At 39.4% G+C, this 288358-nt stretch overlaps 4 protein-coding genes and 2 long non-coding RNA genes across 31 annotated transcripts in view; 1 reads left to right on the top strand and 5 right to left on the bottom strand.

Moving 5' to 3' along the window:
* Positions 1 to 90634, bottom strand: part of vav2 (vav guanine nucleotide exchange factor 2) — a 213041-nt gene extending 122407 nt beyond the window's left edge. For 8 of the 15 annotated variants that reach the window (XM_085165892.1, XM_085165895.1, XM_085165893.1 and 5 more), the window contains exons 1-2: positions 89299 to 90634; positions 25044 to 25160 (exon numbers count right to left, since the gene is read on the bottom strand). In XM_085165892.1, coding sequence (XP_085022018.1) covers positions 25044 to 25160; positions 89299 to 89502 — 321 coding nt within the window. In that variant the 5' untranslated portion in view covers positions 89503 to 90634. The remainder of the gene's footprint in view (positions 1 to 25043; positions 25161 to 89298) is intronic. The other 7 variants (XM_085165906.1, XM_085165902.1, XM_085165904.1 and 4 more) reach the window with 1 other exon arrangement.
* Positions 28095 to 51481, bottom strand: LOC146514583 (uncharacterized). The gene is made up of 3 exons (XR_014875027.1): positions 45349 to 51481; positions 40389 to 41429; positions 28095 to 38780 (listed from the first exon to the last, which is right to left on the bottom strand). It is a non-coding gene; the product is annotated as an uncharacterized LOC146514583 (long non-coding RNA).
* A 10721-nt stretch (positions 90635 to 101355) lies between the features above and the next one.
* Positions 101356 to 108290, bottom strand: LOC146514581 (bromodomain-containing protein 3-like). Of its 8 annotated transcripts, none has more exons than XM_085165915.1 (10): positions 107843 to 108290; positions 105686 to 106014; positions 104366 to 104503; positions 103912 to 104047; positions 103219 to 103469; positions 103005 to 103133; positions 102763 to 102909; positions 102078 to 102223; positions 101713 to 101987; positions 101356 to 101582 (listed from the first exon to the last, which is right to left on the bottom strand). In XM_085165915.1, exons 2-10 carry the CDS (start codon positions 105878 to 105880, stop codon positions 101476 to 101478), a joined length of 1524 nt encoding a protein of 507 aa, XP_085022041.1. In that variant the 5' UTR covers positions 105881 to 106014; positions 107843 to 108290; the 3' UTR covers positions 101356 to 101475. The 8 variants fall into 8 exon arrangements, with proteins under 8 accessions (XP_085022041.1, XP_085022043.1, XP_085022042.1 ...); XM_085165917.1 differs by having other exon boundaries at positions 105686 to 106011; XM_085165916.1 differs by having other exon boundaries at positions 108128 to 108290.
* A 1107-nt stretch (positions 108291 to 109397) lies between these two features.
* On the top strand, positions 109398 to 117563 carry wdr5 (WD repeat domain 5). Its single transcript, XM_085165936.1, has 14 exons — positions 109398 to 109592; positions 110859 to 110968; positions 111155 to 111263; positions 111414 to 111487; positions 111715 to 111804; positions 114212 to 114301; positions 114450 to 114533; positions 114624 to 114679; positions 114946 to 114992; positions 115212 to 115287; positions 115556 to 115589; positions 115915 to 115989; positions 116144 to 116231; positions 116472 to 117563. The coding sequence occupies exons 2-14, from the start codon at positions 110891 to 110893 to the stop codon at positions 116570 to 116572; spliced, it is 1002 nt and encodes a 333-aa protein (XP_085022062.1). The 5' UTR covers positions 109398 to 109592; positions 110859 to 110890; the 3' UTR covers positions 116573 to 117563.
* A 1422-nt stretch (positions 117564 to 118985) lies between these two features.
* rxraa (retinoid X receptor, alpha a) lies at positions 118986 to 225733 on the bottom strand. Of its 5 annotated transcripts, none has more exons than XM_085165929.1 (11): positions 224703 to 225733; positions 198144 to 198257; positions 162940 to 163187; positions 146452 to 146602; positions 143283 to 143462; positions 137574 to 137758; positions 129123 to 129252; positions 127725 to 127857; positions 125042 to 125133; positions 123296 to 123401; positions 118986 to 122388 (listed from the first exon to the last, which is right to left on the bottom strand). In XM_085165929.1, the coding sequence occupies exons 2-11, from the start codon at positions 198220 to 198222 to the stop codon at positions 122241 to 122243; spliced, it is 1452 nt and encodes a 483-aa protein (XP_085022055.1). In that variant the 5' UTR covers positions 198223 to 198257; positions 224703 to 225733; the 3' UTR covers positions 118986 to 122240. The 5 variants fall into 5 exon arrangements, with proteins under 5 accessions (XP_085022055.1, XP_085022051.1, XP_085022050.1 ...); XM_085165925.1 differs by having other exon boundaries at positions 162949 to 163187; positions 225228 to 225732; XM_085165924.1 differs by having other exon boundaries at positions 225228 to 225731.
* Positions 158665 to 162933, bottom strand: LOC146514579 (uncharacterized). The gene is made up of 2 exons (XR_014875029.1): positions 160327 to 162933; positions 158665 to 160287 (listed from the first exon to the last, which is right to left on the bottom strand). It is a non-coding gene; the product is annotated as an uncharacterized LOC146514579 (long non-coding RNA).
* Positions 225734 to 288358: the final 62625 nt, after the last annotated feature.

Below are 288358 nucleotides of genomic sequence, written 5' to 3'. Positions count from 1 at the left end.
TTATACAGTACAATTATTATTCCCTCGCAAACACAACCTCAGTGATCCATTGTCATTATTGCATGCACGCACAACACCCTTCCCTCTTAAATAAGCATGCAACAAAACAAATAACCTCAGCAAATCAATTAAAGAGTGCTTTGTTCATGACTGTCAGGGTATGCTTGCTTGTTTGTTTTAGTGCTGTATTACTCTAATAGGTCACTGAGATTATCTCGCTATCGCGGGTCATTTATGTGTTAATCCTGAATCAACACGAGCCCAAAGAGGCAGTCAACATGCAGAAGGGCTCAGACTTACTTGACTAGTTACACAAAAGCTGCAGGCATAAATGTAGCAGGTCTTTCTAAATCCACTAACACACTGCATACCAACTTTTGAGCTTGCAGTTCAAAACAAATGCTTTTTTATATGCTTCCATAACGTTTCCACAAGTTTGTGATAAAGTTTTAGCCTTCGAGCTCCAGTTTCAAAGGAATAGTCTGCAGAGTCTACATTGGAGAGTGATTCTGACAGGTTTGCATACAGGGTATCCAACTCTATTCCTGCCTTTATATAGACAGAGCACATTCAAAATATATTTGCACTCAAAAATATATATTTGTGAGTTTATTTGTTGTTTCTTCTTAATATTGTCTATCAACTTCTTTCTCACTGCTCAGCTACTATTAATAGCAGACATCCTCTCAAGAAGACAAGGACTGCTTTCCTGTTAAATCCAGTGCTTGTGTTTGTTTGATACCAAAAATAACTGTTTTACATTCAAAACTTGGTGTAGCTACTGTGACATTACCAGTTGGCTTGTAACATCCCATTTCAAAAGCCTGGAGTGTAAGAATTTGTGGATGATGCCATGTTCATGTTTTGGAGGGAAAAATGCCCATAGAAAGACTAAAAAGTGGAGGGCTAGGTTATCAGCTAAGCCTTCTTGCAGTCTATGGATGGGTACCCGTGCATCTAGCAATAGGCTAGCTAGTCAAAAACTGGAGGACAGATTTTCTTGAAGGGATATATTTACAAAGTTGTGCAAAATTAGCCAAGGCAAAGCATCCACCTGTAGGTCAATTCAGCTGTGCCCAAAATTGTTGTTGACTTATAGTCTTATAGTCTGCAAACACAATTTAAAGACTGTAAATTGAAAAAAAAATCACCCCTTCAGGATAAAAATTGATGAGACCCATTGTGAGCCAACCAGTCGACAGCCATGGCATGGCTGGTGTCATTAAAAAGCAGACATGTCTGAGAAAAACGCATGATTTTCACTCCCATGTGAAACCAGCTGTCAACAAACAGCCGTCATCGCAGGCAGCGTGATGATGGCGCATTAGGCCCTCTGGGAAAATGCAATAAGAGAGATGACCATCACAGTTATGCGGGCGACAAGGGCACAACGGATTATACAGCTGAAACTATACTGGCTTGTTTCCCTGAAGACAGAAGTGGGGCTGAACTTGGTACTTGCTCTCTGACAAGGACATGCCCCAAGTGGGAAGACGTCCTTCCTGTACTCCTGGGGTACCATTACAGCTTTCTAAGAAAGAACCAGGACACTGAGTGAATGTGCATTCATATAAACACAGAAACCTAGAAACGCAGCAGGAAAAGCTTCACAAAGGAAATAAACTTAATGATATACCGTAAGTGGCTGGACTTTTGCACCAGAGATGTCAAAAATAATAAAGGTAACTTAATTACCTCTTAAATGTTATCATGTAACTGCTTTGCCACACCTCTTTGTGTGAACTACTTCCAACCTGTTTTCAGATATGTGTTTAAAGGTCCTGCTGATAAAAGTAAAAAAACAAAGGAAAAAAAACCCACACACATTAGTTAAGGCTTCCAATAATGTTTTGATGACAAGAAGATTGATCTAAAAGGATCTTTTCTTGGGGCTGCAAATTATAGCCCGCCATGTATTCCCATTTTATGGTCCTGCACAGACAATGGCTTTTTTTTGCTCAGGCACAAAGAAAATATATAACTGAAAGTAAATGAAAACAAATGCTGCCACTGTGTTGTGTGTTTAAGCCTGAGGTTATCGCTTCTCGGGGAGATATTTCTATTCATCTTTACGCAGGAGGAGCCTCACAAATCACAATCTCACACAGGGCAGCAAATAAACAGCCAACACAAATTCATTCACACACTGATAAGACCTGCTCTTTGTTCTCATAATCTCCAAGATCCCACAGTGTCCAATCTAATCAGTATTTAAGTTATGGACTTCATAAGGGTGGCGCTGAAGCCAACAAGAGCTGAGTTTTATGCAGGACAAAAGAGATCAGACTGGGAAATCGAAGCCTCACATCAAAATGCTAGGATGTGCTGTTTATAAGACAGAAGAATCAAAGTTTAAACGATAGCATTCTACTTCACAGTAGGGCTGTTTAAAACCTGTTAATAAGTGCGGCTTCTTCGTTTTGCACAAAAATTATCATCTATATTTAAGCAAGAATATTAGAATAAAATGAGGATCTTGGCTTTTCATTAACCTCTTTGTGCAATTGTGACATCTTCCTCCCTGATTACTTCCGTGCCATCGCAATATAAATGCACAGCTGCTCATGTGATGAGTGAAAGACACACGCACACGGAGGTGAAAGCTGGAGCATGAAATTAAGCATGATTGTTTACATGTATTCAGTATGGCTGAATCAAGTTCAGCATGTGCACACAAGCGTGTCTCCCTCTGTTTAATATATACACATCTGTATACTGCTGTATGCACATGTGGACGTGCCTCTGTGCATGGGCAGTCGCATTATATGGAGCATATGCTGTCCGAAAGGCAGAGTGTCACTGACATGCCTCTCGCCATAATCTGTCCTCTTGCTTCTGCTTTGAGACTGACCCTGACAGAGACAACTTTCCACTATCGTTTCCACCCCTCTCAGCTTTAGGCTACAGAGTCAGACCTCTTGCAAACCCTGCCACCTCTACTCTAACCTTCCTCAGAGTCAAAAGCGTAAGAGGGATTCCAGCTGATGAATTCTAGGAAAGGTTAAAGACAGCTAAATTAGGATCTGTAACTGGCAATTTACAGGGGCTAGTGTTAGCTGACAAATCTGTCAGTACAGTGTCAACCCGAGAGGGCTTTACTTTAATCAGCATCCCTCTGTTAGATAGTAGGTGGCTCTGAGAATCCCTAAAGGTTTATCCTCTTCAGTCTGCTCAAGAAAGTTGACTTCTGTGAAGGACACAGAATCCATCCATTTATTCCTTTCTCTCTTCTTCTCTTATGCAATTCAGGGTCCTTCAGTGTCACAGAGGGCTAGAGCCTATCCCAGCTGGCAGGATACACCCTGGACAGGTCAAAAATACAGCCAACCATGCACACCTATTAAGCTAACCCCATTAATTGCATGAACTGTCGGATGAAGCTGGAGTACACCCACACAGATAAGTGGAGAACATGCAAACTTTACACCAGCCAGATGGGGGATTCGAACCTGTGAGGCAACAGTGCTAACCACTGTACAGACGATCCATTTCACCAGTGACCATGTCTCTCTCCTTTGGACAAAGAACCAATGGTTGAAGACCATAGATTTTTGTGGCAGCACCACCTGGAATGATTTTTCCTCCTTCAGGCTACAATGCTACTCAGTGCTTTTGCATGTTGCTTCTATGTTTTGTTTGTTTTTGCTTCAGCTTTTGAGTTATTATCCCTAGGTTGTGCATTTAAATTACTTCAGACCTCTCTTGAGGTTGTGCCTAATGCTATGCTGAGATTGAAGTATATGTTTACATTCAATAGAATATCAATATCAGGTCAAAGTTTTTATAGGACAAAGTTCCATTATTGTGACTAAACATTAAAATGTTTGTGTGCAAAATTGTACTTTATATATGACTAATCTAAAGTTAATATAATTAATATAAAGAATTACATGAACATTTTTTATAATTACTGAAAATGTATGTTTTGTGCAGCATGGAGAGCGACCTTTGTAAAACATGTGTAATCAATTGATAACCATTTTTACATCCCTGCTAACACTGTAAAAGAAAGAGGTGAGAACAAATCCTTTTTTTACCCTCATTAAAAGCTCCACCTGCCAGCCCACAATTAGCATTACGGTGCTAATTGTCTGGTACTGTAGGTAAAGCAACATCGCCTCTGCCATCCACTTCTAGTCTCATTATACCACAAAATTAGAAGGCCAATTACAGGGCATTACCTTGACAGCAGGAGAGCAGAAACCTTTCCAGTGTTAGATTACACATAATAGTACCACCCTGTTAGCTTCAAAGGATACAAAGAGCAATCTACATACCATAGATGCTATTAGTTCGATGGCTCAAGCCAATTAGCTTTCTAAGCACAAAATCACACTGTTGAAAGTCTGTTGAAATTACAAATTTTTCCTAAATAATGTAGCTCTTATGAAACACTGGCACAATAAAACTGTGTTTAGCACTGTCACATCACATCAAGAATGCTCCTCAGTTGAAACTCCCATAATCTATAGACATGCATTTAGGTATCGTAGGTAGGTAAACATCCACATGAGAGGTACACTTAAATAAATATATGCTTGATTGCAGTACCAGAAAATGCAATAATACAAAACTGTTTAAGTTCTGTAGCTTGCTGAAGATAATCTAACCAAAAGAAGAAGACATAAATAAGAAAAAATGACTGGACTGCAATGATGAGAGAGGTCACTCATGGTGACCGAATTCTTCATTAAATCACCAGTTCCAGGAATAGATGGACTGGGAGGAGGTGGACAAAGCAAATAGGCAATTCAGAGGGAGACAGAGAGCATAGTCAAGTCCCCCGGGAGCACTATTAACAGACAGATAAGATGAACAAAGGATGATGTGGCAGCTCTGGTCAGGCGAGGTCATACCGAGGACAACAAAGACATCCTTAGGCATAGTAAGTATGCATCTCAAACTGACTGAAATACGATCTTTGCCCTCTGTGTCATTTAAGCTGTTGTATAATTTGATTTCCACCTCAGGCTCTTAATGTGTTTATTTTGCTGTTTCATCATTTTAAAACCCATTATACTATCTAGGTTACATTTTTGTGTTTTTTAATATCTGGTGTATCTCACGTGGTTTTATATTACTGCTTTATAAGATAAATTGTTTTACTTTCAAGAAGGTTAGTGAGTAAATTTTAGTTACATGCTGTAAGCCACACTGGGATTTATTCCCCTAAATAATGAATTATGCATTTATTTGTTCAGCTTTTTTGTTGTTTTCTCTCGACTGGCTTCTTTAACCAAAGCTTCAGATAATGCAGGTAAAACCAATTCAAATTTCTTTCTGGGCCTCAGAGTTTCAGTCAAACTCTACTTTTTCCTTTAACTTGGAAGTTCATCTTACCTCAGTCACTGCGACTGGCCAAGTCCTTTGGCTCTGACACATTACTTTTACGTGGGGGATCAATTTATAACTGAAAGTTTAAAAAACTTTGCACCAATCATGTTATTGGTGACACTGGAGCTACCGCATGATACCTTCTGTTTTCTTTTTATATTCAGTCTCTGTTCATTTAATAGTAGTTCTGCCTGTGGTTCTATAATGCAGTCGAACGATTATTTACTCCAAATCACAGCAAAAAATAAAATAATTGAGCTGTCAACCTAATATTTAGCTTATAGTTAATATATGGTAATGGCAATTTTATTTATATAGCACATTTCATTAAATTTAAACCCAATGTGTTTGACACAGAAGATAAAAATGTAAAATTTATGCAGGTTTAACAAAGTCTCGAGGCAGTGAAAACACTAAAACAAAGCATGGATATGAGGGAGGGTTTTGCAGGTGCAGATAATAATAAAAATGGGCTGAACATGTGCAATTCAGACTCTTAGTGTACACAGCTGAGTGAACAAGCTTTTGTGGGGCTGTTACAATATGCAGCCAGTGCTTCTGTTACACAACATTTCAATTCAAAAAGTCACGGTAACCCTAAAATCCTTGAACGGACCATAAGCTTTGCAAATAAAATTACACACAGAAAGACCATTAATGCCACCAACATGAGCACACATGTGCACCACCTGCACAGCAATGCCTCTCTCTCTCTCTCTCTCTCTCTCTCTCTCTCTCTCTCTCTCTCTCTCTGCGTTCAGCTGCGCTCATACTGTAGTTATTGAACTGACAGATTTTATCAGTGATCTATGGCTTGCTTCAGCTGCATCACCTCTAGCATTTTAAAAATCTCACTGCATGTTTTCCTTTCCGTCTGGCCAAAGTCACACCTCCGCACAGCTAAAATCATCCATTCCCTGATATACATATGCACTGGTTTATTTTCTCTTTTTCATTTTTTGTTTAATTTCACAACAAAGACAGCCGAGTTAATCTGCTGTAGACAGATAAAGTTGTGTCACCACAGATCAAGCACTAACAGAGAGAACCTGGACCATTGTATGCATGTGTGTGTGTCTTTTTTTGGGGGGTGGGAGTCTTAGTGCCTATCTGTCAGAACCTGATAAATGATTCCATGCTAAATATCTCCTCTAAATCTGCCTTTATCAGGCATAGAGGCCCGTTCAGCCCCACCATTAACATTGCAATTTATGGGACAGCTCCCAGGCTCAACAAATCAATTCCCAAGTGTACCTGGCCAATTCAGGCCAGATTAGTTGAAATTAGGCAGGGCAGGTTTTAATAATACATTTGATGATTACTGCAGCAATGAGATATCTTTGGTCACGCCTTGTTTCACACTCTCTGCTGATGGTTGGTAGCTTTAATAATGATGTCTGATGCAGCATTTTCTTTTGTAGTTTGTAGTGCTTCAGAGCACAATGGATTTAGACTTTACGGCTAGTATTCGTACTTATCAGTATTACCTTTATAAACCCATGAATACCAATAATAAAATGAACTAATCAGTTACAAAACGCCCCGCCATATTGTCTGTGTTTGCTTTATATAACAATATCAGGGGAGGCTGCTTTGTGTGGCATGTTTCTTGAATCTGCCAGCTCCTATTTACAAAAGAAAAGATGTTGTCAGTAAGAGGAAGACAAAAACCTATTTGCCACCTTCTCAACCAGGATCCTTAGAAAACAACCCAATGCTTTTGTTGATTTTGAATTCATTTGTGTCAAAAACAACCCACTGGAGGCCTTATCTGTGGGTGCGAGTTTTTGTGCATCTAAGGAAAAACACATGTATCTCAGTCAGAAAGAATGAGGGGAGGTGGCTTCTTTTTTTAGTTTCTTTGGCTCTCTTTTGGCCTTGTATCATCTCATTTATTTTCCTGTTGCATCTCACCATTACTCTCTGCCTGCCTCTAGATGTACATAATTTATACAGATGGGACAACCTGGAGGTGGATGGCATTTGTGGAAATCAGACTCTAATGCAGTTCTGTTAGACCATTCAGATTCATTACAATGAATCTTGCACACATGCTAAGATGGTTTCCTATAAACCCCTTCTTTAATGCTTTAAAAAAGCGGTTTATAAAGTTTTCAAAAAAAATGACAGATGTTTCAAATACTAGATTTTCAGATACATTTTTAATCCAACTATTTTATTTCATGTAGTCTTTATTTATATAGGCAGTCACATTACAAGACGCCCATTTCAGGCAAACATATTAAAATTACAACGATCAAAGAAACAATAAAATACCTACAACTGTCTAATGTGAATTAGGCTAATAAGCACAGCAGGTAGAGTGCAGTCAGTAACCTGTCCCCAATGTAGTTAGTCTGAACACAACACACAGGCAAAATAATGAACTGGCTGAAGAGTGGATAAGATTTCAGTGACCATTGTTTTCTCTAGTTGACTAGAACTCTACATCCAGAAACTTAACAATAATAAATGATAAATTGGACTGCATACATGCAAAACTACAACAGAAAAGAGGAGATTTATTATGCAACTGAATCTGGCAGACGGGGAACTTTATCCAAGCCCATAGGATACAAGAAGAGCCAGACAAGCTGTGAGAAATGATTGGCCTTTAAATGGGAAGATGGTACAGGGCTCTTTAAGGTTAAGAATTTTCTTGACCAAGCAGGGGCAAATTCAGAACATCAGAGGCCAGGGGTTATACAAACAGAAAGCATTCCTTTGTTGGCAGGAAGAACGAGCAGATGAGGAAAAGGCAACATCCTCTTCCGTCCCTCGCTCAAGTGAAAAGTCCAGAGAACTGTAAATAAGTTTCACCACAACATCTCCTCTCCCCACAGAGCTTTCCTCTTGCGCAGCACTTTCACACGAGATGACATGTACACACAGTGCTAAAAAAGCGCTCAGACGTCAGCTTGATGAGCCAATGTGCATACTTCTGTTTGCACAAGTATCTGTTTGTATGAGTTTTTGTAAGGTTTTGCACACTTGTGCGCCTGTCACAGTCCCACCCACGGGCAGGGTGCTGTGCTTATTGGATTCTATATCTCCCAGTCACAAAAGAAAGAAGCTTCTATTAAGGTCAAGGGCCCGGGGAAAATGAGGGATAAAGAAGTAAAAAGGCAAAGATGAAGAAGAAAAACAGAAAAAAGTGTTAATGTGAATCTGCAGCGTTTTGAGATGTGCGCTGTCTCTTTGTTTCTCGTCACTGTTAGCGAAGTCTGTGTCACTGCTGTCTTTAGCATCCAACATTCTCAGTGAGACAGGAATGTTCCTAGCACTCACTCTGACACACTTGATAGCCACTAACATTATTAACATCATGCCTGTGCAGCATATCAGCATGCAAATGTTACTAATCCATTTCCCACTGCCGAAATACTTATCATAATTAGAAAACACTTGGTCTGACTGATAGGACATTTAAGCTTACCACTATTCTCAATATATATACACCTTCTACATGGGCCTCATTTTCGGGTTTGGGTGATTTTTGTGGCAGAAGATGTACAAATGTGAAGCATTATTACTAATCTGAACTTACTGTACCATAGGAGAATTTGCAACATCAACTACATTATTGATATAACGTTACTCATTTGAATAACTGTTTTGTCTGGAAAAAACATTTTAAAATGTAGAACTTCCTGTTAATTTACATACAGGATGCAGCAGAACTTAACAAATTAAAACAAACCTGAACACTGTATTACAGAAGATTCCTCACATTAATGCGGAAAAAATAAATATGAAAAGTATACAATGTGACAACAGTAAATAGTCTAAAGGTTGTTTTAAAAGGTACTCCTCTGAAAAGATACTATGGACTCCAAGTCCACTGTCTTTAGAGACCAGTTGTTCTTAGAGAGCAGATTTGAAGCGCCTTGAGGCGACATTTGTTGTGATTTGGCGCTATATAAATAAAATTGAATTGAATTGAATTGAGATGGTAGCTATTATTCTGCTCTATAGCCACCTGCTGCAGGTTCTGGTTAGATTAACTTTCCAGCTCAGAGTGCATCTCCAGAGCACAACAAGGATGACCACACCAGCTGCAAACAAGAAAGGTGGAGTTCGAGTCAGCCCGACCACAAGAAAGTCTCCAGAGAGCCACAACAGCAACTCCTCAGTCTGACAACAAAACAGAAAGGCTAGGGATACCTGACTAGAACTTTCACAATAGTAAGGTTTGTGCACTACAAAGGTTTGCAGATTACATTTTAATCCACTGGGTTTGGAGAGTGTGTATATTACCGTTCCAACTTTTGTAACAACCTCCTCAAAAGTATTAAGCCTTCGCCCTAAACGGTGTAATGATTGTGTCATCCTTAGGAGATGGTAACTTCATCTTCACGCTACAGACATTTAACTAAGAAACAAAAAGCAGCTGAAAGACATTCAGGCTAATTCAGCAAACCTGGTATACAGGACGATCAGAAAGTGTGCCGAGGTCATTCAGTGGGATGCTGAGACACCAGTGTGAGCTTCTTCTGACATACAACTTTCCACATGGACATAGCTGCAGTGGGTCCTGACCTCTGGACAAGGGCTAGTTCCTACCCTACCTCAATATGCAGATTTTCTTAGCTCAACTGACCCAAGTCGGCCCCCTGCAAACACATGCAAAATGTCTTTGCAGCAATTTCTAGCTATACAAGGGCTACTAATACTGCAATGCATGCCCATTTCATTCTTACCATGAGAAAAAGACAACATTTCGGTATAAAAATGGGTGATCTAGTGCTGTTCTGTTCAACAACACTTTCAAACATTCTCATAACTAAGACCACGATAAACCTGTTGCATAATTAGCTATCACAGTTGTTAGAATGAATTACAAAAAAACCTTAGCCCCATCTTAAGGGACTAAAGGGAAAAGACCTTTAGTCAGCCTCAAAACCCTAAACTTTATGAATAAATCCTCACTCAACTACTTTCAGCAGAGCACATTATGGGGTGGGGGGGGGGGGGGGAGTGAACGAAGTTATGTAAAAGAAACAAGAAATAAAAGGAGAGATAGCGCCACGGCACAATACTCAAAAACAAGAAGTTGGGACTTTGAAACACCTAACAGCGCTTCATTTCTCAGAGTTACAATCTCATTATTTTCCCCAACAGTGCCTCAGCATATAAGGTGAAATATTACTGCATTTTAAATCAAAGCGCTGAGCATCACAAAGGAATCTGTGCTGTTGTTCAAGACAAATGAAAATAGGTCACATAGCAACTCTGATATGAGTCTCTGAATAGATTAACTTTTTCTCTTGGTTAATTTATTGAACATTTGGGAAGGGTTCAGGTTTGAGTTAGACGGATATCCCAAACTTTCAAACAGTAGGGAATTTCTTCTACTTCCAATTTAGTGGCAGATGAGTATTAGCTTTCATACAAGTCCTCAGTAATTAAATCATCCTCCAAAAGTGGTCCATTTCTAAATTGTGCCATTTTTGCCCAAAGGAAATATGTGGTATTCATTTCAAGAAAGAATGAGCTGAGGTCAGCAGTAGGACTTTCTGTTCTACTGAGGTTTAACTATGCTAGCAGCTTTGGACAGCTTTGCTAGTGTTTCCTGGTGTCAATATTAACATGCTAAAGCACAGAAAATCTTCAATGGCAAATCTATCTAATAGCTAAGGCTGAAGTGAACATCATTCATATTATAGGTGCCAAAGAAGCAAAGGAGTGCACAATGGTGATGGTAATGATGTTGACTTATTAAACTGTATTAACTAATGAAAATGACTGTGAGAAAAAGAGATAATTCACTGCAAAAAAACAAACTCCAAACTCAGGGCTGAGAAGAGGAAAAGTCATAGTAAAATGTTAATGGTAAATGGCCTGTATAGCGCTTTACTAGTCCCTAAGGACCCCAAAGCGCTTTACACATCCAGTTATCCACGCACACATTCACACACTGGTGATGGCAAGCTACATGGTAGCCACAGCCACCCTGGGGCGCACTGACAGAGGCGAGGCTGCCGGACACTGGCGCCACCAGACCCTCTGACCACCACCAGTAGGCAACGGGTAAAGTGTCTTGCCCAAGGACACAACGACCGAGACTGTCCAAGCCGGGGCTCGAACCGGCAACCTTCCAATTACAAGGTGAACTCCCAGCTCTTGAGCCACGATCAACCCATGGTACTCCTGAAACCAGCAGGATGTCATTCCACACTCATTCCATTTGAGATATTCCAGTTTGGTCCAAAGCAATGGAAAGAGTAATACCTGCCATGTAACTGTACTGAATATATAGGCACAATGACTTGCATTTTGTGAAAAAGAATAATAATAAAGGTGTGTTTTAAAGAACTTCCTGCCAATATTCAAATGTCCTCTCAAGTAATTTTAGTCTGCATATAGTGTAAGGGTTAATTCCTCCTCCTTTTGTTTCAGCTTCCTCTTGCAAACTGCCACATGGTGTCAAATGGTAAATTCTTCAACTCCTAGTTAGTGTGCCTACAAGCTCACTATTCTCCACCGCTAACAATATACAAAGAGACCTTTCCTTGTTGTTCACACACTAACACACACTTGAGGCTACAGACATCATGTTCGCGACAGCTGAGTCACTTGAGTCAAATTAAATCTTGTCAAAAGTCATAAGTCAGAGAGTGAATGGATGAATTCCTTCCTTCCATATGAGAACATATCACTGCAACCAAATTAAATCCAGCTACTTAATGTGCGTACAGCATGTCTGTTTCTGTTGCGCTGTGCTTTCCAAGTCTGTGTGTGCCCCTGTGCTTATGAGCCATAGCATCACCCCTCTGCCTCTGCTCTGGCTACAACTTGTGCAGTGCGGACGCCTGGGGAGCGAGATCAATGCCACAACTTTCACACTGAGGGGGAAAAAGGAAACAACTCTCTATGGTCCATCAGACTTTTCTGCACTAGAATGACTTTCCATTTCTGGGAGCACGGCTGAACCTACAATAAAAAAAAAAAGAAAAGAAAGAATGATCCGGCCTTTTCAGATGCTGTTAGGTATCCCTCAGTGCAGCACCGAATGAGCTCAGAAACCCTTTTGAAAACAACAGAACCAATACTGGAAAAGCCAGAAGGAGGAGGTGATATATTAAACTGCCAACAGAACAGTGCAGCATTGCTACTTGTTCCCTTTCTAGAAAAAAGAACATGTGAGTGGCAGAGACTTGGCTTTAGGGAGCCTCTGTAATTTCTTTAGTTTCTTTATAATGTGCCCACTAACAGTGGAAGATTTAGTAGGGTTGTCTCCTTTTCTTTTTGCAAAAGACTCTGAATGCTTGGATCATGTTTGTGGTTTCTCAGTACAACCTGCATTTAAAAGAGTCCCAACGCATTTATTTTATTTTATTCCAGCTACAGTCCAAAGCTCCAAAACAGGGAGTCACTCCAGTTTCAAAACATGAACTTGTTTTTCTTTTTTTTCCCAGACTGTGAGGATTGTCTATAACCATCTCTCTGCGATGAATACAATCCAGTGTGACTATTAACTGCATGCATGTGTCCACACAATGCTGCAACCACACACACAACGACCACACTGTGTTAGTCAGGGTGGAAACATGCTGTACCGGGAAGTCTGACTGTGCCAGCGAGCTAACAAAGTCTCCAGTGTGTGTGTGTACGTGAGAGAGTGTGTTGGCCTTCTAAAAACACTCTGGTGTCCATATTGAGCAGTGCTGCAGGTGTGGGCAGTCGGCAATTTCACTTTGACCTTTAATATTGCGCACAGCTTGGCACCTTTAGCTGCATAGTGCAAATCCCACTGTGCTGAACTTACCAACCAAATGCGTCTCCATCTAAGGAAATTGGACTACATGAATAACTCTGGCTGGAATTTTTTATACCCCACAGAAGGTGCGACTGCAAACTAATAACTGCAGGGGCTACTTGGAGTTATTTTTGGAGGGTCTTGCCTTAAAGTCCATTCTAAACTGCAACCACCTATTTTCATAGTCTCGTGGTTTTCAGGTTTTGGGGTGTTTTGTTTTTTTTAGCAATTAGGACACTGGTGGCTTGAGGAAGCAAAGAGTAAAATTGTGATGGGCCAGCAAACCTGTTTTGTGGAGTAAAATCATTGGGCTTACTATTTAATAAAAGTATGGGGAAAATAATGTTAGGCTTTTAAGCGTTTGGAAATAAATCTGGCCTGGCCCCAGTTATATAACGAGTCAAACGTATACAGGAAAAACTGTTTTATGCAGTGTGTGAAGACAATGAGAACATACAGAAAGCCACAACCACACCAGCTCAGGCTCCAGGCTCTCAAGGTAAAAACTAAGGGGATTATTGATTGTTACCATTAAGGCTGACACAGGTCCAGTCTGGCCATTAGCTTTCTATCTTCCCACCACTGAAACCACTCTCCTTTATCACAAAGGGCACTAAGCTGAGTGAATAAACTCCAACCACAACAGGAATGATAGCAATGTCACTCTTCATTTCAAATCTTTTTTCTTTTACATTCTAGAATCCATCTTCATCATCTCTTTAAATGCATACCTCCAACACTGGAGTTTTTCAGACATTATTTTCTCAAACACTTGACCTCTGTCTGCCAGAATTTTCGTCTCTATGCCTGCCTGCGCCAAGTCTGCGACCCTCTGTTCTCTGCGGGTGTCCTCTCACGTCATCACTCTATCGGTCTGATTGCGTAGTCAGATGACTTGTCTCATCGAGCTCACAGAAGCCCGGAGAAACCCCCGCTCAAAAGGTGTCTGTGAAGGTTCTCAGTCATCCAGGTCATCGTAGTCAAAGGAGCTTGCAAAGAAAAGCGTCTGGACTTATTTAAGTCCCCGCTCAAAAGGAAATTCTGAAAAATGTTTATAACATTTAAAATACAACCTTTTTTTCTGAGCTTCCAATAAAAGCGCCAAGAATTTAGAATAAAATCCCAAATTACTGTTTAAGATGAAATCATAAAAAAAAAAGACGCAACTCTGAAGTCAGTGACTGACATGTTTGACAGGATTAGTCTGTTTCTGTCCCTCACTCCATTTCGGCCTTTTTAAACCCCCCATTCCTAATCCTGCTTTTCTCCCTACTTCTCCTTGAGCTTGAGCCTTACGGGAGCATCCAGAAGCAAACTAATATCCATTCTCTGAACTTACTGCTCACATCGAGCCCGTCTCCTTCCCCTTTGTCAAGCTTTCACCCTAATCTCCATAATGCAGTCTCTGGCAGGAGCTGCTGTATGTGCTTTGTCCAGGGCTGGGCCCTGGCTCTGGGATGATGAGCAGGTAGCTATATGGGCACTTTCTCTGCTGGTAATTGCAGCCAAGGCAGACAGAGCACAGCATGGGGGAAAGGCGTGTAGGTGTGCATACACACTCACATCCAAAAGAAGCTAAGAATTATGTTCAGGAGTGTGTCTCACCACATCAGATATGGAAGTAAATGTCAGAAATGGGCTTAGACTCCTGAATGAATTCATCTTTTCTTCAAGTGTGACACATAAGGTAGCATTTAATAAATTTAAAAAAAAATCCTCATTACTAATATTTCTAAAGAAAATGTTTGCAATGGGAATATTTGACTTGACTAATTTTAGTCTTTTGTTTCATTGCTTTAGAGAACTCTGGCCTTTCATGAGCCTACTTTGACATTTCTAAATGCAAACTGCAGTGAACTCTAAAAGATTTGTGGAATATTAATTTGAAACTTTCACACACTGTTTTTTAACCGGACACTTTTTTTGGCCTACACTTATCTAGTGGGAATTTGGGAATCAACCACTATTTTATTCCTGTCAAATTGTCTTATTATTGGCATTTCTCATAGATTCAGCTAAAGAAATGCAAATAAATTATCTGTTTTTGTGACAGGCTGCTAGTAACAAAGTGCCTAAAAATACTATGTTCTTTGCTAAGTTTTCTGTTATGTTTACACACAATATTGGTCCCTTGAGTTAGATAGATTTATTATGCTTAAGGCTTCAGAGGTCAGTGTTAAGTGGTTTAACAAACAAAAAACACATTCTTCTGAAAATGGTCAGGTACAAGGAATGGACTAAAAATAAGTGGAAAAAGCAACCTCATCCAATGTTTGACATCCAAAGAAAAGCTTTAAAAGACCTTCAGAAAGCCTGGAGAACTATTGCTCAAAAGCATGTTAAAAAATTACAACAAAATCTTTCTGGAAGTAAAATATAAAAAAAAATATGTAGTGGTGGCTTGAGACTTCTGCAGAAAAAAAAAGACAAGCTGCACATTTTGCCATAAAAAATATTTTCATGTAATGAACATTTAGATTTTGTAAGTACAGTCTTTAGTCATCCAATCAAGCCAATTTTTTTTTTTTTTTTTTGGGGTTCTTGAGCCACTCCATTTTCCCTTAAGAAAGGGAACTTTTAGCTTTACCAGCACATCATGCAGTCCACCCAACAAGCCACATAAGGTCTGTGCATCTTTGCTACCTACAACGATGCCCCCGCAGAGAAATGAATGAACAGAAGCACAGAGGAGGGAATCAGTTTAGTGGTCGCTGCAGGGGGCATTTATAACACCTGGCAAGCTACCCAGCAGCACACAATAAGGATCCTGGCTGCTAGCTTTTTATCAACCATATCAAATTACCATGTGCCATGCTGAACACAAGGTACACCCACAGGTAAAAACACAATTATTTTGACCTACATGGATTAGAGGTGAGACACGGTTCGGGGAGAGGGAAGCGGGAACACTAGAATCTGGGAAAGAAAAAAAAAAGAAAGACCATCTTGACCATATGCTGCAGAATCTGGCAGAGAAATGTGGTAGAACAGGAGGAAGGTGGTGTATTAATGGGATCAGTAAAAGGTAAGTGGGCTTGAGCATCTTGCCAATATCAGGCTGCCGCTATCACACTTACACGTGTTGCTGTGACTTTCTATAATACATGCCGCAGGTAATGAGAAACTATGTCATCCACTCAGTCCAATTTCCATTTTACAGCCCTTTGATAAGGGGAAATCAGAGAGCACAGGCTCCAGCAGAGACTTTATGGCCCTGAGCTTCAATCTGTGTGCACATGTTTGTGCACAAATGTGCGGGTTTCAGTGTCCACCTACACACACTAGTGTGTATATGTGTGTGTGTGTGTGTGTGTTCTTCAGCACTTTGTGTTCCTGTTGATGAACTGGACCGTATAAAAGGCAATGACAAATTTAATGGCTTCCATAGACAGCACTGTTAACGTTCCAATTGAGTGAAGTGTTTTTTTCCACTTGTACAGTCATGCATGTCTGACACAGTGACTTTTTTTTGGCAAAGCAAGTGATAAGCCCAAATTTAAAGTGCTCTAAATCTGTGCTTTAAATAGTGCAAAGGACTTGAGTTCTGAGTATAATTTTCTTTCTGGTCTGAGATTCTACTGACTTATACATTTGTCCCCAGAGGTCAGAGGTTGGAGTGACTGCAGAACCCCTGAGGGTTACTCTTCAATGATACTAAAGGAAAGCTGATATCTAATCAATAGAGTGCAACCTAAGCATTGTCTCTACTCTAAATAGCCAATAACATTTGCATAAAACTTGTAAAACAAAACTAGATCATATTGTCATAAAAATATTCTCTGAATTAAATCTTCATTTTTAGTAATAAATCTGATAATAAAGCTTTGATTTCTATGTAACATGTGGGACAATGATGTCTTAACAGCGACCTGACATGCACAGTTAAGCAAAACTGCTTTTCGTAAGAAGAGTCAGAGTAGCTACATCTTTTCAGCTTGTGTATAGTATGTACTTGAAATGATAATTCTCATTTAAAATCATTTCATTTGAAATATTAGATGTTTATATAGCCGAGATCTTCACTATTAGACCCCAAGCCAAACCCCAATGACCGACCTTTACTGTGCGTCAGTAAACACGGGGTCCATTAACGCTGGTATACCACTTAATACTGGTGTTGGAAGTGCAGAGAAAGAGTTTTTGCAGTTTTCCTAGTGAGCCCACCTTGTTAACAAACAAATGAATCATTTTCTCTGACACACACTGCCATTTGTTAACCCTAATGGCTTTTTAAAAAAGTAGCTTATTTCTCCTGCTTCTCTAAATCTACTTTGACATTCTGAGTGCCAAATGTCTCCTGAAATAATAAGGTGCTGAGTCATTGTTTATGCCATAACACTGAAGGTTTGGGAAATTATCATCAATTTGAGAGCAAGTATGTCACAATTACATAATGGAAAGTGTATATGGAAATCCAGTTTCAAATAAATATGATTTATATGAGCTCAGTGGGCTTGTATTTTAGTGCCATTTGTAAGTAATCGCTGTAATGAAGGGGGGGAAAAAATAGGACAGACACCAGTTTTGGTGACGTCTTTTTTTTTTTTTCATTCCAGTGACTATACCTCAGAGGATATACCTGTCCATCACAGCTGTGCTTCTGAAGCCTCAGGGGTGGAAAAATTGGGGGAGGGGAAATAATGAGAGCTCACACCAGCTGCGATGAATTCAAGCAGCCTTGCTCTGTGGGGGCCCTTCCTATTTATCCCCTTAGTTTAGTCGTGCTGTGCTCCAAGACACCACTCTCGCAACAAGGACACACCCTCCAGTGACCAATGACTCACAGTTCGAACGCGAGAGAGACTTGTGATCACACCTCAGCAGCCTTTTGGGTACTGAGCAATGCATAACAGTGAGCTGAGAATCTTCAAAAGGGCCAGGCTGAACACAAAGCTCGAGCCAAATCAAATCTTTTCTTTTTCCCTGTCAGTTTCTTTCTAGCAGCGTATAGTGACATTCACTGCCACCCAAAACAAAAGAGGCCAATTATTTCCACAGTGGGATTCACAATAAACCGGGCTTTAAAAGTTCAATAAACGGTTTTAAAACAGCCCATCACTTTGCTTTTTTCCCTTCTCCCTTAGCGTGTGGTTTAAATGACACTCCTACTCAATGCTGTCAGAGGAAGAATAGTAGCAAAATAAATTGCAGAGGAAGAAAGGAACAAAGACAAAACACTTAAGCTATGTAAGATATTGCCACTGATGCAGAAAGGTATTGTTGCTTTAGTTTCAACATTTGAATAGCATTAAGATTTTCTTTCTTTCTTTGTGATTGCAACAACAGAATTTCATAAAATAAAACAAAAAAATAAATATAGTTTCAAGTAAGCATCGTTGTCACTGTTGAAGAGAATGTGAATTCAACATGAATTCGTGACAGAGTTTCTTTATAACTACCTGGCACTAACTTAGTTATTGACTAATAAATTAAGTAGACATCAACAGTTCCACATCATTACTCAGTATGGTACTTTCCTGTGGATGTTTTTGGTCCTAGCCTCAGAATCATTACACCCCTCCGCTGAACCACCTGTTCTGGCGGGTGTGGCAATAACGAGCTGTAGAAGTAATGAGGCTGTGGGAGTGTAGCACGGGAAGGAGAGACAGAAGGGGGTCTAAACACATGAAGAGGGAGGAAGTTTTCATTTATAATTAATGTTAGGAGAAATATCATCAGCACCGTGGCATTTACAATGAATTATTCATTTTATCTAGGAAGCTTTATGTAAAAACTTGCAGTTGGGGGGTCTTGATGGACAGTCGGGGAAGAGGGAGAGCACAGGGATGGAAAGAGCAGCCACAAACCTGTCTGCTGAGGCAGGAGGGAGTGTTTTCACTGAAGGTTATAGGGATAGATTCTTTCTTCTGGGAGCAGTAGGGGTAATCCTGGATCAAGGGATATTTTGTTGGTGGATAGGCTGTGGTAGATGAGGAATTTAGATCAAGTAAAAGCAGAAGTAACACAACGCATCCTACTAGCTGAAATATCTCTATTATGATACTGATGCATTACATGTAAGTAGTAATAATCTTATGTCAGCATAAGTGATCTTTCTTTTAGGTTCTTTTAGGTGATAAAATGTTGCATAAAACTTCAAGGTGAAGATTTCCCTGTAGTTCCCACGAACAGTTAAGGCAGCAAAACGCCCCTGTTTGATACTCAATTTTAGCCAATATACAATATTGAGGTACTTTTTGTGTGACTGTAACTGGAAGCTAAATGCTAAAAAATGCCAAGAAACTACAGAATAATTAAAAAAAAAAAAAAAAAACTCATACGTATTGATAACAGGGAGCTTTTTCCCCCCTCAGAGTGTCTTAGAGATCAACTTTATCATTAAACTATAACCACAAGTGATTGCACTGCCTCGAAACTAGCCCAGTTGCACCAACAAACATTCACAAACATATATTTTGCAAGAAATACAGAAAGCCTTATATCCTTCACAACGATGAGGTAACTGAGAATGTTAGCTTTGAAAATCCACTTAGTCCCTGACAGGTAAAGGACAGTTGCTGAGGATGGGGCCACTAATGGAAGTTGACGCATTCACCCGAGTTGCCAACATTGGCTACTTGACCCTTAAACCTCCCTCTATCACTTACTACACTCGCTCCAGCCTGAACCTGACAGGCACAGATCACAACCCATTTCGCAGTTTTGTGAATCAATACCAATAATGTACCAAGCATGGAAGCCTGCACACTAAGTGGAGAATTCAGCCTTATATAATTTCCATTGCTAAACAAAAACACAAGCTTTCAGTAGATAATTAACCTCAGGAATCTCTTTGTAACTCCAGCTTTGGTGAAAATTTAAATAAATAAATAAAAACACCTGTCGGAGCAAACACATTTTATGAATTCTCCAAATGCACAATAACTTTCCTCCATGCACATGAGTTGTAATGTTAGTGACATTAAGCAACAAATCAAGTCTTACCTATCATTTCTTTTACTCAAATCTACCAGAAATGAAGCAAAATAATTCCATAAGCTAGGCAATTTCTGAGTAGTTTAATTTATCATAACAAAATAATGCACAGAGTACATGAAATGCAGCAAGCCTGCTAATACAATGAAAACAATTGCAAAGAGCTCCTAGGGTTAGAATGTATATTTTATACTGTATGTATGACATGTTCACAAACTGGCTACAAATGAGCACAAGGGTGTGTAACTGAGGTTAAAACATACTTCAGTAAATAGCATTCAGGCAAGTGGCCAGCAGTAGTTGAGGCACGTTCCAGATGTTAGTAGCACTGGGCGTGGATGCTAAGCAACTAGCTATTTTCAGCCACAGAGCACAGAAAGGAAATGAAAGGAGCAGAGTTCAGTGTGCAGAGATTTCAGGGCAGCAGACAGGGTAATCAAACACCGCCGACCATTGGCAATCATGGCGTCCCGACACAATTGTGGCTCGCCTGCAGCTAGCTAAGTCTTATCACAACACACTCACAGTGAAAGTGGTGTGAGATGAATGAGTGGGAAAAGAGGACAGTGAGGAAGGGAAAGAGATGGATGGGAGAAGTGAGAGGGAAAAGAAAGGCTGCTGGAAAAAGGAGCAGTTGGTACAAATGAAATGGGGAGATTGGTGCGTGTTTGTGCTGGGATTCCTTCACATTACTGCTCTCCATCTGTTTCAAGGTTTGTATTGTGTATTTGACATTAGATTAGGCTATAGGCTCCGATGCTGTCCAAATATCTGTGCTATCCTACTATGAAATGTAGGATTTATTCTAAAGCACATTAAATTCAAGCAAATTTCAAGCACAAATATTTTTCCAAAGTTCTAAAGTGGATAATGTAACTGAGGTGGAAAATGAGCACAAAGTTACTGTTAGCACACTGAAAAATGTGCTCGCTGTCATCTGAATAACCCCGAAAAGTGGTGCCTGATTCATATAAACACAAACTCACACTGTGTCATGTGTCACTGTGTGGCAGGCAGGCTTGTGGACCCAAAATGCAGAACACAGATACAGGGCTGGAATCACTGGAGCTTTATTGCTAAACTTCCAAGAATACACAGAACTGGCAGGTACCAGAGCACATTAGCGAGAACCACTGAACAGAACGCCCACACAGCATTGCAGTAGATCGCGACGAGGAACAGAGGGAAAAGCAGCTAATAAATAGACACAGGGAGTGAGGGCAGAGGGGAAACACCTGGGGAACACGGCTGGGTATAATCTAATTGACAAGACAGGGAAAGGAAAACAAAACATGATGCAGCACACAATGATGGACAAGTGACTATCAGAATAAAACATGAAGTACGAGAAACATAACAAAGCTGAAAGACTGAGAGACCCAGCGAGCTAGAGAGTTAGGGACAGGAGTGGGCGAGAGAGGGACACTGAGAAACCAGAAAGACACAGAGAGACAGACAAAGACAACTGGGGAAACAAAGATAAATAAACACAGAAACAAGACCGACTTCCACAGGAGATGCTGAGGACAAGACACAGAGATGAAACAAAGACATGAAAGGACCCTAATATCAAACAAGACACCATGAACTAGAAATATAGACAAACTCAGAGACACTAAAAAGAACTAAAGTCAGGACTAAATTCAAAGCTTGAACTTAAATTGTCTTCTTAATGCAATAGTATGAAATCACAACAAAACTCAAAATACATGGTTACAAACGGGGGACCATGACATACTGAACATCCACTTTCCATTCAAATGCAGCCTACAAGTGAAATTCACCTTGACACTTCACTATCAAGTCACTGAGCATTACTTTTATAGCTTTACACTTCACAAGTCCCTCAGTCATGGCTCCAAGGCGATTTCAAGCTAGAAATGGATCCAAGCAACTCTGGCTGCATCTCAAATAAATGACGCCATTTCCTTTAATGAAGACAGCAAATCTGTCAGAAAGCTTCCTTCCTCCACTGCTCTCCAGTCACACATGGAAAATTACCAAACTGTTGATAGATGGTTAACAGGTGCAGGCTAATTATGCTAATCATGGCAACAGCCAAATAAACTGATTACCATGTTCATTTAAATGACAGCAATGTTCCTTTGGTGGCTAATTAAAATAGGTTGGGAGAAAGGAAACGAGGCGGCTGGGTTCGGATGGAGGGAGGTGTTTAAATAAAAGCGTTCTCTGGGGTCTACTGTAATAAGCTGTATTTCATTGGTTTAATGATGTCATAATGAATTTCTAATGATGGGGGATGGGTTAGAGTGCAAAGAATCAAAGTGTGGCGATATGTGCATGAAACCATACAAGGGCTTCACAAAACAAGCGAGCATAAGCCGAAGTTGGATGTGGCCAAAGGTGTCTTGGGATGAAATTAGTTTGATTATAAAAAAAAAGAAAAGTCGGTAGAAAACATCAAGTTGGTTATTTGCTTCATCTGTTTCAATACCAGCCCCGCTGGAAAGCGTAGCAGGGAGGTTTTGGAGGCACAATTACTTTGTAATAGCATTGGGCTCTTTTGGCCTTGAATCTCTCTGCCTGTGACCTGCGGAAAGCCATCATTAGAGGAAGAGATGGTGACCAGAGGCCAAGGGAGATGAACTCTGGGTCCCCTGGCAGCAAATGTGGAGGTATGAAAGGTGGATGGGGGCTGATTAATGTTTATAGAAGCTCTGCCACCAAAAAAAAAAAACAACCCTCTCCCCAAACCCATCTGGTTTAATTCCACTCTTAAATTATAGCTTTCACTGTAGTTCCAACCAACCATTAGGGCTGTACTTAGCAGAATGCCCTGTTTGTTACTCTGATCCCAAGCATTTTCAACAAAAACTAGTACAGAAAGAAGGGAAGAATGAGATAGTTTCACTGTATCCTATTCACATATTTAGGACCTAATTCATAATGTCCCATTGTTCCGTATCAGACGTGGACATGACATTTTTTGCGTCAAGGTAACAAAAGAGGATGGCTCATATAAACTGCATGAATAAAACGTCCCTCTTTATCTTCCGTTTATGAGGCATGCTCACTATTTAAATGTATGTCACATTAGTGGGGATCTGCTCAATTCAATATATTATAATGTGATGTTTGGCCCTTAATGGAAAATCAATAGTGAGACAAGCCTGCCACCACTGAGACCATACAAAAGCAATTTCAAAATTGACATATGGAGGGCCTATGTGATTGATTCTGACTGCCGTTGGATTTTAATACCATTCACTGAAAGCTCATTGACTCTCAGATATCGTCTTGTGGTTTATCTACAAACTGCCAAATGAGTCCTTGTCTCCTTTAACTTTCCTTTCATTCCTTTTTTCCTCTTCTTTCATTGGGCCTATATTCTTCAGCCCACAGCAGGATGAGCGAGCGTGTTTAAGATCTAGAATTTAATGAGTAGATAGCATTCCTCATTGTCATCATTCAAAAATGATGTAATATAGTTTACATCACCTCTACAGAATATTCTCCAGGCTTTAGTATAAATACAGCTTTTTCAATCAGCTGAAAGGCTACAGTATTAACATCACATAAACATGTACCACATAAGTCTTGGCACAATGGCATGAGCTGCCACCATCTAATCTATGAACATCATGCATTACATGCAGCCTGTTTTAACAGCTGAAAAGAAGCCAAGGCTCACTCTGTAGCCACACACGGTGCAGTCAAAGCTATTCATCTTCAGCAGCTGAAACCAACACGATATGTTGACCATGGCATGATTGTCTTGTTATACAACAGACACACTAGAGAAAACCATGGTTGGAGACTAGTATCTGATCAAAATTATTATCACAGGGCAACCACATTTTTTTTCTAACCAAAGAGGTTGCCATCCCGTTTTTACTCTTTGACTAAGCTAACCAGTGAGAGATGCATGGAAAAAAGTCATATTTAAAAGCAGTGCTGTATGTTGATATTTTTAATGATATATAAACCTGGAGTTAAACCAGCCGATTTGATGATAAACTTTTTCAGGACCAGATGAAAGAAAGTAACCAGAAGTGTTTTCCCCCAGGTATGTACAACAGCTGGGTGCATCCTAAGGCATTCCCAGTTCTGGTGGAAAAATATAATCCCCTCCTGAGTTTTCTGGATCAACAAATTGGTAGAAGTGCTAAGATCATCTTCAAAGAAATCCTGATTTGATGTTAAACCACCTCGAGTGTTTTTCTTTCCTGAATGTCTGGCTGTCAAGCCAGGTACAAGGAGCCAACATGTAGCTTTGCAGTCTGCCCAAGATAACATTTAGGAAAGTCCTCTGAGGGTCTCTGGTTAACCACTAAATACATTTTTAAAAGTCCACTTTAATATTGCATAAAACAAATGTTCATTAAACTCTTCATCAGCTAATACTATGCACAAGACATCAGACATCTTCACTGTTGGGCCAACACACATATCCCACCTTACTGTAGGCACAGATTGCAGAATGTTAGGAAAGAGTATTGCACTTAACTCTCGTCACTTAGTGACACGAGATGAGATTGCTGACCCTGAGGTGCTACACCCCAAATGCTCAGCTGAGCTCTCAGCTCCACAATGACAGCTAATGTAACCAGCTGACCAGTTTGACTTTGAACTACCTTTAAACTCATGCAAGCCTTACAGGCACGCTGCACTATAATGCACATGTCTTCTACACATGCTTTTCACATTGTATTGAGGGCAAAATGAGTATTCATAAGTTCCAAACAAGCAGTAGTAACAGCAGAAAAAAAAACGAGTATCATGTGATAAACGCAGCAAATTCCACATTTCAAAGCTGAAAAACGTCCAGACTCATAAAACTCCAGCCTGTAGAACAAGATCTAATCAGAAAAATGCCACATCTTGAATGTGTTGTAGCCTGATTGATATTATCAGAAACACAAGCAACATCATGTCTCTAAGTAGCCAGCGCAGTTAAAGTGGGCAGTACTGTTTCTGTCCTATGCAATGTCAAAGGACATTTTGGAGACTAAACAGCTGAACATGCATCCATGTTTTGTAATGTTTAACTCACCTTGCCAAAGTCTCTGACATCAAAGAGGTCAAACGGGTCAAAAAGTTCACTGTTACGGAGCCCAAACTTGTCGTGACACACCTTCAGAAATGTCCGGATGTTCTTCAAACACAGGAACTAAAACCAGAAAAAAAAAAGGAAATAAATAATATTATTTAATTATAAATTCACAAAACAATATGAAAGCAAACACACACACACACACACACATACAAAAAACACACCTTGGACTCATTTAGGTGTTTATCAACATGACTAAACAAGAAGTATGTTTTCCTTGGAAACATGTTGTCAGTTTAATATTATAATTCAGTGCCACAGCATTCTTGGAAATAGATAATTTCCTGGTTAATGATGGCCAGGCTGCCCCAGTTTATCCCTTCCCAATGTGTTTGTGTCGGTTTTCAGCACCAAATGTGAAACTGATGATTGCTTCTCCTGAGTTTGATGGGCTGTTCCTCAGACTGAAATAAGGAGTGCAAAGAGAGGAGACAAGGTGTCCTTGGACAAGCCCAGCAGCAAAGACCTGCTCCAAGGTATACTCGACCTGATGGCTTCAGACATTTACCTCATAGTGAAAGGTCACAAGAGTGTCCAACAACAATTACGCAAATTCCTTTTAAAATGTCATGTACAACTTACAAATTTTACAGAAATGTGAATATTCCAATGTTCAGCGTATATACAGGTAGAGACACAGTCTTACGAGTCCATGCAGTTAATGATGTTGTCTCTGAATTGCTAGGAAACAGCATTCAGCTTCTTAATCTGTTCATTTTTTATATATAAAAAGGAGGACCACACACACACACACCACCCCCTCCACAAAAAAAGGTAGGATTTAAAAGTTGATCTCAACACAATGGCCTTTACAGCACAAGCAAACAAGATTCCCTAACACATTATCAGCCTATAAAAACTGTGCTTGGGAAGGTGATTTTCCTTTCCTTTAAATTTTTTCCCATTTCCCCTTTTAAAAAAAAAAAAAAAAAAAGATCCAATTAAACACTTTTTTTAAAATTGCAAAACTGCACACTTTGTGGTTTTTGGTGGGGGGGGGGGGGGGGGGGGGTTAACCACAATAATATTCTAATGGCATTAATGCTACTAACAGTACAGTCAAGAAGACCTATGGGCAATGGACCACACAGTTGATTCATACACCTTTGCTAACCAAATTCATCCACCTGTTATATAAAGATTATATGCATAAAACATCTCTAAACTACACACTTTAAGCAAGATCCACTGATGCTGTAACGTGAAACTACCCGGGCCAGTATGCCAGTCTAAATAAATGCATGACAGTCAGGCACCCTCTGTTTTTACACTGGCAGTAAAAAAAATAAATAAATTGCTGAACACTGTTTCAAGATCACAAGTTAGTGATCTTGAGACTGAAGAGCCATTTGGGGGCAATGGTTAGGAACCTACAGCAGGCAAAGGATGCTCATAATAAACTGCATAACACCCTCCTGCCACGAATATTGATGGTCTCAGTCCCCAAAATACGCCATCACACAGATAAACCTTGAGGGCTGAGGCACAGACCAATAACCGCAGTATTGAAATATTAAGCATAACTGCCTCCCATCTACCATCTTTCTGTGTGAAGAACAAATTACCTAGCATGCAAATCCAGATGCTGCTTAGATACGCGCTTTCAATTTTCTGCATGCAAGCGATATAAACTGATGGCCATGGAAGCAGTAAGAACACACAAAAGGAGACGTAAATGAGCGAGTATGTAAGAAACAAAAAACTTGATTGCTTTGATTCTAGTAAAAGCGTTGACAACATACTCCATCTTTGTAATAGCTGTTGGATAAAACCAGTAAATTAACCAGAAGCCTTGCAAGTCACACTTGATGTCAAGTTAATGTTAAAATCCTTTCAAAGGCAGCAACAATAAGTGCAGTATTATCCATTTTCCAGGCACTGAGAGGTGTGCATTGTGCCTTACTGCAGCTTGATGAGCTATAGTGTGTCCTGGTGCTACGCCTGGTCATGGGATACATCACCTTCTTCAGCCTTGGTTTTCACCCTGAAGGGATGGGGGGGGGGGGGGGGGGTTGTTTTTGCAGAGCACATCATGTTTTTTGCTATTATCTCTTTGATAATCTTTCAACTGTCAAGTATTTCTGGCATTTGATGATATTTCAGCCAGCCTCTCCTGGTCAACAGTGAGAGCCCTGCTGACTCATTCTCATTCATGTGTGCACATCTGCTTAGTCCTGGTGTCACGGATGTGCCCCCGTAAGGGAGCCACACTGGCCTGTGAAAAGAAATGCAACTGGCGAGCGAGCCACAGTGACATTTACAGTTCAGCAACCAAGGTTATCCTGTCTACAGATCCGCACGTGCTGTGAACGGGGTGAAGAAAAAAAGCTTATTTTCCCAGTTCATATAAGAAAAGGTAACATTTGCTGGAGTGGTTTACAAACGAGAGAAAGAGAATCTACAGATATGGATCAGCAGGCGGGAGATGTGTCTGACATTCAAATGTATATTTGGCGATAAGAAAACCACTGTAGGAATAAGCACAGTTGTTATGATCTAAGTTAAAAATAATGATAAAAAAGTAAATAAATAGAATACATATACTTTTTCTCCTAGAGTGGGAAGAGTGGGTGCACTTGATAGGAAACAGAGTATGGTCATCCCCTTAAGCTGATGTAGCCCTCAGCACAATCTATCAAGTGTTACCTCAGTGTCTGGAACAAATTCAAGGCAAAGCACAGAAAATCCTGAATTTTATTTAGAGGGTTGCAAGTGCATCTCGCATTGAGACACTGATAAAAAAGAAAAATAAGAATTTTAATTAAAAATTCACCAACTATGTATATTTTATTAATTTAAGGAGAATTGAAAGTTACATGAACTCAGAGCAATCGTAAATCCATCATTTTTAACGTTGCCTGCACAATCTGGTGGTACTGGTCGTTGAATAATAATAACATCAGCAATCACACTGGTTGAATATAAGTGTCACGTTAGCCATGCAGTTCTGTTTGTGTGTGTGTCTGCCACCAGATAAAAGACTGGAGGACAGTGCTTTTGTTAGCCACTGATAGCCTTCCCCATGTAGTCGAAGTATTGAATGGCGCAACAATCGGAGAAACTGTGAAAACTCTTCTGAGCAAACAAAAGACTCGGTGTTAAACGAGGCAAAAAAATGTGAGTTAGACAGGAAACAAAAGTGAAATAAGAGTGAAACCCTGGGCAGGCATTCATACCATGGAGAAAACTTCGGGACTTGAGTTTGTTGAAAAAGCAGCTTTACGTTGGCATTATTCCCACCAGACTAGTATGTAACAAAATATAATAATAATAGAACTAATACAAGCAGATGCTTTAGAAACTGAAAGTGTCTTGTGTGTGGGAAGCCTGAAGGTAAGCAGTCACTTTAACTGTCTCGGACCAGGAATCTTTGGTGTCTCAGGCAACTGTATTAACCACTATAACATGGAGCCACTACCAAACAACATTACCTTTATGCTCTATGATAAGCATCTGTCACTATTTTCCAGCATAGACTCATTAAAGACATATTCACTGATTATGAAGTCTACCTCCAAAACTTCACAAACAAAAAGAAGATCACTCCCACGTGTGGCTGTATGACTAAAACAATGGCTGTTATGGTGCTTGTTCTGCTGCGTGCACCTGACATCTAAGAATCCTTCAAACCTACAAAACAATCTTTTTACATGGAGAAAAAAAAAGATGGAAATAGAGACGTGGTATTTTGCATAAATACCTCCCCCACATACCAGGAAAACAAATGCAACTGTGAACAAACAAATGAGCTTGTGTGCATTTCTGTTGAGCACACAAGTGTGTTTATTGTTTGCTTTGAGTCTTTGCCACCTGAAGGCAATGTGGTGTCAACCCAGTACTCCTCTTACTTCACTTTAGTTTGAAAATCGTGCTTCTAAAGGTGTTCAATCTAGAAGCAAGTTCAGTAATAATCAGATTCAGGCATCAGTGCACAAGTATTTAAACTAAATCACATGTTTAGAAGATGGAAAGTGAAAGTCTAGGAGCAATGGAAAGTGAAAAGCAAAACAGATATGGCAAAGTTAAATACGATTTTTGAAAAAGAGAGGGAGAGAGATGGGATGAGGCTTTTTACAAGGTGGTGTGTGTGCACCACTGGAGCAATGTTCTGATTTAGACTTCTCAGTCAAACAGCAAACGGCTCTTTAAAGAGGCACACTTGTCAGGAAGGCAGGGAGGAGTGCCGAGATAGAAGGCAAGAGGAAGGAAAGGAGCAGGAAAAAAAGGAAAAAGTCAGGTAACAAAGACCCATCACATCCTTGACAAGCCCTTCCACCATATCACCACGCTACATCACACAGAGAATAATGCATTATTCCTGTGGGAGGGTGGTCCTTATCTGCACACACCCACTACATGCTCATATCTAAGAAGATACAAATTAGAACTTCCTCCTGGAACTGCACAACATCAAATTAGAGAAATGGGATGCAGAAAAGTGTGCAAATGAATATGGAAGGAGAGAGGAGGAGTAACAGGGAAGTGTGACTTGTTTGTTGCTCCCCCCCCCAAAAAAAAAAAAAAAAAAAACTGTAGCTCTTTGGTGTCTGGGAAAAGGGGGAATGAGGTGGGGCAGATCACAGCCCATGGGGAAGAAATAACAAAAAAGAGAGGAGGTTGTATGTAAGGCTGAGAATTTAGAAGAACTGCTTCCAAATTGATCTGATCAGAACCAGTTTCCTGAATCAATTATCCCCTATTGCTTCACAAATTAGATGCAAATTTACAAACAAAACATTAAAAAAAAGAAAGAAAGAAGATACTGTGTTTCTGGCACCAGATGTGTCTGACAACAGTTCCCATTAAGCAAAGGCAGTGACATCAGTGAAACCAAAACAACAGTAATAGTATGTTGTATAAATCTAAATGTATCTTAACAGAACCATTATGATATAACAAAGCAGAGAATACAGTTTAAACAAATAAAAAAAAGTGTATGAAGAAGTTAAAGAAAAAACTGTTTCTAATAAACTTGGCAGTGTATGCAGCAAGGCACATCTAACAAGTCCAGGGTGTGTTCAAAAACAACGCACTGCAGTAGGTTGTTCAGATAAACAATTTTGTGTGAGTCCAGACACGATAACAAGCACTAGGTATAGCTTGCAGATAAGGTTGCAAACACAGTATTGTGCATTTGGCTCACCTTATTTCTCAAGGTAGTGATTATATTTTCATTTCACTAGAGTATACTTTTCACTGTTGGACATTTTAGAACCGTTACCCTTGGGGAAACATAACTTTACCAATACATGTACTTTCAGAAGAAGAGTAATAATTAGCACGTAAAGCAATTCAAGTCAAAGAAGAGGGGAACTAAATGGTGAGAGGAGAGGAGAGGGCTTTATAACCAGCAGACTGAGGTGAGTCAGATCAGATCATCAGATACTCAGACAGTCAGTCACAGAACTGCAGTCAATGAAAGAGACTGATGCCTGTCTGGGAGCTGGGAGCCCCATGTTGTGACTAGATGCTGTGAATCATTCTGTACCTTTACAACAGCAGGAAGAGAGCCATCAGCAGGTGAGGGAGAGCAGCAAAAAGGAGCTCAGATGACTAAAGCATAAGGCTGACTAAGCTGTCTAAACACACGCATTTGCACACCTACCAAGAGGCACGTGCATGCATCCAAACGCAAAGGTGATCATGGGTCTCAAATATTTTGTTAATGATGCAAGCAAGGGAGGCAAATGCTTTCTGGTAATGAGTGGTCCATGCTTTGTAGTGATCAGCACTCAGTCTTTCCAAATATGCCTCATCCAAGTGCTAAACTCGAGACATAAAATCTCCATTACACCAGCTGTGTAATAACCCCATTCAGCCTAAATCACCAGCCAACAAAGGAACAAGGTGAGGGGAAAGCCTTTGAAAAGGAGCTTCAAAAATTCACAAAACATTTCTACCAGATTGCTAGTGCTGTGAAATTATAAATTAATATATGTGAAATATTTGACATATATTACTAGATTTAGTAGATATTAATAATATATGATGGATGGTTATGACTATAACCTAAAAACAACCAGAAGGGTCAGACAAAGTTAATACTTTCAGCCTAGTATAAGCAGCATAAGCACATGCATGTTACATAATGCTCATAATTCACAATTCTCAGCGCTGTATTCATTTGCACATGTTGTTTATACCAAACATTTTGAGCCACTCATTAGCACTACAAAACAATGCTCTTTTTTCTTTTTGCACATTAAAACACCGCTGCATCACATTCACAGGCAGACTCTGGTCAATGATCTACCAAAAGCCTATTTGGCAAACACAAATGCACGACAGAGTAAAAGTTTAACAGTTTTACTACTGCTTATGTTAACAGCTGCCATCTAAGATTGGCAGTTGGGGTGTTCTGACTTTCAGAGTTTGAAATTCAACCTGAGAGGCTGTTACAATTGAAAATGATGATTTCCAACTACAAGTAGAAAGAAACTGAAAACCAGGAAACACCCGGTGCCAGTGGTATCTTTATTATTACTGGTTATTTACCTAAAATAAAAGGTAACAAAGAAAACTGATATATTCTACTTTAGTTAGAAAACTTGCATGCTATTATTTTTAATTGACTGCTAATATTGGGTATATAATTGGCAGCCTTTAACAGCTTTTACATCTAATTTTGTAAAGTCACTTTGAGGTGATCTCCAGCTTGTTGTGTTGAGCCATTTTTAATCCCATAATTTTCAGCATAATTACCAGTTTAGCAAATTGCAAAGATATTACATTGCTAGCTGGCTTTATCAAAAACTACTTAGCTGTTATGTGGAAAATGAATACCAAATAGTCTTTAGCATTTGCCCCACAAATTATCATGAGGTCTTACCAGTGTCAACGCCAGTGAGTTAAGCTCCCATTCTTGTCAGGCTATCATGTTGTATCTATTCTCTTTTAAACGTGCAAAAAAGGAACAAACAAAATCAATATGAACACGAGTGCAAAGTTCCTCTCTGTGTTCGTGGGACTTCCTTATTTGTGATCAATGTCTGCTTTGATGAACATTAAAAGAGCCAATGATTCATCTGAGTTTCCAGGGCTGCAGACATGCAACGGTTGCAAAGTGAAAGTTAAATTTAAAAATAAAATTGAATGAATGTATTCTGAATACTTGGACAATATGTTTAAGTAAACCATAGTTTTATCTCAAATTGCAACAGTTTTTCCAATCCACACCCTAGTGCACATGGCTGGCTGAGCTATAGTAAGTACCAAGCTAATACAAGGGTGGCACGTGCCAGGTGACACTAAGAGTGGATTGATAGGCACTGGGGCTTCTTTTGCTTCACTTCCAGGTCACCCAGATGTTAAAGTCAATGAGGAGACAGGCCCTTCTCCTGCAAATTAGAGAAGAGGACACTGCATGAATAATTCATTGCAATAGTATGCAAATGTGTTAATCTTATCCTATTACCCCTAAAAGCCTGTAAGCAGGGAAGGATTGACCACAGTTTTAAATCTTGTACAACCCTTAGCAGTCGAGGCAGAACTGCTTCGTTAGTGAGGCTCACGTGGCCCATGTTAAAATATGGAAGTTAAATAGGCTACGTACGTTTTTTTTAGTGAGGTTAATCTCCATTACAAAGGAAGATAATTCAGCTTAGAGCATCATAGACTCCAGTGGAAGAAAGTCACCACAGCTGTAGAGCATAATTTAATCAAGTCTACCTTCACCCTTACACTGGCTACTCATAAAAACACAAGCACTAACACTGGTTATGAGATCAGAAGAATGCATTAGTTGCACAAGCGTAACAAGCCATCAGTAACATGCTTGCCACATGAAAGTAGTGAACCTGAAAATAACAACAACAACAAAAGAGTCATCTTCATGGGAATGAAAAGCCTTTTTCAATGGGAGAGAGTTAAAGGTAATGTTGAAAAAAGGAAGCATGGTGTGTGTTAAGGTACTGCACTTTCCTCCTTTTTACCTTTTGATGTGGAAATGACCAAAGCTAGGAACAAAGAACATGCTCTCATGGATAATGGTGTGGGAAATGAAATGGGACCTTAACTACAACTTATGAATGAGTTAAAATTAAAGTAGCAGTGCAAGATGGGCTACTATTCTTTATGGATTATCACGTCATTATGTTCATTTTATATATAAAAAAGATAAAATTCCCCTCTCGGTCATTTGGGCGGTCTATCCTTCAAGCTCAGGTCCTGTACCAGAGGCCTGGGAGCTTGAGGGTCCTGCACCCTTCTGGAGAGTGATCTAGGATGTTGTTCCTGGGATCTGCTGGAGCCACTTGCCTAGCTTGGGAGTTACTGCACCTAGTGCTCCGATTACCACTCGGACCACTGCTACCTTCACCCTCCACATCTTCTTCAGCTCTTCTCTGAGTCCTTGGTACTTCTCAAGTTTGTCGTGTTCCTTCTTCCTGATGTTGCTGTCATTTGGTATCACTATGTTCATAACAGTGGTCTGTTCAGTAGTCACATGGTTAACCACTCTCATCTAGACTGTTGCATGTATATAACTATTTCAAGAATTGTGATTTTATAGAGAATGAAATTAATGTTTTTACTGATCCTTCACTTTCCCCCCAGAACTACAGGTCAGGTCTTCCTCTGCAACATCTCCTGAATGGACTGCCACAATTTTTGTACATACATTCTCAAATCCCAGATGGACCACTGCAAATAGAGTCGGCAGCAAGAAGAGAACTCCTTAAAGCAGCAACGTGCAACAATGAACACTGTTGACAACTGAAATGCAGGGCAATAAAACTGAAGTTTATTGTTGGAACGAGAGGCTCGTTCTTTGCTTTCACCTGTATTTGCAACCAGCTCAACTTGTATGTGCCTTCAGAGTTAAAAACATTGCATGAATATAATGATTGGCATCAACACAACTCTGCCACTCATTGCAGTTGTCACAAAAATTGCTCAAAGAATATTGCAGAGGAAATGAAAACACGAAAATGGAAACGAGTTAAGGAACAAATGCCACTTAATTCTACATTACCTGAATTTCCTATTTCTGATTTTCTTCTTAACCTCCCAAATGTGATTCAAACAGCATTCAAGATATGTTTTCTTATATTTTCTTATGTTTTAAGTTTCAAAGAATCAGGCAGACAGGAGGCTTTCTTCCTCCTTTCTGCAGGTGTTGTTCAAACTTTTTTACACGTATGAAAAGTGTCTTCTCAATACTAAACCAAAAATCTAACACAGGCCAAGATGTTCAAACATCTTAGTGCATAATGCAGCCCTCCAGGTACAATCTTCTCTTCATATAAATACAAATCTGTGTTGTATCTAAGCAACAGGCCATGTTGCTGACCCTCCGGAGAGGAGTGTGTGTTTGAGGCATTAGCTGCAGACTTAAAGCTTGATGAATGTGTGGAGGAGGTCCACCAAGAATCTTAGACACCCATGGATCAATGGCCAGGTAATTTATGACACGAGGCCATGGAGAGGAGAACTGCATCTATTCTTTTTCCCCTGTGAGTTTTCCTCACAACGTGAGACTCATTGTGGTGATTTAGATTCACAGTAAGATAAATTACCCATTAGCTCTCTCCACAGAAAACAAAGGCTCAAAACAAATACTCATTTTACATGCATAGTTTAGACAAAATGATCCTAACTTAACTGAACATGACTACATTCGTTAGGCTCATTAAGTCACTGCCTTGCATTTCCTCAAGGCTGACTCAAACAAGGCTGAAAAAATAACTATGAATTGAAATCTGTGTAGACTTTTTTTTTCCTTTCTTTTTTTTTTTTTACATAGCACACATACAACAACTTTAACATTCTCTTAACATTTCAGATTCATCATAAGTCACTTAATTAAAAACACTTCTGTGGCCCCAAAACAAATTATGCTTGTACTGAAAAACAGAATCAGATACAGATGAATCATATTTTACTGGAAGCCAAAATCACCATATGAGCTTCTGGCAACCAATCCGAACAGATGAGAGTGTGAAACATACTGATAAGCTTTGATATGTCTCTATATTTTTCCAAATTACAGAATGTTAGTCACACATGCAACGAATCCCAGAATAAAAAAAAGAAAAAAAGGAAAAATAAATTGCAGAACTCTATGCAGTCATGTGTTCTCTATGATCATCATCAAGCGTGGCCACCTATACAAAAGCTAAAAATTTGGCAGTTTTCTGGTCTGGAGCATTCAGGTATGAGTTAACACTATGCCACAATCCTACCAAAGAAAGCTAGGTCAGAGTGTGCAGAGAAATGTCAACAACAAAAAAAACATCGCAGACTCTATAGGCCTAAGTTAGCATGTTTTTTTTTAAAGAAACACTGAAAAAGTATGGCTTGGCAGAAGAAAGCCTATTCTCTCTAAAAAGAACATGGTTAAATGGCTTAGTTTGCCAAGTTACATCTAAACAAACTACAGGACCTCTGGAACAATGTCCTTTGCACAGACAAACACAAAGACAACTTGTTTGCCTGCAATGTACAGAGGCACGTTTAGAGAAAACCAAACTCGATATATCAGCACAAACACCCTATACCAACCATTAAGCACACTGGTGGTTTGGGCTTTTGCAGCTACAGGGTCTGGGCACCTTAAAGGCACTGATCTCTCTGAACTCCTCTTCATTCCAAAGTATTAGAGTATAATATGAGGTTGTGTGTTGACAGCTAAGACTGTCTTATGCAACAGAACAATGACCCAAGTACACCAGCAATCTACAACAGTGGCTGAAAAAAAAAAACCTGTTGCACTAATCCAATCAAATTCCAGACCTCAACACTATTGAAATCATGTGGCAGGAGATGGAGAACAAACAATGTGAGAGACTGACAAAATCAAACAGAAAACTATTACCTCAAGTTATTGCTACTAAAGGTGGTTCTACTGTACAAGCTACTTAATCATGAATTGTTCTTAGTGTTTCACAGGATTTAAGTTTGTTTGTTTTTTTTTCACATGGCTGTGGATGAATTTGAGAACACAAATGGCAAACAAGGTTTTCTCAAAGATTAAATAGTCCTGTACTATTCCTTTTGCAGACTGGGGCAGCCAGGGATCCACCAACCTTCCAATTAGTAAAAAGGTCCTTTACCAGCTGCCACCTTGGCTTTAAGAAAAATTGAAAGCAAGAAATGCTACTTGTAGAAATACATTATGCCAAAAGTCAACAAGCTAGTGCTGTCTATACGTCAGCTCTTTGTTTAAGGAGGCTATCAGGTACACTGAGGGGCTGCGGCTCTGTGCTCTAGATGCCTGTGATTATCTCCAAGGTGACTAATGCTATTAACATGGAGAACAGCCTGTTAATTATCCAACTGGCTGTGGGACCGAGCTCAGCCCACTTCAATCATCATACAGCTTGGATTAACAATCGTTCAGTCATCACACATCTTAGATGTGACACACAATGCACCAATCAGCCAATTTACAGATTAGGTGATTGGACGGGTGGATGCTGTAAGATACAGTTTACATACTGTCAGTGATATACTGGACAATGGTGACCTAAAACTACAATGAGGTGTCCATTACCTAGGAGGTAGAGCACGTCATCTACTAATTGGAAGCTTGGTGGATCCCTGGCTGCTCTAGGCTTTATGCTAAAGTAACTTGCACTACATAAGAAGAACTCCCATTACAACAACAGGCTTAAAAAAGCTACCTGAACAGCAAACAACTCGTTCACATAATCCATGCATCTAATCAGTCAGTCAGTATCCAATGTAAATTTATATTTTTCATGAAAAAGCCATAGAAAAATATGGTACTCACATAGTGCTTTTCGACTTTATTTAAGCACTCAAATTGCTTTCTTACCACAAGCCTCATTTATCCATGCACACATCCATTTTTTTCCCTCTGTCTAAGTGCCATTAACCTAATGCTCACACACTCACACAGATGCATTAGGGGTAACTCAGGGTTTAGTATCTTACCCAAGACTAGAGGGTCCGAGGATGGAACCATCAACTCTGATTGGTATACGAGCTGTTGCTCTATATAAAATACCAGACCTTCAGCATCCATTATACTTTTTTCTCATGAAATTCCCAGTTTCTTTATTAGGATAATAGGAAATAATTACTCTCAGCTTGAAGTCACACCTATTTATGATTGCCCAACTTTGATAAATAGATTATTATTTAGACTCAGCAGAAGGAAAGGCACATTGCTTCTTACTGCAAGGTATTTTTGGCCTCTGCTTTGCCCATTACCGTCTGAATAAGGACTGGATATTAACAGCCTTTTCATTCAGACAGACAGGATGCTCCTGATAAACACTGAGTGTTGTTTTCTATCAAAAATGTATGTAATATATACATTTTTGATCTATATGATGTCCGGTTTGCTACTTTAAACAAGTTTATGTCACAGAAAAAAAACTAACATTTATAAATATTTATAAATATTACTGTAACTGTAACTTGTATTTTTCACTTCTACAGTTCCTTTGATATAGTCCACCGGATCTTATATAATATTCTGTAATAACAGCATTTATTTATTTTGACAAATATTAAAAGCAACGTGACCTGCGTCAATACAAATTAATCACAGTTAGCTTGGATTTCGAGAGCTGCTTGCAATCCCTATAATTACTGCCTACACTGAAGGGGTGTTATTTCTTTTTTGGGGGTGGCTTTCCTCAACTTATGCATGCAACCGTCAGGCCTTAATGAAGCAACTCTGTTTACACTTTAGCTTGACAGCTTAAGGTCAGTGAATCCTGTCCTCTGTCACAATGTATCACAATGACATCAAACTTTTTTGGCCCTGATCACCCTGTGTAGTTGAGTCAACAACATTATGTATTGGGAGCACACTTCCTGTTTACATCTCTGCTGCAAATTACAAAGGAAAGCTTGTTGGCACTGTCCCTCACAATTAATCATGAACAACACTGTCACAGCGGTAAGAAAAACAGACAAAAAAGCCCTTAAAAAAGCATGCAAGTCATCGTCTGCTATGTTTTTGTATATTTCTGAGCTTTGCTGCTTGAAAAAAATCTGTCACTTCATGACAGTTAATTATCCATTTACACTGCTTGTTCTACATTATCAAAGGAAACAGTCATAAGTTATCAACAACTGTCTCTATGATCTTCGATGCTCCATTCCAGTTAAAATTGAATTAACTTTTTGCATATCTGTGATCCACCTGTCCTGGGTCCTTCGAGGTAGACCGGAGCTAAATCTGAGACATCAAAAAGCAGACAGCAAAAGGGCTTAACTTTTATCTTTTTTTAAACACAGTCAGAGCAAGAAAGAGAGAAGTCTGGAAGAGTACAAGAAACAAAGAGCCTTGTCAGACGGATACAGCAATGGTGGATAGCAAGGCAGGATCAAACGTCCAGTTTCTGCCGGTAATCCTCCTCAAAAGGAGAAGCAGGGGAGGTGGGAGATAGGGCAGGAGAGGTGGAACGGAGAAGAGAGGAAGCTGGTTGCTGTGCCATGGAAAGCAAATGTTACTGGCTTTTTCATCCAGCAGGCGAGGCGACGCCAGCCCCTCCACAGCTCTCCAGACTGTCTGGCACACGGGCCACAGGAGGAAACCTTTGGAAAGATCACAGCCCAAAGCCTCAAGCATGGAAAGACTATGTGTATATTATGTGTGTGTGGGTGTGTGTGAGAGTGAGAGAGAAAGAGAAAGAGAAAGAGAGAGTGTGCATGGCCATATGTAGCTGCTTATGCCTTTCAGATGTAACACTGTGGCTGTCTCTTACAGTGGGGCAAAAAAGTATTTAGTCAGCCACCGATTGTGCAAGTTCCCCCACTTAAAATGATGACAGAGGTCAGTAATTTGCACCAGAGGTACACTTCAACTGTGAGAGACAGAATGTGAAAAAAAAAAATCCATGAATTCACATGGTAGGATTTGTAAAGAATTTATTCGTAAATCAGGGTGGAAAATAAGTATTTGGTTAATAACAAAAACACAACTCAATACTTTGTAACATAACCTTTGTTGGCAATAACAGAGGTCAAACGTTTACTATAGGTCTTTACCAGGTTTGCACACACAGTAGCTGGTATTTTGGCCCATTCCTCCATGCAGATCTTCTCAAGAGCAGTGATGTTTTGGGGCTGTCGCCGAGCAACACGGACTTTCAACTCCCGCCACAGATTTTCTATGGGGTTGAGGTCTGGAGACTGGCTAGGCCACTCCAGGACTTTCAAATGCTTCTTACGGAGCCACTCCTTTGTTGCCCGGGCGGTGTGTTTTGGATCATTGTCATGTTGGAAGACCCAGCCTCGTTTCATCTTCAAAGTTCTCACTGATGGAAGGAGGTTTTGGCTCAAAATCTCACGATACTTGGCCCCATTCATTCTGTCCTTAACACGGATCAGTCGTCCTGTCCCCTTGGCAGAAAAACAGCCCCATAGCATGATGTTTCCACCCCCATGCTTCACAGTAGGTATGGTGTTCTTGGGATGCAACTCAGTATTCTTCTTCCTCCAAACACGACGAGTTGAGTTTATACCAAAAAGTTCTACTTTGGTTTCATCTGACCACATGACATTCTCCCAATCCTCTGCTGTATCATCCATGTGCTCTCTGGCAAACTTCAGACGGGCCTGGACATGCACTGGCTTCAGCAGCGGAACACGTCTGGCACTGCGGGATTTGATTCCCTGCCGTTGTAGTGTGTTACTGATGGTGACCTTTGTTACTTTGGTCCCAGCTCTCTGCAGGTCATTCACCAGGTCCCCCCGTGTGGTTCTGGGATCTTTGCTCACCGTTCTCATGATCATTTTGACCCCACGGGATGAGATCTTGCGTGGAGCCCCAGATCGAGGGAGATTATCAGTGGTCTTGTATGTCTTCCATTTTCTGATGATTGCTCCCACAGTTGATTTTTTCACACCAAGCTGCTTGCCTATTGTAGATTCACTCTTCCCAGTCTGGTGCAGGTCTACAATTCTTTTCCTGGTGTCCTTCGAAAGCTCTTTGGTCTTGGCCATGGCGGAGTTTGGAGTCTGACTGGTTGAGGCTGTGGACAGGTGTCTTTTATACAGATGATGAGGTCAAACAGGTGCCATTCATACAGGTAACGAGTGGGGGACAGAAAAGCTTCTTACAGAAGACGTTACAGGTCTGTGAGAGCCAGGGATTTTCCTTGTTTGAGGTGACCAAATACTTATTTTCCACCCTGATTTACGAATAAATTCTTTACAAATCCTACCATGTGAATTCATGGATTTTTTTTTCACATTCTGTCTCTCACAGTTGAAGTGTACCTCTGATGCAAATTACTGACCTCTGTCATCATTTTAAGTGGGGGAACTTGCACAATCGGTGGCTGACTAAATACTTTTTTGCCCCACTGTAATTGGAGGCTTTAGCCCACGTACAGTGTCTGTAATCCACAACATGGCAGCAGTATAAACAGACCCCAAAAATACAAGGTTATACCTCTTTTCATGCCTCAAAAGATATGAATATGAGTGGTCTATTTCTGTACCACTGTATGGGCGCAGCGCACTTCATGTGAAATGCTAGAAAATATTTCACGTTAGCTTTAAAAATGTACCAGAAACAGAACATTAGGACAAATCAATCTGTTTCCTTCACATTTTAACAGCTTCTATGGATTTTTCATGATCACACTTCACCATGAATGTATGTGCATTTAAAATACCAATCTAGTTGAACTTACATGCATTAATGCATTAATCCAGTGTACAATGACTCAGTGTACACGGTAAACAGAGCTTTGGATTGACATATGCTTCCATCTAGATTACATCTTTCTTTTCCTCCAGTTAAGTACTGCTTATTTCAGCAAGACAGTGCTAAATAACATAGATCATCAGCAATAGGATGGGGCAGCTGTGGCTCAGAAGGTAGAGAAGGTAGAGTTACTGAACCAGGAGTGCAAGTGTTTGTACATTTATGTGCAAAAAACACTTATGTGCATGAGGTTTGTAGTAAGAAAGCGATTTGAGTGCTTGAATTGACTAGAAAAGTGCTACATAAGAACCAGTCCATTTAAAAGCTTGCACTCTAAACCTGCCTGTCTTCATCCGACAATGAAAACGTTCTCTTTGTAGCTGTTTAAAAAAGAAAAGTTACACAACCAAAGAATAACAATTCACCTGTAACTTGAATTTATTTTATATTAAAAAAAAATAAATAGACATGTCAATTTTGTGTTAGTTTGGTTTTGCAAATTGTCACTTCTGTTCTGCTTGTTTTGTACAGTTTACTCAGTATTCCATTTTTTTTAATGAGGTTGTAAAAATTATATTGAGTCACAAGCCAAAAAAAATGTTTTTTTATTTCTTTCCTTTGAAGTTACTCAGGTTCTGAGGCTTTAACCTGGCTATGCTTCTTTTTCTTATTAACTGCTTTTAAAATAGCAAAAACTGAAACTATCACTGTCAGGGTTCCTGGGTCGGTGACCCAGTGCTTTCCGTTTTGTTCATGTTCAGTTTATTTTGCCACTTCCTGTTTCATTTCCTGTTTGTTCCTGTGTCACCTCGTCTCGTGCCATTAGCCAGATTATGTTCAGCTGTGTACTCACCGGTCTCTCATTATCATCCTCATCAGTCTGTGTATTTAAGTCTTCTGTTTCCACTCGTGCTTTGTCGTGTCATTGATGATGTTTAGGCTGTGTTGTTGTTTCCGCCAGTGTTCGGTCAGCCAGCCAGCCAGCCAGCCAGTCAGTCAGTCCGTCCTTCGTTCGTTCATTCAGTCAGTCGTCCAGCCAGCCATGTCCTTCCTCTGTTCTGTGTGTTCATTCCATCATCAATAAATCACCCAGCTTCACCTACCTGCGAGTCCTGCGTTTGGGTTCCTTCTTCCTCGCCTCCACTCCACAACGCCTGACAGAATGACACGACCCGTGCCACGAAGACACGATTGGGACCCAGCGGACTCGGACCTCAACGAGCGGCAGGTGGCAGCGCTTTACCGTTGGGCAGAGTTGGTCAGGGGAGAACAGCGGCTCTTCGCGGAGCGAGAGCACGTCTTCGAGGGGACTCGCCTGGCTCTGGGCGGGCCTCGGAGACGCCGCGTTCCCCCACCTGCTGCCACACCTGCCTCGGAGCATTTGCCGCGGAGAGCGGACGTTTCGTGCCGCGTTTCGGCCGCTCCCACTCTCGCCGCTCCGCTCCTCGTTCGCACACCCGCCGCCTCATTCGCCAGACCTCCACCTTCGCCACGGCACCGCGGCTACGCCTCCCACCTCGACTCAATGGAGGCTAACGCGCCAGGGGCTCAGCTGTTTACCCCGGCCGCTTCCTCTTCCCGAAGAAAGCGGCGCACACGCCGCCATAATATGGACTATTTTCAACCACTCCCGGTGGTGAGTTCCACTAACTGTTTTCCACATCCATCGTCTGATTATTCACATAAAACACATAACAGATCCACCACCGATCCATGGGGGGATTTCCTCCTGGATGATGTAGACTGGGAAGAGTTTTTCTGCTGTGCTCCCGCAAAGACTGTAAATCGTGGTGGCAGAAAAAACAGACTGAACTCTGATAAACCTGCCAGTAGCACACACCCGGTCACCATTTCCACACCCGTCACTCAGCCATTCCCCACCAGCACGGCAGCCCAGATTTGGCCTTCTTCTTCAGCCATTTCACCTCCTCAGATGTCTAGGGCCCGGCCTACACCCACACCGGTGCCAGCTCCCAGGAGGAAGGCAGCTGCGACGCAGTCTACCTCCACATCCACTCTTGTTTCCCGGGTGGGGGTGACTGGTGTCCAGCCACCTCCCGTGCCTGTCCCAGCGCCCAGGCTGAGGGCAGCCTCAACCCAGCCTGACCTCCCTGGAGGCTTGGAAGAGCTAACCGGCCCACCTACTGCTTCACCTCTTCATCCACCTCCTGATCCAACCTTTCACGCCCTCGCACTGTCCCTGGTTAGGCTAGCTGAAGTGTCCCCTGCTCAGGCACCAGCCTTATTAGCCCAGGCCGCCATCTTATCCCCCTCGGTAACTCTGTCATTAGCTCAGCCATTAGCATCGCCAACCTCTGTTCATCCCTTAGCTTCCCCACTCCAGTCAGTTCACTCACCTGCTGTTCAGCTTCCACTCCAGTCAGTTCACTCACCTGCTCTTCAGCCTTCACTCCAGTCCCCTGTAGTCCAGTCTCCTCCCGTCCTCCAGTCCCCTGTAGTCCAGTCTCCTCCCGTCCTCCAGTCCCCTGTAGTCCAGTCTCCTCCCGTCCTCCAGTCCCCTGTAGTCCAGTCTCCTCCCGTCCTCCAGTCCCCTGTAGTCCAGTCTCCTCCCGTCCTCCAGTCCCCTGTAGTCCAGTCTCCTCCCGTCCTCCAGTCCCCTGTAGTCCAGTCTCCTCCCGTCCTCCAGTCGCCTCCCATCCAGTCGATTCAGTCCCCGGACCTGCAGCCACAGCACCCAGAGCCAGCTGTGAGCCCTCCTGCTCTCCCGCCAGGGGCCTCCGCGCCCGCTGGCCCGGCCGGTCTCCGGCCAGGGGCCTCCGCGCCCGCTGGCCCTGCCTGTCTCCGGCCAGGGGCCTCCGCGCCCGCTGGCCCTGCCTGTCTCCGGCCAGGGGCCTCCGCGCCCGCTGGCCCTGCCTGTCTCCGGCCAGGGGCCTCCGCGCCCGCTGGCCCTGTTCTGTTCCTGCCAGAGGCCTCCGCGCCCGCTGGCCCTGTTCTGTTCCTGCCAGAGGCCCGTGCGCCCGCTGGCCCTGTTCTGTTCCTGCCAGAGGCCCGTGCGCCCGCTGGCCCTGTTCTGTTCCTGCCAGAGGCCCGTGCGCCCGCTGGCCCTGTTCTGTTCCTGCCAGAGGCCCGTGCGCCCGCTGGCCCTGTTCTGTTCCTGCCAGAGGCCCGTGCGCCCGCTGGTTCTGTTCTGCGCCTGCCAGGGGCCCCTGTGCCCGCTGGTCCCGAGACTGTTCTCGCTGGAGGGCCCGAGGAGCCCGTCCAGCCGCCTGTCTCGTCCGCTGGAGGGCCCGAGGAGCCCGTCCAGCCGCCTGTCTCGTCCGCTGGAGGGCCCGAGGAGCCCGTCCAGCCGCCTGTCCCGTCCGCTGGAGGGCCCGAGGAGCCCGTCCAGCCGCCTGTCCCGTCCGCTGGAGGGCCCGAGGAGCCCGTCCAGTCTCCTGCCTCGTCAGCTGGAGGGCCCGAGGAGCCCGTCCAGTCTCCTGCCTCGTCAGCTGGAGGGCCCGAGGAGCCCGTCCAGTCTCCTGCCTCGTCAGCTGGAGGGCCCGAGGAGCCCGTCCAGCCGCCAGCTGCGGCCTCCGTGTCTTCACCCTCGCCGTCGCCTGGTCCAGCTCCGGCTTCATCATCGTCGCCTGGTCCAGCTCCGGCTTCATCATCGTCGCCTGGTCCAGCTCCGGCTTCATCATCGTCGCCTGGTCCAGCCTCAGACTCGGCTTCAGCTTCAGCTTCGCCTGGTCCTGCGGCTGCCGCGTCGCCAGCCTCTGCTTCGCCTGGTCCTGCGGCTGCCGCACCGTCGCCCCAGCCACGTTCTGGACGTCATCGCCGGCGCGGCCGCCCACCGGACCTGCTCAGCCGCCGCCGCCGCCTTCCTCGCGGCCGCCGCCGCCGCCTTCCTCGCGGCCGCCCACCGGACCAGCTCAGCGGCCGTCGCCGCCTTCCTCGCGGCCGCCCACCGGACCAGCTCAGCGGCCGCCGCCGTCTTCCTCGCGGCCGCCCACCTGAACTGTCTCGTCTCGGCCGCCGGCCACGCGGCCGCCCACCTGAACTGTCTCGTCTCGGCCACCGGCCACGCGGCCGCCCACCTGAACTGTCCCGTCTCGGCCGCCTGAACTGTTTCTGTTTTGGACTCCGTCCCTCCGTCCTGGGCCCCCTCCACCCGCCCTGTTCTGGTTTTTCTTTCTTTTGGCCGTCGGGTGCCGGCCTTTGGAGGGGGGGGTACTGTCAGGGTTCCTGGGTCGGTGACCCAGTGCTTTCCGTTTTGTTCATGTTCAGTTTATTTTGCCACTTCCTGTTTCATTTCCTGTTTGTTCCTGTGTCACCTCGTCTCGTGCCATTAGCCAGATTATGTTCAGCTGTGTACTCACCGGTCTCTCATTATCATCCTCATCAGTCTGTGTATTTAAGTCTTCTGTTTCCACTCGTGCTTTGTCGTGTCATTGATGATGTTTAGGCTGTGTTGTTGTTTCCGCCAGTGTTCGGCCAGCCAGTCAGTCAGTCAGTCAGTCAGTCCGTCCTTCGTTCGTTCATTCAGTCAGTCGTCCAGCCAGCCATGTCCTTCCTCTGTTCTGTGTGTTCATTCCATCATCAATAAATCACCCAGCTTCACCTACCTGCGAGTCCTGCGTTTGGGTTCCTTCTTCCTCGCCTCCACTCCACAACGCCTGACAATCACAAATGAACACCCAAGGCATTACATTTTTTTGAGAGAATTGTTGACACCTCTCTCTATAACCATCAGAAACATTAACATTACAAACGGCTACATAGGCACATTCAGCTGTCTTACAACAGAGGCTTTCAGCGACTGACACAAGCCCTCTCCCCAAAAAATGATTCTCCTGAAGCTAAGTGACTCTATGGCACTAACATGCCATTATATCCTCTACAATTTACAATTTACTGCAAACTAGCACAGAATTAAATTTCAGCTAGTTTTAAATATTATTTTCATAATCCATTTGTGCTGACCCTCAAATATCACAAAAAACAGAAATCCCAGAGGAACTGACTGAATGTGTATGAAAAGGGAATAGTTTAGTGTTATTTAATTGACTGATGCATAACAGAAATATGGCCAAGAAAATGAAAGCAGTGAAAGAGCAACACAGCCGATCGCAAACTGAGAAAAGCGATGCTATGAGCTATGGTCTCAGAAGCATCCCACAGGGCAGAGGTGAGAGAATCTGAGAGGCAGAAGCAGCTTGATAAACCAGCTCTCTCCACTCCATCTCCCACATAGCTGGACACTGCCTGCAGCACATCTTTAAAAATAGGAGGGAGAAAAAGCTGTCACTTTGGATTTAGCCTACTTTTCAACATGTGCATTAATTTCAAAGCAGATGGCAAAAAAAGGAGAGTGGGTTGAAGGGAGGGGCATCTCCTAAGCTGTTGAATGACACAGTGAAGTGCTTCGCATGAAAGAGGGAACGGAGAGTGTGGCGACCTAAGAAAACAGGGACAGAAATTATTTAGAGGCACATTACAGCCTTATCATGTAAAGATGATATTCTGTATCGTTTACTGCTATTAGATGTCAGCATATCCAGCTCAGGTTAGCAACATCAAAGGAGCAAGTTGTGTTCAGTAAGGAACTCACTGGAAGTATTACTCCACCAAACCTTTTATTGATCTGTGTATCTATATTTCACTTGTAGGCACTTATCATCTAAGCCCGCCATTGAGATTTGCAGGCTAAAAGGATCCAGGTATAAATCAAAGATATTTTCAAAAAAGGAATAAAAGAAGAGCAATTGAGAAATACATCTTAGTATAGATACATATCTAAAGAGAAACATCCCCTGCAGAAATTGCCAGCAGTAAACAGCTCAGCTATAAAGATCTCACAACCCCACACAGCGCTGATAAAACTGTTCCTATAAGCTGGGAGCAAGGTGAAGCAATCAACTCAACTGCAATCAGTCTATGTGTAATTAATTAACATGCAAGCCCGATGAGAGTTAAGCCTATGCACAGTCAGTTTGGTAAATCATATCACAAACAAGCTGTCCTCAAGGACAATCATTAATCATGAGATCAGCCATCATGACGAGTGTCCTTGAGGCATCTTTCTAACATGTGTTTGCTGGTCTGAATTACAAGCTTACCAGCTTCTCTAAATGCTTCCATAATGAGGTATCAAAATCAACACACCTATGGGAATTTCCTTATGTATTCATTTTTGAAAATTGCTAAAGCATGTTAGTTATTCTCATACACTGTTAAGAGAGGATCTGTCTGCTTCGGAGAGGAAAGGGGCAATGAACTAGGAGAAAGAGCATGGAGAAGTGCATCTGATGGGAGCGATGAAGGTGAAGAAATCAGTTTCTTTGTCCCAATCTAAAAAAAATGTGACACCACATCCAACATGCTATGAAAATCTGAGAGAAAGAGGAACTGAGAGCAATCTTAAAACAAACAAATAAGCCTATAAAGTGGCACAACTGTCTCCAAAGGCAGAAAACAGCTATACTCTTTAGGGGTAGAAAGCTAGCCAATTGAGGCAGAAGGCCCACAGGCAACAAGTGAAACCAATTGCAAACTGTGCCATCACCACAAAAAAGAAAAAAGAAAGAAAACAAAACAATTTCCATGTTCACTCACAATAAAACCAACTTACTGTAAAATTCACTTTCCTACATAATTGTGAGGAAGCAACACACCTAAAAGGAGTAGATTACACTGGCATGTGTATTCAAACTAGTAAGTAGACTTACAAATCTGAATAGGTCAATAGTACTTTAATCAGCTTACAAAGATAAGAAGCTCACTCTTTTGTAGTCTAAAGGTTCTTGTCAGGGAAAAAGGTCTCTGAAGAAAAATGAGCTCCACACGATCTTCTATGATTAACCAAATGTTTGATTCGTCAAACCTACATTGATCTGTGCACAAAGATACAACGAAAAGAGGACAGTTAAACTGAACTGTGCATTTTGAACGGCCAGAATTGTTTCTTGGTTTGACCAACCCCCCAAAAAAACAAACAACAACAAAAACAAAAAAACACCTGATAGATAGTAATAAGATGACCTTTAAACTCTTGAGCAAGAGTTGCCTGAAGATTTCTGCATTAAGATCAATAAAATGTCATTTTGAATAAATTCCTCTCCACTTTGCTAAAAATCTTTTACAAAGCAAATCATCAACAGTACATAGCAATTTAAAAATATAAATAAATAAAGAAAACCTGATGCAAAGCAATATTGCTCTTCGAGCTCTGACAGATGGATGTTGGCATTCTCTGAATAAACCATGATGAAACAATAATTTCCATCAACCCGCTGTACACACTGGGTGTCACACCACCAGCTAAAACTGGAGCTGCAGCGGGTAGATGTGGAGAGAGGCAATTATTTGGATACTGTTGTGAGAGAGTGGGAGTGTTAACAGTCTAATACTATTTGAACATGGATATGGTCCACTCTATTACATGCAGGGGAGCAGGCAGAGTAATGGAATATTTGATCAGCACAGAAAGCACAACAGCTCAAACACTCTGGCTATAATGTCTAGATGTCAGACAAGTCAACCATCTTTTCTTTTTTTCTATTTTAATCAACCTGATGTAGGGAAACGGAGAGAAAAAAAATTCATTGAGCATACAGTGTGCGTGATTTTTTTTTTCCTTTTTGTCTGGCCAGATTTGCTTTTTTTGCATATAAAGGACCTGAGGAAGTCCCTTAGACACAGCGAAAGAAATAAGTCCTCACCAAGATGTTCCTTCTCCTTTCCCATTGATGTGTAACATATCTGACAGGCTGACAGCTGATAAGAAAAATAATAAAAAATCTCAACTTGTTTACTGAGGTCCTGTTACTTGCCTTACACCATCCACTCATGTCCACTCATGCCAGCGATGACTGGATGATATGGTTGAAATCTACAGTCTTGAGTTACTCCCATTTATTTGTACTTTGATAGAAAAATGGTAAAACTTAGGATATTCCAAAGATCTTCTCTGTCAAGATGATCCTACACTGCCTTAATAATGCTGAGATCCAAGTTCCCGTGAGGCCAATCCATGACTGGCAGGGTTCCACTGTGTTTTTCTATCTAGGTTTGCTTTTACTGCATTGTCATGCTGAAAAATTAAGCCTTTTTCAACCAGATGCCTTCCAGCTGGAACATGGTAGATTGAAATCTAATGGTACTTCATTCAGTTCCATCAGCCTGATGTAGGGATGAATTTTGACATGATCCCCAATACTCTGGGGTTGCATTTAAGCCCCAAACTATGACAGAGCCTTCAAAGTTTGTCACAGACAGCTCTAGACACTCTCTGTTTTACCTCTTACCCGATCTCTATACATATTGATGACAATTTGAACCAGTTTTTTAAAATCTGGATTCATCTCTCCATAAGACCTGTTTTCAGTCCAGTTCTTGTGTAATTTGGAATACCTCAGCCTTTCCTTCTGGCTTCTTTACAGGCACCGTTTCACTGAAACATTTCTGATGAGGCTTCCATGAAGAGCAAATGAATCAACTGAAGTGCCAAACATGTCTCTCAGGTCCCGTGTCAGAGTTTTGATCTTTCCTTTCCTATTCCTTAAGGTTATGATTTTAAGATACTGTTCATTTGCTATATATGTTTTTTAGGCCTGACACTTATAGTGTTGTCTTCCACTTGTCCAGTTTCCTTAAGTTTTAGGAAGAATTTTAAAGGACACACTGCATACCATGTCTAGACATGCCAGGTTTTTGGCTAATAGCTCAGGGAGACCTGCCTAATGTAGTATCCAAACTAACTCAAAACAGCTAAAAAATGGAAGTCCTTTTTTTTTTTCTTAGAATAAAAAGTAAAGTAAGATTTCACACTCAGCTTCTTAACATTAGCAATGTGTACATGAACCTGTCACTTATCCGCATACCCAAATACTTCTATGCATGTACGCTTTCAATGGATCTGCCATTAGATGAAACAATATTACAACCTCAGCTCCCTTTATGCCTTACTGTCTAAACAAAAACGAATTAACTATGTTTTTAAAATGTAATATAAAGGGACTTGTACATGCTATTGGTAACGGTAATGAAGTCAAATCTCCCTTGTGACTGGGGCTATTCAGGAAAAAACAAAAACAAAAAAAACAGGTGTGTTTGACATCACAAATATCTCATTGTCTGCTCAGCCTTCACAGCACTTCCCGACAATATTCGGTGGAATTTTCATACCAGGTTACCTCACTATTAACAGACACATTAGATCGCACAGGAGGTTATTCAAATGGCTAAACAAATCAGACATAGTGAGATTCACATCCTGGGTTACAACAGCTTTTGGATGCCTATTAAATAAGTTCAAGTGACTGAGCTCATGTTTTAAAATCAGATTTAACCATACAACAATCTCATCTTAACCATGTGCCTGCCCAAACACAAACAGACAATCTCTAATATTGTTGCTAGGATTCTATAATGTAAGGGTATGAAGAAAGAAGAAATGTCATGTCATGGATAGTTTTTGTTCATCATACTCACATACAAACATCATACTCATCATTACTTGGTATATTTACAAACGCACCAGTACTTCGAGGTACATTAGCGCAATCTTTTTCAAGGTGTCTTGGTGGTTATGCCACGATTCTTCTCTGTAGTGTCTGTGTAAGTTGCTACAGTTTCTTAGAGTGACTACACAATGTTGACATCAGGACCCAAAGGGGCATAAAATATGTTCCAGAACTCTACTAGTTGTAAAACTAGCTCACTATGACTCTTGCTGTTTCTTTGAACTTGTTGACACTGCAGAATGATTTTGGGACTTCCTGGTGGTATAAGCTGATAGATAAAATACAAAATATTTAAAGTGACCAAAATGTTTGCATAGCTGTGCTTGATCTTCAGCATCAGCCACTAGTGACTGGCAGTCAGAACAAATGTTATGTTCATCTATAAAAATTTGTCAAATGTTGGCCAATATGCAGATTGTACACTTTCTTTTTTATTATTATCTCTTTTATTGGGACAGCAGTTGAACATAACAGTAGTTTGCCTTTTTACACTTTCTTTGCTGTCACATTTTAACTTATAATTGAAAAATAAAGAAGACAGAAAAAGAAGAGAAAAGAAAAGAAAAAAAACTAGGGTTAGGAGGCAGCAGAGCAGGTAGGTTTACGTAGTACTCAGTGTTGTAACATCATATACAAAATCACATCTCATATGCTTAACATAGTCTGTCCATTTAGACCATATTCCGTAGAAGGTATCCCTCTGAAGTTTAAGAGAAAATGACACTTTTTCCATCGTATAGCTCTCTTGTACAGAATGTATCCAGTCTTCTATCGTTGGTGGTTCAGGCTTAAGCCATCTTTTCATAAGAGGCTTTTTACTTGCGGCCAGAAGGATATACAGGAGTCTTCTGTCGTTGGAATTCAGTTTATCCACTGGTACATTGCACAAAAATATGGTCTCAAAAGTAGAAGGAAAAACAAATGAAAAAACATTTTGTAAATGATCATGGATTAGAGACCAATACTGGCGAATAACTTTACAGTCCCAAAAGATGTGGAAATGGTTAGCTCCGTCTCCCCCACATCTCCAACATTTATCACCAATTCCTCGATATCTTTGTTGAGCAGGGGTAATGAAAAATCTCATAATGCTTTTCCAGCAAAATTCACGCCAAACATTAGACCCAGTGGTAGCCCACTGTATCTTGCATGCGTGAGCCCAACACTTCTCTGTAATTGACAAATTACCCTCCTTTTCCCACTTCGCTTTAATATACAGAGTGCTGTCGTTTTTACACCGCCGGATGCTGTTATATAATTTAGAAATAATTTTACTTTGCGCTTCAGATGTTTCTACAAATTGTAATTCGTTTAGGTTCACTTTTAAGTTTTGATTAAAATAATTTCTGATCTGTAGATATCTAAAAAAAATCATCTGATCCCAAGTCATGTTTACTCCTTAAAGATTCAAAGCTTTGAAATGCACCCTTATGGACAAATGAATAATAATTAGTTATACCTTTTGGAATCCAGTTTTTGAATCTATTATCATATTGATTTGGAGTAAAATCTGAATCATATGCACACCATCTTAAAACCTTAGAGGCATTTTCCAAACCACCAATTTTTATTACTTCTTTCCATGCAGATATCATTATTTGTAGTATAGGTTTATCTGCCATATGTATTTTATTCTGCAATTTTATGTCCGATATTAAAGCTGAAACTGGTATTTCTTTTACTATTGTTCCTTCAGCATCTTTCCATCCGGCGGTGTAGTTTGGACAACAGAGACAAATCAGTGGTCTTAACTGAGCTGCACAATAATATTCTCGTAGACAGGGAAGCCCACGACCTCCCTTTTCTTTCTTTAATTGGAGCGTTTTATATTTAACTCTAGCTTTTTTCCCCATTCCAGATATATTTTGACAATGTTCTATCCCATGCCGCAAACTGTTTTTGTGGTATAGCAATCGGTAGAGACTGAAACAAATACAGCAGTCGGGGAAGAATATTTAATCTGATTGATTCAATCCTGGAGTGTAGGTCCAGAAATGGAATAGTGTTCCATCTTTGTATATCTGATTTTATAGATTCATTTAGAGGGGCATAGTTGGCATTGAACATTTTGGTGAAGTCACGATGTATTACCACCCCTAAATACCTAATGCTATCTGCATCCCATTTCCATTTATAACGATTCTTAATTTCGACTGGTGGTTCATAGTTTAAAGTTAATACCTGCGTTTTATTTACATTGACCTTATATCCCGATAAAGAACCATACTGTGATAGTGCTTCCATGATTTGGGGGAGTGCCTGTGAGGGATAGGATATTGTTAAAAGTAAGTCGTCAGCAAATAATGCTAATTTCTGTTCCCCTTCTGGCGTTCGTACTCCTGTTATATCCTGTCTCTGCCTGATCCACTGACTTACTGGTTCTATAAACAAAGCAAAAAGCAGCGGTGAAATGCAGCAACCCTGTCGTGTCCCTCGTTCCAATATAAATGATTCGGTGAGGTCCCCATTGATTTTGATTTTAGCTGTTGGTTTGTTGTATAACTCTGAGATAATATCAATTATAGATTTATCAAAATTAAACTTCTCAAGCACTTTGTATAAAAAGGACCATCTCACTGAGTCAAACGCCTTCTCGGCATCTAAGCTTAACACTAAGGTCTCTAATTTTTGTTTGTCAACTTGCCGCAATATGTGCAAAAACTTTCTGATGTTGTCCTGGGCCTGTCTATGTTTAATGAAACCCGTTTGGTCGTTATGTATTAACCTAGGTAATATCATTTCTAGTCTCTTAGAGATAATAGATGTAAACAACTTGTAGTCAATATTCAATACACTGATTGGGCGATAGTTGCTACATTCTAATTTATCTTTTCCTTCTTTTGGTATAATGGAAATTATTGCTTCCCTCCATGAAGGAGGGATAATTTTCTTTTCCATTACCCAATTAAATGTCTTTATCGTGGTGTGGATCAAATGATCCTGCATTATTTTATACCATTCTGGGCCGAACCCATCTGGCCCCGCCATTTTCCCTCCCTTTAGTCTTTTAATTGCCAAGTAAATTTCTTCTTTAGTTATTGTGGACAACCGCATTTTATTTTGTTCCTCTGTCACACCTTGCAACTTTAGACCTGACAAGAAAATATTGACAATAGAGTTGTTATCTACAAAAGGTTGGGAGTAAAGTTTTCTGTAGTAATTCTGGAAGCATAGTTTAATTTTCCCCAGTTCAGTTTCTATTTGTCCATTAAGAGGATTCTTTATTCTATGTATAGTCCTCTCTGCTTGTTGCTTCCTAAGTTTAAGAGACAGAAGTCTTAGTGATTTCCTCCCTAGATTGTACACTTTCATCAATGAGAATAACCTAATTTAAGTCTTGGCTTCAGCATCTTGGTTCAATTTTTAAAAAATCTAATTAAAATTCATCTTGTGCGACTGATTATTTTTTTGGGCTGTCTGCCCAAATTTCTTAAAAATGTCTGGAATCACTGCCCTGAAAGCCCTGTCTCCAAGTGTGATTGAGTGAGTGTGTTTTGTCTGCCTTTGTCGTCAAGTGTGTATGTGCATACAGATCTGTCCACACAAGTACAGTATGTGTGTCCAATGTGATGTGACTGAGATAACAAAGGAGACAAACGGTCCATTTAGCATTATCTAAGAAGTTATCGCGCTGACTAAGAGAAAATATATACAGGCAAATAAACCCCAGATACTATCTCAATATAGCTACACACTCCACTTGGCAAACTTTTATCCCTCTATAGACGTGGTGCAGACACAGCCCTCAAGGCGACTCTACTCTTTAATGACTCAATAGAATGGTCGATATACTACAGGAATATGTAAACTCAGGTGAGCTGAGCTGGCAAACTGAACATAGAGTTTAGTTTATAGCCCTCATTGTGATAGTTAAGGTAGCAAAACCTGAGGTAAAATGCTGCAAAAGATCACCTCTACAATTTAGAGATCAAGTGCACACTATGACACTTGAATCAGCATACAGTCATAGATTTTTTGTAAAATGATACACAAGGAAATATGTTACATATGTACTAAATGGTTATCTACAATGTCTCAATGTACAACCAAAAGTGAGCCTCTAACCCCAAGTAGTACCAACTATACCCTGGGATTCTCTGTGTCATCCAAAATATCAGTACAGTGCCAGACATCCACACTTCTCACTAAAGGAATGAGAATAAAATGTAACTGAAAAATACAAACACTAAAGAGCAGCAAGTGAATACTGGAACCAGAGGAAGATCTTTTGTCTTGAATGCCTTTGATTCCTTGGAAGTAAAGAAACACAGACCAGCCAAGGGCCAAATATAGCCTACGTGCCTACATAAAAAGACTGCATGCACCGTATTGTACAAAGAAAGCTATTTATAAAAGAACTATGTGAATGTGGATATCTCTGAGCATGCTTTTCTCTAGGCTTTTTTCACTCTGTCCAATATCAGCAACGAGAAAGCCATTTTCCCCCCTCTACAGTCAGGTTTACATTGCTTTCAATTCATTTTCTTATCACTATATCCAGTGGCTGGGTCTTTGATCTGTGCTAGCGTCTAAGATTAGCAAGCTAACAGCATGTCAAAATAATTTCTTACATTGCTTCATCACTCCTGTGAACTGAACCCTCATTTTCATGTATATGGCCTACATTAGGATGACGGATCTGAGATGACATCCATCGAAGGGCTTCAGTACAACGTCATGGTGACGGTGGTATATTGCACTAAGTGCAAATCCGTGAAAATGCAGTGTGACTACAAGGAAAGCAGTACACTGTGTTCATAGTTACAGTTGATTTTGTGAATCTTATGTTGTGAATCTTGCATTGCATCTCTACATCTTTTACATATTGACACATTTCTTTTAAAAGTAAGGGGAATCTGCAGAAAGTACAGCTTGCTGTAGAACCAAGATTTGTGTTTAATAGTTGCTGATAGCTAGATCAAAAGCCTTGACTATTCCTTCATTTAATGGGTATTTTGTTTCAAAAGTTCAGATAATTTATTTAGAAATATGTATCGTCTCAGTTTGGAAATCCAACATTGGACACATAACCTTCTTGTGATCTGTCAAATACTCATGCTGGCATTTACTACCAAAGCAACATGTTTTAACACTAGAACCACAAACATCCCACAAAACCTTCACCTCTGCTGCTCAGACCTGAAACTAATCCAGCTACTCTAGTCTAAATTTCACTCTTTATTTGCTCGGTGACTTTACCACAGCCCAAACTCTGTCCATTCACACACTCTGTCCCGCTGTTCTCCAACTCGATATTCCAATTATACCGCAACATCCCCAATCCATCCATCCCTCGGATTTGACCTCCAGAAACATTTTCATAATTAATTTATGGGTTACGTCATTTATTTTGGGTCATACGGAATAATTTCGTAAATTCCAAGATTCAGAAGGAGGATTATCAGGTGTATGGCCACTGGCTAAAGAGTTGTCAATCACAAGTCCTTAGTCTGTGACCACACCCCCTGATAATCCTCCAATGACAGTTTCACAGTCAGATCTGCTACTCCTTTGTTACATCTGGTTTAAGAACACCAAGATGATGATAGTGAAAACCTGCATCTCAAGGCTTCAAAACAGGAGTTCACAAACCAACCGGTTACATCACAGCTACAACCATTTTTTATACTTTTCAAACAAAATGTCTTCCTAGGCGAGACATATAATTGTTGAGCATAGCATTTTTATATTTATTTCTATGTGGATCAAAATGCCCCAGCTTGGCAGATGCAGGTATAAATGGTCTTTGTTTTTCATCCCACTTACTCTAAAATACACTATACAGTGGCTAAGCTCATTTTAGAAGAAGTCATGAAAGAAGAGATGGCCAGAGATTGTCTGACTTTAACAGGTCTTAAGTGCAAAATAGCAGTAGAGTTATCTAAATCGACAGAATTGCAATCAGCAAGCGATTATAAATTAACTGTAATGTTCTCAACTATGAGGACTTCTATGAAAGACAGACAGTCATCTCCATATTGGCTTAGCCTAACAGCAGGAAGATAGCTATTCGCTGATAAAGGCTTGCAGTAATAAGAATCTCCATTACAGCAGGCTTTTCTCTCCAGGAGGTTAATGACAATTAGATGTATACTACTGTCCATCCATCTATCACATGGCATGAAGTCAAACAGTTAACCTTAAGAGCTCTATGAGTGTGTCCTCTTTTTTTAAGACACAGAGAAACACAAAATCTCAAAGTCATTTACGTGGTATGGTGTGCAGATCAAGGCAGGCAAATTTGATGGTTATACACATACAGCGATCCTAGGATTGCTGATGTGCACATATAAAAAATATACATCCCGGGTAATATCTTTTGATGACCAAGGCTTCGTCTTTTCTATGGATTTATGCTGAACTTACATATTCAGTCCTACTAATCTTTTTTTTATTGCAATGAACTGCAATAAGCATCCATAAACACAGCATCTTATACTTGAAGCCAGAACTCTTGTGAACTTCTATTTTGATGCTAATTACATAGGAAGTCTCAGGTTTCTCTGCAGCAGCCAGTCATTATTCCACTCAATACTGCACATCCAAAGGCCATCACTCACAAAAGTCACAACACTCACTGGCAAATTAACTTCCTGATGAACGCAGTCACTGGACAAGCTAATTCACCCATCATCTAAAGGAATCACAATTTCCTCCTTTCTTTTTTTTATCCACAATTTCCTCAACTTCCCAGCATCAAACTGGAGCATTCAGCTTCAGACTGTTCCATTTTTTTGGAGCACAGACAAGGTTCATTACACTTCGAGTAACAGATAGTTAAATGCATGTTACTGCAGTTAATTAAGTACATTTGTATGGTTTTAATTGTTAGACAATTGGCAGAGGGGAAGGAAAATCTGGGGAAATATGAAGAAACATAAAAGATCTGATTGTTCATATTGCTCAGCATCACCCACTTGGGCTGTTGTTTCATATTGCACAATCTGAGATGCAACTCCAGGGCGCAATGCCTATTGAGTGAGAACATATTACAAACCAGCATGGTGGCAGACTGTTTACTGAGGAAATTACACATTATGCCGCTGTGTCCCATAAGAAAATTATTCAATTACACTTCCATTGCATTTGTTGATTCGAGTTTGCCTGAAAATGAATCTTAATGGCAGTTGGGAATAAAGCATTAATAGAAGTAAAGAAAGGAAAAAGGAAAAGGAGAAGAAGGAGAAGAAAATGCACAGATGGAGGTCAAGTATCTTTATTTTTATGTTGACTTACAAAATGTGACTAGCGAGGGGAGATTTACAGAGTGGTGAAAGATGTGGAAAAATAAGTGATCCATACACTTGCGGAGGGGGCTAAGGGATGATAAGGAAAGATGGATGGATGATAAGGAAGATGAGCAAAAGTGTGAAAGAGTAAATAAATGGAGGGTGGGCCTTATTGGTGATGTTTGTGCTGTGTGACAAGCCATGGAGCTCCTGTTCTCAGCACTTCACTGAAACATTACACTCAACTATGAACCGGATCTGCATCGCTATGGGAATATTAACCATCTCTCAGGTTTTTCAGGAAAGAATTACAGAGTTTTTAACTTCGTGCCTTAAAGCAAGCAAGATGAGCTACTATGCACTTAGAAAACTTTCAGAACTTTTAACATTTTAATGTTTAAACAGTTCTCATTTAAGAATCTAGGTCAAAATAAGGCTGCTGGTTTGGCCACTGAAATGAGATACACAGCAGTTAAAGCTAAGAATGTACTTCACCATTCTTAGTTGTTTTATTATATATGATTTTATTTTTATATCTATCAGCTGCAAAATAACCTGTACAAGAAATGCCTTATCTAGTTTAATAAGGCCCTTTTCTCAAGCTAACAAATAAAGAGTTCACCTGCTATTGTTGACTCCGGAAATAAGTATAACCTTATATTTTGTTGGTAGGGCTGCCACGATTAGTTGACTAGTCACGATTACGTCGACTATCAAAATCGTCGACGACTGATTTAATAGTCGAGGCGTCGTTTGAACCTTTGTAAGATCACAAAAGACGCAGGAATAAGTAGTAGGATTTAAGAGTGTAATAATGGATGGAATGAAACAGGAGATGGCAGCACTGCATGTACAAGGATGCCAGCTGCCGTTAAATCCCGAAGAAGAAGAAGTTGTGTCCCAGAATTCATAGCGCAGCCCAGCTCAGTTTCCAACAATGGCGGCAGCTACTTAGTTTTATTATTGCTCTTATTATTCTTTCTGGGTCACAAAATAAACATTTAACATATGTTCAGGCGAGAATGTAGCTGTGTAAACCTCAAATATCTGCTCAGTTTATCAAGACACCACATATTTTCAAAAGCACTCCGACGTTTTCGGAGACGTCTGTTACCCACTAGCTCGATAGCTAGCCGGGGGCAAAGCTCACTAGAGCCCGTGAGAACACCGGACTCCCAGCAAATTGTTTTCAAACCCACCGCCGTCTTTCGCTACTCAGGTTAAATATATATAAGTCACTTAGATAACTTAAAAATGTTATTGTTTGGCTTTTTTTTAGTATTTTATTTGTTCCTGAGTAAATTGGTTTGGCTGAGAAATAAAGTTATAGTTTTTACACAGCTGAATAAACGTCAAGCAGACAACTGATTATCAGAAGTGTGAAATGCTGGAGAATATACTCCGGTGTCCCGTTATATTTTAGATAGCAAGGAGTTTATTAAACTTCACCGAAACAATCTGCAAATTTCATTAAAATTTAATAAACTATCGTCTTGTCTTTATTTTTAGTTAGCACATACCTTAAACACTTAAAGCTGTAAGCTAATGATAGTTAAATAAGAGCAGATGCATGCTGGTGCAATAAGCTGTACGTTTTACGTCCAATGGATGATGATCTGATTAGTCGACTAATCGCAAAAATAATTGGTGACTAGTCGACTATCAAAATAATAGTTTGTGGCAGCCCTATTTGTTGGTAGTGAAAACCTTTGTGGCACACTACGTCCTTCACTAATAATCATTAAGCTGACACAAGCTGATCTTTGGCTATGTCCACACTACACTGGATAGATTTGAAAATGGTGTTTTTGTCTGAAAACGCTCCGTGTCCACACTAGCGTTTTCAGTCGTTTTCACAGAGTTGTGTGTCCACATTGTAATGGCCGAAAACGCTTACGTTCCAGTACTGCGCATGCGTGAAACGTAAGATGATTCAGCCTGCCTCATTTCTGTCTGCCGTTTATTTACTTTCCGGGTCTTTGAAACATTGCGGCAAAATGTCGAGAAAAATCACAGTTTTTTAAATGGACTAACAATGAGCTGGATTTGTTGCTGCGAGTATGAAAGAATTTGAAGAAAAGCTATCTGAAGCATGTACAAACTGATATTAATCTTTAATAGGGCTGCCAAAATTGAGAGCAAACAAAACAACTGCTGTATAATGTCCTCCGCTACCTTAGTTTAATTGGTCACTTGACTGCATCACATGACTAAAATGTGTCATCGTTTTCAAAATGTCTCAGTTTTTGCTGTCCACACTGCAACGCGAAAGCACCGTTTCCAAATGTATGTGTTTTCGAGAGCGTTTTCAAAACGCTGCATTTTCCTTTGTGGAAAATGCCATCGCAGTGTGGACAGGAGGCCAAAACAGAGAGAAAACGATGCGTTTTCAAACGAAAACACATTAGTGTGGATGTAGCCTTTGTCATCCTAACCCAGGTTTGCCGACTCTCACATTTCTGGCATGTGACATATGCTTTTGGCCTGCAGCTGTGATGCTGTCTAAACAAATCACATAGCAAATAAGGGGAAGCTACAGAACCACTCCTTTATTTGGAAACTATTAGGTTTGGATTTCCTTTCCCAACCCCACAGGGATTCATGTCTACACCTGGAGAGGGAACCAAGGACCGTTTGCTTGTTAGACAAATGTGTAAGCCACTACACTATTCACACATACTTACTAAAAGTGTGAATTTCTTTATTAAAAAAAAAAGTATGGAGGGAGGCCAGTTTGGGGTGCCTGAACAGTGCAATCAAAAGTAAAGAAAAAGACATTGTTGTTTTTGTTCAGCCAAAGTGATAAGTAGCACAGAAAACATGATTACCATTTCTAATTTGGGACTGGATGGCCTCTAGACACCCGTCCACTCTCTTAACACATACAAACACGCAGAGATTCCCATATATTTGCTCATATTTTTCTGCAACACATAAGAAAAAAAATATATAATATATATATAATATATAATTATATAATATGTAATTTCATTTAATCAGTTGTTAGAAATACCAACACTGCCAGAGTGGCAAATAACTAATATCAGCCTGTCAGTAAATCAGAAGGACTAACAGAAATCAGAGGAAACATAGTCCTTGAGCTGAACTGTTCAGCTATGAACAATTCAAACACATGTGTATTCCTTCTGTTTGTTGCTTGTTTATAACTGATGTAAAACCTCCTCCAGCTAAATGAATCAGTATTTACTGTACTTTTATTCTCTGTATCTAAATTTGCCTTTACAATCACTATTTTTGTTACATCCAAAGACTCGAGCCTGCAACCTACAAGTTACTGATCAGCTGCTCTAACCCACAGTTTTATTTTTTTACTCAAGTAACCATGTATTATTTTCAGCTGCTCTTCCAGATATAATACACTAGATCTGATCCTTGTAGGGAACCACCAACCACCTGCAAATCCACAGCTGTTTGCAAGATTTTCTTCAACTACAATATGCTGCCACAATGAAAACTTGTCTTTGTGACACAATATACCTTGGTAAGACTAAAAATATACCATTACCACACAATTTTGGATTTTGGGAAGTGAGGTAAGGATTTTAAAAACTTTCTGGGATTGCTCCTGAAAACAACTAAATGCTTGTTTAATACCTGACTGGCTAACCTGAAACATTTACCCTGGCACGCTACTGGCTTGAGTGTTACAGCAATTTACTGTTGTACTTAGTGTAAGTGATTTAGTACCATAGACATGCTGAAATGGCCCAAATTGTCTGGCTTTAAGAGTATACCCACCACTTAAGCTTTGGCTGAACTGTGCATTGTACTGTGAACGTAGCGGTTTGTTGCAGCTTAGGAAATGTTGCAATAAATCCATTCTTCTCCTTCTCGTGGCTCTTGCCCAGATATCTGGATGTTGCTAAGCTTTAACAAACAGGCTCCCTCTGCTATCAGCCCTAGTTATCAGCCCGTCACACTGTATGGGGAAGATAAATCTAGGCAATTAAAATTTAAATTGCTATGTGCAGTGCCGAGACTTCCTTCTTTCTGCGTATCTCCAGATCTCTCTCTCTCTCTCCGGCACTTGGCTGGAGTGGTTCAGACTGCTTATGTCAGGAACAAAAACCAGGTGTAATCCTGGAAACTGCATGTCAAACAACAAACATCTCACTTGAGAGGAGATTTTGGGGTTAAAAACCTAATAAAAATCTAATGACAAAAATGTAACTAAATTGCATAAATAAAATAACTAGTAACACCTCAGTGCAACCAATATTAGATCAAAGATGCACTGGAGGCAAGAGACTCCCCCCCCACCCCCCCACCCCCCAGACAGCTTTTAAAAAAAAGTCCCACAAGGCTCTTCAGTCAACTTAATGGAGCAGTTTTCCCAACTGGCCAGAGTAACCAGCCAGTCCTCATTTGGTTAGAGAAGCTCTGAGACGGGTCAGAGGATGAAAATAGCAATAGCATGTAGGGTAATTCAGTACCTCTGGCAACATCAAAGCAACACCTTTCCCTTTTCTGAAAACCTGGATCACAGCAGTGGAGAGAAGAAAGGTAGAAGTGATAGAGACAACAGGGTTTTGAGAACAAAGAAGACAGGTCCACGTGACAAGTGCTCCTTACTGGTTCTTGTGTAAATGATAGGTTGAGACAACTCACTTGTGTAGGGACATGAGTGAAGGTAACTGCTGAAGCCAAAGACGAAAGGACACTTTTTTTTTTTCATCATATCTGAAACCTGACTGGCACTTGTTTTACCTCACCTAATCCAAAGTTTAAAGATGACTGACTGTAATGATTCCTTCTTTAAAATAGTTATAGTTAGTAGTTATTCATCTCACTCCACTGACTAAATAACTGATTCAATTTGTCACGAATCATCTGCCAGTTGATTTTAGCCCTAGTAATAAAAATCTGAAATCCATAGTTGTTAACAATATTTTAAAGTGAAATATTGTTAAAATCTACCTCCTGGCTGAGTGATATTAGTTGGAAAGCTACAGGGTACAAAACGGATTCCTGACTGTGGTTGATCCTGCTTGTCAAAGCAGATGTGTCTCTATCTAACTCGCTGATCAATTGCAATGGATCTAACACCAGGGGTGCTTTCACTGATATCAGCGCACATATTGACAAGGTGTTGGATCAGCATCGGGAGCCAATTCGGGCGCAAGAGTCAACACTATTAAATGGTTGAGGGTAATGCACATGTACTTTGGTGAGGGTGTTAGAGTTACTTAGAGTACTTGAATAAATAGGTCTGAATGGTTTTAATGGGTGCAAATTCTGCCTTTTTAAACCAGTCTGCTTTGAAATTGTCTATTTGCTCCTTTGTAAAAACCCATACTCATCTCTCTCTCTCTCTCACACACACACACACACACACACACAGACACACACACACACACACACATACGCAAACACGCAAATTGCCTAAAAGCCTCAGGGAAGGCAAAGCTGCTCCCAGAATTTTCATGCGTCCATTTGCTTTAACTGCTACTCCATCATCACAAAGACAATCTTTGATCTTTGATCCATGACAATGGTTTGGCCTTTCCTTGTCCCTCCTCCTCCACCCTGCCCCTTTACACTGTATCCATCTATGTGGAACAACAACAGTAACATATCCCTGCCAGAAAACAGCAAATCCAACACAATGCAGTAGCTGTGCCCAGATAATGCAAATGACCAGATAAGAATTAGAGTGATAACCTCACACCCATATGAGCACACACACACACACACACACACACTGCTGCCGGACGGTTTGCATCTTTAAGATAGGTGCACCACACAGGGCCGTGCGGGGCCCACATGAGGCAGAAGATATGAGGATGATGAGTCTCAGACATGTGGTGGGGCTCTGTTATAATTGAAGATCTTGTCCACCAGCTGGAGGAAGGGCTGAGAGTGCAGGCATGACTCAGCTGCAAAGGCCACGCCCAGGAAGAAAAAGCATATGCAAACACAAGAGAGTCATTGAATGCATGGAAGCATGCTGATCAGAAAAGAGACATCCCTCATGTTTCACACATTGCTCTGGCTTCGTGATAAATCCTCATCCAGTTTGCAACAATCCATCTTTCTAATGGTACTACTCTCTTATCCAAACTGCTATGGAAATATAATCCATTATATCAGTAAGGTAGCAGAGGCAACAGTGTTTGTACTGCTGCATATGTGCATGTTCACGTATGTATTGGATTATGTGTACTCGGTGTGTGTCTTTGTTTGCACAATAAAGCAGAGCAGTAAAGCAGAGCAATTGGTTTCATAAAGGCCACTGTGGTTCAGAGCTCTTCCACCTGATTTAGTTTACAGGTGCAGATGATACATACCACCATTACCGTTAATATACAATAAAACGCAGATCATCTAAAGTGGCCCAGAGGAAAATGAATCAAACCTGAAAAACAATTTGAGTGTATATTTTCCTTTGTCCACTAATCCTTCAGAGGAGGTCTCTGCACTGCACTATATAGCACTCTTGCCAATCAGTGAGCTACTGAATGCTAATTGAAAACACAGTGTGTGCTTTTTGTCACAGGGGCAAACCTGTCTAGGCGTGACTGCCTGTGTGGTACCCTCAATTTAAACATGCAGAACTCCCAGCTTGAGTTCCCTTATCTTATCAGAGTCAAAAAATAAATAAATAAAAAATAGGAATCCAGCCCACTACTTTGCAGATATTTCACTCCTGCTAGAAGAGGTTAATGTTGTTTTATTTTTTTCTGCTTTGCTGAATAACAATCACTCAAAGCTTTCTGTTCTTAATAAAGTGGTCATACATAAAAGGGCATTATCATGAAAAACTTAAATAACAAACTAGTAATACTGTCAGAAAAAAAAAATAGTAAAAACTAAATGAAAATCCAGGCAGTTCAAACAACCTCAGCTACAGAGAGGGGATTTTCCCATGAGCAAGCAATGCAAACTTTTACAGGCATAGTTCCTGTATACCAGCTACAGTTGAAAAGAAATGAGTAAAATGAGCCACTACCCTAGACACAAAATCAGTTGTGAAGCTTCCTCTGGCTGTTAGTCGACAGAGACAGAGAGGGGAAAGACCTCCCTGCCCTATAAATAAACAGCACTCTGTCCTGACTTCCTCTGCACTCATGCAAAAGAACCATTACAAAAGCCCGTCTGCAGTGCTGAAACTCACGGCTGACCAATAAACTTGCATAACGATAGGGATAAGCTTGGTTAATCATGTCTGAAAATAAGTTCTGAGAGCAAAGAACACCACAAGTTGGACTGCTGTCAACAAGCTGACAATCTGTCCTCACTTCTATGATACAGGCACGGGCCTGGGTAAGACTGAATTAAAAATACGTTCTAAAATAAGAGGTCAAATAATCACTAATTTAATTTAAAATGCGGCAACCACCCAAACATCACTGTAAAATAACTGAAACGTCATAATATTTCAATACTATAACTTTTATTGATTGGGGTGGCTTGCTTCAAAGAACCTACTCAAACACAAAGATTAAACACAAACACAAAGAATTTCAAACTCATGCAGCTAATCTGTTTGTGTTTGATTTGTTTGTTTTTAATAATCTTATTTCTGTGTTAATATGTTAATTCTAATAGTCTTTTTTAACCAAAGGAAATATCAAGTTTAGATGCATGAACATTTCTTATCCCATCCATTAGGCTTCATACCAGAGTTACATCACAACTTCCTCCCAGCGGGGTTAACAGTTCCCTTGGTCACTCAGGGGAGTGAGAGTGTGTGTGTGTGTGTGTGTGTGTGTGTGTGTGTGTGTGTGTGTGTGTGTGTGTGTGTGTGTGTGTGTGTGTGTGTGTGTATGTTGTTGGGGAGGTAGGACACATCCCTTCCAGATTCCAACCCATGGTTCAGCACGTCAACCTCTGCATCCCTACCAAACCGGAAACTGCCCCTCACCCCTATCCCTCCTCCCTGTTCGTGATTATTTTAGGATTACTTTAGAGGCTCAGCCATTAGATGCTGTTTTTCCTCCATATCCATTAAGAGACTTGTGCCTGCAGCAAGGGGACATGACTGGCAAGGAGGGACTAACAGCCCCCAGCTTTAAATCACAGCAGTCTCTCAGATAAAAGAAGAAAGGCACACTGTGGGAACTCCCTTATTTATAGCTTATAATAGAATAAAGAGGGCTTCTTAACAAAAATGAGCAGATCTGCCTAATTACCTGCAGTGAAGTTACTGTAAAAAAAAAAAAAAAGTAGCAGTGATGCAAGGTTCAAGAACCTTGTCTGATTACTCCAATTTTTGGTCATCAACAAAAAAGCTAGGATTTTTGTTAACATTATTTATCTTCTGACTATAGTTTTAATTGAATAGCAAGTCCTGGCTTTATAAGTACCTAAATAACATCTTTTGCTGCCTAAATAGTTAAATGTTTCAAACCCCAAAGATACAAAATACTAAATGTTGAATGACTTCAGAAAACAATCAAACAATTAAAAAACTTATCAAATTGTACTTCATTTACATGATGTTGATTTAAACATTTCCACAGCTGGTACACAGCAGAAAACCTATTTTCCCTGAACATAATAACAAGCAAGAAACCTACTGCAAGATGTTATGTTAATTTCCAACTCCATAATTGTATTCTTTGACTCTACAAGCGTACCTTTGCAATATTCACTGTTCAAAATAATCCTTATTCATCCTCTACTGAGCGAAAATGCAGTGTCTCAGTCCATGCATTGAAACATGTTATAATAGCACCTCTTCTCTTCTCTTGGAAGCAACAAGGGGATTGGCTGTCCTTCACAAACAAAGGACTGGAACAGGGCTCATGTGGGGTGCCTGTGCTCACGCGTGAAAGGACATTATTAAGGACATCTCCTCTCACTGTTAATATTAAGATACAAAAATAGAAACATTAACGTCATTTTTTGAACCTTTGTCTATGATCATCCACCACTAATGTGTGGATAGCAATTTTGAACAAACTTATATAACAGAAAAGAGACTATGTGGCAAAATATCTCAAATGTAGCTGCTGTAAAATGCAAGTTAGTTTAAATTCTGGAATGAAATCAGCAATACTTTGCCTTCCTTTCTGACACTTCACTCGTTAAACAAAACAAACTATATTACATTTTACTGTATACATTTCCAGAGGGGCAGACACTAGTGCTGAGTCATCATCCACATTTAAATTATTCATTAAACCTTGAGCCGGATCCGCCCGGTCAGGCTTTCTGATCAATTTCCGCATCTAACTGTGTCGTGAACAGCGTGCCTGCTTTCCTTTCTTCAACCAACAGCAACCAATCATCACGTTTACTTTCAGGCTTTAAACTATCCATCACAATCCGACACCGTGCTAGTGATGTGCAGAAATCTTGAGCCACCCCCATTTCTTTGGGTTTTACTACAAAGGAATCAGACTTTTAAGTGGTGTAGCGCAATAGCTCACCCAGCTTTATGAAGGTCTTTCAAAGTCTTTTCTAAAGAACTGGCAACTTTTTTCCACTTGTATTTAGGCTAGCCCTTGCACATTATTGTTTGTTACCAGTCACCAAACACATAATCTGTTCCCATTTCTTTAGTTAGATCTAACAGCTAAAATAATAGTTTGACAGGCATCAAATGAACAGTATCTGAGATTCCTGTCCTTAAGAAATAGGAAAAAATTCAGTAAACTTGACAAGAAGACCTGAAAGATGTGCATAGACTATTAAATGTTCCTGAAGACTATTTTAAATAATTACAAGCTTACCTAAGGTGGTTCAACATAAAGGTGGTCATACCAAATATTGACTTTAATGTCAGTTAGAACTGTGTTTTTGCCTTTTATAGTTCATTTTAGACTGCATTTGTATTCATGTTTGGACATGTCTGAATAAATTGGTGCAACTATCTCCCATTTTCCTAGCAAAAAGAAATGAGGGGTGAATGAAAGTTTTTGCACAGTGTTGCAGACAGCTGAAATAAAAAGATAACTATGACTACGTTTGAAATGGCTTTATCTTAAAGAAAGTCCATACTATGTTTATATTTGTTTTAAAGAGGCTGTATTGTAGTTCTTAGGTATGTTTTGCTGGATGAATTAAAAGTAAATTAATCAATACAAATAAATCGAAAAACATCTTAAGTTAAAATAAATAAATAAATAAAATAAAATAAAATAAGATTTAGAGGTGGAAAGCAAAGGGTTGATAATAACTTTAACTAGGGTTAAGATTTACAGAAAATAAAACTCTGTCCATGGGTTAACACGCAGAACTCTCACGTTCACCCTGTCAAATGTCAGTATGCTGTACTCACTCTGTTGTCAGTCTGGGGCGTTAATCTAATTGGAGTGTTTGAGTGTTTTATGTGCTATGTAATGAATGACAAAACACTACACATCACAGGGGGATGTCCTGCAGAGGAAGCAAATGCCAACATATGGCTTTAATATTCAACAAATGAACAGTCAGATCTTTCACACGAGCACTTTGGTTGAGCCAAATAAGATAGAAATGCAAAATAGACAACAAGCCCACACTTGATTTGCTAAGGGCTGCAGTTAGCCTTAAACAAAGCACAGAAGAGAGCAGAAGTAAGGTGTGAATGGTCTGAAAATGTCCAAAACCAATAATACCTCGCTTTGCTCTTAAACTTTAATCTGTTACACTTCTGCCACTGCGACCGGTGAGTGCTCGAGCACCAGGCACACACAGCTGAAAATGTGCACTTACTGTATATCTAGAATTGCATAAACTCCCATTGTACCCTTTAAAAAAATGCATGGTCTTATTTTAAACACTGCTGAAGTTAGAACCAGAAGGCATTGCTGAAGAACAAAAAGTCAAATCAGCATCCAAAGTTTGTGTAGTGGCGGGCTTACTTACACAGTCAGCACTTATTAATGTTTTTGAGAATAAACTTGAAAAGGTGGTTTGTGGTTCACACTGACTCTATGGACCACATTTATGACTGCAAGTCATCTAGCTGGCATGTACATTAAAACTCTGCAGAATTTGCTTTGATGTAATTCATAGTTAGAAACTAAAGGTTAAAGAGATGGGATAGATTACATATATTTATTTATTTTAAATAAGAAAAACATCCCATAAGGTATAGAGTATATAGAGTTTCCATAATGCATAATCCCACCAACATTCTGTTTTTTCCTTACAATAAATAAATATATATTCTGAATAAAAAGCAATACTTTGACTACACTTTCTGATGGGTTTCATTTATAAAGCACTACTGTTGAAGCTTTCAAACATCTGCCAGTTATTCATATGCACGCGCTAACCTCGGCAGAACTGGTTTCAGTTGCCGTGCACCCTTCAATGGAAAGACTTGCTTCCGCGTAGAGAGCTATATTCCCCTTTGAGATCTAATCTAATCTAATGATTTGTGTACCCCTTTTATTATTTGTTGTTTTTTGTCTGTTAATTGGGTTCCTGTGAACATTTCTTGCTCTTGGGTCTCCCTTGGAAAAGAGTCTTAATGAGACTAATTGATTAAACAAAGATTAACCTAAATAAATGACCACTGCGGCATTCACTGAAGTGGTCCTCTACCCCACTTAGGTTCGTTATAAATTTGGCAGGTTAAAAGCCCATCATCATCTAAATTTTCCCCCCCTCACAGATACATTTCTTTGACACCTTCTGTTCACAGTTCCACTTGTCTGCCAGACACACAGTTTCACACCCCAAGTTTGGGTTAAAAAAAATTGGTCATGTTACACAGCAGGGGGTGTGCTGTGTAGCTTCTTTGAAGCCCTGAAAATGAGAGAAGTAAGCACATCCAATTTTTTAATGTTTTTTGAGATCATCGTGCATTTCCAGACTTTAAAAAAAATTTATCAACACTGACTTTCTGAATGCCCTTAAAAAGCTATTTTCAGTGAGTTTATCTCATGATTCGGTTAGTGTGAAATCAAGATTTTTGTGTGAGGTATGATTTATACCACATTAACATACACTTGTCAGCCAGTAAGAATGCTAATGTCATAACAAACAAGCAATAAACACTTTAGCTGTAAAGAATTGAAAAACCCAAGAAAACTGAGTAGTTATTAAAAATGACACTTTCCTAACTGCACACTATTCAATAACAAGCGAGCCTCAGACAGCTGTAATGACAGTTGTGATCCTTGCTATGTGCAAGCCAGTAACCGACCCAGTGATTCGTGGTAGCTGAATAATTTAGGGAGCATATGCTGCAGTAAAGAGTAAAGGCATGCAGTAAAAAGATTTTTCTAGGACGTTCTACCTTAATCAACAGTTTTGGGGACACAGATGTGTAAAACACAGCAGTGTGACTATCTCTGAACATGTTAGCTAAGTTTGAAGTTTCTTTGCCCTGGGCCATTGCAATAGAATGTGCTCCTAAAACCACATTAAGCCAAAATAGCCAATTAATCAAGTGTATCGTTAAAAGTCAGTATAAAACCCAATGGCAGGAAATCCTGTGTTCCCCATCACATTATGTTGTCTAGCAAGGCATCCTATTGTTTTTCTCATTACTGCGCTCTCATATGTCCTGAGGCATTAGGAACCTGGCATTAAGTAGATGAGAAAATGGAAATGTCTTCTTTTATTCTGGTAGTTTGATTGCACTTCTGAAAAGAAAAGTTCTGTGCAGAATCCCGTTTGTCCTCAGATCCTTGTGAACTCTTAATGAAGCACTTCAAGTTTTCAGTGGCTGTAGTGTTTATGTTCCTGCTTCTCTCAGTCTCTTTGTTTTTGCTTCATATCTCCACAAGATGCAAGCAGAGCAGATAATAATTGCTGTTGTCTCATAACCTTGATAAAAGTACACCTGCCACAAACAGCTCTGTGAAGAGCTGATTTGCTGCACTTGTGCATTTTTCATAGCTGCCATAAAAGGACACTCGTTTTGAAGCTTTATCATTTCTAATGGTGACTAAATAGCCTGTAATGCTGCTGTCTGGATGCAGGCAATTTGGATTCAAAGCAGTGAATGTACAATACAAATCTTGCAACATGTGTATAAAGAATGATTGCCATATTAAAAGTGGATCCTCAATTTATTATTTTTTTGTTATCTGCCCATCAACTAAGAATTATAAATTTAGAGTTTTATGCGGTACTTTTAGATCTGAAAACTGTACATTTGGGAACACTTGTAAATATTTGAATATTCTCTCAGATCCCCTTAACCCTGGGTAATGTACAAGTACTCAACTTAAATATTTCAGTAGTCGTTCCTTTGCTGGCCAGTGATGGGAGCCAGGCCTCCTTTAATTAATGGAGGAGGAAGCACAGACGACAGGACTGTCAGCAGGGGTGCAAGGGGCTGGAGGCCTCTAACATTCAGCTGTCTGGTTTTATGAAGTTCTTCACAGAGGAAGTTTCCTTTGTCACCCTGAAAACCTTTACCCCCACTTATTGGCTCTTCTGGCAGTGTCAGAAATGTGGGGTGACAGGCAAACATCACCTTCATCCAAAGCTCCTCAGGGACTAGCTAACACATTTACAATGTCTCACATGTACTGACACCTTTGAGCACATAGGTGCTTAAAGAAACAGAGATACAAAAATACATTTGATTATTAAAATGGAGACGATTAAATAAAAAAAAATTTTTTGCTCATAGTTAATCCTTTTCACATTCATATTTGAGTTTTATCTGAGGCCAGGAATATGAGCAGGCTTTTGGTCAATCTAGTCAAATCTGCAACTTTTGTAGTCAGTGCATTGTGTGGGAGCCATACACAATCTGATGGTGGTGCTACAGCACATGGCAGTGGATCACCAAAGTCAATAGCATCCATCCTCGGGGAAATATAAATCTTTGTACAAAATTTCCTGGCAATTCATCTTAAAGTTCTTTAGATATTTCAGTCTGGACCAAAAAGGTGGACCAGCTGACTAGCAGATAGTGCCATCCATCAAACCAGCCGCTAGCATGGCTAGAGGTCCTCACAAATAAAAGCTTCTACTGTGCTGTCCTCAAATGTGACTCCAACATCAATGATCTCAATATTCAACCTTTGAGCAACAAACTGAAAAAAGTGCAATACGACTCAAGAACACAACATTGTTAATTTAAATGGAACTGTCTGCAGCACAAGGTGGTTAAAACCACACACATAACAGGATTTCCAGTGGATAATAGCAATATTTACATGACCAAAATACTGAGACATGTAAACCAGCAGACTCTTATGGAAATTAGCTCAAGTCACACCACACAACTAGTGTGCCCTGGAATTGTAAATGCCATAATTAAATAATATTAATCTAATCAACCTTATTATTCATGAAAACCGGCCCTGTATGCATGCTGAAAATAAAGTACATGTTTAAATAACGTGTTTTAGCTCAGTGGTGTACTATTTTGTTTACTACTACCCAACAAAGCCATGACTGACAGCCTGAAGCCCTACGCAGAATTTTAGTTATCAATCAAAGCTGGGGTTTAACAATGCTGTTTTCTCAAAGGTTGCCTCTATGATTACACAAATTAAATTCCAGCAGGAGAAAAATACATCAGTTCTGCCAGTCAAACAGCCAATCAGCAGTGCCATTCAGTCAACTGGTTAAAAGTAAGCTCATTTAAGCAAGCGAGCCCTATAATGATCTCCCAATAGTGTCATCACTCGTGCTGACATTTAAAGACAATTAAATACCTGCTTCTAAATCCAATATGCTGTTTGGATTAAGTGGGAACACACTTCTAACAAGGCAGAACGTGGCTATAAACTCTATAGTCCTCAAGGATACTATAGAACAGTATGTGTATAATGTGCATGCACAACACACCAATTGGTATTCTACGAATAGCGGACCAAGTAATTTGGAGAATGATTTGGAATAAAAAACCTAATATTTAATTTTGTACCCGCTTAAATCTTTTATTTTCTCCCAACATGAAATGGAACAAGATAACCCCAGAGAATGGGGTGTAGATCAACATGTATAACGAAAAGGAGGTGTATGTGGGAAAGATGAATGCCATCACGCAGTGTCGTTTATTATCTCAGAAGCCTGTCTGAAGGTTGCGGTCAGGGAAAATGCTATCTGCTACCACCCCCATATTCCACTGTCAAGGGCAAGTCATTTTGGAAAAACAACTGAAGAATGAGAAAGAAGAAGGAGCAATTCCAGAGGCAAAGAGGAACAGGTCAAACTCCACATACATTTAGTCTTAGCTAAGCCAAGTGCAATCCTGAAACACATTTTATAATAAAGCCTACAGCCTTGGCAAGGAAGGTGCTCCAAGGTAGGGAGAAGGTTTCAGGAAATTTATCTTGTTGCACAAGCCTTTTCATCCAGTTAATGAATACATGATGGAGCACACAAGGGAGGCAAAGACCCAGACCAATGTGAATGCAATGAGCTAGGATGTCTAAAACATGGTGGTTAAAGTTTAACCCTGGTTAAAAAGAAATAAATTTTTAACGTTAAAAATCCCAGAGGACGATACTCACTAACTTTTTTGTTGCTCATTATTCTTTTGTAACAGTAAAAACTGAGCAACATTTAGATTTGGGATTGGGTGAAGAACATGTAGATGTTTAGTTACGTTGTAGTTATCTGGATCTTATAAACAGAATTACGCCCTTTTGAATAACCAAGAGTTAGAATTTAAGTTAGATACAGCTTTGCCTATAACTGTGTAATCAGCACAATTAAACAGTGTCAAGTTCATCCCAGATGGATTATGTACAAAGTGAACAGTATACTGACAATATTTGTTAAAGGATAGGCTATAATAAAGTCAGGAATGCAAAATGTCTGCTCCAGTAGACTTTTTGGTATCAGTTAAGACCAAGTTATCAAATACCTTCTTTGAAAAAAAATGCCAAAGGGAAAACTATTCTCTAAAACCCAGCTTTAATACCCCACAGGTTACCAACAAGTTAATAAGAATTATTTCCAGTAGCTTAACCCTTTAAGACCTACCATAGAACCAAGTCCGCCAGAGCTTATATTATAATTTTTACATGCTGTAGTGCCATTTTTGGGAGCATTTCAAGTTGCTATACATCAATACAACCGTTATAGCCCACATTTTAATAATATGTATGCATTAAGTTTGTTTGTTTTTTTACATATATTTCTAGTTAGAGAAATTTAAGAGGCTTATCCCTCAAAACTGTAAATACAAAAAGTTGCACAAAATAGTTTCCAACCACAGGAAATTTATTTTGAGTGTCTTCATAGTTTTTTGCAAAAAAACCAGCATGTGCATCAAAATAAACGATGTCCAGCAGTGCAATTTAGGTTCTAAGCATTCCAGAAACGATACAGAAAAGCATAAAGTCAAACATAACTTTTAAAAACAGCAGTATAGCCTTATGAGGCCCTGAAGGTAAAAAACTACATTTTCCACGAAAATGACGTCACTTCCAGTTCTAGGCAGGTAATGGCGGACACGCGATAATTCGCGCTGATTTCTATTCCAACATGAAGAGGACAGGAAAAAGGAAGTGTTACAAACAGCTGATTGGATCGAGAAAGCGTGTTTCTGGAATATGCAATTTTTGCAAAGCTATGTGTGAAAGGAAACCGTGACCTAGGACAAGCTAATGGCATAAGATGTAAGTACAACTCCTCCGGTTTCATATGCAAAACAAATTATTGCGCTAGCTGACACCATATGAACTACAATAATTATTGGCATGATGTATGCTCAATAACTCAGGTAAGGAAATCTCATAGCGTTTCTCTTACTGGAAAATGCCACGTCCCGATAAACAGATTTCTGGTACAACAATTATTCTACCCAGTATCAGAATATACAATTTTTTATGTATGTATTTTTAAATCTTGGCCTTTGCCACAATTACCATAACAGCTACTCTTTACCGCTATACCACCCACATCCCTCAATAAAGCAGACATGGTAAATAATTTACATGAGTTTGGGGAACTGTATCCCCAGCATCGAACCACTGTCTTGACATGGCAGGAAAGAGCAGAAACAGAAACAAACACAGCTGAATGAACAGGCAAATATTAAAGGCTTACAAAAGCAGAAGTTTGTCCACCTTATTCCACAGCTCTAATTCTGGCTATAGCACCTGCACTGCACACTCACATAATACCAGTGATGTAGAAAACCTCTTTGTGGCATGAGTGCAGGTCTTTTAATGATAGAACTACAGGACAGAAAAATTGGGGATTTTTATTTTAAGATAACTGGAAGCTTACAAAATAAAAGCTTGAGATTTAAAAACGAGTGCGAAAACACCTTAAAGGCTGGTGACTCCTCTGGAAATAGATTTGGAGGATACCATGATGGAAATTTATAGAGGAAAATAACACCTTTTGCCCCAGCCAGAGAAAGAAAATTATACATTTTGCACAACACTGAACAGCTGAAAACACCCACATATTCTTCTCAGAAATCAGCAAAGTTATGATAAGAATGCAACACTTGCACAGGGTTTGGTAGGATAACAGCACAGTGTCCAGACTCCAAGTGCGCAATCTGAGCCAAGCATTGTTGGACTCAGCCAAGGTGGGAATGGGTGCGTTCTGAACTCTCTGTTCTCTGTCCAGATGTTTCTTGTTGTCTGGCTAACTTGGGGGGAAAAGGGAGGGAATTATTCAGCTCTTTCTCTCACTCACTTTCTAAGCCACCAAGTACTTATGCTAAGTAGAAAGTGGGAAGTGGTGCATGTCCTCAGAAAAGGAAAGACAAAAAAAAGAAAAATGGAGAAACAGATAAAGACAGATAAATCAACCATGTCACTGCCAACAGAATTTCACAGCCGGGGGGAGGGGGGGGGGGGGGGGAGGGAGGCAGGCAAACCCATAATAACATACAACATATAGGAGGCACCCATAATAATCAAGTGCAAATAAGCTCATTGCCTCAAACGATTGACTCTGATAAACAACAACATAAGTTTCAGTTCAGAAGAAAATCATTGATGTGTAATCTTCAGTGTAAAAAATGTTAGTTTATAAAGACACAAAACAGGCACAATTTAAGGTTCATTGCTTTTAAACTCCATTGTCCATGGTTCCCTGATTCCCTGTTTTAGCCCTGTGATGGACTGGCAACAAGTTCAGGATGTACTCTAACTTATGCCCAGGATAGCTTGATTGGTTTCATCCTCCACAACCGAGAACTGGATAAGCAGATGGATGGATGATAAAGAATCCAATCCAATCAAGGTTCATATGAATATGATCTGGGTGTCATTTCCAAAGATGATATCAGAGTATTTATCAATGTCTGTATCAATAACAGACTTCAGCTAAGGACCTGGTTAAGTTCGTTGGCTTCTGATTTATAGATGTTAACAAAGGAAAGAAGGGAATCAGTACTAATCAGTGTCTTGCTAACTACAGGTAAGTTACAGTGAAAGATAATTTCACAAAACGAACATTGAGAATTTGGTTTTGCTTAGTACAAAACCAAATTAGTACAAAAACATTTTTAAGAAAAGCTATTGACAACTAAGGGACAACCACAGTGCAGTTAAGACAAGTCTTTGTCTGCTAATGGAGGGTAAGTTGACCAGATGAGCGATGTACATCAGTGCGATGGATACGCTCAATTTGACAAGAGAAAGCCACTAAAGGTTCCTCTCAATCTGATTCTCTCTAGCTCTGCATTTTTTGTCCCTTTGTTTTCCCTAGCAGCTTCCGCCATTAATTCCAAATTGTTTAGCCTTCCATCTTCACACTCTGCTGCTTTCATTATGCTAACACCAAACTGGTGGCAGCTTTAATGTTTTCTTTCACCTCTTTAGATGGGATTGAGGACGCTCACCTGCCTTTCTTGCAACTGGCACTTATGAGAAATTGTTTTTTAGAAATATCATCAATCAAAGGACGATAGGATGACATGTCTGTGTTGCAAAAGCCACAGATATAGTCAATTTTGTTTGAAAGACAGAAGGAGTCTCTTTTTTCACCAGCTAAACCATACAGTATGACTATACTTGCGAGAGTGATGATAAATGCAAAAAGAAGTGTGACTTTCAGAAAGCAAAAAAGCAGACATTAAATAAAAAGGCTGGAAACTATAAAACATTATTTCATCATGTTATGCAATGACTAACCATAACCAAAGCACAGCCCCAGAAGTCTTATTTTGCAGAAGTTTGAATTGCACAGATGCACCACAAATGTCAGTCTGACACAAAATGCATTATCTGCATTAAAGAAAACAACATGCGACTGCGGACTAAATATAAATACAAGTAATAACAAACAGCTCTGAGGAATTTATGTGAATGTCGCAACACCTTACAGTCCAACTGTATTCTGTCTCATTTGGGCCTCGTGTGTTAGTTCCAGTCCCTAAAGCCTCTCTCATATTTCCTGCATTTCTGAAAATGTTATGAATCCCGCACGATAACTTCCAAGGCAAATCAAAAACTATGGATCAGGTTTTCCTGGCCTTTGTTAAATGTGACAATTACAGTTTCATTTGTATGCAAGGCAGCAGCCCAGTTGTGATACATTAATATGAAAAAAAGAAAAAGACTAAAGAATTTTAGCGTCTCCAAAGGCCAGTTTAAAATGTTGAGAATACAAATGAATGTCTGCTAAAGACAGACATGTTCTACTGTTGCTCTCTCTTTTCCACTGACCAGTGGTTGAACAGTCCAACCTCCAACTGCACAACCAGTTTTAGTCCCTTCTGACAAGACTGCCTGTCCTTGAGCATAACACTGGAGGCGTTCTCTTCCTGCGTGATATTATTAGATTTGTCTCTTTAAGCTTGTAATCACCTATCTGACTAATTTCATGTGTGGGAAACTGGACCAAATCCAATAACAAATTTTAATCCGCAGGCCCAGGCTCACACAGTGCAGTTAATTGACAATGTGTTCATTAGTGCTAAAAAGACCAGTTGATTAGTAGGACAAAAAGATAATATGTAATATCATGGTTATTCCTTATTTTAATCAAGAAAACTGCAAATACTTTGTGAGTACGACTTATATACATATATACAAAAAATACATTTTCATTATTATATAAAGAAAATGGGAGGGGCATTTTATACTTCAAGCGTATGAGTACTAACATAAAAGTGATACATAAAGGACTAAGCACTTAATTAAAAAGCAAATCAATTCACTAACCAATCAAGCACAGCCCTAACAGAAATACTGTATGTTCAGCTGATCCTGATAGATAAAACTAAAACCACGTTTTTGAGAGATTATAATTGCAGAGCTGAAATTATGAGTCACGAAGCCATGCAACAGGAAATGATCACTTCCACGCTCTACAGCCCACAACACACTGTTCCACTTTGTTTGCATGATTAACAAGAGACTCAGCCGTGGAGAAGATCAATAAGTTTTATGGGACAGAGTCTAACATTGTAACCCTACCTTTGTGCCCTTCCTGTTCCAGAGCTAATTATGTGATATGATCAATACACATCACTAATGGGATATTGGCGCTTCTTGTGGCGATTTCTGTGGCAAAGGCCTGAAAAAAAAAATCCATAGACAGTGCAACTTTTAAACACCTCTCCACTGTTTAGCTGCCACCCAGTGATGGCGTGAGGTGGTAATGAGATGTGTGCCCAAAGCAGGAAGTGCAAAGCAGTGCATGTCCTCAGAAAAAAACCCAGCATGAAACAGAGCAGTTCTACCTCACAGTAACTCAGATAAGATTTCTGGCAATGATTCTGTTCTGACAGCAGCTCAACATGCAGCAGGCTAATGACACCAGCTGACAAAGCAATACAAAAGAGATGTTGCATCTTATATTTCAGTATGCAGTGTGATCAACTCATACAGCATAATGAGACATGTAAAATATCATATATTATAAGTTTTTATTCCCATTATTTTCCATATGGTAAGACAGACGCCATCAGATTAACAACTAAAGACTTGATTTAAAAAAAAAGAAAGATCTTCAGTGTCCGGGTTTCATAAGAAGAACTCCAGGGGAGAAATTCAGATATTCAGCCATCTGGCTAACCACTACAGAGGCAGAACTATGGCCTCCTCTTTCTCATTTCTCTGTGGAGTGATGGCGCCCAGCAGAGCATGGCTGGCTCAAAAAAGATTCAGGCGCCATTCCACTGCATGCCTGTGTTAATCACCCCCAACAACCACCATGCAGATGGAGCCTCTTTGGAAATCAGACGGTGACCATAAGGCTGCATGATCTCTTTGTCCATCTCTAGTGGAATGGCAAAACTGGCAATGTGTTGTCTGGGAGGATCTGGCTTCTCAAAGTGAAATGCATCCCTAAAGGTTAGTTAGGTAAGATAATTAGAGAGGATGCCAACAGAATAATTCCTGTCACCATAGGATTCATTTTCAGACAGAAGGATTTAAGGTAATTTTACTGCCAGTTATAAAAATGCTCTCAACTCTTGGGACTGAAATACTCTTGACAAGAATTGCGGTAATCTGCCTCTACATGACATCACTTGAGTTTTCCCACTCAGTCAAAGATTAGGTCAACTTGGAGTTCCCCACATAAACGTTGCACTCACAATTCAGACTAAAAGCATTCCCCGAGGAACCCAAAAGAAAGGGAAAAGAGGCATATCATTGTTCCACATTGTTTAGGTGGAGCAGTTTTTCACTGTGCATGATAAAAAACTTAGCAGAAGACTGGCTGACTCATGCTCAAGCAACTACAGAATACCAAATGTCGGAGGTGAAGCATAGCATAGCATTGCAGTGCAGTGCTATGAAAGTTTATTACTTTGCATCATGAAGCATTTGGTATAGTTTCAACTACTACAGCGAGCTAACAAGGTGGGTTTAAACCATTCTTACCATACCTTCCATGCGGACCCCAAATGAGCTAATCAGAAGGCAAAGAAACTACATTCAAACAGTCAAGAAAAAGATTTATTACAATCCATATCACACGATACGATAAAGCACTGAATTCTAACTTGTAAAAAGCAGGCCTCTGCATTACCAATTTTCTCTGGCTATGTAAAAAGATAGCCCTTTTATAGCCCTATGCTGAAGCATGTTAAACAACCATGAGATGCTAATCTAGAACTGATATAAAAATCCTCCCATTTCTTATCCACCCACAACACTTCATTTGCCTGTTTGTTAGTCGTGTGATCAATCAAACTGAGCTGCGAGATTAACACATGGTCACATCCCTATAACACACCTATTCTGGTGATTTTAGGACTTTGAAATCAAATACGCAGCCCCTGATATTTCTGCAGCAGCCTTTCCACTTGAATTGTCACACACACATTGCCTGCATTCAAAAAAGCTGAGTGCTCACAGTTTGCATTTGGATGCATACCATTTCAGCCCTTATAGCTCGGGGGAAGGGGTAATGCTGTGTATCAGTGAAGGAATAAAACTGGACTCTATAGAACAATATTCTTAATTGAATTTATAACTATAATTACATAGTACAGAATCATGTGCAGTATTTCATCTTTGTAAAGTCCCACTGTATTGTGGTGCAGTGGTTTAAGTGTTGCAGTTATTCCAGCAGCTTTGTTATGGAGGATAATTTGCCTCTGGTAGGGTCTTCCTAGGGTAATTGGACCACTGGTGAAGAGCTAGATGGAGAGTGATCCCTATGATAACCTAAAGATCAAGTGACCAATTGCCAGATCAGGTATACCAGGTCCCACCAACCACAGGATGAGCTTTAGGGGTTTGGTGTCTTGGGAGTTCTGGTACCAGTTTGCTATACAAAGACTGGCCTGTGTTCCACTTTGGAGTTCCCCAGGGGAAAAGCGGTGGGCAGGATCGAGTATATTTGTAATCTCCCCTCAGTTTGGTGCCTGTATTTTGGGGTTTTCCCCAATGGATGAGAGGACCCCTCCCAACAACTTCAGAGCGCATTTACACCCAATGACAGTTCAGAGTTCACAGTCTTCTTGGAGTCACTGGAATGAGGTGTTGAGGTTCTACCTGGGGACTCTGGTGGCCCTACTCTGTTGCCCTATTGGGGATCTTTAACATTCACACAGGCAATGACTGACTGACCTGGAAGGGTGTGATTGAGAGGAACAGCCTGCCTGAGTCCTGCCCCAAGCAGTGGAATTTAAGAGTTTGGTGGCGTTATTCAAAAGTGAGAGAGTGAGGGGAGAGTGGATTGCAAGATTAACAAACAAATTGGTGTAATCTGTTGTTGTGAAGAGGGAGCTCAGCATAAAACCCAAGCTGTCAATTTACCTGTGAACCTATGTTCCTACCCTTTCTACCTAGGGCACAACCTCTAGGTAGTTACTAACAAACAGAAGAGATCACATATACAATGATGGCTACGATGGCTAGGCTCTCCCTTAGCGATAGGGTGAGTAGCTTGGCCATTCAGAAGGAACTCAGAGCAAAACCGCTACTCCTCCACATCAAAAGGAGACAGGTGGTATGAAGACATGACTAGGGTGCCTCTTAGACACCTCCTGGGTGAGGTATTTTGGGCATGTCCTGCTGGGAGGAGGCAATGAGGCAAACCTAGGACATGCTGGAAAGATTACCTCTTCGATGGCTTGGAAAGCCAGCCCTAGATGAGCTGGAATAGGTAGACCCAAACACAGATAAGTGACAGAAAAAGATGGATAGATGGATGGATAATATTTATTTATGGTTAAGTCATATTTAACTCTAGATTTAAATATTTTAATGTCAGTTTATTCCCTGGAGTGACTTTTAAATGTTTGCGTTGTTCTGTAAGTGACTTTGTTACCACATTCTATTATAGCTGTGACTTCAGTTATGCACAGTACTTGCAGATGTGCCAAGCAGCAACTGCATAAGCAGCAGGCCCACACACTTACAATGTGTATACATGTGACCATTCATTTGCACCTAATGAATATTGACCTCAACTACTATGGCATTTATTCATCTGCTGAATAATGCAAGTACTTAACCGTTTTTCTATTTATGGCTCTCCTATGCTGCTATGCATTATTTCTCATGCAGCACTGCAAGTTGTATGCTTTTACTGGCTCATATTAATTTATTTATGAGAGTCTATAGCATACAGTGAGTTGTTGTCCAATTAATGACTGTGAAGAAAAGCTCACCTTATATGTTCCTTTTGTATGACTGTTCTTTTAGCTTTCAGCTATATTTCAGAAAAATAATAAAGAATCTATCTCACAAAGAAAAAAAAACATAATTGAGTTTTTTTTTCCATCTGTGTCCAGTACTGTGCAAATGTCTTGGGTCACCTCTCATTTCTTCATATTCTGCCTCCAAGAAGCCAGACTTTCTTACATTTTTTAAGTGGTCTTGATCAATAGTTCTCCAGGCTTTCTGGAGGTTTTTCAAAGTTTGTCTCTGCACACTGGCTGCTTTTTTACTTATATCAATCCAATCTTTGTACCTGACCATTGTCAGATACTTTCGTTATTCGTAAATCCATAAACACTGACCTTTCTATTCACTCAATCATAAAAATGGCACCTAAAACAAGCAACAAGGGTTGTAGTTTCAAATTAAACTATTTTCGTGTGCCTCAGTTGCTCCATTCATTTGCTAAATGTCATGCATTGTTTAAGTCAGCCCTGTAAGAATCCCTTCTGGGCCATTAGTAATATTCAGTTGCTTTTGTTTGTACAGCTGACGCATGGATTAACTTTAAGGCAATACATCTTTGCTAGCTCAGAAAAAATTGTCCCAACTTGAAAAGGAACAGCTGGGCTGAAGAAAATTTTAAATGGTCTCCATTTGTTTTTAAATTTGTTGCTTCTGTTTCCAAGTGAACGCCTGCTTTACAGAACAGCAGCCCAGGGAAATACTCAACAATAAAAACTTCTTTTGCTGAGAATGAGGGATAATCCTAGCATGCACAAATGTATTGCTGTCTACTCTGCTATATTGCCTGAAATATATAATACTTTCAGAAGTATTGTCATAGTTTTAAACAACATTTCTATAGTTTTAATATCACCGTTGTTAAACCACAGGTGGTGCAATATTACTAAAACAACATGGTCGTGACCACAAGAGTTCAACCGCCACATATATGAAGACGAATTACACTTGCAAACGAAGAAATACGTCCTGGAACTGATTCCATTCTTAATCTGACTTCAGGTTGATAAAATGCCCACATTTGTTAAGCTCCTCACACAATGACTCCTTTATCAAATCTTTCATTCACATTATCTCTGACACTACAGGCACTGGCAAGGGGAAAAAAATTACCCATAGACAACGCTGTTCTGAACAAATGTAGACGACTGGTTTAAATGTTTCAGTGTTAATGAAATATTTGTGGGAGTGATAGTCTTGATAACTCGAAGGATGATTACTCAGCCAGCAATACTATTCTGTGACCCTTAGGTAATCTGTTCACATAATTAAAAACAAGAATGACTGTAATTATTTTCTTTGTTTTGTTTTTATATCCTGCAGCTGCAGCACAAGATTACCTGACAGTCAAAGAAAATAAAAAGTCAGGTTAATGTACATCAAAGAGAAGCAACAATTGTTAGTAAAATGCTTTACAACTTGTTAGTGCCGCACCAGTTTGGGCTGGTTTAAGTTGGGACGTTAGCTACCACTGTGTCTGTGTCATTCTTATCAGAACTAGATATTGTAACTTTTTTTTAACTAACAAGAACAAGATTTAGGTTCCACAAAAACAACAAGTACACTGGAATCTGTATCCAGTTTTGTGACAGGTCGAGACTAAGGCACGTCCAGTCCCTCCAGGAAATACATAAAAAAACCCAAAATACTATTTATAGGTCAGTCCTGCAAATGTCAGCGCTCAACCCACACAGACGTTAAAATTTTGGGGGGATTTTTGTGACCTCAGGAGTCGGATTACCTTACACAAAGGTTAGAATACACCGGCCCAGACCCATTCTCTCCTTGTCAATCCCATTAGCTTCCAGCGGCACAGTCTCAGCTGTTCAACCCAAGACATATCCCTAATGAGTTCCATTAGCAGTATTACCTGCATCCGGCGAGCACTGAGGTCATGGGGTCAACAGTAGACCTAACACTGAGATTAAATTACTCCAGAGGGAGAAAAGGGTGGGTGGGTAGGTGTCTACAGTGGTTACTACCCCCCTACCCACTCTGGCCATAAACAGAGATTTCAGAGTAGAAAGTGCACTGACATTTAACATGCTGTTTGGTTCATACACTCCCGTTGATCTCATTTTTAACCACGCAGATCTGAGACAGGGCAATAAGTGTTGTAAGTTTGACCTACAGTGAACAATGAATGTATACTGTAATCACATGACTGATGAAGACAAAATGAAGCAGGATTTGATTAGGGATTTCAATACAGCTGTCCAGGTTTTGCCATGTCACAGAGAAGGAGCACAGAAAAAGAATGACAGATGCAAAAATGAATGAAGAAAAAGATAAGCAACAAACAGATTGCACAGGAAGTACCAAAATAACAACACCCTAGTCTGATGTACTACAACCTCTTTTATAGCCTTTTACCACTTTTCCTGCCTCATTAAACAGATATAAAGCAGAAGAATGCAGATATTTTTAGCAAACATTTTTTTGGTAAACCCATTGTAGTCTTACAGATTAAGCTACATGTGCGAATCTCAGCACTAAGGAAAGGCTCTTAAAAATAGACATAAGCAACAAATTAGCTTACATATTTTGGATCTCATTACAGATAGCTTTATGTGAATTTTGCATGGTTTCCCCTATTTTGGCCCAGGGCACTTAAAAAAGAGATACTTAATCTAAAGTGCACCACTTCCTGGTTACAAGGAATCCAACTGTAAAGTCCTGCGTGCAGAAAATAACTGTTTAACACAGCATAGAAGCTGTTTTTTCTCAATGAAAAGTGGCTTTGAATCCTCTTATTTGTGTGACATTTCATTGGCCGGCATCAGTCTGTGAGCCACTTAAAAAAAACATAAAAGGATGTCTTTATACCACAAACCTCTTGTTGTTTACCCCGAGTCTACCTAGTTAGCATCAAACAGCATCTAGAAAAAGATGGCATACAGCTACTGAAGAAAGTTCACAAAGCTAGCCACATACTTTCCAAAGAGCTGGTAGAGACAAAACAGGACCTACAAGGTGAATGAAAATACAATTTGTCAAGTGGCGAGAAAAACAACTTCAAATAAATGCTAGGCAACTAACACGTTTTCCACATCAGCTGTTATCGCTGTGTCTGTGTTATTTATAGTTATTTCTAATCCTAGCAGCAAAAACATTTCAGTCAGTTTTCTATAGTGGGGTTTTTAGAACCGGATGAATGATGCATAACACCAATGTCATGGTAATCCAGGTTTGCAGGAATGGCAGAATTTAAAAAAAAAGAATTCAGATCTGATCCGGTTACTTTCCATCAGCAGCCAATATTTCTGGTGGGAGCTGGACAAAGAGGAAGAACCTCAATTATGTTGAGTGGAAGCAGCAGGCTCTGTGTGGGATCTGGAGCCCTGCAGAGAGAAACTTCAGTGCAGCTCTGCAGGCTCCTCAGCTTCAATACTGATTGAGTCTGAACACAGGTACTGTAACATACTTACAAACATAATAAACAAGTGCACGGTCACACAAGGAAACAAAAGCACAGCAAACACACACATACACACACACACATACACATATATATATATCCACCTGCTCACCCCATAGGCATTCACAACTAACAAAAAACAAAAGAAAATAAGAAGTGAAGAGAGAACTGCAGAACACTCAAAAGGCTCAGTCTCATCTTTCAGACACCGCCTGAGGCACTGGATTCTGAATAAGTACACTTTGAGCTCTGAAGCATCTACAGACACCAGTGCTCATTAGCCACCCGTTTACAACCTTGAGGTAAAGGCAAACAAATGCTGAAAAACACAATTTGGAATTCATTTGACCACATAAATGAAGGTCAGTTTCACAGCTTCCTTTCAAGAACTACTCCACCTCCTCTCCTGTCCACAAAGGGGAAGAAAGACAAAATCAAACAATGTTTAATCCCCCTTGGTCATGCTCTCTTTTGGTATGTAACTCTATAATTGCAAATCTGATAGCAGAAATATTAATGAGGTTAGTGCCATGATGTTTAACCACATACACTAGGAATCAAAATGGACAGTGACAAATTAGTTTCCGAGTGTGTATTTGGTCCTGTATGTTATCGATTAAGTTAGCACAAGTGCACCATTTTTTTTTAAGAAAACAGTAGGCTGGGAGAAAAGAGAGCTTGTCCAGTTTTTGCCAGCTTATTGTGAACACCCTCAAAAATATACAGCAATATAGCAAGTGATTTTATTACTGAGAGGGTTTTTTTTAATTTATTTATAATGTTTATGTTGTAAAGCTCATCCTGTTGCCTATTACCAGAATATATAATTAAGAATTATACAGAATTTGTAGATCTGTGAGTTGAAGATGAAAGCTGCCATTTCAGCATGCCCAAAGGGTCCGGGCTTACATACACCGCTCTGTCAAGAGCAAAAGATGGAATTTGCAGAAGCGCAACCTAGAAACCAGTGACTACTGTCTGACACACAGCCATGAGCTGGCATCCCATGTGCCTTGCTGTGAAAAACTCTTGAGCCATCCCGTCTTTCCTTAAATTTTGCTTCCAAGGACTCAGACTTTCTTGTAACTTTATAGTTGTCGTGAGCAACAGCGCTCCAGGATTTCTGAAGGTCTTTTAAAGTTTATCTTTGAACATTGGCTGCTTTTTCATTCATTTTCAGTCCAGCCCTTGTACCTAACCATTTTCATAGGAATGTGTTTTTGTTTGTTAAGCCACTCAGTCACTGAATAATGAATGAATAAAATAAACATAAAGAGGTACCTAACACAAGGGGTGAAACAGTGTTGTGCCTACAAGCTAGCAAAAAACAAAAAACAAAAAAAAAACAATTTCAAATTTTGTCTTTGGTCTTTGATATTAGCAACCTGTTGCAAAAACACATAATTTGTTCCCACTTCTTTAGTTGAATTTATGAAAAATGCCAAAGATAATAGGTTTGATGTCATTTTTGCACCAATAAGGTGGCTCCCCAAGAGCTATTCGCTGAAAACCTGGCACATCTTAGCGTGCAATGTGGCCTTAAAAAAATTGAGGAACCTAGGCAAAAGATGAAGAGGATAAAAGATCGAGTATCTGCAGCAGATAAAGTCTGAAAGTTACCGCCTTAAGAAAACAAAATCCATCAAAGACACAGGACCTGAGAAACATATCTGCCCCTTCGATTGATCCAGTGTTCATCATCAGAAACGGTTTTAATGGAAGAAAGGATGTCAAGAAACTAATCTTTAAAAAGGGAAGCAGGAAAAAAAAGGCTGAAGTAAGCAGATTTCTTTACTGGAATAATAATAAAGAAAATCAGTGGCAACAGGTCTCTGTTTTTGCCTTATATACTTCACATGTTTCAACACATCACTGCACCTGTTTCCCATTTTACTAGCAAAATATGTAAGAAATGAGGGGTGGCTCAAGACTTTTGCAGAGCACTGTACAAGTGGGTCAAATGAAACACACGTTCAGGAAACTTCAAAATGTTCATCTTAAGACCATGAAAGCATCATCAAGTCATAACAAACAAGGTAGAAAAGCACACTGAGTGGAATTTCAATTGCAAATTCATTAACTGTTGACATGCCGTGTTTTGTGAAAAAATGATGACCATCGTGTTTCTACCAGGAATTCTCTTTGATGTCTGCAGAATGCACAAAAGCACCAAGACCAAGACCACCACAATGCCAAACTTGAAAAGCATTATTGTGATTAGGCTGTTAGCAGTAGAAGTAATCGGTCAATAGAAAAAGGAGAAACACATACTTTGTGTCTTTATGTTCTTCTTTCGCCATAAACCACCATTACGATGCATCGACTCTACACCTACTACCATGTGTTGAGGACGTCTTAACTAAATGTTAGAAACTAGTTATATTCACAGACAAAACTCAATTTCAAAACTATCAATCACTACTAAAGTTTATCCACTGGATACAAGAGAAATTTTGTACTGAGAAAACAATATAATTGCTCTGCTTCATCTCCTCTTCATTTGGTTAAGCCACTAACTGTGTGTTTTCGGATTTAAAGCACGTGAGCTTTGACCTTTTCCTTATCATAAATCACATACTACTGTTCTGCTGCCAGGATTTTGTTTAACCCAATTTGTCACCGAGGACACCACTTTCACCCTCGCTGCAGATTCACTCAGTGGTACTGGGAGCTCGGGATTAGTGGGCGGATCAAAGCATGCCATCCAAGTCTCTCTCTCTCTCGCCCTTGTAATCACTGAACCCAGTAGCTTCTGGAGGTGATAAGTTAAGGCCGCTGTTGGTTACCAGGCAAAGAGAGGGGGATGGATAGCGATGCCACTAGCATTTACTTTCATTGATTAATATGTAATTCTTTCTTCTGTTAAGTGTTTATTGTCTTAAATCGAAGATAAATAGCTTAAAATGTCCACCACAAGGCGCAGAATCTTACTTGACATTCTTGTTTTGTTCAACAGTTGCAAATGATCCCATTTGATAAGCGGGAAACAGAGACAAAACTGGCATTTTTGCTCCGTTTGAAAAATATCTGCCACACTTGCAAATGAATTCCTTGTTGATCTGGCTAACCAAATTATCTTTTCCTGATTAATCAAGGACAAAGAAAGGAGTGTTTACTAGAAAACAGCACCCAACACAGACAGAACAAAAAAAGCAGACAGACAGACAGTAGACCCACACACACATTCACACATTATTATGACAGAAAGAGGTCACAGAAGGTGTGCCAAGCATATCAGACAAATTTGCTTTCAGTGAGGAATCGCTTCCTAACACAGCTATTAAAGCCCGCAGGTATGACAATAAGAATAATCGAAATATGTCACAGTGCCAGTGCCAAGACTTCTTCACCATGTGCAGCGGAGGCTGTGTGGTATTTCAGTGCAGACATCAGGGTGAATAAAAGTCAATAGACATGTTTGGCACAGAGCACTTCTACTCTACCACTGTGGTCATGTAAACTTCCTGTGGCACCCGACACTTCCTCTTATTGGCTTTGGAAACATGAATGAGCTGAAGTGCAGAGGGAGCTTTACAGAAGCAGAGGCATGCAATAGCTACAGTTCAAACCTCTAATCTCATTGCCATGAAGTCTTGGGTTTCGTTTGAGTTTAATTACATACACACAGGGATACTTCTCTTTGAGTCTCTTCCAGTTTGCCATTTCCCTTCAACTTGAGACAGGTAAAAATTTAAAAGCAAATAGTGCAGCATCCTTTTAAAACTGCTACCACCAGATAAATGGTGTATACTAAATCATCAACCATGGAAGAGCATCACTCTAACGTTCCATAGCTTTTACTTTATTTAGTGTCCTCGATTTTCTCTTCCCTAAGAAGCTTATTATCTTTGCTCACTTCCGCAGAGTTAGACTGTCTAGATAACACCCAATTAGCAAGTGAATGTGAAGATGCTCTAGCTGCCAACTGCATGTCAATTTCATTGGGGGGGCTGAACTTGCATGAGCAGAAATAAAATACTGGGTAGATAAATGTTTAACCTTTTTGGGGGGAAAAAAGAAATGAACGGAATTGGTTTTTAAGTGCTCCTGGAGCCACCAGCAGAATAGCTCATCATCAACCTTGAGGCCTATATCACCACATGGATGCAGGTGTGACACTTCCAGAATAAGGTGTTAGTGGGCATAATTGCATTATTTTCTCCATCTGGGAAAAACTAAATGAAGCTTGCATGTTTTAACACACAGAGCCCACCACAGTATGTGTTTAACTGCTGTATTATCACAGATACACTGATAGATTTTTTTTTTACTGCGCCAAGGAATGGGCTTGTTGTGACAGGAAGGAATCTCTGGATCAGCTGGGGAAATCCAGGCAGAGAAATGTTGTACAAAAAAAAGCTTTCCAAACAATTAAGGCAAATCGTGGAACATCTCAGTGGGAAGTGGCTGCCCAGGGAATCCCAGGGTGTGGATGTGTAGCAGCGTAGTGCATATAAAAGTTTGCCCGGGGGGCGTGTAAATCAAAGCCACCACTTGGTCGTTTAAAATGTATACCGAGGCGGACTCACCTGTGACATCTGGGGTCTGAAATTGATCTCCTTCAGGTCCACTGATCCCGGAGAGAGATTGTGCAACATCTGGCACAACAACACCCCATCACGCAGGGCCTGTGCCAAGTCGAAGACGGCCGACGAGGGCCACACAACCCGGTGGTTCGGGGGCAGGACCTTGCAGTCTATCAACCACCGTCCGCATTGTCTCCACTCCTCCATATCTTGCTCCGAAGTCTCTCCTCGCAAAATAACCTGGTTCTCGAACTGGCTCAGTGCGAGCAGAAAAGCGTTGTTTCACGGCGCACGAGCAGGCACTATGGTTGATTTCCCACCGGCTCCGGGTGTCTTGATTATTCACTATGTACGCAAATCAGGCAATTTCGCAACTTTGTATTATTCGCAGTAGTGCAGCGCACTATATCCCCATGTCCAGGCGCATGTCAGCTCCCCTGTCTCCTCAACGTGAAGGCTCGGAAATGACTAAAATAATAACAGGGATCCACTTCGGCACACAGCGACGATGTAAGCAGAAAACGGAGACGAGCTACGTGAATTTTCTCCTCTTCATTCTTAAAAAGTTTCCTACTCAACACATATAATCCAAAGAGCGTAAAATGTTTACAACCGAGACAAACAAACCAGCTGGATACAGCAGTTTGTCATGTATCGACTTCACTAGTGTTTCACATTTCAGTGAACCAAACACCACGGGCTGCTGTGCAATGTGGGGAAAGCGGCTTTTCAAGTCTCTGTAGACGATGAATAAAAGCACGGAGTCACCATTTGCATTTATCGTTTCCTCAGTACTCTAAGCGTCAAAAACAAGGACTTCCACTCAGTCCCAAAAGCGAAAGATAAAGAGAAAGGGATAACAGACCAGACTCTCTACAACCCTTGGTTCAATCTCTTTTCACAACTGTCTAAACGTCGCTCTCCAGCAGCGGAAACATGTCCAGTCTGGGAAACAAAAAAGGGGGGCATCTGTGTTTACATGTATCCTGTAAATGCAACTTCGCCTCGCGCCTTTACGCACGCCCAAAAACAGCGTTATCAGTGTGTCCAGCTTAGGTTTTCTCTGATTTTTGCCTCCCTTCCGCTCACGTCCTTGCTCTCACGTCTCCCTCTCCGTGTTTCCCTCTCGGACAGAGATGTTTAGAGATCCCAGCTGCCGATCGTAGCTGTTCAAATCTGAAAGGAGACCAGGCTTCAGGCTCGGGATTGGCCCAGGAGTTTGAACTTGCCCCTATGTGCTGATTAAGACACGTAAAGTTAAAAGTCGGGTAGTTTGCTTTAGCAGCTCCACTCTTAAAAGAATTTGGGTTTCAGGGAGTATTTTTAAACTAAGCGTTAAGATGCGCCCTCTGATGGGTGAAGCGCACACTGCAAGGGCAATTGGCATAAAGGGGATATATATATATATATATATATATATATATATATATATATATATATATATATATATATATATATATATATAGATATATAGATATATAGATAGATAATTCTTATGTTTGCAGAAGCTTTCTGTGTTAGTCTGAATATGCCTGGTAGTTGTACTGTAAGTCGAGAGTCTTGAGCAGATCACTAGTAACCTAGAGGTTACTAGTTTGTTTGTTACGTTTGTTACGGTTTGTTACGCAGAGAGGAGCGGTGAGAGAAACATCAGACTTCACTCTATCTTAACTGAAGTAATTCTTTTATTGTCTCTTGCCAATATCATGCACATACAGACAGCAACTTCCCAAAAAGGCCCCCAATCCATTTCCTGCTCCCTTTAAATACTCTAAAGACCACGCCTTCTCAATACAGACTGGCCTATAAAAGAGCTGCAATTGAGGCAGGCCTCCTCTTTACTGGGAAAAGAAGATGGCCACCACAGAGGTAACCTGCAAAACACTTTGTTACACGAATGCTTCCCAACATAGTTAAAGTGTTACAGTTGGAGTAAAAGTAACATGAAAATAATGAGTACATTTAATTTTCACCTAAACAAAATGTATTGTCACTAAATGTCTCACACAAAAGTCCGTTTGGAGCTTATTTTCATGTTGTGGGCCGATTATTCAATGCAGTCCTTCCACACAAGTACACAATAATAATACATCCATCTGGGTTTGGGTCAGGGTAGAACGAGTTTATGCAGAGAAGCCCACACCTCCCTCTCTCTGGCCACCTTCCTGAGTTCATACTGGAGGAACATAGTAGGGTTCTCAAGCCAGCTGAGAGATATGGGTCTGCCATGGAGCCTTCTCCTGGTAGGACATGCCCAAAACACCTCACCCAGGAGACATCCTAGCGGTTCCCATATGGTTTCAGCATCTTGGTCAAATGCCGGAACCACATCAACTGTTTCCTTTATTGTCAGGAGCAATTTGGGAGGGTCTTCTAAGACAGAGTAGTCTAGGGTGAGGGGGCAGACTAAGAGTGATCCAGAAAACTGTTTTTACAAGAAGAAAATAAAGGGACATGACTACCCTGCCTGGGAAAGGGTTACACTTTAAGGGAACTAGGCATAAAAATGTATATTTATGTCCATAGGGGTCTCTCACTCTTTTGCTTAGTTCCTGTGGCTGGTGGTATAGGCTACATTTTTAGACTGTGAATAGCGATGCATGAACAAAAGCAGTACCAAAGCAGGCTTTTGTGGTGGAGCCATTTTTATAGACAATTAGGTCAGAGGTTTTCAGACAGCATTTACCCACTTCTCAAGCCAAAAGCACTTAATGTCTTTACATGTTTAAGTAGCAATTAAATATACAAGTTGTTTTATAGTGAAATGAAGATAAACAAAGAAGCAAGCTCTTTTGTTTCCCCACACCTCCACAGAATCTAAACGGTAACTGAGAGGGGTTAGAGGTCAAAGAGGAAATAATATGTAAACTTTTGGTAAGGAAGTTTGCACTCACTCTAGGGAGCTTATAGAATAGAATAGAATAAACCTTTATTATCCCACGGATGAGAAATTGTGGTGTTAAATTGTGTAAAATTTGGTATAAAATTAAGTTGTTATCATGCCTTATCAGGCCTTGATTTGGGAACTAATAACTAACTAAATGGTAAATGGATTGCCTGTGGTTTAATGCTCCTCTAGTTATAGTATACATTCAAAGCACCTACGCTACAAGCCACTGTCATCCTTCCAGAAAGCCCTGTTTTATAGCATGCATACAGTGTCATTCAGCTTGACACACATTGGAGATTTTTTAGTGTTCACTGCCTAAGAACACTTCAACATGAAAAGCGGATGAGCTCGGGTTATGTACTTTAGTAAATTAATGTAATTGAGGGGAAAATGTATTTGCTGGATTATTGTCAGTATCCACTAGAGGTGGGAATCACACATTACCTCACAATAGCACACTGATGATATTCTGATGCAGTAATTCTGTGGTATTTGACACTTTGCAAGACAGAAACTCACAGTCTCTGTCTAACTGAAGAAGAAAACATACTCCTAAAAAAGCAAGAGACTATAATTATCTCTAATTTGCTGCACAAGAGTGTTAGTGTGTGCATATTAACATTATTCTTCAATTTAAATAATACGTCAGTTTAGTTAATATGATCTTCTTATGTTACAAAGTTATGAAGTAGTTTCTCTGAGTAAATGTCAGGAGAAACCATTAAAATCGTCTGTTTGTTTTATTAAAAATGGTGATTTTTTTTTGTGACTGTCTATAATCAAAAGAATCAATTTCATACAATGCAGTTTTGCTATTTTTTTTATTCCATTAGCAACAGTCTACAGTCATCCTCAAACAACATCTAGCAGTTTGTAAAAGGGCGACTTCTGATTCTACAAAACAAAAACGGCGGATTAGTTTAAAGTTAACCTATTTCTTTATAAAAACCCACACACCTACCACTACAAACCACATTTACCATGATTGCAAATGCTCAAGGCTGAAAAATGCAGTTGGCTTGTCATAACTTGTTCAGTAATGGGTTACCTGTTGTTTCTGGGAATGCAATAAAATGTGTTTTAAAAGGGGTTCACAGTACTTGGAAATGACCAGATTCTGAACATTGTATTTAAAATCCAGCACAGATGTAAACAAAGACAGCAAATTAAATTGAGTACTCCAGTTTCAGGATCCTGGTAGCATGCATGTTGGCTAACTGTTTCATAACTTTCCACAGTCGACAGACAAAAACTGATTTGCTGGTGGATATGGCTTTCCTCAGTTTTACAAAGACTGATGGCCTCACCTTCATAAAATGAGACGACATGCTTGCTACTAACCAATCTCATCAGTTCTTTTTCCAGACACAGTGGGCAGCTTTTCTCACCAACAGGAAAGAAAGACAGCAGTTTGTGTGCAAAGTAAACATTTAACCTGGCAAAGAGACAGATGTTCCCCCCTCAAGAACTGTTGGAGTCAAAGCAAATGCAAAATAAATATCATGCATGTTTAAGTTAGCAATTCAGTCATGTACTATCACGTCAATATATTTTATTATTTCACAGAAATAAAAAACAACAACAACAATGTTTTGGCTGTGATCTGTCATTTGATATATATTTTGGGTTTGATTTTGCTCCTTTCTTTAATTGGGCAGTTACCTTTCTCATTTCCATATCCTCCCACTCGACTGCAATGTTCCCCAATGTCATCTTCTGTTAATAAAATAATCACAGTTGGTCAATTAATCTCTTAATTGTCACCAACCTCAATATGCCACCTGTTTCTTGTTAAACCCCCTTTGTCATGTCTCATTACTTTATCAGCTCAGTCATCAGTGCATCTTCCCACCTCCACATTCCCACAGGGACATAACACATTTAGCCAGTTTGTCTCTGGGCATATATGAGAGAAGCAGAGCAAAACCTGATTTCCGGTGCTCCTTTTGAAATTGAAAGATTTTAAAGATTGCACAGCTGCTGGCCCATACGATCTTAAATCACCCATATAGAAACCGGGGATGGCTTTGGTTTTCAGAAGGCTTGAGATGACTTTTTTTTTTTTTTTTTTAATATAGCAAATTCTGTGCAAGTGAGCAATTTAAGGCACTGGAAATGTACCACCAGAACAAATTGTGTTTTTCCTGTTTGTTTAAGAATTTGTAGAAGGTAGTGAATTATCATAGTATTCTCCCACTGTACTATCCATGGTGCCCTGAAAGCAGTAAAGGCTGACATGGACAGAATTTGTACTAACAAAGAGCAGCTAAACAGAATATTTCACAGAAACCCACTATCTCACACGCTTCTTGTCATCTAGCTCCATCACTGAAGAGTAAGGACTTTATAAGCTTCACCTTTCTTCCATCTGCAGCCATGTTTACCTCATAAAGTGACACAAGGGCTTTGACTGTTCAGATTAATGGAGCTATCAAACATTCCCATGGTAGCTGCAGCTCCATAGACTGTATCAAAAAACACGGACATATCCACAGAGCCATCACTTATTGGTTAATGAAGTCTAGGAATAGCAAAAATAAAAACATTTGTCACTTAAGTACAGGTAGAAGTACAGATATTTGTGTGAAAAATAATCTGGTAGTACTGATTCAACTTCTTTACTCTTAAGTAAAAGTGAAAAAGTAGAGGTTCTGAAATGTGTTCAGAGAATAAAAATGTGCAAAACTACCTGAACCTTGAAGTGAGGTTTAGCATGTGGAGGACCCTACGATCGGGTGTAGCAGTGTAGTGTGTGGAAAAGAATCAATTAGACATAAGTTATAATAATTTCTCTTGTGTAATCCCGTAGACTTTTCTTTCTGTACAGGCTATGCTGGTACTGCTCTGAGATTCACTGCTCATCGTGCATTCAGACAGCTGAATTTAACAAAATTATAACCCCTACACTGTATAAAGCTAGTGTATCCATAGAATTCAGTGAGTAAATCACCAGTTTAAAATTGGTCATTTATAACTGTTACCCCGTTACGTTGACCATGAACACCACAGCTGCTCTGAAACAGCAACCATAGATCATTACTGCAAACTTTACCAAAGTCCTGAAAATGAGCCATTGTTGCCTGCACTAAACTGCCTTGTATTTCATTACAATCTTTGAATAACAAAATGTTTGTATATATTTGTTTTGCAAGATGTTCCATGACATGAAAATATATAACTGTCGTCAAAGGTTTTGATATACTCATCATAAGCATGAATGTCATGGTAATTTTTGCTTTTACTAATTTCTTTGAACTGTTATTTTTCTAAAACAGAATAGTTGCACAGCATATATCTTTTATGACTTAAAAAAAGAAAAGAACTGAGTGTATAAGTTTAAATGTATGTTGGACTTTATCTAAACCAAAGAGGTTCAAAAGTATACATACAGGCTCAAGTAAATATACATCTTCCCACCTGGTTAAATGTCCCTTAGCAAGCTGCACCTCAACCAGATGGTTTTGGTTACTACGAACAAGTTTGTGGCATAACTCTGGCTGGACATTTGACCACTCATCTTGGCCGAATTGGTAAAGTTAATTTAAATTAGTTGGTTTTACAAATTTTCAGGGGGTTGAGGTCAGGCCTTTAGGAAGGACATGCCAGAAGTTTAGTGTTATCCTGCTTCATCCATTACAAAACCAGTTCTGATGTGTGTTTGGAATAGTTGTCCTATTGTTGCTTTAATTAAAGTTGAAGAAGGTATTCTTCTTTCATTATTCCATTCATTTGCTGTATTGTACCAACGACATTAAAACAGCACCAAAGGAGGACACTATCACCACCATGCTTGACAACTGTTACATTGTTCTTAGATTTGAAAGCTTCACCTTAGTTCTCTACACACACCTCTTGACACTGTGGCCAAATAGCTCAATCTTTGTCTTGTCTGACCATAAAAATGTTATCCAGAAGGCATTTAGTTGGTCTATGTGGGCAGCTGCAAATTTCAATCAAGCTTCAAGGTGTTGATTTAAGAATAAGGGCTTCTTTCTTGGTCGCCATCTTCTTAGTCTATGGCAATGTAGAACTTGCTTGATTCTGGACACTGTTGCTGGCGTTCCAGTAGTTTCCAGTTAATCACATCACACTTTTACGATCCCTGATTTGTTACTGAAGATCCTAACCAATTTCCTCTCAACTGAGTGTTACAGTTTGGGACTTCTTCCAGATTTTGGCAAAGTGGTAATACAAAAATAAATCCAAAAGAAATTTAAACTGTTTACCCAGTTCCTGTTTTTTTTTTAAAGTAATTAAAGATGTATGCTGTACAACTATTCCGCCCTGGATAAAGAACAGTTAAGAATCTGTTAAAAATCCCAAATTACAATGACATTCATGCCCATGATGAGTGTAAGTAAGCTTCTGACCACAACTGTGAACTTCAGGAACACATCATGGATAGATCAAATATCTTTTGGCTAGATCAAGTGAGTGGAAAGGCTCTTTTGCAACAGGATATATGAGCTCAAGGCACACATTCTTCTACATCTTCTATATACAGTGTATGTACAGACCGCATTTCTAATAAAATAATGCATCACAAGTTTTGCCATCCCCAAGGGAACAGCTATCCTGCTTGAGACATCAATGTTTGATTAATAGTGAATTAATTGAACATATTTCACAACTACATAGAGAAACATCTCCTTCTGGTTGCAGACTTTGCACTGATATGGAAAGGCGGGCAAGATGGACTATGTGGAGGATAAGCCTCAGTAGTACTGTGCCTTTTTGGAGCGAGAAAAGGCTCTGTAAAGATGAGGTTCTGCTACCCTCTTTAAAACCCGGCATCCTTTCTAAAGAGCAAATATATGTTCATACTTTGTGGTTTTCTGATCTTAGAAGCACTTGATCTTAAAAGCACTTTCTTTGATGTACTTCCGATCTGCGATCAGCAGAAAAAAATATAAGACTGAGTGTTAATGTGAAACACTTTGCTTCACACTATACCATTATACCAGATATGCATTTAGTAGTTTGCCCCCATCTTACTTTGCTCAGACAAAGCTTTGTAATCTTGTATGCAACACAGTCCATATAAAAATATATGAGCAACAAAACTGGACACTGAAAATATCCTTTGTAAAATTAATTCTGTGATGCACAAATGGTCTTTGAGTTTGGCCTTTGGGTTCTGAGCCATGAGATCACTTAACCTTTAAGGACTGTTTGAACAGTTCCATCAGCCTAAAATATGGCCTATAAATCTTTAAGCAGGGCATTTTTTATGTGGAGGATAGTGTTGCTATGCTCTCTCAAATTCCAGAGAGAGAGAAAAAAAAGCAAGACAAATGGAGTCCTGGGATTGATTCTGAGAAGAAGAAAAAATTACTTAATTTCAGAGGATTTTTTCAGTTTTACTTCTTAAAGTTCACTTATGGCAATATGTGATCTTTTACAGAGATAGAAGAAAAGAACATATCTAAAATCCCATCCAGACAGATAAATAAAGGTCAGCACATTTCAGTGAAACCTAATGGAACATCCAGTTATGGCTTTTTCTTTTTTGTGTGGTGTTCCCCATGCATTTCACAACATAACATTTAAGAAAAGCACATGCAGGATATAAAAAAAAATCATGAAGTGGATGCATGTGCTAGCTAAGGTTGCAGTAATCTAAAAATGCCACAAACAAGCTTGACGTGTGTGTAATAACAGAACAAGCTTTCTCCTTGCACAGGTGCTACTGGAGTACCTTCGAGTAAGGCACGTGAACCTTAGCACCATCATGCTTATCGTGATAGAAAGGACAACGATATAGTGCAAGATAATACATGACGTGTGAGTTTAATGCAGTGCAGTACTGCAAAAATATCATGCTCGGCAAAATATTTTGCTGGGTAAGTAATGGTTTTGAATAGATTAACTAGAATCATAAAGTTTGTTACAAATTGAAGATATATTACAAAAAAGAGGCTCACACTATAAGAATATCATCTGCTAATTTGCAATTATGGTATATGTCACATTAGCATAAATTGTTTACCAAACAAAAGTGGATGCATATGAAGCTCAATCTGTAAAGTTCATTCACATGACATTGACATGAAACCACAATCATTCACTTGTATTAATTTCTACTGGGTTTTCTACAAGGTGATAAAAAGAAGAAGGGTAGGGAAAGAAAAAAAGAAAACAAGACAACCATTAATCAAGCAAACTGTGCGATGTGTTTGTAGAGATGCACGTGTGTGGTCTTCTTAACACTATATTCATGCACTGAGTGATGGCCAGAAGTGGCAGAAATGACTAGTTGTCACTGGAGCTGTGGCATTGATCAATCATGCCCTGAGGTTGCTGAGGGCTGCTGCATGTGGCATGACAGGAATGCAGGTCACAAAGATCACATCACCCAGCAACATGCACACTGCAAGAACAGCAGGCTGGTGTGGCAGAGAGAGAGAGAAAAAAGAAAAGGGTAAATGATGAATGGCCTCACAAACCTCTCCAGCACTAGTACACAACTGATACATACAACTGGAGAACTTTTTTTTTTTTTTTTTTTTACAAAAAGGGATCTGCATTCTTTTAAATCATTTTAGTGGTTTTCGGATTTTTACAAATCAGATAAACGTTCTTGTATAAAATGACAAACTGTACTGACGAATGATGAAAAAAGTAATGCATAGGAAACAGACTAACACTGTAAAATCAAAAGCAAGAAAAAAAAAGAATAAAGATTAAGATGGCACATGATGGCCATCTACTGGTGAGTTCAATAACTGAGCCACAGGTATACTTTGCACATTTTTTTCCTTTTCATTTTTTTTCTGCCAGTAAGCTTTTCTTTGCTTCCACAGACGTCTCACACAAACCTTCCCAACTCCATATATGCTGTCATTCTGATGTATGTTGAAAGTTGCACTGAGATTTGATGAGAGTAATCTGGTGCAAGCACCAGCTGTTCAAAGCGGGCAGCACTGGGCTTGTGCCAGTTTTGCAAAGCAGCTGGACGGTCAGATGGAAGTAGAGCTAATGTTTTAGGCAGCTTTCTTTCGCTGTTAGCTGTTTCCTGACAATGTTATAAGCATTTCCCATCCACTCTGAAGGGTTTTTTTAAGCTTTGTAAGATTTTTTTTTTTGTGTGGGAAAAAAAAAAACTTAACTCAAGAACCCAGGAGACAAAAAAAGCCAAGATGCAAAGCTCAAGCAAAACACTGATGCCACTGAGGTTTTGGGCCCCCAGTGAACCTCAATGAGAGCCATTATCCACAAATAAGGAAAACTTGGAACAGTAGTGAACCTTTCCAAAAATGGTAAATAGACTGGTTCTTATATAGTCCCACCAACCTTTTAGTTAGTAGGTAACCTGTGCTACCTCCTGAGTCACAGACAGGAGGTCTAAAGAGTATCACAGAACTGCAGACCTCACTTGCTTCAATTAAAGTCAGCGTTCATGATTCAGTAAGAAAGAGACTGGGCAAAAATGGCATTAATGGGAGAGTTCCAAGATGAAAACCACTGCTGAACAAAAAGAACACAAAGGCTCGCTTTACGTTTGCCAAAACACATTTCAATCACCAAGACTTTGGGGAAATTATTCTGTGGATGGACAACACCAAAGTGCAACTATTTGTTAATCTGGTGTGAAACTAACAGCATTTTATACAAAGAACTACAAACACAAAATCAAACATGGTAGAGGTAGCGTGATAGTCTGCAGCTTCTTTGCTGCTTCAGGATCTGGACAGTTTGCTGTAATTTATAGAGAGCAGAATTTATGTTTCTACCACAAAATCCAGAGGGAGAACATCCAGCCTTCTGTTTGTTCCCTTCAGTGCACCTGGGTTGCACAATAGAACAATCCACCTCTGACTGGCTCAATAAAAAGAAAAAGATTTTCGAGTGGCTTAGTCCAACTTTGGACTTAAATTTGACTGAGTTGCTTTGGTATTAAATTAAACAGGTCATTTATGCTTGCAAAAACTCCAACGTGACTGAACTAAAAACAATTCTGCATAGGAAGAGTGAGCTAAAATTCCTCCACAGTGGTGTTATAGACTCATCGCCAGTTAGCAGAAATGCTTAACTGCAGTTCTTGCTGCCAAGGGTGGCACAACTTGATGTTAGGTGCAAATACTTTTTCCAGGTAGGTTTGGATAGATTTTTTTCCCTTAATAAATACATTCACAATTTAAAAACTGAATTTTGGTTTTACTCTGGTGAACTTTGTCTAATATTAAAAGAAAGACAATATCAGGAAGCAGACCGGTGTTATTTTCAGGTATTCTGATTTTTAGTTTATATAGAACAAAGAAATATATGAAAAAAAAAAACAAAATAGTTACTACAGGAATGGAAGCTGAAAACAAAACAGTATGCAACAACAAGCACTGTTCATATTCTGCGCAATCAACTCTCCATTACATCTTTTTGCCATCACGAAAATCTCTAAAATTTGTTATTAAGGTTTCTGGAAAGCATTTTTATGGTGTGATTTGTTCATGGGAAATTACATTCCCACTGTTTGGACTGTTCCCCAAAGCAAACTGCAGTGTTTCATGATGTTCCTGGCCTCTGCTGCTCAATTTCATCTTCATACAGAATAAAAATAAGAAAACTGTTGAGACCTGATAATTCATCAGTCTTATGTAACGTGCATTATTCTTGCATGGTACACCTAAATGCATTTAGTGCTAAATTAACCCTTTATTTACCATGGGCCGCTGGTGGGCCTATTTTTACAGGCACTTTTAAATGATCATAACTCCATTACCGTTTGTGCTGAAAAGACAAAATTCCAGTGATTTTATAAAGAAGAGTAGAAGAGCTTTATGGGGATATCTGCCTAGATGTTACCATGTGCACTCACATTACTGTACTTCTCAACCATTTTGGGGGCTTTTAAGAAAATTCAAATGGTTACTGTGTTTCATTTGACAGCCAAAATAAGTCCACCACACCTGTATAAATCTTGGTCAATAAATGGTTAAGAAACAATTTAGTTACAGCACTTAATATTAGTAATATAAATTGAAGTATTTCCAAATCAGCAAAGAAAAAACATAAATGTAAAAAAATGGGATAATGGTCAATCAAAGACGTTATCGTCTGAAACTGATGTAATGAAATCTACTCTTACCCAAGCAGAATGCCATCCGGCTCTGTTGCAGATTTAGAGTCTGATAAACACCAGAGAGATCGTTATTTAAAATACAGCACAAACATTTTCAATGGGAATTTTTATTTTAAACATAATGAACAGGTAACAAAATAGAGAGGTTTAATATATTTGACGAAATGTCTTTTGGTCATAATAGCAAAAATAAATAAAATCAATACAGTAATCATGAGTCACTGTCTTCTGTGCTCGAGTCAGTGAAGCTGGTGTTGGCAGAATCTGAAGAACTGCTGCTGCTGCTGGTGCGATGAGATGGAGTTTGACGGCTTTTCTCTGGATGAAGGGGAGTAAAAGAGGCAACATCATTGATTAAATGCTACAGATAGTGATAGCAGGGAAAATCTATGGGTGATTTGTGCCTTAATGTCAAATGAATTCAAGTGAGCCTGTGCTTGGTACTTACTCTGAAATTTCTTAAACTTCTTACAGAGACATGACTTGACATATTGCTCCAGAGCACGCAGAGTGGATGGCTTTAGCGTCTCAAAGTCAATCTCGATTTCATCTGGGTTGGTGTTGCACACCGAGGGCTCCTGGCTCTGAATGATGTGCACCACGTGGCCCAGTTTCATGCCAGGTAACCGGTTAATGTCCAGGCTTAGCTGGTGCTTTTCAACGTAAGTCATTGGCAAAGATTCATCCTCTGACTCCCATTCATTGCTCCCTTTCCATGAATATCTATCAAAAAGACAAAGCAGTGAAAATCTCTGTTAAAAAGTAATACCACAAAATAAAAAAAAAGTTCATGAGCTAAACAAAACATCATACCTAGCACAGGAATTTGATGTACATCTGGAATTCAATACTCCTACATTTTGTCGGCTGTTGTCTTTTTTGTCCTTTTCTTTTTTCTTCTTTGGTTTACTCACAGGGGATTCAGACAGAGCAGCAAGCTGTCCATGAACGGCTTTAAGCTGGCAAGAAAAGTGCCACAAAAATTAGAAGTCTTGTATTCCTGAGAATGATGAATCAGTAGGAAGGTTCAATACACAGTTAACACCCATGCTCCCTGGAAGTAGCCTTCCAGCAGACATTGGAAAGTTGAACACACAGCAACTTTTGGCTCAGAAACCAGACCACAGTTTTCAGAATGAGAGCGAGCCGTGAAGGTGGTATATTTGGCACAAATGACTTGAACTGTGGATCAAAAAGGAAAGTGTATTGCCAGCCCAGCTTGCTATTTTGCTCTCTAAAGTATTTAATTCCTCAAAATAAAATGCAATGTAAGGGTTATAGCCGTGGTGGGGTGAAGGAGATTGCACAATGATGTGCACTAGATCACAAAGGAAAATCTAAAAGTAGAAGCAGCTCTGAAAATGGTGCTGAGCTATCCAAGGAGACTATTTCCTTGTGCACAGTGGACAAACTTAAATCAGATATGAGCTTTGTTTTGCAGTGCGTTGCACAACTTTTTCAAAGCACCTAGTAATAATACATCTGTGCAGTAACCCACCTGATGTGCACCCACCTGTTCTTGCAACTCAGCAAGTCGGGTGGCACGCTCCTCTGCAGACTCTGGTTTCTCCAAACTGCCACCTGCTTGTGAGGTCACTTCCACGTGTTCGTCTGGCATCTTTGCAAACCTTTGCTCGAAAACTCCCTGAAGCAAACAGAGTGAAATAGAAAGCAGAGCAACCAAAACTTTCCCCCTCCCACCCATTTTTAATAATAATATTCTATAAATTCCAAACCCACCTGAAGTTTTCTGGCCTTAATAACAACATCATGATGTGCAGGATTGTATTTGTAGCAGTTAGAAAAAATTAACCTAACATCTGCAGCAAACACTTGTGCATCCTGGTACTCTCCTGCATCCATCTTTTTCTGAAAATAAAAAAGGTAACCAAATAAAGCATGTGTATCAAGGCACAAAGCAAATGCATGTATAAAGGCATATAAGCAAACATACTTTAACCGTGCTGAGATCCATGGGGTACTTGATGATGTCATGATAATCGTGTAGCTGCAGAGCTTCTGCGTCTACAGGCTTGTAAAAAGGCCAGGCGTAGGCAGAATGTTTCTTAGAGAGCATTTCCTTCAGGATATGCTTGCAGTACTTCAGCTGTTCACTAAGGCCACAGGGTTCAGTGTTTTGTTGTGATGACTCCTCTTCAAAGTCGCTCTTGGCACGGCTTGAGCTCTCATGCCTCTTCCTGCTTTCTAAAAATAATTAAATTGTTACAATTAGTTCATTTAAACAAACCTTTCTCCTCTCTCTTATCTGCCCTATTTCCTTCATTAGCTTAGAGTTTTTAAAGATGTAAAATAATTAAAGCGAAAATGCTGCTAAAACTAATCTATAATCTTATTAAAACTTTAGACTTTTAATAAGTGGATAAGAAGCACACATAGCTGTGAAACTGAAAGTCTGGATTGCCAGGATTTTGGAGAGTAACGGTAAAACCCATCACTCTCCATGAACGCCTGCACCCTCTCATCTCATATTTGGTTATTGGATTACATACAAGGTGTTCAGCATCTCATCAGTGACACCCTCCATGTGCTAGCCTATGCAGTCTGCTGAATTCTTGCGACCGAACATCAAAGTACTAGTTTACTACTAATAAGCAGTCAGTGTTACAAGTTCTTTTAAGTGAGTTACCTGGTGTGCTACTTTTTTTGCCCTTCCCTTTGGCAGCATGAGGAACAATCTCCACTTCATTCTGAGGCATCTGGGCAACTTTTTGCAAGTAAATCTTTTCCAAGGCGAGCGCCATCAGGACAATATCGTCTGTAGGCTGAAGAGGACAGAGGGAATGATTTTTTTGCATTTTGTAGCTCAACTACGCCAATTTTGGACACGGTGACGTATTGTCCTCTTGCATGCCTTAGAGAATTGGTAATTAGTTTAATAAGGAATTTTCACAGTGAATGCTGTTCTGAGAAAATGTTGGCGATCAACGCCGAAAGCCAAATTAACTGCATCCAGGCCCAGTATACAAAACTCAACTCTTGCTCAAACATTCTCCGGCATGGCATATATTGCCCAGTGTGAGGACACGCTTAGTATCTGTAAGGGAACAATGGAAGGAATTTGCAATCACAAAGCTCCTCACCTTATTGTATATGTAGCAGTTGGTAAACATGGTGTTGAAGTCTTGCAGGCATTCACTCGCACTCCAATAATAGTTGTTCTCTAGTCGTTTCTTAATGGTTCCCATGTCCATGGGCAATGTTATTATTTTATGATAGTCCTGGTTAAGAGAAAGAGTTGATGTCAGATAAATATAGCATTACATTTTTGCGCAGCCCCACACTGAGGCTCTGCCAAAGTTTGATTAACGGAGAACAATTACACTGCACAATTTCCAGTTTATTCATGTTGGATCTTAATTTAATTAATCTATTTCTATAAAACTTGATATTAACTAAATGTTAATTACTTTATTAAGACAGAGTCAAACGGCATCATTCAGACTACTTAATAGTGTTTGGAACTTAAGGCAAAAATGGAGGTGGCTAAATCGCCACCAACTTAAAATCACCAAGATTAGCTTTTTTGCACTGTCTGAAGTGAGTCAGATAATCGGGTTGGAATTAACATCAATACTGTTTAACATCAACTGTTTGCATTTTTAGATTCAGCACTAAATTGGGTAAATAAATTAGTTACACTTCATACACATTCTTGCTGATGTATTAAAATTTAGGATCAAGGATATGTCGGCAGGCTTTCGAGTCATTTCTTACTGAAGTATGGCTAAAACTAGGATAAGATGCAAGACAGAGTGACACTGCATTCCATTCCTCTATACTCACTGTGGTATGTGGGTTGTGCGTGAGAATTAGGAACAAAATAAAAGGGAGGAAAAACAAAAAAATATCTTAGACAACATTAAATTAACAGTGAGAGAATAACAAAACGAAAAGAAGATCTGGTAGTTTCAGAAGAGAAGAACAGACAGACCCAGGAGCACAAAGCAAGTTAGCGTATCTGAAAACTAAAAAAAAAAACTAAAATATATATATATATATATATATATATATATATATATATATGGGTAAACTTGGAGCTAAATGAGAAAGCCGCAACACGAACAAGAGAAAATGGCTGCAGCCTGTACCAACTGGGGTAAATGCGGCGTAAAACTGCTGGCAGCTACCAGTAAATGTATATTTAACAACAATGGCTAAATAGATCATATAATACAACATAATGCCCACTTAACATCACTTTTGCATAAAGAATGAGGACATTGTGGAATTAAAAAATATTTTCATTATGAGCAAAACTATGACTTACTTGTGCAACTAACTGAAGAAAAGCCCTGCAATCCTGAGGCTGAAGTCATTTTTGTACCATGATTTGTGAAAAACCCATAAAAATGACTTGATGCACTGTAACCCTGTCAGCTGAACATGTGCAAACTACTCACTGGCAGTCCAAGAGCAACTGCATCGACAGGCTGGTAAAAAGGCCAGGCGAACTGGTGCCGCCACAGCGATTTGATCACTATGTTCTGCATATACTGCAGCTGGTTGGTCCTCCGGCCTTGCTTGTTGGGATTGGTCACCTCGGGAGGTGGGGGATTAACAAGCTGAGGAGGGTCCTGGTTGGTGTCTGTGGACATGACGGCTGCACAAATTCTTCTGGGTTCTGTTATCTTCTGTAAGTCATGTAGTGTTCACCTGACAGCTTGTCACACACTCTGAAAACTATGCATGAAGCAGGCTGGGGAGTCGTCAAACCACACAATGTGGCCTGCTGACATAAAAGAATAGACTGTTATGATCATGTGGTTCTCCAAATATTAAATATAACACTATAAAAGAGGAAGCGACTGATTACTTCACACCATTGATATAGTTTCAAAAACAGACTATATCTCATATCTTTTGAAGCTTATCACATTCATTTTACTTTATTATTATGTAAAACAATCTGCACATGACTGTATAAAGGCTCTTTCCTTGCATGCTGAAAGGAGGCAATTGAGGTATTTCAGTCATCCAGTTAGAATGCCTCCTGGGCATACCTAACTGGGAGGAGACCCCGGGGTAGACCCAGAACCTGCTGGAGAGATTATACATCTCATCTGACCTGGGAATGCCTTGGGACCCCCATGGGGAACTGGAAAGAGTGGCTGGAGAGAAGGATGTCTGAATACTGCAACCCGGCTTCAGATGAGCAGAAGACACGGAGGGTGTGTAAAGGTTTAGTGGGCATGCGAACTGAGAAATGTTTTCTTGGCAAATACACTGACAAAATTTGAGAGGCTGTTTCACTGATGGTGTTGGAATCAGCTATGTTTATTTAGCTGTCTAGCAATGCCTGCCTGCAATTATTCCAATTTGAATATTTAGAGAAGGTGGAGAGATGGAGGTATGCATTAGATAGAAGAGGAATCAAGAGGTGAGTGGTGAAGAAGAAAGTGAAGAGAGGGGAAAGTGAGTGGAGATGAGTGTCACGGGTGATTTGTGACAGGAGGATAGCAGCAGAAGTGAAAGCGAAGGTTTAGAGGATGGGAGCGAGACGGGCTATGAAGTATGGTTTGGAGCACTAACAAAAAGGCGGGAGGTCGAGCTGGAGCTGTTAAAGGTGAAGAGCTAAGATTTTCATTAGGCCTGACTAGAATGGGCAAGATTAAAAATGAGGACATGAAAGGGTCAGCTTAGACTGAGGTTGCTACAAAGGATGATAAAGATGGAGCTGCTAGGTATGAAGAAAAGAGAAAGACAAGAGAAGAGATTCTTAGATGTAGTGAAGGAGAACATGGAGAGTGTTAGTGTGACAGAGGAGGGTGCTACAGATAAGGTGAAATGAAGGGAGATGACCCATTGTGGCGACCCTTAAAGGGAGCAGCAGAAAGGAGCAGGTGATTTCGATTTTTTCTTATTTCAGTTTTATTTGCAGTTCTAATGCATTTCAATTAATTTCGAGGGAGGCTTTGTTCATTTCAGTTTAGTTTTTAAATAGCTTACAAAACTTTATTCTTCAAATATTGTTATATTTTGTTGGTCTAAGTTAACAGATTATATTTCAATTGTTGTGAACGCATCCTTTTCTCAATAAATGCATTTCATGTATTTAACTTTAAGTTTTATTGAGGTGATATTACTGTTTATCTATTTTAACATTTAAATTATTTTCCTTTATTTCAGATCAAATGTTTCTTCAAATCTAATTTTATTTCGTTTGCTCATTTTACTAAACATCGCCACTGGAGAAGGCAGTGAGAGTCTGCATGATCTCAGACGCGGTATAAATCTCATCCTAGCTCATGTAATATCATACCATACTAATATAATGCTAACTTAACGGAGTAAGAAGGAAGAATCGGATTGTCAAGTTTTAAATGAGCACGACAGAGTGAAATAATCAGGAGGCCAGCTCTTGGGAACACTAACCAGTCACGTTCAGCACGTTAGCTTCATTTGGCTAGCAGATTAAGGTAAACCTATATGGGCGCATTGAGAGACAGATTTAAGTCGTCACTGCAAATGGGCAATAAAAAAACACCACAGTATCTTGTGCAGCGCCTACTGGGGTTTGTGTATTACAGTTGGGCCTCGCTTTGCCGCGGTTAACTTACCACTTACAAAGTTTTCATAGGGACGCCAGTCGCTGTTACCTGAACGCTCGCAATTACCTTCAGATAACGGCAACACATACATGTACCACATAACTTGTTTCGCAGAGGATAACGGGAGAGTCACGAGTGTTTACCAACTCGTTTTTTCTTCTCATGAAGGTGCTTTAAAATGCTAGTTTCTATTTAAGCCCGTTCGCGCCGCACCGAAGGCCAAACAGAGAAAAAAAAATCGAGATACGGTAACTCCTGGCTGCACTTAGACCAGCTGAAAACTTCCACACAAACCTGCTGCGGGAATGGCTTCAAGTAACAAGCTGCCCTTCGTCGAAAGCTTCTGTGACCAATTTTTTAGCCAAAGTTAACAGCGTATACCGCCGCCTGCTGTGTCGGAGGGTGTCGAGAACCAAATGACCAAAATGACCGAAAGTGTAACGATCCCAAGAGAGGAGAGCGTTGATTTCATTCATTCTTCTTCTTCTTCTGCTTCTGGCTGCTCCCTTTAGGTGTCGCCACAGTGGATCATCAGCCTCCACCTCACCCTGCGTCTAGCTTCCTCCTCTGCCACACCAACCCTGCATGTCCTCCTTCACTACATCCATGAACCTCTTCTGAGGTCTTCCTCTTTTCCTCCAGCTTGGCAACTCCATCTCCAACATCTTTTGTCCAGTATATCCACTACCCCTTCTCTACACACTGTTCAACTGTCTTCAAGCTGATCAACCTTGCTCTCAGGTACTCATTTCTAATCTTGTTCATTCTGGTAATTCAGAATGAAAATCTCAGCATCTTCACATCTGCCATATCTGGCTCAACCTCCTGTCTTCTTATGAGCGCCACCATCTCCAAACCATACATCATAGCAGGTCTCTTTATGACCTTCTAAACCTTCCATTTGACTTGTGCTGCATCCTTCTCATGTTCATCTCCACCATTGCCTGCACACCCCTCTTCACCTCTCTTGTGCACTAAACTCCTATTTGAATCCACCTTCACTACCTTTATTCTTTGGATTTTCAATGTTACATGTGTTTCTTTCTCATTCACACATATTTAATATGTCTTGCTTCAAACGGACTTAAATGCTCATACCTACACCTTTCTGGACTCTTTTCCACCTGCTCCCTACTCTCTGTACATCATAGTCCACTGACTTTATCAGTCAACTTGTCCATTACCACTGCAAATAAGAAGTGGTTTGGAGCCAATCCCTGATATAATCCCACCCCTCCTTCAAACCCATCTGTCACTCGTATTGCACACCACACCACTGTCTTGTTGTCCTCCTAGATGTCCTGCACCACCTTAAGATATTTCTTTGCAGCATTCCATCTCTTGTACCCAATCATATGCCCCATATATTCTTTAGAAACAATCGAACTCATCCTGACCTTCTCTAAACGTCTTTATCAACAGTTGTTTTTATAATGTTTTATAAAAATGGAAGATATAATAATGAATGACATGCAAAACTCTCTGTTTAATGGATTGTGGCAGTATGCGCGTAAACACGTTGGTTTGCGTCCCGCCGTGAAAACCAAAGAAGAAGAAGAGCGTAACACGCATGCGCAAAGCCACAGCACACCACATTCCCCGCTTCTCTTTCCCTACAGGAAATCATCCAAGAGCAAGTCACTTGCTGTATACGTTCTCCATGATCGTCTGAATACACATACATGGTGTGTGTGTTTTTTTTAAATCCTTTAGAGTGTTTACGAGGAGTAACAATCTGACCGTGAAGCTCCGTTAATCTGTGAGTACCGTCTTTATGACTGAATCCTCATTGTGTGAATGGAGGGCCCCTCCATGGTACCTCAGCCAGTTTGTCAACAGCACCAGTGCATTTCGAGCAGCGGCGGCTGCATCATTAAATAACCTTTAGCGTCTATATAAAACCACCAGTTTTAAAGTGGCGTTATCGTTGACGGTTCAACATCTGAATAGTGATATAACAGCGTGGCTAGCTGTCGTTCAAATACGATCTTAGTCAAGAGTTGAATTTTCCAACCAAGGGAGTCCGTATCGCCCTTTGTTTGATATTCTCTTTTCTCGCACGTTTGTTCCATTTAAACGCGAATTCATGTTAATATATTGCAAACAGATGCCATCTAGTCTTAGCTGAATGCATTTGCGTTTCTGTTTGGTGGTTTTAAGTAGCCACAACGAAGTAATGCAATGCTAGCTAGCTAAAGCTAGCTTAAATGGCTAAACTTGGAGCTAGATGAGAAAGCAGCAACACGAACAAGAGAAAATAGCTACAGCCTGTACCAACTGGGGTAAATGCGGCGTTTAGCAAAAACTGCAGCTCATATGAGGGGCATAAAACTAAAAGGAAACGCCGTGAGCTAAACGGCAAGGTGGTTTCGTATATACTTTGTGCATTTTTGTCATTATGCAATATATACCATTGTTGTCATGTGAGATGGAGAAAGAGGTTTGCCCTTTCATTGCATTTTAACACCACTATCAGACTAAATATCGACTATATTCAGTCTAAAATTCGTTTTAACTTGACTGTCAGTGAATGTTGCAGTCAGTGCAGGGAGTTATGACCATTAAAAAAATAAAAAAATATATTTGACTAACTTTAATATCAGGATTTTAGAGACTAGAAAAAAAATTGCATAGTCATCATGTAAATAAATAAACACAAACTAGAAAATTTCTGAAGAAATTTCGAGTGTGCCAGTGTATCTGCTGCTTGTAAACCTATCAGAAACTAAGAATAGTTTTTTCAAACATGTAAGATTTATTGGGTGCATAAAATAGTTGGTTTGAAAAAAGTTCAATGAAAAAACAGCTAGAAACATGTCGAATGGTCATTTTAATAGCAAAGGAATTGTATTGTATAGTATGTCTTATTTTATTTTAGGCATCAGTGATATTGTTCATGCAAACCTCTTGAAAAGTTACTGAGGCTCGCTGTTATATTTGTTCATTGGTATTTATAACTGGTATACTGATCAGCACCAGTAGCATAAAGAATATCTTATGGTATTTATTTTTTCCTCTGCTTTAGGATAGTACACAGTAGATGCTAATTTCTTCACCATGGCAACTGAAGACAAGAAACCAGAGACTGACACAAAACCTCCAGTAGCGCCGTCAGCATCTGCCAGCCAAAGCAAGGTTTGAATTTTTGGGACTATCGCTATTCTGTTCCAGCTGTAGCCTTTTAGGGCCAGGAAATAGCCATAGTTGGGATTTATAAGAGAATGTATTTTGTTTAATATAGACTTGAATGTTAGAATGTTAGTATATTTGTCACATCTCAGCCAAGAGTTGTTAAATGTTGTATTTCCTTTTCACTCACAGTCGGCACCTGCAAAGCCAAACTACAGCCTGAAGTTCACATTAGCGGGCCACACCAAAGCTGTGTCCTCTGTCAAATTCAGTCCGAGTGGAGAATGGCTCGCCAGCTCATGTGAGTAAAAATCACTGCTGGAACTACCTTTTTTTTTTCCATGACTTAATAATTATCAATAAATTATTGCAGCTTCTTGTTGAGTTTTAAGATTGATGATGTGTTGTTTTTTTAACCTATGCTGAGTGCGTATTCATTCTGTCTCTACAGCTGCTGATAAACTGATCAAAATCTGGGGCGCGTATGACGGCAAGTTTGAGAAAACCATATCTGGACACAAACTTGTGAGTTTGACTAATTCTTAGCTATACTCCTGCTGTGTTAATGGTTTTGTTTTTTATTGGCTGGACTAACGTAGAGCTACTGTAGCATCCTTGATGTTTAGTCAATTGGGATCAGATGTTTGGACTCGTTACTAAGAGCCAAGCCACGGTTCCATTAGTTCTTACATTGGCACCATGCTAGCTGTTCTCAGAGCTTCAAGTCCTGATCAGTTCCCATGAATCTGCAGGGTATATCTGATGTGGCCTGGTCCTCTGACTCCAACCTCCTGGTATCTGCATCAGACGACAAAACCCTGAAGATTTGGGACGTCAGCTCGGTAAGATGGGAGATTATTTAAATGATTCTGCTGGAATGTGTGATATAATACTGAATTCTGTTTGCTGCGCATACATTTTTGCAAGCTGCACAGGTATATTACCATCATAGAATATTTGACCAACAGTTTTGGTTATTTTTATTTTAGCTATCCAACAGTAGGGAGTCTAGTCTTCTTTCTAGAAGAACCATAAAGATAAATAATAAAAAGCATGAATAGCTGTGGCACAATTATGAGTATGATCTTGGATGAGTGATTGGCAGGTATCAGCGTTGCAACTGAAGTGTAGTAGCACTAACTACAACTATTAGGTTAGCTCATGTAGGTAATTGATTGTCATTTTTTATATAAATGAAATGTGCACAGCACAAAAGAGTTGGAACATCTAAAAAAAAAAACATTATTAAGAAAAAATATACAGTCCTATGCAAAACTCATATTTGGAGTGAGACTTTCATGTCATTTTTAAAAAGGTCTTGTGTTTTTAGGCTTTCTGAAGGTCATTCAAGATTTTCTTTGAATGACCTTCATAGGATGCTTTTTCACTCATTTTCAGTCCAGGCCTTGTTCCTGGCCATTTTAGGAAGAATGTTTTTTGCTTTTGTAAAGCCACGTAACTCAAAGGATGAACTTTTTTTTTTTCTTATATTTTACAGACAACTTTGGAAAAGAACCAATTTTAAATTTTATCTCTATTTATTTATTTTTTACTAAGAGCCTGCCACGAAAGCTGCTAATATGTGCCCATTTCTTTTGTTGAATCTGAGAAATGCCAAATATAAGTTTGATGGGATGAAATAATATTTTTGTACCAACCAGGTGGTTTCCCCTAGAACTATTACCTGAAAACTTGGCATATCTCAGCATGGTGTACAGCGTGTCCTTTACAAAAAAAGGAAACAGGACAAGTAAAGGGCAAAAGAAGTGGCAGGCCTTAAAACTATCTATAACAGATTAAATATGAAAATATCTGAAACAGAGTCCTGAAACAGACTCTGAGAAATGCACCTGGCCCTTCAGTTGATCTGTTTGCTGAAGCCTCATCATAAAATGCCCTCCCCAGAGCTCGGACATTATTGAAGCATTGCAGGATCATTTTGACAGAACAGAACAAAGGGCAGCCAACATCCAAAGAGGAGCATAGAATGTCCTCCAGGAAGCCTGCAGAAATAGTCTTGAAGACTACTTAAAGAAATTACAAGAACGTTTTCCTAAGAGAGTTCAGGATGTGCTGAATTGGCTTTCATGCTCATCAGAATTGTTTTTACTTTATGTATTGTATTTCCATTTATGATTGCACAGTTTACTGCTCCCCATTTCCCATTTTCTTAGCACAGTATAAAGAAACAAGGGCTGGCTGAAGACTTTTGTATAATACTGTAGATGAATATTATAAACATATTGTACTTTAAAATACTCAGCTGATCTTTGTCCACTCCTGTGCAGTAGGCTGAGTCATCCACTGCTGTCTCCCCACATCGCCAGCTTGGTCTTAAGCCTGAATCTGTGAGAGCTACACCCCAGACTGACAGCCTGTTCTGAATATGACACAGATATTATGCAGTATTGCTGGTACTGCTAAAAATACTGATTTCATTTTCACAATCAATGTTCAGAATATTTGTTGACTACTTGAATGCATGAGTTCAACTAAATCTATGGGGAGGCTTGTTATTCAGGCCCTTATACTGCAAAAGATCATCTCATGATCATTTGGCTGGACTTACTATTCTTGCTGTCTGAGAGAACAATGCAATCTGTGATTGGTTAACTTGTGGGCAATCTCCCCTTTATTTACTCTACCTGCACATTCTCATTCTGTTACTGGGAGAAGATATCACATGCTCTTTTCAGAGAAGTTCAGAGACATTATGACATGCTTACTTAGTTAGATTTGCTTCTGAATTTCTTTGTAAATTTAGCTGAAGTCATGTGCTGATTTTGTCAGATGATGTTGCGTTTATCAAATTCGGATCTTAGCAGAGTGGCAGATTGGAAATGGCTCGGAAGTTGCTGATTAAAATGTATTAATGGGTTATTTTATATGGGCCTATTTTCTGATAATAGAGTCGGAAAAATATGTAAATGAGAAGGCTTTGTTTGGGAGTACTACTTGTAATAGAATCTCAGTGTGTTGGAAATGCGGTGTACTGCTGTAAAAAAGGGGAGATAGTGATTTGGTAAGGCTCGGTCTACATCGCTGCTGTGTCTCTTATCATTATACTTTTATGAAGTATGAAAATGAAATCCATGTAGACTCTTAGGTTCATATCAGTGGTTTCTGCTGATGTTAAAATTGTATTACATTTAAAGCTGCGCTTGTAGTGTGGTTTAGTTGAAGATGGTCCTGGATTTTTCAGTGTGGGTGAGAAATGTGACATTTTGACCAATTTTCTCTCTAATCCAGGGGAAGTGCTTAAAAACTCTGAAAGGTCACAGCAACTACGTCTTCTGCTGCAACTTCAACCCCCAGTCCAATCTTATTGTGTCAGGATCGGTGAGTACCAAGCTCTTGGCAAGAAACAAGTCCTAACTAAATGGAAAGCAGATGTTAGACCTTTGCGAAAGCCTTCACTTTGAGCATTAGAAGCAGTTTCTGAGTGGTTTTCCAAAAAATGATTATTTTTTTTCTCTTCCGTTTCTAGTTCGATGAGAGTGTAAGGATATGGGACGTGAAGACTGGGAAATGTCTGAAAACGCTGCCAGCTCATTCTGATCCAGTCTCTGCTGTAAGTTTATTTTTATAATTAATTAGACAAATGTTCCGGATTTAATATTAACACTGTATTAAAGGCATGATGGTCTGCCTCGGCTTGCAGGTTCACTTCAACAGAGACGGCTCTCTGATCGTGTCCAGTAGCTACGATGGCCTTTGGTGAGTACTTGGATCCTCCTGAGACTCTCTGGCCACAGTTCAGGGAACATGGGTGCTTTTTAAAAGAACAAGCTTGTCTTTGATAAGAACTGGAAATGCTCCGTGTCTGGCATATTTGCTCTGTGCTCGAGCTAAAAAGAATCCCTTATCATCACATTGTAGCTGATGTGGATGACTTTCTAGTCACCCGGTGTGTGATTTTTTTTTATTTTTTTTTAAATACACGGAAATGTCTCTCAGTTAATTGTGTTATCTTTCATTCACAGTCGAATCTGGGACACAGCATCAGGGCAGTGTTTAAAGACACTGATAGGTAAGATCAGTCACACACGTGTTCCAATTCTTCTCGTTTGGTTTGATTTGTTACAGAATGTGCTAATTAAACGATTGATTAGTGACAGCAAATCTAATTAGTTTTGTATTGAGGCATGAAAAATGCAATCAGACTGAAGCTTTGAGTTTTTTCAGTTTTGTTTTGTTCTTTTAAACGTGTCTTTGTGATCAATGCATTCTTGTTTTTTGTGTGTCTTAGATGACGACAACCCTCCTGTGTCGTTTGTAAAGTTTTCCCCCAATGGGAAATACATCCTGGCTGCTACACTGGATAAGTGAGTATAGACGTTGCTCAGTTTTGTGGCTTTCCTTCATGACGCTTGCTAATTGGGGGGGGGGGTCTCTCACTGTAAAGCGCCTTGAGGTGAGTGGTGTTGTGATTTGGTACTATATAACTAAATCTGAATTGACGTCTTAAGGAGCTGGACAGTTTTTCACAAGCACCACTTGGATTTCACCAGCAGGAGGCAGCACAGCATCACAGTGAGCTGCTGTCTGTTTATTTGACTGTCGATTTTAAACTTCTGTTTGTATTTCTTTTAGCACGCTGAAGCTGTGGGACTACAGCAAAGGAAAGGTAATTGCCTTTGAAAGCTGTTGAAAGCCTTGATTATCATTCAGTTCTTTTATTCTAACTGATTTAATTTGTCGGTGTTTATGTATTAAGAGTTCAGAAATTTTAAATCATAGATGCACATTCCCAGTAGATGCACACAAGTGGCCTAAAAGATCCAAAATGGCTTAGCAGTCGCTTTTCCATAGCCTGAGTAAAGATGGCATTTTATTTTGCTTTAAGATGTGAAATGTTTGTTTAGTAATGAATAAAACTTGCAGATTTTACAGTTTTGTCATTTTTGATTGTATAACACATACAAATAACTTCTGCTTTTCTAACATTTCAGTGCTTGAAGACATACACGGGCCATAAAAATGAGAAGTACTGCATATTTGCAAATTTCTCTGTCACTGGTGGGAAGGTAAGATCATTTCTTTGAGAAAATGAACGTTTATATTTTGTTTTTATTGGTGCTTTTAGTTTCAGTATTACTTTAAAATTACAAAATGGTCCTTTTGAAATCACTTATGTGTGCAAACATAACTCTGAGCCTAAGTGCCGCTGCTCTTTTGCAGTGGATCGTGTCGGGCTCAGAAGACAACATGGTTTATATCTGGAACCTGCAGACGAAGGAGATTGTGCAGAAACTCCAGGGCCACACAGGTACTGCAGATGCACTGTGACTGAAAACGCAGATAGAATAGCATTTTTGTATGGGGACTAAAAGTCTAAGGCAGAGTTAGTTGTCTTTTAGAATCACTTTGCATTTATTTAATTAAATATTTGAAGGTGCGGCTCATTTTTAAGACAGAAATTTGCAGCTGTGTTTTAAATATTGTGTTCTGGTGCAATCTGTTCTTTTAGTTTGTCATTCTTTAAATTTTCTTCTTGCACTTTTTTCAGATGTTGTCATTTCGACTGCCTGCCACCCCACAGAGAACATCATTGCATCTGCGGCTTTAGAAAACGACAAAACCATCAAGCTATGGAAAAGCGACTGCTAAGCCATTTTGGATCTTTTGGGCCACTTGTGTTCCTTTGTTTTTTTTTATATATATATATAATTTTCCTACATTTTATTGTAAGACAGGAGGACTTTTGTTTTCTAACAGAGAGCTCCTGCTGGATTGGAAGAATGAAATTAAACTCCATGAAATGTCATGACATTCAGCCAGGAGAACCAAACCAGACACATCATCCACACACAGTTCTGCAGCGGACGTTATCCCCTCATCAAAGCATGTGCCAGATTTCGATGTCTCATTATGGAAATTTGTGATTGGTTTTTTTTTTTTTTTTCTCTCCTCGTTTTACTTTGCAGCAATATTCTGGTGCTTCAGTATTTTATTTTTTTAAACACTGCATTAACCTCGATTTCACTGCCTCATAACAGTCTTCACAAGCACGATTCTAGTCTTGTACAATGAATATAATGGTTATTTGGTCCTTTGTGTTATTTTATTTTCTGCCTTTGTGTAACTCAGTAGTACCATTTACAATCAGTGACTTTAAAGTAAAGAAGTGACGGTATACCTGAGGACAACTACTTAATACTTAAGGACTTTGGATCTTAAGTGAGTGCTTTATGCCCTAACAAGATATTTTAAAAAACATTTTTTTAGGGCAACAAACCAGAATTTGACGTAAGTGCAATCATTGAGAATGTTTACAATTCTTCAAGATTTGCTACAAAAATCAAATTGACCCTGAATGACCCTTAAAAAAAGAAGTACTTAATAACACTTGACAGTTCACAACAGTGACCAAATGCAGTTATTGTGTTCCAGTATTTGTACATACAACAACGCCACGTGTCGCAGTTTGATTACTTTAGCTGTCTTTGTGTTTTTATGTTCTCTGCTTGACTAGCTGATAGTTCTGCACATGAAGCCAGCAGGCTGCTTTTCCTGTAGTTAACCTGGATTCTATGTAAAATATCTTCGCATCTGACAGCTGTAATTCACATCTGAATAAAAACAGTTTTTGTATGTTTCACCCCGAGTCATTGACAGTTTTATTTCTGTACACCTAACACAAATCAACTGGAAACGCTCACTTAAAATTTTTTAATAACCTTTTTTTTTCCTGTCCATGAATGAAGAACATCAGAGAACAACCCACGAAGAACAGATGACAAAATTCCATTTTCTTAAAAATAGACAAAATATAATGAAAGAAGATACTCCCATCTTGCAGCGACAGGTTAAAACATGGCAAAGTAAAAGCGACACAGTTACCAAAGTGCCAAAGCTTACTATTACTCCTGTCTTACATTTTCAATCTGAAAATTATCTCTTGCCGTCAAATAAGCTTTTCCACAATGTACATAACAGCCCACAGTGAGAAGGGAAAGAACAGAGTACATAAGCAAGGGATAAAATTACCTTTGTACAAAAATAGAGCTTTTACCAAGTGTTGTTTTTTTTTTTAAACTACAACATTTTACTGTTTATGCCACAAAGAAAGCAGTGATTGTGTCACATGTTCAGCTTGTCCTGGTTACTTTTTTTTCTTTTTGAATATACAATTGCTAAGCAACACATACATTTCAGAGGGTTTCAAATCTTAACCATTTTTTCATAGTTTACTAAGGTCCCATAAACTGCTGAGAAGCTGGTTTGAGTTTATAACTGCTGCAATTCTGCTGGTTGATCAGGATTTTTTTTATTAAGGTGAAAATGCAAACAAATCCTCGGGGGGGGAACGAACACCATTAAAAGCTTGAAGAACACCTGCCGTGAAACCGTTTGGTCTGAATCACTCGTCTCCTTCTTTCAATGTTGGAAATCCTTAAGGAATAGAGCTGTCGATATATATATTTATAAATATATACACATATACATATTAACAAAATATAGCATTCAATGAAGGTAATCATTCTTTGCAGGTGACCATTTCTTTCTTGTCAAGATCGATTTATGGCTTAAGATAGCTGCTGTCACTAATCACAGTAGAAGGAGACATCGGACTCAAAAGAACAGGAGAATAATCGTTTTAACACTTGGGTCACCCGGTTGGAAAACGAGCATTGGATTGTTTTATCATCTGCTTTTCTTGATGAAAATCAGCCTCTAAAAATAGTTTCCTCTGAAAATGTATGAACGTTTTTGATTTAACAGACAAACAAGTATGTATATATAGATGTATATCTACATATATATATATATTTTTTTCAATAGTATAAATACTGTAAGCTCAAGCTGGCAGTCAATACTGTCACATGGATAGGTTGTAATATTCAGGCCACCTCAATGAAAATGGAGAATAAGAATCAAACACAAAGCCAATAGGTCTTTTTGACGTTATTGCTACTTTACTCAGTTTTAATAAGCACAGATACTGAGGTTTTGTCTGAGCCAAAGGAATATTGATGATAGTAATGCGGTTAGAAAGTGCCTTCTTTTTGTTAACAACAAAAACAACAACAACAACGACAACAACGACAACAAAAATTCAAGTTATGTTGCAGCGCTCTTTCTCTTCCACTAGAAGGAGCTCGCAGCTCTTAAACTGCTACTACATCCCTCCCTTTCCTCTTACCCAAACTTCTCCCTCACCCAAAGTAAACCTTGCAGTCCTGCTTGAGCTGTATAGCATCTGACATTTCAGAGCCAGCGTGTATGAACTGACTTTTTGATTTTTTTCATCGTAAGACAAAAGAGATCATTGGCCATCTGGGGGATCAGTTTCACAGAGGTGGAATGACATTTACAAGTTCTCTCCCAGCGCGTGCTATTTATTATAAAACTAGCACCAAATAATGATGAAAAACTGACATACGGACATTTTACAGAATGGTTTGTTTTTTTTTCTGAGTCAGAAATCTATGGAGTCTTGATGACCCTCAAAGCATGATTACAATTGATTAATGTGCTAATAAACTCAACATCAGTAGCTGACAGCTAAACTAAGCTCCGATTGCTTCCCACGAGTTTCATTTTTCATAAACCAACTGCGAGGCTGGATATGATGAAATATACATGAAACACCAGCTGATTAAAAAAAATTGTTTTATCATTTTAAGCATGGATTTTATTTCATACGCTTAATTTACTTACATTTTCAGTGCAATTCAGATTTTCATTTATCCATTACTATCAAGCAAATTATGTTCAAAGGGCACACTCTCAAGACTCCATACATTTCCTCAGACCCCATTAAAAATCTGACTTTTATCAAAATGTAATGAAAACACAGTGCTCGGGTTTCTTTTTTTTCTTCTTTTGTTTCCCAGGTTCAGATAGTGTAAAGGTGCTTATGAAAGAGTAGCAAAGATGCAGATATAGAAAGAAAATCCTATTTAAATCTTTTTAACCGTCATAAGTATTATTATTATCTGCAGTAGCAAAGCTGGTGTTTTTTTTTTTTTTAATTTTGTTTTTTACACTTGGTGAGTTTGTTTGAAATCCTGGTGACACCTGCTGTAGTGTGACCTATCACAAAGTTTAGGTTTGAGTACTTTCGCTGGTGCTTATATGTCCTTCTGTTTCTGGGCAGATTTTTGTCATCGAGGGTTACCATGTCAGAATTTGTTTTAGCCCTTACTTATAATGGCCACATTTACTTGAGAGGCTTTGCCTTTTTACCAGGCCACTGCTGTAAAGAGCAGTTGTCTTTTAATAACTTGCCTGGTTAAATACAAGTTTGAGTTCATTTCAATCAAATGTGAGTAAACCAGAGCTAAATAACCCCTAAATATCTTTAAAAAAACAACAACAAAACCCTTGGTATTATTTTCTCCTGTCAGTAAAAAACTTGCAGTGGACCCACATTTGACAAACACATTTCTTTAAAAGATCTCAGATCTGTGGACAATCTTTGGAAATGCAATTGATGCATAGTTTTGCAGCAGCTGCAGCATTTACAGAAAAGCAGAGGAGGGGGGAGAAAGCAGAATATGGGCATAAAGCATATTTATACACAACATGTATATATGTAGAAACATGGATATTTAACATTTCAGTTCAACTTATACGACACTTGGTTGTCCAGAGAAGTGCAGAGAGAGCGAGTGTGTATGTGTGTGTGTGTGTCCCTCTGAGGTGTTAAACAATTGTGGCGTTCCTGATTGGGTTGGGGCCAGAGTCCACCTCAGAGGTCAATTACATCGACATCAGCTCTCTGTTTAGAAACCCGACTCCACAGTCATGAGGTTAAGTGCCAAGTAACAAACAAACAAACAAATAATGGCTCCTGCTGCAACAGCAACAAGTACATCTCTCACATACTGTATATGGTCTAATCCTAAATGGGTATCAAGAACCGAAGGTCCGAAGGATGGAGGCAGAGGTAAATTGTGCATTGCTGTCGTTAAAAGTGAAAACTGAAAATAACGTCAACACTGTTTCTGTACAGGTAGATATGAGGTGTTTTGAAAAGCTAATACCCGCTGTGTTGAGCAGAGTGTGGAGGTGTAAATGGTGTGCTGGAATTCACATGAAAGGCGAGGTGGAGAAGGTGGAGAATGGACGATAAGGAGCTAAGAGCCTGGCAAAACTAGGACGTTTACCCACAGTGTGAGTGTGCACAAACTTTCCAGGCGTCTAAGCTTGTCGTGATGAAGGCCAAATGTTGGAAATGTTACTTTCCAAAATATATGTTGTTCCTCCGTGTGCTGGTAGCCTTTCAGAGCATCCAGTGGGCTGTAAAGCTTAAAGTTGGGTACTGTAAAACAGCCTGAATGGTCCTGTGTGTAGATTGTACATAACAAACTTTCCCAACTCTCTGTCGAGCAATACGCGAACTGAAGGGTTGATAAGTGGACTACCACAACATCCTCCCCAGTGTTGCACAGTGTTTAGAGTAAGACATGGTTGTATTTGTTGGAATTGGGCAGAGACCTGAGGGTTTTGAGCTCTTGCAACCTTGTTAACCCACCTCTGAATTCTCCAGAAAGCTCACACATTGAAAAAAGAACACAGCTAGTGCAAGACCTGACGTGCTTAGTTGAGTCAGGCAGGAACAGACAAGTTCCTTTAAGCAGACTTATTTCCCCGAACCAGCCCGCCCCTCTTAATTAAGTTCAGCCATGAAAGACAGTGAGGGCTCAGGTCCAAGTCTAAACAGCCCAAGGCTCTCAAGAGCCCACGATTGTCCCAATCACAACGTTGAGTGTCCAATTATGACATCATTACTGTTCAATATGTGTGTGTATATATATATATATATATATATATATATATATATATATACACACACATACACACACACACACATATGCAAGAGCAACTCTGTCTTTATGTGTTAAAACCTGATCATCTCGGCTTTTTCTTGTCAAGGTGTAGGAAAAGCGATGATGAAAACAATGGCTCAATATGTTTCTTTTGTCCTCTGTCCGTCCTCATTTCAGTCCACCGTTGTCACTCGTCTTGCTGCGTGGTTTTCATATATAATATTTCTTATTCGTATTTATATTTTTTACAAGGTATAAAACAGACCCATGGGCGTGACGGATTCATTGTTTGAAAACATCTAAGCGAGGCGAGGGGTAGAAGGGACAGAGGAGGAGAAAAAGAGGGAGGAAGGGGGAGGTTCTCCATCCAAGGCTGTCTTGTGATTTGTCCCTTGCTGGAGATTCTTTAAAAAAAAAAAAAAAAAAGAGGCCCCCCTCTTGATCCAAGGCTGATGAGGAGGGTTTGGTGGAGGTAAAGAGGGTTCAACCCCTCACCTCTATTATGTCATTTGATGTGGGGCTTCTAGCATCTCCATAAGGAAGGTGTCAATGGGCGTGTCGCCGATGAGCTTGAAGAAGAACAAGTGCTCTAGACACTTAAGACCGATGGAGCGCAGTGCAGGCAATCGCAGCAACAGCTTAGCAAATCTGTCACAACACAAAACAAGAACTTAGCACAGGATGAAAAGCTGAAATAATTTTAAAGTATTTCTAAGCTTGCAGTTTCAGAGGCATTAGTTTTGGCATAAATATGCACCTTGTCATAGGCAGACGCTCATCCATCCAGCTGCAAGTTATGATTTAAGAGAACTGGTGATGCTTGCACACACAGGCCTCACATTAAATATAAGACTAAGAAAAACCTAACTGTTTTGAGCAAATGGCAAAACTTCAGTGCAAAACTATCACACAATAATAATTTTAATAGTTTTTTATGCAGCTGTAGATGGGTTTCAGCAAACTTTCAAGCTGAAAATAGCCACGAATAAGCCACAGATGTGCCAGAAACTGCAATTCCTGAAACAACCACTTAAGGCTGATTCCAAAAGCTAACCAGTCCCCATATACCCTCATGATAACATGCCCAACATGTTTGCAACCAAATGTAGCAAATATCTATACCCCCCTTGTTTTTGATGACCAAAATTGCCATCCCATTAAAAAAACACAATGAATTAGTATAACATAAATCAAGCTTATAACATAAGTTAAAACATCATCTACTGTATCAACTCAACTAATATGGTCACATTTGGCTTAAAAAAATCCAGAAATTCTGTCAATGATTCATATACCAATTCACAACATCAATTTTTGATATACAGTCTATGTCAAAACTGATAACACGGTGAACTCAAAGCTACTGATAAAACACATTTCTTGTGTGGATGTACTTCAAGCTTTTTTCTTTGACTTCTACCTCATGAGAGGCTGTCTGGGTTGAGACTTTAAATATTAATAACAGCTGCAACAATAAAACACACTCGTGCTCTTGATTTTCTCAGTACCGCAAACTGGTAATGTAACAATAAGGGCTCGGTGTTTATGATCTTACCTGCCAGGCTGCTCTGGGTATTTCTGTTTGCAGTAGGCCTCTAAAGACGCGTAGACTTTCTCTCTCAGAGCTTCTACTTCGCCTGGGTTGGACAGACCTTTAGAGTCTGCGGAGAGTGGCAGAAAGAACAAAAGAATTCACTACACCACGTGGCTAGGCTGTGCTGCTGTTATTTGTACACAACTGGACATTCTTCTTCTTCACTATAAAAAGAAAATAACCCCAAAGAAGTAAACAAGTAGGCGTGAAAAAGCTTTCAAATCTGCACTTGTGCCCAGTGGAAAAACTAGCATACCTCAATATGGAAAAGCATCTCCACATTCTGGGCTAGTCCAATTAAGACCGCAATTCTCAAGCTGCACCAATTTAAGCTTCACTGGACTCATCTTTGATTAACATTTCTGACGAACAAAGCATTGTGAAGTTGACAAACAATGAATGTACATTGGTTGTTAATGGCTTGACCAGATCACACAGTGTGGGAAAGAAAAGGACTGAGGGCCATTTTTGCCTTGCTGTTCCCTCCACCCCTACCGCCGTATGTTTTTTTCCAGTCAGTGTAGTCTTGCAAACCCCTAATTAACAAGGAATCAGGCGGAAAAGTGAACAGGGGCCAGTGGGTCTGGGTATGGCCTGAACAAAATGTGAAACACAGAGGATCAGTGTGTCCGGGGTGAGCAGATCCGCAGAGCCCCAGAGAGATTCAGGGAGCCTCCCTTACTGAGTCACTAAAAACCTGGGTCACATTCATGGGTTAGTTCAGTCCACTTAGATTCCATTTGGATAAGGTTTAAATACAGAACAGCACACTCATAGCAGAAGTGCCTTGGCAAGACACGGGCCTCAATTAAAGAGTGCACTCTTTCTTTGGACCTTTGCGGGGGAATGTAGTAAAATTTACACAAGGTTGTCAAATTACAAAATAAATGAGAATTCATCAATTTCAAGTAAAAATGGTGCTTTTTTTGAAGTCTTGAGAGAATCAAGGTCAACTCAAAGAGATAGTTTCCATTACAAGCTGAGATACCAGAGCTGAGACATAAGTGATGCACAATGCAACAGCAAAGCCAATAGTAGCTGGAGTGATCATATGAGATTCAATCAGTGAAAAAAGAAAAAAAAAGAAAAGAAATTGCACTTCAGGATAATATTCTTTCTTGAATCTAAATACGTTATATTTACTTTTAACAAAAGTCTAGCAGCATTTTGAGACCATTTCCCCAATGTGAAAAGTTGTTCCCAGTGGAATTGATGAAATGAAAGCTGAGCCAATGAGGATAAGACACATTTGTCATGTTCTATTTTAATCCTGCTGTGGGATAAGGTTTAATAATCAAAGTTGAAGAGTTTGTGTTGACTAAGCGTTACGCTTCGAGTCCTCAATGACTCATATTCTATTCCAGCAACGTCTGTGTCGGCTGATTATAGCTAGAAACAGTAGCAGCACCACGCCACAGTGCACAAGATCTTTATACTTTTAATAAAAGTTGCATTTCACTGGAATACGCTGATGTTCAGAAAGAAAAAAAAAAGCCAGTATAAAACAATTGCTCTGAAGGAAGAATTACACAGTGCAGTAGTTTGATGACCCATTTCTCTAAAATATTTTTAGTCATTCTACATTACTGAATAATTTTTTGTTTTTTTTAATGAAAGTTGAAACTAAAAAAAGGAGAAAAAAGAAACAAGAGTTTGCATTGCACAAACAGCAAATGAAAGCTTTTATATAATATACACAATGGTTACCTGGGTTGAAAAGGACAATAGCTCGAAGGCACCCCAGTTCTGTCTTATCCATCTGCATGTCCCTCATCTTTGACACCAGCTCTGTCAGCACTCTGCACAAAAGCAACAGGAGACAGTCAGAGATGCTACTCAGGTTAAAATACTATGTCAAGAATATTTAATTCTTGGCTAATAGACAATATTTGTGTAAAATGAAACTAAACCAGTGGCAGAAAATTAAAGATCACACTTAACTGGATTATTTGTTTTTTTTTTGCACATGACACACTATTCTTGACTGGTGCATTGCAAAAACGGTTTTAACCACTTTCAAGTTTGCCTCTATTTGAAAACACATGCACACAAGCTTACTCTGAGCCCACACTGGCACAGTTTGATCAGTGGAAAAGTTTACAGCCCTGCAAAGTAATTATATTTAGTACATGGTTTTCATAAAACGAAAGCCTCAGAGTAAACACAAGCTGTAATCTAACACCAGTGCTCCCACTGTCTGTGTGTGACATCACGGGTGGGAGTGGTGGCGTGTGGAGTCGCGCGAACTCCTCACCCCACTTTGACTCGGTCACACCCTCTCCCTGGCACTCTTTATTTTCCCTCTCACTCCGTTTCTTTCTGCTCCTCGCGCCCAGATAGTAAAGTCAATTGTGGCTCTTAGCTCATTCTAATTCAATTTGCTTTAAGGAGGAACAACAGAGCTTTAAAAAGGACAGAGAAGGAGAGAGAGAGAAAAGGGACTCAAGCGTTTAAGTTGATCAGTCTCTTCATTTGTATGGAGAAGAGACAGTGGACCAGATAAAGAAACATTATCAGTTCTCTGCATCTTAATGCTTGCCACAGTTAATAAAGAGATGGAATATGTCCTGTGGCTGTGAACGCTGATGACTGAGTGCACAGGCTGCTGATCAGAGGCGCAAGAAGGGAGACACAAAGAAAGTACTCAAAGTTTGACTGTGGCTTGACTGAGTCTGATGACAGCACGTGCAGCTGCAAATTCTCTGCTGGCTCCAAAACTGTGCAAGGAAACATGCGCTTCATTTGCAGTTTTTAATTTTCAAAATATAATAACAATCCATGACCAGAACTGTTCAAGAGTAATGTAGTTTAAAAAATATATATTTACAAAAAATCCCAAACCAATACAAACAAAATGTAAGATATATTTTGCTTATACATTTGACAAACTTTCATAAGGGTGGTTCCTGCATCCAGCTGCGCTGTGACTCTATGGTGCATGGATTGTCTATATAAGATATGAGAGGTTCTGTGTGACCCCTGTTGTGTACAGGCGTAAATATTTTATATATTGGAGTCAATCAATTGTGCCTGTGCTGCTTGGTTTTCTGTAAAGCCCACCTGCGGTTTACAGTATTCTCCATTTTGTGTAATATTTCATTGTTTTGATTAAATGTTACATGAAATATTCTACAAGGGGTGGACATTTAATAGAATTTTAATCTCGATCAGAATTTTGTTTTCCCACAATTATAACATTTAAAATGCACAATCTGCTAATATAAAACGCAAAGCAAAAGCAATTTAGGCACTCTCTAAATCAGCACTTGATCATGTGTCTGTGTTTGCCAATCACAGCTGTTCCCTGCAGCACAAAGCTTGAAGTTGGACTAAAAGACAAATATACAACAAAAATCCAATGTCTGGCACAGCAGAAAGCAAGGCGCTTGTCTCTTGAATTGGATCAACATCCGTTATTTGGATTTTGGGGCCAGTGATGTTAAGAACAAATCATAATGGAAGAATGCTGTGAAAGAGTGCTGCTTTGCATTGCAGATGCAACTCAAAATACGCCACAAACTGCAGTATAATTAATGAATTAAGGCCAAGAAAAACAACTGCCAATGTAAATTGTCCAAGTGCCAATTAAAGGAAGCCTGTACAACAGCGTGTACATCCAGCTCACAAAGACACACTGGAATTGTTACAGTTATTATCCCAAATTGGCAATATTTGTGCTGTATCAAAACCTCATGGGGTTTCACAGCTGGCAAAGACTTTGCTCTGAGTTTTAGTCTGAGTTTCTAATGCTAACGTGCTATCAGTAGAGAGACTGACCGATACACTGATGAGCCGATATTATTGGCTGATATTACTCATTTGCCATTATATTGATATCAGTATTTTCAAACAGCCGATAAATAAAAATGTAAAAATATATGAAGAAACAGGAGAACTAACTTTAACCATGTTACGAGATTGATGCTGCATAGTTTGTCCACCAGGGGGCCCTCTACAACTTCTCTAATGCAATGTGTTTAGACCGCCAAATCATCACAAAAGTTAGGCAGAGAATAAACAACTAATCCAAATGTTTTTGTAACAATGAAACAAGTTTATTTTTAAATTTCTACAACATCTTAGTAAGGACTTATAAATAAATACATCTAACAAATGTTTTGTGTCCCTCGATGTTAAACAAAATATCGGCTGATACTAAATATGAGTATCGGTAAGACTCTAATACTTTTTTAACTCTTTAACTTTTATTAACTTAAAAAATAGGCCACCTTTATAAATCACAATATTATCAAAGCACTACTTTCAGGTTGCATTACATGCTACTCGAGCACACCTTTAGAAAGTGCTACCTAATATATTATTTACAAAAGTTTTTGGTGCAGTTTCTACATGAATGTAGATGTCACTAAGTCCAAGAAAATTTAGTAACCTGTCAAAGATAGCTCCCACTCCGGCACTGTGGGCGCTGTTGCGGTGAACGTGCAGCCCCGTTGCCAGCAGAATCCCGTCTTTAACCGCTATCGAGCGGTGCGAAAATGATGCAATGAGGAGCTCGTTCCAACCTGAGAAAGAGATGAGGAGAGGGACTGAGAAAAAAGTATGAGAAATAAAACCACTCACACTCTCCGAAATCCCCAGTACAAAAGTTCACACAGCATTCGAGCAAAATGAAACTGACAACAAAGGAGGGAATTCCAATGAATCAATTAAGCTGCGCACTAAAAGCATGCAGCTTTCTCAAGCACAGGCATCAGGTTATTACTAAGACATTTGAATCATGCTTTCTAAAGAGACAAGCGTGTAAACGGGATGAACTGCGCCTGCCATCACAATAAAGACAACAGGCTTGATGCGCCAAAGCAGGGGGCTCGACACGGAGCGCCGAAGACACAAGACGCTGCCGTTTGAGTGACAGGGCTCCTTTAACTGTTCTGCCTGGCAACACTCGCCTCTTCTCCCCAGAGTTGAGTTGGGTATGAGAGGAGCCGGGATGCTTTTATCTGTGATACAGCAGAACTAAAGCGGTTATTTATAGAAAACCTGAGAGCAGAGACGAGCGTTGCCGAATAATGTCTCTCTCTCTCCGCTTTGCTAAAGTCTCTCCATCTTTTTATATGTGCAAAGGATAAGAATGATGGGAGGATTTATTTATTTTATTTGTTTTTTTTTTAGGGTAAGGGATGGGTGCATTATAGCATTTTTTTTTCCTGGAGGAGGATTTAGAAAATAATGGTGTAATTTAGAGTGACAGGCAAGCAACAAGGGCAATGTGTTGGGAGAACCCAAAAGACCTTCCTGCATGTGACGTTAGTGACAGTAGCAGAAGTGACAGATGATTCACTTCTTCTGTGATGCTTGCTTTTCCTCATACAGCAGATGCATGAAGAGACTCTGGGTCTGTCTCTTGCATCAGTCACATGACCGAGAGGTATCCAAGGTTATGGCCAGAGTAGTTTAGTGTTCTCTTTTTTTCTGACTATATTATTAATGTTCATGGGCATCTGTTGTATCTACAAATGTGACTTATTTAACAATGAAAACAATGTCCTGTGATTCTGTTATTTTTATTTTTGTTTTGTTTAACCCTTGTTTTTTTAAACAGCAGCAATTACTTGCCTTTTTAATACACAGTCAGTGGGCATAATGCAATACATCTTACACTGAGTAATCAGTGGTTTGTTGAACCAGCAAATTAGATTAAATGTATTCATATAACAATGACCATTGATTCCAACCCATATCCTGTTAATTATATATCATCACTGCCAATCACTGCAAATTGTTTGCTGGTTAGATCATGCAAAATACTTAAGTCAGCTCGACAGACCTGCTCGTAGAAGGATGACCTGGTCGTCCAGCGGCAGCTCAGAGAAGTGGGGGATTCTTTTAGCCCACTCAACCAGGGTAAAAAGTTGTTTGTCAGCTGCTTGACAGATATTTGTCACTGGGTCGTTGGGCTGCAGGGGACGAGAGACAAAGATAGAACAGGTTAAAATAAGTCAGAAAATCAACCACTGTGTGAATTAAATAAGATTGAAATTTTAGTTTTGTGTCTTTTGGCTGAGAGCCTTGTGCTAGGGCATAATTGAGCTACAGTGCTATGAAAACGTATTTCCCCTCCCTTCCTGATTTCTAAGTTCTTTTGCATATTTCTCACACTTGCTACCAATGGTGGTACAACCAGATATTAGGGGGCAATTACTTTTTCACATGGTGCAAGGAAGGTTTAGATTTCCTTAACCTTTTAAAGCCAAGCGTATCGTATTTGATACATGTGTTTTTGTGAGTTTTTGAGACTTCTATATCATCAGCGTGACTTTTTTAACCCTATAAAATATAATTGGCATAACACATTTTTAATGACTAAATTGCAAAAATATGGCTAATGTAGCAAATGGAATACAAATGAAAACTCATACATATGCAGATTAAAATTTGATATATCAAATATTTTTATATATATTTATATAGAGAGATTTTCTATAGATTTCTGGCAGTTATTTCATGGTTCAGGTTTTAAAGGGTTAGTAAATTTAAAATATTGATTTTAAAACTCCTTGTATTGTTGTATTTACTCAGTATATCTTTGTCTAATATTAAAATTTGTGTTATGATCTGAAACATGTAACTGTGACAAAAGTGCAAAAAAAAAAAGAAATCAGTAAGGGGCTTTTTTCATGGCACTGTACCTATAACTACGTAATCACACACACACTGACACCAACATGAGTGCTTGCCGTGAATAATATCTTCTAAATAGGTATGGCAAAAAAACAAACAGTGATTCTGTCTCAGCTTGTGGAGGAAATACCTGCAGAGAGCTGTCAGTGAAAAAACAACTTTCGCTGAGCTGACTCTTTCTTTGGGGACCTTTTAGCCAAAACACAAATCAGCCTCTCTGACAGCTAGTAGAGCTCAAGAGGCCCATGAGAGGCTCCACTGACACTTTACTACAGAGCAAGTGGTTAGGAGCGCAAAGAGGACTTTATCACGGCACCAGGAACGGCTTTGTAAAATGTTAAACCAATGTGCTCACAGTAGTGCTTCTAATAATGATTGTGTAATTATGCTGATAATCATGTGACCAAATTCATATACCAAGAAACCTTCTGTTGTATTGTCTGCTGAAAAAAGCTGACATAACGAGGGCGACCATGGCTCAGGGGGTTGGGAAGTGTATCTGTAACCGGAAGGTCGCTGGTTCGTTCCCCGGGCTCTCTGTCCTGGTCGTTGTGTCCTTGGGCAAGACACTTTACCCTACTGGTGTTGGCCAGAGGGGCCGATGGCGCGATATGGCAGCCTCGCTTCTGTCAGTCTGCCTCAGGGCAGCTGTGGCTACAACCGTAGCTTGCCTCCACCAGTGTGTGAATGTGAGAGTGAATGAATAGTGGCATTGTAAAGCGCTTTGGCTGCCTTGAAAAGCGCTATATAAATGCAATCCATTATTATTATTAATATAAAAATTTCAAAAATGTTTTAAGCTTTTAAAACATTTTTTGGAAGAAGTTTGCTTCATGAATTAAGCAAACTGTTCTAGAAACTGCTGGCTAATACATGTTACAGTATATGTTACTATTCTTTCTGTGAAATAACAGTTTTCTTTTGAGTCCTAAATTATTAAATAAAAGTCACGTGAAAAAGAAAGTTTTCATAGGAGTCCCGTGAAAACTAAGTACACCCTATAATTCCCTAGCTTGTAGAACCACATTTGGTTGACTCGTTGCTGCAGTTCATTAAGAGCATTTGTTTATGCACAGCTCTCTTTAGGTCCCACCACAATATTTCAGTTGGGTTGATATTTGCACAGATTTGTGGGCCAATGCAGCAATTGAAATCTTTTGTTTTTCAGCCAATTTGTTGTGGTCTTGTTGCTGGCCAGTTATATACGACGAAATTTTGGTCATAACTGGAAGCTCTAGCAGTCAGACAAATTGCCTCACATTTCATCGTGAGTTCATCGTTGACCCAATGACAGAAAGGTCCCCAGGTCAAATCATCATGCCTCCACTTCTTTTCTTGACAGTTGGTATGAGGTGTTCTGTTTGGTTTTCACCAAATGTGATGCCGTGCATTATAGCTAAACACTCTGTCCAAATGGCATTGCTTGGGGTTTTCATCTCAAGGTTTGTTCAATTGCAACCTCACGGACCTGAGCCATTCTGTCATGTTCTTTGAAGAGTGAAGAGGCCATACTTGTTCGGTCTTTTGTTATGAACTTCAACATTTAGCACGCTAACTGAGGCCTGTCTGAGATCTTTGTGCAGTGCATCATCTGCCCTTGGGGTGATTTTGCTGGGACGTCTGCTCCCCACTGGGAAGACTGTGGTATTGTGTTAACACGCACCTGAAAGCTCCAGACCGGCAAACTGCCAAAATTGCTTTTATAGAAGTTGTCATAGCAAGCACCAAAAGCAAAAAAAACCTTGTCCATTGATAGACAACGCAGCATACAAAATTTAATTCCTGAAAACAAACGTTTCCCGCTCACCAAAAAAATGAAAGGGAAAAGAATGTGTGCACCTTTTTAGCTTTAGTCAACAAAATAATGGTATGAGCCTAAATAAATGCATTTCTTTTATTTAGAGCTTATTTTTTAACATACAAACTGAAGTTGAGGTGAAAACAAAGCCAGTTTTGATCCTTATCTGCTAATGTATATCTAATGATAAGTGTGTCCTTTATAGAAGAAGACAACTTCTGCATGCAATGAATGCAAAATTGCAAAGACAAGGACTTGTTCTCCTTAACTGTCCTGTCACATTTGATTCAAAAGTATTGTTCTTTGACCCTTGGGGAGTAGCGGTAGAATACTAATGCAATGCATACATGCTCCATGACCAACTCAGTAAACTGTAACTCCATCTGGGCTTTGGGTTAAAAAAAATCCACAACAATACTGCCATTCTCTGACAAGTAATTCACAGCCATCCCAAGAGTACACATGCTACTCTTGATATGCGTGTGTGTAAACAAAGGCTTTGTGAACATGCTTTTGTGCATAATTTTAAATCAAGTCAGCATCCCTAAATTCTAAGTAGCTCCACATGAACTCGCCCTCTGACAAAAACAGTTAGCAACTTCTCCCCAACTTCTCCTCCAAATCCCACAGATCGATGCTAAAAGCTAGGAGGATCCTGACATCAACTGCAGCTCTCCAGAGGAGATTAGCTCAAGATGAAGGAGAAAATATCTCTTCACTCACATTCTTCTTTTATAAAACACAGGGCAAAGACTATCCCATCCTCTCCACTACATTCCCTCCCTGCGGTGTGAAACTAACACACTGACTGCAGAGCATCGCAAATACGCAGCTCAAATCTGAAAAACTTAAACCAGACACAAAGCCTACACTGTTTTGAAAACTGTAAGTCATCTTGTTTTTTTTTTTCTTCAGGGAGAGAAAGAAAGCAGGCACCTTATGAATATTTCAGCATCTGATCTCCGTGGGAGATCTGGACGCCGCAGCTCAGTACGACAGTTTTCGTGAACTGCGCTTCCTCCCCAAAACATAAACAGATCCGGTTAATTCATTCCAAAGGGCACAGCCCAGCAAAAAACAAATAAAAACCACAGGGGGCTTCAGCGTGCGCCACAATTGAGCCACCGCTCCCCGTAAGAATACAAGTCCCAGGGTTCTCGTTAAACATGGCAAGCCTTATGAATGTTGCATGGCTATCTTAGCTGTGTTTACACTGACCTGGTTTCTTTGTCACTGTCTGTGAAGATGATGAGGAGAGGAGCTTACAACTTCCTCAAACAATTCTCGGGCATTACATCTACTGTACTTACTGTTCAAGCCAAAGAGAGGACTTTGGGATGTTATCAGCCCCTGACCCATGAAAGGATAACCTCTACAGTTATAAAAAAAATTATCTCACAGGTCAGGTAGAAAGACTACTTCTTTTTCTTTTAATTTGGAGATTAGTGGCAAAAAAGGAAAAACAGCAAGAACACCAAAAAAAACCAAACACCTGACACAGAGAGTAAGGTCATAAACTGACATTTACTGTTTTTTTGTTTTTTGGAGGGGGTAGCTTATTTAGGCATATTTTTTTTATACGTCTGCCACAAACAAAACTGTCTTCAATCCAGGCAAATCAAAGTGTTTATAGCAAGACACCCTTCCACTGCTGCGGTCGATTACTAGAGCAACTTGCATTCTTCCCTATGAAATTTTCATGGGGAGACGAAAGATTTGCCCTTCAGTCTTTCATTATTATGCTTGAACCACACTGTACTAGAGTGACAACAGAGAGAAAGTTGGGTACTCACACAGATCAGGATAAAAATGAATTACTCAAGTATCCCACTTTTTAGATAAAAAAAACAAAAAAAAAAAAGCCTTTCTTCATATGTCATAATTATAGTTAACAGAAAGATAAGACCTTTTATTAAAATTCTCCATAAAGTTATTCAAATACAGTAGAAATAACACAAAAAAGAAAGAAAATGGGATGTATAAAATGGAAGTAAACTCTAAGGATTAGTGAATGATAACATTTTCCCCTCTGCCCTTCCTACTTAGAAGAAGACCTCTCTCTCACTGACTAAAGGCATATTACTAACGACTGTTTAACTCCTGTTCTAGGTCAGCATGAGATAAACACACTTTATTCAGCTTGGCCAGACCCCGACCATTAGACAGTGGCGGTGGCCTATTCATGGTGTACACTCATGACTCAGGTCATGTGATTAATTACAACATGGAGCACTGGTTCTCAATGGAGACCTGGTAGGGGGGAGGCAGGGAAACAACATTTGGATAGCAGAGGAGTCCTTGTGGTCAGGACAGAATGCATGCCAAGCCTCTGCCAACATTGCAGGCTTCACTTCAATTCACTTCACTTTGATCCGCTCACTCAAATCATTCCTCGCCATATCCAGCTATACTTAATGTCCTGGTTTAGGGTTTATATACAGTAGTGGCTAAGAATTTTAAATGCCCACCACAGCCCAGGCTACCAATACTTGGTTGGTGGACTAGGCATCTCCTACCAATAGCCTGGAATCCAGTTCACCTTTGTGAGGTTTTCCGCTGCTTTCATCATCATCATGAAGAAGCCCTGTGCCACTTTTTTATATATTCACATATATCTTACAGTAGCTTGGTAACATTAAGTGCAAACACAGCTAACATTATGAAAGATTTTTTATGGTTGAAGATAATTAAAGAACAACTTCTGTTTATTCTTCTGGCAACAGTGTTTAGCCTTGTTAGACTCTGTTACACTTTATCTTTTTGCTAAGCCCATTGGCTAGTATGATGACTTTGCCTCTGGGGGCAGTGGGGATTTTTCACGGCTTCCAGCGTGAGGATATTGGACTCTCTATTGTATTAGCCACTCACTGCTCATGAGAGCAGATTCAGCTGATAAATATTTAAATCTCTAACAATTTGCGAGATTATATTTCGATAAATACCTTTTCTCTGTCTTGCTTTCAATGCAGACATTTATTTTATTTATTTCCATGCATCGATTAAACTTCGGCTACAAACAGACAACAAAAAGAAACCAAAAAGCTCTTGACCCTTGATGACCCTGAATATTTGTGTATTTAACAGGCAGATACCTGTTTGTAGCTTAGAAGGTAAAGGAAGGCGACTACCAATCAAAAGGTTAGTGGTTTGATCTCCAGCTCCTTCACTTCACATGACCAAAGTGTCCTTGGGCAGAATATTGAATCCCAAATTGCCTTTGATACATTCATCGGTGTAATGCATTACATTTAATTTTGAAAACTATTTTCAGCATATTCATATGATTCCAATATGATTTTGCTCAGGAGTTGGCAAAGAATACATTTAAAGCAAGCCTTTAAACACTTTCACTGCGGTTTTCTAATCTGTTCTGGAGGCCCTTAGAAATCTTCCTCTTGGTGTTGGGTAGGCAGCGGGCATCGAGGGACCCAGCGTGGCAGAGCCCAAACACTCAGTGCATTAGTATGTCTGAGCTGCTAGCCGCTCCCCCATGAATCCCTACTCCTACTTCCTCTCCCTATAATGCCAACGCTCATCTCCTACATTTCCATCTGGCCCCCCGAAAATAGCTCCCATTTACTCACATAACAGCCTTCACATTTCTACCTTTACTTCACAAGACATTTCCTTCCCCCGAAGCAGATGAATCCCAGAAGAAGTCCCCTCTCTCTCCCTCCCTCATTCAGTCTCACTCTCCCATCTCTCCCCCCTCCCCGTCTCATTTGGTAGGCTTCTGCACAGCTCCTCTGTTTCCCATGTTTCCCAGCAGAATTCCTGAGAAAGCTGAGGCTTTGTGGTATGCTTTCAGGAACAGTCTGTCTGTTGCATTATTCATCACTCCTAGTCTCCACTGTGTCAAAGACAGCCCACAGTGCCCAGCTGATACTAAGGGGCATATATGAGGAAACACACAGCTGAGTGAAGGAGCTAATAGACCAGGTAAGCTAGTTCCTGAGTCCACAAGTGGTAACCTAAAAAGCCCCAAAGGAGATAACAAAGTTATTTATATTTGATATTCAGTAACATGTCTACCATCAGGCAGCAGGTAGATGAGAAAAACAGCCGCAAGCTTTAAAAAACAGGGAACTAAAATGTGTAATTTATCTGAAACGTGGTTGATGTGAAACATTACTACAGCAAGCATATCCACATGCAGGCAAATCTGACTTGACTTATGCGTTTGGCACTCTTCACTGCAGAACTGAAATACATGAAGCACTCACACATGGAAAGAATTAAAACAACTTGTGGACAATGGTGGAGCAGCTCCAGTGAGTCTTTTGAAGCATAAATTTCTAAAATATAACTCATAAGCCATAAATCTAAAAGTTTTATATTTGTACTAACTGCAAACCACTACATTTAGTATTTAGCATGCATATGCAGAAATTTTAAGTTGCCTTTTAACTGAGATTTATTGTATTTACTGTCCAATACCTAGGAGCTCCTAAGTGAAAGCTGTTGGGAAGCTTTCACATTTAAGAAAATGACAGAAGAAAGAAAGAAGTCAGAACACAGATGTTGTGTTTTTCAAGCTTCCGGTCAAGATGTTGAAAACAAACTAAATTGTGAAAAATACTGAGACTGACACAGTGTTAACCAATAAATGCAATAAAAAAGACATTTTGACAATAATTTAAACAGTAGAGAAGATCTATAAATGAATCAACCTGTGCTTAATGCTAAGGCATTTTTATTGACAACTAATTTCCAGCTAATCAGAAATTAATACTTAAGTATGACTAGTATCACTGGTATAACAATGGTGCATATCACTAATTAGTGTGAATGCTGAAAAGCATTCACAGTATTGTTATTCTTAAAGTGACAATATAACAAATGTTATATATAACAAATGTTATAATAACAAATGCCAGTTATTTTAACTTAAATTAATTAGAAAAATGTATTATATCATTAAACAGTGCACGACTGGATGGGTCTCGCTTATTCAAAGAAAACAAGCCTATGGCGTCCATTAACACACACAAGTTGGCTTTGGACCAAGAGAAACTCTGATATGATTGTGACACATCAATCTTTCATGGACTCACTCACTTTAGCCAGACTGCAACAAACCCTTCCTCCTGCTACTGCTTAGTTTGGATAATGCGTTGATTATATTCCATTGCTGGCATGGATGCAGATAGCTGGAAACGGTGGAGTAGTTATATTTGTTATATTTCTTTGAAGTCCACCGACTGGAGCACATGCATAGCTGTAAACTAAATTCTCTGCAGAAAAGTCCATCAGGTCACAAAAAATAGACGGGCACTCGGATGTCCGTACGGACCCTCACGGTCACGTCCGATGATCAAATTTCTGGCACTTGGACACAAGTGGAACCGAGCAGACTCACAGACATGGAAAGCATAATAAAGGTTTAATCGGTGAGGAAGGAGAAATATTTGAATAAGTTCACATCCTCAAGTTGCGATGAACCCAAACCAGTTAAACTGAGAGATTATTCAGTCTGGACATTTGAATGAGTTGGATGAGTTTGGTTTTCTTGAGAACACCATTGGAATACTGAATGTCTTCAGGTGATTGTGACTGAAGCTGTGAAGCCAGCCAAGATGAAACAGTTGACAGATAATCATCCTGTCAAGTGAGTAAAATACTGAGAACGAGAAAAGAACTCAAAGCAGTAACCACGTATCAAATGGAGGTACTAAGTAGGTGGAAAAACCGACCCACCATCCAAAGTAAGTCTAGATAAATCACTGTGTGTGCTCCTATGAGTGTAAATATACACATAAAATCATATCATCTGAATCTGCATTACACAAAAAAACTCACCGAGTTTGATGGCACACCGAGGTTGGTCTCGATGTAGGTCTCGGTTTTAGGTTCTACTGCTTCCTCGGCTTCCAGGATCTTCTCCACGGGCATGTCCTCGTTGGCGCAGCTGGTAGACTCCACCTCGTTCTCATTTTTGTCCTTGGCTCGCTGGCGCTCCTCCTGAACGGCTGCATGTAACAAAACTGGTTTCGGTCACTACTGCTGTTTTACAAGGTCAGTATGTGATCAAAAACACACTTTGAAAGAAAGAAAAATGCAAGCAAGGTTTTGACTGTGAAGCTTAGCAGCTGTTTTGGTTCACATTCACATTTTGGTTCAATGTGATAAATAAACTGTGCACTGCAAGTCCTGCAACTAGTGAACAAACATCTAGCCTGAGTCTGTTTTCAGTGCTGAATCTTCCCCTTTGATTAATCACTTGAATTCTTGCTGCGTTTGTGAGAATAATTGTCCACACTCGGCTCTACATCGGTAGTGAACTAAATACATATCTGGTGCTTGTTCATGGCAGCTTGTGCTTGCCTGAGTCTGTAATTTAGTGTTCGACATTAAGTGCATCTTGGTAAGCAACTGAATAGTTCATAACTCCGAATGTACAATGCCAGCAAAAACATAGCCGAGAGAGTTTAATCATCAATAATTGCTTCAGCAGTGAGGATGAAAAACAGAAAGACCTTGGGTCTGCATTATGTACAACAAAGCAGCATGGAAATGTCCAAGGACATCTTCCAGTTTCCTTATCAAAGATAAGTCTTCTTTACGTAGTGCTCACTGACATACACAGATCATTTCTAGATACATAAATAACATTTGGCCTGTCACTCTTTCGTTACACCATGAATGGAAGCCAGAACATCTAAAAAAAAAAAAAAAAAAAAAAAAAAGTCTCAGCACAAATCAATGAAGACTTTATCGTGTCTAAAAACACATTCAAACGCAACCGTGCTGGTTCTGTAATCCGATTGGCTTGGCAAGCAGACACAGGAAATGGTTTGTGTGCCGAGCAGACACAGAGACTCACTGCGGCCGAGGCAAGAGAAACCGCACCTCCACCCTCAAGTGAGAATGAAAAAGACGCATGTCTGTGTGTTTTCTGTCTTTTCAAAGGGCTGTAATTCACTTAATTCAAAACACCACCGAAAAAAGTACTGTGGCTTTTTTTTATATGTTTTTCTTCCAGCCATGGATTAATAAAAAGCTCTTGACATAATGTGTTTTGTGATAAAGGGCTGTTGGAAATTTAAAGTCAGCATGCAGGTTTATATATACACACCTGGAGAGCTGCACTGCCACACACACACACACACACACACACACACACACACACACACACACACACACACCTACACACACACACACACACACACACACACACACACACACACACACACACACACACACAAAATCGCACACAATGGGGTTTCAGATCTGACTGAAGATCTGTCTTCTTGAGTTTCCCTTACTCTGGTTTCTATTCCAAGTCCCAAATCAGAGAGGCCGTGGTCTTGTTGTGGGGGGAAAGGAAAGCAGGGGTTGTTAGAGGAGGAGAGGGAAAGGGGCCCCACTTTAGAGGAACTGCTGTCTGGCAGTGGAGGTCAGCTCAAGGGTAGAATACTTGTGTTGGAGTCAGGGAGAGGTGAGGAGGGCTGAAATCATGTTAGCTTTATTCTCCCCTCCTCCTCCTCTACTCTCCTGACTGGGAGAGCATAAATTCATTTAATCCTGTTTTTCTGTGGATTCGCTCAGCCTTTTGGGCTACTGTTGCCATGTTCTCCAACCACAGCCCCCGGGCTGCATGGGGAGGCTTAGGCAGCATTGCAAGTGAGGCAGAAGGCAGTAAATGATAATATCCTTGAAAGGAGTAAAGAGCCCAACAATGACATAAATAAAAAAAAAAAAGAGAGAGGAGATGGGAGGCCAAGTAAAGGTCAGGAAAAAATGGCCTTAGATAGAATATCCTCCAAAACATACCGATGAATAGAAGAAACCTATTCTCCTCATTAACTGCATTTTCTTCAGTAACCACCCACAGACACCTGGTTAACACATGCTGCTGTTTTTGCATCCTTAGATCTCTTAGCCATCTCCAAGCATCAAGTTGTGTAATCTATGCACTCTTTTCAGTAAACATGGTTGCCTTGATGAAGAAAGGCAGTGACTGACTTGTTCAACATGCAGAAGACAACAGCACCGCTGAAAGGGCTAATATTTTTAACACCTAGATGGAGTGTTAAAATTCACACCTTACAGAATGTTTTTCCTCCCCTCAGACAACAAAACCATTTTCAACCCCACTGTAAGCTTTCCCTGGAGATGTTTACTGTGCTGCTCCATAATGAATTACAAAAGCTATCTGTCAATTCAATGTTCACGTTATGTTGCTGGGTTTCTTGAACTGCTTTGAGCCAATATAGCCATATTAAAAAAAAAGAAGAAGCTGAAGATGACATGAGAACTTGATATAAAAACAAGTGCATGGGTGAGGTTTTGCAGTATGCAGCAGACACATGTTTCAAGATGTGCCATTAATCTATTTCTGAAAAAGAAATGCAAAAAAAGGCAAAGTTGAGAACTGGTAAAACAGAGGGAATAAAGTGTAGCACACAAACGGATCATCAAAATGATTCTCCTTTGAACAAGGACGATTACGGGCAATAAAGCCGAACCCAGAGTACCCAGGTTCACTCCAAAGTCAAGATAAGTCAGGTTAAAACCTGCAGCCAAAAAATCCATTGGTTTGAAGTGCAACCGAATCCCAGAATCTCAATGAGAACTGAAGAGTCAGTGTTTCTCTAAGTTGTATTATGTATTTGTTTGGGGTGGTTTTTCTCTTTAACACTTGGAAGTACAAGGCAATTATTATCCAAACACAACGACACCAGATAGTCACGTGAAATTGAATAATTAAGTGTTGTAATTATGTTTGTGTAATGTGAATATTAAAAGCCCAACAAGGGATGAGGGTTAAAAATGAGAAATAGCTAGAAACTCTATGTGCAGCACATCGGTTTCTTGCTCCAATTCAGAACTTGATAGTCTTCATTTCATTGTGTGCTATAACAGCAACAACTACCATGTGACTGTGATTCACCTGTTCAGTACTATGGAGTCCTTCTATGCACTTCTGTCAGTGTTTTTACTGTCATTATTGAATGGATCAGAGAGATTAATAATCACTGCCTTATATAAGAACTCACAGATGTCAGCAAATCCCTGGAGGGAAATTGCCAAAATTATTGGAAGTACAAAGAAGTGGAAAATCATGTTTGCTTCAAAAAAATCAACAACAACAAAGAATTGGCACCCAAGAGGGTGGAAAAAAAAAGTCTTGTGAGTTTATTTGTTTCTATGGTGGCTGGCACCACATATAAAGCACTGGGGCTCGACCACAAGGCAATTAACACCACGGAAATGAAACATGAATGATGGCAACGACGTTAGCTACTTACGTCGGTTATGCCGTAACCCCGACAAACTGCAGACGTCTAAATCTGTTAGTCTTAAAGACCAACGTCTGATTTAGAAGAAAAAAGGAGATGGAGCTGAAGATTCTGTTTTCAAGAAAGATGGGATTTGCATTTGCACAGACCCAGTCCATGTTAATAGCCTCTGAAAATGGGAAACTATGGAAAAAAAAATAAGTGTAATTCCTAAACAGGTAAAAGAAAACTTTTGTTAAACCTTTTGAATTAAAGCTTAAAGTATCTGGTCAAAGTCTGCAGTCCCAGTAAAATAAATATCTATTTATGTGTAGGTAATGGTTTCCCTTTAAAATAACATTAACACTGAAAAATGACTGAATAATGGTAGAAATTGAATAATGATCTTAAACTGGGTTCGAATAATAGGCCCTATATTTCGTCTCATGTGGCTTATCGAATCTCTGAATGTTTTCCAAAAGGACAGCATTATGTGCACACCATCAGCAGCTTATAACTTTAGGAATGTGGTGCAAACTTTTCATCGTGCTGTGCAATTACAAGACATCATCCAGTTGGCGTACTCAGTTGGAGTATTAAACTTCACATATCTTGCAACATAAGTACAGCATCCATCTTTTGCACTGTGTGAAAAATGAGGTGGCTTACAATAACTAGGTAAGCTGTTCCCCACACCACATGTAAATTTCCAAAAATCATTAGAAGGAAAAGAAGACAAAAAAGGATTCCAGGAAATACAGTGGAAACATAAACTCGCATAGTTTCATAGTTTAACCGAGAATGTTTTTCTTCAGTCTACATTGCTGAAGTCTCCGTGTGGATTGCCTGCTCTCACAAACCTCATTTGGTTTCCACGCACAGCCATGTTTGATTCATGGCGCTGAACAGATGAATGCATTCTAAAAAACTAATGCTGCAAGCAGAAAATTCTCTCATTTGAGATGCCGGGTTTTCTAAAAATTTGATGCGTCTCTAACATATGACGTCAGTTACCCTTGACATGGCTTGCTGGGTGAGATACAGTTGGTCTTTGCAGCTCTGCATCACTTGCCAAGTTTATCAAAGTATTCTGTTTTTTGTTTTCTTTGGCCTATAAGAAGTGGAAACTTTGCAACAAAAAGGAAGGATTACATTTGACATGTCAAAGTATTTTATGTCAACTTCTAGGGTATTTTGAAAGCTCTGTCGTTAATGAAGTCGTAGCTTAAATGAGTATTTGTGTGCAGTGTTGGGTGTAATGCATTCCAAAGTAATGTATATAATGAAATTACATTCTTTATTAACACAGCAATGTAACGTGCTCTTGTACTAAATTCTATCATTAGATTAAAGTTAAAATGACGTTGTTACTAAAAGTTCTTCAGCTATCTACATGGGAGGCAGATAGAAAGGGGGAAACATAAAACATCAAACAAACTTTCTTTTTTTCATGTGAACTTGTGCTACAATCAGATCATTTCAGTTTGTGTGCTAGAAGCAGAAAAATGGTGAAGTGGTCTTCAGCTTTTGATGAGTGGAGATGGACATTACTGCATCCAGGAAAGACACAGCAGCTTTGTACTACTAACATAACTTCGGCTCTTTGCAAAAATCTGCACAACCAGCATGCTAACACAAAGCTAAAGCCCAGATATGTGTGCTGACCCCAGCCCAGCAGTCAGGCCCTGAACTTCAACAGGTAACAAAGGCAGTGATGAGCAGTCACGCTTGCAGCGCTGCAGCTTCCTTTTCAGCCTGTGCATTATAGAATTAAAGTAGAATCGCTGTGGCAATTGCTTTGAAGTGTCTTTGGGCTGTTTTTCAACTTTGATTAGTTTTTTCAGCTTTGTGTTCATACATAAATACTGAAAGAAAGGTCGTATGTGTGTCCTTATTAGAATAGGGACTTTTTTGATGTAGCTTAAGTTATATCGTTAACTATACTGTTAACACATTACTGATGAGTAATGTGAAACTGATATATTGAATAATGCAACAGTTATGTACTGCACTTTCATTTCAAGTAATGACTCCGATACTGTTTCTGCACCAGTGTCAAACGCACCAGCAGTTTGAGTGCAAACCAAATTCAGAATACCCCAAAATTCTGGAATCTCAAAATTCAGTATATTTCTACTCACAGAAATGCCAAAAATACATATCATATGGACTTCTGAATGTACTCCTCAGCTACTCACTTCCCCAAAATTGAGCCTTTTAAAAGGAAGATTAATAAAGATAAGGAAATAGGAAAGTGAGACATTATCCTCAACGGTATGTGCTGTACCTTCTCTCTTCATGCCCATGGCTAAACACTTCTGGTAGCGACAGTACTGACAGCGGTTCCTCTGGCGTTTATCAATGACACAGTCTTTGTTGTCACGACAGGTGTAGGTCAGGTCTTTGCGGACAGTCCTTTTGAAGAAACCTTTGCAGCCCTCGCAGCTGTAGACTCCATAGTGTTTACCTGAGGAAAAGGGAAAAAGAGATTGTTTGCTTAATGTTAGTTTTTGATCTTTTTTTTGGAAACATAAGGTGACACAGTACACATGGAATTTACTGAGTTGGCTGTTTTGCTGCTTCTTCATCAGTACACACCTATGACCTTACCAACTACAACACATTCGCGGAATTTACTGTGATTTCATGAACATGTTATTTACCATTCTGTGGTTACAATAACATAAACAAATACACAGGAAACACTTTGAAAGAACAAAATAAAAATTATGATCACAGACCCTTCTACTAACCCTTTGGTGATGAAGGAAAAGAGGCTCACTATGTGAGGGGGGATCATTCTAATATGGTGTTGTCTGACCCTGTTTCTAACAGCTCTTTTTTGTTATTTATGACGGATGGAGTCCATTTGGTTTCTCCAGTGTTGATCAAACTGTTTCTTTGTTAGCTCTCTGCTGGGTCAGACCACCAGAGAAGATAAATAAAGCCCCCGAGCACAGCTAAATGAAGCATGACTTGCTATTAAACATTGTTTTGATTTTCCCCCTTGGGTGCACACAGCACCAATGACGCAGGATGACAGTAAAACTGTCCAATGAATTAGATATCCACCTTTATCCAGAGGCTACAAACTTCATGGTTATCCCCAGAAAAAAATTGAAACACATGGTTATTTGTTGGCAGTGTGGGAAAAAAAGAGATTTAAGACAACTCTACAAAGATGAGTGCTGTGAGAGTCATTTCTTCGAATAACCCGTGGTTATCTGTTCACCCAGGGTTAATGTTCTTGTGGTTCAGGTGGTTAAGCTAGAAGTTGGCCAAATGATAGCCAATGTTTAAGAAAACTCTGGAGCAAGCTATTGTTCTTTGAGAAGCCAAAAAGGTTATTTACAATCTTTATTTATTGTGCAACCTAAAGTGCTACGTGAGAAAGTTTGATTTGGGACAAAAAAGATTACAGAAATATTAAGGGTGCCAGACTTAAATGGAATTTTATGCCTTTTCTTGTAACACGTTATATTGACTTTGCTTTATTGTTATTGTTACCATCTTTCAGAGACTAATCAAAAAATAGCCATAAACGACCACCCACCCACCCATCTATCTATCTGTCCATCCATCAGTCCATTACTGCTTATCCATGTTTGGGTCAAGGAGTCTAAGGAGAGATATCCAGGCCTCCTTCTTCCTGGTCCCTGTCTCTGCTCTTCTAGGGAGACTCCAAGGCATTTCCAAGATAGCTGAGAAATGTAATTTGTCTAGTTTCAGGTCTTTCCCAGGGCTTCCTCCTGAAAATCCACTAAACAGGCTCTGGTTGGGCAAACTCCCATGCACCCTCGAATATCCCGAAGAGGATAAGCAGCTTGTCCAGTGTTCCACGATAAAGACAAAACCAGATTGTTTCTCCTGAACACACTGTAGAATATATCTTGTATCTCTATCTGAATATAATTTGCCAGTGTCTGAACTTTAACTGTGTTGAAATGAAAATCGGGAAACTCCAAAATCTGCCTCTACTTGTCCCACTATTCATTGTACTGACTGCTTCACAGTAGGGATGAATGATGAGTTGCGCATGGTCGCCTTCAGACATAGCACTTTCTTGTTTCAGTAAAAAAGCGATTCAAGGTTAGGTTTCATCCAATCAAGATGATCTTTTGCCACATGATTTAGGTTCCTTTCATGTGCGTTCCTGCTGCTGCCCTCACATGCTTTTCTTCAGGAGTGGCTTTTTTCTGGCTTCCCTGTCATTTAGCCCAGATTTTTAAAGAATTCTGATGACTGTTGTCTTTCCAGGAAGCTCTCCCACTGCAACAAGCTGCAGTATGTAGTTCTGCCAGAGCATACTGTGGGGCCGTTTTCTGACCGAAGTTCATGTGTGGATCTCCTCCGGAGGTTTCTCCATGTGGTTAGAGCCCAGGCTTGGGCAAGATGCTGTGTAGTCCTGTTTTATTTTAATTGGAAACAGTGCAATATTATGCAGTCTAAGCCGTTTAGATTTTAAAAAAAAAGAATCCATCCCATGTCAAGTCTCCCTACAATCTTTTAGAAAACTGCATAAAATTCTTAGAAATTTCTGATTGGGAAGTGATTTGTGAACATGTTCAAATAAATCACCTAAGTGCTAAGTAGTGCTAAATGGACTTACATGGAGACGTTTCACCGCTCATTTCTAAACGATTAGTGGGAATTTCCCAGAATTTAAAATACTGTAGTGTAAAGATGACTCCATTGTGTCTGCTGCACACTGTTGAAGCAGCTGTTAAATTTTTAGATGCAGGAGATGCAACATTCATTGTTCATCAACGGATTGATGAACAATGGCATTCCGATCATTCAGACACAAGTTAATTTTGGTTTCCCCATTGACCCCATTGCTCTATTCAGACATATCTTCGACTGTGACACAGAGAGCAAACTACACATTTGTTTTTGCCATTAGTTACTCTTGTCGGCATCAACACAAGTGAATCACAGCCACTCAAGTCCTACAGTTAGCATTGCCTGCCTATTTATTAATATGACTGCATCCAGTTGGACGTGACTGCACCCAGTTGGGGGCAGACATCAGAAGGCCCATTTTGAGTAACTACCTATTTCAGGGTCTTCTCTTGTGTGTTTCTGGTTCTTGTTCCCCTCCACTCTTGTAAACCCCTTCTTATCCCAGAGGTGTAGGGCTCTTATAAACCCATATACTCCAATTTGAAGCTCCTCTCTAAAATGTGTAGTCCAAGAAGCCCCATCCATTTCCACTGACATCCTCCCAAGTGAACTTGGTGTTGCTGTTCACTGCACAGATGTACTCTGTGAAAGTTTCCAGTTCCTGTGTTTTGATTTTCCCCCTTCGCATACCTACCTTTAAAAACAGTAATCTCCAGTGAAAATAACCTTAGCCATTACCGGTTCTCAAAAAGATTTCTGACAAGGTCAATTCTGACATTGAATTATTTTCATGCTTCCTTTGCAGACAGTCATCACAGTCTGATGTCACTCACCTGAGGAGCGGTCACCGCAGATGGCGCAGATGTGTTTGGTGAGTGACAGAGCTGTGCTCGAGGGCTGGGCAGGCACCTTCATCATGCCGTTGAGGCCCAGTGGAGGCTTTATGTCCTCCGTACTGCTGACAGAGTTCATTGGAGAGTTCAGCTGGAACATCAACACACAGAAACACACACGCCGACAAGTCACAATGCAGCCCGCTAAACTCAAAACATCAAAATCGCACAAGCACAGTCAAATAAATCACATAAGCTTAAGGTCAAATTCGCCAAGAAGATTATACACAATAAGGACATTACATGAAACTGGAGTCATGTCACTCAGGGAGTACTGAACAATCTGAAATGTACAAAACAAAAGGCATATTAAGACTACTGATGCGTAATATAGATGGTCAGCAGCCCTAGCAACACCTCTTTTTTCCTCTGTCATTTCTCCCTTTCTCTCTCCTCCCTCCTGTTCCCCTCGTTTTCAGATCTAAATCTGGCGCAGCAGGATCCTGCACCACTCAACCCCAGGAACTCTTTTATTCATGCTCTCAACAAGCCCTGCTGGCTCCAAAATGTTCAGCGCTAGCATAACTCTACTGCAAAATTGAACAGTACAGCAGAATAAAGAGACAGCATTTGTTTTAGCAGCAGCACAACTGCAGCCCTAAGTCTAACTTCAATAGTTGCCTGTGTGTCTCTCTCTGAAGGAGCTTTGATAAAATTCATCCAAAAATGACCCCTCTTTGCTTTCTGCTGAAAGTGAAAAGCAAGGGGGAGGCTAATTATTATAACAAGCTACACGCTGTTTCTAGAGGAGATAAACGTTAAGGGGAAATATATAAATTATTCACTAAATATACTGGATGGAACAGAAACAAGCCAACTATTAGTGGGGAAAAAATGACTTTATGAAAAAAGTAAAAGCACTAGTCTGATTGACTGTGCTAAATCCACAGTAATTTTACATGGGGGTAAGAAAGGGGGAAGGAAAACTGCATATAGTCAGACAAGTAGATTCTCCACAGGCACATTCATAACAGAGGGATGAGAGACAGAACACTATTGGCAGAGCAGAGCCAGATGTGTTTTTATTAAGTTACCACACATGAGAAATGTCTTATAGCACAAACACTTTCTGAGTTAAAATTAAGTTCATACTGTTGCAGAGAAACCCTGTCTATATCTGTTGGGATTAGGAATGACAGAAAAGCCATTTACATCTTATAATGACAAGGCTAACATATTTTGTCACTCTAAAACACACCCTAAGCCGTGTTTACACTTATCTGACAAAAGTACATTAGGAGCATAATGGAAGAACATAGAAAAGTATACATCAGGGCAAACAATGCCCTTTGTTAGATGCACAGGACATAAACCAAACAGCCACTGAGTTAATATGCATGTTGGTAAGTGGTTACACAACTACAGTTGTAGCTGTGTAATATCTTTATAACAGGGAATTACAGAATCTCAGGTTTACATTGGTACAATTCATAGAAATATCACTTAGATTATACATGAAACTAATTAGGATATTAGCTAAAAATGCCTTGAAATTAAAATGGGTATTATTCTGTTTTTATTCAGAGTACATGAGTAAAGGTGGTGGACTTAAAAACTTTCAGGAAAAAAAAAAAAAGAGAAGAAATGTTTTAAGTGATTTTTTGCAAAATCACATTTACTGGATACACACGTGTGTCTCGGTGACCACCAAATGGATTTTTTATCCACATATTGTTAAAGGCAAAATCATACTGAAAACTGAAAAGAAACAGACAGGCTGAAAATCAAAGGAGCTGTAGCTGAGATATACTGACTTTTAGTGAAGGGTCAAGCTCCAACAACCCTCCAGTCCAGAGTAGAGATGGCACGATACCACTTTTTTATGTCCGATACCGATATCATAAATTTGGATATCTGCCGATACCGATATGAATCCGATATAGTGTTTTTTAATCAATAAAACGTTTTTTTTTTTATATCTTGCTGCATTTTGTATAAGTTTAAACTCAAGTTTAAATAAACAACAACACTAAAGCTATTCTGTTATACCTGTATGTAAAAAATACACTGCGCCCAAAATATTTCATAGTTCAGCAAAACTGATCAATCTAATAAACTTAAACCTGCTCCATCCTCCCTATTCTGGTATTTTAAAGAGTACTTAGCAGAAATATTAAGCAACCTAACTAATAGGGTTGCAAACTCCCAGCAAAAAAAAATAGGGAACCACCCCCCAGCCTCCACCTCATGATGCTTAATCGATGTAATCAAATTTAATTTTATGCAGTGTGAAAAAAAATGCACAGAAATAAATTATTTTTCAAGAATAATTAAATAGATTCAACATCTTTCTTCAACAGAACTGCAGACTGCACAGATGGTATCTTCCCAAAGGAAAAAGTACTATAGCTTACTAGGGTATATTAGACTTAATAGTTACTATATACAGTAATGGACTTCTATACATTTTACATCAGATTAAAACTTTGGGTGTAAGATTGGGATAATTATTTATTAAAAGCTAGACATTTTAAATGAGAATAAGAAAGAAAAGTATGTCTTTGTGCCCCCTTTTCCCTGTTAATGCCCTATCGGCCCCCCTGACTAAACTTTGCTAGATCCGCCCCTGCACAGTTACCAGCCGTCATCTACACAGAAAAGGATCCTGGTGTAGAAAGTAATATTAAATAAATTCTAACAGCTTATCAAGCTTAAACGTGCTGCTGTTGTTCAGCCGCTGGTTTCCTCTTTCTGGTGAGAAGTGGGCAATAAACAAACAAGAGAGACGGAGTTGCGACAGAAAGCCGATCAGCTGATCATTGATCAGTTTCACGATTGAAGTAGCAGCAGGAGAGGGAGAAGAGGCACTCGCTCCATATATGTTCCATTGCGGGAATGCTTTACAAACATTCAGAGATGAACTTACACACTTGCTTTACTTCTCTCTGGGAAAACTTCCTCGGAGATGAAATGCTGGTTTGGTAGCGAGGCTACAAATACACACAGCCGCTCTATCACGTGACGCATACTGCTGCAACGTGCTACTGTTATGAGCCGAGTTACGCCATGTAGCAAGTTTTGTGAGGTGCTTTTTTGATGTTTAATGGATCGGATTACATTTTTTATTTCTCGCCGATATCCGATCCAGTAATTTGGGTCAGTATCAGACCGATACCGATACGTAATATCTGATCGGTCCATCTCTAGTCCAGAGTTCCCATATTTGAACTCATCAGCATGTTTCATAAGAAAAGAAAGTCAAGGAACACAGCTCCTCTAGAACCATGGACAATATATCAGTTTAATTTATTTTTATTTCACTATGTATTTTTACAGATCATGTATCATAAAGATAAGGCGGGTAAGACATGCATACAAAAAGACTTTTATATGCAGCTTATATGTAAATATGTAAATAACTACATACTCAAATTGGAAGTACACATGGCCAAGATACTACCTGCACTGCACACAATCTGTATACAAGCCACTGTGGCATTTCACCTTCAACAGCTTACACACCCTAAAATCGGATCCCTCTTTAATGCTGAAAAAAATGTTAGCTGTGCCAAATACATACATATTGCTGGAAGCTACAATACACCATGCTTCCATTGAGAGAAATATTCAAGTCCATGGTGATTTGCCATCACATCAAATAGGAAATACTAGATGTCTCCTGCATCATTTTACACATATTTCCAGAGAATTCAGCATGACATATGGGGTGTCATGGGAACTTGGGGAACTGAGTTGAATTTCAAAATTATAGCTTACACAAGTTAGAATGTTTGGCTGTGTGAATGATGGATTAACTTGGGAGGGAGGGATGAGTGAGTTTAAAAGGCTAAACCCCCTTTCACCATAAGGAAATGTTTAGTTTACACCCTGGCACTCACCACTGGCCTGAGCTTCACACTGTATGCACACAAACAAACACACACACAGAGGCACACACAGACAGCCTCAGTTGGGAAAAAAAAGGTTACCATCCTGCACAGCTTCCTATAGTACTTCAAATAAAGGTTAAAAAGGAAACATTGTAGAAAAAACACAATACAATGCAGAATTTCAAGGGACACTAAAGGTCAGCAATGCATGCAATTCAATATCTGAATCAACTCCTGGGAGTCAAAGCTGATGTCATTGTTTTCTTCCAGTATAAGGCCACGTGATAGGAGCGTGACGAATCAATGAAGGATATGCAGTGGCTTACAAGATGCAATCAGCCAGAAAAAGTTGGTATAATTTTTGCATCTGGTTTTCAAGCTAAAATAATTTTTAATCCTACAACTGTTTATAACTTGCATAGTTCACATTTCTGTATAACTGTATATCTCAGATTTTTGTATAGTTTTTCATATTTATATCCTGTTCATAGCCTGTACATAGCTTGTACTCACTACAGCCTGTACATACTTATAGTTATAGAATATTCATAACATACTCCATACCGTGTACATTATAACATACCATAATAGACCCATTTCTGTAATATACTTACATATCTATATTATTGCTAATATATATTGTAATATATCTATATCACGGCTAAAGCACTTCTGGATGGATGCAAACTACATTTTGTTGCCCTGTACCTGTGCATGTGCAATGACAATAAAGTTGAATTCTATTCTATTCTAAAAAAATGTCAGTGCTCATTGCGTATCTACTTATAGCAGAGCTTATCAAACTTTCAAATACCCCCCCAAAAAAGTTTGCAACACCAGCCCCACCAATCCTTGCAGAATCTTACTAAAATAAATATCTTCAAAACTGCATTTAAAAGAAAAACATCCTGTTTGTTTCCCATCATTAGATGATATTCATTCAGATGAACCTCTTTTCATATTGTTCCCCTGGTTATCCAAGCAAGACAAAAACCCAACTCCCCACTGCGGTTCAATGCCCCACCAGGGGGCCTGTCACACAGTCTGTGGAACACCATGGTTTAAGGGGTCCTAAAACAAAGACCTAGTGTTGATGCTAGTGGTAACTGTGAGAAAGAAAAAATTAAATAGAAAAGATTGGATATAGCCTCAAATTTGCAGGACAAAAAGGGTACAGGGATATACCTGCATCACTTTGGCAGCACGTGAACACACCCACATCTATGCAAGTTTATCCACATGCATGCACAAACCCACATCATGAGGTCTTACCTCAGTTAAACGCCTGAGTCTAGTCCTTTCCCCTGGAGTGCAGCACTAACAGAGCTGTCTTCCTGACTGAGACTGTCTATATCAAATCCTCTTTCTCCCTGACAGAAAAGATTCTTCCCTCTTACAATCTATTTTCAGTGAACCTGCAACTCAATCTCAGCAACACTGCTCCCCAACAGTGGGGTGGGCAGGCTAGGGGGGGGGCTTTTCTTTTCCTTCTGCCCATGGCGATGGAGACAAGGCAGGGAGATTAAAGTGGCTCAGGACTAGTTCTGGAAATAGAATATATGCACCCGCCCTTACAACACACACACACATGTGAACCATTGCAGGGAGGTATGCCAGTTGTGTGTACAGCTCTGGGAAACCCCACTAACAAGCCTCTCCTTAGACACCAAAGAGACACTTTAAGGACAAGAAAGCTTAAAACAGACTAGGGTAATTTAAAATTCAAGACTTTTCAACGTAACACACGATTCCCTGCAGAACAATGTACAAAACAAAAGAGACCTGAAATGGTCTAACTAAATTACACATTTTTTTTCTCTCTGCAGGTGTTACATAACATGTTGTGGAGGGCATTCCAGTGATACATCCAGTACAGTGGGGGTCTGTGTCTGCTTGAGGGTGTCAGATTCTGCACTGAACTGATATGCATGATTATATGCAGTATGGACACTTATGAACTGGTCCATTTTGTGGGTGCAAAACATGCACACAATGGTGCAGGTAAATCTCACACACACACTTATAGCCACACACTATCATGTTAGTGTGGAAGTTAACCCAAAGTAATCTATGGCACACCACCACAAAAACGCTCAAACCAACAAACCACATACCCGATCATCCCCTGTGCATTTTAAAGAAACTACAAAGGAAAAGTGGCTAAAACTAAAGCTATCCAGAGCTCAAAGTGAGACACAAGCCAGCAACCTAAAGTATGTGGTAAGAACAAAGGATGAAAGCACAAATTTAGAAACAAGTGAGAAATAGAAAAGATTTGACAATGAAGCACCTGCCCTGTTATCTGTTAAAGGAATAAACACACTGGAAAATGATGTAAGCACCTGATATTTGCTTTGTTACATAAATCAGTACAAATTGTAGTTTAATAATTCATTTTATTTTGAAAATAAAAATTGGAATTGGCCAATAAAACTGCAATCAGTTCATTTTTAAGCAAAACCTAATTTTTACTATGTGACAGCAGCCAAAAACAGTACATCATGGCCTTTATTACACTAATATATACTCCAGTTACAAAGTACAAAAAAATCCAATCATGAACCAGTGAAGATATCTCAAAAACTAAATATACTACAAAAAGATAAATGACAATACAATAAATTATAATATTTTATTATTGAAACCATAAACAAAAAAACAATAGTTCAACAAAATAATGATAAAGGGAAAAAAAGTGTATTAGTGCAGCTCGCATTACTCATAATTCATTTTAACAGAAATAACAGAATATTCTTGGCAGCTGAACAGCCCCTGTGAACTATTAATATTCTATGACAATACATGGCGGTGGAAATCTAAAGAAAGGAGCGTCCCCTGAGCGAACACAGGACAAAAGAGAAAGAAGAGTAGAGACAGTAGAGGCCTGTGCTTAAGATGAGCTTAGCTCGATTCAGAGAGTCAGAGCACAGAGTTTGCTCGTAAAGATACTTCAAAAGGAGACATCAAATCCTCGTGCACCACTCCTTAAGGCACAATCCTCATGTGGAACTTCAGTTACTTTGCTGTTCAAGGGCACCTTTGTTAATACAGAGAAAGTTATCTTCACTGGGTCTTTTCAAAAACGCCCTTATAGAATTTCTTCATAAGGTTTTCCATTAAAGAGCGCCACAACATGACCAGGAACTGAATGTTCTACTTCACAACCCACTGTTTCCGATCACACTCCTGACACTTGTTCCGCTCCCTCTACTGTGCTTTGCTTAAGAATTATTAATTTTTGTAACTTTAATTTATTTCTGCTTTAAGGCATGAAACTGAAACTATCTGCAGCTAGAATGTAAAAGCAAGGAAGTGTGAGTGGACCTGATACAAATCTGCTGTTGACACGAGATGAAGTCTAACCAGCTGTCGACTGAGAGGTGAGGACAGGGGATCAGGTAATGATCTAGCCTAATGATAACCCCGAGTCCCCTTTCACCTCTGACACATTGTGACAATCACTTCCTTCTAAAAGAACACTTATCTTGGGACTCGTGCAAAGCATGGGTGGAATGAGTCAGAACTTTCCTCTCATCGCTGTTGTGTGTGTGAGCGTTATCTTGACATGCATCAACAGAGACGGGGTATCAGATTTCACACAGGGAGGATGTGGTGATGGACCCCTCTTCTGTAGCCTGTGGGCTTTAGCCACAGTTAGATAACTTATAAGAGATCGTAAAGACACTTTTTTTGAACGCACACAGCTCACATAACAAAAACTAATCAACGGACACATGCACGGCACAGTTCATGCAGTTATTTGTGGATGAACTCTGGGATCCTCTGCGAATAGGTCCTGTCATGTAACAGCAAATTACATGAGTCATGCTCAGGATGAGGAAACAGGAAGGAAAGGCAAATTCTAGCTATTACAGTATGCACTGTATGACCATCATGATTACATCCAGCACTCTCAGAATTACTGTCAAAAAGACATTTTTTGGCCTATGTAATGGAAAAATGTCCGTATACTTTATGCTTCTAAAGACTGCAGTACATAATGTGTACTTACATTGTACTTACATTAAGCTTTCTAAATACACAGTAATTAAAAAGCACCGTGTTACCATTATATTCACACCTACATAGTCACTGCATTGGCCTATTTCAAAAAGAACAAAAAGTTATAACAGGAAACAATAATGTCACTATTTTTTTGAACTGCTTACTTAGCTGAAGCCTTGGTGATTGCATGTGGAAACCTTGTATTTATGGAGGCTTTTAGCACAACAGTGCATAATTAAGTCTCCGTCAAAAGTCTCAGTGAACGAAAGGAATCAATGAAAAATAAAAAAAGGATCCCTCACTTACACATGGGATCCCAACGTGGCCATAATTTATGTATTTTAATAGCTTATTAAGTGAATACATACATTATTTATCAACCATTAATAAAGCCTTTGGTTACAAAATATAAATCCTTCCTAAGTATGTCTTTTTGTAAAATAGCTCCGTGATTATTGTCACTAAGCTCTATTAAAACGCTCTCCCTACTCTCTCCCAGTAAAATTTAGCAGAAGCAGACATTATTCCAGACAGCTTGGAGGTTTCTAACACTCGCCCCATGCTGTGCCATAGCAGATAAAATGAATCATCGCAAGCACTGCCAGCTTATGTGTGTGTGCGTGTTTTGACAGAAACTTTTGTTGCAGTGAAAAAAAGAGGATATTAAGCCTATCAGTGCTGTGGAAGCAGTGAGCCTTGCAGCAGTGAAGCTGGAATACACACAGTAACTCGCAGCTGTTGTCTCACCTCAGAATGGCACTGCTGGGCACGTATTTTGTCTAAGTGTTTTTGGAATCTACTGGAGTTTTTGTACATACAGGGGTGGGTTCACGGCATGAGTGGATCTATGTGTCTGGAGTTACATGCAAGCACAAGCGTGCATTATCATTTGGTCTCCATGTGCATGTATAAGTGTGTCGTTCTGGCTTTGCGTGGGTGTTGATGAGCATACAGCAAAAGCCAGGGTGTTTCCTGCATAGAAAAATTGTTGGTGCCACCCAACGATGTTTTAATCAGAGCCACAAGAATTTAGTTTCAATAATTATTTTAATTAATAATCAATTTGATTGAGTTTGCATGAAATTCAGAAGATATATGCAGCATAAAACTTGAATTATTATTTTTTGATTAGTGTGTGACCTAGAATGCAAATACTCTGCATATATACATTTATAATGGCCAATGATAAAATTGTCTTATTCCAAGGGAAAAAAAACAACAACAAAGAAAACAAAAACAAAAAAACCCACTGTTTTTGCAACCTTTGAATAAACATGTATTTCTAACTGATAAAATGAGCTATATGCTGTAATACTGCCTGACTATTAAAAATTAGAGATGCACTAAATGATCACCCAGCAACTAGAATCATATGTATTTGACAGGCTGTGATGGGCTGATTAATCTTAGATATATAAGATTCTGTGCTAATCCGTCATAGCTTGACATGCACTTGTCCAGAAATGTAACTAAATATAGGAAAATATGTCACAACAACTGCAATATCTGTGCTAGATGGAAATATGCCGTGCAAAAGACAAAAAATTAAACACAACAAATTGAATTATGTAAACTGCGAATGCCAACAGCCAATTATCTAACAATGTAGCATTTCCTATTTCCTCATTTTGATAGCGCTGAAAATAAACGTAGGTGACTACAAAGTCTTTTAATGATTTACTTGAGCTGTTCTCTTTGTTGCAATATTAAAATGACTGTTGTGACATCAAATAAGAAAAACAGGAAATGGGGGCACAAGTTTGAATGTATTTAGGATTTTTTTCCTTATCTAGTCAGCAGCTCAGACTTTGGAAATCAAAATCTGGCAAGAAAATTGCAACTGATGCATTTCTACAGAAAATGTATGAATTATGAGCTGCACTTGCACTTGAGTTGTCTGCCATTCAGTATTCCCATAGTACACTCAAACTGTACACTGGCATGTCCTCTTTGTTGTAAAGACGGGTCACTATCTTACATTTCACTTCGAGATGGATAAAGACATATTTTTGTTTTCAAGACAGGCACCAGTCCAGAGATTAATGCTCTAGTGATTACGTTATCAGCGTAGCTTTTTAGGTGTTTCCCACTGTGCACCATAAAAATGAACAAAATTATATGTCTTTTATCAAATAACGCATAATCTGGCAGCAATTTAAAGACCATTTCAGTGTAAAACCACCAATGAATTTAGCAGTGTTTTGCAAGTCATTTAGTTATATTTCCATTTTCCACCATTTGGCGGATAATGTGATGACAAATCCAAATGCTTTTAAATGATGAGTCTTTTACTTGGGTAATAGTATTAGTGTCAGGCAACTGGATTCCCTTTTACTTTCCATGGCCGACAACAAGTAAACAAGTACTTTATTGATGACTGTTTCCGACTGATTAGCTCCCTAATCCTAAACAAGATGTTGGGTGATCAACACCAATTCTGCCAGAATGAGGTTTGATACTGAACATCTGACATTTGCAAGATTAAACTAATCTGTTTCAACACTCTTTTCATAGAGAATGTCAGCCTTGCCTTCTTTGTGTAACACATCTTTCACTTTTAGTTATGGATGCTGAAGAAAATGATTTATTATAGGACTGTAAAGTGTTTATAAATATAAAATGACTAATATCTGTGCATGACTTCAGGTTTTACAGGCGTCTGGGCAGTGACAAAAGTAGAATTAGTCATACAGTAAGTGTCATTACACTTCACAGACATACCACAGTGTACATGTCTGTCCACAGGCTGCATTGAGTTGCTGTAATATCACACCAGCCGATGCAATTAAAGCCCTGAAGGGATTATTTCAAGCTTTAAAATAAAAGTGTGCCCTCAAGGCATTCAAACAACAATGTCTAGAGCCTGCACTATGAGGCTGCACCGTGAAACTTAAGCCTAATGTTAGCATTTCAATCCCTTATAGCTCCTACCTCCTAAATGGCCCAACTCCTGTGTGGCACGACACAAGCAGAACACACAGGCCCAAGCTTTATCACACAATCCATCAGCTATTGAAGGCTTGTAAAATAAAAAGTTATGGAAAAAATAAGAAAAATAAGATCACTAATAAAAAACAAACAAAGGAGAGGAGCTTTAATGTAACTCTTTGTCGAACTGTTTTCTATAAAATCTGCATTCTCCCCATCAACACAATGTGTTAATCATTTGCTTTAATTCCGTCAGAACTGCACTGCATCTTTACCTTTATAGTGCTATGGAAAAAGTGAGCGCTAAATTGGTTTCAAAGTTTTCCTTAACACATCTAAGCTTTAATTGGCGTTAGAGAGCCTTGATTGCTCCCCTAAGACCTTACACACAGTTCTTTTCTACAGCCATGGAGCCATGATGTCATGCAAAGTCCATCAAAGACCACAGCAGTGGAAGGGACCTTTATTACTCCCACAGAGAAGGGGGCTAAGGTCCACCTCTCTCTCTCTTTCACTTGAATGTGCTGTGTTTCAGGCTCCTAGCAACACAAACGCCTAAACACGATGTACTGAAAAGTGGCACATGACATCACAGCCGCCGCTCATTTATAATTTATGAAACGCGTGTTCCATTTCTTGTAAAACATTTACACCTTTTTCACATTTGTGTTTTTGAGTCCAGAAACAGTCGTGCTTAATATGTATTTTTGAAAGCCTTACTGTGAGACACTGGTCTGTTGTTGGTTTAGGATTTGCTGCGAGGTTTCAGTGGGAGGGCAGAACTCAGAGGGGTACAGACTGGGTCTGGAAAATGGTAGCCAGCCATGGTTCTATGATAAAGAACCCCTTTTCCCCAACAGCCATACAATTCTCCTCATTGTCACAGCAAGTGTGAACTGTGTTCCAACCACTGCCTATAATCCCTTCCATGTGTTTGGGTAGTTGCGGTGTCTGTGATCGAGGGACGGTCTGTCTTCTCAGTAAGTTCAAGCCTACAGACATAACCACTGATGAGTTTGATACTAAGAAGCACGACTACGGTTTGCCAACACACCCAGAGCATATAGCTCAAAAGATGTCTTGCAACCTCTCCCTTCATAGAACTCCAGAAAATATGAGTTGACAACCCTGGCAAAACCACGAAATAAAAGACAAAGTATGCGTTTCAAATAACACACAATATCTTTTATGTATAGTATGTTTGCTGACAATGCATGGTCCTCTTCACACAGAAAAAAAGGAGAAAGAACATAACCGCAGTATGTCATTGTGTCTGGATGTTTGGGACAGAGCTGAAGGGGAAGTACTGTTGTTTAAGATGTAAGAACTGGCTGATAATAAAGGACTGTCTCTCTCTTTACATGTGGTTAGCTTTTTTCTGAGGATGTGAGACTCCTGAATGAATAGGACTTTTGTTCATCTTCTCCCAAGCTTTCATCGTGTTTTCAATTAAACCTTTGATGTAGAGGGTAGTTAAACCTTGCTGCTTTTCATTTATACATTGTTTTTTATTGAAAAATATATAGTTTTTAGGGCAAAGTAGGGAAGCCCGATTACCACCTGACCGTGCATGTCCATCTATAAATCTAATCTTTCTACTGGAAGATGCTGCTGAGTGCAGCTGATGGTCCAATAAGGTATTCTTGTGATTTTATAACACTACATATGCATGTATGATCATTAGAAAGAAAGTACAGTATATGCAGTTTGGTGTGTGTCCATGCCTGTGCATTGTGAGCCGTTAGCTTAGGCAGGGTCTCACACTGGTCTGGGCGGTTAAGTAGTGAAAAAGGCTGAGCTGTGACCTCGTTCCAGTTAACTGCTCCTGACAAACGCAAGTCAGCCGAGTGTTAAGTGTAAGTGGCATATGCCGTCTGACTCAAATCACGTCTTATCAGATGTGCCGCGCCTCACGACCACAGAGCAGTGCCGCCATCTTTATGCTCTAAGCCACTGCACTTTCAAATCAAACCACTGTTCCCCACCTTTGCTGAGCAGCAGCAAGAAGCCTCAACAATCTCGGTTATGGAATCACTCATAGTTAACCGTTTACAAGACCACCTGTACAGTTTGGGTTTGGGTGGCATTCGAAATATATAAAACACAGGTGTCAACAATAACATTTTTGTTTTTCCTTTTTTTATTATTTAGCATTAATGAAATGAGATTTTTTTTAAGTTTTGCAATATAATGATAGTATGCAGATATGCCTTAAGTTAAGCATAATAACTTGTGTGTATACTGCTTCTCTTAGACAGACTAATCAAAAAAAGTCAGCCAAAATGATATTTTTTCTTGTTATCTAAAGATATTTTAACATTACAAAAAATTTATTTTCATTATTTTTTGAATAATAAAGAAACAATGAAATCACACCAGTACGGTAACCTTCGGTTTGTTGGACGCATTTGCCCTCACATCAACTGTTTCAACAAATTAACCACTACAGCACTGTAAATACTAAACCAGCTATAATTACTGTAAGTACAGTATTAAAACAGTTGGCACTAACTGAATCAGTTGTTACTGGTTCTTGACACAGCTACTAAACATGGTGGGATTGGCTGTGAGGCGGTACAAAAATAGCCCTGTATACTGACACCACAGGATATTTTTCATGAATGCCATAATGTAAACATATTTTTAAGATTAATGTGTACACCTAAAAAGTTATATCAAAACACTAAAGCACGTGTAAAAGATTCATTGAGACAGAGCAGTTTTTCCCCACAACCTGGTACACTGACAGTTGCTTCAGTATATTTCATGATTTACTGTCAATTTTTCAGGCATCTGATTGGTTTATGATTGAGCTAACTGCTAACTAGCCTTTTTTGTTTCTCTGCTCAGTTTGTTGTTGTGTGGTCCTCAGTGTCATACAGCTTTCTCAAGTCTCCTGTCCCACAATTGGACAAATTAAAAATCCACCATAGTCTAATATCAGCTCTCCACCCCCACACGTGTGCCTCACTATCATCACAATTTAAATCAGTGAAAAACATTGCAGGTTCAGCTGAACCCACCAAAGTGTTTTGCTAACTAAAAATTTCACCTGCAAATAAAGAATAGCCCTCCAGGACAGAAATGACAGTGCAGATGAAAGTGTTGGAATCATAAAGTGCCCAAGAATAAGAAGGAGAAGGACGAGGGGCTTTCTAGCAATGAAAGATTTTGGCTGCTTTCACAAAATGCTCCTAATCCACTCTAAACTCCATTACATGTGGGGCACTTTCACTAAGAAGACACAGATAAGCTCAACAATAGCGAGGAGAGCCCATCCAAAAAAAATAAATAAAAAATCAACAAACATAAAGAAGGGCAGCGACCACATTTTGGGGGGAAACTATTTCAATTTTAGATATGGCACCAAACGGAAACTGGGCCACTGTATGCTTTGATGTCTCAATTGTGTGCGTGTGTGCGTTTAATAGCAAAGAAACCAAAGCTTATTGATGGAACAAAAATGACAGAGACAGAGAAAAGGGAGAAAATGGAGATGTTGTGACAGAGACAAGGATAGAACAAGACTGGGAAAGCGGACAGCCAAAGAAAAAGGATGGATGAATAGAAAGAGACGAGAGTAAGATATGGCAGGGAAAAAATATGCCTCAGATATAGAAGTAAGAGTGACAGAGCTAAACTAGTGTGGAATCCCAGTTGAATAGGACTTGATTAACTGTGCCACAGGGTCAGAGCAGGGCCTCTGTCTGCTGGGGCCTGGCTTATGAAAATGATATGAGTGCATATATGTGTGAGTGTGCAAGTTTTGACTGTAATTTGCACTTTTGAAACATGTGACTGCAATTTGCAAGACATGATATACGTAAATGGTTTTTCTGGTTGGCTTAGGGCAGCTGCACTTCTCTGTGATCTGGAGGGGAGCACACAGAAAACCTCATGAATCCTAGGATGAAGGCTTTCTGGTTTCTTAGAGTATGAAAAATGTAGGATTAATGCATGTTCATTTTGCCCTAAACACACTACAACTTCTTGCTACGAGGCTTTTTTTTCTTGATCTTGTGTAATAAATACAGTCCACACCTCACATTTACAGAGATCTGCTTTTGCCCCTCGCTAAAAATGGACAGCAGCAAAACCTTTGGTCAACAATATCTATATAGAAGAATTAAGAGTCGTAAAAGGTTTCAGTAGGTAAAACTGTGGAAGGGCCATTAGCTAAAATTTTTGCCTTTTGTAAGTGCCTCTTGTTGGCCCCAACAAAACAACCAGCTACTAGTAACTCGCTTTTTTCCTCATTTATTTCTTTGTTTTTAATTTGAATTACAATTATAGAATATATGAAATCCACTTTATGGATATTGGATATATGGTAATGGATATTTAATTTCCTTCATCACATTTCTTCCAAAAATAGCTAACTTTAAAAAACATTTGTTAAAATGCACAATAATAAAATTACAAAGTAACTTAATGCATTTTGGAGTAACATCATATTTAAATCTATATGGGGAAACAGGTGGAATTGGTTCTATTAATGTTGTAAATATTGTACTTTGCCTAAAATAAAAAAGCAACCCATGATGTGCATGACTCTCAAACCTCAAATGAAAATGTAATTAAAACTAATAAAAATCAGAATTTGGTCTATAATGAGAGATTACATCAATCTATAGCACAAAAAAAAACCTGTCAGTTCTTTATTAAAACACAACATATAGACAGTAGTCTAAGTTCTCCAAACCTTTTCGTTTTGATACAAAAATAAACCATATTGTCCCTGCAGTGGTTCTACTGACATTTTGCAGACAACACACCTGTTGACCATTTTGGATGTGAAAATCCTGCTGACAGTGTAAGATGTAGTGAATAAGGTTCCAGTCACACCTGGCTTACAGACTGATCAGTGACCACCTAGAAACCGCTCACCGTGAGGGATAATTTAGCACTCCCTGACCACTTGCAAGTTGCTGAAGGTTGATCAAAAGTTACTGGGAAGATAAGACCTGCATATTGCTTTCGCCTATAATTTGAATGAAAGTGATGGATCTGTCTACAAACACCGTCCAAGCTCTCCAAGCTGTACTGAAACTTTGAAAAGTGTGACATAAACCAGAAACGAAGACCATTTGCCTTCAAACCAAAAGTTTTGAAACACGCTTCACAACCAGTTCTTTCGCACTTTCTTAGTAATACTGCTGCTTGGCCAATATTTGGCAAGCTTTTGCAAACAAACATGAGAAACTACAGACATTCATGGAACTCTGCTAGCAATTAAAGCTATCAGTAGGAGGTCTTCGGTCCAGCATCTTCTCTGTGACCAAATTCATCCAGCCAGTTCCAGAATCAGAATCAGAAAGACTTTATTTATTCCCAAGGGGCAATTAACAGTAGTGGTTCCTTTCTAGTCGGGGAATAAATATATTTTTTGCTAACAACAAATCACATGAGAAACTTCATTACCCCATCTGGGGACATCTCCCCACAGTTTGTCAGATTTATAAACCTTTGGGCTAACCACGAGAGTTCCAGGTTTAAACTATTTCAGGTATTAGAAAGTGCAACCAACAGCTATGGCTGTGAGTATGAAAGAATTATATCTTTTGGTTTATCAGAAAGTGAGCAGATAACTTGTTGTCAGTATGCTTACTACTCTCTATATAATCATCCTTAAAATGTATACTTTTAAAAGTGTGAGTCTCTTAACAGGCCTCACCTGGGGGCTAACGCTAGGACCGTAGCCCATGCCAGGCGAGTTCATGGAGTGAGGGCCCATGGGTGAGCTGATGACAGAGAAGGGTGAAGCCAGGCCATTCATTGGAGAGCTCAGCGTACTGATGGGAGAGTGGAGAGGGCCTGAGGGCCCCATGGACGTTGGGCTGAGTAGAGATGGGTGCATTCCACGGTGGGAGGTTGGAGATCCCAAGGGCGAAGAGGTCACCTGGCCTGATGAATCTGTTCAGGTAAAAAACCCCAGAAAGATTACACATTTTATCTTGAAGATTCCAATGAGCAAAGAAAATCACTGATAATAAACACGGGTAATTCTTACCATCCCGTCATATTTTCTTATGATAACAAGGTCTTTTGATTTTGCCTTCATAAGATTTTCAAATCAAAATGAGACAGGAAAAACCTGATGCAAGGCTTCGGACCAAAATGCCACTTTGATAACTAAGTTTTGAATAAACACTCAGATTTCTTCAAAACAACGCTCTCACACTTGGTTTCTTCCAGCCAGGGTCGTTGGCACCGCAAGGCTAGCACATCTGGTAAAGTGTGAAGGCAGTTCTTTAATGTGAGTGCTGTGCAGGAAAATAGACAATTCAGCAAAAAACACTTAAGACAATTAAATCCAACAATCACCAACAGTGGAAAAACCACAAAGTCAGCGGCTGAAGGGTTGTGGGTATGGGCAGAATGTCATGAAAACCTTGTGTACATGAACCGGGTGTTGGTTTTCTTTACTCGACTGTTTTTCTCCACCGTCATTTTTGATGGATTAACATATCCTGGGAAACTTCCAAGTAATGTACCAGCCATAAATGGACATAGTTTCCAGGTCTGAAAAGTGAAGCCAGCGTAGAAGTGCCTTAAACTCATGCAGTTCCAAAAAAAGACTTGTGGTTGCTTAGAAGTGTATGGAAAGTGACATTCGGTTTTCTTAATCTGCAACTTCATTAAACACTTTCCTGATGAGCCTCACCTGCTAGTCTCAGGTCAAACTGAACAGAAGATTAAATCCATTTGTTAAACTGTGGTCCTTCTAAGAGTCACAAAGGAGAATAATCCAGGAAAGGCTTGCTAGCTAATGATTTGTAAACCATAAATCATTAGCCAGCGAGTGCACAGTTTCACAATCTCATTCATCCCTAAGTCACCACATCTGGTTTCCAAGATGGCTATGGCCAAAAAGCTGAAATCACAGATTTAAGTGGGACTTCACAAACCAGTAGGTGATGTCCTGGTGGCAAGATACCCCTTTTATACTGTCTATGGTCTTCTCTTTAACAGTCAATCCTGTTCTCAGCTATGTGTATAATGCTTAACACAAAGAGCAGAGCAGACAGTGAAGTAAAGGCAAACGTAGATATACAATGAAACTGAGACAAAGGAAAGAAACAAGTATGACATTAAAAGAAATAAAAGACAGTAGAGACTTTTGGATATGGGGGGCCATGGATGTGGTAAACACTTAAAAAGACTGTATAACTTTACAAAGCAGTTCTGCTGCTCTCTCACAGACTGCTTCGTTCTGGTAAACTGAAGTCCTTCCTTGAGGCATCTACGAGGTCAGGGATATACACTGGATTATATTGCATATAGCTTATGAATGGGGTAGTAGTGGGCTCAGGAAAATGACAAGCATGACCTTGCACCACAGCTGAGGAGAATCCTGCAGTGACTGAGACTGAAGTCAGAATGATAAGGATAAGGTCATGTGTACAAAAGCTCATCTGCGCTCACAGCCCCCCCACCATCAGAGCTACTCTTTATCGTGACTGAGCTTTCCATCTTTCCATCAGCTGTCAACAGAGAAGATATGAGACAGGCGAGAACATTAGCAAAGAAGTACTGATATACTGTGTTATGTCACTGAGACTTTGGCAACTTTGTTGTATGTGTACTGATAACAAACCTCCTGTCTCAACTTTCAACACTGCAGTTCAGTCTTGCATACTTTCCATTTATGACTGAGACTGCCTTTGCTTCCATCATTCTTTTTTATAATCTCACATCCATCGACCCCATTTTTATTCATTAAATGTCCCACAAAGGGACACACCGTTAAGACACACCAGCTTTTTGAACATAAATGTATTTATAGACATTATAATTTGTCAAACAACAGTGGCTTTATCAGTAACTGATTCACATAATTAGTTTTGCAAGCAAAATGCTGAACAATTAAATGTTGCAAAAATGTCCATGAATAATAATAATAATAATAATAACAATAATAATAATAATAATAATAATAATAGTGACATATCTCAGTGTCTCAAAAGACATTCCCTCCTTTTTGTATTTTAACTTACAACAATTCCTCAATCCATTTTTATAGCTGGCATTAGAGAGCTGAGGTTCACATCAGTTTCTCTGTTGTCCTTAAATACCCTCCTTTATACCCTGTCCTATTTTGACACTGCAAGTTCACTCTGTCTGCTCTCTGCAGTGGGAGCATAGACACATGTTATGTAATGAGTTGGAGTGTGGCTTGTCTATCACGCTCCCACATTTTGTACGTGACCAGGTTCCTCTATTTTCTGCACAGTGGAAAAAAGCAGATAGTTAAACTAGTTAAGAGCAGAGATTAGCAACTTTAGTTTCTTTTAGGAATTCTCCCCATCCTTTTTATTGCTACGTAGCCAAAGTAACAGCCATACAAACTCAAATCGTTTAAAAAAAATGCTACAAAATACATTTGCAGGGGCACTGGTTTTAGCAGCACTCTGCACTGAGTACCAGTGCAGTTTTCAGCTGAGTCAAACCAAATACTTCCTGCACATCTTGCTTGACTCAAAAGAACTTCCTGTTAGAAACGACACACACACACACCCACACCCACACAGAAACACCCTATCCTTTGGAAAATAAACAAACAGCCTTGTTAAAAAAAGGGGCTAATAACAGCTCTGTATCTAGCTATGTTACTTCAGTGTTGGATCCCATGACTGATACTTCTTGAGCTTCTATTTGATGGTTAGATTTTTTCCTCCAAAAATATGTGCCCACACACACATAGCTCCAAAATAAATAAATAAATAGCTAGCTAGCGCTTTTGGAGTCAGCAATTCCCATAACCCAACTGGGTTTCAATTCAAGCAGATAAAACGAGTGGCGGTATTAGAGTTGCCAATCTGCCATTGTAGCTCTCAGTGGGGGTGGAGGGTAGGGGAGAGTGGGACTCAGCAAACAGAATCCTAGCAAGGCCCCACCTAGAGGGGGGGATGACAGAGACAGGCTGGGAGGTAGATCCGCCTGTTATGTCTCTTTTTTCCCCTCCCATTCATTCTTTATGTCCCTCTTTCTTCCGACAGCTTTTGGAGAAGAGGAAAATCCAAAGCAGAACACTTTTCCCCTCTAATGTTCCCCCTCTTTATGACCAAGCAGCAAACCATGTGGTCACACTGGATTGTATGTGGATGGTCTTGTTTGGACAAAGCTCCCAGAACATAAAGATTTCTCAATGCGAAATATCTGTGTGTGCGTTTGAGTGTACAGTATGCGTGTGTATGTTTACTCTTGTTGGAGTTGGGTTGCCAGTGTAGGATTACAGCAGGATGAAAAGGATCAATCCTAATCCTCCCCGGAGAGGAAAGCAGAAGAGAAAATTAGGGTAGAGGAGACAAGGAAAGAAAGGATAAGGAAACAAATAGTGGTTGTAAGGACAGAAGAGTGGAGAAGAAAAAAAACGCAGGAAGGAAGATCCAATGAGAGAAGGGGAATCAAGAAGAAACAAAACAAGAAGAATGACAGAGAAGAAAGGAAAGAAATGACTAGACTGGACAAGAAAAGTAAGCAAGGAGCAAGATGGAAACAAGGTTCCTCTGTACATACACAAGACGTGCATTTAGGTTTAAATTAAGGTTTGCTAAGTTCTCCTTTGAGATAAAGTCCCGGCTCATACAACAAGATCTCAAATTACAGTTTCTGTTATCAGTTAACTATAAATATTGTCATGTGGATACAAAAATACAACTCAAAGAATCTCTGTTAAATCTTCAACCAACACTTTGACTTTAAGGCCTACTAATCAAGGAAAAAAAATTGGAGAAAGAAAAAAAAAAAGGGGGGGGGGGGCAGCATAGCCACTCCTGCCTGTGTTTCTTCATATAGCCAATTCCATCTTAACCTGTTAAACTTGAAATGGGAATATGCTTCATGAGCAGTCTTGGAAAAACAACCTCTGGCAGCCATTTGCACTGTATGCAAGATATGAAATAAACCTATTCAAAAGATAAGAGTGACTGTAAAGCCAATCACTGAAAAAGGGCAGGGCAGGTAAGAGCAAAAATAAAAATTAAGATAAGATAAATCTTTATTGATCCCACGACGGGGAAATTTTTTGCGTTACCTCAGCTCAGGTACAGATATCAGAAGGAAATACAAAAAATACAAATAAGTACAAACAATGAAAAAATAAGTAAGATAATACATTATATACAATGGTAGAATACACAGTATGTGATTATGGATATGGTTGTGGAAATATGCAAGACATAAACTGTATAGCTTAACATAACTATTGTACCACTACTATTCCTATGTATAGACATGTACACACACACATGTAGACACTAAATATACATATGTATACATATACATACATATATACCTGAACATGTCCATAACACATAGAAGGTCCATTATGCATGGAGTGGTGACCATGGATGTTCACAGTGTCCAGTGAGCATCGTGATTGAGGAGTTATAGAGTCTAACTGCTGTTGGGATGAAGGATCTGCGAAAGCGCTCCTTCCTGCAGCAAGGGTGTTTCAGTCTCTGATTAAAGGAGCTGCTCAGCACACTCACAAATTCATGCAGTGAGTATGTGAGTGTGAAGCAGCTGTCCAGGTTCTCTTTGCGTCAACTTAGAAAAAAGGGTGACTCACAGCTGAAAGCCACTTAGAGCGTTGCCGTCTGCAGGCTCTCCCTGTCAATTTGTCAAAATCGCCGGGCACACAAAAACAAGTGACAGCAACAAATAAGCAAATTACAGCTTGTTTTGCTGACAGAGACAAAGTTCTCCACTTATCACCTCTCCACTCCATTCAAAAGTCTCCTACATCTAAACAATGCCTCCCTCCCTTTAGCTTTCCTTTCTTGCTCTTTTGTTCTACTGTTGAGTGTTATTACAAGGGGGAAATTTTGCCAGTTTATTATCTAGCTGTTACTCACTTGTGTGTTTAAAGATGATAAACGGATGAGAATCAGATAAGAAGAGATAATGAGATGACAGATCAATCAAAACAGGAACATGTTGGAAACAACCTGTTTACATTTTTTCTGACAGGTGAGCTGCTGCAGTTGTGATTAATGACCACCCCCTCTCCAGAAAAAAAAAAAAAAGACACCATCTGTTATCTGCACAACAGCACTGGTGTAAACAGTACAAAGAATTTCTGGTCTGTACAGGATTAAAGTGAGTGGGATGTTAAAAGGGGTGCGATTTAACTGGCGCGGAGATGGGTTTGGTTGCTAGCACACGCTAGACAGCACATTTTATTCATTCATGTAAGCTAACAAATTGTTTTGTAATTGTAGACAGCAGGGGCAAAATCCCATTCATATAGTCTCATTCTAACAGTCAATATTTTAATTTAATCACCTTTACTTCCATAAATTTAACTACTCCTACTCCTACTCTAGAGAAATCTATAACTTATATTGCACCATACAAAGTTGCGCTTAAATTTTGGATGGTTGCTCCATTTGCTGGTAGTTGAAATCATGTCTCAGGATTTCTTTATATTTGAATACCTGTACCTCTAACCATGTGGACCTGTTTGGAACTGTTCAGAGCACCTTGTTCAATTCATGCCACGAAGAGATAAGCCGGTTCTAAATAGTAAAAGGGGGATTAACACAGTGCTAGCAAGGTTTACCTGATAAAACATCTGATGAGTTTACTTGTCTATGTTGTGTGTACATCTTGGATTTAAACATTTTCAAAGCATCTCAAACAACATGCTGGATCAGTCTGCTTGTTAGCATTAAAGTAAAACAATCAAAGAGGAAAAAAACCCTCGCCGTTCAATTTTCAGCAGCTGATGCACATAAGAACTTGTGACAACATGAAAAGATAAGCAACCACTGTTCTCACATAAAGACTTCAAATAACTCAGCTACCTTCAGAACTAACACCGTTGGTTGCATTCCCTAACGAGCCCATGAGATTGTGTTGCCCCTGCCACCAGCATGGATGATGCATTATAGATGGAAAGTCACCACTATAGTCTGAACAATCCTGAGAGCCGATGAAAAGTGTGTCTTTCCTTTCTTTAGACTGCTGTCTCACAAATGACTTCTCTGGCTTCATATGCTTGTCCTCTCAGTGTCTCATTCACCTTACTTCGGAACAACCTGTTTTGTCTAACCTTTTTCAAAACACATTCACAATCATAGCCATGTGCCTATACAGAGGCAGACAGATGCTCATTTTTCATTCCATGCCTAACTCTGCTCCTCTATTATTCATCTACTAGTGCCACAGTGGAGATTTAGTATAACGCAAGGGCGTGGGATGCTACAAAAACAGAAAGCGAGAACAGATAAATCTCAGTAAATCACATACTTTAAGTCCAGTTGCCTTTTAGCTATTAAATCTCCTGAATCATCATCAACAGAATTGACTGTCAGTAGGCAAAAATCATAATGCTCTCTCTTTCTGTGTTTGTGCATACACCACTGCCAATTTTAGTTTAATACCTCTATAGCTTGTGTCCAATCCCATATTCTCTGAAGACTTTGTTCAGTCTTTCAGTGCAGAAAAAAATGCAAAAACAAACAAAAAAAATATCCGAATGGGCTTGATGTAGATCCTTTGCACAGACGACGTGCTTTCTATACTAACCGTGATTGGCTATGGGTAAGTTGGGGAATGATGGCATAGGTGAGAGACCGGCCAGGAAAAAAATGATCATTTCACAGACCGACTTTGCAATAAACAAAGCAGTTATGAGTCACTTGCACCTACACTGTGGCACTTTAGTAAACTGCAGCTCCAAAGAAAAAACTGGATAAAAGGGTGGCATGTCAACAATAACACGGGCCCTGTTTTTAATGCACCCCTCCACCCCACACCTTCTGTTGATTTGAGGCACCGAGCAGTATTTTTTTCCCTTTTTCTTTCTTTTTTTAAAATTCTTCGGAACAACGTTTTAGGACATCGTCTAGGTGAGTCACTTTTGAAAAGTACAGAGCGCAGCCGGAATGAAACACTAGTCATTAGCATTTCTCCGGATGTGTTCAGGAAGAAGAGTGAAGACGGAAAAAGAGATTCAACTAAATAACCCAGGAGATTCAGTGGGCTGTGGAAAAAAAAAAACAGAGCCCAAAATAACATGGGAGTTGGTATTACGGTTTCATTTTTAGAGTTTTTACTGCTGATGTCTCTATCGCCATGACGACAGCGGGCTGATATTTTTCTCAGTCTTCCATAAACCACTTTGTGTATGCGCTTCAAAAACTAGATCATTATTCATTCTTCTTTTTTCTCCATTAAGCTTGACACTTTCTGTGTGTGCGCATGTGTACTCATTAATTGGGAAATGTCTGTCTACTGTTTTCCACTACATAAACAGACTAATCTGGTGCCCTCAGTTATGTCCAAAGTGTAAATATCTGAGTCTGATATGTTTACTCTGTAGATAGGAGAGAGGAAGTGGGGCTCTGTGTGTGTGTGTGTGTGTGTGTGTGTGTGTGTGTGTGTGTGTGTGTGTGTGTGTGTGTGTGTGTGTGTGTGTGTGTGTGTGTGTGTGTGTGTGTGAGGGTGTGTATGTTTATTGTGTGTAAAAGATAGTGTAGGGAGCGAGCTTGTGATTGGCTGATGAAATATCAACCGGTTATGCATAGAATCGGCACACACTACTAAAAAAAAGGTTTTGTTTTACAAACTTATTATGTTCATAAAATTTCTGAAATTTGGACGGAAAAAAAAATCCTATTCGCATTTTCCACTAGTAAACAACCTGTTCTGGCTCTGGAGCATAAAAAATCTGAAAACTTCTGTTTGCAATGATGCAAAAAATGTGGATAAGCGAGGAATTTTCATATATCTAATAAAAATGTAAGTAAGCAAGTAATTTAAGCTATAATTAAAAGCACTAGCTGTTCATATAGCACTGTGGCGTGGTGGTTAACACTGTTGCTTCACATCAAGAAGGTCCTCGGTCTAAAACAGCATACTCCAGCTTCCTCCGACAGTCCAAAGATGTGGACTTAGATTAATTAGTGATTCTAAATTGCCCAACAATGTGAATGGTTGTCTGTCTCTCTCTATTAGCCCCACGACAGGCTGGTGACTTGGTGTGTAACTTGGTGTTTCTCTCTATTAGGGGCGACCGTGGTTCAGGGGTTTGGGAAGCTCATCTGTACCCGGAAGGTCGCCGGTTCGATCCCCCAGCTCTCTTGGTCCTGGTCGTTGTGTCCTTGGGCAAGACACTTTACCCTACTGGTGTTGGCCAGAGGGGCCGATGGCGCAATATGGCAGCCTCGCTTCTGTCAGTCTGCCCCAGGGCAACTGTGGTCTGCCTGCACCAGTGTGAAAATGGATGAATAGTGGAATTGTAAAGTGCTTTGGGTGCCTAGAAAAGCGCTATATAAATGCAATCCATAATTATTATTCTAACGTCTTCACCTTACAATATAAAGCTCCTTCAGGCAAATGTTGTTATTATTTGGCGCCATATATATAAAGGGAAGTAGAAGAGAACGTTAACTAAATAGTCACTGGTGAAACTGCCTAACAAATAGTTAGTCATTATATTGTAGCTAATTGAAGCAGATTTTTAAAAATATTACTTATTTTCAAATACCAAATATTTTACCCTGAAATAAACCCTCTTTCTTCTGTTGATGTGACCTTGTGTTTTCCAGTGGGATTGATGCAATAAATGAGTCAATAAATAATAACAGAATTTATGTATTATGTACTTCTTGTAAATCTTAGTGGAAAGCTTTTTAAGCCTTTATGACTTTCTCACACACACCTGCGTGTTACTTCTTTAACGCTGTCTTACTTTTAGAAACGAGTGGTTGCAGACAAAAGAAAGTTATCAGCATCTCTGCTGACTATGAATTTAGAAAGGTGTATTATAGGCTTATTAAATGGGTTTTTGTTCTTAGTCCTTTGTTTCCTGTGGTCTTTGTGCTCATTATACTCCTTGCACAATTAATACTATGCTACAAGATAAAACAAAATACCATGTTTACATGTTTTTGTCATCTCAGTTTTTATTAGTCAAGTCCTCCATCCTCAATACAGTAAGTGAGGATTGAGGACAGTGCAAGAAGCCACATGGTGATCAAGGAGCTAGACGATATGATCAGACAGGCCAGCTGCAGCTATACCTCGATCTTTATGACAGTGTTAATCAAAAGTATCCAGACTCTCTTTATACTGTCTGTTTAAGCCCATGTCTGCTAGGATTCATGAACCAACTTGTAGATTAAACAAGAGAGTGTAGGAGCAACAGATAAAGGCCTTAATGTGGGATAAGTGGCAGAAAAGAACCAAAACAGGCCACCCATAATTTCACAGTAGGTGGGCTGCTAACAGCCATCATTTGATACACTGTGTTGATATAACCCGCTTCTTTTTGCCTGCTGAAACAACTGCCCTCATTAAAGACTTAATTCTCTCCCTCCCACCTCCCTTTTACTCTTTTCTGTTTCTCAGAGGCTTTATTTTCCTCCCATTTCAGTTCATTTCCCTGATAGCATGTGGATAAAAGAGCCAGCTCCTAGGGCATGCTGGTGCCCTCAGTGACTCTTAAGTGTCTGAAGAGGCCATGAAGCTGTGGCTAGATGTGGCTAGGTGCCAGCTAAGCCACAGATTACTGGCACTATTGCTAACAGTGCCCCGGCTGCCAACACTATGATCTGCTGTTATGGCCTAATTGTTCTCGTTAGCTCTAAGGTGATATACTATGTCTCCCTGGGAGCTCCACGTAGAGCACCAACCAGCTCGTGCACATGATACAGTTGACTGAGGTTGGGCCAAATTCTTATGTACAGATCATTTCACACACTGCTTGTAACTTTCTGGTCTAACCTTTAAACAAGGCAGATCTGAAGAGTTTGAAGCAAAGCCAAATGCAACTGGTTGAACAACCTGAGAAATTACAAAAGGAAATGTGAGCATCAAATTTAGTTTAACATATTTCTCACTGGGTAAAGACACACTTTAGAAACCTTGCTCCATGCTTAGAGCCTCGTGTGAATGCCACTCAAGTTGGAAAAGTGTTTTCTTTAACCTACTAATCACCAAGCTTATCCTTCCCATATTGCTTTATTTAAGTATGGAATTACTTGGTGGCTGTTTGTCAACTGCACTGTAAATTCGGTCATGCTCAGTGATTTGCTAGAATGAGAAGGGAAGGCTTTCTTTGTAACGTGTCTTCAACTAGGGCCATACAGACACCATAAAGATTTAACCCAAGAAATTCTGAAAAATCAACAGCAACCAGCACCCTCAATTTAATGTAATCTCGCCAATATCCTGAGGAAGCAAATCCAGATGTTTTATTATTCATTGTCTATAAGTTAGAAATGTAAGCAACTGCTATACAAAGACCACAAAAAAGCAACAAAAGATTTGCACACACAAATACACAAGACTTCATAGGATTATCTACAATTCCATAATCCATATTAGCACCCCCAAAGTAATATTTCTCCACCCCTACTCCAATGACTATGAAGGATGAAAAGTTTTGAATGTTAAAGGGGTTACTTTGTTCTGTTTTTAATGGATCATTAATATCTAATCTGGCTGCAAAACTGCTCAAGGTACATACAGATATGGGACTATTAGCTGGTTACGGATTATAATTTGATGATTAAATATTGAGCTGAAGTTAGTATTGTATTTGCTTTACTTGAAGAAAGTCAAACACACTCGAAGTACTACCTATAGTAGGTAGCACCAAATTTATTTACACACGTTTCTCACTGTGAGGAGAAAACTAGTACACCAAGAGATAGTGAAGAGGGCAACAAATGGAGTAAAAAGGCCAAAGGCACAAAGAATGAAAGCAACATAGCTACTGTGAAGGAAATGTACTCAACAAATGAATGACAGCCAGCATAGTGAATATATCTCACTTGCTGTGCTTTGGTCAGTGGCTTATGTCATAGATGTCAACTGACAATACCAGTTGATCAAAGACATGGCGTTGAGCAATAATTACTTCTGCAGCCTGCAGAGCAGCTGTCGGGTGAAGAAGATTACACTGCAACTGATGTTCTTCAGCTCTGTTTGAGTATTCATTACCACAGCAGCTTAGTAAGTCAAACGAAGTCAGTAATATTCAAGACAGTCAAGACTGACAGGCTTTTTGAATGACCTTAATCAGATAATGTGGAGGTTTGGGGGCGATTTTTGAAGTTTGCAGACAAAAGATGATGAGAAAACATCACCTTTACCACCTGCTTTATTATATTATAAATCTCTATGATTAAAAAAAAAGTATTTAAACCTTTTAAGGACATTTAAGGTTTCATGGCCAAGACTGCTATGAATACATGTAACTGGGGAAATTCAACACAGCCAGGAAGCTTCTGATTCATTGAACTTCCTCTTTTGTTGAGCCCAGAGATGAATATCACAACACAGACCCTTATCTGACTTGCTCACTGCCAAAACACACTTGAAGGCGCACGACCAAGTATATACTTACAAACACAAACACAGAGAGATAATGAGCTGACAGCAAAGCACATGACTGAATGCAATTTAGCAACAGTGGGTACAAAGAATCAGATCCATTTTTTTTAAACTTTCATACCTAGGCACAATGATGCATTCATCATTTCAAACAAGGGTCATGTTTCTGCAAGGTTACGCTTATGAAATAAAATGAAAATGGTTTTATATATATATATATATATATATATATATATTATACACACAAAATATTAGAGAACAAAGTGGTTTATTTTTACACAGACTATAAGAGGGGCCTAAAAGCGCCAGTGCCAACAATTAAAATAATAAATGGTTGCTCGATGATGCCGTGCAACTACACAAACTAAAGTTATCTGAGGTCTGTGTGGCCAGTATTTCTTTTTAAGAACACTGCAAGCCACACTACAAATAATAAAGTCATATAATTAAACCAACTAAACAGCTGAATGGATTTCTGTATTTCACCTTCAGGCTAGTCAAAAATGAATCCAGAAACTTTAACTGATCTTTTTCTGCAATTTCTGCAATAAAAGTCAGCAAAAAGCCATCACAACTAAGTAAATAATGAAGAGAAGTCTTTAAAAGGTTAATACAAACAACGCTAGCAGGGAAAATAAATGTAAATGCAGAAGATTAAAAAAATTTCAGCATTATATGTGGAGGAGTGGAAGTGAAAATGTTAGGTGTGTCTTGTATTTACAGTGGAGTCATAAAGCCATCAGTGACTGATGACTAATTATACCAATTACCACGACGGCAAAAACAAACTGTCCCTACCCTTTGGTGACATCAGGATGAGGAATTTGTCACTTCCTAACGTGTTTAGAGACAGTGGGCGATTGACAACTTCCATTTGTGTCAAGGAACCACTGAAACACTTCAAAAGCTGAACACTGTGTGTCTAGGCTCTGTTTATGTGGCTGTTTACTCTCTGCAACACCTGGAATTAGCCCAAAGCAGATGTTGACCCACACAGAGCCTTATGTCGACCTTCCCTGCACTCATTTGCCGAGTCAGTATTCAGCCTATAAAAATGGTAATTGTCCTCTTACACAAATCTAGATACAAAAATACAAAAGTAGATTGTTCACATTTAGTTCTGAGACACAGAATCAACACCAAAGCTTTATTTCCCACCCCAGCGGAAAGATTAAATATACTGACTGTATTACAAGCCTTTTAGATGTCTTCCACCCACCTTTTATTTTCTCATTTTCCCCCTTATGATTATTATTCTTTTGTTGTAAGCTGTGAGGTGCTGGTCTGTTTGTAATGAAATCCAAATGGAGAAGGAGCTGGCTCCTGGCCGTAAGCTGGAACTGCCCGACTCCCACCCCCCACTCCTTCTCCTTCTTCCTCTGGGGAACAAGCCAGAGATGAAGGGAATGGGAATGATGGGTAGAGATGGACTGATCGATGTATGAACAGATAGAATGAGCGCTAGAGATTCATAAACAGATAACAGAGATTCAAATGGGGGAGAAAAACAAAGTGCGAGAAAGTCTCTCAGAGAAAGCTTATAACACTGGGGGCCGCTCGGAGGGTGATGGGAAACTATGTGTGTACGTGCTGCAGGAAGAGGCCTCGCAAACTGGGTGGGAACACACGCGCTCCAATAAGACCAGAGGTTGTGTGTCCTGAAGAACACGCGTGTGTGTTCTGTCAGTTCTGTCACTGGAGGAGTGTACTTTGGATCAGTGCATTGACTCACCGAAAACAAACACAAAATTCTGCAGGCCAGAGGATCGGAGGCACGCTGTATCCAAGGCAAACAAGCAAAATCATGAAAATATAGTTGCATTGACTGAGGCCCAACCTTACCACCCCCACGCCTCCATCCGCCCCCTTCTCTTGCTCTATTGCACACAGACAGTCTGTCCAGTACACACAAAATCAATTACCTTTTGGCCCATTATTAACGAAATAAGTCAGATGGACAACTCAAACAGTTTGTGTCAACAGCGTAACGTTTCTCCCCTGAATGCTTTATTTCAAACCAACAATTAATTCAGCTGCCAAGTTCCAAAAGAGCTGCTTAGTGACACTGCTGGTTCTAAAACTCATATTTTATTTAAGCAAGTGAAAATCTAAACACCGCCCTGTGTAGCAAATTTGCTGCAGAAGGATACAAGCGACAACTTTGGAAATTTCATGAAAGAGACAATTGTTCTTAAATCAAGGTGAAAGCCAAGCTGTTGTCATGGCCACGTGCTGTGTTTTTGTCTGCCTATTAGCAAGATTTTGCAAAGACTAATATGCTGAATTTCACTGACATGTTGGAGAGGTGGACCCATTACCCATTAACCACAAAATGATTTCTCTTCAGGTATCCTTAAGATCTGTGTGTTTGCAGTGTAGACCTTTGTAATCTGCATCTCCAACAAGTATTTTCTGCTAGAAAGGAAGGATCACATTTGATTTAAAATGTCTGAGCCTGGAGAGATGATTTTCAGGAAGATGCTAGATCAAACAGGGATATGGCTCATGGCTGAATTACCAGCATGGGACATTTTTCATGGGGTCAGGAGAGGTTGCAGAAAAAAAGAGAAAAAAAAAGAAGAAAGCACAAACACGGTCAACTGAAGCATCTTGAGCATCTGCAGGTCCTTAAGTGGAGCTGACATATATGTGGATCAGAGTCTATAGATGCATGTGTCTTACCCCTCCCCAGTGCACATGCTTTCACATTTAATTTTTCCCCATACTTCCTCTCCTCTGTTACTGTTTCCTTCAATGTCTTTCCACATCTTTTATTCTGCCTTTGCTGCTCATCACAGGGACTCCCCAGAGGTGGAGGATAATCCCTGTTCGGAGCAGCAAGTCTTTTATGTCCTGGGAAGACACACTGGTTAGAGTGCTGCCAGTTCTTTTTCCTCTCTACTGATACCTCGATCAGCTTCCAAGCCTTGCTGTCTCCCGCTCTCTCTCTATTTCTTAATGTTTGTGCTTTTGAACATGTTCTTTCATTATAAAACCCATTTCTTTTGCCAGGGATGCAACTACCACTACTAGCCTGTGTTTACACAGCATCAGCAAAACAAAAACACAACGGAGTCGGATGCATCTCGAGGTGTTGGAGAGGAATCTGCCACTGACTGATTCTATGCACTTATGTATGCTCTGCATGTTTTCTAAAGCGCCCAGTCAAGGTTATTTTAAAAGAATGTAATAGAAATGACTCTAAAAGCTGTGTTCATGCAACTAGGACTATTATTTACTGTTATCAACTTCAGCAACTCAAGGCCGGTAGCTGCCCTTGGTCACTGACGATTTATGTGTCATCCACAATAGCCCCAAAAATATATTGTTGCATATTTCAATTGCTATACCATACTCTAGCCGAATTCTTTTCAAATCAAAATCACAAGATATAAAATCACCATTGAATATTTATTTTGGTCCAGGTTACAATGGACTCTAAAAAGTTCATGTTAACTACAAAAAAGTCCCCTATAGAGCACTAATCACACAAAGGTTGTTATTTCTCTGCCTTCCTATACATCATTCTTGGAAAGTCCAGAAGATTGTGGCTTTCAAGGAACAATGTAAAAAAATATGCAGCCCAACACCAAAAACAATGTGTAATGTTGATGAAAAAGCCAAAGACCAGCCAAATTTAAGGGGAGTTAAGCTAAAGCAGAACCTCCAATAATGCTTGTATACAATTGAAAGTGCTTCTTTATTTCCAACAGATTCACAGCCCTGCAATTGTAACTTATAAACATAACATTAGTGAACCATGACCTCCATCAAGCAGCCTGTTCTAATTAAGTCTTGTTTGAGATTGAGTTGGTTACAATGGCATCAGATATTTAATCAACAGTTTAAGCACAAAAAAAGTATAGTTTTTTTTTTTATGTAAATGGTTTTTCTCCATTTTGGTAAAGAAATACACTTTATATGGTTTCTTTAATACTTGTATTATTAAAGTGAGGTTTTAGCACAGTATTATAAACCAAAGGCTGAAGAGCCAGATTAAATTTACCACATAAATTCCCAGGTTGCTGTCGTTTAATGTTATTGAAAAGAAAAAAAAAAGTTACTGTTTAAAAGCAGACATCTGATACATAATCTTGACCTTAAGAAAACATTACAATGATAGACAATAAACCCTTATAACAAGCTATTTGGTGAAGCACAAAGACTTTTTCAAAGCTTTCAGGAATTTGTTTGCGTTTGGTCAGTGCAAAGAAATCTGAATGGCATCGACTGACAACACCGCAGCAGCTCTTAAGTGACAGTTACTATATATTTTTTAACCAGGCTTAAAAAAGGAAAATCTTTGTAATAAAATAAAACATATACATGTTGGAAAAGCTAAAACATGTGATCCCTTCGACTAGTCTCAGGTGTACACAGAAACATGGGAAGATTTTCAGGCTTTCAGGCAGAAAATGAGTCATTCTTCCACTCTTACCACCGAACAATGATCCCTCAGTCCTATCAAAAGGTTCCTTTACTGCATGATACTTTTTTCCGATGATGCAATGATGCAGCACAGATTTTCTGTGACATTTGTGCTGGGAAAGTAATTTTCGAGAAAGTCCTTTCCCCATCGCTAAAATCCATATTTCTTCTTGCCTGTGCCTCTCATGGCCTGGATGCCCGTGAATTACGTGTTGAGATTGGCTTTGTGACAGAGGCCAAATAAAGTGGGTGTTATGACTGGCATGTAGAACCACTCCTGAGAAAAACAGGTGTCGTTCATTGGCTTACACCAATGTGCCCATAACTGCAGAGCCATGTGATTGGTGGAAGGAAGACACCACTGCTCAGAGAGGAAGCCGCTGATGCCAGGCGTGTTTGTGGGCACGGGGCAGCGGAGGTGAAGGGAGAGAGGGAGGATGAGGAGGGAAGCGGGCACCGCAAAGAACAGACCACCTGGATTACAGGCCTCAAAGGCCAGCCTGACAGAGTCAATCTGAACAACAGTGAACAGAAGACAGCCAGTCTGCTGACTTCCCCTCTCTTGCATTTTCACTGGCAGTCTGCCAACAAACACATGCTGCCCAGCAAAACTTTCAAAAGAGGCTTCAGCTCGGGTTTTTCCACCAACTTAAAGGGCTTTTTTCCCCCTTTGCCCACTGAAAAGCCAAAGTAAACTGATAGACTCAAAAACACAAATTGCAATATTTAAAAAAAACAAAAAAACAAAAACATTAAAAAGAAAACTTCAAGCCCTCATAAGATGCAGAAGCAATGCTCATATTGAGATAACAATCCAGCATACTAGGGTTAAGAGGATAAATACGTTAGCTGTTGGCAAATACACTGGGAATTACCGGTTGATGGACCAACATTAGCTGACTGGAAGCTTTTAACATGCCACTTACATTTTTTTCTTATTTTTATTAAACAAAATTGAAATACTCACTTATACACCAAGTCTGTAATACTGCAAAAAGTATTTGTCCCTTCCTAATTTTTTTCCTTCTTTTTAAATCCATGCAAACAGTGGGGTGGAGTCACCAGTCAGTTGCAGGACCAATCTGGTCTATAAATGAGAAAACAATTGCCCCCTAAACCTAATAACTGGATGTGCCTGCTTTGGCAGCAAGAACTGCAATCAAGCATTTGGGATAACAGACAATTAGTCTTTCACATTGCTGTGGAGGAATTTCATCCCACTCTTTGTACAATTGTTTTAATTCAACCATATTGGAAGTTTTTCTAGCACCACTCTGAAACCTTCATTTGATTTTGGGTTGGGTTTTTTTTTAGCGATTCAGAGGTATACTTACTGGTGTGTGGCAGCAAATCATTCAGGTACATGTTTGACGAAGCACTTTTAATGAAATGCTGTGTCAGCTTTACACCAGATGTAACGGGAATAAAAAGTCTCGTCGTCGATATAATATTTTTACATCTTGATGGGAACCACCAATTAACTTTTTTTTTTTTTTTTTACCTCTTCTTAATTTCAAGAATTATCAGAATCCAGCAGTGTTTTTTTGGGGGGGCATTTTTGCCGAATCTCTAATTGTTAAATCATGAATTCTGACTTTAACTGAGGCAAGTGAGACCTTCACTTTTTTAGATGTTGTTCTGGGTTCTTTCGTGACCATTGAGACATTCTTTTGTCGGCTGGCCACTCATAGGAAGGTTCACCACTGTTCTCCATTTGTAGATAGCAGCTCTCGCTGTAGTTCGCTGGAGTCCCAGAAATGGTTTTGCAAACCTATCATGACTGACAAATGCCAATGACTTTGTTGCTTACCTGTTTTTGGATTTCTTTAGCTCGTGGCATAATGTGTTGCTTTTTGAGATCTTTTAGCCTACTTCACTTTACCAGACAGGTTCTATGTACCTGTCTGGTAGTTGCAGTTGAATCAACACGTCTGTGACTAGTGAAATTGAACTCAGCTTTCCAAGAAACAAATGTGGTTAGCTTTGATTTAACAATAGCGGCAATTGCTTTTCAACGTAGGGCTTGGGCCCTACGTAAATTTGGAGCTTTAATAAAGGAAATTGTCATTTAAAATCTCATTTTGTATTTACTCAAGTCATCATTGTCTAATACTAAAATCTGTTTGATTATCTAAAACATGTTAGTGTGACAAGTATACAAAAAATAAAATGGCACTGTGTATGAGGAATTAGTGTATTCATACTTTTTAGTGTCCATGTGGGCTTTCACAAATTAATCAGTCTGTAACTTCTACAGACTTCGCCCTTTACCCAGACAGATACTCCAGTCTAGGCGAAGGCTTTAGATGTGGTGCAAGAGGAGTCATTTCTTCACTTCAATCTATTTTCTTTTCTTCATATTTCTGCCTTTGCTTTGAGAAAAATTATTTTTCCTGCCCTCTTGGCACTGCATCCTCCACTGTGAGGTCACTCTGCCATATCTAACAAGGATCCTTAGGGCAACGAGGGTGTGAATTACTCTTTTCTTTATCCTTGTTGCATCCAGAAGTACAACACAGAGGAGGAGACAAAGAAATGAAAACACACAACCTTCAACAGAAGACAAGGGCTCAACCAAGTCAGCAAACTAATGGGAGGAGGCCACTGGCAGATAACTTGCACAAACAGGCACACTCCTCTTTACCACACACATACTGAAGTGTTTTGCTTGGACTCAAATCCTTGCGATAGGGAATGTTCAGATGACTGGCTGCCATCTTCTCTCAGCTGAGAAAATGCTGTCCTCTTGCCATTGGAGTGTCAGAGGAGGATAGTGAGGAGGACAAGACTCCCACGGTTGTATATTGCCTCTGTAGATAAGTTGCACATTTTTCATAAACACACACAGATGCAAACACTCACCAATTAGACGAGCAAGTAGCAGGCCTAAGTTCCAACCCCCCGATCCTCCTATCTACCCACCAATTGTTTTAAGTCATAAATATGTTACCACACATGCAAACACACTGCAATGATTTGCCATGCATGACAGCATGGGTATGAATACATAAACATAAAAGAAACCATGAAGCCATCAACAGATTATTAATTTCAAAAGCCCCACGTACACCCACCCACCCACACACATCGGCTTTTAGAGTTAAATTATAAAAGATGATTTGCCTCGCATATATGCTTCAGCAAGTATCTAAAACACACAGACGAGGAGGATATTAAAAAAAGAGCAAAAACAATAATCAATCACTCAATTTATTCAATGGAATTTTATTCACACATGGCATATTATGTATTTATGTAACCACTAAAAATACATTAGAAAATGTTTAAAATTTTTAACCATTAAGTGGCTACTTTGCTTGGCAAGTGACCTGTAAAGTCAAGAATTCACAAACCGACTTATCTTAAGGCTTGTTAAGCCTCAGCTTTGTTAAACAGAAAAATATAAACAAGGGAGGATGACACCTCATGGAAAAGTTGCAGTTCATTCCCCTTTTCTGACAATCACTTGATTAAACTCGAAATGCAACATGTGTTTGCCTATTTTGAAAATAGCAAACTGCAGCTCCGCTATACGGCTATGTTACAGAGCGGCATGAAGCAGGATATCTGACAGACAGACAGAGGAACCAATCTGAGAGCTGTGCAGCTCGGCCCGACGCTGATTGATAGCTGGCTGTGGATCCTGAGGGGCATTGAGAGTTTAATCACCCATAACTGCAATTACAGACGAACACGTCAGACTCATAAAGCACTGAAACAAGATGAGCGCCTCCTTCCTCTCCTCCCCTCGGCGCACATCAGCCAAATTCCACTAAAGCTCAAGGAGGAACAAGGGAGCTGAAGGCATAACCTCAGAGAGAGAGACACACACAGAAAATCCCTACCTAGTGCAAAGCATTAGAGAGGAATTGCAGAGCATTAATTAGTACTTTTAATATACTTATATGCTATAAAACAAGTCATTATGCACTCCACTTGTAGTACTGTTACCTTGTTGTGAAAACGAGTGGGTGTGCCATGTTTCTATAGAAGACATCTACTGTAAGGATCTCGAGGAGCCTTGATATACAAGATTCAAAAAGACTTTACCACAGCATAAGTGAACATTAACATATCAAATATGCAAAGCCACATACACACACTTATACCTAAAGCATGCATGTGGATGTGCGTGAGGGCACACACTCCTAATGATCACATAAAAGCTTATAGCAGAGCATAAGACAGGCCTTAGGATGGATTAAGATGCACGCCTTTATCAGTGGGTTCCCACAATCCCCCCTAGAATATCTCCGCTCTCTCTTGCTCCCTCACTTTCTTTTTTTGCTCTTCTCAGTCTTTCCATTTCCTCCATACCTTAGGGAGATTGCTAGAAGGAAAAATAAAGAAACAGAAACATTCTTCAAATATGTATGTGAATGGACTGGCCGCTGGCAGAGGGTCACTTCTGTTCAAAGCAGCAAACATCCAAAGTAGTCATATTAATACTGAGGGTAAGATTAAAAGTAGATGAAAAGGACAGGCTCCTTTTGTCACCAGATCAAATGTTGGGGGGGCTGGATGGTGTCAGAAGAATAGCTGATGTCATGTTGGGAAACCAGAGATGAGAAAGCAGAAGTGGGAAAGGGAAAGCAGATTTTTTTCTACAATGGTTTCATAGAACTGCAGGTCTAATAAACACTGTGCGCCTACCTTCTCCACATGTAAGGCTTTTCCCCCCGTCAAGTATCACTTTGCCGCTAACAGCTGCTATAACAGACATTTCTGTGTAGGTAACCTTCCTTACTCTGTCATATGTCAATCAACAGTATACTTAGCTCCCACTGGTTAATGCTTCAATCGCTCGTGTCAAAGTTCAGAGAACTTTCGTGTCTTCCATCATTTGAGCTATGTATCACTGCTATTCTATTTCTCTGTTAACACTCCTTCAAGGAGGGAAAAAAGGGGCTCTTTGGGTCAAATTTTCAAAGAACAATAACTGTCATTGACTACTTCCTCATACTATAAAGCTGTGCAAAATACCCATAATAAGCTAAGGTGACAGCTGGAAACGGATGACAATTTGAAAAACATGAAACCCTTCACAGCTGGTGAGCTAGTACCAGACAATGTCAAACATGAGCCCAGAAATGTACATCCAGTGTAATGCCAACGGAGGGCCAATTTAGACCTCTCCTCTCTTTTGGAGTGCAGATTAGAGACAAGCTTGAGAGACAACCTTTGAACTCTGGAGTTTACCGGGGGGCACGGCTGGTCACAAGATCAACAGAGCAGTTGATTCATGACACAGTGGCTACATTACAACACACTGCTGTCTGCCACATCTGGTCCCTTTAATAAAGAAGCCTTCTGCCAGGGGCAGTGAAAGTATTCCTTTGTGAACAGAGGAGGAAAACATCCCATCTTCCCCCTGTCATTCCCACTCGCGCAGATCCGAGTGTGTTCCTCTGCTATAGTGAGTGAAACCTTCCCACCTGATTGGCTGCGATCTACTCATCAGCTGCACAATGATGCGAGATAAAGAGGGTGAGCTGCCCTGTGTGTGAAAGGTCAACGCCTCTTGGCGCAGGGGAGCGCACACTATGTAAACAGGACAGGCAGAAGGATCAATCATGTAGAGCGTATTTATTAGTTTAGTTGGCCGAGAAGTACATCCACTGGAACATGATTCAGGACTAATCATGTGGAGAAAAAGAGGCAGAGGAAAGAAACGGGGAAGGAGGGGAAGCGAGATGGAAAGAAGAGGGGGGGGGAGTAAGGATGTAGGTTCAAGTAGAGACTGAAAGTATTTTCCTTCACCTGTCTTTATGCATTAATTTGCACAACTAAAAAGACTGCAGGGTGGGTAAACACAGAAGAACTTCAGTTTCATCTTAGCTGAGCCATATGAACAAATATTGCTTGATAAATTATGATTGCTTCATAAATATAATAATTATATTCACAAGAAGATAGCGAATGAAAATACATCGATTCAAATTTCTTCACAACTTATTTTTATCATATTTTGATAAATATATATGTTTTCCATTACAGGGCTTCAGCCAAATAGAAAATATGTCATATACACACACCTTTACGTAGACCTTTTTTTGCATGTTAGACTCCACGTTTACTAAATATTAATAATTACTTCACCAACAGATGATATTAGCAAGAGCCTCATCTCCCATCACACCATGACTGTTGTTTCATCTGTGCGGGAATTGGGTTTTCCCCATTTACTTAGTAAAATCTTCTTTTGCCAATAATCCAGACGATGGTCTGCCTCACTGCATGCTGTGCTATGTGAAATTTTCCTGGCATCTTTCAATATTTGATATGGCACACCCAATAAAAGCAGCAGTGGAGTTTTTACAATCATCCATACTTACTGGACATTTTGAATATATGTTTTCTTGTCATTCTTTAAATTCACTCTAATCAGTGACAATTCCTTGGAAATCCACTTATCCACTAACAAATACATGTTAGCAGATAGTATGTGGTTGCGCATGTCCTAATATGGACTACTGCAATTCATTATTATCAGGAAGTCCTAAAAACTCCCTGAAAAGCCTTCAGTTAATCCAAAATGCTGCAGCAAGAGTACTGACAGGGACTAGAAAGAGAGAGCATATTTCTCCTGTTTTGGCTTCCCTTCATTGGCTCCCTGTTAAATCCAGAATTGAATTCAAAATCCTGCTCCTCACATACATATGTGTTGTGATTTGGTGCTATATAAATAAAATTGAATTGAAATTGAAAAAAATATTTATTTTACTGCTTTATTTTACTGCTGCTGCCGTTTTTGTCTTCAGATCCTGTTGATGTCTGACGTAATGATCCAGAGCTACAGAAAACACCTGAAAAGCTATAACAGATTATTTGCTCATGTCAGAAGAATTCCATCTTTAGCATGTTTTTTTTAACTTTACAAGGCAAAGTATTTGTTTGCATCTTTTTGGATTCTTTGTTAATTTTACGTTGACACGAGCCAATTTGCAATTGTGTATAAACACTACCATACATCAGTCTTCAGGGGTTGTTGTTCAAAATTGATTTTAGTACGCCCTGATATAACTTGTATCTAATAAAAGCAATAAGGTAGTCCCGTGATGGATTAGCAACCTGTTCATCGTGTTTCCTGCCTTCTGCCCTGCAGTTCTGAGCAACAATACACATTAAGGTCAGTAATCTTGTTTTGGAGCTGACGATTAAAATTTTAAACAGAAAAACTTCGTTTTATTTTTTTATTTACCCTTAGTGTAGTGGATCAAACATGAAGTAAAAAAAACTAAATCCTGAAAAGGAAATATTAGCAATAAATGAATCTTTAGACCCCTTCAACCACTGCAAACATGATGTCAGACATGATCTCCCTGATGTTGATTTTAGACTATGATCCTTTTCTAAATTTTAATTTATTTTTTACTAACAGAACTTGCCAATGATCATATTTAAATAATGTAACATGTTGTAAAGTTAGATATTAACCCTCATTTCACAGAACCCTGCGGTTACTTTTAAAAGTAACGTAGAGTATATGTGAAATCTGTTTTTGTGAAAGTACAGAACATGTCAGAAATCTTTTTGTAAACAAGACAGTATAAGTAAAAAGGAGTATATATCTACAGGTTGCATAAGGTTTTGTGACAAATATTAGGTCATATTCTGGGAAATACAAGATCAATAACACAGTTTCACAACACCGAGAGCAGGTCAAAGTTAACCTCTCATACTTTCTTCAGATAATATCAATATCTTAAGTCATAATTCATGCAGTGAGATAACAAAGTGCTGTAAAACAGTTAAATACACTTTTTAGCATGCTGCTCAGAGAATAGGGTTGTGCTCATTATGTAACCTGCATGACTGCTGTGGTTAGGCATTAATTTTTGCACTCCCACATACTAATTGTGTTGCGTTCAAAAATAACCATTATGTGGACAGGTAGACAGAAGCAAAAATGCTTGAATAACAGCAAAACAAAACCGGTGATAATAGACCTGTTTGTTTTTCCATGAGCTCTAAATGCTCCTTTAACCCTTGTGACCTCTGGCAAGGCAGATGGAGGCCAGAAAGCACAGCAAGCTGTTGTTGTATTAAACATGATGATGTCTATAGACACTGTCCTCTAAGTATACTTTAGCTCACATTCAGCACATCTCCAAGTGTTTATGCTGGTGTATGCATCCACGCGCACACCAGCATAAAAATTACACTCTGTGTGCAGCTTTTCTGTGTCTCTCTCTTTTGATACATGTGTTTTTGACACTCAATAGTCTGTTTGGTTGTCTTGTTTCGATTGTTTCGCGTCGTGCCACTGAGCAAAGTCTGAATAATGGAACTGGCGGCGCGCTGGTGTCGGATGAGACAGTGCCACCACAAAACTAGCCCGGCTGTTGTGTAATCACCAGGCTCACACACACGTGCCCTGTCTGTGTATCACAATACATGGAACAGATGGCGGGGAGGGTGTTAAATAAACACAAATACACGCTCATTATCAGCTTGGGTTACAGGCAGCTGCTGCCGCTCATTTTGCCTTTGACATAGATGTCCTATAAAATCGCATCCCGATGAACACTTCACATAGAAGGGTGAAAACCAAATCACAGCATGGCAACCAAACAAGTCATTTCGGATGCGGCGGGGTATTGGGAGTGGATGGTTGGGGTTAAATAATGTGAGGGCTCAGCTCGTTTTGATCACTCCCCTGAATGGTACACGCTAAATCTAAAATGAAATCTGCCACAGCTGGCAAAGAGATGAAAGGAACACAACATTGTAAGTACAATAGAAACAGTACATCAGCACATCAATGCAGGTGTACATGCACATTTGAGTCCAGAGACATAAATACAAGCACACAAAGACACCCATAGCTATACAGCGACTGATCCTGGAAAAAGCAAAGCATTAGGCCTGCAGTGCTTTTCTTTCTGGCACTAAGCTCTTGTTTTGATGCTGAGGAGCTCTTAACTTGACCAGCATTAATAGATGGGCACTAAATGCCCCACGTCTTCTAGATTATTTCATAATACCTAGCGCAAAACTGTTGTGTAAATGATTAACTTCTTCTTACTTCAGCCATGAGAGGATAAGATGTGATATGACACCCGTGACACATATTAAGTGTCAGAAAAGGAGAAAAACAAAACAGCAGAACTTACAATGATTTCCTTAATATCCCTTGTCTTGTTTTGACTACCCACCCAAACCTCACCTCACTATGCCCCTAAAAAACACAAAACAATATTACAGAGAAGACTGGACCGGTGACTGTTTCCAATTTCTGTTTAATGAATGACCTCATTCTTTTCTCCACTACTCTAAATCAAACACAGGCACCTATGAGCACGTGGCACTTGTTTTGGATCTGCTGCATTTTTTAAACAGGGCACATTTTAATTTATCTCATTGCGCTACTTTAGCTTGCCCTTTTCAATCTCCCCACATGTTTGTGAACTTGTTATAGTGATTCATAAAGGTCTGGCTAACTGAACCGCGCAGCAAAACCATCTGATAAATAACATCCGATGGTGTGTCAATGCTAAACCATCAAGTTTCAACCCTCACTCTGCAATCTTTCACCGACTCTGCCACCAGCTCTTAATATGACTCTTCCTTTGCCCGTCCTCTGTATAAAGTCATGCCACCACTGCTGCACAACTACACCAGTTGATTAGCTCAATGTCAGTGACTGTAATGGACTTTTGGACGCAATGCCCCCATGGCGTTTGGTGCGCTCTTTCCCCACTGTCCCTACTCCATCACAGTCACATTGACTGACCCGTCTGCATGGGCAGACACCAAAGGTCAACTTTCTGCAACAATGCCCCAGGTCTGCCCAGCACTCAGAGCCCAAAGACAGTGGTTAAGAGTATGGCTGTTAATTCAATTTGTATGGAACTGGGATGTTAATTGTAATAATCTAGCTTTAATACTTTGATTTTGCTTATAATCAAACCATGGTCTTCATGAGACGTCATCTCAGTTGTTGTTCTGTTTGTTTGGCAAAACAGGGGCTAAAGCTTTAGTGCTGCTAAAGCCAGTTCCTAGAGGGCCACCAGCTTCTCAGACCAACACCATGTCCCAACAAGACATTTCCATTAGGCACTGCATTACCATCACTCCGTCAATTGCTTTCTCCATGCACCTCAGGAAGTGGCTCTCTGTGGAGAAAGCACGGAGGATTGCAAACACTTCTCCCTCCACCTTTCACATCCCAGCATGTGCTGGCCTGCATTAGCACACTTGGATGGGCCTGTTGCTGTGCAGTGGGGACATGTGACATTGAGATATCAGAGTTCTGCCACCCTGCCTCCACCCACCATCCTCATACACACACATACAAACAGACATTTTTTTACAGACCTCTCTGGCCTTTTGTTCTCTAACCTACACCCATCAGTTCTTGTTTTGCCCTTTGCAGGAGTCCAAGGGCGGAGCCTGCACGAGGTGAGGTGGCAAGTGATACATTTTTGACCTTACACTTCATGAGATCGGCTTCATTGACATTCGGATACAAGTGCTCGTTTCCACTGCCTCTCCCTTCCCCCACCACCAAGCCAGCTATAATGCCAAGCATGTCAAATCACTTTAGCATCAAAATACCAACAGTCATCTCCCCCGTCCTCTCTCTCCTGCTAACTCCTTACCCCTCGCTTTCTCTCCCCCAACAACCCCGACTGTCCATTTCCCTTTCTCTCCCCTCTGTTTATCCTCCTCTGGGGGTGGAGGGGGGACGCACACAGTGGGATGATCTGTCGCTGCCACTGCCTTTCCGAAATCCCATTGACAAGGACAGAAGCAACTGACCATAGTGAGCAGAGGAATGGCTAGAACTGCCCCTGACAGCACTGAGCCCCAAGTGCACTCTGAAAGGACACCTGAGCTCCCTCACCACCTCATTGACAAACAGGCCAGTGAACAAACAAGAAGTGAATAAGTCTGCTGTAACATTATGCTGGATCTCATTTTTGTTTATGATGGAGATGTTTGTAATAGACAAAACTGACAAAATAAGAATATCTACCTCCACAAAGTCAAACTCTACATTAAAACTGCAAAGATACATTACAGGTTATTAAACGCTTCTGCATTCTTGTTACTTTCAATTGTGACTTAAGCCATGTTGGATGTTGCAAGCGAAGGATAGCAACAGGGAAAGCATGGCCCAGAGAAAAAATAAGACTTTTGACCTCTTCCTTCTGTCTGGCCTCATCCAAATATCTTAGGTTCACCCAGATGCTAAATGGTAGCTTTCAAGATTCTTCATCATCTTAGAAAACAGAGAAAAAACAAAACAGGCGCCACAACAGATGGTATTCCTCAAAATCATGTCTTTTCACTCTCATTGTTTATTATGGTAATCTATCAAACATGGCTTTTTTCCACTGGGAGTAAATATTTTTTGTCCATTGTACTTGCATGATTTATCCAAGCCTGTAACATATTATTCTGCACATAAAGAACACAATTCTCACTGATTTTTTGAAGAGTATAGTACAGTAAATAATGGCTAAGAGTCCTTTTGTAAATGACACATGCAATTTTCTTGTATCTTGGTGCTCTGATGTTTGTGCATGGTTAGATGAGGCCAGTGCCCCTCAACACTTAGTCAGCCTGTCTAATATAAATAGGGCACTTTGGATCACGCTCAAGGATCCAGAAAAGCTGCACTGCAGGCTGATTCAGATGTTTCTATCAGCTAGCCATAGCAGAGATACAATCAGGAGTGAAATATCTGGGTCAAGATGCACGCATTCATTTATATTCATGCCATTGGTTAATTTGCCCATATATTCCAGAAGAAACCGACGTGCTTGGCTGTCATTAACATACTGTTCTGTGCTAGGCAACGTGGGGCCTCAAGAATGAGAACTTGCTTATTCATGTTTAATTGAAGTTAATAAAAAATGCAGGGTTTCTTTTTTTTTCCTCCATTTTTTTCATGCAGATGCAAAGCCTCACATACTGTACTGTTACTCTCACTCAAGGGGTCAAAATAAATTCCAAGGACAGCTGGCAGGATGAAGTTTCACCTCATTTACGTAAAACTGTCTCTGAGAGAAACTATTATCTATAGTCTAAATATAATGCAGCAGTAAATTAAAACAAAAAAAAAAACACAAAAAAAACAAAAACAAGTGCTTTCCGCTCAACTCCTCACTGTTTTTAAATTGGGTGGGGGGGGGGGGGGGGGGAACAATGGATAAATTTGTATTCCACTGTAAGATTAATTAGGCATTCAATTATTCTGTACCCCTGATAATTTACATTTAAATGCTGCTTCCAGTGCACAACCAAGATTTAAATTTAAACTCAGAGCCTTTGAGAATCTGAGCTCAGGTAATTATTCAAGTTCAACTCCCAGTCCTCAACTCCAGCACCCATATTTCCACTGTGGAGATGATAATGACCGCACCACAGCGACGATATGACAACTCCTGTCCATCCCCCATGTCCACGGCTGCCCACTCTTTTCACTCTCCAATGGGTCTGAGCTGTAACAATGAGATAGCATTTCACTCTGATGGTGCTGCTCTGGGATTAAGGGCTCAGAGAGTTATCAAAGGCTTAGTCACTCTGATTTCTAGTGACCCACCGAGGATGGCTGCGGATGGCATTCAGTACCAGCACAGAGACCTCCACCTCTGCAGATGCATCCTAGCTGCTGTGGCAGCTGGCCACCAGGGGCCATGTCACTTTAGGGAATTCCATGTGACCAGATGGACAGTTATTATGGGTATTTAGTGAATCCTCCTTAGATAAAAGGACTAGCTGAGAGATTATTAGAGAGCAATACAAAAAGAACATGAAGGGCAAATGTGAGGACACACACACAAAAACCTCCTGTCACAAAAATCAATACATAAATATCAATTATGGTGGAACTGATGGCTCAACTAATTAAGGTGTTAATCGTGGGAATTAAATTTAACACCACAATCTATTTAGCTATCTGGGGAATTTTAGTTTCTTTATATTTTAGTCTTAACATTGTGAAATTTTTTGCTCTACACCAATTGCATTTCATCCACACACACGCGCACACACACACGCGCACACACACACACACACACACACACACACACACAAACTCAAACATCTAATTAACTCCAAAGTTTGGCAGTTCTTATCGTAGTGAGGACAAACAGCAGTGCTCTGGCTATAATTAACCACATACAACTAAAAACACGCAGAAATTAACTGGGCTTAGCATGAGATGAGTTGTGATTCTTTGAATTTGTGTATTAAAAATACAAAAATAACTTGTCTGTCCCGATGAATGGGGTTCAGGACCCATAAACTGCAGCTTAGTTGCTTCTAGCCCTGTTGGCTTCTGACCTAGCAGGAAGCAGCCGGGGACAGCACTGACTCCAGCCAGCCAATTAGAGAGCAGGGAGCACGAAGCACACTGAGGCTAACGAGCTCCCTCCCTATGACCCTCCTCACCTCTTCAGGACCCCACGATGGGAAATATGAGGAGCCGGGAACCACTTTAACTAGACATTAACCCCACTTCCCCACCCCAACCGCTACTCTAAAACCCTGCTGTGTGACCACAAGGTCCACAAACACATGCTGCCTCTCTCCAGAGGCCCACCACATGGAGTATTTCTGCAGAACTAATTCTAAAAAGCAACACACAGAAAAAACAATGAGCAAGTAAACACATATTTCTTGCATGGAGATGGAGCTGTGTCACTAGCCCTACAGTTTACGCTGGGCTGGTTCTAAGTGGAGGGATAATGAAGCCTCTTTCCATGTAGTCAGAATAGAAAACGGGTTCCAAATGAATTGGCAGGATTTGTGAGGCAGTGAGATAATTCTGAGGCACTGTAATGAAACAGGGCTGCATTAAACACTAATGCTGCTTGGTATTATGTGCAATTGTTACTTATTAAAACATAATCAGTAGAGAGTTAGAAATCACAAGATAACAATACACCTGGAGGGTTAATCTCTGCAGGTAGTGCCGGATACTCAGATTGAGTTTCTGCTGCATCAGTCACATCCAGAACTAATGAAATAACAAGAGAGGGAGCCAGTCGTGATCATCTATGTCCAACATCCCCACTCCCTTTTCTCTCCAGGCAGAATTGGTCCTGTCATTTGGACCCTCCAAACACGGACCATATGCGAGTTCAGCCCTGGCAATCAGACTGCATTGTGGAACAGGCAGCTGAGTTCATCAGGAAAAAATTAGCCCGCCGCTCTACAGGCCTCGCTCCCATTGGCCAGTCACGAGGCCTGCTCCGTTTGAGGGCACCCCAGACATTCCTGCGGATAATCTTTTCCATTCCTCTGCTCAGCTTGGTGAGGACAGACCAAATCACAGCACAAGGCTTGCATTGTGAAGGCCTTTTTCAAAAAGCTCTGTTTTCAATGCTGTCTCTCTTTTACACTCGCTCACCTCATGCACCACATTTCCAAAATAGAAAAAAAGAAATCCCATCATGACTTCTTCTTCTCATTAAAAAGCAACAGGGAAAAAAAGTGAAAAGAGGCCCTAAATGATTTGCCTTTTTTCTAACATTATCCTGTGGAAAAGTGAGGTCTTGAATACTACATTTCTCACGGTCCCTTTCCAGTAAAAGTTTGTTTTTGAAAAGCCCAAACAATGTAAAACCACTGAAACCGGAGGCGAGCCACATCAGTGTGCTGCCCGGAGTTCAGCAGATCACTGCTGAATACAGCTCCCCCGGGCGAGGCTCGCAGGCCTTCCCAGAAACCTGCTGCTTGGTCACCCCTACACGCCTCACGCCTCCCACAGCAACTTGTCATTGTGGCTATAGTTGGGCAGCTGGAACATTATGATTGGAGGACAATCACACAATCTAGGGGCACTGGTGAATTTATAGAAACATATTCCATAATTAGACCCACAGATTATTACAGAGTCTATAAACTTAGACTCCAGAGCGGCTAGCCACCCCTCTGCTGCTATGACTTAACAGTTAGGTAACTTTCTCTAGAGGTATCCAGTGCTCTTGGCTGCTTAACACACCACCGATTTACTTTAACAACTCATGCGAGAATAGCAACAAGAAAAGAAACTTCACTCCCCTAACTCCTCCTCTCTTCTCTATTTGCCCCTGAGTCTGACACAGACAAAATAATCTAATGTTACTTGTAACCTGGTGTCCTACCAGTCTTAAAATAGCCACAACACAAAGACATAAAACCTTTAACATACTTCAGTGAGACTACACAACTTATCCAGATGGTCCCAATTGTTCGGAAAACACATCCACCCTCATTATTAAACTCTGACAGTAAAATATGTTGCAATCAATCAAGACAACTCTGCAAAATACACAAAGATGGGGGCGAGGTTGGTAGAATAACTGTGCACCTCATCGTGCTGAAACTTGTCCATATGAAAGTATTTGCCTGTGAAAGAGAGGGTAGTGGGTTCTCATTTTCTCCCCCCTTCACAGAGCAGGAAGAGAAACGAAGACAGTTAAGATTTACTATTGATTTTGAAAAAAAATATAAAAACCAATAATATTTTAAATAAATACACAACAAGGCTCGCAAAATTTCAAAATCTCTGGTAGCCCTTCGGGCAGGCATTCTTCAGTTTTTGGTAGCCCAAAATAAATTTAAGTAGCCCGAATAAAAAAAGAAATTTTTTTTACGTTTGGTTTCCTTTACAATATTATACATTAAAGTATAATATTGTAACGGAAACAAAAATTAATCAAAAAATTGTTAAAATACAAATCACAACAACTGTATAAAAATTACAATCATCAACTCAAATACTTGGTTCTAATTGAACAGAAATTTCTATGAACTTGTAAGAACTGTGTAGAACATGAATCAGTCTGTGTCAGATCCTGAATCTGAAATTTTCACTGAAGTCACGGGTAAGAAGTAAGTGGAACCAAGATCTAGGCCATTTGCTTTTTGAAGTTTGCAAAGACTGCTAAATTCTGCCAATGGTAGTTCACTCTTTGCAATATAGCACACTGTTCTAAACAGCTTTTTCAGGAGTTCTTGTTGTGCTTGGTTTATTTGTAGTATGTTTTTTTACAATTGGTGTTTGTTCTGGGAATACTGCAGACTGGGCAATAATGCATTTCTTGCATTTCTCATGGGTTCTGATGGGGTCTTTCTTAAAATGACTGGTCCCAGTAACAAAGGCGCTTGTCGACTCAGAAATCAAATGAAACTCACAACACACCTGGCAGAACATCATGTTATTTAGCTCGTCATATTCCAGCCACAGAAATTCTTTTGTCCATGAAACCAAAAAAGCTGCGCTTTCTTTTTGCCTCATAGTCTTTAGGCTAGGTGACAAATCGTCAACATATTACGTTTTCGGCTGCCCACCACATTCCTAAATGACGACCTCGGAAAAATGAGGAAATATGAGAACCGTATGGACTCAATCTACACATGTTCGCTCTTTTCCTTCAAATAGCTTAGAAACACGCTATTTAACATCATTTAAGTCCTGTTTAAGGTGAGGAAAAAGGTTATGGTTAGGGCTAGGGATAAGGTTAGGTTTAGGGCTGGAATACAGGGCTGGAACGTTGGTTACCGCGGGAGCGTCATTGCACTGGATTTCAACCATAACCCGCCGCGTACCATAAGAACGCCGAAAGTCTCCTTTCGCGTTCCTCAGGAACGCCGCGGGACGTGACAAAACGTCGCCATGTTACGCCTCGGGAGTGAGAACGGGCTCGATTTGTCATATCTTTTCCGTTTTGTGATCGGCTTTTCTTTGGCTGCCCCTTCTTCACCCTGACCTGTCTTATTTGGCTCTGCAGAACTAAAATACCAGCGTAAATCCTGCTGCTTTTACACACGTACTTACATAATGATCAGCGATTCTTTGCGCACTCAACCTCTCACATGTTTAAGCTTGCTGCGAGAGATTTCACTTGTCGCGTTTGAATAGTAAGCTAATGAGTGATAAGACGATGTCAGAGGAATTGGTGCGCAATTAATCGTCACTCACCAATCAGTGCTGCCGCTCTCTATACACCGTTTGCGCGATCGCAAAATGAAAATGAAAGCAAAAAGCAAACGCAAATTCAAACGCGATTTTAATATGTCACATATTGACAGTGGCTCATCGATGCCAATGACATAATTACTCAGCTACATTGGCGAAAGAATGCAAAAGCACTGACATTTTCCTATGATATGGGCAGGGCTGAGTTAGATTTTGGTAGCCCGACTGGAAAAATCGCTAGCCCCGGGACGTCGGGCTAGCGATTTTGCGAGCCCTGCACAAACTATGGTTAAAAAACAAAACAAGATGAAGACTCCCTCCGTGAACACTTGGCCAGTGAATTTTTGGATATAAAATACCATCTCTTCAAGATTCTACTTTAATAGTTAGCAGAGTAAAATTTTGCAAGAATTCACCTATAATTTATTCAATACTGCCAACACTGTGCAGTCACAGTGACCTTGACCTTTAACCACCAAATTCAAACCCGTTTACCTTTTAGCACATGGTGTACGTTTATGCCAGATGTAATGAAATTCTCTCCATGGCGTTCATGGTTTGCACAAGAGTGTGACAGACATGAGGTGACAGTGACCTTGACTGCTTATGAGGAAAATCTAAGCATTCCCTCAAGAGTTAAAGTGACTGTTTGTTCTAAATTGCATGGCATCATTTAAGAAATACAATAATATGAGAATAGCATGCAGATGGACAACAAAACCCACAAAGCTTAGGTCACAATTTGCACAAGCATTGAGGTATAAATCTTGTATACAACATGAACAGTATTATTCCATTCAAAATTTCCCGTCTTTTGAGCTCTTTCAGTGTTTCAAGGATAACAATGTGTCTCATTTACTGCAGTAACAACTACAACAAGACAAAGAAATGAATAAAATTCGTGTAATCTTATTATTAAATTTGATTGCATCTTTTTTTCTTTTGGCTCACTGTCAGATATAATAAGATGATTTAAAATGTGGAAAGTCCTAAAGGCAATTTTGATGCAGGCTTGAAAGAAACATGCATGGATACTATCTTTGGTTATCACGCACAGATTGTACAACAAGACTGATCAGATTTTGTTGTTAAGCAAAACTTATGATTCAAAGCCTTGAACTTTTTGTTTTGAATTGTATTGGTAATCCTTAAAAAGGAAAAAAAAAACCCCACAAATTTACTGATTATAGAACTATTTGAGTTTTTGGACATGAGGTGTTTTCCCTAGCTTTGAAAACGCATCAACAGTGCTCGAATGTTTAATAAGATTTACTCATTATTTTTTAAATCCAATATACCACCTCAATAAATGAATTCCTCAGATGCATCTGAGAGTACTTAAAAAAGGTGGAAAAATCAAACAAAACAGGAAAGAATTATGATTAATTTACAGTTCAGTGCAAAATGAAACAAAATAATCAAAACTCTGAGCTAATTTGTTTCTAAACGGAAACAGATTTCTTTCAGAAAATGTTTGTATTCTCCAACTACAGAAGGCTAAAAAAATATGAAGGTTTTTGCTTAGGAAAATTGTTTCAGAACTAATAAAAAAAATTAGATTTAGATTTTAGAATGCTTCTACTTTGTGCAGAAGAATCAAACAGATGTTCTCAGAGGTTGTTTTTTTTTATATAGTGTATGTTGAAGTGACTTTGTCCTAGCACACAAGTCATGCTCTCATCACAAGGCAGGCAGCTCAGCTGGTAACAGCACTGATAATGCTGAATGAGGGAGCCTCAGGGATGGAATGATAAATGTATCAGCATTAACCACATGTTCTGCACAGTTTGGATCCCTATTCATTAGCCACATACCAGACAGTTCAGTTCAGAATACCCACTGATGTCAGCCTCTGCTTGTCTGAGAGGGCCGACTGAGATGGTGGGAGGAAGGGGGCCGTTCTCAGAGCACCTCTGTTAACTTGTCCATCATTGGGGCTCCACATGCAAAGACACCATTAATCATAAAAACCAGACGGAACACTGCCTCCTGAAAGGGTCCCCGAGCCACACCTCAAACCAGAGGTTGTGAGGCGTATACATGTATGTGCATCAGGTTTGGAGATGACTTTTTACCTGTTAGATTGCACAGTGTATTCCCTCATATTATTCCCAAGATCAAACAAAAGAACAAAGAAACCAAGAAGTTTATCAAGTTTATCAAGTTGGTGTTACCTGAGGATAGACGGCGGTCATGGAGGGGGCACACACCGCTAAAACAGGAACAAGCGTCACCTGAGCGACCTCGCTGCATCGGAGGAGCTAGGGAGCACTGGGGCTTCAAGAACCCTGTAATGAAAGAAATACAGAGAAATTAAACACAAAGGACAGGAGGAATATGGAGAAGATGATAAAGCAGGTTAAACTTCGACATTAAAGTGATTGGGTCACCATCAGAACCAGCATACTGCTCAAAATGTATAGCTTTGTAATCAGGTGTACATCACCCTAAACACCTCTCTTGTGGCACTGAGCCAGCTCACTGCCCATGAGTTCTGCATGTCTGTATCCAGCCTTGAAGGCTCCACAGAGTGGACAGAACCTGCAGAGCGCTGGCTAGGGCTGGTTTGTGGAAAGGCAAAAGGCTTTTGGGCACAGCACTAAGGTTAGCAGCTCTGTGTGGTCAAAATACCAGAGTAAGTTGGGGTGCCTGAAGGGGATGGAAGAGGCCGTCATACTGTCTGTCTCAGGGGTCGCAGTGGTCATTTTCAATAGGGAAGCCATTATCTGACACAATAAGGCAACTGAGGAGGCTGTATCCCCTCCAGGCAAGTGCTCGCAAGTCACTGACATCATCCAGCAAAGAAAAGATCGACAAACAAATCTAGATTGTTCAAAACAGCAATGTTTGGAGAAATCTGTCCTGAATTATAGAACCCTAATGCTATCCCAAAGTCCTCAATTTGATGAACTTAAAACAAAATAGAGAAGAATACAAGAGGTTCATGATAGAGCTTAAAGAACTACAAATCTATTAATATCAAATTACAAAAATGTCCCAGACTGAGTAGCACTAACCTTTATAATTGATGATGATACCATTTTTTATTATTTCTTATAAATGGACTGAAAGTGGAATATGAGTGGTATTTTGCTTCACCTACAACGCAGCCAAAAGGAAAACCTGTGTGTGCAGAGAAGCAGTCGCTCCATCTTTATTGACAGGGTAGCTCAAGCAGATCTTATTGGCATTAGAGGACCTCTGCAAATCCAAACTTTATTCACTCCTTAGGAGGACTTTTGGATTTTCTGCAAACATCAAGAGCAGCAAGTGGAAGAGCCCTCCCCATCGCTGTTGTCTGAGCCCAATAAAGCTCCTTTATTACCACCATGAAAAACACGTCACTCCAGATGAGCTCAGAGAATGACATTTAAAACAGGCAAAGAGATATTGAATTAGTTCCCCATGATAAGCTGTCTGAGATGCTGATATTTATTTTTCCTGCTTTTAAGGGTGTACCACGTGGAAGTGCATGTGCAATCATATAGACATGTGAGCAGGTGGGGCTTTCTTATTTGACACATTCATTAGTATTACAGATGATTCAGGGACTGGCAAGATAATTCAAGTCTGGATCAGTCAGAGCAAAGAAACAGACTGAGGTCATCTTGAATATCACAAATTAAATAAAACAGGCAAAGAGGAACACATGAAACTAAAATAAAGCCTGTTTATTCTCGTGTCACGCATATCACTTATATCACTGTTTAATGAGCATCATATTATTATTGTCATCAGATGTTGGAAAATGTCATCTTAAAATAACAGCAAAGAGTCCCAAGCCCCGCTTTATGGGAACCATGAAGATTACAGGCATCTTGGATGAGCATCAATCAAATGTTTGCGATTCAGAAAACAATACCCTAACAGACTCTGTGTGTGTGTCTGTGTGAGTAAGTTCTGATTTGTAAGTGCGCTGTCAATTTAATGGGATTAGTTCAAACCATAATGCAATTAAATCTTTTACTCTTAGCTTGGAAGCCAAGTATGAGTTAAGATCATTTCAATATGATATACCAGATTATAGATTTGTGCAACCATCTCATCACCACCCTAACACAGTGACTCAAATAACTTTTATGGCCTTATTAATTACAGATAAGAATATTCTATTGTAGACTATGAAATAAATTAAAATGGCTTTTCTTTTCTTTCCAAGCTGAATAGAAGGACATCAAAATGAATCAACCACACCATTCTTTAACCAAACATACACACAAGAGTAGTTCTTCAGAAGAAACTGTGTCAGTACTCATGGAGAAGGAGAAGAAGGGTGCAAGAGAGGGGGAGGGAGTGAATCTTGGAACACAATAGTTCTGCCATACTCAACCATATTTTTCCCATCTTTGCCAAATTAAGTTCTTCAAAAACACGACACACTCCTGGTTGAAGAAAGGGGCTGGAGGCCAAAGAGTGACACATGGTATAGTGCTTCGAGTAATGTCACTAAACATTAAGGCATTTCCATATGAGCCCTACCTCCCAGTCAAGTTGCACTTTTCCAAAGTCAGGAGTAAACTAAGGAGACAGCAACACCCACCTCCCACAAAAAGAAGCCTTACTCTGAAAGCAATCCACTGGAATAATGTTCCCACGGGGAAAAGTAATGTTAAAGCAATCTGAAATTTCACTACAGAATAAGGAAGAGGTAAAGACAAAAGAGAGACAAATTCATTTGAAGCTGAAAATGATCTCAACACCTCAATGTGTATTGTAAAAACACCTACCTTATATCAAAAAATGGTAAAAAAAAAAAAAAAGAACGAAAGAAGAAAAACTAAGTTGGTTACGTTGCTACTGATAAACAACTTGAGTTTAAATCTCAAAAAACATAATTAAAAGGAATGAATCATCAAATGTTTAGTTGGCAGCTGTAAAAATACTTCAAGAATGATACATTTGACAGGAATCCGTCTTTTTTTTTTTTTCCTGTTGGCTCAATAAATCATTTTGAGTGAAGGGCTTTACATTTTAAACCTTGAAGGACTTGATGAAAGTGTACGACATGTATGTGCAGGTTCCGGACCTGCTGTCAAAAAAGGTAAGGTTGGTACATGTCTCGTCATTAAATCTTCTCCAGCACTGCATCATTATGCCTTAGTTCATATACTCAAGCAGGATCTTGATTACTAAAGTGTTTGATCTTGCACTTCACTTCTAAGCGGCAAGGATCTCATTGGCTTTAATAACTGCATGATCCAATCTTCCAGGGACAAGCTCAAAACCTTCCTTTAACAGCCAATTGGCATTATCCTTTCCAGCCATCATGGGGGATCAGGGCAATGTAAACACGCTGGGAGTTTCCTCATTAAAGACAGCCTGCTAATGAAATCCCATCTAGCATTTACAACCTTGTGCTAATGAAGGCAAGCCTTTGAGATGTTCTGCTAATGAAAGAAGGGCTTTTTATTGATATAAAGCTAATAAAAGAAAGGCTTAATGACAAGGTTCTAATGAAACAAAGGTGTGTAAATGTGGCGTTATAACAAAACCCACTGATAAGGTGAAATCTGCAGCATTTTCATTTAAGCACATTTTTTATTTACTGCAGATAAACCAATGACTAGGTCTCCAGAATTTACAAGACCTCACAAACTGGGGCCTGTTGAAGAAAATGCATTCAAGCATTTATGAGTTTAAGGGTTTCTAGCTGAATTCTCCTGAAGAGTAAGGATTGTTCATGTCCTACAGTATGTTGCCAGGGTGAACAAGCCCAAGGTCAAAGTTCATTGGCCCACTAATGCATCTCCAAGGTGCAATAAAAAAAGCCCTTCCTTTATGGGACTTCAGGGGCTAAGATCCTGATAGAGTGCTTGGAAGGATGGGACAGCGGGGGCCATCAACCCTTACTGTTACCATCATGACTGGCACCTTCGGCTGAAGGAGGCCTCAAACCTCCATGCACAGAAGGAGGAGATTTCAACTGTTCAATTGTGTTTGCCGACATGTACTTGAGACTTTACTGAATTCTCTGTGTATAAAATAGCATACAATTACATTGATATGCTGTTCCAAGTGTCCTCCTGTTTTTTTTTTTGTTTGTCTTACATCAGTTTAATTTTTTAATTTTTTTTTTTTTACAAAAGCAATACCAGAAGCCCCACCTTAAGCTAACATTTTTTATTTTATTTTTCTGTGCTCATGATATAAATGTATTTTTTAATGTATTAATTAATCATGAAATTAATTGGCCGAGTCTTATGTTAGCACTATGTCAGAGGTTACTGTAACACACTGTGTTTACATTTTAAATGACACACATCAAGCGTAGCTATTTACTTTCATCTGATTTCCATCATCTACCTCCTTATGCCTGTAGTTACCATTCAATAAAACAAATCCTGTGTACAGATGCAAATCTTTTTTTTTTTTCCATTTGTTTAGATATATAAGATACAGGATCCATCCACTGATAATCAAACATTTCTTGAGTGAAGCATTCCTCTCAGAAATGACAGGAATGCTGCCCTTATTTGTTGATCATCAGCATGGAAAGCGGCCTGCCTGTCCCTGCGTGTATTTGCTTCATCAGCAAACTGTCTTCCCTCCCACTAGGTAAAATCTATTTTGAAGAAAGAAGCCGTACATAAACATGTCATTAAACTTGCATTTATCTCAACCAGAGCAAAGTCTGGGCAGATCTATTACGACAACAAAGCCAAAAAAAAAAAAAAAAAAAAAAAAAATCAATGATCTCTAGAAGCCACACCTACTTGCTGATAATAGCATGATGCTTGTTCAAAAAATAGCTATGACATATTTTACAAACTTGGAAATAATGCACTTGTTGTTTTTACATGCCTCTCTGTATTGATTACACGCCCTCATTCAGTTTCAGAAACACTACCTCTGGGCTAAAATTTCACCTCAGCTTCAACCACGTTAGACAGGTGTTAAACTTTCCACATTCGTGAGTATGCAAGCGCCCATTTGGGTCCAAGTGGGTAAATTTTAGTAAATGCAGGCTTCTGAGCAGACCTCTGTCTAACCTTTACCGTCTGGTGACTGAACAGGCACTATACATGCGCCTTTTTAGCAGGACCTCAAGTGGACTTGGGGAGAAAAAACGAATAAGAGGAATTCCTACTTCCCTGGAATATAATCCCCCTGTTAGTGAAACCTCAGGGGGTCCCTGAGTATCCAAACCAGACAGAGGTCAGTGGAAGACCTTATCACACACTTGTAGGATTTGCAGGCCTCTGCTATGTATTTGATTTCTAGCCTAAAACAATAAGTTCCTTTTATCAGTGCTGATTTGGCTTATAAGCAGAGAAACTGAAATCTAAATCAAAAATTTGCAGATTCTGTAGGTTAATGACTTGCTCTTCCTTCCGATTATGAGGCTTATTTTAGTCACAATGAACGGTTAAGGCAAAATCTGCTGACACAGACCTGTGAAGACCTTGGCAGGAAGACATAATTTTCAGGTTCAGCCACAACAAGCCTAGATTATTTGTAGCAAAACTACCTTTGGAATGAAGTTTATTAATCATAACTGAAAAACAACAACAACAACAACAAAGAAAAGAAAAAACTGTGACTAAAATCTGCAACACCCTTTTTTTTTTTTTTTTACTTTTAAGTTGTGAGTCACAAAACCAACTGTTGCTGAGGTCTGGACTGGCAATAAAAAAGTTAACTGGACGGCTTTATTGAATGACTTATTAAGCGACTGTGTTTTGTGAGACCTAAACTGAGGTGCTTTTGAAATGAACAAGAGCACCTTTCTGTAACGGTTCTTAAAAAAAAAAAAAAAAAAAAAAACATGCCTTCCTACTTTGTCTGAAACTGAGTCTGCACTTTCACACAGTCAGGATAATGAAGCTGCCCTGGTGTCACATTCGAAGCTGCAAAGCCTCTATAGAAAAGGTAGAATTGACATGAATGACCTTTTTTAAAACAGTAACATTAGGGCTGTTATTGAGAAGCCTGTCTGTCTACAACCTATAGCCTTTTTCTAGTTTTGATAACTTTTTGTCTCTAAAAACAATTGACGGAAAAAACTTTCACTTAATCAATAGAGAAAGGTAAAATATACAGGTAATTGCATTAGTTGGTGTTGGAATGTTAAGCAACAAAACCAAAAGCAATAACTGACATATTTATTTTTCCTTTCATTTATACATAATTTGGGTACAAGTAATCAAACCCACCACCTCCATCAATACAAGCTGTTGGATTGATTGTTGTTCTCAATATATGCCATACTTTCCTTCCACAAACTTTAATGTTCTGACACAAGTGTTGTGTGACAATTCAACGCAAATGACAGATGGAAGTGTTTAGGCATAGCCTCCATTTCACCTGACCACTCAGTAGGGTTTCTAACCAGTTACCACCAGTCCAACAGCTGCTGGTTGCCAGTACATTTGCAGAGGAGTGTGCACTACAATCTACACCACCTTGTTGGCTCTTAAATGTGTTGGACTAGAACACTTTTGCTTTTTTACTTCCATATCGACCTTATAATCACAAGGCATGACATTTGCTAGTCATGCTGATAAGAATGTGCATCACTGTCTGCACATAACTCTCAACCAGAGCTCAACGCAACAAGCAGCAACTCTGCTTTATGTTTCTTTACTTGTTGAGTTGAATTCTGCAGGAATAAAGTTTGCAGAAAGACCCAAAATAAAAGCCATGCATTGTTTACCAATATATTTATAGAATGACTCAAACTAAACTGACAACTTCCAACATGCAGGCATGTGGCATTTTCTTTTTCTTTTCTTTCTTCCTTTTATTTTTGCATAAAACATCCCAAAGCAGTAGTGTTCAGCAGAGAGGACACAAATGCAGCAGTTCATGATCACATCTAAGAGTTCTAGGTTTCACTTAGTGTGATGTGATGAAGCCAGTAGAAATCCTCTGATGAGCAGACAGACAGAGGCAGGAAGAAAAAACTAAAAGAGTGTGGTAAATGAGGTTAGAGGGGAAGAAAAAAAAAGGGGGGGTTCAAAGGCTACTTGTGTACGTCAGAACCTTTCTCCGGGGCAAATAGGGGAACAAGGGCCTCACTGCCGCCCAGCAGCCAGAGTAGCTCCTTGGGCAAACAACTCTAATCAAATTTGTGTGATTGGACTCAAAAAAAGCTGTAAGGGTAAAAGAGGCTCCTTTCACGCAGGAAGGACACAAGGAAGCATTTAAAAATCTACTATCCCTCTGCTGATCTTTACAGTAGCCGTTCACATGATGGACTATCTGCCCACACCAGCAGCCCTTGGCAAAGCACACACTGGCCCTTTCTCAGCTGTGAAATATTAGCACCAGAAAGGGAAAGATAAAACTTTGTTTTATGTGCTTCCTCTAATGGATCATGGGTGGAAATTCAGGCCATACTTTGCAGTATTCACCCTGCTCTGCACGGCTTCAGTGTAGCATCAAAAGTGCTATTTTTAGCTATGATTAATAGTTGCAATTGGACACGGTTCTGGCCTAAGTTCAGGGCCTCGATTTTATTTTTCCTTATCATAGTGGGCATTTTAGAGTGATCAAAGAAAATTATGTTAGAAAGTAATGTAAAAAAATGGCTGAAATTATTCAGATTTGTGTATAAAAAGAATTGAAAAAAGAAGCAGTTCATGGTAATAAAATCGACGAGTGGTAAAGGCTGAACCTGTGGGAGCGGACACAAGTTATGTCCGAAGAAGATGTCGTGAGGCATCGCGTTGTGGATTGCATCTCAGGTTTATCATTGAGGCCAACAAATTTCTTCAAGTTTAATTTGGACAAGTAAATGTGTGTGTCAAGGCACACTGGTACAAATGTGGTTTAAGTTGATGAGAACTGTTTTAATGGTACCCATAGGCATTCAAAAGATGAAATTCTCTCCACTTTAAAGGTATAAGGAAACAGTTTTGTTTATGAAAGAAAGAATGGTTAGAACTTAAGGGACCTGGTGTTTTATTATGAAAATCTTTATCCCATGCAGTAATTTTTACATTGGTTAATTGTATTTTAGTTCATTTCATAAGAAAGAGTGACTCTCCTTCATGTTATTTTTTTTTCTTCAGAAATAAATACCTGTTGAGGTACAATTTTTGCATAAAATATAGATTAATTTAATCAGAAGGTATTGGTATAAATTAGTAATACAACAAACTCAAGCCCAGTTTCATTTTATGATACACTCTGTGTTGTTTGATCTTACAATGGTACACAGATGAACATTCTGCAGGGAAAATCTAACGCACCAACAGCTGAACAGAGATGCTCTCTGGCAAAATGAAGGTGTGTTACTGTGTAGCGACCTGTGCCCCACTCACTGTCTGCCTGAGTCTTAGCGGAAGGTCCCAGAACACGCTTCCTGTTAGCTTGCTAAATTGTCTCCACACGCCCACGCTTCCACCTCTACAGGAGCACACAGTCTCCCATTAACCACCTCCTGTTGCCTCAGCTTAGTACATCTTCAACCCGCATGCCGAGGATGTAAACATGTACAAACAACGATGGTCAAAACAGAAGGAAGGACCTGTGCTGCCACAGACGTCATCTATTCTTCTCTTCTGAACAATATGTTTTATAACTCTGACCCAGATTCAACAATCAAGCTTTACGCTTGCTTAAGTCAAGACTTGCATTAGCATTTTCTCATTCTCCGTTATTGGTACTTCCAGGCTCATTTGAGCTGACACAGTCAAATTCTAACCCACTCAACAACAGCGAAAAGTTTAGTGTTTTCATGTTTTCTTTTCACCGGCAAGAAGAAGCTTTTACTTCTGAAATTACTGATAATAGAGGTTAAACATGGAATGTTTCACAAGACTGTGTAAAAAGCCTTTAACAATCCAGCAATTATTATTTCAATTTTTAACAGCCTACAACCAAAAGATTGTACAACGTCCTCACATTTTTTTTCTTAATCATCAGTGAAATAATTTGCTATAAAAGCATTTTTTTTAAAAAACAAACACACACACACGGTAATTTGGAGGTTTTTAGACCCTCATGAATAAGTACATCAGTTTAAAAAATAAGTTATAGCAACATTTCATAAATACTTCAATAACAAAAAAATACATACATATGTTGAGAAACTGAGTCTCCTATGTGAAATACATTAATGTGAAGTAGTGCATAATACAAAACTTGAAACAAAAACATCTGGTGCTCCAGCTGCCCTGCATGGGTGTGGACCAAAAACCAGCATAACAATAAAAAACAGTGAAATTCATAATACAGTAGAATAAGAATTACACAAGGCAGACCACTTGTAAGACAGTTTCAAAAACAAGGATAAAGTGCACTCTTTGTCTAAAATGCTTCTTTAAGTTGGAGCCATTAAATATGAATGGCAAATTTCAAAACCAGCAATACTGATTCCAGATTTTTTGACGGCAAAGCTCCATTAGGGTCAGATGACTCCAGATTGAAAAAAAAAACAAAAAAAAAAAAACACTTGCCACCTGTCCAGGCTTTCAATTCAACATGAAATCAGTTCTAAAATACACACTTCTCATTCAGTATTAATATTTCAGAAAGACCCAAGCTGGACTTAGAAAGAATTGGGCAGGAAGAGAGTGCTTATGGAGAAAAGTCAAGTTTTGGAATGAAGAGTTTGGGCCAAAATAACCAGTGGAGACAACGGGGCTCTCTCAAGTATAAGCCTTCATGCATCAGGTCCGATATTATGGACATACCTTAAGTGTGCTGAACCTTAGGGAAAAGCAAAAATGCACATATACTGGAATTACCACAAAACTCATAGCAAATCATAGTTCTTCATTCATGCATAAATTTTGTATGTAAATATATAATACATAAGTATATAATAGAGTCTGTGCTCATATATGAACAGTTATATAAACTTTGGAAAGCCGTAATGAAACTGATTTTCCACCAAAGGTTTAAGTAATCCTCTGATCTTTACCAAATACCTGGAAAGGTTCAGTTTTCCAGGAAAGCTCTGGCTAAAGATCTCAACTTGCTCTTTGGATCTTTACACGTGTTATGTAAAAACTTGTGAAATACTATGAGGAACCCAACCTTGCTGAGTCTTTCGGTTCAGCAGTCAAATGCTTACTCTCAACTGCAAACAGGTTCATCTTAATGACTTTTATTACATTTTATAGGAATGGTTTGAGTTTTTTTTAACATCTAGAATCCATGAAAAATATTACATTCAAGCCACAAGCACCACAACTGCATGTGATTCATAATTTTTTCTGTGCTTCATCTCTAATTCTAGACGTCATTTCAGACTTGGTAGGTCAACCCACTGATTGCGCTCCTTTGCTTGTAGATCTCAGCTGACATTAGTGGAGTGTATCCTGGATAGGTCGTGAGGCCATTGCAGGGCTAACAGAACGAGGCAGACCGCCAAGCACACGCTAAACCTATTGGCAATTTAGAATCACTAATTAACTCACCATGCATGTCTTTAGACTTTGGAAGGAAGCTGGAGCACATGGGAAATATCCATGCATTCAGTGACATGTAAAGTGTGTAGTGCTCCATGGGTGAGTAAAACAACCGAGGCTTGTTATGGGTTGGAGTATTATTCCAAAGCCTGAGTGATCTCTCATGCTCTTCAGGAACAGATGCATGCCACACATTCCAAGAGGCAACCAAATCATTCCAGTTGAGGATATGCCAAGCTGGCTGGAATTACACTTTCATCCAGATAAGTGTCAGTTTATCCATCTATCATATCCTCCGATCTAAATGGTATTGTTTGAAAAGTAATAAAAACACCACCCCTTTCCTTTTTCTCTTGAAAAGCTTCTGACAGCAATGTTTAGCTTAGCACAGGTAAAACTGACAACACGCACAAAATGTCTACAAATGAATAAGAAAACAAAACTCAATTTGCATGCACGTGCATGACAATCAAATGGAGAACAAGCTTATTGATACTGTTTAAGGGCAGATGGAAGTGTACAGTTCAACTTAGCTTTTACAGAGAAAAAGGAGAAAACATGGAGAAAAGTGTGTTTCCAACACACCTGTAGTGACAAAGTTAAATGAAAAAGAAAAAAAAAAAACTATTGGTAAAAACTCTAGTAGGCTGTCAAGGACAAGTCATAAATTCAGTAATAACTCTAAGTTGGCGTCACATCTTTTATATAAGAAATGTCTCATTTTTTGAAGTTGGTTTGTTTTAAGTCCATAATCAAGGACAAAAGTTGTCAGCTACATTGTTACAAGATATTAACACATCATAAGGAGTCACTGGATCAGTCATGTAAAGGAGCCGCTGCCAACACGTGGATGGACCACGAGTTGGGAGATAAAATGAGAAAGAAGAGGCAAAAACAAGTGAAAAACAGACAGCGAAAAAAACAATGGGAGAGCAAGTCAATGGAAAAAAGGAAAGTAAGAAAGAGAGAAAAAGGGGAGAGACAGCCAGTGGGAGGCATAGAGAACTAGGTCAAGTCACATGACTGGGATTGACTACAGGCAGGATTAAATATCCTACAGCATGTGGTCATTTACACAACAAATGTAGATTTCATTTTATAAATTATTTCTCTTCCATGGGGGAATGAGGCTCAGCATAGCAAGTGTGTAGCTACTCTGTATGCTGGTTGGAAGCGAGGCTTTTCAATGAGCACAAAAACAGAGCATTAAAGACTTGAGCGAGCCGTTCCCTCTGAGACAGGAAACAAAGCGAAAGCCTGCGATAGCATGAAAATGATCATAACAGGAGGGGACACGGTTCCAGCAGGAGACGGTTCCATTGTGACAGGCTAATGGCTGTAACATACACTGCCCATTATCCTGGGTAAATGCAAAGGACAGTGAAATGTTACAAAAACAAAGATGTCACGTATTTTAACCACTTACAGTGTGACAGCATAAGTGTGCCGGCAAGCCTGAACACGAGGTCTTGAGGAATATATTGATTCATACTCATATTATCGAAGGCTAAATGCAAAACACACCACATAAATAGCATGGTCCATTCTAGTGGTGCCTGCATGTATGTGTGTGCAGAAGGAGGCACACCCACCGTAGGTCGGCACAACAGGAACCCGGTCCGGCTGCAGGTAGGGGCTGGCTGGGTCGAGGTAATTTAACTTTCAAAATAAGAGCAAGGCGATTGCCCACAAGCAAACCAATTACAGATGCCACAAAAAAGTAATTAAAAAAATGTCAAAACTAGTCATAATCATAATATTTAAGACGGTTAAGAAGTTAACAGTGGAAATAAAAATTGGTGAAATTTTCACTGACCAAAACAGGCTCCAAATTAAGCATTTCAATAGTGATCTGGCATTATCATTACTTGGAGCTTGTCTGAATGCAATAGTATGAGTGAGACATTTATAGAGTAATGCAGGATGGCATGTCGTGAGATGCAAAATGTCACTAGTACCCCATCAACCCGTCATTTCCACCACCATCCATCCACCCTACTCCACTGAGGAAACTGCAGCTGCCAATCAAGCACAGAACTGCAGGCTAAGCTGGTCATAAGCTCAGTCAATCCCCTGAAGCCCAGTATGTGGAATACCAATCATTCATTCACTGTGACTCTGTGGTCGGTTGAGAAGAGGAGATACACAGCGGAAACGTGTGTGTGTGTGTGTGTGTGTGTGTGTGTGTGTGTGTGTGTGTGTGTGTGTGTGTGTGTTTGTGTATATATGTGTGGGTGGGTGTGAAAGAGAGAGAGAGAAAAAAAAGCTGGTCAATGGACTGAAATCTGTCACTTCCTGTCTAACAGGAGATTCTCCAGCAAATGAAAGCCAATCAATGTGATGTAATGTAACACCAGTATCCAGAACAACATGTGCCCCTTTGGCTCTGATCGGTTTGACCCTCAGGTTTTGAGGTCAGAGGCCCAGCGCTGTGCATTTTCTATCAGATCTACAACAACAGCAAATAAATGATTAATCTGTGACATATCTGACACAAATATTTGGGAAGGCAGAGGCTCAGGAGCAGAGAAGGGCGTTTCAGAAGGTTGTTGGTTTGATCCATCAGACAGTGTGAATGTTAGATCTTCAAATTGAGTAGAAAAGTGCTTCATAAGTACCAATCCATTTAAATTCTCTTTCTAAATAAAGTGAAATGGTACAAAGCGTAATTATCTATTTTTAGATTTTAATGATTTCCAACAAATTAATGAGGAATTTAGCTTTGCTCAAGCCTCTTAAATAAAAACTCACTAGTTGTAACAGGGATACTAGAATAGAAAATCAGAGTTTTTTGTTTTTTGCTTGAATTTTTTTTTTTAAATAAGACTGCAAGATATGATCTAATATTTTATTTTGACGTTGTTTATGTTTCCACAGCTCTGCACCTCACAGCGTGTACAGCCTTGGAATTTAAGGTTTATAACTAATTACTTACCCCAAATCTAAACAATCACTTGACTTGGTGTATATATTCGAGTCATTTATGATGTAAAAGTAAAACTCTCTGGTTAACCTTAAAAGATTTATTTGCAGTTTTACCGTGTGTGTGTTTTGTATGTGTGTTTAAGCACTGGCCCTAAGGTGCACAAAAAACGACATCAATAAGAACAAAGCCCTTTTACGATAGCGTGGGGAGCTCCAGGTTAATAGGTGAGAGGCACCTTTCGGAAGCTACCTAAATGCCATGGATGACCTCACTCGCATGTCTACCTGCAGAAACCACAAGATATGATGAGCCAGTGAAGCGCAAGACTGCTCCAAAAATACTAAATCTGCCTTCCAGGGTAAAAACTCTTATCTCAAATAACAATTACTGACCAAGAGAGACAGACCGTCATATTTGTTTAGCGCTGAGCAGCGGTGCCCCCTTTCAAAAACTGGGGTCCAAAGGAGCAAAGTTAATTTGGATCAAAGGATGGGCAAGTGGACAAGCCAAAACAAGGTCATTCTGCAGGACCACACAGAGATGTGTGTAAATACAATGGCCTTAAGGCACATGGACAATGTTTTCTAGTGTAGCTTGATGTCAAGGTAGTGTGTATATCCAATAATCCTCGGTCCCTCCGGCCGTTAGATTCAAATTTTAAAGAAAGCACAACCCTCTGACTAAACTCACTACATTTCTATTTTTTCCTTCTTTTTACATGTTCCTCCACTATGAAATGATATCAATATTTAAAATAGGTATTAGAATGCACTGTAAGCTAACATCACACACACACATTAGTATCATCAACATCAGCATTCCTAGAAGGACGTGCAACTTGTCAGCTCAGCCAGGCAGAAAGATGTAGCTCAGCTGCAGAGTAATGTAGAGGAGAAAAAAGAAGACAAAATCACAATCCTCACAGAAACACAAATGACTGACAGCGTATTTGCTGTCAGACACCAGATAATAAAGGAAATTAGATCAACATAAAAACAGGCTGAGCAAGATGATTGTAATAGCTGTAACAAATAATTATGATTATTTCCAAGGCCTAAAACTGAGAAATGTTCAGTCAAAGACTATGTTGATTCATTACCTTACTGATTGGAGGCTAACTGCTCTGTATTCCCTACATTTCTCTCTTCATCTTTCCTGATGAAGGATGAAATGCCTGTCATTTATCCGCCCTCTTTATAAGTATCTCTTTCTTCCCCTCCACTCACCATCTCTCTTCCTCTATCCTCCTTTCTTTCTTTCACTGATCACTGCTCTGTTCCTGCCTGTACATACTGTAGCTCTCAAGAGGGCCCCGCATAAGTAAGCCCATCAGAAGGAGCCCAACGATGCATCCCTTTTGATCAGCACAGTTGCCACATTAGCATGTACCTCTGTGCTCTCCTCTGCACAGAGAGCTACCTGCCTGTCAGCACCGCCGACCCATGAGGAGCCTTGCTCAGGTAAGACAGAAGGTGCTTAGAGCCCATCTGAATCTTAATCACTAATGAACACAGGCTTGCTTCACCAGTGATGAGAGGGGAGAGAACCGCTCTTGTGATCTCACCGAGGAGACAGACAAAAGCCTGGTTGTGCATCTGTAATGTACTGTAAGGGCCTCTTAGCTGAACAGAGCACTGCAGACTCTGTGAAAACTAAGTGATATAAAGCAAGTTGTGGCATTGATTAAATACTAAGGTCTTTTGGGCCGACTTGGGATACTACATCTGAAAGGAAGGCTTGTGAAATCATTCTTCGTATTTTTTTATTCGATGACAACAAACCACATAAAGAAAAGAAAAAAAGAAAGAGAAAATGTTTTTCAAGTAACAAAAGCCTGTTTGTGTTTCTGTAATCACACACAGTGGCCCTTTCACAGCTATATCAGAAAAGTACGCTAGTTCGGGTAAGAACAAATCAACACTTTTATTTATATACATATATATGGTATTTTTTAAGCACTACAAGTAAAAGTTTAAAAAAAGTGGAGGAATTCTTTTCCTTTTCCCTCAGTTTTATGAGGAGCTGTGTTTGGCGCAGGTCTGGCCTGAGTCTGGATCCACAGCCGGGTGCCCTCTCACTTCTCTGCCACTTAATTAGCCCAGCTCAGCACAAAGGGGAGTTGGTCACATGGGCCCAATTTGGGCAGCTATAAAGTCTACAAGGGCTCTACATGCATTACTTTGGGAGTATTTACATGCATGCTGCAAGAAGGTAAGAGACTTTGAAGATGCAAAAAAGAAGAAGAGAAAAAAAAAGGAAACAGAAGAAGTTAAAAGCAGAAAAAAAATGAAATGAAAGGAGGGGAGCCTTAAATTCCAGGGAATTTTTCCAGATGTTGCACAAATATTCTGCTGAGGCAATCCAGATGTGCTCACTCTGTTTATTCCCTCCTTCTGCTCCCTCTTCCAAGGACTTTGCTTTCTTTGCCTGGCCTCTCTCCCTCTCTTTTTTTCCAGCCCCTCTACCCCTTCCTCCTCCAAGCAACACATCTTTGTTCTCTGATAGTCCCTTTTAAGTGAGGGCTTTAATAGCCCCCACGGCACCTTAGCATCCACTAGATCCTGTAATAAACATCCATTCTCATTCTCTACAGTCCATATGTGTGTGTGTGTGTGTGTGTGTGTGTGTGTGTGTGTGTGTGTGTGTGTGTGTGTGTGTGTGTGCGTGCACCACAGAGACGGAGATTAGCCGTCTCTTTTTAATCGCTCTTTGGATCAATTAACAATCAACTCTGTTACTAACAATAGCTGCGCTGATGAGGAAAAAAGTCATGCACTGAGCAAAGCAGGACCATAATAAAGGCAACATGCTTCCTGCTTTCTCTTCCCTGACTTCACACTGATCTGTTTTTCTTTTTTTAATTTCACCCTTACCATCACCTCTCCCTTCCCCTCACTTACATACAATCACTGTCATCTCTGCTGAGCATGCTCCTCTCCCACAGAGTGTGACCCAGCCACAACCCCTGACCTTACTTCTCCCAGACAGCACACTGATTCCCATCTGCTCCACATATACCACTTCATGAATCAGCGTTGGGGACTCCACCCGCAGTACATACACGCTGTAGTATCAGTTAATCATCCCGACGGCATACAAAAGCCAACATGCGTAGACTTGTACACAATGAAATGTGCATGCTCAACCACAGGCAGAAACCGCTTTAGGATCCTCAAATATATTTTTTAAAAAGTGGCGAGAATAACACCTTCAGCTCGTCATGAAAAACTGACATGAGTCAATGTATATAGTGAAAAATATCTGATATGAAAGCTGGAGACTTGCGCACACGGACACATCTAAACAGCTGAACACTGCCCTGCCAATAACAACAACTCAATGCTCAGATCAGTTCTGTTTAATCGTCAGCCTTCTCCCGTTTCCAGTTCTGGGCTAAAAACAGAAGAACGCATCCCAAATGATAGTTGAACTTGTCAGAGCCGTTCATGCAGGCAACTGTCAGCACTTTGGTATGCAGAATGCTGACGACAAAGACACGGCCGGCACCTGCACGCTTGCCTGCCTGTCTGTCTGTCTAGTAAACCTGGTTTTTCAACACTCTTCCCCTAAATAGCACAAACAATATTCTAGATCATAGGTGTCAAACTCTGGCCCGCGGGCCAAGTTTGGCCCGCAGCCTAATTACATTTGGCCCGCGAAGCCATACCAAATTACTATCAGAGCTGGCCTACTGGTATTATATAGCTAATATATATATTGTTTAGTATTAAGTTTTGCTTGTTTCATATTCAGTTTTTTAGCTAAATGTGTTTGAGTCCATAAGAAAAGATTCATTCTTATATCTGGAGGAATAAATATATTTCAATAAATATTAATGTTAGCCCGCGACTTTGTTCCAGTTTTGAATTTTGGCCCACTGTGTATTTGAGTTTGACACCCCTGTTCTAGATTATGTGGGAGAATGAAAGAGGAAAAAAAAAAACCTTACTTCCCTTACTCAGGCAGAGATGTAAAGCCATGTATATAATCCATTTACATTATCCTGAATATTTTCCTTGGTTGCACAATGAGGGGGTTTTAAATAAGCATTTAACTCGGTATTCACTTGATGCGCTTTCTGCATTCATTCATTCTACTTTAGAGTAGCTAAGTAGCCTTGCTCAGTTAAAAAAAGAAATAAGTGCACCCAGCATTGTGGACTCACTGTGGTCAAGATGGGTTTATATTAGAGCAATTTACTATGCGTTTCATGGCTGTCTAGTTATATTCGGCCTTATTGTTTTGTATTAAATGGTTCTACGGTGTGGTTTTATTGCGAGGCCTGTCTGCAAAGCAAATTTCCCAAATGGGACAGAAAAATACTAAAATAGATTATAATAAATACACTGAATATTGAGGCTGAAGGGAGTGAACAGCCACCTAAGTGCTCCTGATGAAATGTCACTTGTAGAAAAATGTTATATTTGAAAGCATGCGATGCTTTTCAAAAGTGGAATAATTAGCACACTAAATCTGTCTTTATGTCTTTATGTGATATTAGCACTGCCCTTTGTGTCTGTGTTTTTTAATCCTTTCTAGATAGACAGCCCTTCCTCCCCCTCCGCTATTAACAGCCTTCCACCTTTGCACCATTGAGTACATTCCTAAAACCAGACGGCTGTAGCATGGTCTGTAACCACAGGTGACAAAACCCTCCAGACTATCCGCACATGTTCATGTCTACATGTGCACATGCACACAGGTGCGTGTTGTTAAGCCAGGAGGCCACAGTCTGGGCGGATGTATGAACATGCTAGACCTGTAGGCGTTCACAAACAGTTAATCGGTCTTTCACTACCGCAGGCGGACAAAAAGCCTACAGAGGGGCCCTGTTATCTCACATGTTATCATTCTGAGTTTGTATCTTTCATGCATGAAAATCTGTGGCAATAGTGCGAAAGCTCCGACTTGTTAGACATATTTAGGCTGCGAGTCTAAATCTGAGCTGACCTTTGTCAATCTTCTTCCGTATGCTAATATTCCTCCATATCTTCAAATTCATCAGTAACACAGACTGGAAGGTAGTTCCCGTAATAGATCTACTGTTTATCATAATTGCAGTCACAGCCTTTAATCTTCCAGGCAGATTTAAAGGGCCTCTGCAGACGTTGTGCCCAAATCCACTTCTTTTATTCTAAGGTGGGCATGAAAGTCGAACAAAACTTCCTAATGCCTGGTATTTTGAGAGCTCACAGTTATAGGATGAGGAACTACTCTAGCGGGACAGCAGCTTCAACTATCCTTAATTCAAGCAGGAAAGACTCCAAGGAAAAGAAAAACAAAAAGAACTAAAAGTAATAATAATAAACTACAGATTTCTGTGAGTAACTGGCATCACAAGACTGGCAATATAAAATCACTTTTATTTTTTAAGATTTATTCAATTCAATGGAATTCAATTTTTACATATTTATATATTATATTTCAAAATTTTTGTTTTTATATATTTATAGAAAACCAAACCACAACAACATTTGCATCAAGGCTCTTTATATTGTACAATAACACAAAGAAAATAGAGTGCTGTAATCTTCATATTTAGAGAAACTGAACAGGATGGCACTTAATGCAAATGTGGACATTTGGAGTGTGTGTCAACTGGGAGCAAATGTATAGGATATATTAATCAATACAGGGAAAAAAGAACAGACTTGCTCGTGGCTACTGTAAAACTGCCTCTATCAACAATATAATCATTTTCTGCAATTGAGGTGGTTGTGAACAGCAAGCACAGTCATTTAGCTGATATGAGGACTTTCATTGTTTCCAGTGACCACTGCTAATTTCCCAAACAAATGGCCAATAAAACCCATAACGTCATATTTGTCAAGTAAGCAGAAGCATTTGTTCTGATACAATAGCACAAATTATTAATGAGTAGGTCTCGTAATATGATTGTACAATGTGGCATCATAGTGCTTTGATTAGTGCTAATGATGCAAATCCAAAAAAATAATACAATGTTCCATCAATTCCCCCTAAAATTTAGGATAAATCCTAATAAAAGTTAGTTAGTTGCTTGAGCTCCTAAGGTGAAGAACTGTTAAAATAAAAAGGGCTTATGAGGAGTTAACGAGTTTTCTAGACAGGGAAGAAAATAAGCTTCAGAACTTTTCTTTTATTTTGGGAATATTACAGTACTTGATAATACCATTTTTTCTGATTAACACTGGGGTAACATTAAATCTATGAGGTCCCCTGAAAATGTGTAGATGGCAGAAACACAACATTAGAGAAGTGAGTCACTGGCTATTATAAGGTACCTGTGTTTGCACCCATGGGCCACTATGCCTTATTCTGTCTGGGTCTATTTTATATTGTGACTATTCGCATACAAGTTAATTTTCCAGGTTCAAAGGTTTTCCATGTGTTCAAAGCAAGCACATACAGATTCTGTCTCTCTAAGAAAAAGAAGAAATTACTAAATTTGAAGTTTGAGTGTGAGCTTGTCTCAGATTTGACACCGAGTCCAGCTTGGCTCATTTCTTTTCATAGGAGTACTACCTGGCTGGGAATAGAACAAAAACTGAGGGACAAAGTTTGTGATTCAAATTAGAATCTGGGGATCATTCTTTTATGTGTGAATATATACATATAAATTATATCCAAACATATACATTTGTGAATTGATATTTATTCAGTGGGAGTCCAACACATGAGCCGTGTGTGGAGTGAAGCTGATAACAGACAGAGGAAGTGAAATAACATTAAACAAGTTGACAAAAACTCATTATGTAATCTTAAGTGTAAAAAAAGTGTTACTCCCATTTTAAAGAGAGTGAGATAGAGAGAGAAGCCCGGCAAGGAAAGCGTCATCGTCTGAGCTTTTCAGTCGTGTCAACTCAGTTAACCTCAATCTGCAAGCATAAAAAGAAATGCCGCCATGAAATATTTCCAAACTGTTTGCAGCCTTTTGTTGTCGTCACCCTCCATGCTGTACTAGCTCACCTGCACCTACTGCTGATGTGCAGCTTTGTAGGCCCGAACTTTCTACTTTTGGAAATCAGGATCAGACCAATATCTATCGATATTCTATATTTAATTCAAATATAAGACTGATGCATCATAAATGCACATGCACACTATATATTTTTTAACAAGACAATGTAGAATAATATGTTTGGGGTTGTTTCAGTCAGTAGCACAAGGTTCAGAGGACAGTAGTGTGGAGTCAGCTGGTAGCTTCATGAAATGTTGTGTTACTCATATTTTTAAGTATTTTGTGAAATAAACTGCCTGAAAGTAATGGTTATATCGCCAGTTTAATTTTTAAGACTACAGCTTAAGATCCTAGATGCTCAAAGAGCACCAGTTGATACATACATCTATGTCTTCACTCTGTAAAAAAGTGTTTCAGCTATTCCTGTCATTGCTAGTGATGCTGACAAAACCAGCATTAAACAGAGAGTGTAGTAAACTTAAAAGTAAATAAACTTAAAAATTAAAAATAATTAAAAACAAACTTAAAACCATCACCTACGCATATAACATATGCAAATACAGCATTTGAACATTAGGCTTAAAATAAACAAGCCGAACAAGGCGATCCCAAGCACAAGAAAGTAGATAGCGGAGGAGGCCGATGTCAGTCAAGATACGCATTTGATGGTGCACAGGTGAGAATGGACATAACTCTCACTCTTTGCTCTCAAAACTGCTGCCTTGTCTTGCACCCAAACATCCGCCCACTGACACAGAGTCATACTTGCACAAACAGAACATAACCAGGGCGTTTCGCATGCTCTGGGATTTCCGTGGCCTTGCGCCCAGCAGTGCATGAAAGTCCACCCCCGTGGTATCTGGCAAGGTGACAGACACGGTAACAGGGTTGGTGATGGTGTTGGTGAGGAGAGAGGAGAAAGGAGAGCGTGGGACACGCTGGGACACCTTTCACTGCTCGTGACCTCCAAAAGAAACTGCGATGGAGCAGCATGAGACAATCTTAATCATCTTACTCCGTTTCTGCTGTGGCAGCCTGTGTGCACATGTACATATTATACATACGGACGCATGTGGGACATGTTTGAAAAAGACTGCGCAAATACATTTGGTTATTGATCAATTAACAAATGAATGGTAATACACCCATCCAAAGATCTGCAGGAAAAAAATGTATAAATGAAACTCAACAAATTAAGCAATTTGTAAAAAAAATAAATAAAAATTCGGTGGTTCTCATTGGGGCCAATTACTAGTGGCTTGAGGAATAGCAAGTGGGCACAAGGAAGAATAATGACACGGAGGAGCACAGCATATCTAGGATTCTCTCCTTTCGTCCTCACTCCCGAGCGAATACTCATCAAAGCATGTGTGCTCATAGCATAATTAATAAACACATCATAACCGCTAAACAGACAAGTTATTTTCATGCATTACTGCAATCGCAGAAGCAGAGTCGACAGTTGTTTTCATTACTGCAAATATGCCAACTTGAGGGATGCGCAGAAGAGGACAGGGTAGTTAGCTTCTGACAGCCCCCCGTTTTCTCGTAGCATCTTAATTTCATAACAGAAGCCTAACATCCAGCTCTTTTTGTTATTCCTTCTTTTAATTGTTACTGTCTCGGCCTGCATTGACTTTCTCGTCCTTTTCCTATTCTTTTTTGCGATGCACACAGAAAAGAGAGTTTTGGCTTGAGTAGGGCAAACCGACCTTGCTCTCAATTCGAATTATGAGTGTGATCTGGTCAAATCCCCACAGAGACTCCGTTTCCACTTCAAAAGAGTGGCTGTACGCACCCTGAATAATGCCAGCCCACAGAAAAGCCATTCAGACACTCTCAGGACCTGCAATAAACCCCGAGACCAGTCGAGCTCACAAAATCGCAATACAGAACACATAAGTGCTCACAGCAACGACCAAGTTTCTGAACAAAGTGTGGCTGTAAATAATGAAGTCAATTTAATCAACGACAATTAAGCAGTTAGTGGCTGCATGAATAATATATAAGAAATATTCTCCCATTCAAGCATCTAAAATACGTGCTTTTTTATATATATATATATATATATATATATATATATATATTTATTTATTTATTTTTTTTTTAATTAATTAATTAATTTATTTTTTTTAACCTTTCTGCTCTTTGATTGAGTAGAACATTTAAGCAGTGGGTCAAGGTCACCTTGGGCTCTGAGCATTTGTGGCACTCGTCTATTAGTATTTTATAACTAGACTCATCCTTAGTCGATCTAAGATCCTATCAAAAAGATAGGAATATAAAAAAAAATAAAGAAAAGGTTACTCAAAAAAGAAAGGTGAAGAAAATAAAGGAAAACTATGCGCTACTGTCTTTAAAATCTTTAAAGGCCGGATCAAATGCCAAAGGCAAATTCTTTAAATGATCAAGTATATGGGGAGCAAAGGTCAAGGTCTGTGGTGCAAAGTTCAGTGTGGCCACAATCAATAAAGACCTCCTGTGAGCAAGGAGCTTCTTACACAAATAATTAACAAGCCTTTGAATCATTCCATGATTTGTGTATTAGAAAGGCTCCAAGCACTTTCTGATTCGTACTATGTTTAGAACATAACCAAGTGTGGGCTGCAGAATAGAGATGGAGAGAAAAGTATGACAGACTAAATATGCACGGTTTTATCTGAAGCCAGTGTGGCTTCTTAGTCATGAAATATAATTACTGATCAGCACAGATGTTCCTTAAAAAAAAAAAAAAACACTTTCTGGTCTACATGTGTTTGGTGCGCTCATAATTGAACATAAATCTATTTTTTTCTCTCATATAGTTAGGTTTGGATGATGGCATGGGTGCTGGGTGGGAAAGTGAAGGGCGGGCACGTAGAAGGTGAGCACATTTTCTTTGATTTGCTTGAGTAAGAGGCCTTGTGGGTGAGACTGGGAGAGGAGAAAAAGAGAAAGGAGCTGGAGAGAGAGAGAGATGTCACTTTAAGCCATTAAGTCTTGCAATAAAACCCCTCCAATAAAAATGACAGCTGCAGCCCCTTTTTCCTCAAAAGGGGAGCAAAAGCATCACATCAGGAACAAAAAACTGGACGGCCGTAAAAGACAAACTTGGCCAAATGCTTTTGGCAATGTAATTCCATCAGCCCACTCCCACCACCACTACCACACACACTCACACACACCCTTCCAGACGCACAGCTTCTTGCAGTATTCGCTTTGTTCCTGAGTTACTGCCAGAAAAGGAATGTAGCCTTCAGAACCCCCACCCCGCCTCCTCATCAACCACTACCACCGCATATCTCACTTTTTCATCAAACACCATGAACTTCATTGATTGTGCACATCTGTGACTTTGTATGATGGGGGCACCTTATGTTCCCTCAAACAGAAAGCACCAAAGAGTTTAGCTCCATTGAACTCGGGAAAAACAACAAACACCTCTTCAGCAGGCCTAAAGTGAGCAATCAGACGCTTTGCAATAGTGTTAAGCTTAGTTTGTGCTTGCCACCATGTAATGTGATTACAGCTCACTTTGGTGGCACTTTGGCTGGCCAGATATCTCCCAATTTTTGAACCCTTGTGCGCAGAAAAGGTGGCGCAAAGGCAACGGTGCATGAGTAGTGGAGGGAGACTGCTGCAACAGCTGGAAAAGATGAGACTTTTTAGTAGAAAACTGTTGAGAACCTAAAGATGTGTGTGTGTCTGAATGATGTACTTCATATTGTTACTCTCTCTATTGTGATTCCAACGGTGCAGTTGTGTATTATTGTTAGCAGTGACACCTATTATTTAGGAAAAGAATGCAGCTAGTCAAGTCAATCCCAAATGTAAACGTGTGCACTGTGATCAAAGCATCACGCACCCATGGCTTTAAATAAAGGATATCAAATTTAGTCCCATTAATGACTACAAAGGGAAATTAGAATTTTACATCAACATAGTTTAGGAATATGCTTGTGTTTATTGGGAATGTATGACCAGGTAGCCTTGTTTGAAATACAGGTCTGACTGAACTTTTTTTCAGTTCTACACCATCGCTACCATACAGACAGTAATTTGACTACCATGTCTTGCACCTTACATACAACGTCTATCACCAAACTTTTTTTTTTTTTTTAAATTCTGCATCTGCTTGAAGCACAACTCACTATACAGACAACATCTAAAATGAAGCGGGCCAAAAATTACTTAAAAAATTGATCTGAGTGATCTGAAAGGCAGACTAAAATTAGCAAAAAGGAACTTTATCGCTGTCTTATTCACAAAGAGTCACCACACTTTGTGAACAGCTGTTTGGAAACAGATGAAATCATATACATATTTGCTGTTTTTAAATCACGTCTTAAAACATATCTATTTACCTTGGCTTTCAGCACAGCAGGACTTGTTGATGTCTCTTATTACGTTTCTTATTATATTATTTTTAATTTTAAGATATTCTACATGTAATTTTAACTGTTTTCTCTTTGTTTTATATTTGTAGCACTTTGAACAACACGGTTGGATGTAAAGTGCGTTATAAATAAAGATGCTATGCTATATATTTGATGTATCAAATACACAATTAATTATAAATATGGCTCTACATTTCTTACAGTAGTCTGTGACTTACTGTAATCAGGACAATTTTATTTAATTGTCCAAATGTGCCTCTGAATGCACTACACTGTGAATAACATACTCTACAGCACCTTCTCATTTTCGACCACTGATATTAACAAAAGTCAATATGACCAATAATAGCCGGGCACGCACAACATTTAGCTGGTGAGATTTCATTAAGAAAAACTTCCTAGATGTTGACATATTAGCCATGAAATAATCAACCAAACAGACACTCAATACTTATGGAGCAAATGACTTGGAGAGGAAAAAAGACTTGAATTCGGCATGGTTAAAAACCTCTCCTTCCCTTTCACAGGAAAAATGTTTATTTCACTGACAGACTCTAAGCCCAGTAATTCTCGGACAAAAGGACACATTCTCCTTTTAATGTCATCCGTTCAGTCGCCACAGTTTATTGCCAGATATGAATGGAGGATGGTAGACAGTGGGATTAGGCAGCGCATGAGCATCCAGTACTGGGCATACGGTGCCAAAGAGAGGTGTCGTCATCGCAGCCAACAAGCGATCTATAATTGTAAAATGTACCATGTGTCATCTGAAACAGTATCACAATTTCTAATGCGGTATGACAGATAATTACCCGGGTAAGCGGTTAATCAATAAATTCAAGGACTTTGCAGATAACGGCGTCCTTGAATTAACAATCAGCGCTCAAGTGGACCTTTGATAGAGCAAGTGCAAAAATAAACGGCAATTTAAGGACACACAGATTAAGACTATAGGCGATGAAGAAGTTGCTGATACAGCACGTAGAGCAGCTTGAAGGGAAAAATGTGGGCCAACTCTGACGGGAAAGTGTCGAGCCTTACACCAGCCAGATACCACAAACTTTTAGATACCACTTTGTTTTCCATATACGCTCCACGGACCACTCTGGTGCTCAATTAGGTAAAGTGAAACTTGAATCACTTTCAGCATGGACACACAATACACTTGCACCTGTAATAACAGCCTGTCAGTGTGTGTCACACTGGCGGTTTAGCGTATTTCTGAGAAGCCACATAAAGGGCGCTGTGGCAACAGTGTCAGCAAGCGAGGCCTGTAACTGAAGAAAGCCGCCCAGTGCCTCAGAAGTCCCTGTGAATCTCCTTGGTGCATACAGGCAGCTGATGATATGTGTCAAGGTGTAACACGATGCCCCCATGAAAGTGCAGCAGACACAATAAAAAGGGCTTGCCTACAGCTCTGTGCCCGTCTGGAACAGAGGACAAGGGTCTGTTTCACTCACTTTGACAAACTTACAGTAGCAGTCATAATTAATGATTTATGTTGTTCCGTGTCTTTAAGCTGGAAAAATGTAAATGACCCAAATATTTAAACATTAGATCTAAACAAAAACACAGGCACTTATTAAAAATATGTTGCATCAGCTACTAGAAATTATTACTCCTGTGTAAATACCCTGTTCTCCTTTACTTTCTGGAAAATTAATGTGACTAATGTGACATTTGTCACATACAGGACCCTTCACAAACTGAGATCTTAAGTGGAAAATTCACCTCCTTTAACAAAACTATACTCAGAGGTTCCCACACCTGTGTCACCTGTGTGTGCCTGGCCTCAGGTCCTCAGTAGTTCTTTTACCTGAGCAGTGTGCTAAGAGATGTCAGGCAATTTTAGGAGAGTTTTAAGCTCAGGAGCCAAGTTTTATACTGCCTGTTTAAACCCCAAGTACAAACGGAAGTCAATTTAGCCGCGAGGTAAACCAAGTCACGTTTTTTTGTTTTCCTTTATGTTTTATTAAGGGCTGCCACTTTAACACAACGACTTCCACAACGCAAAAGCGAGGCATATGCTGCTTTAAGGATGGTAACATAAGTTTAAAAAACATAAACAAATAAATACATTGCCCGTCCTTTAAAAGGTACATGTGTCTGTTACGCGTATAATTTATCAATACCTGCTTGCGGGCGTAGTTTAAAGCTTCACCTCGGTGTGCATTTTTCTCCTCATGAAACTTACAAAAGTGTCGACGGCCAAAGTCAAAGCGTAAAGTTTTCTTGCTTCTTTTTTTCTTTCTAGAGTTGATTTCACAGCAGCGCACGCGAGGAATGCGCGCTCTACAGCGAGCGTTGTCATCTGTATCACTGCCAAATGTCATCAGCTCAAACGGCTGAATTATAAGCGCAACACCGCGAGGATAAGTCTGCTTTGACTCAAAGATAAACTACAAGTCCGCGTCGGAGGTAAAATTCTGTACAGCCACGGCCGCTCCGCGGCGTCAACAGCCCCAAACGTGTTGATGCATTTTGGCAACTCGCTCCACGCGCTGTCAAAAGACAGAAAAGGGGGCAAAAATATCAGAAAAAGACAAAGAGACGCAGAGCGAAGACACGTTGCACACTAATATACGGACTCAAGTGCGATCACAAAACTACCGCGTTCATATTAAAACGAGGCAATGTCATTAAACAAACAAACTTACCCAATGACAAGAATGGTTTGGTTTCCATGTCTAACTCGTAGGTTAGCTCATGCCAGCTGAAACCACCGCGTTTGGGAGTTTTCTGTTTTTTTCTACAGGCGGCTGCTCGAATAGACCAGACCAGGGCGCTGCTGCTGCTGCTGTTGACTTCTCGAAGAAGACAGAATTTGCTCAAAGCGGTAAAAGTGACAGATCGATGTGTGATGGTCTCCGAAGATAACCTAATGTCTCTACCTCTGTTTGCTCACTCTGCTGCTGCGCTCACACTCCTTTCCTCTCCCTCTCACGCTCGGTGTACAACTCCAACTACTGGATCTGCACTGCAAAAGGGACCTGCGCAGGGGGTACTCCCACAAACGTAGACCGGGCTGCAGCGACACGGAGAGAAACTGGAGGCTCGCTGCGTGAACTTTGAAAAGAGCAGCGCGTAAAGAAGGGTGGACGAGACCGCACGGCGCAGTCCATCCCGAATATGAAAGTTTTCGAAATCAAGTGGAATCAGTTCAGCAGCTGAGTAGCAGCTACTTACTTTTTCCACCGCTTATCTCTTGTTATTTTAACCTGGTCACACGTGTTGAACCTCGGCTATTGGCTCAGCAGACACATTTTTCAACCGCATTTACTCACTGCCGAGGGCAACACGAAATGAAAACACGAAAAGCACATTGAGCTACACAACCGGAACTGGGATTTTGGTGGAATTGTAACCAATCTAAGTTCCATCTCATATGTGCTTTTATAGATTTAAGTCACTTTTTTGGAACTCTGGTAGGAGGACATTTGACATTCTTCTTTCAATGTTCTGCGCATTCAAATGGTGAATGAAAAAGTCACCAAAGCCATACATTTCTTCTCCTGCCACCAGATACTCAACAAATCAAATTTTAACCATTGAAAAAAAGGAAACTGAGTATTACTACACACTCCAACTCTTAACAATGAGTTATTATATTTATACATCGTGAAGGCCAATAAGAAAAAAAGGGCAAGGAAAGACTTCTCACTACTTCCCTCAACTCCTTCCACTGTACATCTGGTTATATGTATTAAATTCCTACTCTAGCTTTCCAACAAGGAAAAATTAGAAAGGACAAAATATGGATTTATCACAGATACAAAAAAAGTTTAGGTTAGATTCACAGAATCCCCTCTAGGCTGTAGCTTTACAGCAAGCAGTAGCACACTCATTTGCATAACCCTCCCTGCATTAGCTCAATGTGCAGTCTAGATCATTCCTCTGTTATTGTTCTCTGTGCCATATCTGTGCAGTGCCAGTGGATTCATGTCACATCTACCTTGTGTGCTCCTCCTCCCCCTCAACATTCACACATGAACCAGGAACATGTTTCAGGAGGGTGAAAAATGTCCTTTCTTTGGCACAGATTGAACGGGGGGAATAGCTCAGATGCAAGCTTTGCATTTTCCCTTATGCGGTGCATATTGGAGCGGTGGAATGTAGGCATACGCCTCCTGCAGCCATCCTCTAGGCCTCTGTGATGAGCCCGCTCCTGTTACAAACTTGAAGGTGTTCGCCACGTTTGTACTGAGGCAAGATACATAATTAATGCAATGCATGGCACATCAAAGATCAAAGACAGTTGTGCAAAAAAAAAGGGGAGAGGGAAATTAAGTCTGACTGGGCACTGATTCGAGGTGTGTTTGTGCACGTGTGTGAAAGAGAACGTCTATGTTTCTGTGTAGGTGTACAGTGGCATGGGTGGGGTGTCTGTGTGTGGGGGTGGTGGGGGACTACCCAGAAGATTGTCCGTTGTGTTTGTGTGAATTTTTCTATCATCTTTCTTCCACATTATGCAAACACAGCTCCATCTGATTATTGATAACTGCTGAGGATGGTGAGTTGACGCGCTGGGTGAATGCACACCAGAAGGGGCTGGAGAGAGCAATTGGGCATCCTGTTTGTACTTAGCTGAGTAGACAGTTTTGCCTTGGGCTTTCACTGTGTAATATAAGACAGACATAACACAATCCTTTTAAACACCTCGATCAGGCTGGGTTCTCTCATCTTCCCGCTAGAGCAGGCTATTTAATCCTCAGCTTGGGCTGTGATTAATAGCACTTTGACCCTTAACCTTCATCCATATAAATTTTCTAGAGGCTGTTGTGGCTCTTCCAAAGTTGTCACACCTCTCCTCCTAGAGGCCTGGAGTATACACTTTCTCTAAATATCTTTTGGTTTAGTTCTTGCTTCTTGCCTTCTGCTTTTGTTTCTCCGCTTTATGCAATGTGTGTTTGGACCTCAGGGGATGAGAGACCACCACTGATATGATACACTCTACTGTGGTTGCTTTGACAGCCCCCCCCCCCCCCCCCCCCTCTTTCCCACTCCCTTGAAATGAGTGATAAATGAGACAAGGTCCCCTTTATAGTATGACCATTCACAACAAACTCATCCATAAAAGTTATTATGGCATCCTTTAGTGGCAGTGACAATGGATACCAAAAACTGAAGATTGTACAGATATATACAGATTTTTTTTAAATCTCAAAAATGATTAATGCTGAGAAACACGAAACCAAGGTTGTTAACAAAATAAAAGAAAGCAAGCTGCCACACAAAAAGTAGAATTTGTTCTTATCTGGAGGACGTGTGACTTCTCTTTTTTAAAAATGTGACTTCAATTAAGTGGGGGGGGGGGGGGGGGGGACACAAAAGCATTTTAGATCATTAGCCTGTTTGCTGAGGTGTTCAGCATTGTCCGCCCCAAGGGAAGGTCTTGATCGTCACAGCCCCGGGTTCACATTCCTTAACCCTCGGGGTCAGGGCTTTGTCTGAGGATAGCACTGAGGCAACTTCCCCTGCGGAAATCAACAAGAGCAGCTGACACACTGAAGGCTGGAGACACTCACAGAGACAGGAAGAAGTACCACTACACACAAAGAAGCAAGTACATGGTCAATCTTGCCTATTTTCTCTTAAAAAAAATTAGACAAATTTTAAGGAAATGTGTAAAAGGATAACAGTGTGTATGTTTGAAGGCATTACATTCAGTGCACATATCCATCCTTTTACCATAATTTCTGTACAGTTCAAACAAAAAAGGAGTCATGCTTGTGATGTGTTGTGTACACAAGACATATCATTACATTTACCTTCATTTGTAGCAGGACTACAGTTGGACATTGTGTGTGTGTGTGTGTGTGTGTGTGTGTGTGTGTGTGTGTGTGTGTGTGTATGTATGATAGCAGCGATGTTGATTCAGCAATTTCATAATGCACCTTTCCTTTCAAATCACAAATGACAACATAAACCTATTTTGAAACAATCGTTGGGTTGCAGTCGTACGTCTGCAGTGCTCATTTCATCCCATATATACATTGCCAGTTTTCAACACTCTATTTTCATTTCATTGGGGTAGATAAAAGCTTTGTGGATATCGGCCCATCAAATCAAACTGATAGATGGAATGAATCTAGGCATATGTCCAAGAAATGGTAGAAAAAAAACCCAGTATTTTCTTAAATTATTACAGCACATTCTGCTAAGGGCTGTTATCAATACTAAACATTACATCAGCTCTATCACTGTTTTACCATGCTGGGTTTTGAATGCTGCCACAGGCAGATGAAACTCCCTCAATGGAACAGTCTGAAGCTCAGACATGCATCATTCTTTAATATCATATTAAAGTGAAATTGGCTACATTTAAACAGACATGATGATAAATCTCATATGCAGTTGGCCGAAACAGGTTTTATCTTGGAGGGGAGAATCACCTTCCCTGAAGAGCATCATCTTCTCACCTGCGATTGAATCCAGCATTATTGCATGATGATGGAGCTACTGTGCTCCTGGAGCCGACAGATTGAGAGGTTAAATTATGGCTGTGCAAAGGGTTGAAGGTGTAGTCAAACATTTCTTTTTTTTTTAACCATCCCCTTCTTCCTCTGTAATGGTGTGGATGAGGATGATCGAAGTAAGAAAATAGATGTGTTAGATTTTATTTTCAGTGATGAGGTTTAATTATTTTCCAATAAATATAAAAAATATGAATTAATTTTGATAGAATAAGCCATATTTTCGTCCCTTCTCCCCTTAGTCATAGATGCATGAACTGTCACCTGCAGGATGTCCCATTTCTACCAGTAATCCATCCAAAACAGAGAACCCGTCTGTTTTTTGTGCACAGAAACTAAGAAGTGAGGGTAAAAAAGTATCTGCACAGACTCATAAAGCAGATCTGACAGCCATCTAGATCAGCAGTTATTTCAACTATATTATCCATCACATCTTTTTTTTGTTTGCAGCATTAATATGTTCACTGAATTTTTTTTTTTCAATGCAATGCTGCCATTTTGTTTTGCAAAGCTTGGCTGCTTCGTTTCGCATTGTTGCCAGTCCTGCTTCCTAATCCTGCCTTGATTTGCAGCATTGTAACTAGAAATCAGAGCATGTCCTGCAACAAAGCATAGGTCCCACACAGTTTGAATAATTTGGAGGTGGCATTCGATTAGCTGGATAACAGTCTTTTTAATACTTGTATCTAAAATCTTTGTGACAAATAACTTTTTTAACATGCTGCAGCTGCCGTGTGGGATAACTGAATACACAGATTTGGACACATTACAATCTAAAAATAACAATTAAGTGGAATGAATAAATATTTAGCTCTAAAGCTAGGATTTACATTTTCAAGTTATTTAATATGGCTATAACCCTCTTTGAAACTCTTATGTGTTCTAAGTGACTTCCTTTCTAGTCAGCCTAGTACAGCTGACTGAGAGTGTGACTCTGTTGGACTTCAGCTGGGTAAACACTCCCTACTAAGGCCAGAGATCTTGTGTACACACAGGGCACAGCACACATTCAGCAAGGGGGGGCCTCACAGCGCTGTGAGGATGGATGGTATAACAAGGCCAGAACAGTCAAAATATGACGAGAGACCACCCCATCTGCTGAAACCATTAAGCCCCGATGAACAGATACAGGCTTTGGTTGGGGTCTAGATGTGTCTGCTCCACACCTATTGCGTGCTTATACATGCCTGTTTACAAAGATGCAAAATGCACACATTACACGTTGAGAGATTCTCAGACTCCCAGTCAAGGAAATTGACTCAATGGTGCTTGAAAGAGAGTCATTTCACTGAAAGCAACATTAGAATGAAGTGGAGTAATAGGACCCCTCTTCTCTGGCTTCCTGCCCACTCACCTTCCAACCAGTTCCGTCAGTTGCAGCTAATAATAAACCCCTGTGAGTCAACTGTGGTGGATGTGACACCGATAATAGATTTTTATTTGCTAAAATCAAAGTCATTTTTCATGGGTTTGAAAGGTGAAAGGAAACCTGTGGAGATAAGCCTCAGTGTTATCTGTCTATCTATCTATCTATCTATCTATCTATCTATCTATCTATCTATCTATCTATCTATCTATCTATCTATCTATCTATGCAAAACTGGTACAACAAGATTAAAGAGCAACAAAAAAGGGTGTAATGTATAGGTAAAAAGATGCTGTTATGGGAGAGGACTCCTGTGTCTCCTCATTGGTCTCCTTTGGCACTGATGCAACAGTAACTCTCGTTGCAAAATAATGAAATGGGAGGGACAGCTCAGTCTCAGAAATGCCCCAACCAAGTGCGCCAAGGCAAACATACCAAGAGACATGCAAGCAGCTTCTTCTCAGTAAGTCGCTGTCTATTCTCCTTTCTTTTTTCCTTTTGAAGTACACAGAAAAGGATCATTATCTCTCTTCAGTATAATTCTAAGATAAAATGATATGACACAATGATAATAATAAAATACATATACTGCAAGTAAACAATATTGTCCAAAATATCAGTATGCTTTACACACCCACAAACAAAGCAGCAAGATCTCAGGAGCTTTTTAGATAACACCCTTAAGACCAGTGTTGGGAAGGTTACTTTTAAAATGTATTCCATTACAGATTACAGAATACATGCCCCAAAATGTATTCTGTAACGTATTCTGTTACGTTACCCAATGAGAGTAACGTATTCTGAATACTTTGGATTACTTAATATATTATCATGCTGTTTACAATTACATGAATGTGATTTATTGCTATTACCTAAGGTCCGCGGCTCCGAACCGTAGTAAAGGGACCTCTGGCTAACATGTCGGGTTCGTGTCGGGCTCGTAGCCGGGTCCTAGCTTTACTTTGTTGTCTGGGTCAACTTTGCTAGCGAGAGACAGAGAGAGGCGTTGAAAGGCTGCTCCAACAAAACTTATTGTTTCAGAGGAAAACACGAAAAAAGTGTACAGTCGAGTCTTAATAGCTTACTTACAACTGGGCTCGTCAGGCACTCTTTTTGGCTGCAGTGGTTATTATTATATTTACATGCTTCCAGCTCCCGTTTCTGCCCGGTGACAACTCCACTCTCCTTTTTCTACCTTCCTCGCGCTCACAGACACATAATGGGTATGGCAGTCCATTCTCCCTGCAGCACGGACTACACTGCCCATGAGGCCACATTCTTTAGAACGATGCCTGTAATGCTCTGCTATTGCCTTCATATTAAATCATTTTAAAAAATATTTCCTCACGTCATTGAGACACAGGCGTTTGAGCCTCTTAATGCGTGTTTTGTTTGGGTTTCCACCGGCGTGAAATTACCAAAGATAGAGAGGACGTAGCCTAATATATGAAACAGGAAAAGGCCGCTGTGTAATCCCTTTATTTCACCAAAGTAACTGTATTCTGAATCCCACCTTTTTAAATGGTAACTGTAATGGAATACAGTTACTCATATTTTGCGGTACATGTACTCCGTTACTCCCCAACACTGCTTAAGACTAAGACATACGACTTGTTTCTTGGAAATTATTACGCTTAAACATCCATCCATCCATTCGCTCCCGCTTCACGTTTAAACATATTTCTCAAAATTAAAATGACATTTATTTCTAAACTTATAAACTAAGTTACATAAAGTCAACTGTTTTTACATGCAGCAAGAAAAGAAAAACAAATAGTACCTATTTACAGAGAGTAACTGTATTGTAGAGATTTTGTTGTAGAAACAAACTTCCACATTCCATAGACAAACATCAAGAAGCATGCAAGAGACACACAAAACATGCAATATTTCATTTACACAATTAGCAGTTCCCTCAGTGCAATTTTTAACATAAAATTATACAGATTTATTTCAATGGTATGTTGAGGGGCAGCCACTTTCTTTCCTATAATGTCCAGTCATGGGTAAAATGTAAGTTATTACTCGATACATCGCAGGGTAATTTGCTGGAAAATTCTTCTTCTTCATGCATACACTTGCATATATATGAACACTACATTGGCATTTTGTCTGCATGTGTCACTACAGTAATCTAACAAAAAATTTAATTGGTAGGTATAAGCTGGAGGCCATGACTGTGACTAACTGGTTAATTTTACACAGTTCTTGCTTGTGCAAAAGACTTTTTTTTCTTCCCTGAAGGAATTCTGGCATTCTTCAAAAGTCACGGAGACCATAAGCCAATCAGTATAGCTGGCTTTCATTACTCATATTTTGATTCAGTTCTGACTCTAGCTACACACACACACACACACACACACACCAAAAAATCCTCAAAAGTATCATTGTAACATAAAAAATTAAGAACATCATGAGTCTTTGGTAAAAGTAAGAATGACTTAGCAAAGAACAAGTTATTTTACTCAGTGGCAATATAGTGAATTTAAAGTTTCAAAATTCAAAAAAGAAAACAAAAAACAATCACACATTTTTCAAGACTTTTCATTTAAAAACAGCTTTATCTTGTCAGCTGACTACTGGAGAGCTGCTCTTCCTTCACACATTATCTGCCTGTGAACTGTGAGCCTAGGCGATGTTTGTGTGTGTGTGTGTGTGTGTGTCTGGGCCACACTCTCGTTGTGATTTATAGCTCCTCTCACACTCTCCCCTTCTGTCTGCTGGTCAACTGCCACAGTAAAGGCAGCTACAATGAACAGCTATGAAGAACCATAAATCTGGACACTTCCTACCACTGTCTCCCATTTCAAGGGGAAGCCTGTCCTGTTGCAAACATGATTAACCCTCTTCCTCTTTGTCCACAACCCCTTGCACACAGCTTCCAAACTCTGTCTCCTTTCCCCCCAAAAAGAGGCCCTGTTGCAGGGAAAAGCAAGGCCTCCTTCACACCTCTGAGGCGAGGAACCCTCCAGATTTGCCATTCCTTCCCCATGCAGGAAATAACCATTAATGTTAGACTATGGCTTTCAAATGTTAAAACCGAGAAAAAAGAAACCTAAATGTATACATTGTTTTAACAGCAAAACAGTAAAAGTATTCATAGAAGGATGAAAATGGTACCCGAAAGGCTCATAGGCTAAACTTTACATAATGCTTCAGACCTGTAAACACTGTGGGTAAATAAATAGTTACAAATAATGTGAAGACAAACAAAACAAAAAAGTTAATCTGAGGTGTTACAGCATTCCTCCCCTGCAATATGCTAGGTATAAAAGCTAAAGCCTTTGAAAAAACTTTTCTCCCAATGACAATTTAAGAAAAAAAGTTTTCAAAGGGATTTAGAACCAGAGGACTTCTTCAAGATGAGTGAAACGATATTCCCAGCATGCCAATTTGCAGCTTAGCAAGGCAGTTTGCTTGGTGCGGGGAGGTTTTCAGAGCCAGAATAAAGACATGTTGTCATTGAGCTGCCCGAATACATCTATGAAATTTCAGATGAAAAAGGGAGGAGGGTGTGCTGTCAGCAGCAAATGGGTCCTTCAGTGAACTGGGGCAGCAGACCATAGCCTGAGCCTCCAGCTGAAGTCCCAGCCTGTACAGTCTACCCATGACCAGAGGAGACACACACACAAATGAAGCACATACTCATAATAATCATCCCTGAGCGCACAAAAGGACACTGGGAGGCTAACTATACGACCACCTGCCTACTCACACCCACACACATACACATAAAGACACACATGCACGTTCAAATGTACGCATACCCACATGCGCAATCATTAATAATGTAGAAGCACACACAGATGCTTGATCTCCTTGCTGTCAGTCAGGCTTTTTTATATTGGGTTCCAGCTGAGGACACTGATGTAACGTTCTTTGAAAAACTTTATATGGCCAATCAAGCTGTGGCTGTCAAATGTCTTTGAATTCTGATCTATTAAAAAAATGTGTCAAAATATTACAGTGGTATGGCTTGTTGGCTGGTAATAATTAACTGGTTGTGGAAGGTTTGATATACATTAGTTGCATAAAACAAATGCCTCTATCAACCTGCATGGCTACACTGAATACAATCATCAGTACAAGAACTATGTTCAGCTGTTCCCGTATTCATAAGAGGCCACCACAGCAGGTACCCCCACATGTTTGATTTGGCAGATTTGTTTTTTATATGCCAGATGCTCTTCTTGACAGAATCCCAAAGGGATTTGTATTTCCTCCTGGGATCAAACTGGGGATCTTTCATTTATTAGGTGAATGTGTAAACCACTCACTGAAATCACCAGTTTAACGGTATCACATTTTTAACTAGCATGTGCTAATGTTTTCATTAACATTAGCACATGCTAGTTAAAAATGTGATACCGTTAAACTGGTGATTTCAGTGAGTGTAACACAGTATAACACAGCCTAAATAAATGATTGTTTGTACTATTTCCTGTATATATTAAGTGTCTGTCTACCTGCTTAACAGAAATTTTAGACTACAATAGGGCATCATAAGAAAGCATATGTACTATGCTTTCTTATGCATAGTACATATGCGTAAGAAAGTTTACGTCTTACAAGTTTACGTTCTTGTAAGACGTAAACTTACAAGAACTTTACGTCTTGTAAGTTCAAAGTATTTTATTTGAATCACATTCAGGATAACATATCTGCAGCCCGAATCAATATAGGAAATCCTGTCGATGCTACTGTAGATATTGTATACAGACTCCACAAGACTAAACAGTTATGAGGCAACTATTCTACAACATCCAAGTATGACCTCCAGCAAAAAAAGTTCCACAATTAATACATTAAGTATTCCTAAATCTATTTCCTATGCATTTATTCTTTTTAACCTTGTTGTAGTGTGATATTTAAAATCTGTTTTGTGATTGAATTTTTATAATATATTATTTTGGTAATATTCCACAACTACTACACTACAACTGTAATGCCAAAGAGTTAACACTATCATTCCACTGATTTATTCATTTATTTTGTTAAAAGTTTAAAGAAAAAAAAGAAAAGCTAAGTACGATGATGGTGATAATGAAAAAAAGGTAAGAATAAACAAACAACAACGCAGTCCCTGTAAGTGTTTCTATAGACTTTACAGGACTTTACATCATATAAAAAGCTGCAGAGCCTGAATGTCCTTTAAAGAAATCAATTTCTCCAAGTTTTGAGGGCAAAAACATTATCAGCATGCCAAAGCAGAAAGCAAACATCTAAGCATTAGAGATTCAGTGTATGACGGACATCCTGATGACTAATTCTCATGTCCTTTTTTTTCATTATAAATAAGGCCCAGTGTGGTTAGGTGTGGGTGGTAGAGTCATGCTCCTCTGCTGTCTAAATTTTTGATCAGAAATTAGCTCACGCCCCCTCTTTCCCACCTTTCCTTTGCTAATAGGAAAAACACTGATGTCATGAGCCCATTAGCCATGTAATGATTTACACTCAAAGGGCCCAAGAATGAGATGCCACCTGCTCACATGCTCTTTTTGCCCTCCCTGAATTGCCCTACCTCACCACCTACGATTTAAAGTGTGATGAGGTCATTATGTCATTATTCCGATAATGCCGTCAATGACGTCCCAGCCCCAGTAACAACACCCGTTTGATGCACCCCATGGGGACATATACAGCAAACAGCTGGCATCTTTTCTTTACTTTCTCTCAGATGGGGTGGGGGTGGGGTCAAAATAAATAAATGACAGAGTAACAGTGTTTATGCAAATCTCATTTCACATGCGTCTTGTGTCCTGCCATGCTTGCTTGGCAGCTCACAGCTGAGATTGCAGGGCAAGTGACAGCGCATAGGCTTAATATGAGTGATTTCCTCTGTAATGATAATGCGATTGTGCACACTATTTGTGGCAGGCACAAAGGGGCACATTAATAAGAGACGGTTCGAGTTAATGTGCAAGCGATCAGGCACACAGAGTACATATATTAAAACATGTGTTTTACTTCAAGGGCAGAGAACAGCCTGCTGTATTATTCTGATTCTTACCCCCTATTGTTTGTCTTGTTCACCTCTCGCTCTACAAGAACTGTCATGTGCAGGACTTCCAGTATATTGTAAGTGAAGTGTACAGTAATGCTTCTGGAAAAATTCTGGTTAAAACAGCTGTTTAGTACTGAATCTGGAATCAATGTTAATGGTACGGTAAGTAAAACAGTGCAATCTTATGTGATTGTAAGCCCTTTGTAGAATTACTCGTTGCCCTTCTATTCATCCGCAACTCACGCTACAGCTACAAAATCAAAGACAGGTTTTAGAAAAGCAAAATTTCCTGACAAAGGTCACATAACAAAATAATATTGACCAAGATATGAATGGAATTGGTTAAGAATTTACAGCTGAGCATTCTTTGGTCGGATTTTACCTTACCATTAAAGTTCCTGGTATTTCAGTGAAAGTAAACTCAATTGTAAAGAAGTGGATTAAATGAATATCAAAAAGCACTTGTGTACAATGTCTCACTGAAAAACCAGACACAACCTCAACATCAAAGCGTCACCCGTTATGCTTCCACTTGTTGGACAGATACCTCTACTCTGACAGCACTGCTGTCATTTACACAGCACACCAGAGAGACAGAATCAAAAGCAGACACATCAAAAAGCTGCCAAGAGTTTTTTTTCCCTCCCATCATTTCATTCTGCCTTTTCAACCTCGCTCTCCTCACCCCAACTCCTAATCATCAGCCAAGCAGATTAGCATGTCACTGCTGGGTATCCAGTTCTCCTTCAGAGGGGCCCCTAGATTTTTTTTCTCTCTCTCTTTTATTCTGGGCGAATCAGCCACTTCATCGGAGTATGAGGGAGTCACCAGTTAGCTAACTTCATTGTACAGATGGGGTCAGGGACAGGTCAGCTCCCAGGCTTATGCAGAAAGGATAGGCTCTGGCCTGGCTTTGCCCTGTGGTCTGCAGTCCCTCACCCCACTACCACCAAACTCCTAGCCTGTTCTTATCTTCAGCTCTCCCACCTCCCCACTCTGCACCCTCAGGACCTGAGACGCTTTGGAGGTCAGCAGCCTATTTGCGAGGACACTTGGCTCTTCACAGGGGGTGAGATATCCTTTACAAGAGCTCCTGTCATCTGGACAGTGAGTAATGAAGCCAACTTGGTGACAAGTACTGATGAGCAGCCCCGGGCTGGTTTGGGATCCATTGCTCCACAGCTAATGAAACCACTGGTGGTTGTGACTACCCGACTCCTGTCGTGGCAAATTTCTTCTGGGGGGTCACTTTTAGAGTCTAAAGTCACAAACACGTGAGCTTTTATTTATTAATAAAGCTCAGGTTCATGCAGATACCAGCAACAAGTAGCTTCTGGGGCTATAGAAACACTGGGTTCCCATGGTTTGATACCTCATTGGCATCCAGACAAAGACTGGTGATGAATGGCCCCAAAAGGGCTAATAAAACATTAACATAGACAGTTAGTCTGATGGGAACAGCATGATGGATTAAAAGATGACTCCTCAGTTTGTGTGAAGCAAATGTCTTTCTTGTTATTTTGCTGTACAGGGGGAAAGCAGCACAATACGAGCTTTGACAAAAACCACACACACAAAAAAGCAACAACAAAACAACATTAATAAACACATGTAGTCATGTTGAGGTCTTGTTATTTAACGTGGTTTTTGGCTGTGGAGCCGATGGATGCTGGAAAAAAATGACAACTTGAGGTGCAAAGCTGGACACAAAGTGGTCATGCTCCACCTCTGGCATCAAGTCAGTTGGAGCAGAAACATTCATTATTCACAAGCTCCATGCTTGCATTATGCAATGTGATAGGTCATTCCCAACACTTTATATGAAGCAGTTTCAACTGAAAGCAAATATGGGCTGCCACAGAACGGAGTTTTATAAAGTAAACCAATTCCACTGGTGAAAAAAATGAATACTGCATGTTGTGCCTTTCTCCAGAACTTCATCTTATTTACTAAAAAAAACCCCCCAAAACATGCATTTTAAATCAGATATGCTATTTTTCATTAAAAGATACAAAAACAAAATGAAAACATCTATTTTTATGATGGTGATATTTAAATTATCTTCATATTTTAGAAATTACTACACTATATGAAGTTACCATCTAAACGGTATACTTTTTACAAGGTAATCCTTTTTAAAAACTTCAAATGGGATGATGTGAAAGTGTAAATCCAGTTCTGCGAGAAGCTTAAACAACCTTATGTAACTCAAAGGAGGAAGACAAGCTTTGGCCTATACTCACAGCTTGCTTTAGACCAACATTTTCAATTAACTGTACTGTAAAAATGAGCCTATAAAATTAATTGTCGGAGTACCAATGTATATAAAGGGGAATTTTGTACACAAGGCACCTAAATGTCTTGAGCAGTCACAAGCAAGAAAAAGATCACACACAGTTACACTGAATGCAAAATTATTTAAACATCTGCCGTCAGCAGATTTAGCCAGGTGACATGTGTGGCTAAAGGTCCGTTAGCAGCTGTAGAAGCCAGAACTGAGGCACCTGCACAGAACTGATTTCAAAGGAGATGGACTAAACGTTCAGTCTGCGTATAAATATCCCTCCCAGATGTTCTTTTCTACTCAGTGTTTTCTCATAATGTGATTTATCAGAGATGGGATTTTAGTGTTTTGTGTCTTTGGTGTTGAGGGCTTATTCTTTAATGTACCACCTTCTAAATATATCTGGTTTTCTAAAGGGGGGAAGAAAAAACAGCACACTGTATCCTCTTCCCTTCCTCCCCACTCTCAACCTGAAGCGCTTATAGCTCCGCATCAGGGATGAGAGAGAATATTTAATTTCAAAAGATTAAAAAAAGTGTCAGACCCTGTGCTGCGCATCCAGCCAGGGAGGCCATGGATTGCTGCTGTCTCCCTTGTGTTCGCCTGCTGTGAGCTCATGGGAGGGAGTCGGACTTATTCTTTTGTTTTGCTTTTGTTTGTATGGAAACAATTAAATTAGTCAGAGACAGACTGTAGAGATATTCTGCGGGGCTGGAGTCCTTTGTAGTCCTTTTGCTATACCAACAACCGTATTTGTTTAATTTATTCTCATTTTCTTGCTTTGTTGAACCATGTGTGCTAAAAAATATATATGTACAGAATGACTTACTTTAGATGATGCTTTACCAGTTTATTGTTTGGAATATTTATCTATTCTGTAGGCACTTTCTGTAAATGCATAATAACTCAAATCCTCGGAAGCCTGTCTTTGCCTTGACATCCCATTCTCCACCCATCTAAGGCATACAGAAAGAAACAAATGCACAGTATTAATTGTATCAGCCACATGGTTCAACCCTGACCTCTTACACTCTAAATACCTCATTGCCTATTTCAGATTCTTCGAATAGACAATGTAATGCTCAGAAATATAAAAGCTGAAGTTTATACATCACATTTCCTTTGTTCTTATGTTTTGAAAGAATAGTAAGAAATGGAAAAAAAGAAGATTAGCCATAATACAGAGGAACAATAACTCAAGCACAAGGACTTTTGGACAAAAGCTAATCATGTTTTCTGTGGTAGGATCCAGAGAAGAAACACATGGCAGAATTTTAACCCATCTTCTTTCTCTTGCTGTCCTCTTTCTAAAGATTGTGCTACAGCGTGGGGGTGAAGAGAATATAGACCTTATAGGATAGTTCTATTTGAATTCCCATACAGTTTGACTCAAGCTTTTGTTTGTCCACCACAGAGTGTCTGCTCATTGTTGGCAAGTAGCAGAGCAGCCATGCAGAAAGTGCTTAATTCAATATTCTGCAAAGGGAAGACACCCAAACCACACAACAAACATATGGAAAATTCCTCTAAAGTGTGACAGTGGACATATAAATGGTTGGTAAGCCTGCGCAAATGAACAGTACAGAGAGGAAGCAGTGTGTGGAGAGATGGAGGACTCATGAAACTCACATATAGTGCAGCATACATAGAGCAAAGGTACAAAAAAGGAGAATTTTCTGTATTTCTGTCTTATATCCCCTCATGAAAATACATCTGCTTTTCAAATACTGATATTTGATAGAAAATGCCATAATATCTATATGTTCATACATACAGGGACTGTTTCTATAGAGTTATGTAGAGTAGAAAAAAACTTCATGTAGCTCTTATGATAATACATTGATGTATCAGTCAATGTTAAATCATAATAACACAGACTTCCTGAAACATAGGTGTTGCTGTTCAAGCAACCGCTGTGAAATATTCCTATAACCAATATATTGGTTAAAACTGGAAAGACCCCAGAGATACTGAGGAGTATCAGAGAAGTAAATAATAAACGATTTACTGAACAGATTTAAACGAGCGGGTCATCCAACATAATGGTGCACCCACCATGGTCGCTTTTATCCCCCACTTTTATTTTCTCATCAATGACTGAACAGTTATAGGGTGGAGGTGTTCATGCTCAAAAAGCAGTGACCGTAACTCCATCCATCCACACAGTCCTGATCCCAGCACAGTAGGAAGAGCAACAAGAAGACATGTAGAGGCTTTGTGCATAATTACTGCCGAGATGAATGTTCTGTCTGCACCCAACTGCTCCCGTCCATTTTTCTTTCTGATGAACGAGGAAAGGAGACGGCACCCTGTCATCTGCTGCGTTGCTACTGGCAGCAACAGTAAATCTCCCACTCAAAGTCACCCTTGCTTCAGGATATCAGTGTGTAGTGGGAAGGAAAGGAGGATGTTAAGAAATAGATAGGTGATACCCCCCACCCTTCCTCCTAAACACATGCATACAGACACATGCCCTACACTGCTGTAAATTCAACCCAAACTACAAACTTTCATACTTTCCTATTGTTTGTAGCTCTTTTAAGTGATGAATTGTGATTGTGATGCAAAACTCATACAGTATTTATCATAAAACTCTGAATCATTCCAGAATATGACATTTAAAGGCAAAGTGATGGCAGCTGAATGTTTCACAAAACTACTCCCAAATTGCTAAAGATACTCCTGCACCACAGTATATTTGTGTCTTTTATGAAGCATCTTACCCGCTGAGAAAACAGAAGCTCTTTGAAAATCAGTGTTGTCAACATTACCATTCAGAACCGGAATAAAATTTATTGCAGTTTTGTTAGCTATGTAGTTATTTTATTGGAGGTCTTTCTTTGCCATAAGTGCAATCTGCAAGATAACTTGGCAGGATTGTCACATGTTCTGAAAACCTTTGAATTTTTTAGACCTGTTTTGTGGTCCCATAACTAATAAAATGTATTAAAAAACAGTGTTCCAGGGAATAATTTAAACATTATTATTTTTGTTAAAAAGCGATCTAAGAATTAGGCAACAATTGTTCGTGGATCAGATGAAATTCGAATGGCAAGATGGGCATTTACAGGCAAAATGCCCAGCTGTGAAGGGCTGCTGCAAATAGGACAAATGAGCAAATAAGATAAACAAAACAAAACAAACCTTTTTTTTAGTAATTATTTTTGAACAAATAGAGTCCAAGAATAAAAATAAAGAGCTGAAAATGACCATAATGCTTTGTTTAGCTTTGTGATTTGCAATAATACATAGGTCTTAGGTTTACTTACTTAGGTTTCTATGCTTACTAGGTTGTTTTGCCTGGTAGGTTATTATGGGATTGCTCAGTTCAGAATATTGATGCTGTTATTGTCAAAAAAAATAGAAAGCAAAGTTTTTGGTTTCATGGACTCAATGCAGCTTCTTTAGGCTGATAGTAGCCCAAAGACAAATACTTTTGTCTTTGGACTACTATCAGTAATGGGACATAAAGGAAGTCCAATCTAGCAGGAAACTGTGCTGCACTTTCATATAGAGACCGCCTTGAAGACAATAGTGAGCAAATTTAAATCAGATCTGCAATATATAAATAACTTGTGTTACATTGTTGTAATTGTCATTTAGGTGTTTCTCTACATTACTTTCAGTTTGAGATCAAAGGCTATTTAATGTTGATATTGCAATACCAATTTGATTCAAAAGAAAGAGATATAGATAGTCATCTTCTCTTGTTATCAACTTTAGACCCAGTTGCAGCCTGAACTAACCTACATGTTAACATTAACTAACCTAGATCGTATATATTGAATATACAATGCTGTGCAAATATTGTAGTTGCTGAAAGAAGGGATATATTACAAAATAATGCCAAGAGTAGTTGAGATTTATTAACATCAACAACAAAAACAACAACAAAAAAAATTACTCATAGCGATATTTAGTGTTTATATTTGTCCCAGCTATGCTTGGTTTTTCAAATTCAGTAGGTTTCAATAATGTCCAAGAACCGGATGCTCCAGTAGTTTTGAGAAAAGCACAACTTGCATTCTTCCTTTGTCTCCATTTGCGTTTGCCCAGCCAGTAACCTCCTGAAAACAGGTAATCCACACTCTTTAAACCCCATAATTCCCTGGATGAGGTACAACTTTCAACAGGTTAAATTCACTAAATTTTTCACTTTATAAACACTAGAGACTTCAAGTGATTAGGTTAATACAACACTGGCTATTTCATTTGCATCACAGTGAGGATTACAGCATGAGCATTAGCAGTGAATAAAAAGTAGTGATAAACTGCCACTTTTTTGGTCCACTGTTGACTTTTTTGAGGGCACTATATGTTGAATACATTGATGTTGGACAGATAAAACCAGTCACTGTAAATATTATGCACCACATAGTAAAAAGAAAGTTATTTTGGGTAGGGCATACCCAGAGGCTGTGTAAAGTATGTAGCTGGGGGAAAGAAGGAATACCCAGATCCAAAGCTGGGTCCATGCATTTTGGTCTCTTTGAAGGCTTTTTTCTCTCTTTGCGCTCTCTCGTTGTGCCTCTGCCTCCCAACTCTCCTTTGATAGATGTTTGTTCTGTGTGGCTTTGACTATGAAAAAAAAAGCTTTGTATGAAGGTGGCAGGACATTAAAGTCTGAAAAATGTTTCATGTACCGTATTTCTTTCACTGAGACTAACTCTGTGTATCTTAGACGGTGACCTAGCAGTGCCTCAGACGCAGTGAGGATGTTTTTGTTGTGGAAATTGGAGTGTGAAAAGGTGGGACAGAGGGTTACCACAATGGGCTTTGTTTATGTTTTGTTGTTGCTTCGCGTTTTTGTCACTTTGAGTTGCTCCTTTACTCATGTTCATTTTCCATCCTGCAAATACAGAAAGTCTCCTCTCCCAGCTCTTTCTTCCCTCTCTTTCTCCCCACTCATTTCAGCTTTGCTTCACTTCTCAGGAAATAACCTTCTATTGCCTTTTCTAGTCCCAGAGGACTGAGAGATAGAATCCCTCCTCGGTCTAGGGAGTTCTGTGAAGATAGTGTAACAGTCTTTTCTCACAGTTACAGCTCCAGGCTCTGCGAGGAAGCCTCTTCTCGTCTTCCCCTCCTTCCCTTCCACCTCCTCCCTCCTTTCCTCTTTCTAACTTTCTCTTTGCAAGATTGGAGCAGTTCTCAACAAGGTGTGATAGTTTATGAGAGGCAGTGGTGCAGAAGAGGTGAGACTGGCAGTTACCAGCTGCTAAAAATCCCATTTCATGCTTCCCATCGTAGCTGGTGTTGCTCCTGCATACTGGATATGATTCCGACCAGCTTGCCAAAGCTTTTCCAAAACTATAAAAGACTTTAAATTCCTGTCCCTCATGCATACAGAAGCAAAGATAACAGCAAAATCCATGATTTTCACTTTAGCCAAAAGTGCCTTGGTGTTTTGGTATGCCCACCACTTGGATGTAAAGACCAAAATTCCTCCATATCTCAGTATTGTCATGAACCCTTAAGAACATTTCTTTTGGTTGTTTTTATTAAAATACCTTGAAAAATATAATACAAATTGAACTAAAATTTTGTAACTATCCACGTTGACCAAAGGATAAAACTGATGAAATGCCTTTGGAATACCTAAACTTTTCTCACTGGCATGACATCGAATATGCACAGTTTGGCCTTCAGGGTACACCTCAGTGCCTGAAAACACTAGATGAGATTATATTAGACACTAGAAGCAAACAGTCCTGTGAAAAGGCTGACAAAAACATATTAGAAGACAGGATGGTCGGAAGAGGGTTGTAAATCATAAGACTGTAACCCAGGAGAATTTGGTATGTGTTCTCTTTGGGAGCATTGCTCTAAGACTTGTTTACTTAGTGTTTAGTTCCATTTTCACTGTTTGGTTTGGTTTAGGAATCAAAACTACTAATTCGTGTGTGCGAAAAAAATAAAAATTGTGACCACAAGGTTACTGTCTTTCACACTCAAAACCTCACAGCCCCTACTTTCTGAAAAAAAAAACAAAAAAAAACAAACAAACACTAGGGTTAAATGTGCATTTTTCCTGCACATACTGCACCATGCAACACAGCAAAGAACACACCAACAAACAAAATAGCAAGTTTAAGCTTACATTTTGATCTTTCTTTTCACTAAAGTAGGTTAGCTAACATAATATGATGATTTAACAAGAAAAATATATATTTTATAGTAGAATGCCTTTATCTAAATGACTAAAACAGGCTCAGATCCATTCAGGTATATCTTCATATGGGTAGGAACCAGCTGACAGAAAGTGGCATTGAATAGTCAACAAATAGCTGCAAATGGCGGTGCATGGTGGTTCAGCTAAGTCTAGAATTAGGTGTATGTGGGTGTTTAGCATGTATTTGACTTTTAATAGTCCGTGACTCATAGCAGATAGGTGTTTATTTAACCTTATCATTGGTTGTCATCCACTCAGGTGTGCACAGGATGGATTTCAAAATGGAAACACCATTTATTACTTTCTTGTGAAACCCTTTTCCTTCTCAGAAATAAGCCCGTTGCTCTAAAAACAACTTTTCATAGGCAGTGTTATTTGAACAGATTATAAAAGTACTGTAGTTATGTAACACATTTGACTCATTTTAAAGTCAGTTTGCAGAACTGTTTTCTCTTTCTCTTTTGCTGTCTCTCTTTCTCTTTTGTGTTTTGATTTTGTAAAACCACAGAGTACAACCCCAGATGACATGAAAGAGATAATAAAATGCAGCAGTGTTTTTGAAAAGAAAAACCATTGTGTTGAATGAATGAATGATTAAATCCTTGTTAGAATCTTCCTTTTAATGTTAAAATAGACACGAGACAGCACAGTTCCAACAAGGACCTATTTATTTTCCAACTAGGACATAAGGAATGCAATGATTCGCTTAGGCCATTTTAACCTAATACTAACGGTAATGGAAATAATAATTCTGGAGCTTACAAATACTTTCATAGCAGTTCTGAATTCACTTACAGTATTTTTAACATTCTGTTTTGACATTTTCTTGAGAGGAAAAATGAGAGAGGCAGGCAGTTACTTAAAAATAAAGGAAATTGATAGTTGTATAACTGCACTTGATAACTCAAGAAAATGGTTTAATTTTGGTTATGTGATGTGTAATTTAGGAATTAGCCTTTGTCGCTTTGTTCATACTGTGTCAAAACCTCATTGGAGGTGTGATTCAAACCTGAGCATTCAAATGTCAAGAATGACAAACAGCAAACAACAACCAAGAGAAGCAAAATGGCAAAAAAAAAACCCAAACCTTTGTATTTGGTGAAGTCATCAACAATCTAACTAAGTACCATTTTCATAACTATACAATAAGCTGATTATTTTATTATTTTATCAGTCATTTAAAGCTTTAAGGTGTGCACCACAGTGTGCTGGAGTCCAGTGTGATACCATGAAATACCTTTTGTCTCACCAACAATCCACAAATCCATCCATCTCTCTTACAGCTATGGAGATGCTATCCAAAATGCAGAGAGACAGACAACCCAACACTCATATCCTCATTTATGGTGAATTCAGTATGCCCAGTTAACATAGCGAGCATGTCTTTCGACTGTGGGAAAAAACTTCCATAGGCAGAGGGAGAACATGCAAACTTGACACAGAAAGGCCTCAGGCAAACAGGAGATTTGAACTCGAAGCCATCTAGCCATAAGGTGACAGTGCATGATAGATGACTTAAATCAACAAGATAAATCGCAAGATGTAAAATGGATAGCTTTTAGTCAGTTTTATACAATAAAATAAACAAACAGATTTGTTAAACAGAACCAACAGATAGAAGAATACCCTCTCTACATTAAAATTAGAATCCAATCCAGTTTTATTTATAAAGCACTTTAAGATACCCAGGACAGGACCAAAGTGCTGTACAGAAAATAAGTTAAAAACAATAGAATAACAGAAAACAGCAAAAATATATAAATAAAACACATAATACATAAAAATTTAAACACCCCTATATTAAAAAACAAGATAAAATGGCATAGAGTCAACTAAAAACAACTAAAATAAAACTAAAACTAAAAAGCAACATCTCACATGGTGTCAAAGGCCAGGGTAAAGAGGTGGATTTTCAGGAGTGATTTAAAAACAGGTACGGAAGAAGCCTGTCTAATCTCTAAAGGGAGACTGTCCCACAGTTTTGGAGCTGCTACAGCAAAAGAACGATCTCCTCTAAGTTTATGCTCAGTCCTGGTACATTCAGGAGCAGCTGATCAGCTTACCTGAGAGAGTTGGTGGACATATAAGGCTGTAGCAGCTCAGAGAGATAAGATGGGGCTAGGCCATGGAGAGCTTTAAAAAGAAATAAAAGGATTTTAAAATGAATCCTAAAAGAAATGGGCAGGCAGTGAAGTGAAGTTAAATAGGGAAATGTGCTCAAACTTTCGAGTGACAGTTAAAAGATGAGCTGTGGCATTTTGCACCCTCTGTAGATGAGTAATGTATGATGCACTAACCCCTATATAAAGTAATCCAGCTGAGTGCTAACAAAGGCGTGGATAACGGTCTAAAAGTGCTGCCGTGAAAGAATTGGCTTTATTTTTGTCAGCAGTGTTTTTATCATTTAATTTTAAAAAGTTAAGAGACATCCAAACCTTAATGTCATCAAGATACTGAGGTAATGGCTGTGTGGAATATGCACCTTTTTTCTTTAGAGGGACATAGATCTGGTAGTCATCAGCATAAAAGTGGAATACAATGCCGTGTTTTCTCAGTATAAAACCAAGAGATACAAAGAAAAGAGGAGGGGGCCGAGAACTGAGCCCCGTGGGACACCACACAAGAGAGGAGCCGAGGACGACACATGGTCACAGAGACTGACACAAAAAGTTTGCCCCGCCAAGTAGGACCTGAACCACTCCAGTGCTGTGCCCCTAATGCCCACCCAGTGCTCCAAACAAGAGAGTAAAATGGCATGATCCACTGTATCAAACGTAGCCGTCAAATCTAAAAGCACCAGAACAACACAGTCCCCAGCATCAGTAGATAAAAATATGTCATTAAAAACCTTTAAAAGGGCTGATTCAGTGCTATGAAAGGGTTTAAAACCAGAAAATCTAAAACATTTTTCTTTTCCAGGAAGGTCATTAATTGGCTGTGAACTATCTTTTCAAGAATTTCGGAAAGAAAAGCTCAAACTGTGGTTTACCAGCTTGAGAACCAAAGGTCCAGCTGCTGGTAACACCTCTTTTAAGAGTCGAGGAGGGACAGCATCATTTGGAGACCCTGCAGGCTTATAATGACCAAGAGTCTCCTTTAAAAAGGACAGAGTCACCGGCTCAAACCTGTCAAAGATAGCAGAGCAGGAAGCAGAGACTGAGGGGTCATGAGCACAAGGAGAGATTTGAGCACTGGTGGAGGAGACCTTCTCAATAAAAAAGTGTAAAAAGTTTTCACAGGCTTCAGACGAGGGCTCAATACAGTCAGTATGTGTTGCACTAAGAACAGAGTTAATAGTTTTAAATAAAACACAGGGGTTGTGACAGTTTGACAGAATAATGTCAGATAAGTGTTTTCTTTTGGCATCTTTTACATTTTTTTGATATTGACGCCAACATCAAATTTAGCATCTGAAAGGACACTTGTAGTTTGTCCTATTTCCACTTACGCTCAGCTCGATGGCACTCGCATCTGACAGCTCGGGAATGAGGGCTAAAACACCCTTTAAGGAATCCCAGATGGATCTTTTTTTTATTTAAAGATGGAGCATTCAAGGTAGTGTTTTCTTCACTACAGAAATATGTGGCGTAATCAAAGCAAGATTTACTGAAAATCAGGCTGTGAATGTCTGTGAGTCTGCTAGAAGTTTCAAAAACACCTCCAAAATATTCTCCCAGAAGAACCCCACAATGGCATCACATGGAAGCTTTTTACGTTGGCGTTTTTGTGTGAAAGTGCAATCAAAAACGATTGCACAAAATGTACCTGCCATGAGAAAAGGCAACTGCTTTTCAGAGAACATTAGATAAAACTACAGTTTTATTTTATAACTTTATAGTGAATATAAAGCCAAAGATCAAGTCTTTTAGAATAATGTGTCCTGGGAAAAACAAATCAACATTGTTGTTCACAGTAGCGGCAGACATTTTTGTTGCAGACCAAAGACAACTTTTCAGGAGATGAACTTCATACCAACTGTCAAACATGGTTGTGGAAATGTTATGGTTTTTGGGGGGTGGTTTGCTGGGACTAGGCGGTATGTTGCCATTGATCCAAGTATGAATTCTACATCATATCAAAGTGTGCTTGAAGATGATGCAAGGCTGAGTGAAGTGAAGTAGAAGTGGATGGTCAATAAATAGATGGAAAATGAAGAAAAGGAAATGGCCTTAAAACATCTCAATGAATTTAGCATAAAGAGGTTGTTATTCAGCAAACTGGTGATAGAGTGATGGGGCCAATGGTGAGCTTCTATATTATAATTTTACAAAACAGAACAATTTCAATGATATCTATATCTATCTATCTATCTATCTATCTATCTATCTATCTATCTATCTATCTATCTATCTATCTATCTATATATAGATATAGATATAGATATAGATATACATATATATGGTTTGATTTTCTATCTTTACAGTATTACGGTACAGATTGGATCAGTCCAAAGCAAATTACTATCATTATTATACAACATTTTTTGAGAAACCTTCTACATTTTGTATGATTCCAGAGCATAGTGTCCACAATATCAACTCTGCAGCACAAAATCCTCATAGACTGTGACAACAGCAACAACAACAACATCCCCCAGACTTTTGGACAGTAGCTGCACTCATTCATATCTCCTACACACTTGAACAACGCCTGTTGTGTTTTCTTGACACATAACAAGCATTAGCTGAAGCTCAGTGGGATTCTTAGACAACAAAGTTCTGTGCTTTGGTGTTTGATTTATGATGTGATTGTATGTTTCAAAAACCTGTGGCATGGTCACATCAATGTTGGTGTCATCCCACTCATTTTGTCTGACAATGCAGGACGCCGGCCAGGCACGCCTTGGCAAGGTGCCTGAAGGACAATCAGCAAGAAGCATGGAAATTGTATTTTCATTGTTTACAGGATAATTCAAGACCTCAGGGGTGGGGTCTTAGAGTTTGTTTTCGTCTTTTCCCTCTTTTTGTTTATGGAGCATAAATATTACATGATTATCAAAAATTAAAGAGGACAAATTTGGGCTTTAAGCATAAAATTCAATAAAATGCAAATAAAGGATGAACATAATCCTGGGGGTAGGTGACAAAAAAGTATTTATTTTCAAAAGTAAAAAATAATAATGCATTAGCAGGGTGAAAAAAACAGTACAGGATATTCATTTTTCCCCTCCCCTCACCAGCATCACCCTTACGTGTGAATAACGTTTGGATGCACCCGGAGTCCTTGATGGATCCTTCTTCCTATAACATTATATGAGCTATGTCTGTCTTTCACCATCTGAAGTGAAAATACTGGCTTCATTGTGTCTGTGGTCTAGACTATACAAAATATATGTACACTGTAATATTTAGCAAAGTGTTGTTTCAGTCAAGGTGCATCAAGCAGATATTTTCTGCTAAGCAGCAGAGCATTTCACAGGGATAAAATTATGAGGCGAGATAGAGAAAGAGTTCTTTACCAACAGAGCTGGCATAAATCAAACACACATTTATAAGACAGTTAATATGGGAATAGAAATGAGCTATGAGAAACAATTTTGGCTCCAAATAAACGGTGATGTTGCTCTGTAACAGCTTGATGTGTAAATTCATTCGTTAACCAGTTTGCCATTTTAACCAAAAGATGATAAATGACAGTGTTGTTTTCTTCTTTCTGTTGCAACCAAGTTGCCAAGAGAATAGATAATGCAGACTTGAAATGGCCGAAGGTGTGTTCATACAGGACATGTTTTACAGTGACTTAGCTAACAGAGACCCCAGCAAGTCAATGATATTTGGTGACGTCAAACCAAATGGCCAACAAGACACCTCTGATGCAAAGTGAGCAATCCTGAGATAAATAATCAATGACAGTGCAAGATATCATTTATTGACATATAGCAGTCAACGAGGCAACTGGACAAGGGAATGTAGGGAAGCGACCATCTGTCAGCTCCAAAGTGATTCATGCAGATAAATAGGCAAAATAGGCAAATAGGTATCCAAATAATTCTATTCAAGTCTTCCAATCACTTTGATGAGAACAGGTGTATAAAATCAAGCATCCAGGGATGCAGAGTGTTTCTACAAACATTTCTAAAAGAATGGGTAGCTCTCAGCTCTCAGTTAACTTCAGCTTGTTCCATGATAGGATGTCACCTATTGAGTTGTGAAGTTTCCTTGCTACTACAAATTCCACAGTCAACCGTTAGTGGTATTACAGCAAATTTGAAGCAGTTGAGAACAACAAAAGCTCAGCCATGAAATGGTACAGCAGGCGACATAAAATCACAGAGTGGAGTCAGCGGCTGCTGAGGATAGCGTGCATTGGTTGTCAGCTTTCTGCAGATTCAGTTGCTACAGACCAATACATTTCATGTGGCCTTCAAATTAGCTCAAGAACAGTGTGTACAGAGTTTCATGGAATGGGTTTGTGTCTGAGCAGGTACATCTTAGCCTTACATCACCAAGCCCAATGCAAAGGACTGGACTCTAAAGCATTGGAAATATGTTATCTGGAGGGACGCCATCTGGCTATGTCTGCCAATCTGATGGATGAGTCTGGGTTTGGCGGTTGCAAGGAGAACAGTAGTAGTCTGACTGCACTGTGCCAAGTGTAAAGTTTGGTGAAGTGGGGGATTATGGTGTGGGGTGGTTTTTCAGAAACTGGGCTCTGCCCCTTGTTCCACTGAAAGAAACTCTTTATGCTTCATCATACCAAGACAGTTTGGACAGCTTTTCCCATTCCAGCATGACATTGCACCAGTACACAAAAACGCACAACTTGATAGAACACCTTTGGGATGAATTAGAGTAAAGACTGTGAGTCAAGCCTTCTCATCCAACATCTGACCTCACAAATGTACTTCTGGAAGAAAAATTCCCATAAACACATCCCTAACCCTTGTGGAAAACCTTTCTAGAGGAGTTGAAGCTGTTATACATGCAAGAGGTGAGCTGACATCATATTAAATCTATGGATTAAGAATGCAACTCAAACTAATAGTTGTGCAAAGGCGGATAAGTGAATGCTTTTTTTAAAAAAATAGTGCATACTGAATTGTTCTTTCTACTGAGTGTGGTCAAACAAATTCTTTTTATGCTGTCAAAGAGAAACTACCAGCTGAAATTAGTCACTAATGAGAAGTTAATAGGTCTTGGCTTTGTCAAGTTAAAAGACACTGTAGAATGTTCAGCACCACTTATTAAAAGATTAAAGTGAGTGTGTACAGAACTTATTGAGTCTATACTTTTCACCCTGTGTGGATTAGAGAAAACTCAGACTTGTGCATCCAATTCTATTTTGTAAGTTTTAGGTTTTTTCTTCTTTTATTTTCTTTTTTTTTTAAGTCATTAAAGATGCATGCTGCACAATCACTGTCCCTAGAAAAAGAACTTAAAGTTCAAACAATGTACAGTGGTCACTCGCTAAAACGCGGTTCACCTTTCACGGCCTCGCTGTTTTGTTTTTTTTAAACAGTGTATTGTGTTCTGTGTCCTGATTTGCTGTTGACCATTGTCAATCAATCTCCTCCGTGCCGTGTCTCCTGTACAGTACAGAATGCGTTCAGCTTGTCAAATTTACATAAATCTTCAATCACTAGCAGTGTGACTCTGAAGTGCTGTACTGTATGTTTGTAAGTTGTCTCCCCAACAAACACAACACTGTCCACGAAAGATTTGGCACCGTTAAAGGCACCTATGGTAGCACCCAAAAGGCAGAGGAAGATGCTAATCACCGCACAAAAAGTTGGACTTCTGGACATGCTAAAGGAAGGTAGAAGTTACCGTATTTTTCGGACCATAAGGCACACCAGATTATAAGGTGCATTAAGTGAAACAAAACAGTCAGATAAGTCAAACTTTACTCAACTCATTCTTCTTGCTTCCTCCACTTCCGTACCATAGAATCATTAATGTGGAATTCTCTGGCAGCTGCTCTATTCCCATGTTATGGACCTGAAAACAGGGTTTGATCTTTTTTTTCATTCTATAATACAGCACTTATTTTTCTACGAAGGTTTGAACTTTGAGAGTATTTAAACAAGAGAGAAAACTGTGACAATGTTCATGCCTGTCTGAGAAAATATATACAGTGTGTAGTGAGGGGTTTTACAGCCTTAAAACATCTATAATAACTTTAAAAAATAAAGCTGACTACTTCGTGGATTTCACCTATCGCGGGTTATTTTTAGAACATAACTCCCGCGATAAACGAGGGACCACTGTATTACAAGCCGAAGATTACCATGACATTCGTGCCCATGACTAAGTGTATGTAACCTTTTGACCACAACTGTAATTACTATAGTCCACCAAATATTTAAGTATCTTGATGTGCAGTGATTCTTTGTACATGATCATGCGTATCGTTAGACTCAAACAGAGGACTGAAATTCATTTGGAGAGTCTTGCCTGTTTTGACCTCCTAGCCTTGTGCCCTTTGCCACCCCCGTCCACCAAGTCAAGCAGAACAAAATAAACAGCAAACATACCCCATGACCGCAAGTTAGCGCTTCGCTGCTCTATTCACAAAAACCCCACTAGCACCGCCTAGTTAAAAAAGCCACACTTCCACCCCAAAAACACACTCCCACATAGAATCAACCACAGACACACATTTGTAAAAGTTGCGAGCAAGTACCATCCTCTGTGGAACGTGTCAGAACTGAATGCTTCCACCATACGTTGCCATATACTATTTTAAGATAACAATCATCTTATTGTGGCTTCTGTCCATAAAAAGGTTCAAAAAGCTGTACAGGATGTTCTGTAACTCTTTAGAGCCTGAAAGTAAATTGCTGGGTCCAATTCTACAAAAAAAAAAAAAAAAAGTTAATGCTTGCGGAAAGTATAAACAAGGAGAACACAGCCAGACACCAGAAAATTAGACTGTAATTGTAGTCTAGGTTACAGATGATAGATAGTAACAAATGCTTAGATGCAGTGTTTATTTAAGGAAGCATAAGCAAACCTAAAGAGTAATGTCACCCAAGGTAACATCTTTCATTGTTTTAGCCACAATGGTTTGTTTATGGTTAAATAACCATTTGTTTACTGAAGACTCTGACCTCTATCTGCAGGCTCACTTATGCACTCATCTCTATTATGCATGCGTGTGTGTGTGTTTGCATGCATTTTTGTCTTCTACTTCTTAGCCATCAAAGTGCCATCACAGTGTTCTTACACTGAATAATCACAAAGGGCAGCAAAAAAATTGCTATTAATAAAACTGTTTTTAAGCATGTTTTACTTCCTCTGTTCAGGTTTTGTTATAATAAGCAGGAGGTTTACACTTTAAATTAAGCAGTAGTTAAACAGCAGTGTCAGCCTCTCGTGGCACCCGGCACGCAGGATGTTGAAAGTGTAAAATAACAAGCTGGCAGAGGAAATACAAGTAAATAGAGTATGTGACTGTTGCACAACAGCATGCAGCCATGCAGAGTGCTAGAGACAGCGGTTTCACTTCAGCTCGCCTCCTTTTGTGGAAATCCAGCAGGAATGGCTAAAACTTGGGCTCTGTGATTAAAGCTGAAATGCAAAAGAAACATATATATTTTTTAACTGCTTGGCTAAAAATTTAGATTCTGAATTTGAAAGAAAAAGTTACTTATAGTAAGGTCCTTGCTGGTTACAACAAACAGACCTTCGGCTTGTTTTTTTCTCTATTTTTACTTGCTCTGAACATTTTGTTTTTCTGTGGCACAAGTCACACTTTCCATAGCTCTATTTCCGTCTATGGGTTAAAGTGCAGTGCAGACAAAAGAAAGAAACCACTCAGTTGGCTAACATCCTGTTTTCTCAAATGTGCCTGCCACTTCTAGACTAGAACCAAATAAAGTATATACTGTTTATACATGTGTACATGTGAGGGTAATTAAACAGAATGCACCACTGAGAGTCTTTAAGCCATTATGTGTGTTTTTGTACAGGTAAAATGTTATGTTATTATTATATAATAAAGAAAATGTTCAAGTTTTTCCAAGTTGAAGTGTGAATGTTTCCCTTACATCAGAACTTATTCCTACTTAGAAAAGGTGAACAGGTCATTTAGTGGTATAATGTGCTTCTGTGGATAACACCTCTAAGAATTTGTAAGGCTACAGTGCTTTCACAAAGCTGAGAAATGAATGTGATACTTCATGCAAAAGATAATGCTCCTGTTTCCAAGAAAGATATCAAGATGTCGAGTGTTGTCTAGTGCCCTCAGTTATCTAATCATCTACACATAAGTCCACAGCAGAGCTACTGAATAAGAATAGTAACAGTGTGTTCGCGATCCTACCAGTGCTGCCTCGATCATTTGTTTAATAGCACTGTTTTTCTATTAATTAGCCGTCCGTTACATTGCTGGTGAAATTAATGAAGTTCTGATTTAAAAATGCAAACGCTTGTGAATTATAGGGCAGGTTGTGACATAGCAGCATAGCAACAAGGACATATGACAAATCAGATTTTTCTTGATGATAACACCCTATGAAACCACCTGAGCAGACAGTAATGAATTTTTGCATCACTTCATTATTCCCTTTATCAGTTCTGTATTTTTCTTTCCTCTTTGCATTTCCTTCTCTTCTCCGTAACACATCTCAGAAAACTATTCCCTGAAAATGAGCAATACTGCTAATTTAAACATCTGTGCAGCACTATAAAAAAGTATAACATATAAATATGTCTATTCAACTGTTTGCTTTTTCACTCATTTTTGGTACAGCCCTTACATCTGATCATTTTTTGTATTGTTTTCTTTAAATTGTATCTTAATGGTGGAAGGCTGTGTGATGCTTTGGGGCTGCATTTCAGCCAGTGGTGTAAATTTATGCAATTATGAATGAAGAAAAAACATGCAGTAACATCTGGAAATAATCTTTTGTTACAATTACAAAAATACAAGAGGAATAAAGGCAGTCAGACCAAATACTGACTTTTAAGCTTGCTTGAACATAACATGTCAAAACTGTGTGTTGTGCTAGGCTGCTGGCTACAAAGCAAATTGCCCCTTGGGGATAATAAAGTTTATCTTGATCTTGATCTTGATAAACCAGTGTGCAATATTAGACAAGCTACATGCATTTTTCTTTAGCAGTCTATATTTAGCCCCCTAGTGGCTTAATAGTGTTTATATGGGAGAAAATAATCACCATATTTTTGGCGTTGTTGGCTGAGTCACAAGAACACAATAAGGGAGAACAGTCTGTTTCAAACCTTTTAAATGTTCTGTAACTTTAATCATATCTATAACTTAAACCAATGGATAATCTTTATTGTGACATTCCCAGATCATAAATGGATTAAAAGATCAATTTTTAAAAATGTAGAACTGATATCTTACATTTGCTCCAGGCCCGCTACACATACATCAATTGTATAATATAGGTGATAAATTATATTTATCAGGAGAGAGAAAGTTGCTTATGAAATAACTCCTGTAGTCAGAAGTGATAAGACTTGTGTTCCAAAAACTGGTAACAATCAAAAACCCAAAGACATATATCCTTGGGGGTGCAATGACAGAAAAGGGAGAAAACATCACCTCTTCACATCATTTCACATTTAATGCCAAACCAGGCAGACTACTCTACATTTTGTTAAAATATATATATGCAAAATATTAGTAAAGATAATAAAATATAATTGCTAAATTAAAGGGAAATATCCTCACGAACCTTTAATTGCATCAATGACACGAGTTATACTGAAAAATAAATCCTCTGTTAACCCTAATGTAAGACCCAAGCCTTCACCAAGCCTTCTAACAAATTGCACTATGCAGTCAAGCTCTGACTTCTTACAATATCATATGATCAAACACTGAGATGTTGCCTGTCTTTGTCAAGGCATTGCCTGTCACTGTTAGGCCATGTGGTTTTGTTGACTGTGCTTTCTGAGGAATGCCGATAAGGCTCGGCGGTGTGATCCCTTGAGCTGGGAGGACTCGGCACATAAGCAGAGATCCATCAAAACATATGTGAAGTGGACTTGTGGCTGATTGAGGTCCTGATATTCCCTCCTCTGGTCCTCATTAGAGAGAGGAATGGGGGGAAGGCAGGGGGGTTCTTTGCCAAAGGGACTATGGCATAATGAGAATAGAGCTAGAATAAGGGCTGCTGCTATTCTTATTCAATAACTCTGCTGTGGACTTATGTGTAGATGATTAGATAACTGAGGGCACTAGACAACACTCGAGTTTTTATATCTATCTATAAAATACATATATATATATGTAATAAAGCTGTCTTGTAGGGGGCCTTATATTCTGGTATTTGGTGTGCTTTAGAATTGGAAATCTGAGAAAGTTTTTCATTCATTTTGTGAAACACAGACTATTTTTGCGTTTCTGCCAATGTTACCTGTCATAGTCTATATTTGTAAGAATTTTCTAATATGATTAGAAATTAAAGTAGCAGTTCAGATTTGTGGCGATGAATATTTGATTAGAGTTAAAGGACTTAGTTAGACAACTTAGCTTCAGATAAACCAAATGGGTAAAGTAAGCAAAAAGTTAACAGCGATGCTCTAATTGTGCTGAACTTTCCTGGTTCACATTCCTAACAAAAAATGAACATATTTTAAATAATGTTTGATTGCAGTAAGTAAAATTTATATTTAAATAATTGTATATTTATATTTAATCAGCAGGGTGGTGTTGGCACTGTTGCCTTACAGTAAGAAGATCTTGAGTTCAGTTCCACGATCAGGCCAGGGTCTTTCTGTGTGGAGTTTGCATGTTCTCCCTGTTTTTGCCTTTGTTTCTCCCTGGGTACTCCGGCTTCTTCCCAGTCAAAAGACATGCAGTTAGTGGGGATAGGTTAATTAGAAACACTAAATTACCCCTAGGTGTGAATGTGAGTGCGACTGGTTGTCTCCTGTCTATGTGTTAGCCCTGCAACAGACCTGTCCAGGGTGTATAATGCATTTCTGAGAGATCACTCCAGAGTCTTCGTGGAACAGGAGCGGAGACACAACCTCCTTTTGAAATAAGCTTTGACCACGGGATGGTCAAGAGTGATTAGTAAATGGATATGCATATCTACCTCAATATGCTGGTGCAAGACCATTGACACTTTAAATAAAAATAGAGCCAGTGCAGTAGAAATACAGACATTTAACATCTATTTGTTTAAAAAGCAACCACATGAAGTAGTTTGAAATCCTTTCACTGACAGACCAGCCTAGAAGTAAACACAGTGTGGTGAGTGATGGAGACTTCCTCTGTATAGCCCAGAAAATGTGATGTAACACATTGAAGGTGAAAAGTGGAAAAGCTCTGGCTAAAGTACAATCAATATTACACTGAAGAGCGGTCACAACCTTTGGTTATTTTTATTAGATGTTCTTTTAACTGAGGTGGTCCTTTCTTAAGAGATGTGGACATTTGGTATAACTGCGTAATTTGTCTTGTAAACTTGAAGGAATTACATATAAAAATGGGAACTGAATTTAGTAAATTTATACTTCTTACTGGCCAACTAAATCTGTATGTGTAACAAACATTTTCTACCTTTTTTATGTTGGGAACAATAAACAATTAGCTCCTGCAGCTGTTGTCAAAATTGTCCTGACATGATGATCTGAGATATCTACAGAATAATGGAGCAGGACAAGTCCAGTCTCCAGCTCACCGCAAATGGAAAAAAGTAACCAGATGGCCCAATATACATGTTTCATTTATTAACTAAAACCTAGTCCATGTTCCGAGTGTTTTCTCTCTCTCACACAAACAAAATGGCAGAGATTAATCCTCTAATGACCACTCCACTGAATTTTGCAACACAGAAATAGGTTGTTATTTTTCTAGGGCTGTAGGTTTACTGAGGAGCCAGGTGGTAGCTGATAAGCATGCCTGTTTTTTTTTTCCAAAGACAAATGTTACTGAATGTGCATATTACTACTTATTTGTTGGTTTTCTTATGAAATAATTTTTTTTTTCTTACCTTTACATCACTCTTACAATGGGGATTATGCATTTATTCCATACTGAAGCAGCAGTTTGTCACTGTAATAATTTTCCTCTGTGTTTTATCTCTGTTTGTAGACCTCAGTCAATTATTGTCACAGTTTCCACCATTCCTTCCTCTTCACACCCTCTTCACGACAATATATGTGGTGTTCTCTGTGAATGATCTAAACTCAGTAAAGAGTTGAGATCATCAGCTTCATGAACCAGGTAGGAGGAGAGGTATAACTGTGCTATATAGGCATTCAATATTCATGGTTTAAGAGGCCAGACTATTCGCAGTCATTAGTGCACTTACTGCCTCTCTGCCATCTCACTCGGCAGCTCATCATAGAACCAGTAACTCAAGACATGTTCTCGTGCAATAAATATGAGCCCATCAGTTCTAACAATCCCTTCACCTTACACAAACCACCACCTCTTCAAGTTCTTTAAAAATGAAAAAGGTGCTATGAGTCTTATTAGGATGTGAGAATTTTGAATGAGATAAATAAATATTATAAACTCCTCCTGAGGGCTACAAGATATATCTAAGAGTAGGCTTGTACCATGTCTGCACAATATTGTTGTTATAGAAACATTGTGCATTTAGTTTCCCTACTGCATGTAGCACGGAGGCAAGCCTGGACATTTCTGAGAGTGAGAGCCAGGTATCAGCCTCCTATTGCAATTTATTACCTTAAGGGGGAGAAACTTCTACAACCTTGAGCAAAGCACAGAACTTTGCAAAATGTGCAGGAAAGGTGTTCCCATTAAATGTGAAAACAACAAAGTTCTTTCAAAACAGCTTTGAGTACAACCAGAGTACAAAGGAGGAGGTAGTAGCAGCTGGTGATGTGTGACCCAAATATAAACAAATGACTCAGCCAAGCATCGATAGCTGCACTCACTAGTTGGACTCCATAAGACAGGAAGAGCAACAAGAACAGCAAATGGAAAATACAGATGTGGTTATATGGTGGAAAACCAATGGTTATAAAGCTCAACCTAAGGTGGAATGTTTGAGGAAGAAAATATTTTTCACTTTTATTTATAGTAATTATTATGCAGGTCCTGAAGAGTCACATAGTTAAGTTTCTTAGGTTATTGTTAAGCGCTTATTTTATACTTTTACTTAACATTTCCAGGAAAAACACAGTCTAGACTACACTTGTTTTTATTTTTAGCTTATCCACTTATCACTGCAAGCTAAGAGCATAGATAAAACATTGTTCAGCATATCTCATTGATCTTTCTGAGTAAACTTCAATAGTCCCTTCCTCCTCCTCAACCATCAGAGTCTCTGTTAGACCCAATTTCTAGATGATCACTGAAAGAAGTGTTCTGATCAATCTCTCTGTAATGGAGCACAAAAAAACAGGAATTAATTAAAATTCACAGATACTGGTACTCGGTGTTTAAATGCATTTGATTAAAAACAAAAACAAAACAACAACAAAAATCCAAAACGCAGCTTCTTTCTCAAGCAACAATATACAAAAGAAGTAGAAAACTATATTTCAGCAGAATATATAGCTTTGAGTATATTAAAGTCAAATTTTAATCACTACATTGTTGGTTGCACAGATGCTTTTTTGTGTTTTAAAAAAAATGGATATACTTGTAAATGAATGAGCATGCTTGATGGTTACTGCAAATTATTTATATCGACAGTCCTTTTATTCTGACCTCTTCACCAGATGTCTTTTATCTGAATAAATAAACATGGTTAAAATAAAAATAAAGAAACGATTTATGCTTCAAAGCAAAAGATTAATTTCTGGCTGTGGATTAGGCATTGCAAAATTTATGTACTGAGATGAAGCTCAGATGTTTCTTTCTGCCACTATATTATAACCGTACTTAATGATTGATATTTAATTGCTGCCAGTAAAGTAAATCTTAGGTTTCTACTTTTTTTTTTTTTCCATCTGAAGCTCAAGTTGAAGTCCTGAGCCCTTTCAGTAACCAACTGTCCGTCTCTGTGCTATTCTCTTCCTCTCCTTTGTTTGTTGTCTGGTTTAGGAGTGCTCCATGACACCATTTGTCTCCATAACAAGTTTTAGTGAACAGCGCTTTGGTGGGCCCACCTGCAAGAACCCTGGTGCTGGTCGCTGCTCACCACAGGCCTCCTTGGAGTACCCACAGAGGAGGAGGCAATTAAGGTCTGAGGAAGGAGCAATAAATCTCCATAAACTTCAGCTAGCCACTCTCCCCCTACTTTCGCTGGACACTCAGATAATGCATCTCTGCCACTAAAGCCCCCATATGGACTTGAGAGGAGATGAGGAAATTTCCCACAGCTAAACAGCTCCTTCTCAAAGTCATTGGAGAAAAGCCAATAATTCACATTGGAGAAATTTTGGACAATGTTGATATGATGCGCTGCTGAAAATATTCAAGATCTTATTGTTCAGCAATACTAGCTTTTTTTTCTGGTTTGGGAAACTTAACCTATTTATTGGGCTGCCAATAAATGTTAGTGTTTAAATCTAAGCACCAAAGTCAATCACTTTATTAAAAAAAAAGCAAGCTAACTGTGTAGAGGCTGGAGGTGGGTAATACGAGATTGCCCTTTGTCAGGACAGTTTCATGATAGATGGCAAGCTAGGACAGATTTATGGGTAACAGAAATATTTTTGGTCCAGAGACCATTTTTACAGCATGTCTATGACATGAAACCACTTTTTATGTAAATATCTAGAAAATATTATTTAGCAGTGCAGTTGAGAGGAAGGCTCTCTGGTCTCACTAATCAGACAGGACGTGCAGCGGAAAACATCCCTCTTGAGAAGGAAATGCCTGCTTCCTCTTTATCATATTCTTAAGGACATGCTCCTCTGCAAAGCTGCTGATGTATGGTTTTATGACCACCACCTACGAACAAATAGGTAATGTGTGAGTGCTTATGTGCATCTGTTAGATAAAGAATAGAAAGAGACACACAGAGAGACAGAATGGTGCAATTTATAGCTGTTTTCCCCCCAAAAGAATTTAATTAAAAGAAAAAATTGAATCTTTTTGAATATATTTCGCTATTGATGAACACTGTATCCAACAAAAGTAAATTTACAGCAACGTACTAACATTATAAGAACTGTATGCAAGTCTTTGTTTTTTCTTGGCATGTACTTAAATGCCTTTGTATGTACCATGTATACCAGGCAAGCAAATAACTCTTATTGGCTAATGGCTTTAACTCTACTCTGTCTGTAGCCAGATTTTAGAAAAACAATCTTGTCAGACTGTTTCTTCATTATTCTTTGGAAAGGACAGCATAGATGAGTTTGGAGTCTCTTTTCTCCCACTGGACTACTTATTTTTAGGATGGATGCCCATACATGGTCAGCTCGCTATTTTCTCCATCTTACTCAAACACCTCTATCAGGGTTTTCTTAATGATAAAAACACCTTTAATATAGGTAACGTTCAATGATTTCACAATTCATATTACTTTCAATTAGCTTAATACTTATTTTGATACCGATGTTTAGCAAATTATTTCAAAAGGCAATAAACAGTCTTAAATCACTTATCACTAATCATTTAAATCACTAAGGACATCATCATCAAGGGGAAATTGGCATTGTTTTCATCCTCTTTACTGGTCACATATAATGCGCAAAGCAGCCACTACAGGCACAAAAGTTTCTGCTTGGTGAGTGCTGAAGGGAATACATGTTCTCAATGGTAACTTTCCTTATAAAGTCGAATATCGCCCATGTGAGTTGACCAGACTTCATAAAGTTTGTGTGTTGAAGCAAACATAGGAACTAGCTATTTTATGACTGGTCACTTTCAGTGACAAACAATGTCATTGATTAAAGACTATATGGTGGTAGGGCTGTCCTCATTTTCCAAATACAAAAAACAAACAAAAACTGGCACAACTGGCTCCGATAACCTCATGTAGGCTACTGACAAAAAACTCCCCCCAAACTATTACATAAATTGGACACATAGACATACTCTTTAATTTAGAGAATCCAGGTAGAAGTGTAAAAATGCAATTCTTAAAATATCAACGACCCCCTTTTTCATTTTCAATCAATATAAAATTAAATATCATCTATGAACTTAACCTAACCAAAGCAACATTGTTTAGAGAGATGCTGAAAATGGTTACCATTTGAACAAAAGCCTTGCAAATTAACAAAGTAATGAAACTGCATTCTCAGTTTGAGTGACTAAATATGAGTGAAAACTGTTACTGAAGTCGTGTTAATAGCTCTTTCAGCATTTGCTGCTGATTGATATGTAAAAGGTGTTGACTTGATATGTGAACCATTGTTCCCCTCTGCCTTCAAGATAAACAAGCTACCTGTCTGGCACAATTTACATAACACACATCAGAGGGGGGGAAAAAACTGCTGTGTGTGTGCATGTGCATATTCTACCTTTCAGTGACCTGGAGATGCACTGCTTCTGTGCACTGGTAAAACCACATGTGGAGGTGGCAATACAGCTCATTCGATCCCTACACCTCTGTGCTGTTCTTTTTTCCTCTTGCCTATTTCTTCTCTTCAGTGGCGTGATATCATTTTACTGGGTCACCAGATTTCCCAAAGTCACACTGGGGCCATGTTGCTCACCTTTTGACTTTTTTACCTCTTAAACTTAGAGAAATTTCCTTTGATATAGGTTAAGACTGCCAGCTGTCAATCTCACCTCCCACTTATTAAAGACTGAAAGTAGAAGTGCAGTAGAAGGTGTGCAGTTTAGGGAAAGTAAAGAGGCAAGCAACAGAAGAAAACTGATAAGCATCAAGCTGTACTTGTAGAGCAGCTCATCTAACATTAATGGCAGAGTAATTGCTTTGTAACAGTAACACTTACTAGGCCATCAATAATGACCAGGGAGGTGAGTGTAGAGTTACTTGGTCGGGATAAGGGTCCATTGTGCCTGAGCTGAAGCCACAGGATAAGCTGAATGAGCCTGCAGTTATGTCGGACAAATATTTATACAGTATTATGTTACTAGAACATTCTAACTAGAGGAGACAAGAATAGGCAGGGTGATTGAAAAGTCAGCTACACATGTACTCCAATTCTACTTTATCTAAGGATCTACTTTTGGATCACTCACTAATCAAAGTTCAGGAAATGCATTAATGAATGTGATCCCTAAAACTTAAAGAGTATTTCTTTTTAAGCTTTTATACTGTTCAGTTATACTGTTAGGTACGTCACCGTGCACTCAGCTGACAATTTATGTGATTTGTTAAAACTGAGAAGATAAGAGCACTTGCCATCAACCAAAGTCAGTACACATAATGAATACTTTATTGTAGTACTACACATTATGTGTTAAGTTCCCAGCAGCACAAACTCCACCGAGAACTGAGGACAGGTGTATTTAGTGGTTTTCAATTATCTGCAAAGAGCTGGTCTTTTTGTTTAAGCAGGCTAAGTTCATGTCTAAGTATACAATTTTAAATTATTAGAAAACCCAAACATATTCTGTGAGTAGTTTTTGGTTTTGATCTATTGCTTTTAGTCAATGAAAAACATTTGTGTATGCACAACATTTTTATTAGTCCCATCATGCTGCAACAGACAGAAGTAATACTATAATAAGGAGCTCCAACTTGAACTTGGCTGTTTCAGCAAAAGATTCATGCCCCTCTACTGCCAGAGTAGTGGTAAAGTAGTAAAAACAAGAAAACAGTGTTCAAAACACTGTCATGGTCAGTATTTAGTCTTGATATGTCTTCTACTTAACATGCCGTGGAGATGCTGGGTCAATGTGCTCATCAGAGCCAGCCACAACCACTGACCACTGCACAGCTGCAGGATGCATGCTTCCAGCAATGGAAAAGCAGTTCTGAACAGCAGATCCAGCCCATTACCAGGTGGGTGACTGCTTGCATTATGTGAGTGTCGTGCACTTCATGAAAACATCTTCATTACTAATTCTTCTCATGCCTTTTCATGTTATTTTTTGTCCATCTGTCCAAAAATAAGCACACTTGCTTTTGTTGGTATCAGTTTCTTTTAGGTAAAAATGTTTCACATCAATCTTTATAACATGTCATGGTAACATTTAGATTGGATGTAAGAATGCAACAAAAAGATATAAAAGAAAGTCTACATGAAAAGATTTTGTTCAATAACGTCTCCTGGAAACCTGAGTTGGATGAGCAATTAAGAAAATGAATAGAGAAATCGATGAATATTTCTAAAATGTTTTTGGCCTTCATTGATTGGCCACTACAACACAGCCCATGTTGGTCATTCAGCAGTAATATATCTTTAACTCACTTTAGGGCAGCGGTTCCCAAACTGTTTTTGCTGAGCCCCCCTTTGTTTTACAAGAAAAATGTCCCCCCCCCCCTCCCCCCAAACACATCCTCCAACCACACACACCCATATTTTGCTCCATTGTGCTTTATTTCACACCTCAAACATTTAGTAAACAATTAAGCAAATACAAGTAATCTGCAATAAATTACAGGTAGTAATAAAATAAACTACTAACTCTTTTACACTACGTCCACACCTACACGGGTATTTTTGAAAGCGCAGCTGTTTCTATGCGTTTGGACCTTTCGTCCACACGTAAACGGCGTTTCGAATCACCGAAAACTGAGATTTTTAAAACTCCTTTTTTGCGTTTATGTGTGGACAAGCAATACAGAGTTTGTCACGCAACATCAAAGGTATGTGCCTTTTTTCACGTCACCCTGTGCGCCACGTTATTGTTTACATGAAATTAATTGCAGAATGGCAGATAGAGACAAAATACTGTTACTGTTAATCTGACCATCTTCAGGTTTTACACATTTACATACACATGCAGTTACTGTCTCTCCATTTACAAAGGCAGAGGCGTCACGATGTGATTATTTTACGTGTAGTTGGTTTTTTTTCCTGTGTAATAATATTCAACATTGCTATCAATACATTTTTCAAAAAATGTCTCTCTGTGCAAAATGGGTTCAAAAACATAAACAACTGTTGGATGCTGTTTGTCCGTGATTTGAACCGGGGGAACAAATCGTGGCAGGATCAGCCTGATGTTATTTGTATCCAGCTGTAACTTTACTGTATAAAGAGCTAACATCTCCAAAATGTCAGGAGTAGTTAGTCATTACAAGAAGTGTTTGAACTAAAAATCAAGAATGTGGGATGCTGTTTGTCCGTGATTTGAAAAGCCCAGCGCTGCTCCCGACGAAGGGAAAACCAATTCTGCAGGGAGACCTACCTCAGCACTTGTGCAGGTGAAGCCAAAGGGCAGATATGCTTCACCATATTTTCTAGTCTTTGGCTTAGAATGAAGTTGGTTTGGAAACATATTCAGCAATGCTTCATCTCCTGCTTTGCGTTTGTGTGGGCGCCCGTGCTAGCAGTGTCCAAGCATTTTTTTTTCCCTTTTCATACCACGCCCCCCTCCTGCCATGGCGGGCCCCACACTGTGGGAAGCTCTGTTTTAGGGTACACTTATTTGATTTATGTCAGATGATGGCACATATAAAATAGTATTGATACCGGTTGAAATCACCTGTTTTAGTATTACCACAGTGACTAATATAAAGAAATGTATCAAAATGGATTTGTTATTTGTGACACTCAAAGCTGAGGTAAACAGCCTATTTTTGTATGAAATTAGTCTGAGAAACACCTTGTCAGGGCTCTGTTTTAAGGCTTTAAAATCATGGGTCTCTTCAGATCAGAGAAGACAATAAGTATATTAAAGAGTGAAATAAAATGGAAGTAAAATGTGCTGGTGCCAAACGTTAGCAAAAAAGAAGAGGGAGCTGGATATTTGTCTGGACTACAAACAGTACTACATTTACAGTCTGTTCATGTCTCTGCTAAATAACCTTGAATTCAGCATTCATGTAAAGGAACAGCATCAATTTTAAATGCCAGTTGAAATCCTCAGAATTATGCCAAATTCTGTTGAAATGGAGACGTGTCTTGGAGATGTTGTGAAGAAACTTCCTATATTTATTATTCAAAATGTTTTCAGAAACCAGTACTATGGTTATGTGGATAACCATTTTCATGCAAAATAACATCCTTTGTAAACCCACTTGAGTACTGAGTGATTATGTTATAGAGCTGTGGCATACAATATTTGCACTCAATAGGACTTCAGAAAGTACAGCTATGTGTAGCCTAGTAAATAAATTGTACTCTAGGAGAGCATGAAAAATGGCCTAATTAGCCTAATTCTTTCTGTAATGAAATCAAAGAAGTGTGTCTTTCTTTCGAAAAACTGGAAGTTAAGACAGATATACCAACTTGGGTTTTGAGGTTATATTAAGACCTTACACGCCACTCTTCTCACTGCCAAAATAACCCTCTGAACATCCACAGCTGTTGAAGCCCTCTCTTTGAACTTGCAGCAGGAGGCCTCAAGCACCCCCTGGCCCTAAGCTGTCCCGCCTCCCCACCAACTTTGCAGTTTGTAACCATAGCCTGACGTGGACTTTTAAGAGGGCTCAAGCCTCCCACAGCAGCTGCTCGGCTGGTAAATGGATCCACATACTGTAGGCAGATCACCTGAGAGCTCCAGGGGTAGATCACTGGAGAGCTGCTCATGTGTCCTGCTGCCTGCTCTGTTTGCAAAGAACCACAGAGAAAAATACACGGAGGACCCATGAGACTGACCAGAAATGAAAACTACATACTTTAAAGGCCAACTGTTGTATTTAACAGACACTGTTCTACAAGGTGTATTGTAAAACTGAGAATAAAAGTATGTATCATTGAGAAGAGAAGTATGGTGCAGAAAACCAAACAAACAAATAATAAAAAAAACAAAATAAATAAACAAACAAACTGTGTACTTAAGGGATAAATGCGTGGAAAGTAGGTGGTATCTACTAGTGTATAACACACATTAACATTTATGTTAAAAATATCTGACAATTCAACTGAGTTTTATTTATATTTTTCACTGTTCTTTTTTCAGCAATATTAAAAAATAGAACACATAACAAACCAAAACAAGGAGTAGTTTTTATTTTAGGCCATTTGTTTTTATTTATTTGTTTTTAAATGTGTGTTATTTTCACTGTAAAATAATATTGCTCATGTACTATTATTCCCTATTTATCCCCAGATATCCCCAAATAATTTTATACAGCGCAATAAAAAGCTGTAGTATTATTTATATTCATATCATGGATTATGCCATTAGTATAACAACTTTCCTATAATGTAAATTTTCACTGACTCTCTAATAAGAAATAGATGTCAAATAGAAAAAGACTGGGTCACTGGTACAGTGACAGCTGGAGCCCGCTATATGGGACATATAGTCATTAATGAGCAGTGACTAATTGCTTCATTACTCTTTGGGATTACAGTGAATTTCTATGGGATTTTTTTTAACATTCCCACTTCAAACAGTAATCATGCCTCTTCTTTTCTCTCACTTGGGTGTGCAGTGCTTCAACCATTCAGTTTGTCACCCATGAGACCATGTTATGAATTAGAAAAACCTGTTTCCCACACCTTCGGGATGCCATTAAAATATAACAACCTTGAAAATATTATTAATAATATTGGATGTCTGCAGAAAGTTACATTTAAATGTTGCTTGCGGAAAGAGTCAAAGTCTGTGCAGAAAGTCTGTTTAGACTGGGTCAGTGACTGCTAGGACAAAGTCTATGTTAATGACCTTATCTCTGTTTACAGCTGAAAAAAAACTGTACATATAATTCATTGCTGCCTTTTTCTTATGAGTAGTGACTAGTTGATAAAGTAGTTGATAGAAACATGCCAAAGTAACCAAGGACACTGTGTAATTTGTCACAATTCATATTAAAAGAAATAACCAAAAGAGACAAAAAGACAGAAGCTGTAAATCAGCAGTAAATAATGCCCTCATCAGACTGATTGGCAGGGTTCACTGTTTGTCCTTCACATTGTTTCATGGCTATTACTATATATTGCTGTCAGCTTGGAATTATATTCTATTTTTGCTTTGATCAACTTGCAGTAACTCCTTATAATCACAGCATGAGCAAGAGCCTTCTATTACTTCAGCAGAACTAGAGACCGTATGCTTTATCACAGCTGTGATGGCTCATCATAGATCAATATTATCTTGTCAAAGATAACACTTTTCTTCAGAGAGAATCTTTACTTAGCATCCTTATTCTGTAAAAGAAAAAAGGTGAGCTTTTAGTTGGTTGCAGAATGTGAGCCATGTAAACAGTCAATTTCTAGTAAGACCTACCCTGCATTTCTTTTTTTCTTCCCCCCAAAAAAGACAGAAAGAAAAAAAATCTGATATACACTGTTTTCCTTCTTCAAAGCCACTGTGATATCTCACTATTGGATACATTGCTATGACAGTTTACATTTGCATTCATGGTCATAGTCTTTGAAGATCCTCTTTGTCAAATTTATTGACAATGACTGCACTGGATGCATTGTTATAGTGTTTTTTGCAATCATAAATACACATTTATATCAAGCTCAAGGTGATTTGCAATAACTTTGATCATTCTTTTTATTATTTGGAACCAAAGTCAACAGTGAAACGCATATAGTACTTTGATTTATGACATCAATTTAAGCCTCAGCTGTACAGATGTCATTTTGCTAACAAGCTAAACCAGAATGTTGAGCAGGGTAAACATTATATCTACAACATATTACTATTTTCAATGTAATCATGTTTACAGGCTGTTATCACTGCTGTTGTACTTTTGTGTAACTGGAGTTTCTTTCTTTTTTTTATGACAAAAAAAAAGCTTTGCGAGGTGCCCCTCAGAAAATCATTAATAGGCTAACTGCAATGTTGAGGTGCTGTGGCAAGTTAGCTGCTCTAACCCTCTCTAACCTGCCTTAGCTCTTGCCACATGCTTTCATTCTTTTTTAAATATTTTGAATAGTTATGTAAGCTAGCCGGTGCACACTGATGTATTTTGGTTTATTTATTTTACTAAGATTATCTTGATTGTCACTCTACAGATGTGATAGTGTTACTAGACATGCTGAAGACAAATAACTATAATGTTCTTTCGGTTTGTTTTTTTGAAATGGTATAATATTTTAATTCACCACAGTCAGGTTTTCTTTAATGCACAGATCACATATTTATCTTCAAACAAGTAAGTACAAATTTCCTTTGAGGTGAGGTTAGTGTGAAAGGAAGGAGGGAGTGTGGGGCAGACTGAGGCTGCAAGGCAGCAATCACACAAAACACATTTGGAGATCATTATAGAGCCAGTCATGCTGAGTGACTCCAACAGACTGAAACACTGCTTACAGTGTTTAAAGTGGATTTGATGAAAGCTTTCATTCAGTCCAGCTCATTAGTTTGAGCCTTGGATTGTACACATTCTGAGATTACTCACTGTGGGCCTGCGCTGAGCCGCCAATGCCAGAGGGTTTACTTTTCATTTATTTCTACATAAATAACTCAGTAGAAGCACAAATCTAAAGCAGAACACCTAATATGTTCAGAAAGCATAGCACATGTCCTCAACATCACTCTGCTGTTTGAAAAGTGGTTAGCATTTCAGGCAACTCTAGCGAAAAAAAGACAAAAAAAAAAAGCTTTCACTGCCAATGTTTCACCAAGCCTATATTAGAAATAATTTAAAAATGTGTAATAATTTGAGCAATCCTATTGAAAAGAATATTGTTAACCTGCTGGTTATTCACACAAGTTGAAGACTTGTAGCAGACCATATGGCAACCATTGGCTACTAGGCAAAAATGTGTATTCCCCAATCAGCTGCAGGCGGTTGCTTTGCTAAAGCGCTGTTCATGTGGGGTGAGAGACCTGTCACTGACCCTCTGGTTACCACCACCTTGGGAAAAAATTGTTTTCCGCAACTAGCAAGTGGATATTGGAGTTGCTGGTTGTTGTGGTTGCCGATAGCAGCATGGAAGGCGCTAACATGACTGCAAACACTCACAAACTATTTACCTTCAAAGTAAAAGCTTTTTGAAATGTATTTTGTTGCAGGGCAGAATGAAAGGCACCGCTTTTACTTTGAAGGTAAGCTGTCACTGTTTTTGGTCTGAGGGTAAATGGTGAATATTTGCAAAATTCTGACTAAAGCAAAGATTTTTTGTTCAACTTTTGCTTGTCCGTAATAAACAAATATCCACTTGGAAATTCTCTTTAAACATTTCCACATGCAGAGCTAAAGTATCAAAAATACCTTAGGGCAGTGGTACCTTTAAATACAGACTTTGAGTATTTGGCCCATAGCTGGTGAGTTGACTACCTCTGTTTCTGATTCCTGTACACGGTACTGCATCACTGTGCTATAAGAAACACATTTTCCACCATTACCTTTAATAGAATTGAAAAGCCTTAACACAAAAGGGTTTAAAGCCAGATGCTATTAACATCCACTCCAGAGCAGTATTGTTGTACTTACCTAGAAAAACATGGCTCCCAGTGTTTCTGAGAATCTATTGAAATTGTGAATGTAGGCATACTCTGAGTGTACAGGGTTGTTTTGAGTTACTTCAATCCTTATAGATACGTGGACCAATGAAGAACAGGACTGTAAATTGAATATAGAGTCTCAATCAAAAGTTTAAGACCACTTGAAAAATGGCAAAAAATAAATAATATTTTGCATGGCTGGATCGTGAAGGTTCCAAATAGAGCTTCAACCTGCAGCAAGAAGAAATGTGCTGTGCATGAAGATGCAGTTTATTGAAAACAACACTTAAACTGAAACAGGCTGTTTTACAGCTGATCAAAAGTTTAGGACCATACCTCCAAATAACCTATACCCCATTGTGTACTGTAGCCTTGTCCTGTTGAAAAACCCAGTCGTTACCACACAGACGAGGGCCCTCAGTCATCAGGGATGCTCTCTCCAACATCTGGACGCCCCTACACCTCCTGAAGCTCCATTGTTCCACCGAAGGAAAAAGGACTCCAGACCATTACGGTGCCCCATCCACTGTGGCATGTAGAAAACATCTCAGGTGGGATCTGCTTGTCATGCCAGTAACGTTGGAAACGACCAGGACCATCAAGGTTATTTTTTTTTCTCATCAGAGAATAAGACTTTTTTTCCACCTTTCAATGTCCCATGTTTGGTGCTCTTTTGCAAAGTCCAAACGGTCAGTTCTGTGGCTTTCACGGAAACGAGACCTTTGAAGACGTTTTCTGTTTGTGAAGCCCTTCAGTGTCAGATGCCATCTGATGGTTATTGGACTGCAGTCGGCACTGGTAACATCCTTAATTTGTGAAGAGGATCGTCTGGTGTCTTGACGGACAGCCAGTTGGATCCTACGGCTCAGTGTTGGTGAAATGTTTTGGGGTCTTACACTTGACTTTTTTGTTCCATAAGCCTCTGGATCATTTAAGAAATTCCAAATTACTGTCTTACTGGGTCCCACCTCAGCAGTGATGGCGCACTGCAAGAGACTCTGCTTGTGCAATTCAACAACCAACCACGTTCAAAAAGGACATTTTTTCCCCCCTTTTCCATCAGAACGTCATGACAGTGAATCCACATTTTTGGATAGATTTGGTCTTTTAAAGGCATGTGGTCCTAAACCTTTGATCAGCGTCAAAACAGCCTGTTTAAGTGTTGTTTTCAATAAATTGCATGCTCAAAAAATGTTTAGTCTCACTCCCATTTATTCTTGTTGCAAGTTGAACATTACTTGGAAGCTTGTTAAGATTCAACCATGCACCTTAAACTTTTGATCGGGACTGTATTTAGGTTTTGAACTGTTTTGGAGTGTTGATTGGATAAAATAAGATGTGCTGTTGGCTCTGGAAGTAAGATTGGCAATTTTAATATTTTCTAATGTGCACTTAAACCAACATATTAATTCTTGTTCTCTAGAGATAGTTAAAAAAGGAATTTGTTGAAGAATGGATTACACAACACTATTACTGAATTACCTGAATTCAATTTTTAAATCTGATGGCTGGCAGTGAGGCAATACGCTGGAAAATTATTCTCACTGCAAGGTCGACATTTAGCTGATGCTCTTATCTAAATGTTAAAGATTGGAGCCATATTTCTCTTTTGTTCTGGTCTCCTTGATGCCTTGAAGCCTGTGTCCGAAAGCATTCATGCGCATGGAATGATGCAGTCATTCACCAACATGGCCCTAGGCCCTTACAGACGGAAGACAGAACAGGCTCCTGTCTGACTCAGCTCAGGTCCACACAGTGGGCTGTCAAAAACCATCATCTTCATACACTCCTGCAATCAATACCTTACAGCCTCCTGACAGACTGTGTTAGTGCAACACACTCCTGTTTATTTCGTACCCTTAACCATAAAGAGGCTCAGTAAAAGGATAGCGTGGCAAAGGATATACGAGGGAACAATAACGTTTTTAGTGACAACGCAATGTCTGTTCATTCCTACTTTGTTGGCAACAGTGACAAAAAAACAAATCAGAGGGTTTTGCAACAGCAAAGTGTTGAAGTTATTTCACAAATTCCCACAGTTTGGAATTATTTAATGCTTTTTGTCCATGGCGCCACATAAATGCAACATTTATTTTCTCTTGCCTGCTAAAGTTGCAAGCAGGGATATTTTGCAAATGTTACAAGTTGTTGCAACAATTCTTGCTCAAAGTCTGTGATTTATAGCTCAGAACCTGAATGCTTAAGCCTTTCCAAAAAGTTTTGACATATGGCTCAACTTAGGAAGCTCTGGACGAGTCTATACAATAATACTATAATACTAATACTACAGCACAGTGCTTCTTGAGGTTTAACTGTACATCAATGTACACTTGCAAGAGAAGAAACACATTAAAAGCAGTGAAGTTAAATATGCTTTAATTCAATTACATTTATGCGTTTTTTGTTGCTTATTGTGAATGAAAAACCGCACCAAATAAAATCAGCTGAACTTTAAAAACCTTGACTTTAGAGTGTTGAAATATCTATCTCTGGAGGACTGTTAGTGCTGAGGCACTGTTGAACATTTTCACAAATTTAAAGTTAGCAGTAAGTTGATGTAATTAAAGGAGAGTTTTGGCTGATGAATAGCTACAGTGTCCTCATCTTAAAACATTACTTTCAGAATTTGCAAATGCAAAACTGAAGTATATTCATTTTGTTAAAGATGCACCAGGAAAGCCAGAAATGAGAATGAAGATGTTTGACCTTTCGCCTACAGTACAAATGTCTCTATGGAAATTATATGTATGAGGCAATCAAAAGTACAGCCATGGAGTTTAGTCTGTATAGTGTAGCCTGCTGTCAAAGTTACCATATCTGTTGCAACATCAGCTACTTGTGTTCCAGGGCTACAACCCAGCTTGCCCTTAAAACACACACATACAGTGAGATGCACACACATACACACAGACACACTTGCAAAATCAATAATCTTTAGTCTCACTTGACAAACAAGCACACCAGAGCCTCTCTGTGGTACGAGGGTTTTCCATCCTGCCAAGTCTTGGTTCCAAAACTTGTGTATAAAGTTGTATCTTCTTTTTTTTTAGATGTTAAAAATCCAAAAATTTGCTTACAGACTTGTGCCCAAACTCAGCTTTGTTCCACAAACACGAATAGAGTACAGATATACTGTAGTAGCTCCAAGTCAGAGTTTCACCTTTGAACTACAAAGACTGTGTAGGGCTCAGTGCTAAAACAAATACATTCTGTCATTTATAATTACTTTCAAATCATTATAAAATCCTGCTAGAGGTTTTAATGACTTTGAAAGTTTTTGTTGAAATAGTGGTCAGAATTATAATTAGGGCTGGGTCACATCAGATTTATCAACAAACTTAAGACAAGAATTTTGATAAGTAATGCATACTACACATAGACATGCATGCACAAAAAATAAAACGAGAAGAAAAGAGTAGTATTGATATGCCAAGCACAACTCTGCATAGCAAAAGAAGCTCTATTATTGCTAATACACTGTGATGTGTGATATATAAAACTTCTGCTCGACTCACCCATGCTAACGTCCACAGAGAAGGGGTCCATAGTGAGCTGTCTCTGCCAGACAGACTAGAATTCCGTCTTCCACTCTCAGGTGATAACTTGTTCCGGAGATCAGAGAAGGTCTATGTATGTCAGACTGTTCTCCCAACAAACTCTTTCTTAAATCTTTTTTTGTTTTTTTCCTGGCTAGCTCACTTGCAGAGAATGGACAGTCCCCTGATGCAGATCAATCTGTTTAGAACTCTCCATTCTGGGCATTAGGAAATCCTGGCTTTCTTTGGGTCTAAAGCAATCGAAAGAGAGCAGTGCATGGCTAAACTCCTAAACAGGACTTTCTCATGCTTGCTGGTACCTTCCAGGACAATGCCACTGGTGATAGGGGTTTGTTTTTACTATTTTTTATGCTTCAACACCACTTTGTGCTGCGCATGCCATCATACAAGAACACAATAATGAATATTATCAGGGCTTCACACACTGGTGGTGCATGCTAATTTGTATATATATAAAACCATCCCGGTACTACAAAATGCAAAATCCAAAATGCAGAAAAAAAGAAAAAGAAAAAGGAAATCCCCCCAATCAACAATTAACAAAGACTCAAATAAATTAATAAAAAAAGTTTTCAAATATTGCTAATATTCAGTTTCACATCAAAAGCTACACCTTATATTGAAAAATAAAATTTCCCCCATTAAGGCAGTGGACAGGTCATTTGTCAAACAAGTTTGCAGTCTTGGAATGATATGTAACATCATTCCATCATATAAATTGTGGCACAAGGCCATGGACATGTATGAGCCTATTTGATGTTTAGACATCTCAGGGTTAGCAGTTCAGTCCCTGAACTGTAATGGCCCAGTTCAATGAGCTTATTGTGTCTTTCTAGAGTTCTTGTTCATTGTTACCGTGTTCATTTTCAGAACTAGATTATACTCTAAATCAAGGTAGTTTTTCCTTCCTTCCATCAATTTTGTCATTTGGGTCATGTTCATTCCCAGCAGTCACTTAATCCATAATGAATTTGCTTTTAATATTTGAGATTCTTGCTATGTCAAAACCTATTCGCTCTCAACATCCATAGAGGTGTACAGTTAGAGCCACCTTTTTACCACTGTACACCATTACAATTGATTTTAAATCAAACAATCAATATGTGACTGAAGTCCAAACTTTTAACTTTTATTCAAGAGATTTTACAAAAATGTTGCAATGTAATGAAGTTTAGGCATTACATAAACTATTCACTATTCTCACATTTTTTAAGGCTCAAAATTAATTGGATACACTACCATGATTTTAATTATTGGGATTGTTTTAATATATGGATGAAAATCCTTTGCAGTCAATGAAAATGCTCTAATCTCTGTTAGGACTTTCCTATAGCCACCATTAGTTTCTGCTTGTTTGTAGGTCTGTCTGCATTAAGTTTTTCTATGTAATATGAAATTGAAAAGCATGCTCCACAGGCTGAGATCAGATGGCTGACATGGCAACTGGAGAATATACAATCTCTATGACTTAAGAAACCCCACATTTACCCGCTTCTCCATGCTTTTTGCTTCCTATCATTCTGTTACAAGTTATTCTCACTTTCATCCTCCCAAGTAATTTTTAGATGGATACAGGTTCTGTGAAGATTATGTGTGTGTGTGTGTGTGTGTGTGTGTGTGTGTGTGTGTGTGTGTGTGTGTGTGTGTGTGTGTGTGTGTGTGTGTGTGTGTGTGTGTGTTTTCTTGTCAATTGTCAAGTCTAATATTGTTCATCTTGTTCTTAAGTGTAATCAGTGGTTTGCCCTGACATCTCTTTGCGCTTCATATTTAAAATTGCAGTTAAAAATCTATATAATTCAGCACTTAAGATGTTATTTCTGCTTCATTTCTCATGAAAAAACAAGTCAGGAAGCTTCACCTATAATACTGCTAATTAGTCAATTGTGCGATTGTCAGCAATTGTCAGTAATTGTCAGCAATTGGCCAAAAGTGTTTTTAAGCAATTTAATCCCAAGTGGCAGTAATTAAAAACATTTTGTGATATTCACATATTCACAAATGTCTTATACTTGTCAATCAAAGTATAGATGAATATATTCACCATGCAGGGAAATAACAATTCTTCACTCAAAAATAATACAGTTTAAGTATAAAATATTTCATGCATATTCACTTTTAATGCATTTTCAATATCTCCCCTTGCTCCATCCAACACTGCAATATAAAGAACTCATTCTTTAATACTGATAATGTTTGCCATGTGCCTTTACTATACCTTATGTCAAATAATTTCTCTGCTCTTTCATCAAAAGTATATAATTATCTTATAGCTGCTGCTATCAGCTCTGCTAATATTTTTTGTAAATTCTTTGCATCCCCACTACTGAAGATGCTCCGTATACAATATCTTTGTCTGTGGTTTTTTTAAAATGAGACTTACCTAGTAAAATACATATGTGCATGTGGCACCTATGCTAATGATCCAAACCCTGGAACCAGCACCTCCTTGCAAACCTCCGCAGTTATTTTGCTGAAATACAAATTGCAAAAAATAGAATTTTATTGAGAATAAATATCGGAACATTTTTGGAATAGGAATACCAAAAATTCTATTACATAACATTAAAAAACAAAACAAAAGTTTGAGCACACAATAATTGTGATAGTCTGACCTAAAAAATAAAATCAAAAGTACTCTACTACTTCATATTTTTGGACTATATCAATATCATAAACCAAATTAACTAACCTGTCTTTTCTGCAAATTACCGGGCAGCCAGTTATTAATTCGCCCCATTGGGTGAACTGCCGTGAAAAAACAAACAAACAAACAAAAAACAAAACCCTGATTCATGATGCTACTAAACCATGCACTAACTTTTGATAATTTATTTCATGCCATCCTGTGGTTGATGTGCTATATATTACCTTACCTTTAACGCCCACATTTTGACCTACAGCTTGACTTGGAGGTCACAACCCCTTTGCACGGTCACTGGGTAAATATTTCCTTCCTGAATCAGCAAAGCATGCTCAGCTGGGTGGGACAGACTGGCTTTAGATTCCAGGGGCTGAGCCAGACAGACTTGTTTGAGGAAAAAACACAAAACAAAACAAAAAAGATGATAAAAGAAGTAGTAAAGGCTGGTTGGTTGTTTTCTTAATGTACCAAGGAGTGGGATGATTGGCCCAAGGAAGATCCCTGTATGTCAATCGTCTTAAAAAGCAAGGTCCATGCTGCTTCAATTAATTTCTGGCCTTGAGGGATTCTTGACCATTGCTTGGGGCTCCAGAAGTACACACCACATGTGAATGTAGGAAATTTGAAACTGTTTAAACAAATCAGTGAAGAATATCAGTTACTTGGATTCCTGCTGTCATTCAGTCTCTTACCCTGCTGCACAGGCCTTTGTCTCCACTTGATTGACTATGTTGTCATTTGCAAAAGTAGGAGAAAGAGAGAGACATTTCTCAATGTATCAAGACAAAGTACTTGCACATTATTTCTCCTAGCATAAAACCATGCTGCAAAATTGTTGCAATCACATGTAGCTGGCTTTTAAGTTGAATACAGCTAATAAGCTATTGGCTGTCTGTAGGACCTCTGACATTTGTGTGAGTGCATGTGGATCTGTCTAGCAGACATGCATGTGTAAAACACAGATGGTCAGATGTAATAAACATGGCCAGTGTTTTTGGCTCACATAAAGGGCATGGCGCTGGGGTTTTATTTCATCACAGCCTTGGGGCATTAATGTGTTCATCCAGACTCTCAAGTGGTCTTTATGAGGGAGAGGAGGGAAGCCTGTTTCCACCTTGTTTGAAATCTTTTTTTAAAAACAGGGTGTGGCAATAGGGAAGTGCTGGAATAACGGAGGCCATGGGGAGTAGGGAGGGAATTAAGGTGGCTTCCTATTGGTGCCGGATGTTTGAATAGGGCAATATGACAGCAAGGGCCTTGTGACAGAGGCCTGTTTAGAACCTCAGTTGAGCAGGCTGCACTGTGAAGCAAGTAACCACATCTGTTTTCACTCAAAACAATCAGAGACCAGCACTGCAGGCAGCTTGTGCCTGTTATTAAAGGCTTTCTGGGGCCTGCTGAGGGACGGCCTAGACGCAGTGATTTATCCACTCTTTGGTGAGTGGATGAAGACAGAGTGTGATGTGTATGGACATGGAATTCCAATCAGTGAATCTTGCCAGGACACCTACCCTGAAAGCATGATGAATTGAGGCTGTCTTCTGCAACAGTATGAAACTGGTCCTCACATTCTGGATTAGAGAACAGATTTCACTATTAATGGCTGTATGTCAAGATTGTTTTCTGTCATTACCCATTGTGTCTTACATGGTTCAAATCCAAAGATATGAAGGGTAGGTCAGCAATTTGACATTCGCTGCTTACTTATTGTTATTAAAGCAACAGAGTGAACGTGCCTTGTGGGGCAGTGTTGCCTTATACATGTGGCCTGATGTGTACACTGCCAGGCTGTGGCTTACTCAGCAGTCTAAAGTTTTTCAAAGCTTGAATAAACAGCTTTGTCTCAGCAAATTACCTTTCAGTTGTCTCTTTTAGACATTTGAAGGTAAAACTCATGGAAACCTAAAAAACAACATTCTGTGCATTTCCTTAAGACCCGGTCTAGTTCATCGGAATCCCAAAGTGGGCTTTTAAATAATTTGAGGAGAGCCCTCTGGAAGCTGAATAATTCACAGCAGCATGATGAAGTCTCTAGCCAGCTGGGTGTTCCATTAGTAGACTCACTACTCGACAGCTCTATTGCACAGCGGTTCTAGCAGAGGGACGGAGTGCTGGGGAGATGAGTGTGTCTCTGTGAGGGGAGTGTAGGAGAGGGCGGAGTGGGGGGGGAGATCATCCCATCCTCACTCTGCCCACTTCAATTACATCAGCCACAGGCTCCACACATCAGAATCAGGCACCGTCTGCCTCTTTTGCTTCAGACAAGTTTGTCTCCACCACACCCAGCACGTGCCAGCCATTCAGCATTTGCTAACCAACCTCAAAGGACCCCAGTGCTGGGCATGTGAGGAGAAGAAGAGGGTGGGAGGGTGTAGTAGTGGTGGCGGAGAAAGGTGTGCCCACTGAGCACTTCACAGTGCTGAGTCTTGACATCTAATTCTTCTTGCTATAGAACCCAAATAGACAGTTTTAGGTGTGAAATGGCTGCTGAAGTCAGTAGACCTGTTCTCGTCCAGGTAGTCGCCATCACTGGGAACAGTTCTCTGGGACAGACTGTTGAAAAATGCTGCTGTGGCATCATTACCAGCTTAGCTCATATAAATTGTGCTGCCAGAGGGAGGTATTAAAACGAATGGACATAGCAGATCAAACTCACTAGCTGTGAGTAAAATCTACTTTCCTCTGAGGCATCAAGGAAAATAGGATTTTCTGCTGGGGAAATCTGCCTGGTTACTGTCTCTCCCACATGCCAATTATTTGTGAGCTGGTAACCATGGTTTGAAATGTGATTCAGACATTTACCTCTCAGTGAGTTGCTATACCATACAGGTACACACGCATTGCCAGAATTCTGCATTATTTCTATAAGACCCTGTGGTGCCCTATAGTCATCCTTGTGGTCTGAGGATGGTTAGTCTATCCATTCAAGATATCACTCAGATTAACCTTGCCTGCATTCCCAAGGCCCGTCTCCTTGTCTATACATAAACCCTGTCAACTCTTCCCTGAGTGACAAAGTATGCAGCCTTACCTTGTGCTGCCGAACCACCCTCATTCATAACATCATCACCTTCACTTGGCCATGTCACTCCTCTTGTGGGAGAAGGATATCCTCCACCCTTCCCCTCAAGGACAGCTGGGTAATGGTCCTCATCCTGACTTCTAGCTGGGATGCAATCACCTGTCGTTCTTGTTCTGTACGGCACAACCTAGAAGTGAAAGACAATACAAAAGGGGAATAAGTAGTAGTTTTATTGAAGGGAGGCATATGCATTGCAGGGAACTGCAGTTTAGGTTTGACATTACATTAATTATCATTCCACATGCTTATGTATCAGTACTCTCATTTTATTGTACCTTGTTTGTTTTTTTTAATTATTTTTCCCTTACATGTTTTTGTCTAACAGAGTGAAGCGGTAAAAGATGTTTTATACTGTTTCTTTATTATAAAGAAGAAATTGTTGCTTATACTTTTTTAATATAAAAAAAGATGTTTAATTGATATTTTATTTCAAGTAAATAAATAAAACTATTGCTTGGTGCTTATACTTTTATTCTAACTGTGGGACTTGGAAAAACTCTAAAGCTTGGTGCAGCTTTCACTAGTTACTGTAAAAAGTTTGAATTAAAATGAGCCTCACTGAACCACAGGATAAAACTTTTCAGTAGTTGCCTCAAGCTTATATACCAGGCATGCTGCATGCTACCTGCCAAGCATAAAGCCGAGATCAAAAGAAGCCAGTGTCTAATGATGGTATTCAAAACCTTAGCAAGATGTAGAGATCAAAAGATTATTCCTAGAAGGAAGAGTAGGTATATAGTGGACTTTAAATAATCACATGCCAGAGAAGGCATATCTGTGTTCCTCTGTGTGGTGTATGTGCAGAGAAACAAGTACAACACGTTTTATATTGTACATGGCAATTATTTTTCTCCATTTATCTATTAAACAAAATTGCACTTGCAGAATACAGTTTTTTTTCTTTACATTGTTCTTTATTTTTTGTTTTCGTTTTGTTTTAGTACGTTTTCTGGTGATGGGTAGTTGATGCCAGACATGGATTCTATAGTTTAATGGTTTATCACTATTTACCAGAAAATTGAAACAATACAGACCATCACCATACAGATCTTCCTCTTTAAGCTGAGGAATCCTGCGTTGTGTAAGTTTAGACTAGACTCTGATTAAAATTTAACATCTGCCAAAGTTCTGTAAATCTTTCATTTTCCTCTGGGGCACAGCGTGATGAGTCTAGTGAACACTAATGAACATATAATGAGCTGCAAATAGCTCTCCAAATGGTCTGGTTCCTACACTGCATCCTGTGTCCCTAGATTCATCTCAGCTAAAAAAAAAAAAAAAAAAGTCAAAACAAGTAAATAAGATTACTTCATCTGATCACAAGCAGAGTGATAGGTGAAAGATAGTCAATGGTATGATAATAATACCCAAGATACTCAAGATTTGTGACCCAATGTTATATAGCAAACAATCCTAATTTGGATATGACTGAATTTGTTCTCTTTTGTGACTGCAAACCTCTTGGTTTATAAAGCAAAAAAAAACCAAAATATAAAACGAATTTAATTCCTTAAATCTTCATTAATCACAATGATGACAACATATCGATAACTAAGAGTGTTTTACCCTTTTGAGACCGCGTCTAAAATCTCTTAATCCATCACCAGCTTGCTGTATTCCAAATTCCCAAATAGTCAGCTCTAGCATATGATGCAAGCGGCTTTTTAAAAGGGTTTGGACTCCTCCAGCACTAGGCAGAGAGTGAAAATGACAGAGGGATAACAAAATGTAGAACAGGGATAAAGAAAATTGCTTTAATTCGTGTGTTACCTTCTCCAGAAGCCTACCTAAATCTTCTGTCTGTTAATAAGAAACACTGACGTAATGCTGACTGCTGGTGGAATATCATTTCCTCATTTCCATCACAAATCTTTTACATGCAACCCCAATTTTTAAGCTCTTGCTTTTGAATGAAATGTCAAGTGTAGGCCTTAGCCAAAGGACCTCGCCCTCAGAGCCGCTACTGACCAGCAAGAGTTCAACAATTCGCCTATCTATTATTTGACTACATAACAAAGGGAAGTAAAGAAGTCCTCACTTCTTTCTTCTCTCTCTCTCTCTCACACACACACACACACACACACACACACACACACACACACACACACTTTCATTTAGTTTTAATCTGCACAAAACAGCTTCCAAAAGGTCTTCCTCAGCCAGTCATTATGATTGTCAGTAACGGTGAGTATGTGACTGCTAATTCAGCACTTTCCCTGTCAGCAGCAGCATGTGACTTTTCACATTATTTTCCAGTGACTATATAAACCACTGCATGCCAGAAATAGGGTACCTGTCATGTGATGGCAGAAGCCAATTCAAATACTGCCCATGTATCATCATCACTTGTGAAGATGCTCGACACATACCCATGCAGCAGATTTTCCACAATAAATTGTGTCCTGTGGCCCTATTACTCTACTCATGCCAAGCTGTTGAAAACCTTAATGAAGCTATTGTATCTGTCAGGTGGTTGTTTATGTGAGTATGAGGGCACTCTGCCAAGTTATGTGATGCTGTTAATGTTTGCATTAGTGCCTGTTACATTATCTGTAAGTCTTGTATGATTAAACTGTGGTGCATTCAGGTAGGTGCACTTGTGTTACCTTATTTTGATGAATGTGTTTAGGAACCTGGACTGATCTTGAATGAGTAAGGGCCCGTTGATTTTCTCTGTGCCTGCTCACATTGTGATTTATGCTTATACAGCTGGGGTAGGGACCCACACATTAGCTCTTTAAATAGGCCCCAAAGGCTTAAGGGTGCCACCGGAAATATGCAACACTCCCCTCTTTGTTTTATGTTTTTTTTCTTCCCTTCGGTAAATTTTCAGGTTTTTTTAGAATCCTCAAAATGATCACTGTACTATTTCAGTCTCCTTAGTTTTACTTTCATTTACATCCATGGACAAAATGAAAACTGAGCAAGACATGCAAGAATGAATTCAAACACAATATTTTCTCTTAAGGTAAAAAAAAAGAAAAGAAAAAAAGTTTTGATTGATTGGAGAAAACCGAGAAAACTGGCTGCAGACTAAAATACCCACCTCTGTGGGACCCAGAGAATGTTCTTAATCTTCCCATGAATCAAACATAAATTGCTGTCTGCAGTGGTTTAGGTGCATCAGACTGAATAATTAGTATCCCTATTTATCTTGCTGAACTCAAACATCAATAGACAAACATGTGCACTGTATTTTCTTGTTTTATCAAATTTCTGTATATTTGTTTTAACCTCCTAAGACCCGAACTCTTCCACGGCATGCATTTTTGATTTGTCTTTGATATTTGGGCTGATTGGGACCCAATGAATGTAAAAACAAAGAATGACCAGATTTTTTTTTTTTACCTGATTTTTGTTTCTAAGAAAAATGAGAGCCACACATGAGGATATTTGTTTAAAATTTCGATAGAACAGTAGCAGTATAATGTCCTCGTAAGTGGATATCAGGCCCTTGTAGAGCAAAATTGAGTATTTTGGTCTAAATAACCCAAAATGTGATGTCCACATATGTAGACGCCAGGTCCTAGGAGGTTAAATGTGCACTGAATTCACTAAAAACCTGCCAATTGCCTCTCTAACTATATAACATGTTTTCAGTTTCAGTAGAGATGCTCCATTTTCCATTTTCATTTTTGTTACTTTTCTTTATCTTTTTGTCTATCAGTCATTCAGTAAGCAAATCCTGTGTAATTAGAAGGATGATTTACAAAAACTGCAACAAAACTTCACAATTGCAACTATATTCAAAATTTGTGTTTTGAAGTTCTGTGCACATAAAGAGTGGAAAAGGAATGATTTTAACAGACACAACATCCTGTCATATAGGCCAACATAAAGAGGGTTAAAAAGATGAAGGTGATGAAAGGGAAAATAAATAAAATGAAATAATTATGATTTTTTTTTCTTTTACACACTATTTTGTCCTTGTTGATTTTGATCATTCACACCACAAGCCCTTATGAGTACTCTGCCCAAAGCAAAAATCAAAACAACTGGGACCAAAAGGAGCAGTTGAGCAGCTCACAAAATTCTACCAAAAGTGTGTAAACAGACAGGAAGTGAGGGCTTTCCTGTAGTGTAAAACTGAAAGTTCTGGAAACAGTGCAACATGGATATTCCATTTGCACCCATGCTGCAAGCACATGATGCAAGCACAAAACAATCTGTAGTTTATACTGTGGGCTTTTAGGGCATGCTCGTAACAGAGGAAAGTAAGTAAATCCTGCTTGAAATTGCTTTTGATTTTCTCTTGATAAGTAAATTGTTACATTACTCAAACTATGCCTCCCTCTTTTCTGTTCTCTTTTCTTATTTCTCTCTGTTTTCTTTCAATTTCCTGCTGTACTCCTCACAGTCTATTTTTCACTTTAACCTCCATCCATTCTGGTTACAGCAACCAACCTGAAAGCTGCTGATAAAGTCATCATCATTCTCCTTTACCCATTCCCTCCCTCTGATACCCCTTGACAGCTCTTCTCTTCCTATAGTAAATGTTTGCTTTCCCAGCAAATGTGCACAGACTGTTGGGAAGCTGACAGCCACCCCCTTGTGTGGCAAATGCCCCCTGAAGAGTTGCACTTACAAGCACTGGTATCAAATACATAAGACATTATTCAGATGAGGGCGTGGGGTGCCGTGGGATTGCATTCAAAAATTACATCCTGCAGAGACTCTTAAGGAGGAGCGTGGATAATGAACATTCACAGACATCTACACTGTGCCTGTAGCACTGTGGTGTGTCTCTGCCAATCCTGTACAGCTGTGTTTTTGCATGCATGACTGAGTGAATTGTTGTCCTGCCCTGAAAATGTTGTGCAAGTGGTAAGTGAATATCTGAAATGCTCCGAAAATGAAATCAGTGCCTGTACCAGACATGAAAGGAATGCTTAACTCTGTATACTTACATCAAGTTATGTTGTCAACAACTATTTTGATAAGAGGCAGCATGACATACAATACAAGCTCCTTGTTTAAGGTGAGAAGTCTCTTTCTATCAGTCCAGTAATCTTTTTGATATTCTAGCTTTTCCGTCTTTGCCAAACATGATGTTATTTTTCATGTCAAAAAGCAAAAACGAACATAATTAACATTATTTCTCAGACTGCACGTCCTCCATTCCACTCCTCGACACTTGTCTCATCTTAGTCACTCTTACTAGAGATGTAAGTGTAAGGGGCTAGTTAAGGATTAGGCGAACTTTCACAACATGGCACCATGTGACAAGATATAAAACTTTTTTCTTTATTTGCACAGAGATGCAAAGAGAATGTAATTGTTTAAACAACTAAATCAACACATATTTGTAGAGGATGCAATTTTTAAAGTCCACCTCTCCCCATGATTTGTATATTCCAGCTGTGTGCCATACCTGTTTCATGTGTCGAAAGTAAAAATAAATCACATGCTATTATTTGTTGTATGAGTAATTGCAGTTCTCTGTGTGTTCTCTGTTTGGTTTCTGTGTTTAGGCCTCGGTCTATTTCTATTTCCTTGCCTGGCGCATTTTTAAGCGTTAGTTTTCCTGTCAGTGTTTGTGCCCTTTGCTTATGACCAGTTTTAAGTTGAAGGTTAGTTTTCTTTTGTGTTTAACTTTTATTTATTTACTGTCTCTCCCCAGCCTTCATGCTTGTAATTGTTTCAATTGTTTCCTCTGGTGTCCTTTCCCCTTTTAGGCTATAGACCTGTGTTTCTCTCATGTATTTACTAGTTTGTCTTTGTTCCTGTGGCTCATGGTTGCTTACCTAGCCTGATCATTTAGTGATCTTCTTGGTGTTTCCTTTGCAATAGTGGAATTTTTTGCCTAAGCTCACTTTAAGTTACTTTTTTGGTTAGGGTCCTGTGTAACCCAGTTCCTAAAATCATCTCAAACAAAAGAGAAGAAAAATTAAAACATTTAATGTTCATTGTTCTGTTCTTACTGTCCCTGTTAATGAAAGAGAAACAAGATCAAAATATTTATTTAAACATAGAAGGGACGCAGATTATATATGATATGCTCTGGTCAAACAAGGGTTAAGTTTTCTCAGAGGGTTGATGAGCTCTGATGAGAGCCTATTGTTTTACTCCACTCCTCGCATGTCAGCCAATCGGTGAAGCTCTGGGCAGCTCTTGTCCCTCCTTAGTACCAGCTCCCAAGTTTTCAGTCTCTTGCTTCTACAGCCAAACAGAGCAGACGAACTAAAACTTTGTTATCGGTAAGCTGGAGAAATTACCATCTAACGAGTTAAAAAAATACCATCTAAACTGATATTTTTTCACAAATTATGGTTTTGCACTTGTTGTCGTCAAGGGCAGAGCGAAACCGGAAGGTTTACTGAGCTGTGGCTTCACGTAACGCTGAGCATCCACTCCACGGCGGTAAGCTAAATGTGGCTAATCAGACACGTGATGTGCGGAGTGTGGGTACAGTTGTTGGATGTCTCTGAAACGCACTGTTGTTATGCTAGTTAGTTAATAATCTAAGTTATTAACATGTGAAAAGCTGTAAATGGTTAAAGCAGCTAAAAATAACTTTATGAGAGATAATTGTAAGCAGACTTTATCCTGCTTCCTGTTTAATTTTTGATGTCAATCAGTTGTTTTACTATACTCAGTATTGAATACTTGGAGGTAATTTTTAGTGTATTTCCGCTTGTACTAGTAGGCCTATGGTACAAGTAGGATTAAGCACGTCTATTTAATACTCCTATTTGAGTCCTTGTGTTTACAGGTTATTGAGATTGATTATTTGCACTTTGTTCAATTTCTGATAAGCATTTGCATATTATTCCATTTCTTAAAAGGGGTAATATACTTATTTATTTGTGATTTTATATATATATATATATATATATATATATATATATGTACAGTGAGTATTTTGATGGATGTAATTGATGTTTACAATGAAAATGAATTATATGGTGACTATAATTCCTGAATGTTTAAAACCTTGCAGATAATCTTTAATGTTACTGCAGGTTACAAATAATTGAACCTTGATACTGTGAAATTTTGGATATTGATACTTTGAACTTTGAAACTTGATATTTTAATGTTGTACAACATGACTGAATTGAATTGATTGATGACTGAATTGATGATAGCTGATCTGAATAGTTGTTACTGCACTGTGACACTACTTTAGTTAATTTGTGAGAGTTATCCTTAAAGGGTACGTGACATATATTTGGCCATTGTTTATAGGTCAGGTTTTTATATGGGACGAATCCAAAGACCAGGTCAGCGATTCCAGAACCCAGAGTGTTCCAGTGTTCATTGGATGGCGAGCCAACCCAAGATCCTAGGAGACGATATACATATACACGCACACTCACACGCACATGGACTACAATCCTCTACTGTACAAGTAGTACGGTAGGACAGACAATCACACACACTCCTTGTCGGACAAATTCTTTTGCCATACACCCGTTTGTCACGGGCCCCACCGGTATCATTTGGACTTAAAAAAAGACTAATTCTTTTATTTGTGCACAATTTTATTTTATTCAATTTTTTTGCTACTTTGGGGGAATTTTTTTTTATACTTGACATTCTGTTAAAACCTATTGAAATACTGTGTTGTTTACAAATTTATTTTACAAAGCTTAACGTCACTAAAGTACTTTTAAAGCCACACAACTGTGTTTGTCTGGTTTCTCTGCCATTCGTGTACCAGAGCTCTAAGAGTCGTTCTCAGTCTTCTGATACTAGCCCAAATTACTTATCACCTTGGTAATTATCCATTGGTACTTTATATAACTCTACGTAAGTGCTACACCTGTCTTTATCACTGCCCGTTACAATCACTCAATTTTGATGACAGGTCTTTTTCAAGTTTTTTTCTTTACAGTGTGTAAAATGTCACTGCTACAGTAGATGTCGGTAGATGGCAGACTGCAGTCAACAGAATTCTCCTTCTTAATTCAAGTGAATAATCCAAGCTAC

Source organism: Neolamprologus multifasciatus, chromosome 7, assembly GCF_963576455.1.
Source record: "Neolamprologus multifasciatus chromosome 7, fNeoMul1.2, whole genome shotgun sequence".
In the NCBI taxonomy this organism is placed as follows: Eukaryota; Metazoa; Chordata; class Actinopteri; order Cichliformes; family Cichlidae; genus Neolamprologus; species Neolamprologus multifasciatus.
This window is presented reverse-complemented; position numbering and strand designations above follow the sequence as displayed.

Bases quoted from the DNA above. Each gene is read 5' to 3' on its own strand.
- LOC146514581 (XM_085165915.1), bottom strand. From the start codon at position 105,880: ATGTCCACAGACACCAACCAGGACCCTCCTCAGCTTGTTAATCCCCCA. The intron at 102,224-102,762 runs GTGGGTTACTGC...TTTTCTTGCCAG, and splicing joins AACAGGTGGGTGCACATCAG to CTTAAAGCCGTTCATGGACA. The intron at 101,988-102,077 runs GTATGATGTTTT...TCTTTTTGATAG, and splicing joins ACATCAAATTCCTGTGCTAG to ATATTCATGGAAAGGGAGCA.
- wdr5 (XM_085165936.1), top strand. From the start codon at position 110,891: ATGGCAACTGAAGACAAGAAACCAGAGACTGACACAAAACCTCCAGTA. The intron at 114,534-114,623 runs GTAAGTTTATTT...CTCGGCTTGCAG, and splicing joins ATTCTGATCCAGTCTCTGCT to GTTCACTTCAACAGAGACGG. The intron at 115,288-115,555 runs GTGAGTATAGAC...TATTTCTTTTAG, and splicing joins CTGGCTGCTACACTGGATAA to CACGCTGAAGCTGTGGGACT.
- rxraa (XM_085165924.1), bottom strand. From the start codon at position 225,255: ATGGAAACCAAACCATTCTTGTCATTGG. The intron at 129,253-137,573 runs GTGAGTTTTTTT...CGTCCCCTGCAG, and splicing joins TCGGTGTGCCATCAAACTCG to CCCAACGACCCAGTGACAAA. The intron at 125,134-127,724 runs GTTACTAAATTT...GCTTTTGTGCAG, and splicing joins GTGGGAGCTATCTTTGACAG to AGTGCTGACAGAGCTGGTGT.